The 283,237-nt window shown below is 44.7% G+C and overlaps 9 protein-coding genes and 6 long non-coding RNA genes across 22 annotated transcripts; 6 read left to right on the top strand and 9 right to left on the bottom strand.

The window, feature by feature from the left end:
- Positions 1–39,776: 39,776 nt before the first annotated feature.
- LOC135285195 (uncharacterized) lies at positions 39,777–56,798 on the bottom strand. The gene is made up of 3 exons (XR_010350173.1): positions 56,603–56,798; positions 49,850–49,935; positions 39,777–41,334 (listed from the first exon to the last, which is right to left on the bottom strand). It is a non-coding gene; the product is annotated as an uncharacterized LOC135285195 (long non-coding RNA).
- A 13,074-nt stretch (positions 56,799–69,872) lies between these two features.
- Positions 69,873–78,479, top strand: RER1 (retention in endoplasmic reticulum sorting receptor 1). The gene is made up of 7 exons (XM_064397217.1): positions 69,873–70,010; positions 74,076–74,161; positions 74,701–74,805; positions 75,683–75,782; positions 76,299–76,377; positions 76,484–76,619; positions 77,392–78,479. Exons 2-7 carry the CDS (start codon positions 74,081–74,083, stop codon positions 77,479–77,481), a joined length of 591 nt encoding a protein of 196 aa, XP_064253287.1. The 5' UTR covers positions 69,873–70,010; positions 74,076–74,080; the 3' UTR covers positions 77,482–78,479.
- A 188-nt stretch (positions 78,480–78,667) lies between these two features.
- Positions 78,668–81,672, bottom strand: PEX10 (peroxisomal biogenesis factor 10). 2 transcript variants are annotated; one of them, XM_064397213.1, is made up of 6 exons: positions 81,462–81,672; positions 81,239–81,319; positions 80,390–80,796; positions 79,548–79,723; positions 79,122–79,254; positions 78,668–78,875 (listed from the first exon to the last, which is right to left on the bottom strand). In XM_064397213.1, exons 1-6 carry the CDS (start codon positions 81,568–81,570, stop codon positions 78,804–78,806), a joined length of 978 nt encoding a protein of 325 aa, XP_064253283.1. In that variant the 5' UTR covers positions 81,571–81,672; the 3' UTR covers positions 78,668–78,803. The 2 variants fall into 2 exon arrangements, with proteins under 2 accessions (XP_064253283.1, XP_064253282.1); XM_064397212.1 differs by having other exon boundaries at positions 79,122–79,257; positions 81,462–81,670.
- A 2,834-nt stretch (positions 81,673–84,506) lies between these two features.
- PLCH2 (phospholipase C eta 2) lies at positions 84,507–159,528 on the top strand. Of its 4 annotated transcripts, XM_064397160.1 has the most exons (24): positions 84,507–84,649; positions 93,365–93,851; positions 129,139–129,285; positions 130,112–130,355; positions 130,865–130,994; positions 132,001–132,171; positions 133,972–134,065; positions 137,390–137,593; positions 138,656–138,776; positions 140,007–140,178; positions 140,438–140,545; positions 141,717–141,875; positions 142,605–142,697; positions 143,163–143,263; positions 143,587–143,684; positions 144,005–144,187; positions 144,947–145,054; positions 145,230–145,354; positions 145,763–145,847; positions 146,278–146,424; positions 147,333–147,412; positions 151,763–152,816; positions 155,592–155,621; positions 156,612–156,720. In XM_064397160.1, the coding sequence occupies exons 2-23, from the start codon at positions 93,740–93,742 to the stop codon at positions 155,600–155,602; spliced, it is 3,747 nt and encodes a 1,248-aa protein (XP_064253230.1). In that variant the 5' UTR covers positions 84,507–84,649; positions 93,365–93,739; the 3' UTR covers positions 155,603–155,621; positions 156,612–156,720. The 4 variants fall into 4 exon arrangements, with proteins under 4 accessions (XP_064253230.1, XP_064253227.1, XP_064253231.1 ...); XM_064397157.1 differs by lacking the exon at positions 155,592–155,621 and having other exon boundaries at positions 151,763–152,102; positions 156,612–159,528; XM_064397161.1 differs by lacking the exon at positions 155,592–155,621 and having other exon boundaries at positions 156,612–159,528.
- Positions 126,285–130,219, bottom strand: LOC135285200 (uncharacterized). Its single transcript, XR_010350177.1, has 3 exons — positions 128,875–130,219; positions 127,946–128,197; positions 126,285–126,476 (listed from the first exon to the last, which is right to left on the bottom strand). It is a non-coding gene; the product is annotated as an uncharacterized LOC135285200 (long non-coding RNA).
- A 1,876-nt stretch (positions 159,529–161,404) lies between the features above and the next one.
- On the top strand, positions 161,405–173,961 carry LOC135285168 (probable glutamate receptor). 2 transcript variants are annotated; one of them, XM_064397183.1, is made up of 11 exons: positions 161,405–161,540; positions 163,109–163,220; positions 164,809–164,840; positions 165,824–165,883; positions 166,982–167,161; positions 168,401–168,627; positions 168,891–168,988; positions 169,474–169,691; positions 170,182–170,407; positions 170,844–171,091; positions 172,391–173,961. In XM_064397183.1, exons 2-11 carry the CDS (start codon positions 163,148–163,150, stop codon positions 172,490–172,492), a joined length of 1,464 nt encoding a protein of 487 aa, XP_064253253.1. In that variant the 5' UTR covers positions 161,405–161,540; positions 163,109–163,147; the 3' UTR covers positions 172,493–173,961. The 2 variants fall into 2 exon arrangements, with proteins under 2 accessions (XP_064253253.1, XP_064253255.1); XM_064397185.1 differs by having other exon boundaries at positions 161,408–161,540; positions 163,112–163,220.
- A 139-nt stretch (positions 173,962–174,100) lies between these two features.
- On the bottom strand, positions 174,101–192,667 carry PANK4 (pantothenate kinase 4 (inactive)). The gene is made up of 19 exons (XM_064397176.1): positions 192,455–192,667; positions 189,863–189,945; positions 189,195–189,403; positions 187,583–187,766; positions 186,977–187,069; positions 185,697–185,850; positions 184,853–185,034; positions 183,412–183,493; positions 182,217–182,317; positions 181,411–181,566; positions 180,488–180,600; positions 179,893–179,980; positions 178,875–179,026; positions 178,400–178,455; positions 177,857–177,906; positions 176,572–176,679; positions 176,313–176,413; positions 175,837–175,905; positions 174,101–174,496 (listed from the first exon to the last, which is right to left on the bottom strand). Exons 1-19 carry the CDS (start codon positions 192,570–192,572, stop codon positions 174,283–174,285), a joined length of 2,313 nt encoding a protein of 770 aa, XP_064253246.1. The 5' UTR covers positions 192,573–192,667; the 3' UTR covers positions 174,101–174,282.
- Positions 192,459–196,647, top strand: LOC135285197 (uncharacterized). The gene is made up of 3 exons (XR_010350175.1): positions 192,459–192,623; positions 195,115–195,588; positions 196,355–196,647. It is a non-coding gene; the product is annotated as an uncharacterized LOC135285197 (long non-coding RNA).
- On the bottom strand, positions 193,705–195,415 carry LOC135285191 (uncharacterized). The gene is made up of 3 exons (XR_010350165.1): positions 195,297–195,415; positions 195,058–195,193; positions 193,705–194,675 (listed from the first exon to the last, which is right to left on the bottom strand). It is a non-coding gene; the product is annotated as an uncharacterized LOC135285191 (long non-coding RNA).
- Positions 196,648–201,517: 4,870 nt separating the features above from the next.
- Positions 201,518–203,475, bottom strand: LOC135285184 (transcription factor HES-5-like). The gene is made up of 3 exons (XM_064397218.1): positions 203,224–203,475; positions 202,738–202,936; positions 201,518–202,581 (listed from the first exon to the last, which is right to left on the bottom strand). Exons 1-3 carry the CDS (start codon positions 203,287–203,289, stop codon positions 202,316–202,318), a joined length of 531 nt encoding a protein of 176 aa, XP_064253288.1. The 5' UTR covers positions 203,290–203,475; the 3' UTR covers positions 201,518–202,315.
- An 11,084-nt stretch (positions 203,476–214,559) lies between these two features.
- LOC135285180 (transcription factor HES-5-like) lies at positions 214,560–216,355 on the top strand. The gene is made up of 3 exons (XM_064397215.1): positions 214,560–214,810; positions 214,958–215,138; positions 215,268–216,355. Exons 1-3 carry the CDS (start codon positions 214,748–214,750, stop codon positions 215,507–215,509), a joined length of 486 nt encoding a protein of 161 aa, XP_064253285.1. The 5' UTR covers positions 214,560–214,747; the 3' UTR covers positions 215,510–216,355.
- A 3,215-nt stretch (positions 216,356–219,570) lies between these two features.
- Positions 219,571–244,521, bottom strand: MMEL1 (membrane metalloendopeptidase like 1). 3 transcript variants are annotated; one of them, XM_064397167.1, is made up of 23 exons: positions 244,223–244,521; positions 243,900–244,063; positions 236,913–236,972; positions 235,975–236,136; positions 235,486–235,566; positions 234,856–234,951; positions 234,440–234,558; positions 233,708–233,773; positions 231,374–231,508; positions 230,677–230,766; positions 230,302–230,438; positions 229,754–229,847; positions 228,193–228,321; positions 227,136–227,234; positions 226,684–226,767; positions 226,321–226,424; positions 225,666–225,724; positions 223,886–224,005; positions 222,717–222,850; positions 222,267–222,332; positions 221,259–221,354; positions 220,915–220,991; positions 219,571–220,556 (listed from the first exon to the last, which is right to left on the bottom strand). In XM_064397167.1, the coding sequence occupies exons 1-23, from the start codon at positions 244,225–244,227 to the stop codon at positions 220,457–220,459; spliced, it is 2,277 nt and encodes a 758-aa protein (XP_064253237.1). In that variant the 5' UTR covers positions 244,228–244,521; the 3' UTR covers positions 219,571–220,456. The 3 variants fall into 3 exon arrangements, with proteins under 3 accessions (XP_064253237.1, XP_064253236.1, XP_064253238.1); XM_064397166.1 differs by having other exon boundaries at positions 244,185–244,520; XM_064397168.1 differs by lacking the exon at positions 219,571–220,556 and adding an exon at positions 220,646–220,785 and having other exon boundaries at positions 244,185–244,521.
- A 4,563-nt stretch (positions 244,522–249,084) lies between these two features.
- On the top strand, positions 249,085–262,949 carry LOC135285201 (uncharacterized). Its single transcript, XR_010350178.1, has 3 exons — positions 249,085–249,312; positions 249,867–249,988; positions 262,499–262,949. It is a non-coding gene; the product is annotated as an uncharacterized LOC135285201 (long non-coding RNA).
- Positions 249,194–257,030, bottom strand: LOC135285192 (uncharacterized). The gene is made up of 3 exons (XR_010350166.1): positions 256,115–257,030; positions 255,246–255,320; positions 249,194–254,209 (listed from the first exon to the last, which is right to left on the bottom strand). It is a non-coding gene; the product is annotated as an uncharacterized LOC135285192 (long non-coding RNA).
- On the bottom strand, positions 257,467–271,620 carry TTC34 (tetratricopeptide repeat domain 34). The gene is made up of 8 exons (XM_064397162.1): positions 271,530–271,620; positions 269,192–270,774; positions 268,849–269,074; positions 267,041–267,233; positions 265,480–265,646; positions 264,791–265,058; positions 263,755–263,969; positions 257,467–258,500 (listed from the first exon to the last, which is right to left on the bottom strand). Exons 2-8 carry the CDS (start codon positions 270,718–270,720, stop codon positions 257,982–257,984), a joined length of 3,117 nt encoding a protein of 1,038 aa, XP_064253232.1. The 5' UTR covers positions 270,721–270,774; positions 271,530–271,620; the 3' UTR covers positions 257,467–257,981.
- Between the last annotated feature and the right edge of the window lie 11,617 nt (positions 271,621–283,237).

The following is a 283,237-nucleotide window of genomic DNA, read 5'->3' as shown; positions in this document are numbered from 1 at the left end:
GCATTGACCTCGTGCTGTCCCTTCCACTCATAATCCCTCACAAAGCATTCAGATGGAGTGCCAGGGCCTCTTTGGATTCCTTTTCTTATGTTGTCCTAAGTGAACGAAAGATGTGGTATAAAGTGCTTGGGAAGATCCTCCATGACGTGATACAAATCCACATGAATTCCTTCACCCAATATTAGGATTTCCACCAGACAATCCCACTCCAGCACCTGAAAAGGATCATTTTTCCATCATCCTTTTCCCCCTGAAGCCAGCCCTGTCCATCTCACTTAAGAGCTGACCCGGCTCGAGGGCTGAGTGCTGGAATGAGCAAAGCTGCTGACCTCTCCTGAGCCTGAGCCTGGCTTTGCGCAGGCCTCTGTGTGTTTTGTCTGGTGCTAATGAGCCGGCCTGTGTTATCTCTAATGTCATTTTAAAATTAAATTAACCCCAGACTGTGGGGGTGTGTTTGCATGGCGAGGGTGCTACGCTGGGAAGGAGGATGCCTTGGGCGCACACACGGAACCTGCAAAGCTTCTCCGGCGGCTTTGGCTGCTGTGCTGGCTGGCACCACCCCAGGGGAGAGTGTGCCCATGCATCACAAATTTGCTTTTTGGTTCCCCTTCCACCCACCCCTGAGCTGAGCTCTCTGCCAACTCAGCTTCTGTATAAATCAAAGGGAAATATTCTCCCCCTCCTGTTTTTTTTTTTTTTCCCTTCTTTTCCTGAACAGATTGGATGTCATTATGTGCAGCTGAGCTCGCTGAGGCTGGCGGGGGAGGAGGGATGGGAGGAGGGATGGAGAGGAGACGGTTTTAGACAAAATGCTCACAGTCCATCAGAGGGGGAAAACAGCCTCCAGCTACAAGTAACCAGCACTTCACACACACACTGATTTACTGGGGAAACCCAGAGAGCTTTAATATTTAAAAATAAAATAGGGAGTGAGGGGGGGAAAAAAAGGACTGGAAGGGAAGGATGTTATCCCTGTGGATGGAGCCATGAGCCAGACATCACAGGGCTGGGATGGAGGAGCTGAATGGCACAACACCTTCTCCAGTGGGCATTTAGAGCCCCTGGAGTCCTGCAGACATCAGACCATGGGCAGGCTGCAGTGAATGGTCTCAACCATCCTGTGCAGAGGTTTCTAGCTCATCTTTTAGGGAGTGGAAAGCTCCCTCTTCCTCCTCCCAGCCAAGTTGTTCACTGTGCAGTGCAGTTTCTATCATCACTGGGGGAATCACTGGGTGAGAAAGAGGAAAAAGAAAAGGAAGGGGAGAGGGGACAGGAGGAAGAGAGAAGGAGAGAGAAGAAGGAAAAAGGGGAAAGGATGCAGGAAAGAGAGAAGGGGGAAAATGAAGAGTAAGAGGGAGAGAAAGAGGAGGGAAAGGGAGGGAAGAGAGGGAAAAAAGAGGAAAAAAGGGAGAGACACAGACAGAAAGGAAAGAAGGAATGTGAGCTGAATGCATGGCATTCAAAAGAAGCAGCTTTCAAAAGCTTTGGCTGGGATGCAGATTTGCAGAATCTCTGGACCCATAATTCCCTGGCACACAAAGCTTGCTGGAGGCATCAATGTGCCCAAAAGGGGCTTGCAGAATAAACAGCAGATAAAAAAAACTAACACCCACAACAAGCCCATGAATTAAAAATGAAGGCAAGGGGAACAGCTGTACTTCCAAGCTGCAGGTGACCTCATTGTGGAAGCTGTGCCTCAGCGAGGCACATCCGTGTCCAGTGGTTCTGAAATAATAGGTATGGACAATAATAGCTGGGAGGGAGAATGCATTCCCTGTCTGTATTAACAAGTAGGTAATTGCCCATCTCTCCTGCCAGCTATATTTTAATCCAGAACTAAATTACTCTGAGCATTCTTATAAACTTTTATGTTACAGCATCTCCTAAAGCCTCTGTCGAGGCCCAGGCCCACACTTCTCCTTCTACCTGATATCTGCAATAAATATTACACATGAACTGGAGGATCTAAACCAAAACATTTAAACTTTTCACTCAAAGGGCTCTGCAACATTTTACAAATTGCTGAGCCCACCCTGGGAGACAGAAGGGGAAATGATTTGGGAACTGCCACATCTCCATAGGTGTAGGTAACAGACAGTTGTAGTAAATGCTAGTATTTCAAAACTTAGGGAGTGATTCCTTAACGAGCTGACATGGATCAGGGTTAGCAGCCTGCAGCCTGCACTGCATGGAACCACTGTGGAGATACTGCAGTGGGTGGTGGAAGGGGAGCAGACCCGTGGCAGTAAATTTCCAACTGTTCTTCCCAGCTGGATATTGGAGTGCCTCAAAATGCACCAGTATTCAATAATCACCATCTTCCCAAACACATCCAATGCCATGATCAGCTTTGCAATGGAATAAAGCAGGTTTTTAGGGAGCTGGTTCCTTCACTAATGATGCAGAGCAATGGAAGATCAAAGTCTGCTGAATTTTTAGAGAAGAAAACGACAAAGAATAAAACCCCATGTGGGAATATGAAACAAAAGCAGTCATTAAACATCGCCTCGGAATTGGCACTTTTTTGTTAGAGAGAGATAATTCCAGAGCTATTTGAAATAAATCAATTCCAACTGCAGTTGGTGTTTGTTGTGCAGAGAATGGGAATGGTCTGGCTATAAAAGGGGCCTGGGTTCCTTCCCAAAATGACCGTACAAGTCCAGGGGAAGGCTCTGCAGCTCTGCCACAGGGGCCTTAAAAATAGTCAGAGATCACGTACACCAAGTCACAGTAATTTGCTACTATCAAAATAGTTTACAGTATTTAAAAAAAGCTTAATCTAGAGATCGTTCTCTTGGCAGCAAAAATCTTCCTCGTGCCAAGAGAAAAATAATTTGCATCCTTGGTGTCAATGGTAATACTACCACGTTGCCTCAACGCCCCGGGAGAGGCAGCCAGCTCAGCACTGCTTTCAGAGAGAAAATCTCTGAAAATAACATGGGGAAAAAAGAAATTCACATTGCAATTGCACCAGAAATGAATGTGACATCAGCAGGTGGTGAATCATTCCTCAGTTGAAGCGTTTATCTAATGAAACACAACGCTGGGTTTGGGATTGGGCTCTTTTCCCCTTCCTTTTGGTCTGTGGTGGACAGGCCCCAAAGAGTTAAGTTTTCAGGAATATGGTTGCCTTGGTATTATGCTCTCAGCTGTGATCAGCAATATGTAACAAAAAACCAGTACTTAAGTGGATTCTTTTAAAGTATTCCCCACTGCAAATGTGTAATTAATTAGCCTTCCCCTTCCCCCTTGCTCACACATCCAGTCCCGCGGGGACCCTCCCCTTTCCTTCCTATCAAATTCAGACAGTGACTGGGAGCTGAATTATTCATTCAGCTGTAGGTGTAACACAGCCATTTAAGTGATTTAAAGTTCAGGCAGTCTTGCTGCTGTTCAGCAACAACAGGAGAAGGAAAAAAAAAAAAACTTTAAGGAGAAAAGTAGAGCCCAGGTTCTTTTTTCTTAACCCACTTGTTTGGTTACACAAACAGGGCACGGTTTTGTGAATCAACCTATTGAATGAAAAAGAGATTTGTGAGAACGTCACGTCAACCAGAGCACCTGTCACTCATTAAGAAAATACCACAATTATAAGCATCAGTTCGAGCTTTTGTTCCAATATGTCTCGTTGAATATTCTCTGCTGTGATGGTTAATTTTATGCACACTTTGCTGGAAATAGATGGCAAGTGAAGTTCATGCCGACAATCACAGAAATCACATTAAGATCCCTGTTTAGTCCTCATTATCATTGTATCAGAGAACCTCATGCTAAAAATTGCGTACAGCCAGAGAACAAATTAACCATAATTAACGACACTTTGTAGCACTTCTGATTAGATCTCAAACTGCTTCAAAGTCTTTAATTTTCTGAACATTTCTGTGATACAAGGCAGTGCTTTCTCTCCTATTTTAAAGCTGGGGCTGTGAAGAACATTACCAGAATCTATTTAATTCTGGGGGATTTGGTAAAGTTCATTTCTGTCCCCGTGGGAGATAGAGCCCAGTGTGTCCACAACCCTGGCCTAGAACCAGGATGTTCCTCCCAGTGCTCTGCAGTGGAGGTTAAAAGTTGATTTTCCTCAAGGCAACACCGAAAGTCTGTGACAAAAGGGAAAGCCAGATCCAAACTGGAGCCTGGTGTCACCATCACTGGGTGACCAGCAGGTGACAAACTGGTCTGGTTTAGATGCACTGCATGTAGGGGGATGTGTCAGTCCAAAGGAATTCCTCTAGGGAATACAAATCCTGAGGACTGTGATTACATGAAGTGCTGTGTTGCCAGTACTTACAATTTTATTAGCAATACCCTAATATGTGCTATTTCTCTTGAAGATGCAGCTGCTTGAATGTCATCTGAATACCTCAGCCTTTATGAAAAAGTGTTCTATTTTTACAGTCATAATTATGCCACTCAGGATTCTGAAGTACAGGCTTATGCCTTTATTAGTATAAGATTGGCAATACTGAACTTAAAAAAAAAAAAAAAAGCCCAAATCCTGAAATACCTGGAGGTATTTTAAGCAAAGGGAAAGCTTGAAAGAAATGGGTGTCAGGATTCTTGCCCTGCAGAGTCCATCACTCACAGATTTAGGAATGCAGCCACGGGCTCTCAAGTGAGGGGATGTTGAAATGAAACCACTATTCAAGGCTACCCAAAGAGGTTCTCCAGGTTGTAGAGTGCGGGATGGATCAGAAAATGGATTGAAATTATTGAATTATCTCCATTTTTCAAGAGCACTGGAGGTTGCAAAGTGTTAAACCACATCAGCCAGGAGCCCGTAAACCTGTGCAAGGGCTGGCACTGGCAGCACAGCTCAGTTCTGGTTTAAATCACCTCCCTGCCTTTGGGATTCCACCCTGGCACTGGTCCTACCCACACAAATTGCACTGTGGAACGAATCTTTTTATTTCTGTGACTCCTTTCTGATCTAGATTTGAGTGGCACCATCTCTTGATTAGAAGCCCCACTTGCTTAGAGTGGAGTTTTCCTGATAGTTTTCTTTCTATGAATTGCTCCATCACAGGACTGTCATAACAGACTGTTTGCCAATTTGAAATCCAACAGTTTGTCTGGTGTAAGTGTTAAAAATGTTGTCTTGGCAGTTGGGTTTTTTTTTAGGTTTTTTGGATTTTTTTCTTTTGCATTAAGTGACTTGATTTTTTTTTCCTATTTGCTTCTACAGTATGTCAGGGAAATGGGATCATTTTGGTAGCCTGCTTTCTTTCACTTCAAATAAAACTCAACACTTAAACCTATGAATTCAGAGAGTAATTTTATTTTAACTATATAAACTCTGCAAAACTCAGCATGTTTTTTTTGTGTGAACTTACAGTCATAGCTGGCAAAATACAGTAAATTGTTTTAAAGTGGAATTAAAACCAAAAGCAAGACACATTATATTTACAGAGAATGAAATATTTGAGGCTAAGACTTCCCCTAGACTCACTTTGTGGGACAAAGGTCCTCTGTGATGACTCAAGCTGGGTTCTTTTTAAATGTTCTTTTACCAGTTTTCATTTTCACCCATTGCAATAACTAAATGACTAAAGATTTGCAATCTATTTATGATGCAGGAATACTCACAATGTGCTTGTGATCTAAACCCTCTGCAAACCACTGACCTGGCAGTCTCTGATGGCCCAGACTGTTCCCAACAATGATTCATAATTTTGATGACACATTCATCACTTCTGTGGACCCTTCATCACCCATGTGGACAATGAGTATTTCCACAGAGTTTAACGTGGTGTGTGTTTCATGAAATTCAAAATTTGCTCAGTGCCCGAGAAAATATCAGATAAGCTACAACAGAAATTCAAAATTAGTAATTGGAATTAACCCCCTGCTAATAAAGAGGAAAAATGCTTTCCAATATCCTGCAAAGTCTGAATAATTCAGCATCCAAGAGAAGGCATTGATGTGGGAAGAAAGCCAAAGGATCCCTGCCCAGGCTGCCACACTGGGAACAGGAACTCCAGGACGTACTTCAGGACAAAAACCAAAACCCAGAAACCCAGACTTTCAAGAACTTTGAATTCTTTCCTTAAGGACAGATGAAAGAATTACCTTTTAATATCCTAAGGTTTCAAAGAAAGAGAATGACAGAAGCACTGATTTCAGTGACCCATTTTTATCAGGACTCACTGTTTCATCCAGCCCAGAGAACGACACGCCATCATCTAAAGGCACCAGGAGCAAAACTCACTGCTTCAAACCCAGGCAATGTGGGACAACAGCACTTCCTCTGGGAGCAAGCAGAGGAGAGGAGGGGAAGAGAAAACTGCTGGCCCTGCATTGCCATAGGAACACAGAATATCCTGAGCTGGAAGGGACCCACTGGGATGATCCAGCTCCTGCACAGGACAGCCCCAAGAACCCCAGAATGTGCCTGGGAGTTGTGCAAACTCCTCTTGGATGATTATCAGCAAATATGAGAGCAGGGAGTGATGAGATCCCTGATTTCCAGTGCAAATCACTGAAGCCATACCACCATAAATCTCATGAGAGTGAAGGAAGAATCTGGCCTCAGAGAAAATTCAGGGGAGAGCCAAAACCTTTGCAGAAGAGGGTTCTCTCCACCTCCCAGGAGCATGGTGTGGGTGGCTCTGGCACAGGCCCATGGCAGCAGAGCAGTGCAGTCTATGGGTTGTACCTGTCCAAACCCCACATCTGTGAGGGGAGCGGGGAGAAATTAATTAGATTTGTCGTGGAAGCCCTAATTTCAGGTTAGGAGGAGGGTTAGTGAGAGAAGGTGCCTGCCTCAGCTTCCAAAGGCAGGTGCCACCCCTGTGCCCCTGCCCTGGCCCGTGGCACTGTGCCCTCACCCGCTGGCAGCCCTCCCAGCGACACTCCCATCCCTCTCACAGTGGGCTCTGTGTGTGCTGCTTCTTTTTAAATGATTCATGACTCCCACTTCTCACTTCATCTGCCTTTGTTTTGCTCTGCAGTGAATGTGTCTGGTACATGGCAAAACGTGCTGTGCTCACGCCAGCGCTGCCAGCGAGGGGCTGCACCAGTGTCAAGGTAACGACGGCTGCAGGCACAGCCCGTGAGGCACACGGGCTGCACAGGGCTTGGCTTCCACTCCTCTGGCCTTGTCAAATTACACATGAGAGAAATACAAGCATTCTCCCCACTGAGTCCTTTCTCTTTGCATACTTTCTGTTTCTTTCGCTACTGTGCTCCTGACCTCGTCTTTAGCAAAATCCCCTTCCCAGTGCTTCACCGAATGCCTCCTTCTTGTGACAGTAAAAATCCAGATGTCACCCAGTATTTTTCTACACCAGCTCTCATATGTCTTTACAAAGAATCAGTGACGCTCTGTGAGGATGGAAAAACTGAAGCACAGAATAAGAAAGTACCTTGGCTGAAAGCACTCAGCAGGCTGCTGGAAGAGCTAAGAATAAAATTATGATTTCCTGATGTTTAGTCTGATCCTCTGTGAATGGGACTGCTCACGCTGAGAAGGTGCTCAACGATTAACTTTATTTATATATTTACTATTCAAACATGCCATGTTCTCACATCTTTTTTATTTTCATGTTAATCATGTTGTGGATCTTCTCCGCCCACCTCCCATTTCCTTTGGTACATTTGTTCTGTAGCTATTTGTGTAGAAACCAAGCAATTTCTGCTCCACCTGCTCATAAACACAATGAGAGGGAGAGAACACTCTGTTACAGCACAGCCACTGCCTTAGCAACAGATTACAGTATCCCTGGGAAGGAACAGGGACCTTCTGGAGGGGAGAAGTGCCCTTCATCTCCCTGAAAAGCTACCACAGGCAGGCTCTGCCTTTAATGACATTTCTAGTGAGCCCCTCCTCAGCTTTGAGCAATCAGTAGTTGTGAAGGAAGAACCTAAAAACTGAGCAGAGTTTGCTCCTCGCGCTCAGAAAAGCCAAAGTGGGGCTGGTGAAAGCTTGTGAGCAGACTGGCTCCAAGAGAACATGCAGACACATATTTGAGCGCTCAGCCACGGCTGGTGTAAATAATTCATTCTGCTTCCATCCCAACCCCCTGGTAGCTCCATGTCTGGCAGGACAGCTCTCCTAGGGATGTACAAAAGGCAAGTACAGCACAGCCCACAGCCCTGTCAGACTACCAGCAGCTCTTATATCTGGAATCAAAGTCAGGAACCATCTAGCCTACGAAAAGATGCTGAAAAGCATCAGGCAGAAGTTATTGGACAAAAAGGGATGTGCAAGGGCTGATCTGGCAGGGGATATCTGTCATGCAGCTCACCCCTGATATATCCTGTCAGAAAATTAATCACAGCCTGACAGGCCAGTGGTCTTAGTGCCATCTGAAAGTATTTTTAGAAAGGCAAATATTTGTGTAAGAGCAAAGCTATTTGATTTTAGCCTTCTCCCAATCAATTTCAGTAGGTGACACGTTTTGCACTGGGAGCTGAGGGTGATGTTCTGTGTTTGCATTAACACAGTCCTGGTCATGGAAAAGGTCTAGATGACATAATACAGCCTTATAGTAATATTTTACAGGTACAGGAGGAAAGTAGGGTCACCTACATTGGCATTGATTTGTTAAAATTATGAAATTTGAGCCACTTGACCCATAAGAGAGACAAAAGTCAGAGAACTACATCTTCCACATGGGATCCAGGGCTCTGGACTAACACATGAGAGTGATGATATAATGGTGAGTTATATAAAAGGTCAGTAGTGATATAACAAAAAAACAGACAAAAAAAATCTTCTTTTTCATTGTCTGGGGATTAGCTCTTTCATTAAGCTGTCTGCCCATATTAGAGAATTAAGCCTATTATCTGTTGAAGGATTTTGATGCCAAAGAAAAAGAGGTCTGGGCTTACAGCTCATCTAATCTTTTTATGACTGGAAATATGAAACAAAATAAGGACGAGGTAGGAGGTAACACAGAAAACCTCTGGCCCGAAGGCACGAGTGGAAAGGTTGTGGGAGATCAGTGAACTTGGATTTGATGTTTAAAGTTCTCTGTACCCAACAGAGTCCCTGCAGCTGCAGAATCCCAAACCAAAGGCTTTAGGAGCTCTGGCCACACCACCTGAGGATGCAGCCCCTTTACCCAACAGAGCAGTGACAGGGACCCAGCTGGGACCCCGACCTGTCCCACTGAGAGCTGTGGGTCCCAGGGCTGCAGCAGGAAACATCTCTCCAGAGCTGCCCTGGAGAACGTGGCTTTGTGTTTTGTGCTGGCTGCTCTGGCTGGGCTGCAAGTGGCACCGTGCCGGCTCACAGGGCCATCAGGGCTGTCTCACAAGGAGAGAGGTGTCACACGGGGAAGGATTTGCATGGGCAGCCCACAGAACTCAGCAAGTGCCATCTTTCTGGAGGAAGTCCCTCCTCTGACGCACTGACACCACCTGTCTCTTTACACTTGATGGCATCTGTTGGCATTTTTGATGTGCCAAGGCATTAATATCAGAGCAGAGCAGGGAAGGAAGATAGCAAGCTCTTGGGGACTGGAGGTGGCAAACACCTTGGCTGTGCTGCAGCCGGGCTGGCCATGGGGTCACCTGTGGAGCAAATCCCAGGGGACAGCAGCTCAGGGGTTTGTCTCCACTTGGTGCCACTTAACAAAAATAAATGGCAGGAGATTGAAATGTTTTGGCGTGGAGGAGTGGGGGAGGAAGACAAATGATCTTAAAAATAATGAAGATTATAATGTCAGGATCAGGTGCCAGATGGGTAGTAGAGAAATCCTTGACTTGTCCCCAAGAAAGGTAAAGCAGACAAGCTTTGCTGATATTGCTCAGTCAGCCATGAGGAACCACCAAGAAGAGGCAGATGGTCAGCCCATCTCTGAAACTATCTGGTCCTTGGCCTCTGCTGGGAATATTTGTTGAGGTGCCAATTATCAGCACTTTGAATAGTGCCTTTTGTGAGCCAGGCATTAATTTAATACTGTACCAAGATCATAAAACCCAAAGAATGGTAAAAAAGGCAAGATACCAACAGGTTTTGATAAACATCCAAAATAAATAGCTACAAACCCAGCCAAAGACATCAAAAATAAATAAAGAAAAAAAAAGTGGAACAAATTGGTGCCATGTAGCTGACAGGCAGTTCCAATGAAGATCATATGAGTCTCCTTTTAATAAGAGGAAACAGTTCAGAAACCCCTAATGAACCTCTAATCAGAGAAAATAATTTGAAGAGTCAACTTCGTTCTGACACCCTCAAAACATCCTAGAGAAGAGAATGCTTTTCAGCCAGGAAATTAGCAGGCAGGTAAACATTGCCCCTTCCCATGGATATTTTACAGATAAATGCAACAGTGCAGCCTCTAGTGCTGTCAATATGGTTCCTTTCAAAATCCACTAAAGTTTGCAAAAGATTAATGAAAGAATCTGAAACAGACCTCACATTCTGGTGCCACCTGTCAAGCCTGTCCTTGTGTGAAACTGCTGAATAAGTCAACACTCCCTGGTTTTTCCTTTGACAGGGAGGCATATTGCAGTGTGCTGTGCTGGGGGCTGCACCCCAAATCTCCCTGAGAGCTGAGGCTGGGGCAGAACAGGGCTGTTCCCAGCACTCCAGGATCCATGCTGGCACCTGGGGATTTATACCTGGCGTCTGACCATTTGGTGTTGGCCAAAAGTGTGCAGAAAATCCTCCCAGCCTTTTCCTGGAGAAATCCTTCCTCTTCCTATGGGGGTGTCACTGCCTGGGAGGATCCATCCTGAGATCTTCCTCTCAATCCTCTCCCAAGGTCCAGGAATAGGCATTACCTGATCTGTTCTGCAATAGTTGAGGTTTAACACATGATAAGGTGCTGCAGAGTGTAAGGGAGAGCAGCAGTGCTGTGCCCTCAGTGGTTTTATGTGCTTTGGGCTCAGAGGTGGATGCACAGGGAAGGTTTATTAGCAGATACAACATGACTTCCCCAGTGGGATTTATTTCAAAAGAGGGACAAGGATGATGTCTTCAGATAAAAGGAATTAAATCTCAGTGCTATGGGATTTACATTGTCTATTTAAAGAACAAATAATGGCAAATTACAGCTTGTCTCCGACTGCGTTTTCCAGGTAGTTTTACATCAGGTTCAATCGTGCAAGAATAAGCAACAACAGTTTGGAAGATGCAAACATTTCAGCTTCTGTGCAGAGTCACCATCTGACCACACCCTGGGGGTTCTGGTCAGGGTTTTACAGACCACACTCAAGTCTCTGTCACTGAATGCTTTCTGTGGTTGTTGTCCTGTCTAACTGGATTATTACTGCTGTGGACTTGTGTATAAAACAGTTTTACATGCCATGACAAACATCTATTGATAATTAATTGAAAATAAAATGGTAATTCTGGTCTTTGAACAAGGTATTCTTCCACTGATGGTAAAAAAGAAGAAGATAGATTTATCGGTCAAGATCTTCCTCTCAATCATTCTGGAAATCCTGGAAGTAATAATGTCATGATGGGAGAATCTTCTGTCATTAAGGGGGGAGTACAATCACATTAAAGTTCAGAGAGGCACAAAAATTCACTACTACAGAGGGCACCTGACAGCAAAACATTTGCAAGGAGAGTGGAGGAGAAAACCAACCTCATCCACCCTGAATTCTCAGACCCAGAGTGGCCATTAGCAATATAATAGGAAAATCAAGTTGCTTTACAAACAGCACAAATTCAGTCTGAACAGGACCCCTTAACTTCTGCAAAGACACAGGGAATTTATTAATTAATGGCTTTAGTCATACTACTGTTGTTGGTAGAAGATGTTGAGACAAATGTGTAAACAGAGGAGCCTTGGGAATGTCACAGTAATTTAAAGTACATAAACCTTCAAAGCACTGCCTTTGATAGAGTGATACATTGTCTTATAATTGGGCAATTGCTTTCCTTCCATGATATAATTAGCACACAATTATGGTTATGTGAAAAATTGCTCCATCTCCCTCCCTTCCAATTTGTGCTGCATAATCTAAGCAGAGAATGTCTCTTTTCTGCTGTGTTTCCACCAGGTCGAGTCCATCCCCAGGGCTCAGCTGCAGTGACAGGGCCTCTTTCCTGGCCAAAAGAGTGATCAAATATTCAGGAGAGGAACTGAAACCAAGCTATTTGTATAAAATATTTGCTTTTTATCTCTTTTTTTTTTTTTCCATCCTAAGAATAAGCTATGGCTGCAACAAGATGAAGTTCTGTGACTCCCAGCACAAACCCCAGAACTGCAGCAGGATTTAGGTGCCCCCAAGGCACTGCCTGTGCGCTCTGTTCAAGGCTGGGCTATAAACCCCACTTTTGGCTACAAAACCTTTTCTGAGGGCTGGTGTTCAACCAGCATCACAGAATCCCTGAGGCTGGAAACTACCTCCAAGACCACTGAATTTGATGTATGACCAGTCCCCACTTTGCCCCAGGGCACTGAGTGCCATGTTCAGGCTTTCCTTGGACACCTCCAGGGATGGGCACTCCAAACCTCCCTGGGCAGAGCCTGAGCACCCTTTCCATGGGGAAATTCCTGCTGGTGTCCAGCCTGAGCCTGCCCTGGCCCAGCCTGAGGCTGTTCCCTCTCCTCCTGTCCCTGTCCCTGGAGCAGAGCCCGACCTGGGGCTGTCCCCTCCTGTCAGGAGTTGTGCAGAGCCAGAAGGTCCCTCCTGAGATCCTTTTCAGCATGGATGTGCTGTGAAGGAATGTGAAAAACTTTGGTGTTCTGAGTGGCAGAAATGTCATTAATGGGCTGATTTCACACTGTTTCTAGTGTGTCAGAGCTGCTCCTCTCCTTCCATCACATCTTCCCTCTCTGGTGAATGAAGTGCAAGGAGAAGCTGCATTGCTTCTCCAGCCTGATCCAGGACTGGAGGCAGCATGTGCCAGAACTGCACTTGACACTCAGAGCTCCTGGCTTCCAGGAAAGCACTCCACAAGGTTATCTTTCTTACAAAATGCAAATGTTTTCATAAAGCTTGTGGGAACCATGTGTTTTTAAATCAACACCCTATGCCCAAGTTAGGACTCGGGTGTTCTACCCTTGCTTGTTCACAGATAAATTCTGTTCCTACTCTTGCCATAGGTTGTCTCTGCAAACTTTCACTTGCTTCACCCCCTCAGAACATGCTCTGCTGTGAGGTTTCTGAGTTCCTGTCGGCAGCACAGGATCAGGGATCTCTGGACACCTTGGACAGCACACAGTGCAGAAAACAATCCCGAGCTTTAATGGAATTACCATTGTTTCCTGCTGAGAGTCCTCCACCATGTGGAACTCACCTCTGCCACTCTTCAGGAGGAGTTTTTATCTTTGGCAGAACTGCCAGGATTACTATTAATCAGATCTTCAAACCCCAAAATTCCTGGTGTGCCTGTTTATCCTGCAGAAGGGATTAATGCTGCCTTCACAGTGCTCATAGACACTGACAAGCCTTTCTCCACAGATATTCCCAAAACTATTCCTTCTCTCTGCAAACACATATGTACCTATCACCAGATCCTCCTTTTTTCCCTTCCCACATGGATCCATAAAGAGGGGGCAGGCACATACAGAAATTTAAGGGGGGGAAAATGCATTGCAGAAGGAAAAGAACAACAACAACAAAAACAACCTCTCACACTCTCTACAGTCAATCCTGTGGGAGATATTTATCCATGGGAAAAGCTTTACAAATTCTAAGTAAACGCAAAAAAGAATTATATTTTCATAACATTTGGGAGGAAATGCATCTTAATGGAAAATAGCTAGAGAAAAATAATAGCAGCTAGTGAGCTGAAGGAACTATATTCTCCCTGACATGCAACAACAATAGCAGCTAATGCGAGTCATTTGCAGAAGGAAAAGTGAATAGCTGTGGCATATTTGCAAAGAATATATGGCAGTTTACCAAAGGCAAAGCTCCAAGGAATACCAGCTGGGACATAAGAAGGGAGCTATCAAAGGAGGAGGGAGGTATAACGGCATCATGGGATGGTTGGCAGCAGCTCTTTGGAGCCTTTCATGGAATGAGACAGAGCAGGGTTGGGAAATCAAGGTGGGGGTGGCAGGGGGCCAAGGGGGGCACTAAACCCACGTGGGGGCTTGGAGCATGTCTCAAGTTGGCAAATTTGCCACTAATTGAACCAAAGTCGTGAATTAGATTTTATTAATAACGAGTCTATTTTGATTAGAAAACATTTACTTCAAATAGTATATAAAAATCAAATCATTCTAATCAGAACTCATGTCATTTATGGAAAATCACATCCTGCTGGCTTGGTACTCTGACCTTCTGATCTGGAGACCAGGATGGCCCATTGCTTTGTGCATCAGCCTTGCCTCTTAGCAACACAAAGCTTACTAAATGAGAAGGCGTCCAAAATGCCATAGTAACATACCATTTATCTGGATGCTTCCAAAAAGTTGATTTCCATGTTTGGATTTGTCTAACTGAGGAAACTGCCTCTGCAATAAAAGTGCATCCTAAATTTTGAAAGAAAAAAAAAAAGAGAAAAAAATTGATAAACTTATTTTCTAGCTGAATGCAGATTTTAAGCAGCACAAAACAAATTGTGCATGATTTCCACATCCCAAATAGCATTAATTTCCAATTCCTCAGTATTTTGTTTTCTCCATGAGATAACTATTGCAGTTATTAATAATTTAGGCTTTGAAAAGAGAGCTGTCTGGATTTGCAAGGGAAATTTCTCCATCATTTATGCACAAAGTAAAATTGGGAGAATATACTGGATAGGAGTTCACAGCCAGGTGATTTCAAGTTTAGCTTCCCTCTGAAATGAACAGGCTGCCCCACCTACAGAGGAGCTCTTGGACTCCAGCCTCTGCCCTTGGGGGCCAATTTGTCCAGATTAAATGCACCACCTGTAAAGAGAGAGGGCACAGGGTGACAGGTCTGAGGGGCTGGTGGTGAAGAGCCCCTGAATTAAATGTAGAGGCAGGAATGAGCTGTCTTGCAGTCAATCCCCTGCTCTCTGTCCTTCACCACAGAGCAGCGCAGAACCTGGCCCAGGGACAGCAGCTGCCAAAACTCAAATTATGACCCCCTCAAATCCACTCTCAGAAGTTCTGAGGATCTGGATTTTATACTCCAGGATATTAGTGACAGTATATTTTGTCACTTCTTAAAGAACATTTGGCTACAGCTCCAGAATTCCTCCTTTTTAGAATTTCACCAAGGGGCTCCAAAATTGCAACAAATAGCTTCGAAGAGATGAAAAAGAATCCTGTCACTCTGCTGATTGTAGTTTCAGTGCAGTTCAGTGCAATGTGATAATTAGTCTCCTGGAAATCATTCCTCAAGTTCATACTGTGATATAGCATGAAATAAATCTGAGCCAACCATATAGTTGTAATTCCAGTGTGCTGCCATCAACTGGTACGTTAATTCCATTAAAATGAGCTTGTTGGTGAGAACAGAAGTTACACTGGTGGGAGGAAAAAGGAGGGGGTAAATTTCTAAGTATCAGTAGAATCCACTTCACACTCACATCTACAGCTCTCTAAATTACAGAGACAAGATCTTTGTTCAAATTACTGACAAGGTTACCAGCTGGAACTTTATGCTCAATTCAATTATTTTATATTGTACCTTCAGGCTCCATTCCAAAGCGACTCTTAAAGAATAATCAGACTTATTCAATAGGCAATCAAAATGAAATTACTTTATGTAAGTACAACAAGGTTACACACTTGCTGCAGTCTATAAGTTATGTGCTGCTAATTTTCAGTGCTCGAAAATTTTGACTCTGATTATCTGTGATGGGCAGGCAGCAGCCAGGACAGAATTTCCTCACAGTTTGAGTGTGATCTCTTTACATTGCCACACCCTGGATAAACAGGTAGAAGCCAACAGTGAAAATAATTACAAAGCGGTTGAAAATGATGCTTTATCTCATAGCTACTCATAAAAGCAGCCCTTGATTGACTGGTCTTCTCAAGACAGGCATTACCCAAACATCATTTTGTCATCCTCAAAACCACCTCAGAGTTATTGTTCTTTAGTTTAAACTTCCAGATACTGCAATGATTTGGATAAAAAATATACAACTATATTCATTTTCATACAAAATTAAGGTTCAAGCCTTCACAGTTTGATTGTGAGCCTTTTTGGGTGCCTATGGTAAAACTCACAGAAGGACTGCTCAGGGGAATGTCCAGGAGCACACAAATTGTTATATTTTGGTAACAAAAAAAAATTTCCACTATGATTTTATGCATTAAACCCCTCTGCCTCTCTTTGAGACAATGGGAAGCCTTCAGATCCACAATGCATTTGTGACATCGAGAGTGAACAGGGATCTTCAGCCCTGCGGAGAATACAGAACTCCTGAATTTTTCTATCCAGAATTTTCCTATCAGCACATCCAACCACGGCCAGCAGAGCTTCTGAAGGCCCTTGGGATGTGCCAGTAACACACGTGAGGCATGAGAGTGCTTCAAGTTCTCCCTACTGTACTTTGCAGCCCAGGAATCTGTCTCTTGGAAACACAACAATTCCTAACACTGAATTTCATGGACTATTCTGAAGCATTGCTAGGCCCTGAAACTGAACACCGAGTTATATTTGGTACGAATGGCAAATACCTCCCAGTTCTCTGCAGTGTGCACTCCTCCCATCTAAAATAGCATCTTTCACATGAAATAACAAACACAAAGCCCACACTCCTTCCTCGGATCCAGCCCCACCAGACTTTTTGGATGCACACAGCTGATGACATAGATCCTCTCCTCCGGGCCTGTAAAATCACCTCATGGCAGGCAGACACGGCCTCCATGAGCTTTTGTCACAGGAATTTTCTTCCTGGCTTGGATGGCTCCACTTCCAGACCACACCAATATAAACTCCACAGCCTGACTTGAGCCCCATAAAACTCCAGAAGTTGGGAAGGAATCCAGACTCTGCCAGTGGAAAGGGATGCTTGGGCTGAGGGCACCCAAGGAGCATCCCCAGGGACCAGGAATGGTTGGGAATTTCAGCTCTGTGGATCTCACTCAGTGGCCCTGCAGCTTTTCCTCACAGGAATGTAAACAGCTCTCCTTGCAATGTCTCTGTTATGTCTCTGCTCCATCACAATTTCCTGAGCAGGGCTGCTGCCAAGAGCTTGGGAGAGGAGCCACAGGAGGAGTGGCTCCATCCCTGGGATCTGGGATCCCCAGTCCTGCAGGGCTGGAGCCACCACTGGAGATGTCTAGGGGGTTGTTTCCACTGCAATTCATGTAAAAATGGTGAGCTTGGGTTCTCTTGGGCTGGTGATTCTTAAAGACATTCAGGAATGAGACAGCATCCCCGTGGATGTACCCTGGCATCCTTGTAGATGTGTTGATGCCTTAGGATTTGAGCTTTTCTATTTTCCATGTATTTGTAATCCTGCAGTTCTTCAGTGCAGAACTCTAAACTCCATGGACAGTGGGAGCTGCTGCTTTCCCCTTTGGGGCAGACACAACAATTCCTCTCCAGGCCTGGCAGTCAAGGACATCTCACTGCCTCAGGCCTGAGAGATGGAAACAAAAGGGAGTTGGGGGCAGCAAACTGGGGGTAAATTCCTTCATTACCTGAAGCTGTAATTGGAAGATTAATCCCCAATATGCAAATGCATCAAACTTATAAAAATATGAAAACTTGTGACCCATGGTCCATTTTGGGTGTAGCCCCTGGGGGACTTTGGCTGCCCTAAATGTACCTGAAGGCCCTTCAATAAACAGAACTGCTTTTTTATTCTCCTCATTTTGTCTAGCCTCTGTTTTTAGGTAGTCCTGAAGAGGCAGCAGTGTCCCAAGGCTTTTATTCACCCTTGCCTGCCCACATCCCTCCCTGGCCTTGGCCATGGGCTGAGGCTGGATGGAATGAGCAGATCTGCTCTGTCAGACTGGCACAAATAGCTGCTTGCACAGTGCTTGGTTGCACACTTTGTTTCATCATTTTCAATTGCATGAAAAGGATATAGGAAATTAATAATAAAAATGTGAACGCATATTAGAAGTATTTTGCATTTATTTTGACTAAAAAATGGGACTACATAAGATAGGCTATTAAAAATGTTCTTCATTTTTGGATTAGTGGGATTAGAGGTCTGAATTTTTGAGAAACTTAGTAGTTTAAATGCAGTGTAAAATTACAACATAACATTTGATTAAATCCATGGAGCTTTACTAAAGCTCTCATAGTCTCTGAGACTCAACTATTGCTTTTGAAGGCCACAGGGTGTGCAAACCCAGAGCTTGATGTGGTTATTACTTCCAAACTATGAGGATAATTTAAAATTATCCTTTGAATTATTAATCTTTATCCTTAAAACTATTAATTGTGTATCATTTTGATAAAAATTTATTAATCTGACTTTGACAGTGGCCATAAATAGGCTGAACAGTTTTCAGAGAATTTGCCTGTCCTCCCACACAGTGCTTTCCTTCATGACAGCAGCTGAAAAAACCAAACTCATTTTCTTAATACATTTAGACTTTAGAAATGCATTTTCAATTAAGGAACTCATTCTTCCTCTTGGTCCATTGGTAATCAGGTTTACTGGCAGTAAAGAATCCACTTTTCCATCCAAAGAGTTGCCTGCAAAGCACTGGATGGAGCTGGGTCAATGAGCTGGACAAGCTGATCCTCAGTTTTAGGGGAAAAAAAGAGCATTTGCACAGGGGCTGATGGTGCAGAGGAGATTTGGTTGAGGTAAGGCTGAGTCTCTTATGGTTTCACTGAGGGAAGGGGAAAGGAAAAATGCAATGAGCTGCTCCCTCTGCCATGGTTCCTGAGAACAGTCAGCATGAGCAGGGGGAATCCACCTTAGAGCACTCGTTTTAATGGCAAGAAGAGATAAAAATACACAACAATGAACAAAATTGGCTGAGATAAAACATCCCAGGCTCCTCATTCTGGCCTCCATTTTGCTGTGCCTTCCTTGCCCTCATAAGGTTTATTCAGCTTTACATCTCTTGGGGAGGTTGTTCTGGCTCTCCTTTTCTCTCCATCTGATACAAATATAAATCAGTTCTCTCTCCCTCTTGTACTCAATCACTGGGCTCCTTCTCCAGTTTGTAATCCTAACTAAAGATAGTTGGAACTAAAGAGCTGAAAGAGAAGTTCTCCTCAAGTTCTCACTTCTCTCTTTTAGCAGTTATCTCAGAATTCAGTCCTTTGCCATTTAGCTACCTCTACAAAGCAAGAAGTTAATGGCAACAACTTTTAAAATGGTGGATTTTTTGATTTTATGTATGCAAGCTGATTTAGCAGGAGAATAGCAACAAATGAGAAATGGCAATTAACACTCCCGGAGTAAAGCCTGTTATTTCTCCTGTTCCTCAGCCTTCCCTCACAAAATGCTTTCAGAAAGAAGGCAGCTGATTCTAGCAAGCAAGAATACACATTTCATAATTCCACTCCACTGCTTTTCCAAAAACAAAAATATGTAGGAAGAACATTTCAGTGTAACTAATTAGCAGGCTCTGTGTCCTCATCCTTGTTAATTCAAGGGACATCTCTAAAAGACTCCTCATCCAAGTCTTTTTCAGGTAATAAAATGACAATGTTTAAAAGATTAAATTGCAATTTTTTTTCCACTAAATCAAAACCAAAATTATTTTGGAAAATGAGCATATGTAGGAAACATGATTCCCTGAAACAATTTCCTTCCATAGGAGTCATAGAAATGATTTCTTTTTCTTTATGTGCTCACTAAGTTGTTCCCCTCCTGCCCTGGCAGGGGGTTGAGGGCTCTCTTTGCTGTTTCAGTCATCTTTGGCTGCTGCTACAGATCCCCCATGTACAGAGAGTTTTGATAAGATCCAAAGAAGCTCTAGTGTTGTGGGAGTTCCTCCAAATCAATTATTTGGAAATTTCAAACCTTTTGAAACTGGTCCATCATTAATCTCTGAGATAACACGGCATGGAATAATATCTGCTTCACGTAGATCACACAAACAGGGGAAACATCTGTGGCCCTGGGCCTAAATAGTCTTTGTTCACTGCTACTTTGAACAGAGCCACGGACACATTTGGGTAGGGAAGAAGAGCTCAGCTTAAAAAAAAAGAAAATATTTGGTAATGCAGAGAATTTCTGTAAACTCCAAATCACTGGAGAGTTCTGGGGCCATTGCTGTTTACTATCAAGCAAGCCAAATACTCATTTCTGCGTGCAGTTTCTCCGTGCTATCATAGGCAGGCCAGCCACCAGATGCTCAGAAATACTCATTCCTCTGCAAATTAGTTCACCTCGTTTTGTGGCCAAATCACTCACTTGTCAATTCCCCCTTTGGCCTTTGCAGTTAATGGGATCTGCTCTTCGTCGGTCTGGGGGGATTTCTTACTCCCATTATGAAAAAAAAACCCCAAACCACTCTGAATTCAAATGGAATTCATTTTCCTAAATATACAACCACAAGTTGCTGCTTCAGACTCATAGATTTGGGAGTGTTTTATGTTGATTACAAATGAAAGATGACTTTAAAACTTGGAATGAAAAATGTGCTGGGTTTCATTCAAGCACATCCTGAAGTGAAATTCTTTCTGGCTTTTTCTCAATATTTTTGCTTTTACCCCTCCCTTCTCTATCCAGGGTTAAAAAAGTGGGTTTGCCTCTGGATGTTTTACAGCTGGTAAATGCAAATGCAGGTTTGCAGTGTTTGTAGCAGGGGCAAAGATAAACCTTAGCACTGCTGCAATGTGTCCTTATCCTTATCAAAACCAGGGTATCACCCTCCTGTGAGCTGGGTGCTGTGCTGGGGCCCACACTTGGCACCATCAATACAAAGGACCTTGAGGGGGCTGCCTCAAAGTATTGAAAGATCCACTGACACAGGTTCCTTCTCCTCCACTCTGCTGAGGAACTCTGCTACAAGCTGTGGCCAAGAGACCCCTCCACTTTACACTTTAAATCTGTGCTTTTGAACCCTTCATGAATCAGGCCCAATGTTTCATGCCAGGCGTCCTGCCATGTGCCTCATGGAGTTTATAGAAACCTCCAGGGCTGCCTTTAATCTGCTTTTCCAGAGTCCCTGGGCTTGGAAATGTATGTACCAGGAAGAAAGAGAAGGGAAGGAAAGAGAGACAAGAAATCAAAGCACAAACTGGGTTCACATAAAACCTCAGCCAGCCCTGATGTGAGGGCTCATTTTGCTTTCAGGCCTCACCCCTTTACCTCAGGTGCTGGGATTAAGGGGGGACCGTTTTCCCCTCTGGATTGCGTAAATGAGGAAGCTGTTGACTCGCGTGGTCCTGGAAAGACATATGTGCTTCATTATCTGGATTCCTTGTATTGTTTCAGCTTGTCCTTGCTGGCTGGGAACATGCAGCCTTGAGCTGTTCCCATTTTTAAAATGCACTTTTTTCTGCCCCGGATTCTTGCCAAGTGGAGATTTAAGTGCACTATTACTTTTATAGAAGACTATTAAGAGTTATTAGATCCCATTAGAGCAGACTATGCTCTTTTTAAAAAAGAATACTTTCCTTTATTTTCGAACAACCATTTATATTCATTTAAATCTGACAGAATGTTTGTATCAATGCAAACACAGTTAATTATATCTTAGATCTATGAGAACCTTTCTTGTTTATTTTTTTAAAAAATGTTTTACTAGTCTCCCCTAAAGACTTGTGTGTTTTAGTTGTGTGGCTTTAAAGCAAGTCTGAACCATCATGGCTGCGAGGTGCACTGGGTGTTCTGGCAGGGATGGCATGAGAACACTTGGAGAAAAGTGATGGAAGCTGGATCACAGGATGATCTGTGTCCATGTTTTCAACAGCTTTGGATGAAGTCCTCAGCTCACAGGAACCATCAAGGGGAACCTTCCTAGCTGTGAAAGCAGGGTCAGACCCTACACTACAGTGGGAATATGACCTGATTTTACTGGTAGAAGTCACTGCTTGTAAGAACTGCCCACATCCCCCTTCCTGTGGGTGGTTGTGTTGTTGGGAAGAGTGGATGAATGCTTGGATTAATTGCTAGCCCTTTCCAAGTTTACTTCATGCCTTCTCTTTTCTTCACAGTTTACATCCATTTATCCAGATTTCTCTGCTTTACTACTTTTTCTCAAGTCAATTTCAAATCAAATGAGTAAAAATTGTCTCAAAGGAGGAAAGAATTAGATGTGCTGACACCGTGTTTTCTGCAGAACGTCTGGGAGAGCAGCTCTGACGTTATCCCTTCCCTTATGGCAGCATTTGCTGTGTGGAACATTCTCAGCAGGCCAGCCCTATGGGTTTGAGCTGCTTAAACTCTAATTTGTGTAACCCACTTTGGGAAGAATGATATGTCTTCCTGGAAAACACTCCATTTCCCTTCCCTTCTCGAAGACACACTGCGAGGAGATGACTAAACGCTGCCACAGGAGGGAGAAAAACAAACAGGAAAGAATTAAAAGGCCCTCGGATAGGGCATAAATTATTCAGCTTTTCCCCTCCCTGAACCCTGTTGCAGCCAGCACATGCACAGCACCTCCCCTCTGGATGAGGCTTTGGCATGAGGAGCAGATCCCAGCCCCGCTCCATCGCTCCCGCTTGGCGATGACGCGGGATCCTCCCTGCAGAAAACCCTGGCTGGGCGAGGTGGTGGAGGGCAGGGAGGGGGACAAACACCCTGCTTCTCTGGGGAATTGTGTCTGAAAAGGCTTCTCAGAGCTTCAAGCGAGTCTAGGATTAGAAGGAATGGTTTAAAAATGTGTCTGCTCCTGGGCAGCCACCTGTAGGGTTTGTGCAGAAGGAATTTTCCCCCCTATTTTTATCTCCCTTTTGAAGGTTGGCTGAACAAACTAATCAGCCACACAAAATAGCAAAATGAGCAGAATTCTCACATTTGTTGCCTGACTTTGTTAATTTTATTCTTAAGACAAGGAAGGCAGTTTAAAGCACAGTAGTTTTGTCTGAATCACAGCTGTCCTGCCTTAACTTGGGCCTGCCTTAACTTTTGCTTATCATACTTGAGTTTTAAAGCCCTTTGGTTTTGTCTGCACTAGGTAAAGAGTGATTTTTTCAAGAATTATAGCTGAATAGAACTCATTTAACTAAACAAAAGCCAACACTAGAACAGTGTTAGGATGGTGGTTTAGCAGCTTTAGCTCAGTTCAACAGCTGGAATAGAAATACATGAGGTCAACACCACAAACTTCCTCGACTTTATCCTGATTAGACCTGGAAGTTATTTTCTTTCTGTTGGTGTCCACCTGGAAGAACAGGAGGAGGGAATCTTAACCTTAGTGAACCACTCAACCTTAATCTACCCAGCAATCCATCTCAAAATTCAGATTTTATCTGGTATTTGGGCATTCTCTGGCTGAAAATCCATGGAGGAAGTGATAATATTTTCTAGATTACAAAATACAGTGGTAACAGGGCTGAGACCCACTTGACTTGTGTTCTGCTGGAGCCCTGGGTGAGTGAATCATTGCATTCTTCCCACAAGCAGGGACAGTGCCATAGGATTAGCCTTTCCTCTGCTGCTCATTTTTGTTTTGAAATCTTCTCTCAGAAAATGTACAAAGTAGATGATAAATTATTCTTCCTACGCCAGGAATTTTCCATTTTGAGTTTTATCTGTTGCTGGGTTTTGGCACCATTAAGCTGTTAAGGGTAAATTTAAAAATAATTGAGAATCTGGCTCCCTGGATTGTAGTTTGGGGCTTTCCTGCAGAACAGGAAAGGTTTTTGATTCAGGAAAGCTCTTTGATTTTTGATGATTCTCACAAGAATGTGTTGTCCATGCAGATAATTAACTCCACCTGGGTACTGATTGTCTTTCCTCTGCCTTTCCATCTCTGCATTCTGTGGATTTTCCAGTAAGACTGATTGGTTTCAGAAAGGCAGAGAAGAATTAAGACAATATGGAAAACAGTTTGAGGAGAAGGAAACAAGCAAGGAACCTTCAGCATTGTGCTGAAAATCCTGAAATTTGAGTTTGGGATACCAGAAGACATGGATCAACCCAGTTGAAAAGCTTTGGAAAAGAAAGAGAAGAAGGATTTTACGGAGAGGTCAAAGAATAGATTTGGAGGAGTCACAAAACCTGGAAAGAATGTTGAATGAAGTGGAAAGCAATTAAAAAAATATTTATTTTGTATTCTAATGGAGTCTGGAAGTGAATATATCACTGTGTGTGATGGTGTGCATATATATGACCAGGAAATTGGTTTTGCTTCAAATAAGATAAAAGCACTATCATCTAATATCAGACCACAGGAAGACCAAAAAAGCTATAGTAGAAATTCAGTAGAAAATACCATGGCTCTGAGGCAGGCCCCATGGCTTTCCTCTGTCCCTCAAATTGTACAATATAGCTTTTTAAAGAGTTTAAACTTCATATCCTTTGCTTTCCTGACTGCTCTGTGTGAGCTGAAGGGAACACCATCTGGACAGGTCAGTTCAGCAGGACTGGTAGTTTACAGAAACTGGTACAAATATTGGAATTACAGTTATTTTCTTTTTCCAGGGGAAGGAGAGGAATGGAAATGGAAAAAAATGTCAGTGAAAAAAACTGTGCAGGGCCCAAACTTCAGAGCTGAGGAAGTCTGCAATGGAGAATGTAGTTGAGACAGCTGTGCTGAGGCTTACCTAAGCTAGGGCTGACCAAGTGACTTCCATGATGTCATTAAATGAGCTCGTTGCTCCAGCCCTTGCTCCTGACACCTATTAAATCTACAGCGTTTGGGTTTGGGGTTGTCAAGGTAGCCCTGCATGGGACACCAACAGAATCCATTTGGGGAGTGAGACAGACCCTGCCCAGAGGCTCTTTGCTCTTTTCTTGGCTGCCTTTTCAGGGTATTTCCTTCTGCGCACATCCTGGGATTGGTTTAGAGAACCAAAGGAACAATTTACTCTTTGTCCTCTCCATGGGCTCTTTAATGCCAGATGAAACTAGGGCAGCTGGTCTTGGGGCTTGGGCCTAAACTTTTTGTCTGTCTTGATTTCAAAAGAATAGAGAAAAAACCATTTCATTCCACAATGTTTATATTATTAAAAGGCCACCTACAGGATTTATCCATGTTTACAATACTCAGAAGACCTTGCAGGTATTTGGTGTCTTGTCGCAAAGGAACCCAATGTTTCCTGATCCCCAGCAGATAACAAAGGTTTTATACAATATTCTGAATTTCAAGCTACTTACAAGCCATAGCACTCCCTGGATACAGATGCCACCTCCTTTTCTTGCAGCAGGCAGTCAGGGGATCTTCTAAAGGATGCCAGAAGCCTCTCAATGACAGGCCCACACTGTCCTGTCAACTTCACACAAACTGTTCCCAGGGAACAGATGAGTCAAGAGAGTCAGTGATGCAACCATGCTTTTAAATGAGTCCAAAATGGATGGTCAAATGCAGACCTTTGACTTTTATTTTGATTACCCTCAATAAAGTTTTCTTTGGGTTGTCCCCTGAATATGTCTCAATGTCTCTTGTTTTTATCCTCAAGAGAGCAGCTTCCCACTCCCTTCTGTTTATTGCTTCCCACAAACCTGAGCTGAAGGTGGAGCATGTGTCCCATACTCTCATTCCTCTGCCACCAGTCCTGAAGTCCCACCATCTGTTTCCAGTGGCACATCCAGAAAGTGCATCCTGCTCCTCTGTGTGCCTGCAGAGGCAGGGATGCAGTCCTGCAGTGGTCATTCTTCTTGACAAAGGCCAATTATTTTGAGGAAGGCTTTTAATGGAATAAAAACCGACTAGCAACTAGGAGACTGACTAATAAGTTGCTTCTCACTTCTACCAGCAGCCTTGAAGTGCAGGACAGAATCCAGGAAAGATTTTCTGGAAAATGAAGAGAGGCCCAGTAAAGTCTCTAAGCCTGGGCAAGTCAATAAACTGTCACAGTTGCCCAGAAGGAATTGGCTTGTCTTAGATAAACTTACAAAAGGCCCTGAAAAAACAGAACTTTTTTAAATGGCAGAGATTAATTTTCTGACTTCAAAGTAGTATTAATGCAGAGTTTGGCTGAGGTTTCCTGTGCAAGCAGTTTCCCCCCAAGCAGTGATTTCAGAATCCGCCTTGTTTTAAGGCTGGCATTTGCTGCAGCTGCAGACCTGGAGTATTTTCGATCCCCTCTGAGTGCTGGAACACCATCCAACAATTAAACCGCAACCCAAAAACAATCAAACATCTGTTTGGAGGCTGCTCAGTGACTGACGTGCTCCTGCCAGCATAAACACTGGAGCTGCTGAGTGATTCCTGTCTTGTGTGTGTGGATGTGCTGCTTGAGTGGGTTTTTGTTCTCCCAAGCAGGAAGATTCTGTGTGTGTAAATATGCTGAGGAGCATTTCTATTGCAAGGCATGAATGTGCCCGGATAGTTTATTTGGGGAAGTGTTTTTGTTGACATGAGCACACATGTTTGAATATCAGCTTGAGGTCGGTGTGCTGGAGGTGGCTTTGGAGGATGAGGAGGATCAGGTATGTGCTTAGGCAGTGCTGTAGGTGTTGGTGTGTTTATTTATAGTTATGAATTGGTTTTTACTTGGGGGGAAAATTGGCATTATGGGTGCATGTTTTTAGGTAGAGACAAGTATTTTGAAGAGTGTCCGTGTGTGTATATGTACAGCTGTAGGACTGTGTTTGTGCTTTTTGGTGGATTCTCCATTTGACTTTTTGGTTTTGCCATGGAGCTGATCAGCTCCAGGGGAGCTGGTGTCCTTCTCTGCAGCCCCAGGAAGGGAGATAACAAACTGCTGGCAGCAGTTCAGATCTGGTTCAGGACAACAGGGAGGTCTGGCCCTGGTGTCATCTCAGACTCTTTAAATCAAACCCCCCTGGTTTCAAGAACTCTCTTGGTTCTCTTCTCTCAGAGAATTTGAGGATGAATTGACTCCAAGGCTTTGGGAACAGGGATGGGGTGATGAATACTGGTGTTAGGTCTGCCTGCCTAGAGGACAAATTATTCTCCTTCCTAAAAGCACTTACAGACTCCATGCAGGTTGCTGCTTTTGTCCTTTTTTATTTATAGCCTTCAAATAACCACGGGCTGTTGATGGCCAGGGGAAAGCACCATACAAATGGCATTCAATCCCAACAGGAACTCCCTCCCTATAAAACCAAGACCTGCTTTCGGAAAACACAATTGTTCCCACTCTGAGCCAAACGACAGCTTGTGCCACTCCTCCCAGCTCTCCCCGAAGCCCCAGGGTCTCCAGGCTGCTCCCTGTCATTTGTGGTGTCCCTCTGTCCCTCACAGGCCCTGAGTCACCGCAGTGGGAGAGGGAGAACATCAGCACCACAAGTGACAGACTCTGGGCCACCCACTGCCTGTGTTCCGGGAGCATTCCGCTGGCTAGGGGAGAGCAGCTGGAGATTTTTGCTTTAGCCCATTTCTCAAATATCCTGTTGCTGAAGTATAAGAACAGGCTGTTACAGGAAAGGAGGATTTGATGATCTTCCCACTGTGAGCCCCACAGCTTAACTTATTGTTCTAATCACCTATTCTTTTGCAGCAGTCTTATTTTTCTGTTTGCCAGTTGAATCTGAGAAAGTTCCCTAGGAAATATTTTTGCCTCAGAAAGTTCTGTTTCTTGGAGAGGGCAGAGCTCAGAGGGCAGCAGCACAGCACAGGCAATCAGGAGGATTCTGTCGTGCCCAGGTGCTGTAGGACACAAACCCCAATTTATCTCTGGTGAATAAAATTTTTCCATCTGTCAAATGAGGAAAGGATTTAATGTGGTGGGAGAGAGACTTGAGCAACATAATATTTAATACTTTGAGTGAGCTGAACTCAAAAAAGAGTTCAGCTCTACAGAAGAGACCATTGCTGTTACACACTGTCCTGCCCTCAGTGCACATCTGCACTCCTGGATCAGAGAAAGCCAGTGCTGAGCACCTCAGGCCATGGAATCACAGAACCTCCAGGACTTGCCTCAGCCACTGACACCCCAATGAGCCCCTCCACACTTTAGAGAGAGCCATCAAGACTCTTTCAAGTCTGGAACTTGTGGTTCCCCGCAGTCTGGAGCAGTGTGTGAGGCTGGAACAAGGTGTGTGTCACAAGCAGGTGAAGGTGTGACACTCTCACAGCCAGCAGGGGACACAGCCACCGGCTTGGGGACAACAGCAAGACTCCTCTGCAACGTGTGGTGGGAATGTCACTCCTCCTTTCTCCAACACAAGACCCCTCTACAGGGTATAAGATGATGATCATGGCAAAAGGCCCCTCGTCAACATTAGCAGCTGCTCAATTTCCAGTTCTTTTTTTCCCACAAACTCCAGCTCCAGAAAAATATGAAGTGCAACTTAAGGAAGCTCTCAGCTGTCTACCACTATGTTCATTTCCATGACAGATGTGAAATAAATTTTGGTCTCCTATTCCTATCTTGTCTGTCTCTAAATTTTGAGACCTTGAACTGTTCCCTTAAAATTTATTCATTATTTGTTGCAAGAGTTTTGATTGATGTTTGAAGCTTTTTTACTTTGTGGATTAACATATTTGTCTTTCCACTAATTAATCCAAACCTCAAAAAGCCTCAAATTTTGACTTTCAACTCAATATTCAGGCAATCAATAAATAATGTGAGAATGTAAAAACAAACAGTAGGACAAACTTACTAAGTATGTGATGTCTTAAAAATAAAGGAGTGGTACTGCTCAGTGAAAATATAACAGGATAAATTCAGGAGCAATGAAACGAAACAAAGCAAAAGGAAATAGCAGTGTGGGAATAATGCATTTGAAGCTTGTGGAAAAGTCTCCCATTGGAAAGGACAAAGAATGAGTCACTTGCACAGCTATGTACAAACTAATAAATGCTAGAAATGACAGAGTTATGTGCAGAAGTTACTTTCATAAACACAGGCTGGAGTTGCAGCTCCCACAGTCACAAAAACCGAGCAGAAATTCCATGTGCTGCCAGCCCTTTGCTTCTGCACACATCCTCAGCCACACTGTTTGCACTATCCTTTTCATGTTATTTAAAATTTCTCTTGTTAGTCAATAATCTGGATCAAAAGTCTGGGTGTTGGTTTTGCAGTTTGGTTGTATTATAAAATATAATATTTTATAGAAACATTCTGACATTCCTTTTGGGAAAAACTTGTGCAAAAGAGCACCTGACCTGGAGAAGTGCAGGTTATTCAGGCCTGGAAAGGTATTTGCCCTGTGAAGGCTGAGAAAGCAGCTTCCCCTGCTGAGTGCTGGGGGAGCAGGGGGTGTCAGAGGCTCACATCTGCCACCCTGGTGCACAGCTGTGAGCTGTTCGGGGAGAGCCATCCCTGCTGGCCCAGCTGCCCTCCCATTCACTGCCCCTGAACAGGCAACTATTTCACAGTCCTTACTGGAACAATAGGAGCTTTCAGGAGTGAAATCAGATCTTGACTCTGATAGGAAGGCAGCTGGGAGACACATGAAAGCTTCTGCTCACTGTCTCTTCCTCGTCTCCCAAGGTTTGGATTCAAGGAATCGCAGTCCCAGCCCCCTGAGAGAGGCCGGGGTTGATGCAAAGGAGCCCCGAAAGGCACAGAGCCCTGCAGGGGGATTTGCAGCAGGCTGATGAGCAGCTCTCAGGGATGGACAGGGCAGGGGCGACTGCAAACAGATCATAGAATAGAAAAATAAATAGAAAGAACATTGAATTTCGTTGCTTTTTGGATCCCTAAATAAGACCCCCTGCTTGTGGCCGTGAGCATCACTCTCCTTTGATCACGGGCACAGGTTTGGGTTTCCAGCTCTGGGCTGGGGGGTCCCGTTCCTGACCCAAGGCAGGAGATGCTGGGTCCCACCCCTGACTCCTGGCACTGCCTCTCACCATCAGCTCTTTGACCTGCTACCCCATAAACCCCATTTCCTCCCACTAGAGAGCTCACAGCTCCTCACACCAGGAAAATGAATGTCCCCTGCTCAAACATTTGTTTGAAATGGGTTGGAAAACTGTATTACAGTGAGTGATTTCAGTCTTTGTTCTGTCTGCTGGAGGCTCCATGCTGCCAGAAACACAAAAACAAAACATTTTTCCTGTTTACAGATGATACCAATCATTTTCTCCCTCAATAAGTATTGTACCTGGCACAGTGGAATCATGAGAAATGAAAATAAATTTATTTAATAATAAAAAATGAGTGGTGTTGGAATGTTTGCATTTGTTTTGAGAAAATGAAGACTGGATCAATAATTCACACACTTTCTGCTTTGAATGGACAATTTCACTATGATAAAAGGAATTATAGAACAAAAATGCCTTGAGGAAATAAAGTAAAAATGTTAACAATAATTACAAGTTATATAGCAGCATTTACTTATTGAGAAAAAAGGCAATCTCACTAACACAATGTTAAGTTAGTTAAAACAAATAAAACCATTTATAAAACACCAGGGATGCAAAAGCAATCCTAGACCTAATTCTACAAAAAGCATGGATGAAATAAGAGAAACTGATAGCAACAACTATAAATTAGAGAGTGAGTATTAGAAAGTGTAGGGAATTTGTTACAAAAACAAAAGGAAACAAGGAGCACTTATTACCTATAAAAAATATTGCTGTTCTGTGAGGTTTATACAGAAAAAAATTGTAGGACCTTCACTGGTGCATGATTTCCCTTCATGACTTTCATAGTGGGATTTGGGCACTGGGATCTTACTGGGAGGTGAAACTGGACAGAGCAAAACATTTTATTTCCAATGAAAGGGCAGAAGGGTGACGTGAAAGTGAAATGCTTTCAATCTCATATAAAAGAAACAAATCTCTTTAATCTGAGAAAACTATTACAGACCATTTCCTAATAGCAGAGGAAAAAAATGTTCTTGGAAGATCCGAGTTGTTGGGGCTTTTTTGAAAACCACAAACTTTCCAAAGTGCAACGACTCCTGAAGTTTTTTAGCTTTACTCACAGAGCAAAACTGCCTTTCCCAAGAGCACAACCTCGTGCCTTGCTCGCAGTGAGCTCCCTGGCCCTGCCTGCTGTGCTGAACAAGACATTGGTCAGGTTGTAACACACCACCTTCCACTGTTTTATTGTGCTTTCAGCTCCTTGGGAGCTTTCCAAGAGTACCAGGCAAGGAAATGAAATCTTCATCCCAAGGAAAAGATCCCTTTCCAAAACTGTTAATCTTTCCTTATGACATATTTTGGAGTACAAACGTATCCAGAGGGGGTTTGCTCGGCAATGAGCTTGTTCATGAGAGTGATCAAATTGGGGCTGTTACACTGGTACATATGTTAACAATAATTCAGACTTTTATTCTCCCTGTTTCACCACCACAGCTGCTCTTGGTTTTCCTGATGGCCCCGCCCAGGGACACTTGGAACACAAGCAGACACACGTATGTATTACAGGGAGTGATGCTTTACATTGTTATTAAATCTAGGCTTCCCTTGGCATGCAACATTATCATAACAAACTCATGACTACACAGTTTCTGTCACTGTATAAATTCCATTTCTGCTGCCATCAGCAGAATTAGAAACCAGATTTGGTTTCTACATATCATTTCTGATTAATTTTTGCATTACAGGGGCTGAAGGCAGTTCCAGGGCCTCTGGATGGTCCAGATTCCAGCCATTTGCAGGTCTTTCCCACCAGCACATTAGTGAAACCATTTCAGGGTTCCAAAGAAATGAATAGAAAAGCAAAGACTACAGAGACTGATTGAGTTTAATATTAAAGTGGCTTTTAAGTGATGAGTATTTTTTGAAAAAAAATCTGAAAAATTACATACAACACAAAGAACTACACATGGTGAAATTATTTGAGGTCTGAAGAAAATGGTTTTTACTAAGATAATTGTTAGTCCAAGGATCTCATTTAATATCTCCAAAAGATGATTGACAGGTGACTTAAATAGATCATGAGAGATGGAAAGATATCACCTGACTCTTGAGCTTAGGAAGAAGCAATGGCTTTAAGATGAAGCCAGAAAAATTCCAGATTTGAAACAGAATGTCTGGATTTAGCACCTCTTGCCCACAGAGATGGACATTTCTCCCAAGGTGATGTTGAAATGCAGGTGGTTATTTTCTCTAATCTTTAACCTGCTCTTTGAGCCTGACAGGTTTTCCTGCTGGGTGAGACCTTGGTTATAGTGAATAGTTCAGGATTCAGCACTGGACTGGTGGCTCCTGCTCATTGTCTGGGCAGGCTTTCATTCCAACTTCCTCCCACTGCCATTTCCTCAGCTGAGATCCCTGAAGAAACATCCAAGGAGGGAAATCTCATTTTGTCTGTTTGGAAGGAGAAAGCCTCAAATGGCCCTTGTTTTCTGCCTGGGAAGGCAAAGAACTGAAACTCATCCCAGGGCAAAACATCTCCTGAAGTGCTTTCCATGGCCTTGCCACCAAACTTCTTCTCAGTCCCTGCTCCTTCCCCGTGGCACGTGTCTTCAAACAGGTGAAATGCCCTTGTTTGCATCCAGGTAACACTGCCCCATCCCAAATGTCAGCAGGTCAGGAATGGAGCCCAGGAATGAGGCAAGGTTCCAGTGGCTGAGTCCCCTCTGCTGCTCTTCCTGGGGTAACTGGGCTGTGCTGTGGGCTGTGGGAGCATTCACAGGGAGATGGACATGCCAAGGAGGGGCTTTTCCACTCAAAGCAATTCCACAAATCCTTGGGCAGTGCCCAGAAGGAAGCACAGAGCTGAGGGGAAGCTGTGCAAGGAGTCCTGTGTGTCTCATCTCTGTGCATTAAATAAAAGCACTGATTTAGCCCCAGATTGATTCTGCTTTGAACAGCTCCTCTCTTTGTCCCTGCCTTGGAGCTCATTAGATGTTGTTTGGCCTCGGTGTAATTGCTGCTGTCTGCTGACAGGGCACTTCTGCCAACCAGATGGTTTTTATTTTGAGGCATGGCTATTTGATAAAACTGTTCTTAACTCATAAATAAAGGAGGAAGCTGTTGCAGGGGTTCTGTTCTTCCCATTAGCAATTGAGATAACTGGATATAAAAAAAGGTCATGGATTGAATTTGACATTTATGTAAAAGAACCAGCACTCTGGGTTCATGTTCCTGACAACAAGGAACCAGCAGAATGGGGGTTTTGTTTGTTCCTTTGTTTATTAGAAACTGGGTGCCCAGAAAGGTGCATTACTCCTGGTTTTTCTGCAAATATTTACTCATTAATCCAAGGGAATGTTACTTCACCAAAACCTCATTACAAGATGTACAGTAGAGCCTGTGGAGCCACGAATAACACTTAATGTTATTTGGTTTATTCCAACCATGGTCTTCTCCAAGTAATAATGAATTATGGACTGGACTGGTTGGCTGTGCATTTTCCTTAAGTCATCTTACAGAAAATAATTCCAAGATGAGAGAAAATGAAAACTAATTCAACTTATGAATGATAATTGCTTTGGCAAAGGCAAAAGCTTATTGCCACAGACAGTGAGGAGGCAAAGACCTTGGAGTAGCCAGTAGAACAGATTTTACACATTTTACATTTTTCTTCACAAGACACAGGACTTTCCTAGGAGACAACCAGCAGTGGCATCCCAACCAGAGATCTTACTGACAGCAGTCCTATTATAAATAGAATTGGATTTCTAAAAACTATTCTTCCACAAATTAAATAATTTAACTTAAACCAAAATTTAAAAATGGACTAAAAATGTTTGCAAATGGTTGTCACTTGGAAAAAGGTATCCCTGAGGTTTCACAAAACTCCAAATATTCCCCAAATGATGTAACTATTGCAATGAATTGTGGAATAAGCAGCTGCTCAGTAGGAATTAGTGAGGCACAGCATGGTGGAAAAGGTGGTTTCAAGTCCCCTTTTCACCTTTTTTTAACTTTTACATCAGGACTGTAATTCCCTGATGCCACCTTGGGGAGGTTTGGGAGGTGCCCAGGAATGTTCCATGGCAGTGCCAAGCTGCTGTCCAGGCAGGTGATATAATTTTGTGTGCTGCAGGTCCCTGGGGACAGCAACACCAGGAGAAGCAGGATCCAGGATACTGTGGGATGACAAATCCCAAGGAAAATTATCCAACAACAGCAGGACCTTTTCCTACCACACACCTGAACGTGGAAAGAGCTTTCCACAAAGAACTATCAAACGGCATGGGGTGATCATGGGAATATTCAGGTTTAGGGTAAAGATGAGCAGTTCCTGGCTTGGCAGTGACATCTTTTGGGCTCTGCTAGAACCATGCAGACAGTGTGATGGGCACAGTCCTCTCACAGTGCTCCCCACACCCCTGTCATACTGATCAATGTGCTTCAGTCTTAGCATTCCCAAAGGCCACCCAAAAATCTATCAGCCCAACATCAGTATTTCCCACCTATAAATCAGAACTGCAAAACGACAAGTGACAAATGACCAGCTCTGTAATGAAATCTGATGAAAGGATCTACCCTCCTTGCCCAGTTTCCTATTCATCAAGCATCTTCCTAATTAATTCTGACTTCAGTGTAAATCTCCAGCCTGTGCTTTGCACAAAGTCAGAGCAGATGATGATAAACTGGTCCTGTAGGTACTGAACTATAAATCTAAGTTTCAGAGCCACCTTTAGCAAGGGATTAATTAGTGTACAGTGGGTGCCACTCTGCAATGTCTGAGTGTTGCAGGGACAGAGGCAGAACCACCCCTTCAGTGAAAAAATCCTGAATATTAGTCTGAAGTCAGGAGCAGAGTTTGCTGAGTGAGATGGAAGCAAGTTCATTTGAAGTCCTTCCAGAATGATCTACATAAAGCATGCAGCCTGTCTAACAACATCTGAAGAGCTACAAAAACAGTCAATAGCTGCAACAGCTCTGAGACAGGAGTCCCACTGAGTCTGGACAAAATCATTACAAATGAGGAGAGCCATGTTTGTGGAGAGGAAAGGATGGAATTCATTAGAAGAGCAGCGACAGTTCATATTCCTGACAACGAGGAACCAGCAGAATGGGGGTTTTGTTTGTTCCTTTGTTTATTAGAAAGATCTTACAGCAAAATAAACACTGAAATTTGAAAAATAGTTTACAGTGGTGAACTCTGGTAAATCCAACCTCTTTTACAAGGGAATACCAAAGCAGATTTTAAACATTTGGCAGCTTATCAGGAGCCAGAGGAAGATTAACTATGTGAGTGAAAAATCAGGCTGAGAAACCAAAAACAGCTTTTCACAACGAAGGAAAGCCAAGAAGGAACAGAGTCTAAAAAGCATTTGGAAAGAAATGGTAAGATCATCACACTCTTAAGAAACAGATCACTGAAGCAAGAGGAATTTGAATTCCTTTAGGAAGTGTGCAGGTATTTTTTTAAAGTAAGATTTAGGCTGTCTAACAGCACAGGGTCACTCAGAAACAATCACAGGTGTAGGGGTGCTCTGCACAGACAGCACACAGACATGGGGTGGTCTTCATAAAAGTCACCAAAATGGAATGACTGGAGCTCGCAGATTCCCTGTGGGATCTGGCAGGTCTCTGCTGAAGCTCCAAATGCCCTCCCTGGCTGGGCTGTGTCGTGCTCATGGGACCTGGGGGTAGGAAAGGCTCCTTCTGGGTGCAACAAACACAGAATCCACTGCCACTTGATGTTATTAAAGAACAGCATGAAGAGTTTGGGTTTCCAGCTCAGTATTCAATTCCAAATACAACAAACATATTCCACTTCCTACATTCCCATGGAAATTCCAGAGCCTACGGACTCTTCACTTGTTTTTAAACATTCATGTTTGATGTTTGAAAGCTTTGCCTTCCCTTTCAGGGGTGGCTGATCCCTGCATACCTCTCTCACCCTTTCCTAGAGGAGTTGGGATTTGCAAGTGGAGTTCACAACACGCTTGGTGCTTTTAGATGTGGATGGCTGCAGACACTAAACCACCCCGCTGTGTCCCCGAGCCCGTGTGGTGTAATAGCTTTGAGAGTCCCAAGGATAAACAAAGGCTCCCAGGAAAACCTCCAGCTTGCCGTGTTCCTTGTAAGGAATTTTAGATTTTCCAGTGCAGTTAGACGAGGCATTACACACATTTCAGACACACTTCTTCACATGGTAGAAAAACGAGAGAGAAGGGGAAGGGGAGCCAAAACCTCTCTGACTTCTCTCTGGCTGATCTCAACTATAGGAATTCCCCAATCATGAAAACGCTGGGCTCTAGCTAAGGAAATGCTGTTGATTAGGGGAAAACGTTCCAGATGTTAAGTGAAAGCAATTTCAAGAGGAAGGGAAAGTGGAAGAGGGAGGAGGGGTGTGAGGTGACCCCACCCTCGCAGGGAGCACAGCAGGGTCTGTACCCTCTGGTGGCTGGGGAGCAGCCAAGTGGGAGAAGCTCTCACACACTCCCCCAGTCTGTTCTTCCCCCTCCAGGCAGAAATTACAGCTCCACTTTAACCCCATCCGTTCTTTGTGTCCTTTCTGATTGGCATTATTCGATAAAAACATAAGTAAATCAGATTTAAAGTTATACAGGAAGAAAGAGAAGGACCAAAGTTTCTTCACGATTCCCACATCATTATTAGCACAGCATCCCTGACAGATCCAGAGGTATCTCCAAAGGTGTGGATAGAGTTAAAATACCACAGAAGACACTGCAGCCAGAGTGAAGACAAATGTCTTAGCTCTTTGTAAAGTTAGTTAATGTGATTTAACTCTTTGTGTGCTTAGGAAAGCAGCCAAAGCAAACCAGCTGCTCATTTCTTTGGGCTGAACTACCAGCGCTCACTGAGAGCTCCTTGAGCCCTCACATCTGTACTTTACTGCTATCAGAATAATGCTGCTCCAATCAGATATTTAGGGAAAAGGAAGGAAAGAGCAAAGAATTGATCCCAAGCATCTTCCTGGGCCAGCAGTGGCTGGGACAGGGATAACTGAGGTTCACTGCAGCCCTGCGTGGGCAGAGTCTGGTCCTGTTTTCTAGAAAGTTAAAGGAAACTTAAGAACAAGCTCAGGAGTGGCAATGACTCCTTTTCATGATGAGACTGAAGAGCAAAAACAATGTACTGGGGGCGTTGTTCTATTAGAACCTCCAAATTTTAGTGCAAGACTTAGCCACAGTATTTTCCAGAAACCCAATCTGCACCTGTCACATCAGACTAAAACCAGGCCACTGAGAGATGCCCACTGAGAATCCTGGGAAAGGATTTCAGAGGAACTGTCCAGAACTGAGCTCAGCAGCTCCCTGGAGAACTTCCTGCAGGGAGGCAGAACGAGCTGGCAGAGGACATGGACAGGATGACCTAATAGGTTTTTTCCATCTCTGATGTCTGTGATTACGTAATTCCATCTTGATATGGGACCAGAGGAGTTGACAGTTACATCTGTAGTTTCTTTTAAAAAGTTATGGGCTCTACCCATGGAACAGATCAAAAATTTAAGAGGAAAACATCACATGAGTATTAGGAATTGAGGGTGTGTAACAAGTTTGGGTTACTAATACTTCTTAAAAGCCATAAATAGGAATGAAGATGCAATGAAAGCAAAGATTGGTGTTGCTTTAAGATATGACCAGATGACTTTAAGCAGAAAGATGCTTATTGTGTACAGTCTAGCACTGCAACAAAGCTATGAATAAAGGGTTTGAAATTTTGTGTTTTCTTCAGCATATAAAAGAAAATGTCTCTTTCCAAAGCAGAAATCATGTCCAAAATTTCAGAACTTCTCTGCTCCTGCAGGTGTCCTTGTGTAATGTATTTTCTAAAGCATTTTTAAAATGAAAAATAATAAAAGCTCTAATGGTGCTTTCTTGGCTATGGAAATCAGAGCAGTTATGAAAAGCAATAAAGCAGCCTTTCTCTTTTAGCTGCCAACAACTCCAGAAACATGTTTGCTGGAACTCTGACCCCTTACATAGAAAACATTAAAACAACTGCAACTTGATACAATTAACTGGTATTAGATTCAAAGTTTGTGAGGCCAACTGGCTTTTATGATATATTTCTTGGTACTTACATACTAATGGAAGAACTCCAAACTTTTGAAAAATATATTCCAGATAGGCTGACTGTTAACTTATTTTTTTTTTAAAGCAAATGCTTTAGCAACTGCTCATCCTGTCTGCAAAGAAGGAGAAGCAGAAACACAGAATTTCTCCTGCTGTACGCCCAAGGAGCTTTTCTACCTCATTCAGCCTTCCCTCAGAATCCAGTAACAAGGGCAATATTTGAGGTGTTGTGGATAAAGCTTTGAGTGCATTTCTCAGAATATCAGGGTTGTAACATTCCCTGGCTTAATATTGAAAGGGGTAAATAAACCCCATTCTAAATCACAGAATGGTTTGGGTTGGAAGGAACCTGAAGGATCATCCCATTCCTCCCCTGCCATGGCAGGGACATTTTCACTGTCCCAGGTTGCTCCAAGCCCTGTCCAGCCTGGCCTTGGGCACTGCCAGGGATCCAGGGGCAGCCACAGCTGCTCTGGGCACCCTCTGCCAGGGCCTGCCCACCCTGCCAGCCAAAAATTCCTTGCCAATATCCCATCTAAACCTCCTTTCTGTCAGTGTGAAGCCATTCCCCTCACTCTACTCTTGTAGATCAATCAATCAATCAATCAATTAATCAATCAGGCCTCAGCCTCTGGGATCCTCTCTTCTGTGTGACGGGACAAGGGGGACGTGGTCCGGGTGGCACCTGTGGATGCCACAGAACTGGAGACAGTCCCAGAACTGTAACTCCTCTGCATTCCTTCCACCTGTGTGAGGGAACAGGAAACAACAGCTCTGAAAGAAATACTTTTAAGACACTGCACAGAAGCAGAAAATCCTACAGCACAGATCCATCAGTGATCCCAAAACTCCTTCCCGTGCAAATCTTTATTGGGACTTTGAGAGCTGCAGCTTTTGGTGCTGGTTCTGAATTATGAAAAGGCATTTCTTATGGAACTGTGAATCTGTAGGATGCCAAGTGAAACAATCCAACATCTCCTGAAACTCAGCTTTTCCTGCCTGGATGACGTGGTTCTGTGCTTCACTCTAAAAGGAGCAGAGCACAGGGGATTTACTGTGCCCCTTATGGAAAATACCTGCCAGCTGCTCCATTTTGGGTGTGATTTATCCAGAGGAAAGGCCTGTTAAATATCTGTACACCATGCACAGGATAGAACTTGACCTACCATATATTCTGTGTATTCTGGAGAGAAAACCAGAAGTTCAGATTGTTTGTTCTCTGGTATTTTTACAGATAACAGTAATTTAACTTTTTTATCTGTTTCTAATTGCAGGGTTGTTTCTTTTGTTTGCCTGTGTGTTTGAGAATTTATTTGTGTGCTTTTTTAAGAGTGTTAAAGCTCTTATAATTGGCAAGAAGACAGAGAAAAAGAAATGAGAATGCCCATGATCAGATATAAAACATCTCAAACCCTGAGAGAAATAAAACAGAATGGAATTCATGAACAAATTACTCCAGCTCTTTGAGTAATCAATTCCAATCACTATTAATAATACAACTTTTCCTTCAAAGAATTACTTTCACCTTATAAAGTCAAAGCTTGAAACCTCCTTAATCTTTAATAGAGCCTGCAACAATTACTACAGGCAGAGAGGACCCACAAATTGGAAGCCCCATGTGATTCTCTCCTTCTCCAACCAACTCTTCTGACAATCATAAATAACAGTAAAATTACCATAAAAATTAATAGTACTACAGTTAAAGAAAATCATTATGTAAAGGTTTATGAATTTTGCAGCCATTAATAGATATAAGTTAATGAGCCATAGGCCTTCCAGAATATGATATCAGATATTTTTCCACCAATGAAACTTTCAGAGTTCCAAATCCTTCAGAGGTCACCAACTTCAAAAATGGAACAGAAAGTTACTGTTTAATACTAATGTGAGTAAAAATGGAACAGAAGTATCAGGGCAAGTATCATCTATGGCAATTTGAAGAGTCTAAAAGAACAAGGTCAGGAAATCGACTGTGTCAACAACTTGGAATGAAGAAAGACAAAACTAAAATATCCAAGATGAAAAAGTTGCATTTTGAACACTCAGTGCATTTTAAATTCACTTGTTCACATCATCATTTTATTGTTGAAAAACTCTTGGCTTTGAAAGAATTTGATTCTAGAAAGGAGAGCCTCAGGATTGTTTTATATAGAATATGATATTGTGTAAGAATGGCATTTAAAAAAACAATAAATCAATTTGAGATTCACTATTAAATGCAGGTGGTAAGAATCATACACAAGTAAACATAAAATGGTTTATATGTCCTACTTATCTTATTACACTTCATATTACAATTACAAAAAATCAGATACCACATCTTAAACATACTTACACATTCAAATTTTACATGTACATTTTTTATGGTAAAACACAACAGACAAAAGATAAAAATGGCTTCACTTTAAAGTAGGGGAAAAAAAACTAACCCACCAAAAAACCCACCCCACATGTCCCAAGAGTCAAGTTAAAGATTCAGAAGTCAGGGCTAGGAGGGAAAAGGAAGATAAATAATTTAACACTAAGCATAACTAAAGCCTGTCAGTCTGCCAGCTTTAAGAGAAATAAAAAGGTTTACAAGGATTCTGAGAGTTTTTACAGAACCTCTGGGGGTTTGAAAAAATAAATCCAGAACAAGAAAAGAGTTTTGAAGTGTTCTGCATAAACAGATTTTAAAGACACTGATTAGGCTGTGAGAATAATAGTAGGGAAGGATTCCTTGGGTTGGGAATCAGGCTGTTCCCTGGGGTTTGCTCTCCTCTGCCATCTCCAGCTGCTCCAGCCCTGGATTCTCTGGGAGCTGGGGATGAGGAGCACCACAAAGAGCAGGGATGAGCCCAGGTGTGGCAGCACAGGCAGAGCACAGCAGAGGCACACGCAGGCACTGCTCTGCAGTGGAACCCTGCTCAGACTGCAGCTCTGAGTGTGCCTGAGCTCAGCCATGCTGGGTTTGGAGTGGCCAGGCTCAACCAAGACAGGGAAAAGAAAAATCTCAGTGAGCCTTGGCCTCACTCGTTTATGGAGATGGCAGTGCAGGGGATGAAAGGGGAAATGCCACAATATTCCCTTCTACTTTCGTTGTTTCTTCTCTCTCCCTCTCTCTCTTTCTCTCTCTCTCTCTCTTTTTTTTTTTTTTTCTTTTTTTTTTTTTTTCCCTTTTCAGAAAGACTCTCTAGCAAGGTCCCCTGAATTGCAGGAACCCAGGGGTTAAACTGCAAAACCTGCATGTAAAAATGTGAATCCCATACCGTGCTCAGTTTTACTCCAAACTGAGATGTAACCTTGTACTTCACTGCTCAGACAATGATAACTGTAGGAGAATCACGGGAAGGAACCGAGTTCATTTAAGACATAAAGCAATTTTGAATTGCATTGATTACAGTGATCAGTCTATCACTTTAATGTCATCTCAGCTGACATTTATTAAAAAGACATACATGTGACAACCCATTGATCCTTAACACTGCAGCTGAGATAAAAAGTCTATTTGCAAAGGAAAATTACTTCTTTAATTAGAAAAGGAGTATCATTTTCTCTTTTCTTTGTTAGAACCTCCACAGCCACGGATCCAACACAGCACAGGAGGGGCTGCACAACCTGGAATCTTCTTTGACTTAAGAATTTTCATAGTTAATCATTCAGAGCTGTGCAAATGAGCCCTGGAGATGGGAAAGAAAACAGGTTTATTGCATCTGTGTGGGGGGACTCCAGCTCAGTGTTGCTTGGGAAGGGGCTCAAATGGAGTGAGGCAGCAAATAAAATATTCCCCAGACTTCCTACAATGAGTTCACTGTGGGTAGACATTACACTTCTCCTAGTGACCAACTATTTGATGAAAACCAGCCCAGCAAATACTGCCAAGGAATATGCTGTAGAAATGAATACTGTCAGTCATTTAATGTATATTAAAAAATTAATCTCAGTCTACCAGATGAAATAATAAATGTGTCTGATACACTGTGAATGAAATGCTGCTCTAGAAATTCCAGGAGCATTCCTTGGTGGTGAACAGAATTTTGAAGCCAAGTTATTTAGTCTGTGGACCTAGAAAACCCTATTTTTAACATTGTTTTCTCTTTGTACAAATCCAAAATTACCTATTTGGAAAATGTTACATTTCTAACTGTGTCACTTTTGTTTCTAGGGTTGATCAGTCTGATTCTCTTTAGAGAATTGTCTTATTTCTATAAATTATATTAATGATTTCCTATCTCTCAGAAATGCAGGAGAACCTCCACATTCTACAAATGTAGATTCCACTCCATCCACTCTTCTGTCAGTTGTATTTTATATTCTACTTAAAAAGCATGTAATTCACAGATCTGGGTTTAATTTTTATAACTTTACAGCATGAAAATCACAAGCTAATATTGAGGTGGACTAGAAAAGTAAATCTCCACATTCTTGTGTTTGTAGACTTTTTATATCAAGTGACATTGATTCTGAATAAACAACTCATATTGCATTTTCTCCAGTAATTAAAATCAGAAAAAAAATCAATGCACTGCTTATTTCTTAGCTGAACACAGAGTCTATATGTCTGGCAAAAAAGGAATGATTATTTACAACAAAAGTCTCCAGATTTTTCAGATTCTTTTGTACAGTATGTAACCTTTCAGATTTACTTAAATTGCTGCCTACAAATAAACTGACAGTAACTTTTCATCTACTCATAAAAATAACTTAATTGGATTGCTATTAAGTTTTTAATTGGCTTCACAATGTTGGTACAGTATCTGCCTATAAAACTTGAGATAATATTGCCTTAATTCATCTGAGTAAACTATCAATTCCCTTACAACAATAGACAAAAATCTGCATTCATCTTTTAACTTTCCCCTGGGTACAGATTAAAACCTTCAGGTGGCAGATCTTTATTTTTCTATAAGCTCTCCAAATAGTTTAGAATTATGGAAAAGTTTCTGTTCAGGAGAGTGGAATGATTTGAGTCGAGTGGTTTTTATATCCTTGGTTTATAAAAGAGAAATGATTCCTGGAAGCCTGGGACCATACAGCAGAACAACAAGAGCCTCAGTGCTGCAAACACAGTTGTGTACAGAAGGAATGTGTAAAGTTATGTACAGAAAGAATGACTTACATGAAAAAATTAATGGATGGAATTCATACCTGCTCCAATTCCAGAGCCTTGTGTGGGATGATGCTAATATAATCTAATAATATCAGGATCAAAGATGAGTGGAATAAAACTTCCAATTTTAGATGCTCTTTATCTGCAGGTGTGAATGTATAATGAATTCTCACCACTGGCTCCTATTATAAATCCAATGATTTTGTACTCTGTGACAGCAGTTTCTACAATTTTCTTTTGGCACAACCTGCTTGGAAGATACGACAAACCCGCGGGGTGCCAAAACGCTTCTCTAAATGATCTACTTTGCAAGACAGCTTCCAAGTGTGACCCTGATGAATCTTATCAAACTCTTGGAATAGAATAAACATGAAGGAAAGAACCCACGTATCATTTATTTAAGTGGGTATTTCGTTGGTTTTTTTACATCCTACTGCACAGCCATGCCAAAGGATTCATCCCAGCATTTGGAGCATTTTAAACCCAGGTTAAATAGAAAACCATTGCTGGGTAGGATAGAATTGCACTGTGGCTATTTTTGAATCCTGCTGCCTCAGACAAATGCAATGAATCAGTTGATGTCACCTCAATTACTGTGTTAGCTCTAATCAAGGAACTGCTCTTCCCATCCACTCTGTGCAGGGAACTCTCTGAACTAGGTGGCAGATTTGCCAGTGGACAAAGCCACCCTCTGGAAGTTTACAAAGGGCAGGATTTGACAGAATAAGGCTGGATGACTATTTTTTAATGGAATATTTGATCATTTGAATGCTACAGGAAGCATTCCATTGCCATTCACAGTGACAATTCAGTGTTTAATAGGGGAGAAGCATTTATGTGCAAAAGCGACACAAACATGGGGAGGGGATCACTACACATCTGCCAAAATACTGCTTGGAATTAAGGTAGATTCCAGTTTGCAACACAAATTCACAAAGGTTTCTCATTTTTTCAGCTTAGCATGCCATGCCCTGCTGCAAACACCAAGGACTGGACAGTGAGGACCAGCAGAATGCAGTGAGAAGGTTCCTGAGTGCACAGGCACAGGGAAAAGTGAGCATGCAGAGAGTGAACTGGGCTTGTTCCCTCCTCCACTCTTGATCTAGGAACCCTTCCATGTGCTGTGTTCTATTTATTATTTCTGCATTGCATCAGGGGGGAAATATTCACACTGAGCCACGGGGATTAAAGACTGAAGCTCTAGAGAAGTCGGATCACATCCGTCATATCCAGCTGTTTTCAATTCCAACACCTCACACCTGCTTTTATTTATTATTCCTGGGCTAGACAAGACAGGGCTCATTTTTCAGTCTTTACAAGCTTTCCTAGGAAAGACACAAATCAATCTATTCCTTCCCCTTTTGCCTCTGCAAGAGAACATGACAGCAAACTCCTGGCGCTGTGCAGACCTGACCTACAGGAGCCACTCACACCCTGAGGCTGGACAGCTCCCTGTCCTCTCCCAGCATGGGGACAGTGGCCCAAAATGGAACAGAAACATCATCAATTACAGAAATCTGTCTCAGCACAGACTCTTAACCCCACCTACTCCCACAAATTTCAACTGCCTTGTTTTCCTCTTCCATTGGAAATGGACTCAAGAGGTTTGGGTGGTGGTGAATGAGCAAAATGATTCATGGAATAATTTAAGTAATGGATTCTCCACTTTTACTCATTTTCCTCTTCCACTCCTGGAGCCTGTTTGCTGGCAATCCATCTGAATCACTTTCTGGTTCTTTATCTGGAAATCACACTGCCTGAGCATTTGATTATCCTTTTTATCAAGTACTTTTTCCAGAGAGGGACTCACAAGTCCTTCCTTTTGAAACCCTCTCTCATGTCATAGGTTAGTTTTACATTAGGATCTTTAACTGTTCAAGAATAATAATTCAGACACATTTAAAATGGAAGCCAAATGTCCCAGGCCTCCTTGTCCTTACTGCACAAACACTTCCACAAGTGCAGTTGTTCCTCTCAGACATCTGGCACACCAGGTTATTATTTGATGGAGTAAGCTTGTGTCTTGATTGCAATTCATCCACCTCATTTTTTAAATCAGCCAAGTGTATAGAAAACCTTCCCACACCAAAGAAATAGGCCCTTAAGTTCTTAAAACATTTGAAATTCTTGCATGAAATTTAGCACTGAAACACAAATTATTATCATCTGTAATGAAATGTGTTCAGAGATGCTGAATACACTTGCTTTAGAAGGCAACTCTGCCACATTAGTCATTAAAAATCAAGGATATTCCATAACAAGAACAACTGTCACTCTGAATTCAAAACCAAACTGATTCCCTAAAATTTGAAAGCCTGTAATAAAACATACCTATAGCTGCCATAACACTGATGTGCTGTAAATCCACCCAGTTTTGGGAAGAGCAGTGCACCCTTACCAGACAGACATCAAGGCAATTGCCCATGATACAATGTTAAAAAAAAAATAGCTTGTACGTTTTGCAGTAGCATCAAGTCTCTATTCAAGTGTAAAAAAATTAATTGACTCCATCTGTATTGGCCTAATGACTGATTAAATGACTAATCACGGAAGTCTTAATTAAAATCATTTTTCTGTACAGAAGAGGATGGAGGGAGGAAGGCAATCATTAATGTGTTCTAATGTATGTCAGATTCCATTTGTGCCTTTTCCTAACAGCCACCAAATGAGTAATTACACACAAGGTCATTCTGTAAACTTTGTGCTCACAAGCACTGATTGGATCTGGGTTCTGCACGGGGCTGCTGCTTCCCCATCACAGAGCAGGTAATTAATAGTGCTCAGCATAAATAATAAAGGAAGCTGACATTTCCTCCTGCATCACCAGCCAGCCCAGATTCACACACAACTTCCATCCACGGCTGGTGAAGTCCCACACCTCGCACACTCCATCAGAATTCAATATTCTCCGTGCACTGACAGGCATCCCCATCACAGAGGGAAATTCCAGGAATTCTTCCTGCATGAATAAAATGACCAGGCAATTAAAAGAATCCTTTCCAAGTGAAGCAGGATGGCAGGAGGAAACTTATTTTAAGTTTTATTTGCCAGCCACCTGACAACCTGATGCATAGTGACCTTTGCTATGGAAAAATAACAAGCTGCTTCCACCTCAACAGCTGAGAAGAATCTATTTAAAACAATGTATTAAAATGTGTTATGGAATTAAAAAGTGCATCTTGAGACTGGATGAACCAACTTTCCACTGGCATGTAACCCTTTCACAGCACCTACACTTTTTTATGAAACATTGCATATAAAATATTAAAGTCCAAAGTACAAATTGTAACACAAAATATTTCATTTGCTGAATGCTGTCCTCAAATTCCAGATATTGTTATTTGCAGCCACAGCAAATCTTCATGCCACCAGCTGCAACAATTTTCCATATCCCAGATGACAATACATTATCATGTGTAAAATAAGGGGTTTTGTAAAATTAAAACCAAATGTTTTAATGGGGGGAAGAAAGAAGTTTTTACAGCTCTGTAACTTTTATCAACAAATGTCCAATTCTACAACTTTACTTTCCTTCAAAATCCTGATTCAAACATGCAGCACTGGTGTGAGCTGCAGGTGCAGAATTAAGGCCAAGTAAGTTCCACTTCTCCCAAAAGAACTGAACCAGCATTTAGTACTGACTAAGTTACTGTTTTTCCTACCCAGAGTATTCTGACCCACAATCCTGATGAGGAAGATCTCTGCAGAGCCACTGGAAATGAACAGACAGTTCAGAGTGCCCAGCTGACTAAAAATAGGACTCAGAATATGGAGGGAGAAGCTAAAGGGGCAAAGAATATGAGAAGAATTTTAAATGATTACATGACTCCGTAATGTCCAATTACACTTCTAGCATGATTAAGCACTACCCTGTCTAAACCATTCAAAATCACTGAAGTCACAGAACAATGTAAGTAAAGCTACATCAAGCAGCTTCATCCAGATTTCAAGAAAATACGATTTTCAACTGCTCTGAATTAATTATAACACAATCTTGACCCTACTTACCACATAACAGAAGAAAACAAAAATATGTGACAACAACTCTCTGCTTGCAATAACTGTCAGTGTCACATATGAAAGAAGTTCATTTTACTAATAAAGGAAATAGAATTGAGTGATAGATTTAAAATTAATTTCAGCTATTCTATAAATGTCAATCAGAATTTTAAGGTGGCTCTCAAGGCTTAAAACCAGCACTGAGACTCAAACGTGCCACTCTCTGGGCTTCTAGGGAATTAATAAAGCTCAGTTTCATCTGCCTTTGAAGACACATACATTTAAAACAACCACAAAATCCATCACCACCACACCAGAACACTCCAAAATAAACAACATACAGATGGCACAGTAAATCTTTCAAAACCTGAAGGTATTTTTACGGAATAATTCAACACAATCTGCACCACTCTGCTCATGCAAATGCAAACTTGCACAACTACCTAAATTACAGGGTGGTGTGCCATTCTTAATCTTCTCAGAAATGTAGGAGTTCCTGTTTCAATCATTTCTATTGTTTGAAATACACCTGGTGATAATGGAGCGGCTGCCACTGCAGGCAGAGAGCGACTTCTGGGTGAAGCTAAAGAAAAACTCAGGTCCTGCTGCTGGGTGAGAATGATCAGCAGAGGGAGGGGAGCATCCAGGTGGGAAAGAGCTGGGAGGAGCCTGAGTGCCCTGTCCGAAATTCAGCACTGTGCTTTGTCTGTGTACGTTGATTATTTGGGTTACTCCTGGTCTTTAATGGGGTAAAATATTGAAAAGTCAAGCATTTCAAGTGGTTCATTTCAGGGGTCTCTCAGGCAGATCCCCTCAGCACACAGGGACAGACCCTTCCCATCACACTGTGACAATCACAGGCAATCCCAGCTGGATGAGCAGCACCCTTTGTACTTCTCCAAGACTGGAAAGTACCAAGAAATCTGATACTCAAAGACAGATCACAGAGGAGGATGGTGTTTTGTGAAGGCACCTCCAGCTATTCCAGATCCATAAATCTGGGATTTGCAACTCTTTAGGCCATGTAACTGACTAAAACAAACAGGTTCAGATTAAAGGGTTTGAATGCATCCAAGTGATGCCATTTAAAGAAAACAACCCCAAGAGACTACACTCAATTGCCTGGTCACAAGGCAAAAATGAGGGACACAGCTGCTGCATGAGGTAAATGAAGCTTTTTTGAGTGTGCTTTAAATGGTTCATGGAACAGTGGAAGCCCAGAATGGTTTGGGTTGGAAACCTGGAAAGTCCATCCCCTGCCATCAGCACTTCCACTATTCCAGATTCCACACCTTGACTTCTCTGATTTGCCAGTGCACATTGTCCCTTCTCTTGTGACCGAAATATGACTTCTCATACTGGTTAAAGGTGAGAAAACATCTTGTCTGTGGCAGAGAAACGACTGCACCCCAGTGGGCCCAGCCTGATTAGGCACTGGGACCATTCTCTGCTCATGGCAGCCAGTCCTGTTGCCATTATTTGATGCTTTGCTGTTGGCTGAACTAGTGGCAAAGGTGAAAAATGTCATCAGGGCAGATCTGCTCAAGTATTTTGAGAGCCTGTAACTTACTCTACAGCAGAGAAATTAAAGCAAACACTGAAGAAGTTACCAGTAGCAGGCTGGCGTAAAAGTCACTTTCATCACAACCCAAATAATGGGGAAGATAAACAATACCTTTCTCTGAACTGCTGCAACTTCCACCCATGTCAGAGGATTTCTATCTCCCTGCTCATTTTTTCAGCTAAGAAATGCAAATGAGCTCTGCCCCATTCTTCTGTTTGTTTTGTACAGTGAGCACAATTTCTGCCTGAACGTCCAACTGTATTTCCATCCTCTTTGTGTCACACAAACCTCATTTACCAGTCATTCTTCTCCACATGAAGAGATCTATAATGAGGAGTCTTTCTGTCATTGCCCTGCTCCTCTGAGTCAGGAATTTTCATTTCCCCCTAATACTTGCTGCTGTAGCTGCAATTTCATTTACTGTCATACCACAGCCTTAATGTGAGCACATCTGTGGCTGGAGCGTGGAAAAGATTCAGGATTTCTCTCTGAGCTATCGATTAAATGGTTACAAGAAACCAGAGGGTTTATTTACCATGTTCCCACGTGGTGCTTATAAAAAGGAAGGTTTATTCACTGCGCTTGAAATGACAGTTTATTCTTCCAGTTACTTAATTCTCCCCTATCAAGCAGAAAAATGTTAAACTGGTGTTGTTTGCAACCAGAAAAATGCACTGAAAATCTACAGCTCGGGTTAACTTCTGATCCATTAATACCACAAAGGCTCATTATATACTTTCCACCCCAAATTCCATCCTAAATTTTCAATAAAATCAAACTAGTGGGTCATGGTGGTGATTTGATTGCCTTTTCTTTTTTTTTTTTTTTTTTTTTTTCTGGAGAGCAGGGATGTTCTGTGATCAAATAAACAATAATTTTAATATTAATTAAATAAACAACGAACTTTGCCATAGTTCAAACCACCGTTGCAAAACTTGACCAACCTAATAAGCAGAAAAGAAGGTTTTCTTCTCTATGTAATTATTTTCTTTTTAACTTTCTACATCCTATGCTGTGCAATTTTGGAGGTTTGTTTCAAGACACCAGTTTTCAAGTGGCAAAGTCAGGTGTAATGGCAAGGTTAGATGGAATTACTCAAGTCTCATCAGAGCAGACTGTAAAACTTAGCTGAAAAGGTTTTCTCACCTAAAAAACGTGTAAAATAGATTTGATGACAATTCTAAAGGTGTGGTGAAACCCTTTCCCCAACCTACTTCATCTGAATTAAGGGGGGAAAAGCTCTACTAAAACAAGAAAAACACTTAAACCCCCCACCCAAGCACCAAAAAACCCCAAAACCTCTAGAGTGAAGGACTGAAAAATGTCATTGCAGGCACAAGCCAGGCTATAAGGAAGAAAGAGGAGTGAAATGTGGAAGGCAGTGTGACCCCACAGTGCCCAGAAACCAAAACCTTGACCCGGGGACAGCAGCAGGGAGGGGAGGTGCCTCGCAGGGGGATCGATGTGCTTTGGGCAGGCAGCAGCCTCCAGCTGAGCAGCAGCAATCCTGCTTCACACATACCTGCTGCCTTCCCTCTTCTCCTGCGAGACTGTCATCTTCTCAGCTTTCTCAGCAGATATCCTGCCACTTGGCTTTTTGCCTCCTTTCTGCAGGGGGAAGAAAAAAAAAAAAAGTATTTCTGTAGTGCTCCGGGGAAGTGCCAAAAATGGTGTAATTTATGATGTGCTAGTGTTTTCCTTTGCATTCTTAAGTTAAGAACAAATGCAAAATCATCAGCACTTGACTATGGTGGATTTTGATTTACATACATTAAGATTCTCTTGTGATTTCCTATTATTTATTTCTGTAAACAAAATTGGATCCTGGTCACTAAACTATCAGCATCCCCTGCAGTGTGAAGACAAAAGCCAGAATGTACAACTCAACAGTCAAAAGAATTTGAAACCAGAAGTTGGAGCGCTTTATCTGATCTGAGGTTCTCATCTGCTCTTCCCTTTTGGAACATTCTTACTGGGAGTGAAGTAAACAGTTCTCTATAAATAGTAAATAGTTATCTATACCTGAACTTTGGGAATTGCCACATCTTTCTCAGTTTGAATAATAGGATCTAGGCTTTTCCCCTAGAATTTTCCCAATACATCTTCAGTTATTTTCTGAACAAGTTATTTTCTGGACTATTTCCTGGAGCTAAATGCATACACCACTGCTTTGCTCATTTTAGTGTATTGTATCCATGCAAACACAGTATTTTGCACTAAGGTTGGCACAGACAGAAGTTTAACAGCTTTTTCTTTTCTTCCTTTCCTGAAATCCCACTGTAAGAAGTACTGCAAAGCCTGAGGAATTCTGTTGACAGAATTGCACAAAATTGGGAGGTTTTTTCCCCCTTTCCACTCAGGTGTAACAGAACTGATTCCACCTTGCATGAACAACCAACACAGTGGACAATTACAGAGCACTGTGACCCCTCATGACAATTTTATACCAATACACCCTGCAGGAACCAAAATTTCCCTATTAATTAACTTCTAATCCCTGTGAGACCTGCAGAGAGCTGCTCTGGTCACGTCCTTATTGGGTGGGAACTTGCAGAAGCACTTAACAACACAAACCAGAATCCAGGAGAATGTTTGATGGGTCATCCCCCATCCTGGCAGGAATGTCTGGTGTTGGAAAGCTGTTTAATATGAATCTAATAGCACTGCTTGCCTCAAATTTTGTGGGGTGAAATGGAAAGAAAGATCATGTTCTACTGCAATGCTTTATCTGAGCTAGAAGACCTTAAACAGGAACTTTGCAGTTGGCAGTGCTGCAGCTCTCTCCACAGCACCATAACTTTATCATTATATGGTGTGATAAAAGTTAAGTCTTTGCCTCTGCAAGGACATTAAATAACATCTTTCTCCCCATTAGCTTTTGCTGTAGTAGCAGTATTTATTCTCTGGGCAATGAGTGAGAACCACACTCCTTACAGAATAACTCCAGGTTCTTAATGCACTAACAGTTTCAGAAAGGTTCCTGTGACACTAAATTTAATGTGTTTTTAATATTATTATATTATTAATTGATAGCTCTTGTGTCACACACTCTTAAAGGAAATGTTTAAGAGCCTCTTAAACATCAGTGAAGTCCTACATGTGGATAATCCATTTATTTAAAAAAAAAATTATTCATGCCAATCTTTAGCTGAAATAATCTCAAAATAAGCAGCTGTTCAAAGAAAGGTGTTTAAGATCAATTGTTTTGAGGTCCTGACAGGTTCCTCTCAAATGTTACACACCTCTAGTGATAGTTCTGTGGTCCCACATTACATAGCACAGGCTTTCATTTGAAAGTGTCTTATGCTGAGCATTAAAATAAATCCCAGTTTCAAGTGAAGCTAAAGCATCCAAATCAGAGAATCATTCCTTAAATACCCCCCTCATGTTAATTTTAATTACAGCCATTATTACTACCAGCAAGACAAGGCTCATGTGCCACCTTTGAGGGCTGAGTGCCAGCAGAATGACTCCTTCCATAACAACCCTTCAAGATAGGGCAGCCTGACCTCTCTGGGAGTGAAATATCAATTAATTATCTTTTTACAGCCAATTCAATTACAGCACACTAATCACTTGTGTAGGACACCAAGCCAGAAGTTGAGGGTGGGTGGGTGGGAGGGTGGGAAGGAAAAACATTGGCAGGGAAGGACCTTGAGTGAGGCTGACAGGGCAGCAGCCCCACAGATGCAGCTGGAATGTTTGTTAACATCCCACAAAGAGTTATTATCTGTTTGTAGCAGAATAAATGCTGCAAAATCATCCTCATTTAACTGCAGGTTTTTAAAAAGAAAGAGTTATTGGTCCTAGGGGTAATAGACATTTCATTTAAAGGTGACCAGACACACTGCATTAGTCTTTAATGCAGGAGTCAATTCACCAAAGAGCTTTGTTCATTCAGGGGAAAAAAAAAAAGAAGATAAAAGATGATCTATTCAGCAGAAAGCAAAATATATTTAATTTTTGTTAAATGAACTAGTATTAACTCAAGTTACCAAGGACTATTTCACTACTGTACTGATGCCAAAGAAAATTATCAAGTGTGATGTATCCACAGTAATGCACTCAGCAGAAGTGCAGTATAGAAGCAAACATGTTTTAATTTATGACCCCATTAGCATTGCTACAGAGGCCAAACTTCTGAGAGCATGAATAAACATGTTAGGATATGCAAACAACCCCCAAACCTGCCTCTATTTCATTGATGGCATTGGCAGAATAAAACAGGGAGGTGGGTGTCCATCCCTTCTCCCAGGTAACGAGGGACAGGACAAGAGGAAATGGCCTCAAGTTGCACCAGGGGAGGTTTAGAAAAATTAGGAGAAGTTTCCTGGGGCTGACCAGGCAGCTGGATGGAGTTCCCATCCCTTGAAATGCTCAAAACACTGTGGCAGGTGGGGCCATGGTTTGGTGGTGGGCACAGTGGTGATGCTGGGCTCACTGCTGGTCTTGGTCTTTCCCAGCCTCAACAATTCTGTGATTCTGAGATTTCATCATGATTGTTCACTGCCTTTACACTTTTTAACACAATCCTTAGGAACCAAAATTGAATTCGAGTGGTTTTCATTGAAAAAAATCTTATATTACAGCAAAGAATATGGGAATCTTCTATTTTTGACCGTAATTTTTCTTTTTTCTCTGTATAGTAACTTCAGCTCACTAAAGATATTTTTTGTGAGAATGACTCTCATCCATATTAAAGGATTCTGTGGAAACAAAGACTTCACTCAGGGGGAGGGTTCATCAAACCCACTAAAATTATAATCATTTAATAAAAGTAATGACTAGTCTGTATTTAAAATATTTTCCCAGGCAGCACTTTAGCATATTGTGTATTCCAAACAAAGTGCTGTTGCATAATCATTAACTCTGCACCACGGAGATCTTATGAAGAAAATAATGAAGATTCTAGTAAAAGTAAAGAATATTAAGTTTTCTTTTGGATAGAAAACACACCCAAGTGCCCACAAAAATGATGGGAGAGAGTTTTGCTGGAGTTCAGAGTAGCCACGAGGGTTTGAGATGTCTAAAGGAAAAGCAATATGTTATTTTATCCTGAGAAAAGCAGGGCTGGAAGGAAGCAATATGTCCAGTATCACTCGGAGGGTCTGGGCTCAGAGCACAAACCTCTCTTTGCCTGCCATTCCCATGTCACATCCAGTGCATGATGATGTTACACCAGCAGCCTTCAGGAGCCACCCCAGAACAATTCCTGCAAGCATCCAAACCCCCAGGGAAATGTTAAATACCACACAATGGCTGTTGAACCTGAGATCTGCCCTGTGCAGGGTGGTTTCCAACTGCAAGGACGGAAAACTGTCTTAGCAATTAGAGGAAAAATGTCTCCAGCTCCTTTCTTTATGGTCAATATAATGTAAGGCTATCTTCAAATGCCGGATTTATTTTTTTTAAAATGTTCTCAAATCCAGTGTGAAAAGAATTGTTGGAGACATAGACGCTGCAGCCAGCAGACAATACCAGTCCTGCAATTACCAGCACCTGCATTCCAATTCAGTGGATTGACATTCCCGAGGGGCCGTGGCAGATTCCCTACTGACAACAATTAGCATCAAAATGTTCCCCAGTGTAAAGCTGTGGGTGGGAATTACAAAAGGTTAACAGACTAAATATAAAAATCTTTTTGAATATAAAATCAATGCGCTTTGTTACCAAAATCTGGGTACTGTAATTTAACCAAAATAGGGATTAGAGTCTCTGGCAATCTTCCATGTGTGTGAGCTTGGCTTTTCTTTAAGCAAAATGCTAAGCAGCCAATCTGAAAGTTTAAAACAAAACAAACCCAAGAGCCAAAGGAAAGCATTCTATAGTTTTGTTTTGTTCATTTTCCTTAGCACCAAAAGGAACACCACTCCTATCAAGGCTCACAATGATCCTGTTACATGGTCGGACTCAAAATCCCAAATTATTTCAGGGCATGATTTAGAGAGGGACATATGTCAAAAGTGGTCAAAAAAAAAAAAAAAAAAAAAAAAAAGTGGTCAAAACCAGCTAGAAGCTTCTTTAATCAAATGAGTTCTAATAACAGGCAGTTTCCTCCAAAGATCATCACCACATCACTACATCCATATTTTCAGAAGTGGCTTCTAATTCTCTGTAGCTTCCAGGGGCAATGAAAAAAATTAAATGTTTTTGTAATGCTTGGAACCACAGCTTTGCTTTATTTAGACTGAAGTTACAAGCAGAACAGATGAAAACAAACAAAAAAAGGTCATTAAAAGTACAACATCAAAACAGTGAATTTGATGAGAATATGGAATTGTAACAGATATCAACAAGAAGGATGTTCAAAATACAGAGTTGATAAGTTTAAATTTATCTAAGCTGTCCATTGTATTTTTGATTGAGAGGATAAGTGGCCATGCAGGAACTTTGGATCTAGATAAACTCAGAGTAAGAGCTTTTACACGAAAGCTTAATTCCTGTTACCAACCAATAAATAATCTTTTATAAAAATTAGTTAACAAGTCTCAGAATAACAACGTGGGGAATCTCTCCTGGGCTGTGGAGGCTGCAGTAAAGCTGAGCAGGTACGAGATTTGTACAGGGAGAGTCTGACTCCAAATTGATGCCTCATTACACTGAGTTAACGTGGATGTGCTTGGCACATGCTGGGACCCCTCTTATCCCAATCAGTGCAGCAGCTCCTGCTCTCCTCACATCTCTGAGAGAATCAGCATGTTCAGGACCAGCCCAAGGATTCTAATTGCTAAATCAGCAAACATGTTAATCATCACTTTGTTGTGAAATGAGATTACAGATGTGTACGAGAGATTATAGAGGGGAATCTGACAAATTGATTTAGCTGCTATTTCAACACAGGGCTGCAAGGTGCTTTTCATAATTATATCTTTCTAGCTCTAGTTCTGTAGGGCTCCCAGTGTGCAAACAGGTGTCTGAAAGGTAAAATACCATGTGAGGTAACCCTGATGTTTTACAAGAAACTAAACAAGCACAGCACACACACACACACAGGTCTGTATGTTCACATTCATACACATGTGTGGTGCATTGACCTGTCAGGACAGGATCATTATTATTAATTATTTCAGAAATTGAGTAGAGACTAAATCACCTGCACAGACAGAGGGTTACCCAGGGTGTGCCTCACTCCACACACAAGCTTTAGTTTTACATTGCCAAAGCCCCAGAGTACTTGGAATGAAGTAGAGGAAGATGCAAGCTGGGAGGGATTGAAAGGGACACATTTAATTCCAACAGTAGAAAGACAACAATGGTTTCTGGCTTGGTTTTGACAAAATACAATTTCTGGTGTGGTGAAAAAGTAATTATGGAGAGAAGTAATTATGGATAGGGGTGGTAGTTTTTATTTTGCACCTATTAGAGACAGGTCTGAGCTGCTGCAGAGAACCAAAGCCATTGTGCCCAGGCCATGTGATTGTATGGGATCTCGGGTCCTGACACGTCTCCAGGGAGGTAAACGTGTACATTTAAATTCACAGAACTTATGTACACTACGACTAATTTGTTCTTTCAAGCAGCCACCGTGTGGTGCTGAGAAATCCGTGGGAAGCAGTGCCTGGGGGAGGGCTGCATGCACAGCCATGAAATGCCTGACCCTGGGCTCCAACAGGGTCTCATTATACCCAAATAAATGTCTTTCAGACCCTTAAGAGAACTCAAAGAGAAACTATTAAGAAAGTAAAGTTATTGTAGACACTTTCGATACCAAATTTACATATTGTTGCTAATGAAGAATTATTTCTTCCTAGAGCACATTAATTTACATGAGTCTAAACCTTAGTATTTCTTTTTCCATGTCATATGTGGAGAAGTCAGGCTTCATTACTTTTGAAATATGGTAATTACTACAGTGATGACTTCATGCAAAATTCCAGACAAAATCATCAAAATTACAACAACTATCTATGGGCTAAAAGAAGCAGAACTGTTTGCTGAAATGCAGGCCAGATAAGAACAAAACTGAATATAAAATAGAGGGGAAACATCATAATAGCTGCAGTTATTATACAAATAATGACTGGATATGTGTCTCAGTGCTCTAGCTGGGAGACAAGTTGGGGACTGGTCACAGATTGGACTCGATGCTACTGGAGGTCTTTTCAAACCTAAAAGATTCTGTGATTCCCTCTGCCCTAACCCAGGAAAATGTATGAAATGTCAGATTAAAAATAATCAGATTCTGCAGAAATTCTTTATTTATCACTGCCCGCAGGAAAGAGGGGGTAGGGTCAAAACCTGTAACAGCAGAGTATTTGTCTGTAGTGGAAATTACCAGCAAGTGTTCAAAGTCTCTGATGATCCTCAGGCTGCCTGGAGTGATGATGTCAAATTTTGGCACTGAGGGCTCAGAGGAGACACAGGAAACACATCTGGGGGAGTGGCTTTGAAGCAGGCTCAGAGGGGCTGATAAAATAGAAAATAAATCATGTCAAGGCTTGATCATGCACACTCCAACGTCAGCAGTGAAATTCCTGATGACTTCAGACATCAGCAGGATCAGTTCTTCAGCAATGAAGCCCCCAAAAGAAAAATCAGTAATTCTAAAAGAAAAAAAGAGTGCTCCCTAATTTGTTTAGAAATCCAGTGATCAGGGTTGGGAATTTTGTATTTGTTTTTAAACATAATTTCTTGGATTGTTGTTTCAATGGAAAGGATCCTCTAAGAAGCACAATCTTATTTCTGAGATCAAATCCTTATTTGAATAAGAAAAAAATAATTCTTGCCACCCATGAAAAATGTTCCTGCTTGTTCACTGACAGCACCAACACACATGGACTGACCCATCGCATTTTCTTTTAAGATATTCTCTCTCTTGGAAATACAAGTGGTGAGTCAGTTGTTATGGTAACTATTTTTCTTTTTTTTTTTTTTTTTTTAACTAACATATGACAGCCTGTGTGTCATCTGATGCTGTTCCTGAATTCAGTTACACACTCACTTTTGTCAAATAGTCTAAAAAAGGGCTTCTTGGACGAAGAAATAGTAGAGAGAAAAGAGGATATTTTTCCCCATGCACATGGTTTTAATCCATGAAACCACTGATTATGTGATTGAATTTATGCAGCCAGTCAACTTTTTCTAGTTCAGAGCTATGACATGATGACGTAAAGAGTGGCTCTCATTTGTCACCTTTTTTGTTAAACAAGCTGCTGACAATTCCACGAGCTCCACGATTGGAAATCCAGTCTTGTTTGCACTGTCTCCTGGGCAGACATTGAACATGGACCTACCTGAGCTACGATCTGCTTCATTGATCAATTAAAATTATCAGTGATTCCATCATCTGAGGGGGTTTGGTTTCCCACTCAAGTCCAGTGTTAGCAGTTTTATACACTGATATTGCAAAATGTAATTGGTACTGGAATACTCACAACTGTAAAAGAAAGAAGGGATCTGTTCAGTCCTAAGGAACCTTCAGAAAGGAATCTCAATTAGAGATTTAACTTTTAGTGGAACTCACTGGAGGTAATGGGTGTAGGATGAAAAAACATCCAACGCTGATAAATTTGAAAAAGATGGTAAAATACTTAAGGACAATACTTGGACCTAAAAACAGTAGGAGCCAAAACTTGAACTTTTTACAGCTCCAACCTCCTGAACAATGACCCAGTGATGTGTTTGAGTTGGCTCCACACCCCAGCTCCGTGCATTCCCAGCCCTGGTTTCAATTGAAAGCTTGTTATTCAGTCTTGTAAATTCCCGTAAATTTAAGACACATCGGACCAGAACATTCTTCAGTCCAGAAAAATGAAAAATATTTTCGCTGATGCAGCAGAAATGTGTTGATATGGAGCAAATGCAAACCAGAGGGATTACAGTGATCTGGACAAGCAGCAATATTATGTCACTGCTATCAGTGCCTAGGAATTGTTTTCTTTATTACACTGTGATATCTTGTAATAACATCAAGAATCTGGAGGAGAACATTCCTCACCATGCATGCATTGCTTCCATCAGTGTGGCAAACTGAAATAACCAAGAGAAAATTGCTGCTCTAAGTCTGCTTAACAATGGATTTCATCCTACTTCAAGCAGCCTTGGAAAATAATCAATAACTTAACAAAAAATGCAAAAGTATATCACGAGTGGTAAGAAAAAGAGGAAAAAAGAAAAGAAAAAACCTAAAGAGCTGCAAGTGGAGGTCACTTGCTTGGCCAACACCATGAAATTATCAGAAATTAATTTGTAGCATTAAGATGTGTTACTAAGTAGTGACAAAAGAGGTTTTCCCATCAAGTAACATCAAAAACATCTTCCATGGGCTCGGATCTCATTACCTGTTTGAAATATGAAAACCATCCATATTTAGACTATAGCTACACAGATATTATTACTAAACAGCAAAGCCTCTTGGAACTCTTTCACTGACAGCTCATCAATACTGGATGAAACTGGATGATTCTCCATCACCGAATGATTATATCCATACCACGGGCAGTGGTGCGTGAATGCCTCGAGGATCTCATCATTCACCCATCAGCAGAGGTTTATTCCCAAGGTATTTTGAGAGCTAGCCAACATTTCTCTCCAAAAGCAGAGATGAGAAGAATCAGAAGGGAAATCAGTACAGCAATGCCCAGAGAAAGGATCTTGGAATAGGTTTGAATAGAACTGTGTGTTCATTCTTCTTTTTCCTTTTTCCTTCCCTCCTTTTCTTCAAATCCCCCAGGTGTCTTCCCCACTCCTTCTGCCCTCTCTGCCTCACTCACCTTCCAGTGGTAATTTTCCCAATGTCCCTGGCCAAACTGAACTCAGTGATTAGTGAGCTCTGCAAAGCCCCAAAGTTTGCCTGCCATGAACAGTCAGAAAGGACAAACCACAATCACATGCACAGTAACACACCCCCGAGCAGTGACACCAACACCAGAAATAGTTGAGTGCCCGTAAGAACAGGATGACTCCAATCCCCAAAACAATCTTTAGCTCAGTGAACTATGCAAAACAACGGCTGGGTTTTGTTTTGAAGTCCTAATATTTAAAGCCAAACACATTTTCTACATTTTCTCTCCAATGTCATCTTTCCAAAAACACCAAACTGCCTCCTCCTAAAGTGCTCTTTTTCTGTTGCAACATATGGTGCCCCATCCAGAGAGTCACAAGATATTTTGTGTCTAATTGATTAAATTCATGAGTCACACGCAGGATTTGCACAGAGGTTGCAAATCAACTGGTTGTTTTTCAGGGCTTCCACACAGTAACCCAGGTGGGACAGTAACCTCTGCAGCCACAGCTACCAAAAACCTCCTCAGAAGCATCACATTTGAAACTTAAAATCAAAGCCACCAAGTCTTCTGATTTTATTTCATAGCCAGGAGGATTTTGTGGTTGTTTTTTTGTTGTTTTTCCCCCCCCTAAACTTTCTGTTGCAATTAGGGCATCAAGAGAAAGTGTAATGTATCCAGTGTTATGGTTTGGGAATTCCAATGTTGCAAATCTCACAATATAAATAAGCAGAAGCTAAATCCACCACCTTTAGAACCTTAATCGAATTAGCCAAATCAGGTATTTCTGAAGGAAAAGTGATTTTTTAACACTCAACTTCTCACTGCTCGGAGTAGCAGTGCTAGAACTTGTTACTCCAGCACCAAAGTAATTCCCAGGTTAAAATGGCTGTTCAATCACCACGAATTACAGATCAGACAGAACATTAAATCAGGAAAAAAAATTGAAACATTTCTGCCTCCACCATCTGCTTGAATAATTTGTAAAATGTGAAAATGGTTTTGCGTGGACATAAAAGCCTACATGCCTGAATATTCCTGATTTTCCCTGAAAGTAGAACTCCCACAGTTTAAGATCCTGTAGCTGCTGTATTTATGGGACCATTTCACATGCCAAAGTTGTTACTGAAAGTATGTGAAGTACTAGCAGTGTTTCTGAGTATCAGTGAAGGGTATAAAGTCTGGGGTCCAGATTTAAGTATTAGGCCCTACTTCATTCTTGGTAAATGAATTGGGACTGCAGAAATTATTAACTTGAACTCTTTTGATCTTATTGCACACCACTGTGTTTTGCCCGAATAAAATAACTGAGCAGAAACCCCAGGAGGGAAAGATTTCTCCTACAGAATGGAATCAATGTCAAAAAATTACTTTGTTTGTATTTATTATGAGGAATTCAGCACTCTGCTAAAAAAAAAAGCCCTGCCTGTTTGTATTACAAAGGCTGTTTCTTATATTCTCAAGTTATTTTACTGCAATGCAAAGATACTTTTTTATTTTTCAGTTAACTAGAAAGCTGAGCAGTTGACTAATCCATTATCTTTACTCACCATGCTGGCTGCTCGAAGCATCTCCTGCTCTATATTGGGTGTCAGACCCAGATTCTGGCTCTGCCTCCCTTAGGGAATGGCAAATCAGCCACTGCAAATCCAGAATTGCTAATGACAGAAACAGGAGATTTCAGTTCCCAGCTTCCAGATGCAACATATGTCAAAAGATAGCTTATACACTCAGAGCCAGGGAGAGAAAACAGTTTTGACATTTTTGTTTGTTTGTGCTGATGGGTTTTAAATCTTAATTAAGTCCAAATATAAGGAAAAAATTCACCATGACATCCATTAGGTGCTCAGTATATTGAATTTACAGCTGGGTATCCAGCAGAAAACATACATTAAGCATCATATTGAGAACTACCTCTCCAACAACTTAAATCTATTAGGTTGTGTCAGACTGGAGATGGAGCTGACAAATGGGAATTAAGAATTCATTTAGGACTTCTTGTGTTTTCCAAGTCTTTTGAAATGCTGCACGAACTTAAAGCAGTGACTTTCCTAATAAACAAAGAATCAAGTTTCACAGCTTCAAAGAAATATTTCACTGTAGGGTCTATTTAATCTGGTTCTGTACTTCAAATAATTATTGTAGAGTATTTACAATTCTGACATCAGCTATTATCCTTGACAGGGAAAAAAAGAACAACATTGCTATAAAATATAGAGAGAAACCTAATGCTGGGTGAGATTTTTGAAGCAAGTTATGGTGAGCTTTAAAGGTTCTTGGCTTCTTAAAAGTACTGATACATCCAGCAGTTTCCAGGGACTTAAATACTTCAGAAGCCAATGATTAATTTAGGACCACAAATCAGTGTTTAGAAGAATGATTTTTATGGTCCTAATTATTGAAGACAGAACTTGCTGTAATTCCTTGACTAGAGAATTTTTCCTTGAGCTGGAAACCACCAGCTGGGGCTTGGGAGGGCAGTGAAAAACCTGAACTCTTTAAAGGCTGAAAATTGTACTATAAAAGTACATTTGACAATCACAAAAACACCTCAGCATCTAAAAAAAGTATTTTCAAGCATTTTTGTTGTGTAACACTTATACAATTGCTGTAATTTATGAAGTTGGCAGATTAACTACCTGGTTTTAGAATATTTCATTTATACAATAATCACAGCAACCACATAAAGAAATTGGCTCTTCCCCACACCTTGTACACAGCATTTAACTGTTTTCCTCTGTTTCTTCCAAAGAACTCAAAGCTGGTAGCAGAACTCGATGGAATTTGGTGGTTTTTGATGCCACCTCGGCTTTCCAGACCAGGACCGTGCACAGCCGGTCACCAAAAAAAACCAACAAATAAATAATCAGTTATAAACTGTATAGTAACTGCCTCTTACTGTTACCATGGCATAATGTTACAAATTCCGGTAAAGTTTTTAAATCAGAGTATAAAACACTCTTACTGTGCTTTTTACTCAAAAAGACAACTCTCTATTTTGGCCAACAGCATTAAATAGAGGAAGGTCAGTGGCTGATGATGATGAAGGGTAAAATTAACGTGAAAAATTATGACTCAGGTGAAAGAAAATCTCAACCAAATCTGAATTCATTGAATGGAGTTCTCTTTGTTATATCCTTCAGAGCCTTTGTGGTGGGTTCCCAAGGCTGGTTGCCAGGTGCCCACCCAGCTGTGCTCTCATTCCCTCTTCTCAACAGCAGGGAGGAAAATGAGATGAAAAGGCTCATGGTCAAAATGAAGACATGGAGAACATTTACTGATTGCCACCATGGGCAAGACAGACACAAGGAAAAAATTTATTACAAATTAAATTATGATTAGACAGCCTTCCTGCCCAACTCAGGCCCTCTCAAGCTGCGTGAAGGGAAACACAGGTTGGATATTAGGAAAAAGTTTTTTACAGAAAGGTGATAAAGTTCTGGAATGGCTGCCCAGGGAGGTGCTGGAGTCACCATCCCTGGGTGTGTTTAACAAAGCCTGGATGTGGCACTGGGTACCAGGGTTTAGCTGAGGTGTTGGGGCTGGGTTGGACTCCGTGATCTTGAAGGTCTCTCCAACCTGGGGGTTCTGTGAATTTTTTGTCACCCTCACCTAATTCCTTCATCCCCTTCCCACAGAGTGGTGCAGAGGATGTGGAATTGGGGTTGTGGCCAGGCCATGACATTCCCTCTCTGGTGCTCCCTCCTCCTCACATGTTCCCTGCTCTATCAGGGCTTCTCCACAAGCCAGAACCCCATCAGGAGAACCTGCTCCTGCCCCTTCTCCTGCTCCTGCCCCTGCTCCTGCCCCTGCCCCTGCCCCTGCCCCTGCCCCTGCCCCTGTCCCTGCCTCTGCCCCTGCTCCTGCCCCTGCTCCTGCTCCTGCTCCTGCCCCTGCCCCTGCCCCTGCCCCTGCCCCTGCCCCTGCCCCTGCTCCTGCTCCTGCCCCTGCCCCTGCTCCTGCCCCTGCCCCTGCCCCTGCCCCTGCTCCTGCCCCTGCCCCTGCTCCTGCTCCTGCCTGGGCTTTCCCTGGGCTGCATCTCCTCCAGGACACCAAACACCTGCTCCACACGGCTTCTTCCAAACCTTCCACAGGCTGCAGAAGGAAGATCTGCTGTGACACCTGGTGAACCTCCTTCCCCTCACCTCAATCTCCACAGGGTTGTTTCTTGCTTTTTTCCCCCCCAGATCCTCTCTGCTGTGCAGAGGTAAAGCGAACCTGTCTTCCCAGAGGGAGGGAAAGAAGACACACATTCATTCCCTTAAAGGCAGTTTCTTCACAAAATTTCTCTGCCTGAAATAATTATCTGGATGTTTAAACTGAAGTCCTGTGAATAACCTCAACTTCCACAAAAATGCATTTTAAAAAGATTAAAAGAAAACAATTAAGTTTTTGCAATAAACAGGAATATCATGCTTTCTTAATGCAGAATGTAAATGATTGCACTGCTGAGAAAAGGGAAAATTAAGTCTTCTAAGTACCCAATGAACAGGAGTGGAACAAATTTTCTCTCTTCAAATATATCCTTATAGTAATCTGAAGAGAATACTCCCATGATTGTGTAGCGATTTCTTCAAGACCTATTCAATTCCTTATTGTTCAGCTTACAGTGCCAGAAAAAAGGGCCTGTTAAAGTTAACATCTGCTAACTAATCATGGAACAGACCATCCCAACATTCCACAGGGTTTGAACATTGCTATGAATTTTGATTACTATCAACTTTGGCTGGATTAAAGAAGCACTTTACTGTGAGACTTTTGAAACCTACAAGAACTTATTCCTTTAGAGGAAATGTTTCTAAAAAGAAACATTTTCATTCTGGGTTCAGAACATATGACCTAGCACTGTAAGCATGTCTAGCATTAAAGGTAGAAATAAATCAATCTGGTGAACTATATTCCTCTGATTTTTTTTGTTAAATATTTCATTTTGAGAGTGTTAACATCCCACAGTAGATTCTAACATGCAAATATTGTTTGGATGGCTGCTGTATTGGTTCTTCTGAGTTCCATTCCATGTGTTTTGCTTGCCTGACACTGAGAGTACATCCATATTTGCTGGATTCCCAGCTTTTGGGATCATTTCCTTTGAGGTGATACACTCATATCTGAGCGAGGCAATCCAAGATGTACTTGTGAGCACTCTTGCCCAGCTGTGCTCTGGTTGGAGCTGTGTGTGCTGTGCAAACAGAACTCCCTCAGAAGTCAATTGGATTAGACAAGCTTTCCTTGAAGCCATGGATTCCATATCTCTTATTAGGATGGGATTCATTTGTGCTCTGTGCTTGACAAATTACAACCTGCTGAGCAATCCTTTACTGTTTCCAGTGTATAATGTGTCATTTACACTAAGTGGGATTATTCTCTGACAAACACACAAACCATGCATGCACACTCAGAGCTTGTTTTTTTTCCTATTTTTCCAACTCTTTGATTCCAAAGTAGTTTCCTTTTAAAATTAAAAATTGACAGTATTAAAAGCAAAGATCACTCCCTCATTGCAAGAAAAAAAAATTCATTAGAAGAACATTGGACACCTCACTGTACTTCTGTATTTAACTGGAGCGAAGCTCAGGAAAGGTCTCTGTCCCTCTTGCTCCAGAGAACTTTGTGTTCTGGGAGAGCTGAGCACCAGAGGATGCCAAACCCTCCAGTCAGATCATATCCATCAAAAGAGGCACAGCCAAAGCATTATGTCACAGTCCTGTCAGTAACTGGGAGCACAATGAAGGGACGTCCCAGGCACTGAGCCCGTCACAGGTGTCACCACCACAATCGACCACAGCGTCCTGTCCATCCAACACGTCATTTCTCCCCTGCCCCTTGAACAGAAATACACATGGAACTTAAATTTCGACAACACCACAGCTAAATTATAAAGAAGGGATTATTTCAGCCAATTTTCAATAGCAAAGTGGGTGGTCCTCAAGACTTTTTATAAATACCCTTCCAACATTTGTGTGAAAAGTTGAATAGGAGACCACACAACAACCAAGGATTATGTGGCACTGCTCTAAAGGGGAAAGGGAGGAGAATCAAACATTTCTTGCCCAAGGTTTGTTACTGTGGGATACTATTATGTGAAGCCCTTCAGTTCATATAGAACATCGCATTAAATTACATGGCAAGAATGAATAACTGCTTTGTCACATACAGAATCACACATTATTTTGCTTTTTAAAGATTGTGAAAAGTGAAATAGTGTACCAAACTCCATTCCAGAAAGCTTTGGTTATTTAAATCCAGTCTGCATTTCACCCAAGGTATTCCCTTTGCACAAGAGTTTAAAGGTTCCTAAGGCTGCAAAGCCAAATACCACAGAAGTTTAGGTATGAGCCAATTAAGTTTCCAGCAGTGTTAAAACTGGACACGTAACTGAGCAGCTCAGTCTGACGTCACCATGAACATGCTGCCACCATTTTAATGACATTAACTGGCAGCACAGGCAGCCAGGACAGGAGAGGTTATGGTCAAGAATACTGGTTTCAGTTCCTGCTGGGAGAAGAAAGTATAGGATTGTCTATTGGGGGACAGTTCTGTTCCAAGAGACATGTAAAAATTATCTTAAGCCCAGAGCTGGCACTGAAATTTAGTGTGAATTGTTCCATATTATTGGAAGACTTTAGAGTTACAACTGAGATGGAAATAATCAGACAATGGTCAAAGTGCAGTCAAAAGTCCAGGTATGGGAAATAAAACAGCTCAGTAACAAACCTCACTGGTTTTACGTGGTACTAAATCCTGTTTAGCCACCAGGCAACATTTCTGCAATCTCAGAGTGCATAAGGAACTAGAGAATAAGAACATTTAAAACCTAAAATGATCATTCTTCTGTTAAGTTGGATATTTGGCTTTTTATGTGATACCAGCAGAGGTACCAAAAGAAGGTCTCCTACACTTCTCAAATGTGTGTGAGCCCAGCTGAAGCTCCAGATGGATTTAGTAGCCAAAGGTGCAGCTTGGTTTACACCTCTAGCAGGTACAGGTGTGCTGAAGATGACAACAAAGACAAGGCACTTCTTTAGAAACACCCTCCTGGCACCACGTGCTCTGCTCTACCCTTGCCATCCCCAAAAAGCAGAGGATGTTTTCCTCAGCAGTCATCCCAGAAAAATCATTGTAACTCATGTGTACAACATCTCCACAAGCAACAGCTCAGGTTCCAGGCTCCACTGGCAGCCCACAGCCTGCTCTGCTGTAGGGGAAGGATCTCCAAACAGCAGCCAGCCAGTCACACCCCTGGATGGACAGAGCAACTGGAAGATCTAGAAAAGACTCACTGTCACTGGAACTGTATCTAATTTATAATCTGCAGTCCCAGGGGCCTTCATCTTGCATCATGCAATGGGATGCAGCCAAGTTCTGCCTCCTGCAGGGAGGGAAGAGGCCAGGGGATATAAAATATGCCACCTTTCCCAGAGCCTCCTTATCACTACCTGTGAAGCATTGTGCCTGCTTTCAATCACTTCTGCTGATTGCCTACTATTAATGTCACTCATTCTCTTCAGCAATTAAGCCACCTCTTTCTTAGATGTGCCTTTGTCTCTCCCTGGCACATTTCCTTGTCTAATCCTCTTTTCCAGATGGCATAAGGACGCGAGATAAGTGTTGCTAAAAGTTGCTTAGCAATGCAACACATGCAAGGTTTGGAAATGCTGACGTCCACACAAGCACTATCTCTACATCACACATTTCTGCAGAGAAACAAAGGCGTGAACACCCGCAGTGACACGGGGGCCTCCAGAAAAAGAGCCACCGGTGCCCAAAGGGAGCAGGGAGAGGGAAAAGGGGAAAGCTCCGAGCTCCCAGTGGTGGGACGAGTTAAACTGCAGGGGGTTTGTTTGTGTTTGGTTTGGATTTTAGGGCGGAATTGGAAATTCTGCCTTAAACTCGTATTTTAGCAAAATGTGTTTTCTGTGGTTCAGGGACAGGATGCCACGGACACAAAGCCACTGCAAGGACAGAGACCAAGCCAGAAATGGATGCCCCATCCCTGGCAGTGTCCAAGGCCAGGCTGGGCAGGATTTGGAGCACCCTGGGATGGTGGAAGGTGTCCCTGCCCATGGATGTCCCTGGATGCTCTTTAAGGTCCCTCCCAACCCAAACCAGTCTGGGATTCTGTGAGGAGTTCACGACAAGCAGGAACTGATAAAGGCAAAGCTGTTTATCATCAGCTTGGTATCAACCCTACAAATCCTCTCCTAAGAATCACTCATAGGGAATTTATTCCTGCATCATGCAATTGTGGATTGTTTCTAAACTCTGCAGTAAATGTGTTTATGTGGAATTTATTTAAACTACAATTAAATGTTAGGGGTAATAAATAAGAACATTTATTACACGAACAGTAGTAATTTCACAGGGTCATATTATCATATTAATTCATTTCTGCAGCAGCCTACGAAAACAGGTTGGCATGACTCATTTTGTGTTTGAAAAACCTGAGATGTTACGAATTTATTCATCGTGGGGAGCAACTTTGAAACAGCTAGTTCTGAGAAAACAACTGAACTGTAGTAAATTAACTACAGAAATTCACACCTAGCTTTACTCAGGGTAGTCTCTCACTAACCAGAATTTAGGGGTCCCCTCCAAAAGCCATTAAAATAGAGCTCAAACTTACTAGTGGGGAGATTAATTCGTGGTCTTTAAATCAAAAATAGTTTTATTTATATTTTTACATCATATATCCTTATGTTGTAACCACAATCAAGATTTGGGAAGATTTATTGCATTTTCAAATATCCTATTACCCACTCACACACAGGCTAACGAGAAATAACCAAAATCACAGAAATGTGAATAATTTGCAGCGAGCCGAAGCCGTGACGAGCGCTCTGAAGAGGGAGCTGGGATGGATTCCTGCAGGTGAGGAAGCCCAGAAGGCCGGGCACCTGTTTGTGTGGTTAACAGGTGTGTGAGCCAGCAGGGCTTCCTCAGGAACCAGGACAAAGCACGCCCAGCCAAAGCACACAGAATGGAGAGAGGCAGCAGCCAGAGAGGAGGGAGCACAGGGAGGAAACATTTCTGTGGCAAAAAATGAGTGTTTTCCTTCATTAACCTCTGCAAACTTCATTCGTGTGTCATTGTTTCCTTTCCTTCTCAAACCTGTGCACATAAAAATGCATGAAAGCCACAGGCCACCACAGGGGCTTCATTTAATTATTTTAAATTATTTTAATTATTTTTAAAACCAGCTTTCAGAGACTCTGCTCCATGTTCCCTGTCCCTCAGTTCCTTGCACTTCTTCACAACATTTTTACTGAATGCAAAACCAGTTTTACTGTTAAAAAGGAGATAAATCAAAGTTGTTTGCTATTATTAACCTCCACCGTTGATAGTTGTAATTATTGTTTGTTTAGTGGACATTTAATCGACCTGAATCTCTGAAGATCCCCAGACTGCAGTGTGCTGTTAGCCGGCAGCATCCACTCACTAAAAAGATTATCACTTGCCAAGGATTGATCCAAAAATCCGGCCCTGCTGCAGCTGAAACTGAGATTAGACATTCATGCCAATATTCAATCCATCCTATACCCCACAGAAGTAATACTGGGATACCCTACAGCTTAAAATATTAGATACAAGATATAATATATAAGATTTAATACCATATTATATATATTAATCTCTTTTATATAAATATATACAATATATTTATACTATAATATATTTAGATTATACTATATTATCTTATTCTATTTATATTAATATGTATATTAATATATTTATTTCTAACCTATTTATTATTTGTGTGAAATAAGTATACTCATATACTTGCGTACTATAAATACTAAATCAATAGATATTTATCTTTTTTTTTTTGGCATCTTGTCACTTTTGAGCATGTATTGAATGTAAACTTTAGTACTAAATGCTGCAGCCACGGAGCCTGAAGAATTTACGGATTCAGCCCCAAAAGAGAGGCTGGAGAGACGCCCAGTGGTGCCCAAAGGCGGTGCAGAACTGTTCGGAACGGCCTCGAGGCAGCGAATCCAGGGAAAAGCAATTCTCCCGCCTGGGGCTCCTTTATCAGTTTCTGCTCCACGGGAACAAACGCACCCCAGCACCTGAAGGGATGTTTGTGTCACCTCTTTTTACACGTAACGAGTATTTCTTGTCTTCTCCTACTGATTTTGTTTCCCAAACGTTCACGTGCTCATTGAATAAAATATACCGAGCTCCTTAAAACTTTAAATCTTTCAACAGCTTTGGCCCCATCCCGTGAGGGAGCTCCGCTCGGCTCGGTTCGGTTCCACTCGGGCTCGACTCGGCTCATCTCGGTACAGCTCGGTTCGGGCTCGGCTAAGTTCGGCTAGGCTCGGTTCGACTCGGGCTTCACTCGGCCCATCTCGGTAGAGCTCGGTACAGGTTCGGCTGAGTTCGGCTAGGCTCGGTTCGGCTAGGGCTCGACTCGGCCTATCTCGGTACAGTTCGGTTCGGCTCGGACTCGATTCGGCCGATCTCGGCAGAGTTCGGCTCCGGCTCGGCCGTGCTCGGTTCGGCCCCGCCCTCGGCCCCGCCTCCCCGCTACTGGCCGCGCGTCCCCGCCCGCCCCAGCAGCCGCTCCCATTGGCTGCGCTCGCGCGGGGGGCGGGGCCTGGCGCCCCCCTCAGCGTAGCGGGGCGGGCCCGTTCAGTGGCGCGCGCCCCGTCCTGTCCCGCGCTCGGTCCGCGCCGGTACCGCCCGGTGCCGATCCCGGTCCCGCCCCGCCTCACAGGCCACACACACACACACACACCCCTCCCACCGGTACCGCCCCGCCCGCTCCCCGCGTCCCTTCACGCAACGCGCACCGCCCGGCGCCGCGGCCCCGCCCTCTCCCCGGGAGCCAATAGCGGGGCAGCACCGGGGCTGTGCCCCGCCCCCAAACCCCGGAAGCGGAAGCGGAGCGCGGCGCCGCCGCCATATTGGCGTGTGGAGGGGCGGGAGCGGAAGGCAGGAGCGGCCCGGTGGCCTGTGAGTACCGGGACCCGCCGGGACCCGCCGGGACCCGCCGGGGCCGCAGCGGGGCGGGAGCGGGGCGGGCACGGCGCCGACACCCGGCGGGAGCCCGCAGCCAGCGGCCCCTCCGGGAGCGCGGGGGCTGCGGCGGGCTGGGCGCTCCGGCCGCGGCCTCCCGGGGCTCGGTTCCCGCTTTGCCTGCTCCGTGCCGGGACACAGCGGCCCCTCCGCGTTGGTTGTGGCGGGGCTGAGCGGTGCCCGGCAAGGGGAAGTCCCCGCTTGCGGGCACAAGCGAGAGGCGCAGGTGCCGCTCGGCTGCTGTGGCAATGGATAAAATTAAACGCTGCCTTTTTTTAGTGTGAAAAACCAGTCTGAGCGACCAATGGGAGGTCGCCCCGTGGTTGTCCGTTCACCCAGTTCTTCATAAATCACCTTAGTGTGTTGCTCTTCAAAGACATTTCCTCTATGAGATAAAATAACCTGAATGAGTCATGTCTTTTTGCTAGTTATCCGCTTCATGTGTATGTTAAATTTAGGAGCCATCTGTATTATGAGCAGAGTTGTGCTCTAATTCTGTACCTCTGTGTGATGATGTGAGGCTTAAAGTAAATATTCTTCCTGCCGGAGGTTCTGCTTTTCGGAGCTCAGCGATCAGTGCTGTTTGTAATGAAATTACCGTGACAACTGCGGTGAAAAGCGTCATTGCTCGGGCCGTGCCGTCGCTTACCTGGTGTTTTCACAGAGAAAACTGCGGGAATTCCGTTTCGTTTGGGGAGCAGCCTCAGTTCTGCTGGTGCGAAGGGTTCCCTCCTTGGTTGTCATCATCTGTGTGTGGTTGTGTTAATTTCTGTGTGTGTGCCTGGTTGTGTTCAGCTCTGTGTGTGTTTGGTTGTGTTCATTTCTCTCTGTGTGTGTGCCTGGTTGTATTCAGCTCTGTGTGTTTGGTTTTATTAATATCTGTGTGCCTGGTTGTGTTCATTTCTGTGTTTGTAGCTGGTTGTGTTCACCTCTGTGTGTGTGTTTGTGTGTGTTTGGTTTTATTAATATCTGTGTGCCTGGTTGTGTTCACCTTTCTGTATGTGTGTGTGTATCTGGTTGTGTTCATTTCTCTGTGTGTGCCTGGTTGTGTTTACCTCTCTGTGTGTCTGATTGTGTTCATTTCTGTCTGTGTGTCTGATTGTGTTCATTTCTGTGTGTCTGATTGTGTTCACCTCTCTGTGTGTGAGTCTGGTTGTGTTCATTTCTGTGTTTGTATCTGGTTGTGTTCATTTCTCTGTGTGTGTTGTGTTCACCTGTGTGTGTGTATTTTGTGTTCATTTCTGTGTTTTATCTGGTTGTGTTCACCTGCGTGTGCCTGACTGTGTTCATCTGTGTGTGTGTATGAGTCTGGTTGTGTTAATTTCTCTGTGTGTGCCTGGTTGTGTTTATCTCTCTGTGTATCTGGTTGTGTTCATTTCTGTGTTTTGTCTGGTTGTGTTCATTTCTGTGTTTTGTCTGGTTGTGTTCATTTCTGTGTTTTGTCTGGTTGTGTTCATTTCTGTGTTTTGTCTGGTTGTGTTCATTTCTGTGTTTTGTCTGGTTGTGTTCATTTCTGTGTTTTATCTGGTTGTGTTTGTTTCTGTGTTTTATCTGGTTGTGTTCATCTCTGTGTGTGTCTGGTTGTGTTCATCTCTGTGTATATATCTCATTGTGTTCACCTCTGTGTGTGTATCTTGTGTTCATTTCTGTGTTTTATCTGGTTGTGTTCACCTCTGTGTGTCTGGTTGTGTTCAGCTCTGTGTGTGTGTCTGGCTGTGTTCGTTTCTCTGTCTGTTGTGTTCAGCTCTGTGTCTCGTTGTGCTCACCGTGTGTGGCTGTGCTGGGCAGGCTGCAGGGCAATCACAGCTCCTCGTGCTGGGTGCTGAATCTGTTGTTCCCCTTGGAGACAGATGCAGAGAGGCTTTTCACCAGGGGCTGCAGTGACAGGATGAGGGGAGCGGCTTAAAACTTCCCGAGGGCAGGGTTAGCTGGGATCCTGGGAAGGAATCCTTCCCTGGGAGGGTGGGATGCCCTGGCACAGGGTGCCCAGAGCAGCTGTGGCTGCCCCTGGATCCCTGGCAGTGCCCAAGGCCAGGCTGGCTGGACAGTGGAGCTCCCTGGGATAGTGGAGGGTGTCCCTGCCCGTGGCAGGGGTGGGATGGGATGATCTTTAAGGTCCCTCCCAACCCAAATCGTTCTATGGTTCCATGATTATGAAAGAGAAATTGCAACTGTCTAGGTTTAATGATTCCCTTAAACCAACACAACGCAGTGTTCTTAGCTGTGAGCTGCCCTCAGAGCAGTGCCAAGGACTCCTGCCTTTGATAATTGCTCGTTACAGGTAATTCCTCCTGTGATGGGAGGTATTACCTTAAATTCTAGTCTGGCTCTTGTGGTTAAGCTGAGCCCCAGAGAGTTTTCTCCTCAGTACAACTGTTTTATTTCTTTTTTGCTCTGGAAGAATTCTGTTCAGGATAAAATATAATACATAATCACATATAATGCAATATTTTACACCAAGCATGATCCCTGCTCCAGCATGAAGCCTTCAGGAGCCTCACACACAGGATTTTCTGCTTGCTGTGCACAGGGTAACATTTACAAGATTGTCTTGTAAGGTCTGCTTGTAGCCCATATTTGCTGTGAATTTATCTGTAAATTAATTTTGACGCTATGAGAGTTTTCATTGGTCTCTGATAAAATATTCTGTGATTTGAATTAGTTGAATAACTTTTTTTTTTTTACAGCTTTATACTTCAGGGCATTAAAAATACCCCAAAATAAAACACCAAGTGATGCTCAGCTGAGAATGCTGAACAGTTTCTGTCCTGCCAAGAGTGGGGAGAAGAATAATTGTTTATTTTTGCCTGTAATGGAAAAACGTGTATACTCTGTGACTTTTTACTCGATTCTTTTCTTTTAGCTATAGCCTGAATCAAAGTGGACTCAGCTCCTGAAGCCTCCTAATGAGTCCCCTTAGCTTTTGAAGTGTAACAGGGCTCCTTTTTTTCTACTTTCTAATTACTCCATAGGTTGTAATTTTCAGATATTTACAGAAAAAATACACAGCTTTAAGGTTTTGTGCCTCCTTAGATTGTCCTCGATCTTAAATTTTCTGCAGCAGTAACTGCATTGCAACATTTAAGATTATTTAATTTTTTTTTTTTAAATTTATGAACGTTTCATACATATTTTTTATCCTCTGAGGCTCTTGAGTAGGGCTGAGTGTCCTCCCCGTATCCCAGGGTTACACAGCCCCTCCCACAGATGAGGATTCCAGGAAGTAGTGCCAGGGATTGCTCTTGGTGATGTGGCAAAATGTTTCTGCTCAGCATCCCCTTTATCTGGCTTCTACCTGGAAGTGAACTGTAAAACTCACTGATAAGAAAAATAAAGCTCTTCAATTGCTAGCAGAGGCAGGGACTGAAAAATAATCCCCTTGGGTAATTTTTTTATTTGAGTTCAGGCTCTTGGCCCTTTGCCTGTACAGTTTTGCTCTCGTGTAAAACTGTTCTGTGACTGCTCAGCTCTGGGTGTTCAAGAGACAGAGAAGCTCATTGAATGATTCCAGCATGGGCAGCAGGTTGGGTTTGGTGCTCTGGCAGAGTCTGAAACCACTGGTGTGCAAAGTCCTGAATTTATTTCTTCACTATGTAGTTACTCAGTATTTAAAATCCTAAGCAGCTTTTTTTTCTTTTTTTTTTTTTTTTTTTTAAATCTGCTTACTGTGGTTTTGTTCTTTGGGGTTTGTGCCTCAGCAAGGTGACAATGTCCAGCTGGGCTGCTCCTGAATTTCCTTGGGGACTTCCTTATTTCCTTCCCCAAAACGCACTGGATCCTGTCTTGCCTTTGTAAATACCCCCTTCTTTGCTTTCTTGGACAAGGAATTTTCATTCATTTTGGCATAAATGTCCTCTCTTCAGTAATATTCAGAATTGTTTCAAACAGGGCAAGCCAGAAGAATATTGTGTGTAGATGCTGGCTCAGAGAATGTGCTTTAAACCTCGCTGAGCTTAGATTTTGGATTTCAATGTTCCCTTGTCCCATGTTTTGTTTCCACAGCCACCATGTCAGAAGGGGACAGCATTGGGGAGTCTGTGCATGGAAAACCTTCTGTGGTCTATAGGTTTTTCTCAAGACTTGGACAGGTTGGTTTTGTGAAGATTTTTCTGACTCCTTTAGAATCAGATCTCACTGCAGCTTCTTCAACTCACTCCTTGTTGGCTGGGTTGTTGAAATACTAAAATCTATAAAAAAGATTTCTTTTGAAGCCTTTGAAATAGATAAATACCTATAATAAATGGCTTACTGGGATATTTAATGGACGTGTGACATTGCATAGTGAAAATATGTTGTTACTGTCTGAAATGAGGAGTGAGTTCAGATTTGGTTTCAAATTCATCTTAAGGGAAGCAATTTGCATAAAATACAGAAAATTTAAATTGCTTTACAAAATCCCCAAGCATTAGGGCCTTTTTCCCTTTGTAAAAATACAGAAGCTTGTAAGTACAGTTCTGTGTAATTTATTTGTAGTAAAGAATACAAGTGTTCAGTGTTATTCTCTTGCCCAAAATACTCCTCCCAAATGCTTTCTTTTGCCCATACTACCCTCAAATAAGCTTTTTCCATTATGCATCAAGTATTTTACAGTATTTATTATTTACTGTGCACTCTGTGTTTCCTCCAGATCTACCAGTCCTGGTTAGACAAATCCACCCCCTACACTGCAGTGCGATGGATTGTAACGTTGGGGCTGAGCTTTATCTACATGATTAGAGTTTATTTACTGCAGGTGAGAGAGATGCTGAAGTAGTTCCAGATATTGTTGCTGGTTTAATTTTGATTCTAAGAGTGTTTTTGAAGTGTGCTGTTGCTTTAGAATCAGGTGTGGCATCGTTCACGTGGCAGAAGGTAAATTGTGTTGTCTGAAGAGAGAACACATCCATGGGTGTGGAAGTCACTGATGCAGAGAGAAAAATGTATGAACACTTGAGGATATTCATCCAATCTGAAATCACAAAATAAATCTCTGAAAGCTGTTGTAATTAAGTTTCTGCTTTTATATTAAAGCTGTATAACAACATGCTCAGAGCCAGGGGTTCCTTTCTGTCACAAAACCAAGAGGAATGGCTTTGTCAGCATTTCTCTCCCTGCAGGACAGGGACAGACTATTCCCCACTAATCAGATGGTTCTGATTCTTCCATGCTTGTTTTACATGTTCATGCAAGTCTGCAGTTCAGTTAAGAACTTGGGAACTGTTGTTCCCAAAAACTGAAGATTACAGAATTTGAGACCTTTACAAGTCATAGTAGTAGGAACATTTCAGACTCTGAGGGCTGCAAAGATGATTAAAAAAGGGATGGTTTTAGGCTTTTTAATATTTTTGAAGTCCACACCTTGAACATAGAGGACCTGGCTGCTAGACCATGGTTTCATGTTCAGTCTGTCACTACAGGAGAGATTTGCTCTCCTGCCATGTTCTAAAACTTGTTTTGATCCCTGAGAATTTATATTTCCACAAGCCCAGAAACCTTTCAGTTAATAATGAGGACATAGAAAAGCTTCTCAAGGAAGCAAAAAAACCCAGCTTGTGTGATCTTGTTAAAAAATCAGTATCAGAAAATGATTTTCAGGAGGATTTTACCCTTGTGTGTTCCTCCCTGTGCAGGGTTGGTACATTGTGACATATGCCTTGGGAATCTACCACCTCAACCTCTTCATAGCTTTCCTGTCGCCAAAGGTAGACCCCTCTCTAATGGAAGATTCAGGTATGGGGAAAAGTTCCTTTTTTACCATCATTTGAAGCTTGGTCAAATTTCCAGCTCCTTTTGTCTCATACTGTAGTGTAAAGATAATGCAGTTTTAGCACTACATTGGATTTTTTAGACCTGAAAAAAATATATGCAACTTAACATCAGTGTGTCCTTTTTTATGGGACTTGAATATATTCCATATTTTACAAGTTTTCTGTGTTTTAAAAGGAGGTTTATGTGACTTAAGATCTCTCCTTAGTAACTCAAGTGGCCTGGCATTCCTATTCCCTATTTCCTTTAAAGGAATCTATGTTAAGTTTATTTTAAGGAATCTATGTGAGCTTAGATTAAATCAGCAACTCTTAACTGGGATCTATGTGTAACAATGGAAATTGGGTGTGGTTTTGATTTGGGATTTATTTATTTTTTTCTTAAGATAGAAAGTAAAAAAACCCAAAACCTGGAGTCTTAATAGTGTAAAAAACTACTGTGAGGAGGTTTGTGGTTTGGTTTCTTTTCTGTTATTTTTAGATGATGGTCCTTCCTTACCTACAAGGCAAAATGAAGAATTTCGGCCTTTCATTAGAAGGCTCCCAGAATTCAAATTCTGGTGAGTGCATCCATCTGCCTGTGTTCTGCTTTTGAAAAATACAAATATCTGCATGACATTAATGATAACTGGGCTTGAAGGATTAATTGTTACTATTATTTTTCAGGCATTCTGCCACAAAAGGAATCCTGGTTGCTATGGCTTGTACATTCTTTGAGGCTTTCAACGTTCCTGTGTTTTGGCCAATCCTCGTGATGTACTTCATTATGCTATTTTGTATCACTATGAAGAGGCAAATCAAGGTAATTGGGCAAGAACAGAGAATTTGTGATGTCAGGATTTACAGCATTGCTTCAAACTGGCCATTCACTGGAGCCCTTCAGGGGTTAAATGTTTTGCACACAGTTATTGCACTGGAGGAATTTCAGTAACTAATATTTCAACATTAATTGTTCAGGTGGGGCATCGTTGAGCAGATTTTACAAGACTTCATTCTTGTTTTCAAAAGGTTTTGACTTTAGAGTGTAGTGTCAGGGTTTTATGCAGGTTTTCATCCACTTCCTGTGGCTATTTTGGATGCAGAAGTGTTGAACCATCTCTGGTGGGTAAAAAGGGAAGTTCTCACAAGGTGGTGTGAGAGAGTAGATGGGGGAAAGAACACAGGCAGGTGATTCAGATCTTTAAACAAATTATTTATGGTTTGTTAGCATTTTAAAAAATCCCTAATTTTTTCCTCAGACATGCAGAATTTTGGGCACATACTGTGATTCAAAGTGGTAAATTAAAGTTGAAAGGGTAGTAAATAATTAGTACCTCTGTGCTCTCTCCAGTTTCCTGTGGTTCCCCAATCAGTAATCTTCACTGTAGTGTACAATTCATTGGGTAACCCAAAATCTGAGATTTATAAAGCTGCTCTCATACCTATTTAGATTTAAACTGCTGTAGGATTAGCTATTTCATTACCTTTACGAAGAACTCTTTCTGGAGGACTCAGTAATTTACAGTGTGTATTAGAAACCATTTTTTCTAAATATTACATATCTTGTCTCAATAACTGCTGTTTTCTCTTTGCAGCACATGATAAAGTACAGATATATACCCTTCACACATGGCAAGAGGAAATACAAAGGGAAAGAGGATGTGGGGAAGACCTTTGCTAGCTAGGAAGAAGCAATCAACCTGTTGACCAATTCTACTGCTCACTAAAGGAACGATTTTGAGCCATTGTAACAATGCCTTTTTTCTTCATAAAAGTGATTAACAGAGTGGTGACAAAGCAGTTGAATTTTCATTTTATGAGGATCTTGCTGTTTTTATCTGAAAGATCAGATTCTCGAGGAAACTGGCATTCTAACCAAATTGCATTGAGTTCATTCTCTTTTGTAAGAAGTTGGAGAAACTTTGGATAATCCCATGGATTTGGGATAATGTATTTCTTTCAAGATCCGTTGCACTGGAGAGGTTAATGGCCTAGAGTTGGATATTTTTACATAGTTCTCCTGCTCAACATCACCCTGAAGTGCTGTGCACATCTGTGGAGGAAAGTGTAAGCTGGCACACGTGATGCTGTTTTCTGCTTCATGGCCGTGTGCTGTTTTCATAGAAAAATTCAGTAGACCTAAATTAGATGCAGAACTTAAGCCAGTTTCCTAAATGCATGGTATTACTGAGTTATAACCAAACAAGTATAGATAGGAATAAGAAATTACTAAATTATGGGGTTTGCAGTAGGGCAAAATACTCATTTAGCTTCTAAAGCAACTCGTTTGTGTTGGGTTTTAATGCCAGTTTCACGGTTCCATCTCCCAGCAGATGCTAAAATTGGGCTCTTCTGATGACTCAGAACTTTGTTCAAACTCTATCACAATTTCCTTTGAGGACCTGGAATTATAAAAATATATATTTTAATTGTTATTGGTTGGAGTTTCTTTCGTATGTAATGGTTTCTTCAATAATTGAAGTTGACTTCATGCAGCCCCACAGGACATACCCAAACTGGCCAGAACAGTCATGGGGGTTTTAACACAGATTTTCTTTTTTTATGGGGGGAAAAAAATGAGAGATAAATGACCTGCATGTAAACTTTTTCATGTGATACAACTGCAGTTTTATTAAGTGACTTTTTAATTCCAAAATTTATTAAAAGACAGTGTTCCCCTTTACTTGTTCTCTATCTTTATATCCATCTCTTGATCTAACACTATTTATCACTCCTTTTCAGTAATGGTTGCCCTCACTTTACCTTCATGCAATGCCTTTTTCAACTCTTCAGGGAGCATTCACTTGAGTGAAGAATGTTTTAGAACTCCATTTTTAATATTGTCAGGAGCTACATCAGAAGAGACGGAAGTGTAGAAGCAAAAATAGCTTTATTTTGTCACACAGGAATGTAGTACCACCTTGCACAGACAGTTTCCAGTCTAGTAAAGCCTTTTCTTGGACCAACCCAAGCTGTAGGACAAGTATGAGGAGCCAGAAGAGGTTTCCTACATTTGGTAGTGCCGTAGGTAGATCAGTTTCTGAGGATGGAACTTCTCTCTGCACAGTGGACATTCTGCCTACAGAAAGAAAAGGGAGCAGATGGACATACTGAATAATGTAAAAAAATCTGAATAGAACTGCTTAGCTACTTCTAGAACATAATTTTTCAGTGCCAACTGTGGTGCCAGCTCCCCTGAGCTGGCCCAGTGTAAAGTGCTCACCTTACCCATGCCATTGTCATTGTATTTCAGCAGCTCTGGGTGCCCAGGGTGGCAGCAGCCAGGCTGGGGGCACCTTGCAGCGTGGCTGTGCTGTGTACTCACCCTGGTGCTGCACCAGGCAGTGATGCACTCCCAGCAGAAGAGGTGCCCACAGGGGGTGGCTGTGCTGTGCCTCCTCTCCTCCAGGCACAGCGTGCAGCGCGACTGGCGCCCGGCCGCCGCCTCCTTGCTCCTGCTTCTAATTAACACAGGGGGGTTAATTGCACTCAGCCTGCCTGGCAGAAATGCTGGGTAACACATCCTGAGGTAAAACCCGTGCTCAAGTATCAGCCCTTCTCATGAAGGCCTCAAAAACACCAAAGCATGAAGTCCAAGACACGCACGGAACAGCGAGGAATTAATTGTGCTAATTAATGAAATGTTACATCAGACTGTAAGCTGAATTGGGGTGTCACTCCTGTGCTGTCCCTTTTCATGACAGCTGTGACATTCCCACCTCTTTCCCAGGAATTAAGAAGCACCTCTTACTTCTGGTGCGTGAGGTTGCGGTGCAGCCTCCACTCCTGCCTTGCTCTCTGCTTCTGTTTGAAGCTGTACATCTGAACTCCAACGGTCAGCAGAAGGTGGAAGAGGGAAATTATTCCAAGAAACTTGTAACTTGATCGGATGCTCTGATCTTCTCCTTGCAGGCCTCCAAAATGCAGCTACAGAATTCAGAGAGAGATGTTTTGTTACTGTGGTTTTAGGAAACTGTTCCTCCTCTCCCCATCTGCAATAAACTTGATTTGAGATTCTCATAATGTCAAAAAAATTGACATTTTAGGACTTCTCAACCAGGAGTTGTAACCACCTTCAATCAGCTGGATGTAGCTGCTGTCTGCCCATAAAAATTGCAGCTTTAATTGGTTTGGTTCTCTTATGTATCTCTGAGCAAACAAACACCTCTTTCCTGCACTGATGCTGGGAATTGTTGAGAACTCTTTTATCTGTACACACTTCTGAGCCAGTATGGCTGATCTTTTTTTGTAAAGATACAAAATTATCTTCATATAGAAAAGTGCTACCTAAATGTGTACTGGGTGTTGTTCAGAACAATACTTCCTGTAGATTTATCAAGTCACCTCTCACTTCCAGTGTGTTTGTGGCAGACAGACTGAAGTTACAAAGGTAATTAACTTGTGACACCCCATTGATGTTTATTACCTGTAACCTCGTGACTGCAGAGACTTGTCACCCCCAACATTAAGCAAAACCTTCCCTCTCACCCCTCTGCTCTGCAACAACAGCCAAATTCCTTATCCCTTTTATACACGCAGCACCCCAGAAGAGGCCAAAATTCTGCATTCACACCTTGCACCAAAACCACTTACATATGAGATCCCCGTGACCCTTTTGGACAGGTGATAGAACGTGCCCTGGATGTAGAACACTGCCAGGTGGAGCCGGTGCAGCAGGGGGATGCATTTTTTAAGGACATCCACGACTTGGGAGGCTTTTTTCTTCTGCTGCTCCGTGAGCTTCCCAACCTGCTTCCGAACCCAGCTGCGAATGAAGCTCCTGCTGGCAAAGCCGAGTGCTGGGGGGTTCTCTGGGCTCCTGGATTCCTCTGCCTCCACCTGGAGCTCGTGTTCCAGGTGCAGCAGTGCCTTTTCCAGGCAGTAGGGTACCACGGTGTGCAGGGAAATGAAGAGAGCCCGACGGAGGAAAGAAGGCACCTTCTTCTTGCTTGGGTCAACCTGAATGATGTTCACATACTCTTCTCCCAGAGTCTGATAACCTAAATGTGTGCAACAGGAAACAGGGTGAGAGGGCAACTGCAGAGTCATTCTGGATGTGCTGAGCAGTGGGGACGGGCTGTTCAGGCTTTGGAATTTGGAAATAGTTATTTTTTGTTGAATTAAGTGTCATGGTGACATCCACTATCTGCAGTTTTAGGATTAAAGCACTTTTCATGGTGTCATCTATTCCTTGCTTTTTAAAATATTGCTTTTAGAAGAACATCTATCTGTTGATAAAGTGTGTTTGAACACAACTCCAACAATTTTGTGGTTTCATATTTATCAGAAGACATATCCAAACCAAACCAACCCCCAGGCTGGACAGAACTGCTGTTCCCAGTCTCAGCTGGTGATCACCAGCACAGCACCCGCAGCGCTGGCTCCCCAGCTTTCTGATGCTGGCAGAAATGATAAAAAAAAATAAATGACAGAGAAGGTTACCTGACAGCGTGGTCAGCACGAAATAGGCCACATCGGAGAGCAGCTCCACCTCCCTCCTCCACGCCAGCCACGGCCGGGCACCTGCGGGACGGGGCTGTCAGTGCACCAGAGCCGGGCTGCGCCGAGCCGAGCCCTCACGGGAATCCCTCACGGAAATTCTCCCTCCCACCCACACCCACACCCGCCAGGGCTCGGCGTGGATCCAACCCCGCGCGGGCGTTACCCGCCAGCCCCCGCAGCGCCGTGCCGGCCCCGCTGCGCAGCCCGGCCCGGTAGAGCTCGTCCTTCTGCCCGCAGCGCACCAGCCGCGCCGGGCCCGCCGCCGCCGCCATGGCGGGCGGAGCGACACCGCACCTCGGGCGGCACCGCGGCCCCGGCGGCGGCGGGGCACCCGCTGCCCGCGCAGGGATATCCCGTCAGCGCGGGGCGGGAAAAGGAGCGGGAAACGCCCCCGGTGCCCTGAGGGGAAAAAAGGGCGGGAAAAAGGGCGGGAAACGCCCCCGGGGCCCTGAGGGGGAAAAAAGGGCGGGAAAAGGGGCGGGAAGAGTGGGAAATGGGTGGGAAAATGGGAGGATGGAGCTGGAAAAGGGTGGGAAAAAGTGCCGTGAGGGGCGGGAATGGGAGGGAAGGGAGTGTTAGGGGAGGGAAAAGGGGCGGGAAGAGCGCAAGGGGAGGGAAGAGGTGTGAGGGGTGGGAAAAGGGGCGAGGAAACGGACCGTGAGGGGCGGGAAAAGGGGCGGAAAGGGGAGGAAAAGGCTGTGAGGGGAGGGGAGAAGGGGGGAAAAGTAAAGTGAAGGAGCGGCGCGATCGCAGCTGAGGTGCTGAGAACGGTAAAAGTGAGATCTAGGATGTTTCAGAACACAGTTCACAAGGAGCACACCGAATCAGCTCTCCCCATGTGCACTCCACAACCTTGTACAAAATCTCCTGCCCTTCCGCAGCTTTTTTTTTTTTTAATGTGTTTTGTTTTGTTTTGTTTTGTGTTTTGTTGAATTGAGACAAGCATCATGGTGCCATCCACTACCCGCAGTTTTAGGCTTAAAGCAGGGATACTTTTCATGGTATCACCTATTCCAGCTTTTAAAAAATTTGGGGACAATTCAGAAGGAAGGTGTATTCAGTGTCCTGCCATTGCTTTTTTATCAGCTGCGAAAACCTCCGTGCATCCATTCAAAGATGAGCTGTTTTTATGGAGAAACTGAACAAGCTGCCCTTTGTTTTCTGCTCCACAAACAACAAAAAAAAACCCCTCCACACAGCAAAGTTACAAACACATCAACACGTCAGTACATCCTTCTCCAAAATCCTGGTACCAGGCGGATAAACATCTACGTGTGTGTGTGTATTTATAGTATTTATATATATTTACACTCTGAGGTCTGGAACATTAATTTTTGCCAGAACACCTTTTTTTTTTTTTTTTTTTTTTTTTTTTTTTTTTTTTTTTTTCCCCCGCATTATTATAAATTCAGTTTTGCAGCACGCTAAACTAAAGGGACAGCTAAACAGTACCACATTCAATTCATTTACTTGACAAAACTGCTTTAACTGGAATTAAAGCAGGTGTTTTCCTGAAGAATTTACAGATTGATATGGCAGGAACTCACTGGAAAATTTTGGGAGAGCAGGAGCTTGGTGGGTTTTTTTTTTCTTTTTACTGAGAAACAAATAAAGGCTCCCTGTGGCCAAACATAACCACAAATAAAGTGGATATTTGTAATCTTTTCAATAGTGCACAGATCGTGGCATCAAAGTTCTAATTAAACAGCACCAGAAGTTGTACGTGATAAGTAAAGCTGTGATGAATCTTACAGATAAGCAAAACATTCTTAATCCCTCCCTCCCTGCTCCAGGCGCTGCTCAATTTTTATTTGTTAGGGTGTGTCGCATCAATGGAATCGCGGGTTGTTCCCTCTGTAAAATTAATGGAATTAGGGAAAAAAAATTGGCACATTTTCTGCCGTTCAACAGTAGGGGACGCACCTGCATAAGGAAATGTCCCACGGGAAGTGGGCGCTGGAATGGGACATTTTCACACTTAAATCTATTAAATAAGAAACTCGAAGCTGCCACGTTAAATTATAGAATTTTTTAAATATATAAAATTAAGACCGATTGACCAAACCTTGGACCGTTTTGTTCAGGATTCCAATCCAGTCTCTCATGGTTTGATTTTTGTTTAAAGGCAGAGCTGTGTGTATCTCACACATCCAACAGCTCAGTGGTTAAGAAAAATACCAAACATATTTGTTGCCCTTTTGCTGAAGTGGGTAAATGTGATTTTCTTATTTTATGGGTCAAGAAACCAAAGAAGAGCTCGAGAGGGGTTCTTTTTCCGTGTTTTTTTTTCTTTCTTTTTTTTTTTTTTTTCCAAAGTTGAAATCCTGACTAATGACCACTTAATTATTAGATTGGAAGCCATTTATAAAACTGAAGGTCAGACTGTCAACAAGTGTTAGGACATTTGAGGTGTGTAAGTTCGGTGTATATGCCCATTTTGACTTATTATGTGGATTTTATTACATTCTAATAGTTGTTTTGTGATGTTTTGAAGGGTGGGGGTCCTGTCAGTGTGTTTTGAAGTCAGGAGGTGCAGCATGCCAAATAACCTGCCCATTTTGTGATATGCTTTCATATATACATTCATACACAGATATAAACACACACGTGCATAAAATGCTAGTTGTTACACTATGATCTGCCAAGAAAATCTGATTCTTCTTTGCATTCTGATGGATACTGGTGACTTCAGAAAACCACCATTATCTCTAAAAATGTAGCTGCTGTGTTTTTGATTACGTTTTTGGAAGCCAAGTTTCTTGATTTCCATGCCATGCTTCCCTGCCTTTCCTTCCAACAGACCTGACAGGGGAACGAGCTGCTTCGCTGACGTTACCACAAGGAAGTCCAAAATGTAAAAAAACCTCGCTGCTCAGCAATGATTAACTTTTCCTCCCACAGGCTACTTGTCTGCGCATCATAAAAATCTGATTTTGCCTCTGCAGACCTGCTAGGAGACAAGAGGTTCGGAGCGCAGCTTTCCAGCAGGGCACCGGGCAGATGTTTCACTTTCCAACCTGAAGAACAGGTTCTGCGGATGCAAAGGGAACGAAACGTCTGCTCGGCATTGTTACCACCCTCCGACTCCTCTTGCCTCCTCCCACTTTGAACTTGTTACCCTGGAGCTGAACTGTTTGAACAGGGGCTGTAAAGCTGCTTTGTGATCAGAGCCCTCGACATGTGAAAGCGGGGCGGGATTTCGCTGCAGACTCCGCCGCTCCCTCCCTCCCTCCATCCCTCCATCCCTCCATCCATCCCTCCTCCCGGTTTTGTCCCGGGTATGAAGGTTGGACGCTCCGCGCACAGGAGCCGGGACAGCCCTTCTGCACTGCCCGGCCCGGACAGACAAAGGTGTGTGCGGCGTTTGCTCTCTGCTTTCTCTTGCAGCCATCGCTGTGCTGTGCTTTTAACACTTTTTCTCGCTCTTAGAAACAAGGTTTGTAACACACTTGCCCAGGAGCGTGCACAGCCTTATAGCTGTAATCGAATTTGCTACTGCTTTTGGTCTTCTTTTTGAAGGAAGGGGGAAAATGGAAAGAGCATCGTGTCTAATGTTTGTTTTATTTTATCATGTTTTCTCTTGTTCATGAAAATGTTCAGGAACCTTGGAATTCTATTAATCCTAAATTTTTAGATTCTCTGAGCTTGTAGGGATGCAGCAAACTACATTTGTGATTCAAGTTTAGACTTTTCTAACTGGACAACTGCTTTTTTTTTTTTTTTTAAACGAAAGACTACTGCATTCATTCTGAACTGATAACCTGAGCCTTGAGCTTTCCCAGGTGTACAGAGCCAAAATGAAAACTGACTTGGATAAGAGAGGTTGGATGTAAAATAAACTTCAGGTATTTAAATAAAATACCAGTTTAGCAACAGAACGTGGCTGATTCTGTGACCGAACAGCCAAGTCTTAACTTGGGAAGAAAGACATACACAACACTTTGAAGAGTTATTCATGTTTTTTTATTTTTGAAAATTTTTAAATTAAAAAAAAACCAACAAAACAAAACTCATTCTTTTTGACTATAGATAAATAATTTTCAGTTCTTTCCTGGCATAAAAATGTGGGTGATAATTGCAGAGATGTGGCAAATAACAAGGATGGCTGCATTGCTGGGGCTGTGTATGCTCCAAATGCCTCAGGCTTCAGGGTTCAGATGTAGGTCTTAAATATACCCTGAATCCTCAGGGTGATAATTTCTAGAATCATGTTCTGTTTCATGGTAGAGGTAGGTTGCCTGCTATAAAATAAAACTGAAGTAGAGTAAGAGTCACTGCTGAGGTTTGAGATAGGAAATTGATGCCATGTTCAGAATGGAGCTCAAAGAGATGAAAGAATGTGGTGAAAGTTTTGTCTACTGTGAGAGATTTTTCTGTCCTTACTGAGGGTGCAAAACTGTGCTGGGGAGAATTCCTTCTTACCCAGAGAGATTAGTGTGAGAAACTGTCCAGTGCAAGTGAGGGGAGGTCAGCGGGTGCCGAGGACACTGAGTTATCTGAATAAGGCGGGGTGGTGCCAGAGTCACGGTGTTCTGGTGGCCTCAGGACTGCTGTGGGGACAGGGAGAAATGTTAACTTGGCTCTGGGCTCTTCAGCAGGAGCACTGCCTGGCACAGCTCTCTGCTTTGGGCACTGAGGGTTTACTACAGAGAGCACAGGCCATGGGCAGATACAGAAATATTTGTCATGGCAGAGCTGTTAACTGTGGGCTTTTTTATTCAATAAACAATATTTCACCAGAACTGCTTCTTTTTCATAATATAAACCTGTATAACTGAATCTTGAAACACTCAGGGCTCCCTGATCTTATATTTAATGACTCTGTTGGCAAGATGAGCTCCTATAATGCAGCGTATTTTGATTATTCCCAGCCAAGGAACAAGTTTATTCTGGCTTTGCAAAAAAGGATGATAACATTCCAGTTTATAGCCAAGCTCCTTCTACATTGTCTGAAAAGTCTTTTGTTTTCATTCATCATTTCTGTAATGTTTCTGAATTAAAAACTACTCCATACTTAAAGTGGCTGAGAGTAGCTTAGTGCAGGAATAACAGAGCAATGAAATATATGGTGTGCAAGGCTTTTCTAAAATCCTGTACTCAGAGTTTCAAAACAAAACAATCTCACTTTGGTTTTGAAATGAATGGTACAGAGCCCTCAGTTCCTAAATATAGCTCAAAGGGGACAACATACTTGTGAATATCACTGGAATTTATTCTTGTTAATTTGTCCAGAGCTGAGAAAATTACTGTATAGATGAATTTGAGCGGGTTAGAGGATGAGGCTGAAGAGATTTTTCAGCAAAGATAGTCTTGCAGTTACTAAGGATTATTTGAATTTACTGCAATACAATTTTCATGCGCCCAGATATCTCAGTTCTACATTAGTTATCTTTAAAATGACCCACTTCTTCCCATTATAAGCTTAAATTGATCTGATCTTAATATTGAAATAAGTTCTCCAGTGTTATGCCTGAATTTTCTTTCTCTTCCACTGTCTTGACCTCATTTGTGAGCTCACCTCTGCTTCCATTTTCCCTCTGGCCTTGCTGGATGATGGCAAACCTCGTGTCCATCCCCTGTGACAATTCCTGGTGGCAGCTGTGACTTGAGCAGTAGGTGCTGGCCATGCATCCAGGCTCAGCTGGCAGAGAAGGAAAGCCCTGCATGACGTGAGGAAAGCCCTGTTCTGAGGGGACAGCCATCCATGGCCCCTGTGTGCAGCCCCTCAGCCCAGATTTTGCTGCAAGTCACTGAAATTCTGGTCTCCACGTTACTGCTTGGGGCACAGACTCTAAATCTGTAGGGAATTTCCAAACTTTTGATTCATTGTTTAATCTGCCTTCATTCTGTGGGGGTGGAGCAGTTCCCCTCAGCACACGTAGGTGCACAGCAGAGTCATTGGACAGGTACCTGCACACTGCAGGCTGTGACAAACCTTCACACATGCTGAGACAAAGTTCTCAGCTTCCTTCCTCTTCGCTATCTGGCAGACTGCACACGAGACTGTGCAGTCCTGAGAGAAAGGCTGGCTGCAGACATCAAGACAAGCATAACCTGAGTGAGGATTTCAGATTCATTTGCATCACAAATACAGCACGAAACTTGAGAGACTGATTTTGGTGTACCTGGTTCTGATCTTGTATTGTTCATCACAGCCTCGCTTGTTTCCATTTAATTAGGGAATGGCTCCTGTAGGATCTTCTGACATCTTAATAGTTGTCAGGGAGCTCTGGATTGCAGACATGACATGGGAGATCAGGTGGGAACGTGAGGGATCTTTCCGTGTTAACATTCCTGGGAGAGATTGAAAGTGCTGCACAGGCTCTGTAGTTCCCATTCCCTGAGGTGTTTGCCAAGGGCCGTTAGGTAGAAACTTAAAACAGCACTTTTTGTGCTCAGTCTGGTGTGCAGAGGATGTCTCCTCTTAGCTCTCCTTGCAGGATTAGTTACTGTAAGGTAACTTAAAAGAAGGTCCTCCCTGCCTCTTCTCCCCTTCAACATAACCCCCCTACAGCTTGTTATTCCAGATTTCCTACTGCCCTTAGATGCTGGAATGGATTCTCTGGGAGTTTTCTCTGCCCTTAACTGAAAACATGTAATTTGTATTTTATTTAATAATAATAAAAAACCCAAACACCAAAAAAAACAACAACAAAAAACAACTAAGGAATGGAGCCTGAGGAAACAATGGCAGCTGCAATTGAGGTGCCTGGAAGAGGTTCTATAGCCTGCAGAGGAGAACCTCAAGAACACAACTTTGGGATGAGTTATAATGGCATTATTTAGTGGGATTGCTGCAAGGACTACGTGAAATATTTTCTATTTAAACAACTTAACAGGTTTTTGTCTCCTACAGTGTAAAGTGACCTATCCCACTTCTTTCCCTCCTGTGAGTTTAGACTGAGATGAGGTTATTGAAGTAATGTTATTTATTGACTAACCAAGTACTAAAGTCCATGATAAGGTGGAGAGCAAAGCAGAGCTGTACTTTGAAATTTATTGGATCAGGCCCTAAAGACTTGCTGCCTTGTAATTCCCATGTGTGCACGTCACTGCCCTGTGTTTGACAAAATGAGGATGGATTGAGTGGTTCCCAGACCCATTCCTGCTAATAGAGAAGGAGACCTATAATTGAAATTGGTTTAGATATTTGGCAAAAAAAAAAAAAACAAACAAAAAAAACAAACCAAAAAACCAACCAACCAACAACAACAACAAAAAAACCCAAACCTGCAGTGTCCTCTCGAAGTTGCCAAGCACAAGCATGTTTTTCTTGTTTGCAATATTCTCTTAGTGTCTGTCTGCCTGTGCTTGGGCTCTTGTGTTTGGCCCTACCAGGCATCCTCAGGAGAAAGCTGATGTCTGCCACTGACTTGTGAAAGGTGACAAGTTGCCACCTTTTCTCTAACTCCCCCAGCGTAAATTAATCCTTAATATCCAAGAGATTCATCAGTGCAGCACTAAGCTGCTGTACAGAATTCAAGCAGTCTGATTAAAGACATTATTCTTAAAAGAAATTCCTGCTCGTTTACATGAAATTGAAGAAAAAATTTTCTTTTAAAAATCAGACTTCTGGAGGGTGACCAAGACTGCCAGCACAATAGGCAGCATGAACAATTGGAATGATAGATCTGATTACAAGTGGCATTGGAGCCCATAGTCTATCTCTCCTCAGTATGACTCACAAATTCCCAAATGCAGCAGAACTTTTCCAGCAGTCCTCACTTTCTGTCTCCTAACAAGGAGATCTTCCTTCCTCATTTCTTCTCTGAGGCTTTTTGTTTTTTGTGGTCTAGAGCATGAAACTTTTATTTTCAAAGTTCTTTTGAGCCAAGCTATTGGATGAGATCTAGAACTTTGCTTAATTAGTTCCTTTTGCCTCCTAATAGAAATTGCTAGTTCTCCCTTGCTAATACAAAATGCAAATTTTCTTCAGAAGCAAGAGGCTGCTGTGTTTCCATTGTCACTTCAGACAGGTCTGGGAACTGGCTGGTGACAGGGAATGATGGTGAAACCGAGAGGGGTTTTGGCAATTCAGGATAAATAGGGCAGGGGATTACAAACAAGTCTATCCCTATAGAGAAAAATTGTTACAAATTTCACATTTTGTTTCATAAATTAAAGCTAAAGTCGTGTGACGTGGTTCATACAAACCTGAGATAAATAATTTGGATTTAATAACAAGTCTGCTGACTTGCATAAGGAATATTCAGTTACATCATTCAACAAAAATGCAGCTCCAGCTCAGGCTGTAAGGGGCGGGTGAGGAAAAGCTGACAAATGTTGAGTGCTCCTTTTAAGTGGGATGTTCTGGGTGAAGGTGAACACAGCAGCCTGCCAGGAAGGAATCCTGATGTCCTCTTGTGCCATTTCTGCACTTTCTCCTTTTAATCGAGGAGACTTAAGTGGCATGTCTCTGTTGTGAGTGTGCCCGGTCCCTTGGGAAGAGGAATGCGGGATCACACCCTAAGGTGTGGGCTCAGCCCTGGTTCCAGCCTGGAGCAGCCTCCTCTCCTCTCCTCTCCTCTCCTCTCCTCTCCTCTCCTCTCCTCTCCTCTCCTCTCCTCTCCTCTCCTCTCCTCTCCTCTCCTCTCCTCTCCTCTCCTCTCCTCTCCTCTCCTCTCCTCTCCTCTCCTCTCCTCTCCTCTCCTCTCCTCTCCTCTCCTCTCCTCTCCTCTCCTCTCCTCTCCTCTCCTCTCCTCTCCTCTCCTCTCCTCTCCTCTCCTCTCCTCTCCTCTCCTCTCCTCTCCTCTCCTCTCCTCTCCTCTCCTCTCCTCTCCTCTCCTCTCCTCTCCTCTCCTCTCCTCTCCTCTCCTCTCCTCTCCTCTCCTCTCCTCTTTTTTCCCTGGCTGTCCTGGCGTGTCTGGGCGTGCAGGTTATCTCCGTGCAATTCCCTGCTGAATGCAGCTGCATTCCTTCAAATGAGCAGCGTGTCAGAGGCAACCACACTGCAGCTTAAAAGCAAATCCCAGCTCTCACATTTAAATTCTTTAAAGTATTAGGGTTTTTTTTTCCCTCCCATTTGATGGCGCTTTGATCTTTTATCCATTGATCTGCTTCCTGATCAAACTATTCAGGTTTAAGTGATGGCTTGGTTTTTGTGTGTTTCATCCGTGGTATCAGTGTATCTGTCCTGGGAGGATATCAGAGCTTGTCTGAGCTCTGTGGATGCCACACAAAACCTTCCTGAACAAAAGCAGGTCTTGTGGGGTTAAGCTTTAAATACTACAGTATATAAAAATGGCTAGAGAATTGTTAATGGTGTACACAGCTTTTATTGTCTGTAAGTGATACAGATCCTGCCTCAAGGGTTTAAGCCCTTTATTCCAAGGGAATACAGGACCTCACACAATAATCTTAGGTAGGGCTCAGCCTGAGCAGACAGTTTAAATCTTGTTTGTGTGGTCTGAACAGATACAGTTGCTCCCTTTTGGCTGTTTGGTGTTTTCTGCCAGTGAGCAGAGCCACTGTGGTTCCTGCTGTAACAGAGGTGAGGTGTTTCCAGACAGTGCAACTGATATTTTCCATCATCCAACCTTCACTACAGATTTGCCAGGAAACCCAACTGAGCTTCTTTCATTTACTTTAATAGGAAATCTGCCCCCGAATGTTGTTCTGAGATACCAATCTGCATTTTTAGGGATCCATTGTGTACTTTTCCATTGTTTGCGTAGGATTTGTGGGGGTTGGTTTGGGAAGAGGGGCTTGGCTTTTATTTTTTACCAGCACAGGTATGCTGAAGGGAGGGAGGGGAGGAATGGAACTCTGAGGACCTGTAGGAAGCTGCAAAAGGTGGGACTGAGTGCAGGAAGAACAATTTTGCATGGGAAGTGAAGACATTCAGAGATCAGCTGCCTCAAAGTAGCTTCACTTTCAGATAATAACAAAGCATAAAGAACACGAATTTGACATAACTCGAGACAATAAAATATTTAACAAGCCACATCAATGTGAAGCTCAGCTGCTTTCACTGGAATGATGCTGCTCTGGCACCAGCAGGAGCACCCGTGCCCATTCAGGCTTCCTCGCCCTCATGGACATGTTCTTTGGCGTCTAATTAGTCACACTGATTGAACTTCCTCCAAAGGAAATGGCCTCTCAAATAAGCCCTGAAGCAAAGAGGTGAGAGAGTCAGCAAAGCACCTACCCACCGGTTCAGCTTTCTGCAAAGGAAATGGGCTGATCTTGTCTTGGTGTTAGAGCAGTTCCTCTGTCCTGTGAGCCTGGGACCCCTGGATTCATCCCAGGGTGAACCAGTCAGTGCACAGGCACCAGAAATGGCACTTTGTGGCTAGTGGTTACAAAACTGTGGTCAGGAGTTGCCCAGATGACCAAGCAGATGATAACTGAGGCAGTGCTGGCATCTGCAGTACCTGCCCAGAGCGTGCAATTGAGCAGCTCCAGAAATGCTGCTGGGTCCAGTTTTGGTTTTTTCTCTGGACAAGTTGATTTACATCCTGACATACCTTCTAACTTTGAGCTTCGTTCTAAATAAAACAAGTCAGCTCTGTATGTGTAAGTGTATTTCTGGTATAGATTCAAGGATTAACCTAGAGGGAAAAAAAAACCCCAAACCAACATTTATTTTGGGATGCACAAAATGAATACATGAAATGTATTAAATGAATAGAGGGAAATGTATGGATTGATTTTGCTCAGTCTAAAGCACAATGCTAGCTCTGTATTCTTTTACCTAATTATGTATATGCCAGGGAATAATGAAGGGATACAATTACAGGGACAGGTGACAGCATGTACAAGAATGAGTATATGGGGGGCACAGGATATATCTTTGATAATCTTTTATCTTCCCCTCCTCTCAATCCAGTCAGCTTTTGAAATCTGCCCTAAGTTTATAATTTGGGGTTTGATTTCTCCATCTGTGCTCTGTAATAAAGATATTCTTTGCCAAATGAATGCCACTCTCTGAGATGTCCATAACAATTGCAGAGCCACAGGATGCCCTGTGAGATATTTCCCATTTAAATGTGGAAACAAATGATTGTAATGATGCTGATTTTTACAGGAAAATTATTGCCAAGCACTGCTGTCCCTTAGATGAAGTTGCCATGCATTTGGCTCCACATAAGGGTGTAACTGTGTTACTTCACTGACTGATGCTCCCTCTGAACAGAGGAGTTTTTAACAGCATGAGAATGGAGAAGGTGGGGCTTGGTGAAAAGATAATGGCAGGGAGGAAGTGACTTCCCAAAGAAGCTGAACGAGGGACCAAACACAAGGAAAGAGGTACAGCTTCAAACAGGCAGATGCTCTAGCAGGGCATTCTCTTACTCATTTTTTGCTACAATTGTCTCAAACCCCCTCCTCTATTTCTAATCACTTTAATTAATAGTGAGCTTCATTGCCCTCTCTCTTTAAAATAATGTCAAACTGGATCTGTGCTTTCACAACAAAACATGTTAGGGCAATGTTTCAGAGCTCAACTTGTAATTACAAACTGAAGGAGACTCCCAGAGATTCAAACAGTTACCAGCACTAGGTAGGATCCCAGGTTTCTGTCTGGTGTGATTGCTGTTTTGGAGGGAGCCTCTCTGACCTTCTTTCTCTGGGGAAGGTGTCCACTGAAAGCTTTGGAAAGGTGAGTCTTCTGTATCCAGTGGGCAGAAGATGGGTAAGGAAAGGGAAAGGGAATGCCAGACAATGACAGAGATACAGGATGGAGACAGCTGACAGCAGGTAAGAGGAGCAAAGAGCTTCAAGGGTTGGAGATGGAAGTGAATGAGGGAGCCATCATCAGGCAGAGTCCTTTGGGAATGCACCCAATATCTTCACTTGTTGTGCAGAATGAAGTGTATATGTACACATTATATCTCTGTGTGTTTGTGTGTATGGAATAATTAACCCCAGCATGAGTGCTTTGGCTTCTGGAGAAGTTGCTGCTGGCAAAAATGGAGCTTTGTCTGTGGAAAATCCTGGGGTGAGGGAAGGAAGAGTTGGTGCCTTCTGTCTGCTGAGGTCAGTGCATTGCACATCACCTAAGTATGTTCCTGTGGTAAATATCTCACAGTTAAAGTAACTTGCACTGTTAAAAAATGTCTTCTCCAGGGCAGCCACATGCAAGAAACACTGGGAAGATCCACGGAATGTTTGTAACTCCTGTGCTCCTGGGAAGGTTCCTCACATCCATCCTGTCAAGACTGAGCTCCGTGGTTCTTTCTCCACACTGACACTGCAAATCCTGTTGTTCAATGAGTGGAATATGTGTCAAAAGAATTAAACCAGGACAGTCTCCTGAATGTGGAATTCCAGAGAAGGCACTCACTGGCACTTCCAAAGCAAGCAAAGCAGCAACATCCTGAAATTGTTACTTTTTCTGGGATATTTTCATTGCTTGACTGAAACTTTCTGCCGATATCTGCGCTGAGGTGCTTTGTTTGACTTGGAGCAAGCACTGTTGCTAGGCTGTTCTGGAAGCTTGAGATGGCTCTGACTTCTCCAAAATCTCTAGCAGGGGATTTGACACAAAGAGAAGAATCCATTCTCCATGAGGGAAACTGCTGCCACTTCCTCTCTGCAAACATCCTCACAGTAGGTGAGTGGAAGGTGCCATCCTTTCATCTCATAGTTTGGTATTGAAAATGCATTCTCTTCTTTTTCTGCAAATTTACTTTTATTGTATTGATATTCCGTATGGGACAGCTAGTTTTCCTTAAATTTGAGGGAACTGTGCTTGTATATTCCTCAGTTCCTTTTTTCCTGTGTAGTTGGTATTGTGACTACAGTTTGGGTAGATGTATTAAAAAATCCCCAAACCAACCATTGCCCTGTACACTCAGGATAACTTTGAATCGATCTTTCTTCTGTCCTTGCTTGTGCAGTCTGTGAGATTTCAGTCGTGTGAACAGACCTTCATGTGCAGAATTTGTAAAACTTGTAAAAAAATGTAGATGAGTATCCTGGGATGAGACTGTCAAGAGATTGCAACTTTTTTCCTTGATCCTTTCCAGTGCTTCTGGAAAATGTTTCTTGAAGTTGATGAGACTGGGATTTATAGTGCCTCAGGTTGTGGCTCTGTGCCATGGAGTTGTCTGAACTGAGCTGGGAGATGCAGAGCTCAAAGAATAACTATTGTTGGCTGTTGCTCTTTTTTCAGTGTTGACAGCTCGAGCAGGGGAAAATGAGCTCTTCTCTTAGGAAGCTCTGGAGATTACAGATGTGATTGTGCACATCAAGTGTAGACTGGAGATTGGGTAGGAGGGAGGGAATTGTGTAACTGATGTCTGTGGCAGATGAATCTGTGCTATGGGAGACATCTGAGGGAGGAGGGCCTGGTGTTTTTTGCATTTAAAATAAATAATAAAAGATTATTTAGCTTAATATTTAAAGCAAAACTTCATTTATTCAACACAGGACTCATTTGCTTGAAATGCATTTAATTTACTGCCTACAATCATGAAGTAGACGGCACTGAAAGTTTTGGCTGGGTTTTCACAGGACCTAATTTTGTAATTTTGGTTAAATATCCAACAATTGTGTGATCAATTTCGCTTTCTGTTGGCATACAATTTGTGCTGATAAGTATATCTTTTACTAGCTGAATATATTTATATTGTAGGTGTACTAAAAATAGCCTGTCAGTGAAATAATTAATCCATGCTTGATTGACATTATCCTAGTTCTTATCTTTCTTACACATTTACTGGTGTTACTTTTCCTAGCAGAGCCATCAAGCCATTATCATTGTCTCAGTGTGCTTTTTATATTGATTTGCAAGGAGTTTGAAAAAGTAAAGTGCAGAAATTCAGATGTGAAATTGGTGTATTGCATCATTTGTGTGTTCTGGCTCTACAGAAGTGAGGTGATCTATTCCAGTTATTTCTATACCACACAAACAACTGTTAGGGAACTCATTTTTTATTTGTAGGCTGATGACTCTGGATGTGCATGACATATTCCTGTACATGAAGCCATGTCAGTGTGCAAACATAGGACAAAGTGCAAAGAAAAGGCAGAAATAGCTGGAGGGAGAGAAAGTCTGCATTGTGCACTTCAGCATTCCAACACAAGTGGGTCTGGACCTGAACAAAAGCTGGTCTGGGCTCAGGAATCCCTTTGCAGGCTGGCTCAGAACACCCACTTGAGCCTGGCCTTGACTCCCTCTTTAACTCTTTCCATGGCTCTGTTGAAATGCAGCTCTGATCTGGTGTTGCCTCTGCACTGTGACAGACACAGAGCCACCTGCACAGCTGTGACAGTGACAGTGACAGTGACAGTTCTGAGTTGCTGCCTGGAGCACCCCGTGCCTTCAGAAATAACATTTCAGCTTTGTCAGGCCCAGCCTGCCAAATGCAGCGCTTCTCTTTTCGTGTTTGGGTGAGTTTATCTGCCAGAAAACTTAGGAAGGGACTGAGCTGGAGTTAAACCACTGGTTGCAATTACTCCATGAAGTTAATTAAATGCCCCTCAACTGATCCTTTGGCCCCTCAGTATCATAGTTACTCACAATCTCCTTCTGTGCTTACTCATCTTCAGTGGCTTGGAACTCCTGGAACTTTTGTGCAGCTTTCTGATGTTTCATCAGCTGAGACACTTTTCAAAACCTGTTGCTTTTTTGCAGCAAAATCTCCACTTTTCTGTGTAGGCTGTACATGGATGAGGAAGCAGATTGCTATGTAAAAAGGAAATCTGAGTGGAATGCAATTAACTTTTACTTAATTTGGTTATATATAATGCCATTAGTCCTTATTACAGCAGCATTGGGAGAGTCCAAAATCAAGGAGGGATATGGCAAATTCAGTAATCCTCTATTTTTCAAATATGCTCTGGCATGTCTAGACTCACTTTTCCCTTGTAATCTGATGAAAGAGTGTTGTGCACAGACATGCAAAATCCTGTTTGCTGAGATATGTGGTACATCAGATTAGCCTGGAGAAGCACTTGAGCTGCCCTTCAGCTGGGGCTCCAACATCTGCCTGGCTGTGAGCAGCTGCTGGCATGGCAGGGCTTGGGCTGGGGCATCTCCTGAGCTCCCTTCCAACCCAGAGCACTCCGTGGCACAAGCTGAGCTGAAGGACAGGCAGACAGGTGATATTTTGTGAATTGGCACCAGCTGTCTGACAGGAACTTCAATTAGAGTTAGATTTCTGTGAAACTGCCCAGTTTCACTGGTTTTACAGCTAAAAATAAAATGTGACCTGATGCTGCAGTTCTGCTTGTTCTGCATGCACAAGGGAGTGAGGGAAGGATGGGACCTGGCTTGGGTTTGGGTTTTGTTGGTGCAGTTTGAATCCAATCTGAACAGACACCCTGTTATCCCTGTAATGAGTGAGCTCAAACATGTCACTCCCCTCACTTTGGTGTGGCACAGACAGTGGTGTACACAATTGTGACACCAGATCCTGAAGGTTTTGCACAGTCTGCGCTGAGAGTTGTGTTTTCAACACCCTTTTTCCTTTCTGAATGGAGGACAAGGCTGTAGTGTAACGAACACTGAGAGCTGCTGTTTGTCCTCCCTTTTGCTGCAGAGGCAGAAATGCACAAGTGAGATTTGCAGAATGCACAATTGTTTCCTTTGTTGGCAGTGTCAGATTATACTAATTTATGTTAATGTTGTAATGAAGATATGAACGTAAGGACACAATAGTGGATCACTCAGCAGATCCAGATTCTAGTTCTGATTCTGTTACTGCCTTCTTGTTTGGCTCTTTTTGTAATTTCATTTCATCCTTATGTTGTCTCTTATTCTGATTGTAAATGGGAGCTGCTGTTCCTGCACAACGGACACTTCTCAGTCATGTTTAGGTCTTTTTTTATGTGTTCTGAAATACAAATAATAATAATGTCCAACCTCAGCAATTCAGAACTGAAATAACTCTGGTAAGATCTAGAGAGTGGCAATAGTGGGTGCTGATATCAGCTGCTTGGGAACTATTCTGCAACATGCAATCTGTAGACCACAAAGGAGTCTGAACCCTGGAGGTTTTTAATCTTGGGTGGTGCTGGCCTGGAGTAGATCTGAGGACTGATCAGGAACAGTGACACTGAATTTTCATTTGTGAAAAAGGCTGCTCTTGGACATCCAGGCTCATGTAGAATTCTTTAATACTGTTCAAGTCTTAGAAGGAAAATTGTTTGAAAGCATTCAGTCTTTGAGAATGTTTATAGCACATTGAGAGATGACAAAATTATAAGAAAATGTCCTTTTCTGTGAAGCAGAGTGCATTGTAAAGGACGAGGAAGAGTCTTGGGTTCACTGCAGGCAGAGCAAACCCTGGCTGGGGCTCAGCACCCAAGGGCAGCTCTCAGCTCTGTCCATTCTTTCACACTCCCTAAATACATCTCCTGCACCTGATGGAGGGCAGGGATTTGGGAATCATGTGTGGCACAAGGTACCTGGAGGATGCCTGGCTCCTTGCTGCCAGCAAAGGGCTGAGCAGGAGGCTCAGGCTCAGGAGTCCAGAATGAAGCACTGGAGCCCAGGACCTTGAACTTCACTATGACTAAGTATCTTGTCTTTCAGCTGATGTGACTCAGATTCCTTTTTCCTGTCTTTGAGGAATGTATATTTGTTTCCTCAATGATTTTAGTTTCAATCAAGTGACCACTGCAAGCCTTGCCATTTAGCCCATATGGATTCAACAGGTAATAAAAATCTCTAAGGCTTCCTAGATTAACTTCTTTCTCTTTTTTTTGGGGGTTGGGATTTTTGTTTGCCTGTGTTTTTGGAAAAGTGCATTGTAATGTAGTTTTTGGAGGCTCTGTGCCAAGGTGCCTAAAGGTGTTTAGTCTCCTAACTCCTATTCAGGCTCAGACATTCCTGCTGCAATCTCTTGGAAGGCAGGAGCCTAAATACCAATGAATTGACACTTGCTGTGGAGCAGGGAGCAATCTGCCTTTTCTCCAGCTCACACAGCCTCTGCCCTTGGTGGTGATTTTGTTTTAAAATCAGGAAATGCTAATAACCACCTGTCTTTGTCTCCGTGGAGGTTTGTTAGGATAAAGGTTATAAATCTGACACGAAAAGCAACGGGCACCACAAAGGTGCTTCTGACAAAGCTCTGCTTTGTTGCTCCTTCTCTGTGGTCTGCAGGAATATTGCAGTCTGGCCTCACCTTTCTTTGCTCTGTGCTAGTGAATCATGAGGCTGTAATAAAAAGGGGAGCGTTACCTGGATACTCAATTTATGTAGCAGCTCTGCTTTTGCTGTAAAAGTTAACTGGGGAAAAGGAGATTAAAGGCACTGACTGAACTCTGTTGCAGATTCAGTGGTTTTTTTTTTTTCTGGATTAGAAACTGAATCACCTGAATGTTACCGTCTGTTTCTTCTTTCTTCTCCTCTGCCCCCCAAAGTCTTTCTGCCCTATGTGTGCCCTACATCTGCTTCTGCCTGTGAGGATTTTGGATGTGTGTAGTGGGAAAAGGGGCAAGCCCATCCCCGGTTCAGGACAGCGCTGATCCAAGGGCTGTACCGCTGTTGCCATCTGCTGGGTGAGCTTGTGCTCGGTCTCACAGCCTCCATCCTGCCAGAACCCAGCGCTGGGACCTTCCAGCTGCCTCACAACCACCTGAGTTCCTGGACCTTTTGTACCTGGCATCCCTTGAGGGTTATTAGCTACTACTCGTAACCGCTGCTCCTTGCAAGGCAGAGTGAGAGTTCTTGATAGAGACAGGGAAGTTACCCTGGTTTGATCCTAATAACAGTGAAATAGGTAAAAATCATGCTCAGTCAGATGGCTGGAATAAATGCAGCATGTTTAGAGGTAGTTAACCAACTTCTGGATTGACTGAACCAGTGCTGGAGCAATTAAAAACTAGGTCTTGATAATGCTGCGAGAGGAAAAATATGTTCCTTTCATTCATTCATGTGAGTGCTCAGCCTGTGTGTTGTCAGGGATGGGAGGGGTGGGAATCCAATATTGTTTAACAAAGTGCAACGATATTGGCATTATCTGTGGGAAGTTCTGGAGATGCTGCCATTAGCTGTGAATAAGCCTGTCACTCAAAGCCACTCACAGGGATGCTGCTCTGAGGCTCTGTAAACAACAGCTCAGTCTCTCCTTCTTACACTTGCTCACAAGCAAATTATTTGTATCTGCTGGTAGTTCTGGTAAACTTAACCCCCCTGAAAGCCACCAAAGGCAGTACAGCCAAGTGACTACTAGCCTGTGTGCCTTACAGCATGATTTGCTTTGGTTTTGCACAATTTTGGCAAATTGTGTTTTAAAATCTCGACTGTGATACTGTGAACCTCCCTGGTTTTTGGTGTTACTCACCTCCCCAAACATTTCAATGCTCTTCATCTCCAAGGAGTTTTTATTTATCTTCACATCAGAATCTTATCTGTCAGTTTGATCTGAGGTTAAATGCTTCATCAGAGAGAGGAATGCTTTGTTTCTTGAGAGAACAAATAACTCCAGTTGTCTTCTGAAGCAAACCATAGTGGTTTTCTACACTTATCAAACTATGAGGAACCACTTGAAGTGTGGCTGATGCCATCTCTCAGGCAAATCCAGGATCCTTCAGCTGCACTGCTGGCTCTGTAGAGAAGAAATGAGAATATTCTTGAACTCATGATCTCAGAAGTACAAACCATGAGTTAAACCTGTGTAACCACTGTGAAGAGAAGCTGTTCTGTTATGGTCCTTTTATGCTGAAAATGCTCTGCACACAATAGAAGAGCTGTGAATAGTTTAGAGAAGTGTGAGTGAGATTGTTTCTGACAATATCAGAACCACTGATATTTCCCTGAAGTAATATTCTTGTTCCCTGCTGAAATGCTGAAGTTCCAGGCAATTGGCTCCGTGAAGAAGACAAAAGATTTTAAACCTGTTTAGAGACTGTTTTAATCCCCTTAACTGGTGTCTCTCTTACTGAACTGAAAGGGGGGATGTTGATTCCCAGCAGGACAGCAGGATTTGTGACTGGATCTAAGGAAGAAAAAGCTTGAGGTTGTGTCACAGTGAATGAACTGTGTGTTGACATAGGCAGGTATTTAGAATGTGTGGGGCCATCAGTGAAAGTCAGAGGAAAGTCATTCCAAGGAAGCACCAGGAAAGTCTTTGGAACAGTGGCAGATACAAGCAGCTGGGTTGCTGTCAAGATAATGCTCAAAAATCAAGAAATACAATTTAATGAAAGTTCAAAATGCTCATTTGCTAGAATTAAGTATGAAAATAGAAATATGTCAGAAGCACTAGCATTCAGATCCACGATTGCAGAACAGGTTTTGTCCTCATTTACCAGCAGAAAAAAGGAAGAGATGGACTACAAAGTGCTGTTTGAAGTAGGGGGGAAGAAAGGTTTGTGCTTAATCCTGCATGCTGTTCTCTGGAGGAAAATGGTTAGTGAGGAAAATCTAGTTAATTTGACTCGTTTTTCTCATAGACCTCTAAGTAAAAATTTGCATCAGAGAGGTTTTACTGTTGGCAGGGATTAAAAAGTTAAAATTCTCTCAAGAGATGCAAATATCTACAGAGTTTTATATATACATACATACATACATGTATACATATATTCATATATTTATATATATGTAATAGTTCTCCCAGGAAAACACTAAACTTGGGGAAACCTTTGCAGACCTGGCTGAATGTGGAACTGGCTATGGGATGTGTTACTGAACTGTGTTTCTCTTTTAGAACAGGTGGTGAGAAAGTGAAGAAAGATCATTTGTTGTTGCCTAACTGAAAATTCACTGCAGAAGAATGAACAGGATTCTGTTCTGTTACCTTGAAAATTTAAGTGTTTGAGGATGGTGGTATACACAGGTGCATCCACATTTCATTCTTCTAGCAGCAGTGAATTGGGTTTAATTGCAAACAATTCTGTTCAGTTTTGGATATTCAGGGTTAGAGGCGCTAAATGTTGTACCTGAAGAAGCAGCAAGCATTAGTTGGTAGAGAATAAATCCCTATTAGAGACCTCTGTGAGTTTTAGAAGCTGTAGGGACTGAGGGACAAATTTGTGACCCTGAGTCCCTCTGGCATAATTAAACTCGTGTGGTTGTGGGAGATCATGGCTGTGGTGGTGTCTGACTGGAGTGCCCAGTTAAGCAGTGGAAGAGAAAAGCAGAGAAAACCTTGAAAGAAGGAACATGAGCATTTAACAGCTGGCAGAGAGTCCCCTGTTGCCTTAGAGAAGCAAACATTTCAGTGTCAACTGTCAGGAGATACACCAGGAAGGCGCTGTCAGTCAGCAAAGGGTTAATTGATCCAGCAAAAAGTAGTTTAGATAAAATCCTACCTCTCCTTTCTCCCCCGCTTCCTCGGTGTTGTGTAGAGGAAAGGAGCTTGTACATCACAAAACTGACAGTGATTCCTCAGTGCCTGAGCTAATAAACGGGATGAAATTCAAACTGCCTTCTCACACAGACACAGACTTGCAGAAGAGGGAGCAAGACGGAGGGAAAATGCAGAGTATTTTTACTTCCTAACATAGGAAATTGAGAAAAACCCTCTTATCTCTACAGGATGATGGATTTAGGAAGCCCATCGCAGAAACACAGTAGGTGGATTTATTCTTTTTACCTCATCCACTAGAATTTTTTGCTAGAAGATAAATTGTGCTCGTGCTTGTGGGCTCAGTTGTTGTTCAGTAGTACTTTCATAACATCACATTACTCTTCCTTTTTTTCACTTGCTCAGAGATATTCAGCCATTTGACCCTGTTAGAGGATATTTTTTAGATCTTATCAGCTCACTGTCATCTCAAAAGATCTTTTATCTTTAAGAAGGCGTGTTTTATTAATTATGGCCATAGTACCTAGATAAATACAAAGACTGCTAAGTAAATGAAATCCATTCCACTTACAGCAAATGAAACATGGATTGCTTCGGAGAAACCATAATGCTAAGGACAGAGCAATTCCCAGTTCTCTGAATGAATTATTTACTCCAGAGCAGTTTCAGTAGCTGTAGACATTGCATTTGAGTGTGCCTTGCAAAGTTTACTGATGGAGGAAGGGAAGGATGCCTCTTAAACAACAGAAACTCCACCACAATGCACTGTGCTAAACTCTGCCCATCTTTTCTTGGTGTCATTACTCACTGCTGTGTGTATAAAGTGATTTCTGCTGGCACACAGTGCTGACGTTCCTGCTTTCTCTCAGTGATTTTACAGTTCTGCTAGTGTAGATTATGCTGATCAGGTTTGATTGTGCAGTCATCTTATCTTTACCTGTGGTGCATAGTTCATCAAAGCCATTCCCATGTGCAGTTCTCAGCTGGTTCTGCAGGGTTGTGTGTTCCTGGGGCTCTCTACACACGTTTGTCAGCTGCACGTCTCGTGGCAAAGTGTGTTTGTGCAGAGGGAGCTGTTCCTCTGTGCCTGCTGGAGGATCACACTACTGCATCTCTAATGATGGTTGTAACACTTCAGGTACCCTGGGTGATGAGCCATTTGGAGGAGAAAATTAATCAAGTAAATGACTGACAAGTAAATTACAATCAGCACTCGGAACGCATCTCTGTTAGAAGCACCTGCAGGCATTCAGGTGTTGTGCAAGCCAGGTCCTCAGTTCTATTCTTGCATTTTCCTTCTCTCTGTGGGCTTTATATAACCTTCCCCACTCATCTCACATGCATTTGCACAGTCCTACTGAGATGATTAATCCTCAGCTGGAAGAGCTTTTTTAATAGTACAAGTACCAGATTTCAGACTCAAGCTTCTTAGAGGCAGTGTAGGGATAAAGTCTGGATTCTGTGCACAGCGTATCGTGGTTGTGATGTGCTGTAAATATGGCTGTGAGATCAGAGAGGCTTTGCCAATAACTATCACCAGAGGGTCTCTGAGTTCTTCACTGCCTGCTTCAGAGCCTGATTTGCTTTCCTGCCCTGAGCTCAGGTGGCTGGACAGGGTGTGCTCCGAGCAGTTTGCTGTTTGCTTCTCGGTCAAAGCTGTGAACTGACTGCAAGAACCATGCAGATTTCCTACCTTGGTCAGAATAAAGTTTAAAGCAATAACAAAAGTTAGAACTGTGAGGGAGTTGTGAAGATCCCGTGCTTCCTTTTTGTTGTGAAAGGTGCGGCATCAGTAGGTAATTTAGGGACAAGAGACGGTGACAGACTGTGCCATTCATTTTTATAGCACAGAAATAGCTGTTCTATCAGTCTCCAGCACCTGAGCAGGTGATGCTTCTCTAAATGGATGAGCTGCACTTACTCGTGAGAGGAGGACACTCGGGAAGCTCTCGGAGGAGAGGAAGACAGTACCTGGGCTGGCACAGCTTTTTGTGTCTAAGTCTTGTAATTCATGGAGCGCACTGTGCGCTGAATTCTTGTGTCCTTCTGCCCGGTGGGACACTTGCCGTTCTGTTTGCAGTTTCTGTGCGGGTGGAACAGCCCGGGTCGTGCTGCTCGGTGTCCCCGGTGCCCTGGCAGGGGCAGTGCCGCTGGGCTGGTGCCAGCGCTGCCCGCACCGCTCCGAGCGCCCGCAGCGCATCCCGGCGGCAGCGAGCGGCCCCGCGGGCTGGGGAGGCCACTGTCCCCTCCCCACGGCAACTGCTGAGGCCACACCGAGCGCTGCTTCCAGCCGGGGCTCCTGAGACACACGGTCGTGTTTCCAGCTCGAGATCCAGCAGCGCTTGGTCCCAAGCTGCGGCTCTGGAGCATGCGATGCACAAGCTCACTGTAAACTCAGAAACTGCTTCAGCAGCCTTTTTTCGTATTTGCAGGCTTTGTATTTTCAAATGGCATCTGTTCCCCTGACTGAGAACTCTGTTAGTGAGAATTAACAACGTATTTCTGGTGAGAATTATCAATTCACTTGTGACCTTCACTCCCGGTTCAGACTGACACAAGATAGCAAAGACCTTTGATACCCATGCGCTTCTGGCAAGATTTTCATTCGGTGTTTCATTCTTTCCCCGTGTTTCTGGGCCAGCTTTCATGCCATGCCCCTGCTGTTCAGCCATTCATGTTCATAAGGTGCTGGTTCTAACCCTCTTAAAAAAGAAAACCCAGCTGAGGTCAAGCCTGGCAGCACAGCTTTGATGCTTGCTGCTGTAGCAGAGAATTCAAAGTTTAGTCCCCCACAGTTCTCTCCCCTCAGAGCAGTCTCTTCATTTATTCATACATTATTAACTGGTGATTTGAGTAACAGATGCGTGTGGGGGGGCATCCATAATTTATTACAGGGATGAACAAACCCTGGCCTGTGGACAGAGAGGACAGGCTGAGCTCCCTGCTCTGGTGGGGACAAGGGTTTCCCTTAAGGACAGGAGGGTTTCATGCACCTTTGGGCACCTGGGAGTAAAATCAGCTTTGAGGGAAAACACTGATCCTGGAAATTTCCAAGGGCTGTGCCTGAGAGGGCAGAGCAAACATGAAGTGGGTGCAGGGTGTCACTAAGAACAGTGAAGCTGCTGCTTGCAGGTTAATTTTTTGCTGCTCAGACTGGCTAATCAGATAAACTGAGTTCTGTGCTTCCATTTAATCAGTGCAAATAGCTAAAAGGGGTGACTGTAATTGAAATTTAGCAGTGACAGGCAGAGATATGTGCAGAGAATTGACTTGCAGCAAGCTCCTGTGCTAAGGCAGGACCTGCAGCACCCCTGTGCTTTTGTAGGACAGCCTGGGATGTGACAAGGCCCTGACTTGTGTCTCTTGAACCCTCTGATTTGCTCTGTTGCATTTTGGGTCAGGTTTAGGTGATTTTTCTGTCTCCAGTCAGGAAAGCTCATTTTTAACTGCAAGACTCAGGTCCACAAAAGTTTTATACTAAGCATCTTAACTAGAGGTGCCTTGAGCAACTTGAATGAAATAATTTTGGCTCTGTGGGGTTTCCCCAAATGGGAAATGCTTTGTAGAATGGAATATTTTTAGATTTGTTTCTCAAGTCAGATTAAAAAGAAAAAAGTTTTTCACTGCAGGCGCTAATAAACTTATTTTGGTACTTTTAAAACAAAGTGTGCAGATTTTTTCATTGTTTTATACCATTTCATCTCATCTCATCTCATCTCATCTCATCTCATCTCATCTCATCTCATCTCATCTCATCTTTAAATTTATATATATCTACTCTATACTACATACTACCAGGTACATCTAATCTATAATATATATAAAAATAACATTTACTATATACTATCTCATGTACTTTTTAAGCCAGTAACTATTTTGATGAACCGAAACATGTTGATTCAAAATACATGAATTATTCAGGGAAATCCTGAAACCTTCCCATTTCTTTTCACAATTTTCTGCTGCAACACTGCTCACTGATGCTTTCAATACCTGAAATAAATCTAAGCATATATAGTTGTCATAAGATATGAACTGTGACTTGTAATAAAAGTAGAATAAATCTAATTGCTAAAAGAAGCAAAGGGACTTTTGGAACAAACGCTTCTGGTCCCATATGTTTTAATTCTGCCTGTGCCAGTCTGCATTTGTGTCATGGCTGAGTCTTTGGTTCCTTCACGAGGTGATCCAAAGGAAGACTTTGGCACCCTTAGTGGTTCTTGGAAAGAAACTTGGGTTTTATTCTTGAGTCTCTTCCATTTCTAACTTCAAGCCCATCTGTGAAAGCCCAGTATTCTGGGTTAGGATTTTCCAGCACAGGTCTGGTATAATATTCTGATATCTCTGTGCAGAACAAATGGCAATGGTGGCATTGAAGGAACTGAGGCACAGTCAGTTCTTTCACTGTTGGGTTTTATTAATAAACAGCAAAGACCAAAATGCCATTTTAATGGTGTTCTCATGGCAGTGTGTGTGATAAAACCAACATGTCTGTACAACTCAGCTCTGGAACTGGAGCAATCCTGGCTCCATCCACACACAATGTGGCACAGCAGCTCCTGCAGCAGGCTCTGCAAGGAATATTTACACCCCAGACTGGAAAAGGACACAACACATCCCCTGAGCAGGGCATCACCTGCTGCCTGAGCACCAAAACCCCCCAGCTGAGGGGAGAAAATCAGTGAGCAGGGAATGGCAGCCCCCCCAGCAGGAGTGACCTGGAACAGGGAACCAGTCTGTGCCTCCATGGACCGGCTCCTGGGGATGGCAGGGCACAAGGATGCAATTTCTTTTCACCATAAAATGGACTAGGTGTTTTGTAACAGTCTCTGACTGACAGCTGGGAGAAGGGGCATGAAAGGGAAGGTAGGTGAACTAGCTTGCAGGTATGAAACAGAGCTCAGGGTTTTAGCTGTGCAACGCAGTTTAAATTCCACATCTCTCTGCATCTTGCAGAGAAACCTAATTTTTTTAAATCTCCACAGGCTTCTCGGAGACAGAAGATGCTAATTTTAGAAATGTGGCAGCTCGTCTTCTTCCCCACCCCCTTCCATTTGCTGCCAGAATGCTTAACAATCCAGTAAACAAGCTGTAGGAAAAGGGGGAATAACCTCAAGAGCTGAGGTTGGTGCTGGCCTCTTGTCCGTGGCATTTTTGGGGAAGGATTTGCCCCCTGCCCGTGGGTCTTGAGTTTGAAACCGATTTAAAAATAGAAGAGTAACAGCTGAAATGACGGTGAAAAGAAGTATTTAAAGGTGCAGTAATCGTGGCTGGCAGGCCCTTTGCTGACCTGATTAATTCTGCACCAGTACTCAGGATAGTCTAAATTAAAGCATTGCATAAGGAGAGTGCTGGGAAGTAAAGGAACAAGCCTGAAAATTTCATGTAGAACTCGGAGATCTCATTTTTGGTTTCTCTACACACCGAAAACCCGACACGGAAATCTCACGTATCTGCTATAGGAGCTTGTTCTAATTACAAAATACAAAGTACACTACAAAAAGGTCTGATTTGAGATACCTTTTTACTGCGCAAAAAGGTGAGTTAGTTCCTCTTAATGAGTACCCAGAGTCCTAATTAGTGCAGAAAGTGAATGATCATTTCTACACTCCACACTGCTCTTCTTGCATTGCTGCATCTTCATCCTCTGCTTCAATCTTGTGTGGGCAAACAAAGTTTGGACAGTGTTTATCCAAACCCAAATGTATCAGGGTTGCAACCATCTAATTATCAGGCCTTAGAGTGCAAATTGTTTTGTCCTCATTTTGGCAACAGGTGGAGTGATCTGAGTGTTTCTTGATGAAACTTTTTTATTTAAGAACTTCTGATGCAAAGTACCCCAAAGTCCTTTGGCTTAAAAAGACCCAGCACTTCTCCATTATTATGATGCAAGTCTTTTATTGTACCTGTTCTTGTGGGCACAAAGTACCCAAAATTCCTTTGGCTTAAAAAGACCCAGCACTTCTCCACTATTATTATGAAAGTCTTTTATTGTACCTGCTCTTGTGGGCACTTGTGCATAAATATACAGGAAAATGTTTAAAATTAGGCATTAATTGCTGCTTTGGAGCATCTGTATGACTAGAAGTTTTGTGTTAGTCCTACACAAGACACATGTGTGTGTTCTAGTCTAGAAAATCTGCTATTTTTAAAGTAGGAAATGTGAGGCACTGAAGTGTTCATTGCATTCGGAACACGTGGATAATAAATCTGCTTAAATTTAACATGCATCATAATTTCAAACACCCTCAAGTGCCTGGAAAGTTTAACAAAGCATGAATGCCTCATCTACTTTGTGCCTCACAGAGCAATGCATTTATCTTTTCCAATTTATTTGGGACAATGGAGCAGAGTGCAGCACAGCTGTTTTCTATGGATGCAAGCATATGTGTCTTCTATTACTAATTAGTAATCAATTCCACCCCACCGTGCGTTTTTCATGGCTCAACTGTCTGAGAACTGTGTCTGTGCTCAGAAATCCATGTCACAGTTGTGACTGAATGAATTGCAAGTTTTGATTTTGGGAGAAAATTAGCTCAGGAGATTTTGTCATATGTGTCAGAGTGCTGTCTGCTGAAAAATGAAATGATTAATTTATTTCTTGGCTCCATTCCTGTCTTGGGTATCTCATATCTTGTCCCCAGCACGCACCAAAGATGTGATTCACCCTGAAGCAGGTTATTACCTGTTCATAGGGACAATCCATGCAGTTCAGGCAGCCATGGCTCTCTTCTGGTTGTGGTTGTTTTGTGCCTTTTCCACAGCTCTCCCACAGTGCTGACACCGGGTTCTCAGAGGCAGCAGAGCTTTGCAGACAATGGGCTGCAGGGTGGAAATATGTCACAAGCAGTAACAGGACCAGGAGCAGGGAGCTGTGAGCAGGCTCCCTCCACCACCACAAAAGCAGAAACATGGAATAAAGCAACTCTGCTGGGCTGCACTCAAGCAAGAATATTAATGCATTTCTATTTTTAAGGGGAGAAAAAAGACTGCACGGAGAAACGAAGGGATCTGAGGTAATTTCACATTAATCTTTGTGAACTGTGTCTCTGTTGCTTGGATGCCTCTGGGATAACCAGACTCACTGGAATAACTGAGGTTTAGCACCTCACTGGAGCAGCTGACAAAACGAAGTAGAAGAGGCAGGGAAAGTATTGTGAGGAAGGAACTACAGTCTCAGGGAAGGGAAACGATCTCCAGGATCATACTTCCAACACAACTCCTTGCTAGGACACCTGGAAGATCTCCTGCCCTAAGGTGTCCAGCTCCCAGCTGTTTGCCTGCCAGCTCTGGCTGTACAGAATTCCTGCAGCTGGGAAAGCACACACCCACTCTGCAAAGCAGCTTACCCTGCTGCCTCTGGGCTGCTTGCAGCTCGTCAGGTATTTCATGATACTACAATGAGAGCAATTGTGCAGCAAGATATAACACAGAGTTTGATTTTTCACTTATAAACCTCGGAGGGACAAAGAGGAGCAGCAAGCCAAGGGGTTTTTACATTTTCCTTTTAGTGATCTGAAAAGAAGTAGCAGGAATTCCAGCAGCAAGCACATCTGTCTGCAGCTGCCACTGCAGCACCTCCAGATTTTATCACCTGCACACAGTATAACCACTTACTAAAGTGTTTTTGTCTAAACAAAGTGGTGCAGCCAGTGATCTCTGTCTCATTTTCAGATTGTTAGTCAGAAGTTTGAAAACACGTTGAAAATTTGTTTATAAAACACCGCAGGAAATAGAAGTGCTGCAGAGAGGCTCTGGTGTGTGTGGGGCTATGGACTGTTCTTGTCACTGAAGTGGTTGAGAACTCAGGACTGGTTCAGTCTGGTTGGTAGCTGAGCTTTACTTCTGCAGGCTTTCTAAGACCCCAAGATCTATTTGAAACTGGTTTTGCCTTCTTTCATTGCTGCCTTTCCCCCTTCTCTGCTAGACATGAGCATCTTCCCACCTTATGTAACACAGATTTTCTTGGAAGAATGTGTGTTCCCTGAAAACCTCAAACAGCCAAGATGATTTATGGGTCTATAAGAAAATAGGCCACCAAAACACTTCAGTTCTTCCAATCTCCAAATCAGAAAAAGATCTAAGACTGAAATAATAAAGATTGTAAATGTTGTTTATTCTGAAACCGTGTGGTGAAAAAAATCAGGTTAAACCAGCTTAGTTCAAACAACTTTCTCAGTGTTCTCTCTCCTTCTGGTGCTCAGTAGAAGTTTGGGAGAAGGGGGATGAAAGGGAGAGCCAGAGGAATGGTTGATACCTCTGAGACACAAAAGAATGGTTGAAACCCCTGAGAGCCAGAGGAATGGTGGTTGTCTGTGTGTTATAAACAGATTGGTGAGCCCCCAGGGAGGTGAGCTGGTCAGTGGCAGAGGGTTTCAGGAGCAGGTACAATTTAGCTGTTAAGTTTTGATTCCTGTCCTGCTGTCAGACACGTGTGGCTGGATGGGAGGCTGTAGCACTGGACATGTGAAGGACATCACCTTTATTCCTCTGCCTGAGGAGCAGCAGAAGGCAATGGACAGCACACAGTACCACAGTGGCTGATTTTATTACAGAAAGAGTCACAAAACTTATTTATGCAAAGCATCTCCTTGGTATTTACAGCACATTCAATGCCAGTCATTTTGCCCTCTATTTGTGTTGACAATGGAGAAGTTATTACTTTCAAGCTGTGAGAGTTTTGATAGCAGCCTTCAAGTCAATTGTTGTTTTAGTTGAACAGACTGTTGGTGGTTGTTTTTACTGTTTCTATCCCACAAAGATAATTTTATTTGGAGAAATCTATCTTGTACACAGTGTGCTGGGCCTCTTCACCTTTCCTCTGCAGAAAGTACATGGGAAGGTATCAAGGGGACCTAGGGAGAATTTCAAATTACAGAGACAAAACTATTGCTGCAGTAGATTGTGCAATCCCATGGCATCATCTGATGCAGGGCTGGAAATTGATCATCCTCCTGGATGTTGAATTTTTTGTTGACTCAGGATTAAATGTATGGAAGGATCTTAGAGTTTTCTAATCTGATAGTGTTTGTCTTGGCTACTGTCTGTAAACATTTTGCAATAAAACCTTAATTTGAAACTTCCCAACTCTTCATATGTTAAAAGAATGGTGATTTTGTTCTATGTCTTGCCACCTGCTGTTCTCTTCTGTGGTAAAGTACATTGGTAACTATGGGAACAAAAACTTAAGAACAGACACCCACATGTGTTGAAGTTGATTTATAGAAGGTCTTGAAGTGATGCCACGGATTGTGAGAGATGGAACTCTCTGGATGGAGTTTAATGGCTTTCAACGAGGGCTCAGTGTTCGACTTTCAGAAGTTATTTGGAACGTCCCTGACGTTGTGGCTGTTCCATTCTCCACTTAACCGTGGTGTAACGTGGTGCTGCTGCATTTCCCAGCTGGCTCGTTCAGTCCCCAGCAGTGCTAACACTCCTCCCCTGTGCTGGGCAACAAGATCTCTGTTATTTCTGTCAGGAAATAGGTCTTAGAATGTGATAAAATGTGGCAGCTGGAGCCTTGGGATGACGGATGTATGTGTAGGTGAATGTGTAGTCAAATTAAAATGTAGCTGTGCCGTCAGCTTGGGTTCTTTGTGCTGTTTCTCTGGAAGGGCCCTGCTCCTTTCCAGGCAGCCAGGACGGGGCTGTGGCCCTGGCAGAGGTCTGGGACAGCTCAGGATCCTGTATGGACAGTGCAGCCACACAGCAAGGGCAGATCTTTGTCAGGTCGTGGCTCAGTGGCATCACTCTGGGCTTCCTCTGCATGAGTTGAGCGAAGTCCTGGCTCCTTTTAGTCCCTTCTTAGGACTTTAAACCTTTGTGATGTGACAGCAGCACACCACAAGTCACTCTTCTGCTCTGTTTGGTAGAGCTGGAGAGCTGGGAATGGAGAATGAAGGAATTAGGGCATGCTATGCTTTGTGTAATATGGAACTGACAACGGGGAAGGTTTGCTCCATGCCAGCACTGTGCTCTCCAAACTGGAGTGCTGGTGACCTTTCCCAGCCATGTATGAACTTCTGGTGTGAATCAGAGTGCACAAATCCAGATAAAAGTTTGTCATTGATTTAAAGAGTCAGCAGATTGTCTTTGCACAGAGACGTTTCCTGGTTTGGACTAGACATTACTTGGAATAAGAGAATCTTTTAATGTAAAATGCTTTGGTCTCGATGATAGCACAGTCTGTGTTCTCTTTATTTCAAAAAATTTGCATGTGTTGTGAAGGCATTCAAATGTTTCTCTGACGTTTGTTCTGTGACCCTGTTCTAACTGCACAGCAAAAAACTCCCAGAGAAACAAAACATTTCATTTTATGAAATTTATGTCATACAGTAATTAGGCACTGATTCTCAATTTCTAATAGTCTCAGATGGGAGCATATTTTTCTCCTAAAGAAAGCATAGCCTGGTGAAGCAACAAACTTTGCTCAATTTGATGGGGTAATTAGTGAATTAGTTGATCATCCTTAGCTGTAATCTTTAAATTTGCTCTGTCTCTTGTTAGGTTGTGAGGAATAGGTGGTGTTGAATGGGAGGGTTGTCTCTAGCAGTGAATTGAGCCTGCCCTGCAGTGTGAGGATTTCCTGCCCTGGGGTTCCCTAGGGAAGTTCTCTGCCAGGCACTTTCTGGGCCTCAGCACTTGCCCATCTTCTCCCTTCTGATATGAGATTTATTGATAACCTGCACTTGCCAACAGGAAACAAGAACAGAAATGAGAGTTACTTTTAGGATAAACCTGGCACATTGGCTGCAGTGTTCACCCTGATGAGCCTGTGTTGGAGCTCAGTGGCTGCAAGAGGAATTACCCAAATGTAACGTGGTGAAAATGCAGGAGGCCCCAGAGGCTCCTGCAGTAAGTGCTCCTCAAGTGCTTCTGGATGGGTTGCTCAGGAGATGAGACCTCAGGGGACACAGCTAGTGCTGAAAGCCACAAAGCAAATAGGATAATGTTTTATTGAAAGTAAACTTGAGCCAAGTCCTGGAGCCATTCCTTAGATGGCAGTGACCATGGGATTCATGCCTAAATGAAAACTGCAGAGGGTTGTGGCAGATCTTGCAAAGATCCTGGTGTTTCTGCAATAGGGACTGATACCTAAAATGCAAAGATGATGTAGGATGGAAACTGCAGCAGCTGGGAATATGAACGAGAGTCAACATTCCCAGCGTGGAGAGCCTGAGTGGGGTGGGAGAACGTGACCCTGGGAGATTCCACAGCACCTCGTGTGCTGAAGGGGGTCAGGATGGGGAGGTGCAAGGCAAGAGGGCAACATCAAACAGCACAAAGAGACTGGCTTCAGTTCCTGCAGTCATGGGGAGAGGATCCAGGGCAGCACAGCCTGAGGAACCTGTGTGGGGTCACTGCCTGCAGGGCTCCAGGGCAGCTGTGCCCTGCAGTGCCCTGGTGTTGGGCAGGATGCTGTGATCCTGCCTACCCTGCTCCCCCAGCAGCAGATTCCTTTCCTAGAGGGAAATTTCCCCAATCCTTTATCATTCCCATTTAATTAGACTTCAAGCCCTCAAAGGAACAAATTGTTTTATCCTGTGTATTTCAGTGGCATGTAGGAGGGGCAGGAACTATTCCTGGTTGGACTTTTTAGGCAGCACCCTCATACCAAGATGCTGATGTTCTTTTCCAGGATTTAGGCAGAACTCGAAGGTCTGTGTCTGTCTTCTGCATTGTGCTTTGGGACACAGACTACAATAATGTGCATTGTTTCCTAGCCATATCCCATTAAATCTGCATTAATATTACCTTGCAAGTTAAAAAGGTGGGAAATTTGTCATCTTTGCCAAGGAAAGGAGTAAGAAAGAAATCCAAAAAGAACATCTTGCCTATTTTTATCAGTAGCTGTAGACTTGCTTTCTAAACTTAAGCAAGTCTGGGAGGATCCCATAACAATGTGTAGGATGCTGAATGGACACAGGGGAGGCATTAACATAAAAAAGAGGGGTTTTTTTTCCCTTCTTAAATGAAGTAGCACCTCACTGACGTTTGCTGCCTGCTGCAATACATCCCAGAGGAGTTAAAAGTGAATTATCCTCTGTGCTTCTTTGCTGACATCCACAAGTTTTCCCTTCAGCTGTTTTCCAAAGGAGTAAAGCAAAAGCCATCTGGGAGCAGGGAGGCAAAGAGTTAAGGAACAGTTATCCCAGGTGGCTGAACACTTGAGTTGCAGGGAAAGGCTGGGAACATTCATTGAGCTCCTGCACTGGCTTCTACCTGGCAGCAGCTCCTGCTGCACCCCTGCACAGGGAATAAAGGATGAGCCTGCTCAGAGCACAGGCAGCAGGCATCCCCAGGAGCCCTCGGATGCTGCAGTGAATCCACGGGCAATGCTCCTTTCCTCGTTCTTTACAAGAGTCTTTTGAAAGATCAGGGATGTGCATATGGTCTTTGCTGCTTCCTCTGGTGTTTTTACTTGAAGCTCTCACTGGAATATGGATGATGCAAGCACAATTAAATGCCTCAGTCCTGAAAAAGGTAAGGGGGGAAATGTTTGTTTTAACCACCTTGCTGAGGGAAATTAGTTTTATTAATTTGTAAAGTGTAGTTTACAAAGCTTCCTTGGACACTTCTTTTCTGCTATTCAAACTTAAATGCTTTAAACAAATACAGCAGGTTCTTAAGGGAGCTTTTGCTGTACCTTTGCCTCCTACTATCAGTAAAGCTTAAATAATAAATGTATCTCTAATGGCTGTTTCCTCCTGCATAAAGTGTGCAACGAAGGAGTGCTCCAGGTATGTTCATGTTCCTTTTCTGCTTGCTTAACTAGCTGCTGTCACCATAAGAAAGGCTTTCTATTTTTAACCTGAGACCTTCTGCTACCCACATTAGAAGAGAGAAAAGAGACTCCAGTTCTGTTGTGAGTCAGCTGTATTGTTTTAATTTTTTAAAACAGGTGATTTGCTACTCATTAGATGTAGTTTATATACACCCATCCAACAAGAAGAGTGCACAGAATCAGTTGGGGTTGAAGTTCTCCCTGGTGGGATTAAACCAGGGGTGAAGTCAGGGAAGTGCCTCGAGCTGGGAAAACTGTGCTGCAGTGTCCTGCATGCTGAACTTGGAGCTCATCCCTCCTGTACTGATGGCTGCTGAAGGAATCTATGAACTCAAGACCAATTCTCAAAAGCCCAATTTTTATTTTTAAAAGCTTTATTTCCTCTTTGGTTTACTCAGGAAGAGCCCAGAGAGAGAAACCTTTCCGTGTGATGTAAATTAATTGACTCCAGTGCCTGGCTGCTTGTCTGTATGCATTCTGTATTTTATGCCTGTTAGGCTTGTGGTCTTACAGGAGTTATGCAACAAGTAAAGAAGGTTGTCTTGGGTTCTGTGTGCTCAAAAAAGCTGCTCTGGACACTGGTCTCACACCTTGGTGTCTTTGGGAAGGCAGAGCAGTATCTCTCACTCAACTCATCAATGCTTGGTGCCTGTTCCTCAATCCCTTTTGAAGGAAGCACTCCTTAAAATTCTCTCTTCTAAAAATCATTCCTAGAAGAAAACTTTACCAAAGTGGAACAATGCTTGGCTATAACTTAGTGTTTGGCTGTCAGAACCAAACCTCGTACCTGTGAGCTCTGGTTTGGTTTTGCCTTGTCTTTGTTACTAAAATACCAAAAAGAAGCTCCAGCAATGCCATTCACTGAGAAAAGGCCAACAGGTAACTCAGGTGTGGCTGTACCCGTGCAGTCACTCATCACTGCAGCAAATACTGCTCCAGAAACTGAAGGAGGATGTGGATGTGAAAATTACAGCAAATTGACTTTAAGGGGTCCCATTTTAGAGCAGAACTGTAATTAAAAAAGGAAGAGGGTGACCATAGAACATCACAGAGGAAAAGCTTCTATTGTACACAGAAATTGCCATTGCTTTTTTCATAGTTTTATGACCATTTTGGAAATTGTTTTGTTTATTGATGAAATTAATATGAAATCGGCTGCAACAGATTTAATGAGCCTGAGAAGTATGCAAACAATTCAGGTGAATAATGAGAGAGTCTCCATGAGCATCACAACAACAGACAAATGTTAACCAATTTCCTTGGAGATTTGTTAAGAATGAAGCAGAGATGATGAGATGCATTTGGGCATTGTCAATATTTATTTAAAAAGCAAAAAAGCAGATTTTAATACTTGGCATAAGAATTTATTTACCTGTACCATATTGCTGGCATAGAGGCCGGAGATTTGGGAGCATGGAAGCTTTAACTGAACAATGTGCTAAACAGGGAGAAACTATTTCCTATATGCAAGAACTTTTTTTTTGTTTGAAGGAAAGAAGGTGGTTTTCTTAAATCTTCAGAACATGCAAAAGTTTTGGATTGGGTTGGCTGAAGTGGTATATTTATCATAGAATCTTGGAATGGTTTGGGTTGGAAGAGACCTAAAATATTGTTTTGTTTCAACCCTTTGCCATGGCAGGGACACCTTCCACTGCCCCAGGCTGCTCCAAGCCCTGCCCAGCCTGGCCTTGGGCACTGCCAGGGATCCAGGGGCAGCCACAGCTGCTCTGGGCACCCCAAGCCAGGGCCTGCCCACCCTCCCAGGGAACAATTCCATCCCAGTATCCCATTTCACCCTGCCCTCTGGTAGTAGAGAGCTTTAACACACTTTTAATGATTGCATTTTCTGACAGAAGTGTTTCAGGACTGAAAACCAGAATAGTTTGGTTTTGAAAATGTCACTCACACCCTGAGTATTCCTGATCCAGTTATTGTTCTCTGAAAATGCACCAGTGTGCATTTGTGCTTTAAACAGACAAGGTCCTCAGAGAAGGTGTGATGGAGCAGGAATTGCGTCACCCAAAGTCCTTTTGGCTTCTTCTTACTGGGCTCAGCTTCCACCTTGTGAAAGCAGGAATGAGAGAGAGGGGCTCTCACCTGAGGATCTCCCTGGAGATCATCCAGGCTGCAGTTACTCAGGTTGATTCCTTGCTTGCAGGGGACACTGCTGAGGCTGAGATTGAATCTGTGTTTGTGATTAAACCAGCTCAGTGCTTCTGCCAGATGGTGTCCTTCTAAGCCAGGCAGTGGAAACACCTGGAAAACAAATGGGCTAACTGAAAAGAGCAGAGCTTCATGGGCAGGGCTTCCAGGCACAGGCAGGGGTTGCATGAAGGTTCTTTTTGAGGGTTCCACTTCTTGCTGTCATCTGCAGCATTAAAAGGAAATGGAATTCTCCTCCCACTTAGATATAAAACCAGTCATGATGCAACTGAAGCCAGAAATTCCCAGTGTATGGAAGCCTCCAGAAGCCTTCATGTGATGGTCTGTTCAAACATTCATAGTGAGAGGCACCAACATCCTCAAGGCTTTGGTGTTCCATTGACTTGCCGCTCCTTTTTTTAAGGTGTTCTGTCTGACTAGGGGCTGAGGAGTCACTGCTGATGATCCAAAATATTCCTTGTTCCAAGTAATTCTGAAATGTTCAGCTATCAGTAAAGAAACAACTGATACTGTCAGTGCTATTGGGAGGAGAAAGGGGCATGTCCTGAGGGAAGCATCTTGTCTGGGACAGTCCTTCAAGAACCTGGCAGCTGGCAAACACCTTCCAGTGGAACAGCTCATGAGATGTGGCTGCAGAATTTCAGCCTCCAGCTGCTACAGACTCCCAGGAACAGCATTTGCACAATGTCTCTCACTGGGGGAGGTCAATACTCAGGTGTTCTCTGGTTCTCCAGCACCACTGCTCCTGATTTTGCCTTTTACTGAAGATGTTTCTGCTGGTCTAACCCTCAAGTAGAGATGGTTTCCAGATGCCTCATCTTCAACTTGATAAAAAAAAATAAAATAAGGAAACAGTGCAAAGAAAATGTCACATTAATGCTAAATGCACAACTTCAAATTAACTGGTACCATACGTGCAGATTGCTGATTCATATCCCTTCTGTCCCTGACAATCATTTGTGGGGGGAATGTGAATTGAGTCCAGCTAAATGGGAAAGCTTTCCCACTTCAGGGAATTACAGAGGGATAATCAATATTGGCCTCTGCAGGATAATCAACATTGGCCTGTGCAGGTCTAAAGACATTATGTGGCAGAGAGCAACTAAATTTTCTGGCATGATGTGATCTGCCATGGAGTGAATGTGGACCTGCCAGCACTGAACAAAGTCCAGAACCACTGTTAAATGTGGCTCTCTGTAAAATATTTTCCTGCAAGCCCATTTTTCCAGTTCAGCCAGCGAGCTGACACTTGCATCAGCCTTCAAATGCCTGCTTATCTTCTGGCTCTAAGCCCTGGGGAGAAATGAATCTGTCAGGATGCTTTGTTTCGAGCTGAGGTGGATATTGGAGGCCATAGCAAAAGATAGAAACAGATTTCCTGTAAGAGCCCAGGAGCAATTACTTTACTTCCTGTACATTTACCTGAGCCCTAGTGAATCCAGGACCAAATGAAATCGGGCAGTCAGCTGTGAAACTTCAGCCCCTGGGCTTGCTGAGTGATCCAGCTCAGCACCCTGCACTCTGTGTTGTTTTCTGCTGGCAATCTTCTCCCCTGGGATTGCAGCAGGTGGTTCCTGCTCAAAGGAAACCACAATCATGGTCATCTTCCAAGCTTCCAGAAGGACCTGCCGTTGGTTTCTGAGGTTTACAGATGCTGGGTTCTGTTGAGTGATAAGTTTTTGAGAAGTTAAGGAAAATTTAAAGAACAGCCTCGTGACGCTGTCTCTCAGATGTCGCAGAAGCTGAGAAAAGCACTGAATGAAGACAGAGTTATTCCTAGAGCCATTGCAGCTCCTCTTTTCCCCATCTTTCATGAAACTGGTCTATATTTGAAGAAATAGGGAGTCTGTCACATATTTCAAAATGTACATGGCACAAAAGGAAGGTCTGGAACAGTTCTCAGCTTATACAGATAGAATACATTAAAATTCATCCCAAATACAGAAGTAAAATTTGTGAGTTAAAATCACTTTTTTTCTGAATGTCTTTCAACCTGTCTTGCATTCCTGTGCCCATTTTGCCTTGGATTCTTGAGTTCTTAGAGGGGTTTTCCTAGAAGGAGTAATCATATTGATGGATTGCTTTTGTCCCAACCTGCTTTAATCTCCCTCTGTGTGTTTATGCCCCATGGCCCTGAACAGATGGTCAAGCACTGAAAGACCTTTAAATGTAAAGGGTTTATGATCTTACTTCAATTAAGTGTGTAGGGACATTTTCTTACACGACTTGGTGGTTGGAGACAAGGTGACCTTAGAGCACCATTTATAGTCTTAAAATCTTCATTTTATGCTGACATTTTTCTACAACTGACAAAATTTGTTTGTCACAGCTTTGCAAGGAAAAGACTTCAGCAGCTCAAATCACAAAGCCTGTTCTCACTTAATTAAAATAATTGCATCATTTTTTTCCAGATGAACCCAAGAGAGCTAAACATCATGGCAGGAGGCAGAGTAATTGTCATTAAATTAGTGCTGCTGTTGCTAATGGGTCCCCGTTCCACAAACAGTCCTCCAAGTGAACGAAGTAATTTAAGGGATTTCACAACTGGTGCATTTTAATAATGGGACTTTCCAAACAGTTTTGGGGAGCCCTGGGAACGTTCCTGGTTGCCTAAAGGAGCTGTCCCAGGGTTGGCCCACTGTGAATTCCAGCATGGGAAGGAGCACCAGGAAAATGTGATGTTACAGCCTCTCCCAGTGGAATCAGTGCTTTGCCAGTGGATGGATGCTGAGGACAGGTGGATTTCAGACAAGCTAAATAACTTGCTGAATATGCTCCGAGCCAGTGCACAAATGTTTCGCTTGGAGGCCTGGTGGGCGAGGCACAGGGGCCATGGAATAACCTGAATTCCACTTGATCTGGGCAAGATGGGCAGTGTTAATCTCGGGGGGGATTACTGTGCTTAGAGGTGCTGTCCAGATGGTCGGGCAGGCTCTGCCCGTGCCCATGGCAGAGGATGGAGCTGGGCTAGAATTAGGGAAAAGGCAGCTTATGCACAGTTGGGAAAAGGTTGTGGCCCCAGAGCAGGTGCTCTGGTCTTTCTGAGCCAAAACCATCTGAAAATGATTGATTTAGTCAATTCTTGATAGAACGAATACACAGGTTTTTGGTTGAAAGACAAAAATAGAAAATGTAACCGTGAATGTCTTTTTTCCACCAGCATCTGCTCCCCAAATCCCTCTTCTTGGGGAGACCCCACTTTAAAAACAGCGGGCAGCTGTTGCATGCAGACACAGCTGTGAAAAAGCAGAATGCATTGGAAACACAAAGGCAAAGGACTCCAGCAGAGAGAAGAGAAACTGCAGCTGAGCTGGCTGGTCTGGCTGCCCAGTTCATGCTGCTTTAGCCCTTTTGGGAGCAGCATTTCTAGGGGGAAAGGAAGAAACATAAATCACATGTTTGAAAGTATTGAATGAGCATCATTCACCTTTGGTTCATGAAGTCCAGTCATCTCCTGCTGCTTGAGTTTGTGTCCATGCAGGTGGGGTTTTGAACCTTTACCATGACTGAGAGTATTCCTGACTTGCATTTAGTGATGTGCACTTCTGGGAGATGTTTTTGCTTTTGGTATTTCAGAAACATCCTTGCATTTAGTGCTTCAGAAGCTGGTAACAGGCTGGCTAACTCCTGTGAAAATCTTGGGCTGGGGTAGCTAAGATGTAAATGGAGTTTCTGCAGTTTTTACAGGTCTTTTGACTGGGGTTTAGAGCTGAAAGTGCAACAGGGAGGGTAAAAATAAGTGAGCGAGAGATGTGCCAGAAGGCACTGATATCTTCTGTTTCCTCCTTGTATTTTATGATTGTGTTGTTGGTTGGAAATAATTTTCTTGTGATTCTACAGCCATTAGAAGCAAGATTTCCCTGGGTGGGAAGTGGGAGATGGGAACACTTGTGTCAAAGTTCTTCTGTGTATCACTCATAGCTGCCCGTGAGCAGCTCAGTGTTTCAGAATCAGCCTCTTGTGACGAGGTCAGTTTGTTAATCTGCTAAACTGGGTCTGTAGTGTGTCTGTGGAAAGGTACAGGGAGTGCATGGCTGGGAAGTCACAGGTCTCATCCTGGTGGATTTTCAGGTCAAAAACATTGCCAGCTCTGTAACATTTATGTCTTTGGCAGTCAGGATATTGAAATTTCTAGTTTTGCTTTTTCTACTTTGAGGTCTGCAGCTGTTTCCCTGTGTATTACATAACTGTTCACACTTTTCCCACCCCTCAGCAGGCAAGTGAATCCCTCCATCCTGAAAGATTGCATTCATGATAATCCCATTTGTCTCAGGAGGTTCTCCATCCTGTTCCCTTTTCTCCATCTTCCAAGCCATATGTGTGTTGTGCTCCTGTGTCTTCCTCAAGATGTTCTTTCTGTGGGATGGAGTCTGGCTCCTCTGGCACTTTCCTCCTTTCTTCCTCTGCAAGACTTTGACATTCCAGCATTGTTCAAGTGTTCTGAGTTCCATTTTTAGCTAAGTCACAGGCCGGCCTGGAGACTCAGACAATGTTGGTTTTAAAATCTATTTCGTGGCATGAAAAGCCTTTGTTACACTCATTTGAGAATAAGTTCCTTCAGTGCTGTGGAAAGAAGTCTTTAATCTCCGAGTTGGGTCAGGTGAGCAAGATTGCTCTGGGGATGTTAAGAGAGGCAAGAATAGAAACCCATTTCAGTAGGCTTAGATCCTAAGTCCTCAGCTCAGTGTGCTTAAGAGTTGGGAGAGGGATTGTGTCCAATTTAACTCTTTGTTATTCCCAGTTGCTTTTCCACACTGTTATCCAGTATCCAGCATAATAAATGGAGGAGCCTTCTGAAAGATTTTATTTTTCTCTGTTTCCATGAGGATTTTCTTAAGAGGCCTGAAGGGGTGTGTGGATAGTCAACTGAAATAATTTAAATTAACTTTCTCTGTGTGCTCTTAGGATTAAAAATCTAACTTTAACTTGAATATTGTAATAGTTCTTTTCCAGTGCTATAAATCATTGGCATTTCTCTCTACTCAAATAAAATCAAATCCATATTTGAAGCCCTACATTTGCAGAATTCTAATTATGAACCATGAAGCCATATCTTGAGCAGTGCTGCAATGGGAGTTACATTTCCCTCTTCTCCTCCCTTCCCCTTGTCCCCAGGCTGATAACATATAAATGGTGTTAAATGCAGACTCTAGGATGTGCTGGCAGAACTGATATTTGAATTTTGAACGGAGTACCTTTAGCATTCTGTGCCAGCCACTGATTTTGTTGCATGCACAGCCTGGAAAACTGCAAGGAAACCTGATTAATACTGGGGAAAAAAAGGAGCTAAACAGCTGCAATACTTTTGGTTTCTGCAGAAGTTTGCCTTAACTCTCCTTGTAATTGAGAGCCTCGAAGTTCTCTCTCCTTCCCTGTGAGTACAGCAGTGACATTCTCACCATTTAAGGTGTATATCTAAAGACATTACACAAAGATGTTTATGGGTTTATTTCAGGAATTCAGAGAAGCAGGTGATAGAGAAGGCAATGAAACTCCCAGCTCTCATCCTGGCCCAGGCTTCACGTGAAGAAAGGATTAGGATCTTTAGAATAAAGTTTCCCTTGTTCTTCCCTTAGGGCAGAGTTTTCTGTGGGATGCATATATCCTTCTGAGCATTTTACAGCACAAGTTGCTCTTTCCCTGATGACAGTTTGCAGTCATCTCACTAAATTGCTCTTGAAAGATGCCTTAGGAGGGTGGAAGGCTGTGGTTGAAATGTTTGAATAAATAGTGGCAAGAGTGTACACAGCATCACTGCCTCCCGTGGTGCAGACCCAGTTTGGTTCTAGTTTGGAATTAATCTGTGGTTAAACTCTGAGTCAAGCCCAGTATAAGAACTCTGGGCATCGGTGGTGAAATAAACAACTTGTAATTGAGAGTGAATCATCTCCAGAATTAACTACTCCAAAGCTTTTTTCAAACTGTGAAAGGAAGAGTAGGAAGCACTTAATGAATGTGTTTTTAAATGGGCAATTTGTGTTTAGCTCATCAGGGTAGAAGCATATGAGGCTCCTTGTACAGATCACAGATGGCAAGAGAGATTTTCTATTGTACTTAAAACTTAATGTAGCTTAAGTGGTTGTGATAACCTATGTGACAGATTTCTGTATTTGGAGTTCAATGGGTACATTTCAAATAGAACGAGGTAGGGACTTAGTGCTTTTTAAAAATTCATCCTCACCTGCTTTTATCTGTCAGTCCTGGAGCCCCCTCAGTGCTCCTGGTTCTGTCACAGCAGCCCTGGGCACAGGAGCTGCCTGGCTGTGCCCTAAGCAAGATCTTCTGTGGCTGTGTCAGCCTGCAGAGACATCCCCAAACAGAGTGTGAGATGGAAGGTCCTGGGGAAGAAGGAGAAGAAGGAAGAGGAGGAGAAGAAGATAAAGAGAAGCAGAAGAAGACTGCACTTATTTGAAACCTCTTTTATTTTCTCAGCTGTAACGTGTCACCTAAATCCCTTGACTGGATAGGGCAGGAGCACAGCTTTAGGATTAGTGCCTATGATGGATTTAGGATTTGAAGCAAACATGTGTTGCTGTGTTTCCATCGTATCTAGTTTTTGCTGCCTAGAGAGAAATGTTCTTTCTTTTATCAGAAATGCCCATTAAAATAGTGAGAAGAACCTTCAGAGAAGAGAAGAAGACTGGCACAATGATATTTTGAGGAGCTGTATGAGAAGAAAATGTGATTATTCTTTTTTTTCCAGCCCTGGAAAGAGACTGAAGAGCTTATGCACCTGGGCAGATCCACAGTGAAAGGCAAGGGTGGCTCAGGAGGGCAGAGAGGGGAATGGATTGTGCTGTTAACTGTGCATTATTTACTGCAGGGAATGTTGTTGGTTGGTTTTGAAGAGCAGGTAGAGCCCCTGAAAGAGTGGGACCTGCAAATCTGTTTGTAACCAAAGAAAGGAAAGGGTTTTCTCCTTGTGGGAATCGCCATCAGGAGGAGGAAGTGGTGGAGGAGCCAACAACTATAAATTGCTGTAATGTCTTGATGATGCCAAGCAGTTGGGAAAGTACCAAAGGAAAAAGAAAATCAGCAGGAGGAAAAGAATATCATCAGGAGGCCTTGCTGTCCAGAAATGGTTTCATCTACCTGCCAAATTGCCTCATTCTCCATCATGTGTCTTCTTTAAAATCTTGAACTGAAGCCCACCCAATCCTCCAAAGCAGTCACAGGTACATCACAATAAAAAGGATTTTATTGGGATTTTAATGCTCTAAATCTGGATTGTGAAAGACGCTTAATTTAGCTAATAAACTTTTCTGAAACAACCCGAAAACTACCACTGGATTTTGGAAATCAATGGCTATTTTCTATTTTTCTGATAATATTTTTATTCTGCTACATGGAGAACGTGCACTACAGAATTTTGATACCTCCTAAGGCCATCAGTGCTTGCTTCCAGTCCCGCTCAGACATGGATATCTCAAAATCTCCCTTGCTTCAGAACAAGTTCTCAGTGGCCCGTCTGGCTGAAGACTTTTTCTGGGTTGGTGGCAGCATCGTCGCCTCTCCGAGATGGAAAATCGGCCACTTTGGTAAGATGCTGATCCCCTGCATTCAGTGAAATGGTGACACCTTTAAATCTTTCATGTCGAGAGCTTAGTTAGTGGCACCTTTTTGTGGCAGCAGCGTGGGGAGCAGAAGAGAAGGAAGGAGGAGGCAGCCCTGGGCTGATGTTATGTTGCTTGGTTGGTAGTGCAGTTCTTTTTCTCTTCAGCAAGCCCCCACTTATCATTTCATGATTGATTTGTGTTCTTCAGGACAAGCTAGAGCAAAGTTGTACATTTTGACACTTGCTGACCCTTTTAAATGTTCTGTTGCATAGACTCTGTGTCCTTCTCCTCACCCACACCACGACAGTTTTCCTATCTGCCAGTACTCCACACCTCTTAACTCTTTAATTTTATTTGTAGTTTAGAGTTTTTTAAATGAGCATTTGGAAGTATGTCTGCTGTCTTGATCCACACCAGGTCACTGGACTGTTTAGAGGCTGTTTTCTCAATACAGATACACAAAACTCTCAAGCTTCACTGGCTCTGTGAGAAGGATCCCCTTTGGGTGCTCACAGCAGCCTTTCCTTTAAATAGCTAATAAACCCAGCAAACCTAATTAGAGACAGCCAGAGAAAACAGATGTTCTAGTAAAAACACTTTAATAACAATCTTCTTGGGCCACTGCTGCATGGCCAGTGAGGAAATCTGCAGCCTGACCAGAACCCCCTGTTCCTTGGAGCACTTTTTTGTCCTATTTGTCTGTCAGCTTCATCGATCAAAGATGTTTTTTTAGCAAGAAAGTTGGACACATAGATAGCTTAGCAAGTACTGGGAATTTTTCAGAGGAGAAACACCGTCCTACTCTGCCTCTGCATTTTCCTGAATGCAGGTGGCTGATGGAGGGATGGAGAGCTGGCAGCCTGACCTCAAATCAAGCCCCTAATTTCCACAGGATTAAGAACATCTCTTCTCCCATTAACACCTCATTTATTAGGAGTGGTGTGCTTCAAGGATGGGTTCAATCTTCCATCATCTCTTGTGCACACTAAACACTGCCCCAACCATTGCTGGCAGAATTATAGAGAAATGTGGTTTTCCAAAGACACTTTCAGATTTTTTTGGCCAATATGAGCAGAACAGTAGAAGTCCTGGACTTCAGTGAAGCTTGAGCCACTGAGAGCCAACAAGGGGAACAAAACTGTGTTGGGAATAAGATGGTTGGTTTAAAAGGTGAGAGGGACCTGTTCATTAGGCTGGAGGGATGCAAAATGAAACAAATGAAGATTAATGAGTTTGGATGTGATCTGGTTTTTAACTGGATCCAGTGCAGTGGTGTGAGTGAGCCTGGTGTACCTGGGCCAGGAGAACCACAGCCAGTTCTTAGGCAGGACTGGCAAAATATCTTCTGGACTGCTCAGCTGGACAGAATTCCCAACACACTCTGCTGATATATTATGAATTTGGATATATTACATATTTTATATCATCATATTGATATATTGATTTTTAAAAAGATTTTATGCCCCCTGTCTAGAAAGAAAGTGATATTCCTGGCAGGAATAGTTGGAGCCAGTCAGCTCTTTGGTTTATGTATTGATGAGCCACTTATAGCTGTGAAACCATTTCCAGTGAGACTTTAAAGAAATGGGGCAGTCGTTGTGTCTTCAATGGATTGTCTGTGCTGAATGTGTGACAAGTGTGGGAGTCCTCTGCTGGTGTGTGGGAAAGCTGTTTTGGTTTGGTGATATTTTAAGGGGATATTTTCTTGCCCTTCTGGTGCACGTGTACTGGGGGGGTTTCTCTGGGCTCACAAACATCTTCTGGAGAGAAACAAGCTGCTGGAATCTCTCCTCTCCTGATGTTGTTCAGGAGGGTGGTTGGTGTGAGGCACACAGTTGGGATTCATCCCTCCAGGATTGTTCTTGGGGCAGAACTCAGCAGAGTTTGATGCTCCCTGCTCGCTGCCCCTGGGGCAAAGGTGTGTGACACAACCTGGGGCTGCCTGGAGCCCAGGGATGGGAATCTTTTGACAAAGCTGGTCCATGTACAAAAATACTCAATGACTCAATCTCCTGACTTCTTTTCATCCCCACATGCTAAATTACTCCCACTCCTTCACATATTTATATCAATCTCAGAGACTCCTAAAAGACAATAATGTTACTGAACCATAAATAATTAATTTGCTGACACTAGAACATCTTTCTAACAATAGGAATTATATTAGTCTCCTTTTCCCCCTTGTTTCAGGACAAATTGTAGGGTTTATGGTTTGTTTAGTTTTGCTATTTATTGTTACTTTAACACTTTGTGTAGTAAATATAAATGTTATTAAGAAGCATGACAAATCACTGTGAGTCTTTTTGCTGCATCAGTCAGGTGTGGAACTGGGTGTTCCATGTTTCTATTCCCTGCTCTGCTCTGACAGTGCTCTGTGCTGCAGTATACAGAGATCCATCTTCTCTCCACAATTTTTTGTTCAGATGCAAATTGAGGCAACTCATTAGATCAGAAGAGAGCTGAACATAAGCTGAATTCTGAAAAAAAAAGGAACTAATGAAGTGAAAAACAGAAAAGCTGTAATTTAGCCTTAATTGAAGATAGTTAAGAGCCATTTCTTCAAAAACCTGATTCATTGCAAGACTGGGGGAATTTTATCTGAAGTATAGGAATGAATCCTTAAAGAAGGAATGTGAACAATGGCAAGGAGAAGCAGTTCTACCTCTCAGCAGTGTGCCCCTTTCACTTACATGCTGTGAAAGACTTCAGAAAGAAACCATATCATTTTCTGTTTGATATAAGTACCGCTAGGACTTCTTTTTTCTTTTTTTTTCTTTTTTTTTTCCTCTCTCCCAGTCTCTGTAGTGCTCTAAACTTTCAGTCCCACGAGGGAGGGTGAATGCCACACACAGGGACAGGTGGGAGGTGCCCCTGCTCCATGTCCTGGTGCCCCCAGCAAACACCTCTGCATTCCCTTTGGGGTTTTCCTTCCCACTGCATTGCCAGGACCCACAAAAGCTGCTGCTCTCACACAGGAAAGGAGGGATTTCTTGTGCCCTCCTTTCCCTGTGTCACCATCCCCAAAAGATGGCAACACTGAAATATTTGGGCTGTCATGGGTCACCCAAGCTCAGACCCTGACCTGAGGCTTTGGGGGAGAAATCCTGCAACAAAATAAACAGCAGCACTGGAAAAGCAATCCAAGGATGCTTATTAAAATTTTAACAGCAGGGAACGTGTTCCTACTTCATGCAAAAGCAAAGTAAATGTGTGCTGCAGAAAGTGTGGTTTTATTTTGGTACTTCTTCATTATGTTCTGCTTTGTAACAGGTGTGGTCTTTGATACTTTTCCCATTTCTACTCTTCTGATTTCTTCCAATAAGATTATTTACTGCTATAATTCCCAAAGAGGAAGTTGGAAATTTAATGTGATTTGAAGTGTGTGTGATTAGTGTTCAGAGAAATTATTTTATTAGCTATTTTGACCAAATTTTTTTTTTCAAAAACCCTATGAGCCTTGTGAAATTAAAATAAAATCAACCTTCCCATTATTATTTCAGTAAATCTGAGAAATATTTATCTTCTTCTGAATCAGAATGAAAGCAGATATTGAAAAGATTGAGTGTCTGGGAGAGGGTTGGGCTGAGTTTGGCTCTGATGTTTCTGGCACAGCTCTTGCCTTTATGGTGATACCTGCTGAATATTGATTTTCTCTAAAGGCATCTGTGACTAAGGACAAGGGTCCAGCTTTAAGAAGTAAAATGTTACACAAGGGATTATCTTGCTCTCAATTCCACACCTCCTCTCCATGAATATTTTATTAACATGGACAATGAACTCTACAGAATTGTGCCTTCAAATTAAAATTTTCTTGTACCATAGAGGTCTGCTTTCAAATGAATCTATTTTGCTGAACCTTTTCCAGAGTGAATTAATTGACTTTATCTGAACATGAGCTCTAAAGCACAGGGACATCAAAGCTTTTTCCCCATTTCTTTTTACTTACCTTTGCCTGAGAGGTGGACTTGAATCATCCCAAAGAGTTGTGGTGGTGTTGATGCATTTTGGAACACACTGAATCAGTGTTTTCATTTAGACACTCCTTCATCTTTAATCTTGATAGCAGAAGATTGATAAAAGAAAGCTGACCTCAGAATCTCCTTGCATTTATTTCTGAATTAGAATGTGTATTGCATGAATTAATTTTCATTCCTCAATCCAGAATCTCAGTAGCAATTTTCACTTCTCATCTCTAGGGCTGAAAAAAAAAAAAAAAGAATGTTGAACACAGTAATAGTTTTAATTTTACTTAAACAGATCAGGCAGAAAGTCAGAGGAAAATCAGGTCACAGGCTCTGCTCTGTCATCAGGGGAAATAAATGGGAGACTTGGCAGAAAATGTGAGTCTGCATTTATTCCTGGGACAGAGCCAGCCAGTCACACAGTTGGATTGAAGTTGTTGAGCTTAGTCCTTGTAGCAGCTGGATTTCAGAGAGCCCCAACCTGGCTCCCAGGGGCTTCCAGTGCCAGAGCCCTGGCTTGGCAGCAGCTCCCCAGGAAAGAGCAGGATCCCTGCAGAGGCACAGCAGAGCCTTGGGGGGAGCTTCTCCCAACACTCGTGGCTTTTAAGGCTGCACTGTCTGGGATTCTGCCAAACCCACAGGAATGGAACAGGTCCTGAGGCCCAGAAGCAAAGTACAACACAGGTGAGAGGCTTCCTGCTAGGAAAAGGTGGGTTTGGGGGATTTGGGAGATGAAAAGTTTGTGAGGTTCTTGCTAAACAAATCTATAGGATCAGTGACTTAATCCATAGAAGCAGTGGGACCTTGCTGGCCAAGGATTCCAGTTTCCAGGTGAAATTTCATCCCGAGTCCAGCACAATGTTTACATGTTGTAGGAGCTCAGATTTGAGATGGTCTTGAGAAAGGAACATACCTTGTGCTGGTTCCAACATATGATCACTTCTTATAAATTAATATGGGAATGAAAACGTTCACATTTACAAGTTAAGTCTACAGTCACCAAGAATCTTTCTGACTTTTTGATCTTAACACCTGACATCCTATACAGGCACTACAGGAACCCTTGTCCTTTGACTTGAGCTGTTCATTTGGCAGCTTGATGTGTTTTCATCCTGAAAAGGCAACTCCAAAGGGAGCAAGCTCTGGCTCACTGCTCTCTCTTCCTTCCTCTCCTCAGTGGAAAGATGTATGAGCTCCATGCAGGCGGGCACCCAGATGATCAAGCTCCGAGGAGGCTCCAAGGGGCTGGTCCGCTTCTACTACTTGGATGACCACAGGTCCTGCATTCGCTGGAGACCCTCTCGGAAGAATGAGAAAGCCAAAAGTGAGTGTCAGCCACAGGACCTCCCCCCTGACCCCTCCCGGGGCCTTGTCCTCTTGTAAACAAAGGAGAATGAAGGGCCTGGCTCAGTGAGAGGTGTTGTGTAGCGGCGTGGGGTTTAGACAGTGGATGGTGTTGCCTATTTCCCAATGAGCATCTCCAGTGGAAAAGCTGCTTGGGTAAGCATTCAGGGAAAGCACTCACATCCACACACACCACACTCACCACAGCTAGCTCAGCCAAGAGAGGCAGAAGGGCCTTGCGTGTGATAAATTCCAGCAAAGGTTTACTCCAGCATGCAGAAGGGAAATCAGGGACAAAACACCTGAGCATTTGCTGTGCACAGACTTGAGTATGGGGTCAGTGACCAATGACCTGAGGGTACAGGGTGGTGCAAAGGGCAGCAACCTCTAGAGGCCATGAGGGATGAATAACTGGGGTGGGCAGGGTCAACTGGCCAATGGAGGAAGCAATCTACATTAGCTTGGCAATAGTGCTGCAGAGCACCATGGGGAAGTCCTCTCTTTCAGCCTAGGTGGGGAAAACTCCACCTTCTTCCAAGGCAAGGCCCTGGGGATCTGCCTGAAGGGTTCAAAGGGTTCCACTGTGTTGTCCTTTAAAGGGCAGTAAATGGTTTTATGATGGGTTGTTTATGAAGCTGAAGTTGCTGCAGTTGACCATGCAGGTTGTAGGGTGCAGGATGCTGTAAATGAGTTGGAGGAAACCCCTGTGTGAACTGGGGCCTGCAGTGTGAGGTCTGGGCTCTGCCTCTCTGGGATTTCCAGCCCAGGGCATGCTCACAGCCGTTACTGCACCCGTGTCCCTGCAGTTTCCATCGACTCCATCCAGGAGGTGTGTGAGGGGAAGCAGTCGGAGATCTTCCAGCGCTACGCCGACGGCAGCTTCGACCCCAACTGCTGCTTCAGCATATACTACGGGGACCACATGGAGTCCCTGGACCTGGTGTCCTCCAGTGCCGAGGAAGCACGGACCTGGATCACGGGGCTGAAGTACCTGATGGCAGGCATCAGTGACGAGGACAGCCTCTCCAAACGCCAAAGGACCAGGGACCAATATCCTTCCTGTGCTGCCTGGGAGCTTTCCCAGCAGTGAGAGCTGTGGAGAAGCTCAGGATTCCTTACAGTATTTGCTTTGCTACAAGTGAGCACTAGGCTCAGAGCTTCAGAGCAGTTCCCACTGTATTCCCTGTTTCCACACACAGAGTTCCTGAAGAGGATTGTTCTGGAGATGGAGATGAGTGACTGCAGTGCACTGAAAAACACACAGGTACATTCTTCAGTCTCACTGCCATCCATTTAATTTGGTGATGTAACACTGAGATTCACTCAGAAAGTGCCCTTTTTTCTTCTGTGTTGTCAAATAGGCACAGAGCACGTGTGGCATGTTGAGCACAGCAAGCCTAGAAGCTGTTACTGAACTAACATGAGGAGAGTTAGATATTAGCTTGACCTTTCATTCTCAGTCTCATTTGCAGTGTTTCCTAATGTGAGAAGAATAACATATCCATGATGTTCAGTAATATCCTTCAATAATCTGTGCTGTTCCTTAACTCCTGTTCAATGTGGTTGAAGCAGACATTTGATGAGGCAGATAAAAATGGGGATGGCAGTCTGAGTATTAGTGAAGTGCTCCAGCTCATGCACAAACTGAATGTGAACCTACCCCGACAGAAAGTCAAGCAAATGTTTAAGGTAAGATTTTATTTTTCCCTGAAAAAGCAAGGATTTAACACGAAATCCAGTAGAAGAGATTTCAAATACTTCAGCAGCTGGTTTGTTTCCACTCTACTGAGAGATACTACACAGTCCATTTGGTAAATTGGAAAGAGCTCCAGAAACACATCACAGATAAATTGTTATGCACAGAAAAAGACAACACACCAGGTACTTTCTGGTGTTACATAACATGAAAGCACACAGTTCCAAGATTGCTCTTTTGCTACACCTTTTTGATCCCAAACCCACTCATGTTTCCTCCCCCAGTTATGTTCTCTCTAACAAATATTATCAAATAAAGTATCCAATATCCTCTGATAGCGGGTACTAATAAAATACCCAGCATGCAAACTTCTGTATCTGTCAGATTTTTGCAGTGCTGAGAGCTGTTTGTTTGACATTGGCTTCTGCTGACCTTGGCCCAATTTAGTGAGCAACAATAGAGATGTGTAGCTTTTGTTATCACAAAGTCCCTGCAGGGACCAGCAAGCCTCTATGTGAAATCCCTGATGATTTTTTCTTTACTTGCAAAATTAGTATTCTTCCAGATCTTATTGGTTTATTGCCATGGATTTAACAGATATCCTCTCAAATCCTGGATATAAAATTAATTTCAATATGACTTGGGCTCCAATGATCTTCTGAAGATGTGAGTGGGTAATTCTGCCAGACACACGTATATTGTTGGAGGGGAACTTGCCTTCACTTGCTTGCCACAGACAGAAGAAATCCTTCAGCAGGGTTCCCTGTGGAACAATTAAAACCTTCAAAGTTGTTTTTGGCATGGATGTGTCCATGGGAGAGGTTCAGAGCTGTGCAGAGGATTCCTGTGACAAGGCTGACAGATCAGTCAGTTCTAGCAGCACATCACACAGCTTCAACCTGCATTTGATTCCAGTGCTTCACTCTCATGCAGGGCTTTGTTTGTTTAAAATTGGTGCAGGCAGTTGGGTTGTGACTGTCTGGCTGTTGTGTGCTGCAGGAGGCTGACACAGATGACAACCAGGGCACGCTGGACTTTGAGGAGTTCTGTGCCTTCTACAAGATGATGTCGACGCGGCGCGATCTGTACCTGCTGATGCTCACCTACAGCAACCACAAGGACTACCTGGACACAGATGACCTGAAACGCTTCTTGGAGACTGAACAGAAGGTAGGCCCAAGCCAGGAGCAGAATTCCAGCTGCATGCCTCCCTGCTTGCCACTGGGAATGAATTCCCTTTTGAAAGGAGTGGGGACTTTGATGGTGTGCATGTGAAAAAGAGACAGATGTCTCTTGCTTTTCATCTAGGACTATTTCTTGAATCTTCTTGCTCTCACTACCTTTTTGCCTTGTAGGCTCTTTTGGTGTACCTCTAAATATGATCTCTAGAATTGCTTTCTTTTTTCATGTGTTCCCCTTGAACAATCCCATCAGCATCTGTCTGTTCCCAGCATTCAGCACCTTGGAGCAGAGCTGGTGTTCCTGGCTCTGCCTGTGACCTAGTGCACAGCCCATGATGAAACTCTGAATTACTTTGTCACACTATCTCAGTGTGTAAACTGGAAGATTATCTTTCAAAGAGCAGTTGAGAGGATGATTAATGTATGGGAGAGTTTTGGAAACACATTGTAGTACCTAAGGAATTTTCTCTGAGTGATTTAAGTCCAGTGCTGCAGGAACAACTCCTTTCACTTATCTTTGCCCTTTTCCTCTCATGGTCTCCTCTGACGCTTCGTGCCTGTAAGTCATAAATGCCCATGATTTTCAGTCATTGTCCATGAAAGGAATGAATAAAAAATCCACCTCTCTGGCAGTTCTCTTAGATAAGTGGGGTGTGTTTCCATTTCATTGGTCAATTGATCCTCCAGATGCTGAGGGAAAAATGAACACTCACCACAGGACAGAAATCAACTCAGCTAATTACTGACAGGGCCAAATCCTGCCTGGGGGGGTGTTCTCTCCCTTGCCACCCTTTCTCATACAACATGGACAGGGAAAACACCTTTACTCCATTCCAGGAAAACCTGGTGTTCCAGAGCTTTTGAACCCAGTATCATCAGTGCTCAAATCCAGAGTTAGAGGTTTTGGTCTTCTGCTTTTACTTTTATTTATTATGTTTTAAATTACTCCCAGAAAAGGCATTGATCTTGTAGCAGATGTGCTGGTGGTTTCATTTTCCCCCAGGCAAAGATTTTGTGTTGCCAAATTGATGGTCACTTTATTGCACTCTGATGACAAGGGCTGTGTTTTCATGTACAGCAAATAATAGAAAGGATTTGCTGGACCACTCAGGAATGTTAAATAATATCAGGATAACAGAGAATACATCAACAGTTATTAGCAGGAGTATTAATTGTGATAAAATTAAGTTATTAAAACACTGCATTATGTAAAAAAAGTTACAGCTCAACATTAATATCCCTGGTTTCATAAATGACAACATTTACAGACATACATTTCCCTTTGTACTCTTTTCTTTTTCAGTTGAGAATGCAGAGCAACCTTGAAGTTAGCAGATTTCCTGAGAACATTATGTCCCGTTTCTCTGTTTCCCTGCTACTAACAGATTTTTCTGTCTGCTGCATAAAGATGAGCCATTTTCTTATTTTATTTCAAAATAAAAAAACCCTTTGATAATGCAAGCTAATCCTCTAATCCTACAAGAGAAGAAATCCCATTGGTTTGTGGCAAAGCTCGTTCTGTTTGGACGCTCTGTGGTGCCTAACAACAGATCTGACCTACAAAGCAGAACTCTGTCATCAGGCAGCTGCCAATGGCACAGAAACTTTTCACAGAGAGCTCCCCTTCTGATCTGCCCTGACACTGATTGACAGGAGTGAGAATCCCTCTGGGGAACTGGAAATCCTGAGTCCCACTGTGGATAATCTGCCCAGTTGTTGGACTGGAGGTGGAGAGAGCTCAGAGGAGCTGTGATTAATAGTTAACACTGCCCTTCTGCTGCTTTTACAGATGACAAATGTGACTAAAGAACATTGCCTGGAAATCATCAGCAAGTTTGAGCCATGCCCAGAGAACAAGAAGGAGGGAGCCCTGGGAATTGATGGTAAGCTGGCTGGTGCAGCTTTTGTGGGGAAAAGGGAACAGGCTCAATGCTCAGGAGAATATTGCTGCTGCTTGCAGAATATATAGATGTAGGATTTTGTCATGTTGTATAGAGGATGTTTCCAGTCTTTTTGCTTATTTTTAAAAATATCTACCATTTACTGAGGAACCTAAAAAAATCAGATCTCTTTGGAGGAGTTTTGAAAGGTACATATCAGGATGAAGCAGCAGTCATTGAAAGTCAGCTGGAACTGGAGGTGTCTCTATTTGTGCTTTTGGAAAATACAGTTGAATTTAGTTGCATCATTCCTGCAGGTATTTTTGGAAATCATTTAAGTCTTAATATAAGAGGAGTGATGTGATCCAGAGTAAATGTCTGAGTGGGATGATAGATGAAATTGGTCCTGCCTTCCTGACCTTTGCTGCTGAAGCCTTCTCTCTAAATATATCAATGCTGTACCACCAGGCTGGTAGCTGTTATTTTGGGGGCTGACTGTAAGTCCTTTCCCCTAAATAGTAAATCTTCAGCCAGATCTTATTGACCCCAAGAAGGGAGTACATTCCTGAGGAATTAGGTTCTGTGCAAAAGTTCTTGGACGTTTAGAGAATCAGTCTTGTCCATTTCTGTGGGTGTGTTGTCATCCTGAAAAGTGACAGAACAGAAGTTGTTTGGTTTCCTGCAGGAAGAAGTGGGTAGTTTCTGGTACACTGTGTAAGGTGGTTGCTTAGGATGGGTCAAGGTCTGTTCTACTTCCAGACTAAATTTTCAATTTATTTTAATGCTTATGCTAATGCCAGTGAGGGAGCAGATGACATTCTTTTCATTTTCTGGTCTTTACAGACAGTTGCACTCACATAAATAATGAATAAGCAAGTTCATTATCTTGCCTTCCTCATACCTAAAAAAGTAAAGAGTAGGCTTTTCAAACTACTGTAAGTTTCCATAGAGAAAAACAACAACAACAACAACAACAACAAAATATATACAATTGCTTTGCCTCAGAATGGATGATAAAACATCAGAGAATTTATGGGTTGGGATAAGAAAGAGTCCAGCATGGTGACATTCTGCTGGTGTCTGTTCCTGATCAGGGGGAAGGAGAAGGTGAGGTCATTTGGAGACAACTGGAAAAAGCTTTGTGACCTTAACCCCTCCAGTAACTTGCTGCAAGTGCTGCAGAACAGCACATACCTAATCTAGAGCTTAATTAATGCAGGACATTTCTGGTAACATCCAAACAGAGGACTGAGGAGCTGACAGGGGCACACTGCTGGGCCGGTGCTGACAAAGGAGGAAGAGCTGCTAAAAATCCTAAATCTATATCTGCATGTGCCTCATGCATGGATATGTGTGTGCACACATACAGAGGAGTTATTCCTCTCTTGTCTGTGTGGAGTTGAGACTTTAGATGTCTCCTGCCTCCCAGAAAACAAGCCCAGTGCTGCCCTGGGGACTGAAATGCAGCAGCCATGGGAGCTGGAGCTGCCTGATTATTCCTCAGACTGGCACAGCCCAGACAGGAGCATCCTGCCCACACCTGCACCTCAATAGCAGTGAGATAACAGTACAGTGATCTTTGTCCTTTCCTGTTGATTCACGTGCCTGTCCTCAGCTGTGCTGGCTTTTGTCGTGGAGCACCTTGGACTGGCCTGTGACAATGGGCTCAGTCACAGTCTCTAAAGAAGCTCTTTACCTCTGTCTGATTGTCAAAGTGACACCGTGCCAGTGTGACCTGCAGTCCTGTGGGTCTCACTGCTGACAGCATCTTCCCTCATTCCTGTTTCTTCTTGTAGGACTGATCAATCCAGTTAGTGTGAACTCACTACAGCCACCATGCCATCGTATCTTAACCAGAGCTTAAAGCAAACAATGGTGTTGCTGCAGCAGCTGCCCTCGCAGTGCTGGGTGGAATTAATCTTGCAGCAGCTGATTGGTTTGCAGGAAGAACTGATTACCTGCCACAGTGGCTGGCTGTGTGTTTGCTGACACACTCTGTGCTCTGTCCATTTGCCACGGTGGCTGCTCTGCCTTGGTTCATCTTTTGTTTTCACCCTGCCTCTGTCACTGATGTGCTCATTGATCATGGTGTGTGCTCCAAGAGACTCCAGTATTCAGCTGGGCTGAGTTGAATTCCCTGGCACTGTGTCCCAGTGTGTTGTTCAAAATATTTTGGCTGCTATTTGTGTTTATCAGCTCTTTTCCTTTAATAAAACTTTCATCAACACCAAATGTGTAGCCTAGAAGGACCATCATAAAGGTGACATTTTCTCTTGTCACAGTAACACTTAACAAAGTGTGTTAAGACCTTTGGAAGTCTGGCAGGATTTTTACAGGGGCACTGATTCATTTATGGAATGAGTGAAATGTCAGGAGCATTAGAAGTCTTGAAGCAGAAACTTACTGACCAAAGGCATCATCACTGTCAGGGAAGGGTGTGAATGGGAGTCTGAGTCTTTCCTTGATGGTGAAAGAAAAACCTTTGGGGGAGATTTGAAGTGGAAGTTACAGCATTTTGTGTCAGTCTGAATTGTGAAAGTGGCTGTGATATGTGCACAAATGTTTGCTGGAGGTATGAGAGAGCAATTTCACACAAAGATGAAATCATAATTTGTTAAAACTTTGTTTCTGAACAAGAGTAGTGATTGGAATACACAGAGGGCCCAGGTGATGATGTCTGCAGGATTTACAAGCATCCCACTTCTCTGGAAAATAAATTATTCTGGTAGCATCCCTGAAAGCCCCACAGATAATTGATATTTCAGTGTCGATTCTGGAGTGAACTTTAGTCTCTGAAGTGACATGAATGAAGCACTGCAGAGCTCCCCATTCCACAGGCAGGTTTGTGGTGTCATATCCAAATTAGAGAGTGTAGTTTGTACAAACCAACGTGTACTGTCATTATTGGTGTATTTTTGAGAAAATACTGCAAGAGGAGAGGAGAGTATTTCCTGGGCCATCAAAAATTGTCTCTATGCAGCCCAATACTGTAGATCTTACAAGATTTTACTGAGGAGCAACTCCAGGATATGACTGCAGATCTCTGGAGCCTTTCATATGGCATATGACCCAATGTCCTAGCAGAATCTTTTGACACAAGTTATAAGGTTTGGATTAAATAGACACATTTTTCTCAGGAAAGACAGAGCAGGAAAACATACAAAGCAATAATTGCACTTGGTCATGGTGACAGTTTGGGTGTAGTGGTGCTATTTCTTTATCTTCAATGTGCTGGTGAATACAGGGATGCATTTTAGGCTGGTTTTAGGGAGGTTACAGCGACAAAAAGGATGAAACTGTGTTATTTACAGTGTTGTTTTTTGGCAGGCTTCACCAATTACATGCGGAGTCCATCGGGGGACATCTTCAACCCAGAACATTACCAAGTGAACCAGGACATGAGCTACCCCCTGAGTCACTATTTCATTACCTCTTCACACAACACCTACCTCATGGGAGATCAGCTGATGTCCCAGTCCAGGGTGGACATGTATGCCTGGGTGCTACAGTCTGGCTGTCGCTGTGTGGAAGGTAAAGAGCAAAAAGGAGCTGCCAGTGGGCTCTGTAGGCTTGTTCCTCCTCTTTGAAAAAAGATTTGTGTCTTCTGCAGAAGGCATGGTAGCTGGGGAGAGGAAAAATCCTGGGAAAATGGTGTTTTCCTTTCATAAAGAGCAACAAAATAATGCTGTGATAGAATGGGCAAATTTTCTTGAGCGTGGAAATAAGACAGACGTTTGAGGAGTAGTGGTTGGTAGTGAGGAAAAAAAGCTGTAAAAGTCCTGTTGTAGAGATGATTCTGATGTTGGGCAGAGTGCACTGGTGCTTCTCCTGCCTAGCCAAGTGAGTGACAACCAGACTGGCAAATATGGCAGAGTTCCTGCCACACCTGAGAGGAAAGTGGATATTTCTGCTCAGGGAAGTATTCTGTGAAATGATGACAGTCTCTGCAGTGACCAAGACACCTTTTTGTGCAATCCCTTCTTGTGCTGCCTTTCTGAGACATTGCCTCTTTCATAATCATCTCTAATGTTCTGACCATCAACGTGTTTGCACAGCTTTTCAGAAGGAAAATATGGTTTGTTTTAGGTTGGATGTTGGATTGTGCCATTGGGTGCTTCAGAGGAGTAAAACATTCCATGGAAATATGATAATAGAGAAGTATTATAGACAAAGTCAGGCAAAATCCAGGGATGAGCAGGTCTTGGCTTGGCCTGTGGTGTGAGCAGCTTGGCTGAGTCTCTGCTTTCCTTTTCAGGCTCAGCAGGAGCACAATGAAAGCAATGCTCTGCTCTGTCACCTCTCTCCCTGCCATAAACTCCTCAGTACTTTTAAAAAGAGTTTCTTTGCTTGGGGCTTTCTCAGGCAGTGGGGACAGTCACCTGGTCCCAGCACGAGGCCAAGTTCAGGAAGTTCCTTCCCAGGAAGGATGCAAAGCACAGAGAGGAGGGAGATGCAGGCTGGGAATGAACCCATGCCCTGCTGTGGGGACATGGCTGGCTGGGCTGCTGAAGGGAATTTCAGGGTTTTATTGTCCCCCACAGAGGGTGGCCCAGGTGTTCCTGCTCTGATGGTGTCACTGCTTCTGTCCTACAGTTGACTGCTGGGACGGGCCGGACGGGGAACCAATTGTCCACCATGGATACACCTTGACTTCCAAAATCCTCTTCAAAGATGTGATTGAAACTATCAACAAATATGCCTTTATCAAGAATGAGTATGTATCAGCCTGCCAGCCTTTGAGTCTCAGGGCTATGAATGGGAGTGTTCCCTGGCATCCTTGTGCATCCCTGACCTGTTCCACAATTCCAGACAGGATCTGGAGTTGTTTTCTGGGGGAAATCCTTCAGATCCTTCAGAAAGAAACACCAAGGGAAAGCTGAGTAGGGACATTCTGCACAGAGGTGTGGAGCTGGCTTTCTTGAGCTTGTACAGCACCTGAGGAACAACAGGATTTGCCAGTGAATGTTTTTAGTGAAGGGCTGGCAGTTAAACCTCTTTGTCTCTCTGGATGTGCACTCTGGTGCTGCCAAGGTTACACCTGGGATAGGAAACAAGTCAGGGAATAAAGAATCCAAAGAGAGAGTGTCCTGATTGTGGACAAAGCACTTTCTGAGTGTTCATCAGAAAGAAGTAATTTTCCCTACAGGTACATTGCTCAGAAAATCAGTATTATTCATGGGATATTTCATATACCTTGGTAGTTACTGTTCTCCTCCTCCACACACTCAAAATGTGTGTGTCAACCTTTGGGGTTTTTTTAAAATTTAAATTACTTTATTGCTGTAAAAATTTTCCAGCAGCTCCCCCAAAGCAGCCCATCTGCCTTTACAAATAGAGTTAACTTGCACTAAATTTTCAGGCCAGGTAAACTTCTTGTGAGCCTGATACTTTTTGCAGTTTGCCTGAAGTCATGCTAAACAAATCAAAGGCAGTGCTTCTGAAATTGTTCAGGTTTTTTAACCTTTGCAAAAAGGGTAACTGGGACCACATCATCAACTGGGAAAGTTTGGTCCTGGTGGGGCTCAAATCCTGATGAGCTAATGAAGGCCAGATGTCAGGATAGAAATAATTTATTTTTAATGAATGAATCACTAATAGATTGATCCTGCAAAACTTCTTTATAAAAGGCTGTTGTGCTGATCTTAAAAAAGCATCACCTCTAAAGAGAAATCCATCTTCAGTGTGGTTTTACTGGCACTGACCACTCTGGAGTAGATGTTCCACAGATCTTATCTTCAACCAGGCTTTGTTGTTCCTTGGCCTTGGCCTGGATAACCAACAATAAATGAGAGCAGTAAAACTAAAACTAGAAACTGCACTTGCTGTCTTTGTGGAAGAGGCTTTGTCTGCAGGTTTATCTGTATGACACTGCTCTGCTGTTAGTAGGAAAAGCCTTCATGCTGTCAAAGCCAAACTTGGAGCTGATGCTGTCTGGTCTCTGCAGGTACCCTGTGATCCTGTCCATTGAGAACCACTGCAGCATCGTGCAGCAGAAGAAGATGGCTCAGTATCTCACAGAAATCCTGGGAGACAAACTGGATCTGTCCTCTGTGCACAACGATGACTCCACAAAGCTCCCTTCACCAGCAAGTCTTAAAGGGAAGATCCTGGTTAAGGTAAACTCCTGCTTCATGTGTGCTTTCCCTCCTCTTGTTTGTGATGGTGATTTCTGCCTGGTTATCACTGTACCCTAACTTAAACCACTTCACAAAAAACAAACCTTAGGAAACTGCTACTTAAGGTTTAGAAAAAAATGTCTTCTCAGTCAGTAAGAACCTGGAAAGAACATGTTTTGAATAATTTTGGGGTTTTTTTAGGATATGTCATAGCAAGAGCTGCATGATCCCCTGCCTCTGAAATAAATTTGTCTTCTAGGGCAAGAAACTTCCAGCCAACATCAGTGATGATGCAGAGGAAGGAGAAGTTTCTGATGAGGACAGTGCTGATGAGATTGATGATGACTGTAAACTAATGAATGGAGATGTAAGTGAAGTGAATGTAAATGTCTGTCAAGGCTTCCCATGTCAGAGGAAACCTTGTAGGAGCTCTCTGGATTTGGGGTGGGGTCTGATCTTTGGGATTCATCACAAGTGGTTCAGGTTCTAAACCTTCGTGGGGGCAGACTGACAAAAGTGCACAGGAAGCAGCACCTGCTCTAGGGGTTATGTTTCAAGTTTAGAATATTAAAGGGTAATATCTCGTGACTCTTCAGTGCATCACAGTGTCCTTCCCCTAAAATGCAAAAAAAAAAGAAAATAAAATATTCTATTTACATCAAATTGTGGTCATTTTACAGAGCATCCCTTTGCTTTGCTGAATGCTGGGCTTGATTGATTGTTACCGTAAGAAAAATCTCTGCTGGCTTCAACCTGAAAATCCCCTATTTCTTCATCCTTTTTTAAAAGTTCTATTTTTTGTCACTTTAATCTTTTGGCAAATTCCACTGCACCTTGCAGAAACAATACAAAACACAGCAAAACCATTTAATGACATGAACCAGATTGCCTTGGAGAGGGTTTGCATTCTCAGTCCTCTCTCCCTCAGGCTATTTTCTCATTTTGTATTATGGATCTGATCCTTTTCATCTAAAAGAGAAACTTCTTTGTGAATAAAAATACCAAAGGAGAAAAACAATTCCTCTGCTTTTTGGAAGTTATTACCTGTTAGCATCACTTTTCAATATTTTACAGCACCATCTTTGTTATTAACAGTTCACTTTGCTGAGATTTACTGATGCTTTAAATCTGAGGTTTCCTGCACCTGGTTTGCTTTCCAAAATGAAATTTTGAAGCATTCAGACAATCAGACCTTGTTTCATGACAAATGTAACTGGGAATTCTTGGGGCCTACAGAGAGAACACAATCTGTCACCCCTTAAAACACCTGAGTGCAAAAGAAAACTCTTGATTTTTATTTTCAGTTTTATTTCCCCACTTCCCCACACAGGCCATGGTGCACACAAAGCAGGAACAGGAGTTCTCTTACATTTTGCCTTTGATCTGCTGAAAAGAAGATTCTAAAGCATCTCCCATCCATTCCACCCAAAAGATCTTGCACCTATTGCAGCTGCAGAGTCAGCCTGGACATGGCATGGGGCTCACATGGTGCTTTCCTCATCACTGCCTTGTTTAATGATTTAATGGTTTGTTTGCAGGCATCTGCTAACAGGAAAAGAGTGGAGAATATAGCAAAGAAAAAACTTGACTCACTGATAAAAGAGTCCAAAATCCGTGACTGTGAAGATCCAAACAATTTTACAGTTTCCACTCTACCATCCTCAGGAAAGGCTGGGCTGAAGTCTGACAGTAAGAAGGTGAATTTGTGTTTAATTGTACTTGTGTTTCGTTAGTTTACTAAATATATCTTATACTACTGACTTCAGCTTCATAGCTGAATTCATGCAGTTAATGATGATGCCAGGTGAACATCACTATCAGATATACAAACTCTTTATCTTGCTCACACAGCAATTGGAGCATGAAATGTACTCTGAAATGACTTTTCAACAGAAAGAATTTGATTTTCCATTATAAAAACTGCTTATGAATGTTGGGCTCCTTTTATTCCTCAGTTCTCCGTGTTCTGTGCATTTTCAGTTAAATTTTAATTTTATATTCACTCTAATTTATAAAAATGTACTCAGCCCACAGACTACACTTCATGAAGTTGAGGCATTTTCATTTAGACTTCGTAATAAGCCACAAAAACTTTGGGAAGATTGTTCCATGCAAATGAAAAGCAGTGGAGATCTGTCAACAATGAGCAGGTGTAATAACCAAGGATTAAAACTAAACTAGGGATGAGAACTAAAAATTATCATCCTAAAACATTCTGTGGGGTGAGTTTTGACGTATTTTAAACCCAATGCTTTACATGATGTATCAGAGAATTCTTGTGAGAGCCACCACAAGGCCAAGGCTTCCAAACCCTTTAGCAGAGGTGTTACCCAGAAGAGTCAGTGCCAAAACCCCCTCCTGTTTGTGCTGATATCCAGAGACTGTCTGAGCTCCTGTGTTCTTTCTTCTCTCTTTGGCTGCTTCAGAGTAAACTTGAGGATGATGCAGAGTCTGGGGAAGATTTCAGTGCCAGCAAAAGGCAGAGCAGGTCACTCATGGGCAGCTTCTCCAAACGCAAGGTGAGCCCCTGCCAAGGTGAGGTCTGCACCAGAGCTTGGGTTCTTGGAGGGATTTTTATTTTTGCATGCAGTGGAGAGGAATTTCATAACTGCAACATCTGCAGCACCTCGCTCTGAGGCTGCTCCCTGAACAGACAGGCTGGGGAGCTGCTCATCATTGTGCATAACAACCCAGATTCAATCTACATGAAGGTCTGAGGGCGTCCAAGATCTAACTGAGAACCACAAAAATTAATTTACACCTTATATCTGAGGATTTGGGCTTCCTTTATAACGAGGCTCAGACCTTGGGCTGAGTTTTCCCCATGTGCAAATTTTGCTGCAGAGCCGAGTGTTACGAAAGCTGTCATTTTCCATTTTCTCTAAGTAACACACTCATTGGCATAACAAAGCAGAATTGTAGCCAGCTGCTCAAACTTTGATCACACAGTTATGATATTGTGGTTTTATTTCCTTCTGGCACAGAAAAAAGGAAGCAAATTGAAAAAGGCATCAAGTTTGGAAGAGGGTGAAGACGACTCGGATTCTCAAGGGAATTTGGCCAGGAGCTCTGTACATTACAGCAGGTTTGTTAACAAATGATTGGACAATTCTGTTGCTAAAATATGCCAGCATAAATGCACCCACTAAATAGGTTTGCTTCTGGTCTAGATGCCAGTTTGTTGGTGACAGGAATGTGGGGAGATGCAATGTCTGTCACAAAATCACCAGAATGATCTCTTGGTGCTGTTCAGATTAATTAGCAAAGCACAGTGGACCTTTTATGCATTTTGAGCTCTTACTGCCTCATCTATTTCTTTATCCTGATTTATTTTTAAATATGAAATATAACATTTACCCCTTAATTGGTGGGAAGTCAATTTGTTTTGTTAATTTGTTGCCTTTCTAGGGTAAGCCGACAGAAGAAGACAATGAAGCTGTCCAGGGCCCTGTCTGACCTGGTGAAATACACAAAGTCTGTTGGCATCCATGATGTTGAAACTGAAAGTAAGTTGAGCTAAAAGTTTGGTGAAAATAATTGCTGCACAAAGAAATGGAAATATTTATGTTCGTGCATATATTTTTATTAGAAGAAGACCTCTTAATGAAGATTCAGGTCATGATCATATTCAGCTTCACTTTCCCAACCATAACTGCTCCAATAAGCAGAGTGTCTGCTGTAATTTAAGGAAAACAGAGTTCCTCTGAGTGGCATGCACTGAAATGATGCTTGATAGCTAAAAAGGAACCAGTGCTATGTACTTTTGAAAGCTTTATCTAGATGATGAATAAATGAATAAGGAGATTACCTCTAATCTCCTCTGCAGTCTCTTCCAGCTGGCAGGTTTCATCTTTCAGTGAAACCAAAGCCCACCAGATCCTGCAGCAGAAGCCAGCACAGTACCTGCGCTTCAACCAGCACCAGCTGTCCCGCATCTACCCCTCCTCCTACAGAGTGGACTCCAGCAACTACAACCCCCAGCCCTTCTGGAATGCTGGCTGCCAACTTGGTGAGCTGGGAGGAAACTCCTTTGTTTTTTGTTCTGTTTCGGGAGGGATGTTGTGGGATATGGATTTGTAGAGAATTCCGTCCATGGAATAGGATAGACGTTGTTGGGAGAGAAATGGAGCTGGAAACAAGTTTCAAAGGATGGCCTTGCAAATAAGAGAAATACTTTGGAGAAATACAACTATGAAAGATGCATTGAAGTAAGACTTACAAGGGGTAATTTTGGATGATTTGCTTTAAAACATGTATAACATAGTGTAACAGAAGCTGATAGGCCAAGAAATGCTTATAATGTATTGTAATTAGGAAATAATTGGCTTCTGATTGTGATGGTGTGAATTATAACATCTGTATTGTCTCACCCTTCACATGAGACTGAAAATAGAATAAAAGTTTTTAAAACATCTCTCAGAACTTCCCCATCTCCGGGTCAGAAATAGCTTAATTCAACAGGATGTTTGAATAGGAGCACTGGAATCACCCCTTAGGACACTCTGAGTTCTCTGCTTATCCAGCTTTGCTGACCATGGAGTCCTCCTTGGTACTGTCCCTGGATTGATTACCTTGAACTTGTGTCTTACATGCAAGGAGTTGTCTGGTGAATGGAAATAAATAAACTTCTCAAATGCAGGAGGGCTTCAGAGTTCAGCTCTTCTGGAGAGCTTCTCTCCCTGAAGCTGTAATATATGAGAATAATTTTCCATAAGATATCTGATTTAAGAAGTCAAATTGGAATCTGATTTTTTTTTTTTTTTAATAGTTGCACTAAACTACCAGTCAGAGGGGAGAATGCTGCAGCTGAACCGGGCCAAATTCAGTGCCAATGGGAACTGTGGCTATGTCCTCAAACCAAACTGCATGTGTCAAGGTAAGGAAAAGCAGCAAAACCAGTGCAACACTGATTGCAGGACAGGATTGGCTGTGAGGCCTTGTTGCAGTTTGTTTAGAGATTCATTTCTGATGCCAGAAGCAAAAGAGCCAGAAGGTATCTGTAATTAAAGTCATGTTGCACTTTCACATTATGGGACCCTTCATCCTTACAGGTGTCTTTAACCCAAATTCTGAAGACCCACTGCCTGGTCAATTGAAGAAACAGCTGGTTCTAAGAATTATCAGTGGTCAACAACTCCCCAAACCACGTGATTCCATGCTGGGAGACAGAGGAGAGGTATGGGACAGCTGTGGCTGTTATTTTGTGATGCAGAAGGTTTGTTTCCATTCTGGCTGGGCTGAGGATGAGGATTCCACATCCTGCAGTTGCTTGTCAGGAGACACAGTCCATGAATAAATTAGGTCATGAACATCCTACATCTTCAGGTGGTTTTCTTCATTTTAAGCATCACAGCTGTGCTTGGATGGCTTTTCCTCAGTTGCCAACACAGTACTTCCAGAAGAAGCAAAAAAAAGAAAAAAAGGGAGAGAGATGTTATCAATTTAATAATCCACTCCATAAGGCTCAGGACCAATAATTACCTAGACACTCATGTACAGTGCCCATATTGTAAAAGCCATTTGCTTGGGTTTCATCTTTGCCACTCTTTCTTTTCAATATTTGTTGATTTTTTTTGTTTTTCAGATCATAGATCCATTTGTTGAAGTAGAAGTTATAGGCTTGCCTGTTGATTGCTTCAAAGAACAAACCAGAGTAGTTGATGATAATGGTAAGATTATCTGGGAATTAAGTTTTTTTAATGGCTGAAACATCCTCTTTCAGACAAGTTTTTTTCATAAGAATAGGAGTAGATAAGATTTGGTGCCTATTATGGCAAAACACTGAAAATTGGGTTTCAACATTTTAAATGTTTATTAAACTTGGATTTTGACTTGTTTGAGTTGGTATAAATATGCTGAAGGCCTTGGTAAGAAACAAAACATTTGTTTTCTCATTATGTGTGAGAGAAGGGTATTTTGAGCTTGCTGTGGTCAAAAGCCAGGTTGGCCAAATTTAGGTAACACCCAACTCTGTTCCTTGTGGGAATGCTGGATTTCCCAAGAACAATCAGTCAGGAAAACCAGAACGACAGCACAGCTTGGGCAGACTTGTTGTTTGTTGTGAATGAGATTCCTAAAGGCTGATTCCCCCTCTGGAAGGTTTTAACCCCATGTGGGAGGAGACCTTGGTGTTCACAGTGCACATGCCAGAGATTGCCCTGATCCGGTTCCTGGTGTGGGACCACGACCCCATCGGGAGGGATTTCATCGGGCAGAGGACAATAGCCTTCAGCAGCATGATGCCAGGTAAGAGAAAGCTGACACCCCAAATTAATGGGCTGGGATTCTTCCTCTGAAAATGCAAATTAATGTGTCTGCTGCAGAAATTTCTAGTTAGAACAAGAGATTGGAGTTTGGGCCCTGAGTTCTCTGCCTTAGTCAGCTCCTGACTGATAAGGTGATGAAGACTAAACCCATTGACTCTAGATTTTTGGGACTAGATTTTGAAAAAGTGGGTAAGATTGTTAAGCAGGGTGAGTAAATACTGTGGGCTTGGCAGGCTGCTATGCAGAATCTTTACTCCTTTAGTGCTTTCTACTCTCTTTCTTCACACCAGTTTTTGAAAAATTCTACGGTTTTGCTTGGTTTTGTGACTATGAGTAGTAGTTTAACACAGAATAAAAAGTTACCTATTCTAATGATGGGATCCAGGCCATTAAATGCCATTTTCTCACAGTTTCCTCTTTCAGTTTTCATTTCAGTCTTCTTCCACATTAAAACTTCTTGTGTGTGTATTTTTCTTTCCTTTCAAAGTAAAGGAAAAAGTTTGCCTTTAAGATTAAAAAAAACCATCCAGTCCCACTAAAGTGACCTTGGATGAAAGGTTTGCAGTCTCAATAATGGACTAAAACTCCAGAGGAGAGAATGTGGTCGAGTTTAAATCATGGCTTGACAGCAGCAATAACAGAGCCTGGATGAAACAGGACAGGGCTGTTTTATGAAACCATGACAAAAAACGGGGGTGAAGCTTGCAGGTGGTGTGGCTCAGGGACACCTGAATGTGGCAAGGTGATGCTCAAGCCTGGATCCTCACTGTGAGGAGGAGCTGGGAGAAACCTGCTTGATCTCTTCTGCTGCTCACCAAAGGAAAATCTCCAGCTGCTCCCCCTGTGACCTCCCCCAGCCCTGAGCCAGCTCTGCTCCCTCTGTTTCAGGTTACAGACACGTGTACCTGGAAGGCATAGAAGAGGCTTCCATCTTTGTGCATGTGGCTATAAATGACATCTGTGGTAAGGTGAGTGTCTCTGTGCTGTGCAACACCCCCACAGGAGCTGCCAGGATCTTGTAGCACACCAGGGAAGCTCAGGGGGTGAAGGTCCAGGCTGACATTTTTGTTCACTTGGAGTAAAATTGATCTCTGCGCTTGTCATGGTAGCCCGAGATCTTTCTGAATACCCATGGAGATAAAGGCAAATTGTAGGGAAAGTTATCAAAGAGATTCTTGCAGTGCCTTTTTGAGGAAGCCAAAGGAGAAGGTTATTTTCTTGCAGCACACACATTTATACAAATAATGTGATTGTGGGTGCACTTTGCTGAGCCAAAGTTTTACACACCTTAACCCTGAGCACTTGTTCCCTGCAAAGCTGATGCTTTAAAGGCTCTGCCTGATGTTTTGCTACTTTAAATTTAATTAAATTCTACAAGCTTTTTTGCTTTGGATTTTTTGCCATAATAACTCTTAAAATGCAGAGGTAATAGTTGGACATATTTACACTTCTTGTGTGTTTGCTTCACACACAGGAAATAAACAATTCTCAGGGTGCCACATCTCAATTTCCACAAAAGTAAAGCCCTAATTTCAGACTTGTTCTAGGCCAGCTAAAAAGGAGACAGCTCCTGTCCTCTGCGTGCAGTGATCTGTGCTGTTAATTCCAGTGAAATCAGGTACAGAGCACCTTGCAGGATCCCAGTTTGTCCCACAGCAGTGAGGTGCAATATCAGCATCAGGACAGCAGGAGGAAATAAAACTTCTCTGCCTCCTTTGTTTTCTAATTTTTCTTCTTTAATTTCAAAATCAGAGTTAGAAAACCTGCTCAAGCACGAGTAAAACGTCAGCAGTGGTCAGGGTTGTTAATGGTGGTGAAATCGGGTACAGAGCTCCTTGCAGGATCCCAGTTTGTCCCGCAGCAGTGAGATGCAATATCAGCATCAGGACAGCAGGAGGAGGCATCCAGCGGGCTGGGAATGCCCAGGTCCTGCTCCAGAGGGAAATTCGAGCAATCCTGAACAGGAAAACAGCTTTTTTACACTTTAATCATCACTCAGTTACTTAACTCCAGCCGCTGCCCTTGCCAGCAGTGTTTAATGGAAGGGCCAATGTTCATCCTCTGGGAATGTTTGAGGTATTTTCAATTCAAACCTCCTTTGGCAAATCCTCTCTCTGTTCAGCCTTGATTTCCTGGCCTTTCATAATTATTTGCTCTTACTAACTTCTTCATGAGTGACTGGCTGTGATAGTGTGCAGAAGGGCAACCTGTCCATTTAAACTTTGGGAATTTTTTTGGGACATAGATTTTTCTTGGTGCTCCCTGATTGCTTCTCATTGTCACTGCAGTCTCTCTGGGCTTGCTGGTGTTAGGAAGTGATTCTGTGCACTGAGAAAATATAAAGATTTGGAAGGAAAGTCTGTATGTGTTGTGGTTTTGCTTTGGTTTTTAAAATTAATTTATACTTTTTAATAAAAACTACTGAAAATGTGGAACAAATATTACACGTCCCTTTCTGGTTTGGTCTGTCTGAATTACTTTTTGCTTTGATTTTTGGTTAAAGGGCTGTCCAAATTAGAATTTTTTCTTTTCTCCTCTCTTAATTATGGGCAGAAAAATCACCCCAGTTATCAGCCTGGTTTTACCTATCCTTTATTAATCCAGAGATTCTAATGCAAACATTTACATTTTGGGACTTTTTTATCAATGGAGATATTCCACCTGCTCAGTAGCTTGGTATTACTAAAACAGTCTTAGATTGGTTTTTTTTGGTTTTTTTTTTCACTTTAACTTATGTGTGAAATCTCTTCCAGATTGCTCTGTTTCCTGGAAAGGCTTTTCTTTGTTTCTGTCTCCTCTGTGGTCTGCTGATGTAGTGCAGAATTTCTTGTGGTTTTTCTAGATGTGCCTATCTCTGAGCTCCTCCCTCACCGTTACTCTGCCTTTACTCTGTCTGTTTGTGATTTCAGTGGGCTTCTCTATGTCAAAAAAGTCTCCTTTTAGAAGCAGAGCGTTTTTAGACGCCTTGAAGGTACCCCTCCTGTCCCAGGGAGGTGCAGACACCACCACACACCTGCATGCCTTGAGCTGGTAGCTTCATTCAGCATCAACCTTTCCTTGGTAGCATTCTCGAGCTCTCCAACTCATGGAACATGAGCTGTGACATTGGACTGGCTCACCCCTGTGGGGTCATGGACAGCCACAGAGCCCTCCCCGTGTGAAGCAGATCCAGGATAAAGGCCCTGCCACTCTCCCCCTTCTCTGAGCCTCTCCCTCTCCTGCCTTTTCTCTGGAGGGCCATCATTCAAACCCCTTTCTGAAAAGAACATTGACAGTGAATCATTTGCTAAATTGTGGGAAAGCCTCTTGTGCTGTTTTTCAAGTCTGCTTTCCAGAGTGAAACAGCCCTGTAAAAGCTGGGCTGGAAGCTGAAAGCACAGTGTCCTGGATCTCCCTCAAAACTGCTCTCTTTTATTTTTTTTCCTCCTTTTAAAACTTTTTTTCCCCCCCAAGTTAATCAAATCTGCCTTTGTGTTCTTGAATCACTTCATTGATTCAAGCAACAGTGTCCAGCTTAACAAAGCTGCAGCAAACAAGCCAGAATGACACCTTGGGCCCTGCACTGCGTGTCACCCATTCCATCAGTGCTTCCCTTTTCTTTTTGGTGGATATTATTTGTCTGTGTTGTTTGTATGACAATTTTTTCTGGGTTTTGCAAATATTTATATTGTCTGATTTTTATAGCAATAAATTCATGTACTTGCCAACTTGTCTCCCAGTAATCCAAGTAGACTGTTCAATAGTCTGGTTCTCACAGAAGATTTTTCAATATTTAATATTTGCCTTGCATGGGAAAAATCGAACCCCACCATCTCTATCTTATCCTAAAGGTAATTCTTGTTAATGTCCTACTCATAGTGGGAATTGGCACGTGATAACTAAACTTCAGTCAATTATAATTGACTAAATATTATATGAAAAAATAATATTATGGATACTTTTACTGGCCCTTGTGTCAGCCAAATAAACCTTGGTCCCACATGGCAGCTTGGGCAGAACACTCAGGGTAAAAGCAGCTTCAGCCCAGGCTCAGTGCAGCAATAAGTCCTGCACAGCAGAACTGGAAATGCACAAGCAGGCACTCAAATATTTATCTGGGGGTGAAAGGCTGTTGTAATTTAAATGAGACCCTTCTGTGCCTTTGTTTGGCACTGCAGAAATGTGACCTCGTGTGACATCAGAGGGCACAACTGGAATGGCAGCGAGCGTGGCTGCTGCTCAGGTTCTGTCACAGGCTCCTTAAAATGCCACAATCTCCCCTGGGTTTGTTCATTCTGGTGCTACAGCTGCTCCAAAGTCTGATCCAAGTGGGAAATAAAGAGAGCAAAGAGGGAGAAGTAGATTAAAAGAGAAATACCTTTCTGTGCTGGAGGGGATCTCTGTGCCCAGAGCAAACCAGCGCTGACTCAGGCATCAGCCTGGGCTTGAAAAGTTGGCAAGTACACCTGGAATGTTTGCAGGAATGCTGGAACTCTGTTTCATTGAAATGTTAATCAGTTGTATGGTGGTGGGAGATTTATGATGGTGAATTTATGTGTTTAATGCTTAAATAACTACTGAAGACTATGGAGAACTGTGATATGACACTAACTTCCCTTGTTTGTAGTGTGTTTCCTCAGTGCTGAACACATACACCAGTGTCTTGGGATAAGTGTTGTATGGTAGGAAAAATTACCAAAATGTAATCACACAGGTAGAAATTTGAAATACTCAATGATCTTTTGTGTGTATATAGTTAACTGCTACTCCTGACAGTGCTCAATTCAATTCAAGTGTAGATCTCCTTTATGTTGAAAAAATATTTTATTTTATGGTCAGTGTTTATTTCCCAGCAGTTCCTAGAAAATTCATTTATAGCAAGAACTTTAAATACATCTGCTTTGGGTGAAAGTGAGAAACTCTTCAGCTTTCAGAATGAAAGCCTTGTAGACAGAAGTATTTCCTTTTTTTTTTTTTTTTGTTTCTCTTTTCAACAGCTCTAATGTTTATGTAGATGTTGTAAGTAGTTACATGCTAGAAAGAAAATGATGACAAATACAGAGATAAGTGTGGCTGGAAAATGTTATCTAAAAACAGAGCTGAGGAAAAAAAAAAAGAGATGTGTTATTTTGCAAGGCTGCTGTTAGTGATTTTTTTTTTTTCATTTTTAATGCCTGTCCTATTTCTGGGTTAGTTCTCATGCTGATGGTAGGAATATAGCAGGAGACTGCATGTGAACGATCATTTGTTCATGAGTTCCTGTGCCCCGAGGAAGAGCCTTACATTTTTTATAAGGGGCTTTTTTATATTTTTATTTTTTTTTCTCGTTTCTTTTGCAGGCCAAACAAGCTCTAGGTCTAAAAGGGCTGTTTCTCAGAAATCCAAAGCAGGCCTCTCTGGACAGTCATGCTGCTGGGCAGCTCCATCGCAAACATTCCTTTAGCAGCCACATCCTGCGACGGACGGCCAGCGCACCCACCAAGAGCCAGAAGAAGAACAAGAAAGGCTTTCCAGAAATCGCTTTTGACACAAAGGACAGCAGCTCTGCAGGGGCTGGAGAAGGGCGGGAAGTGGAAGCTGCCTCCCAGCCTCGCTTTGTGCAAGAGCCAGAAAGCGCTTCCCCGTCCCCAGCTCCCCGCGACGGCGCCGCTGGGGAGGCACCTGGCAAGGCCTTGAAAGGTAAGGCCCAGGGCTGTCCCCAGGGGCCAGGGCAGAGCTGTGCCCACCCCGGGGCTCCCTACAGCGAGCCCTTGCCCAGGGCACACAGGGTGAGGCTGCAGGAGCCCCAGGGAGAGAAGCCAAGCGTCTTCGCCCGCTGCGCCATCAACAGCTCGGGCAGGATCGGCGTGGCCACCAACTGCATGAAATGCATGATTGGCTCCAAGGAGAGCCCTGACCCAGAGGGGCCCTGGAGTGACCACCCTGGCAGGCCCCTTGCTAGAGAGCCCCTGCACGCTGGGCAGGGCAGCAGTGCAGAGGAGAGGGTAGAGCTGCACACCTGGGTGGTCAGAGGGCAGCCCAGGCCGCACGCAGATCTGCAGCCTTGCAGCAGCCCCGGACCCGCAGGTGACCCCAGGAGGAGCACCCAGTCTTTTGTGAGCCCAGGGAAGACGAGTGGTGACTCCAAGTGCCACGGGATGAAGGCTCATTCCCGGCAGCGCTGGCACTGCCAGTCAGGTGGCAAGTATGGAAGCACTGTCAACCTGGTTGCAGCCAGCAATGGCTCCATATCCTCCAACTCCAGCAGTCTAGAGAGCCTTGGAAGCCCAGAGTTCCCCAAGCACTGGTCTGAACCTTCTCGAAGGCAAGTGGGCACCCTACAGAGGGAAATGAACGCCTTGTTCGTTCAAAAATTGGAGGAAATTCGAAGTAAATCCCCTATATTCTTTACTGGTAAGACCAGATTTTCTTCACCCTTCTCCACTGTAGATCACATCATCGTCCCAGCTTCTGCATAGCATCCTTACTTAGAAGCTCCTCTATGTTGTTTGGCTGTCAAGAGGTCTTTTTTTTTATATTTTTGGCAATGACAGAAGAAAAAAAATCTGCATAAATATTTTTATTTTCTTTTTTTGTAGACGTGTCTGGTTTAGCTTAGTCCTTGCCATGCCTAGTTAACCATCTGCAGTAGTGACGCTGTCAGTAGTCCATAAATGTTGGGGCTGTTTGTTCAGGGCTTTTTGTTTCCTTGATTTTCTTAGTGACTGTGGTATGATACTAAGTAAATTTTAAGATCCAAACCAGAGCATTAAGTGGGATTGAATATGGAAAACTCACATCAACAAACAATATTTCCATTATCAGCCTTTGTGTTCCACTGAGGGATAACCACATCAGGAATGATGTCTAATGAGCTCTCTGATAACAAAAAACCTGTTCCCTCCTCAAAGATCAAAATCACTGCTGTCAGTCCAGGAATTACTGGATGTATTTCTCTGCTCTGTTCAGGAGATGTATTTTATAAACACAGCAACCCATTCTGGCCCTAAACGTGTGTGCAAACCTTTCTGCTGTGCTGGGATGTGGGCTTGAGGGCAGAGCTGCAGAGGGCAGCAGAGTGTGTGATCTGCTGCTCCCTGGCATCAGCCAGCCTGGGGCACTCCTGCCATTCCCCACTGCACCCCAAAACGTTCCCACTTAGAGGAAAGCTCCTAAAGCTGCAGCATTTTGTGGTTGTTTCACACAGGGACTGTGTGGCTGCACCTGTGCCATGAGCTGGGGGTTTGTAGAGATGGGAATTCAAAGCAGAGGCAATCAAAGGATGTCTTTTAGTAAGAAAAATGGCATTTTTCCTCCTGATTTGGCAGGAATGGGACAGAAGGAAGGAGATTTTGATAAGAATTTTCTGCTTCACAGGACTGTAAGGAGAAAGTAGGAAATACAGCTTTGGCTGTGGCTGCAAGAGCTCCTCTTCAAATCCTCACCCTCCTTGTTAATTGTCCAAGAAATGTGGACACTGATGATTACATTTTCAGGAATAGTGAAGTGATTTTGGTGTTTTTCCTAAAATGTAATCCCTTTTTTAATAACAGATTCTGAGTGCCCACCTATAGTGGGCTTCTTTGAAAGCCTCATACAGAAATTTGAGACATTTTATTTATTTGACCAATTTTATCTGGTTGGGTGTCTGAAATTTACCTTCTATTTTTTATACCACTTTTTTAAAAACATATTTTTCCAATATCTGCTTCAGGCTTTTAGGAAAATACCAGGACAATGGGAGGGGAGAAATTTGCTGGTTCCCGTGACTTGCAGTTAATCCAAAGCAGCAGAACTCTTTCTATGCCTAAATTATTGGCATTTGGCTTTTCACAAACTCTGAGTACTGTGACATATGAAACCATTTCCCATTATCAGTGCCAGCTCCCCTGCCAGCCCCCCAAGTCACTAAACAAATATTGTGATATGCTTGAAATTTGATTAAATCCATCTGACTTCCCAAGCATGGAATCAGCAAACCCTTAAATTGGTGAAATGGTGCCTTGGACTGGCTGCTGCTGGTCCAGTGACAGCCCCTCTGTTTGCACAAACAGATCCCTTTCCCATCCTCCTGCAAGGCCATGCCCTGGGCCAGGAAACCAGGGAAACCAGCTCCATGGCTGCACTTGGGAATTGGCATTCTGCTGGGGGAAGTGCCCCTGGGATAAGGCAGGAGACTATTGCTGGTCCTCTATTATATATTAAATAAATATATTTAATGACAATTATTTATATCATATGAATATATACATATATATAACAAGAATATAATATAAATATTGAGATATATTAAAATTTATAAATATATAAAACATAAGAAAATATATATTTAACAATATTATAACAATATATAAAATATATATATTTAACAATATTTTAATAATAATTATTATTACTATAGCTGGCCCAGAATGACATTTCCCAGGGTTTTCCCTTCCCAACGTGCCCCAGTCTGTGCTGCTGGATGGGCAGAAGGAGAGTTTATAATCTGATCAGCTCTGGGCCCTTCCTGACACTCCTCCAGGCACTGAGAGTCTGGAGTGTTGGAGCTGGGTTATGGGATGTTGCAGTTGGGTTATGGGATGTTGCAGTTGGGTTATGGGATGTTGGATTTGGGTTATGGGATGTTGCAGTTGGGTTATGGGCACAGGTGCCTGGTTCCCTTCCAGCACTCCCAGCTAATGCAGGCCAGGACAGAGCTGCTCCCACCCCTGAGTTCTGCACTGGGCTGGAAATCCTGGTGCCAAGGCTCTGGGAGTGATGTTTTCCATTAGGAGAGGGCTTTGGAGGAGTCCAGATTCCTCTGAGCAACCTGGAAGATGTCCTTGCTTATATCAGGGTACTTGATGATTTTTAGGGTCCTTTCCATCACAAACCCCTCTGTGATTCCATGATTTTGTGATTCCATTCCCCTGTCCAGTGGAGTGTGTTCCTCCAACACTAACAAATATTTTCATCTTTCTATGATAAAAAAATGAATTTAATATCTGTCCATGTGTGGACTCCATTGAGTGCTCTGGTTGGTCAGAAATTCTTAGGATCCTACAACCATGTGTGAATATTCCTGTATGTCTCCTTTCCCTCCCTCAGCACTAATTTATCCTGTTATCTGCACCTGCCTTCCCTACATTAATTGGATTTTTCCTCTGTTCTGTCCTATTATTCTACATGCACACTCTCTCTCTCTAGTTAAGAACTGAAAGGACAAGAAAGTCAAAGGTAATGTCTGCTGAGTGTCCCTGATTCGAGCACCTTGTTGCCTGTAGTCCTGATTTTTGCCTGTTTGCTGCCCTATAATTACCTGCTCCTGTATCCTTGAGGTCGTGCTCTGCCTTGGTGGTGCTTTGTTAGTTCTGGAATGCATGTCTGCACTGTGCTTTGGAGATATGGGAAATAATCTTTTTGGCATGATTGCTTTGGCTCCCGGGGTGCAGGTGATAAACATTGCAGAGAATGGAGCATTTTCTCCAGGTAATTGGTGGCTGTAGTGATTCTCCAGGGCTGCACTCACATCCTGCTGTTCATGACCCATCTGTCTGCAGAGCTTTTTTTTGAAATAGAAATTACCAAGTTTTTTGGTTTTTTTTTTGGAAGAACAAAGTCTGTTTAAAGCTTTTGTTTTGTTTCTAAAAGTCCCATTGCCAACATTCCACTGTCTGCAGATCATTTGTAATCTGCTCCACAAGTCCTGTGCTGCTTCTCTTCTGAGTGGTTGGTCACTGGGATCACATCTGCTGGTCAAACTGGTGTTTGATCATTGTACATGCTCTGGTTGTGCTCTGACACCCTGACCTGTCTGAGTGCTGGAAGGAAGGAAAACTGAAAATCAAGTGGTGCTGGATGGTGGAGGAAGAAAAGCTGGTTTACAAAAGGGGACACAAAGGGCAAAAATTGCTGGGTACTGTTGTTGTTTGATAAGAAAACCAGAACAGTCACATGGTGCTGCTGTGCATGGACTGAGGTTTCTTGAAGCAACAGGGCTTTGTGCAGCTAAAACTGAATGTGCAAAATGTTTTGCTGCCTTTGGCCAGGCATTTGAAATCACAAGTTATTTTAAAAATCATGATTAACACGGGCAACTTGTACCTTGAGAACAAAATGGTAACACATAAGGAATGAATCTTAGCTCAGCTGTAATTTGCAAGAGATAACTAACCCTGCATCTGTTTTTCTTGTTTCTTTCTTTTTCTTTTCATGCCTCCCAAGCAGACATCTGCCGCTTCTCAATGCAGAGGTCAGTCACTTCTTTATGCAGCCTAGAAACGATCACAGAAGAGCCTGTGGCCAGTGAGAGCCATCACTGCAGCCTTCTCCTCCCCCTGCCCGTTACCCCTTACAGTGACTCTGAGGAAGGATCTGGCTCTGACCATTCCACGGAAGCTCCATCAGAGGGAAGCAGAACACCCAACCAGCCTCGAGAGCCCCTACCCTCCAGAGAGCAAGGAACCAACCTGGCTGCAGAAGACCAAGGGCAGGATGTCCCAGGAGCAGCTGGCACAAGTTTAGCAGCCCCAGAGGATGAGAGGACAAGCGTGGCAGGATGTCCCACAGAAGGAAATGGCTGGACACAGTGCAGTGAGGCTGAAGATCAGGGTGGATCAGCAGCACACCCCCAAAAAGCCAGGCTGGGAGAGGCAGCAGATCACAGTGCTGGCCAAGCTGTAGGAAACTGCCAGAAGCAAAACCAACCAGGTCAGGTATCAGCAGACACGAAAAGTACCTCTGAATCCAAAGGGCAAAACCCAGGTGCTGCAGCTGTTCCACCCCAGCAAAGCCGTGTCAGTAACAGCCCACAGGCACATTCTCCCCAGAAAGCCTGGGCTGCTCAGGCTCTCCCTGTCCCTGTTTCCCAGACGAGCTCTTACACATTGGCAAGAAGGGCAAAGAGTGAAGGACTGAAGACGTCAGACTTCTCAGCCTCAATAAAAATTCCGAGCAGCCAGTCTCCAGCAGCTGAAGTGTACTTTGATGCCACTGTCAACGACCGGATCTGGAGCAAGCTGGACTGCGGCAGCCACCGCGACAGCATGTCCTCCTCGTCCAGCATGTCCTCCAACGACACCGTCATCGACCTGTCCCTGCCCAGCCTGGCTCGCAAAAGCCTCCCGGACCTGGGCGTGGAGCCCCTGGCCATCAGGAAGGGCATGCGCCCGCGCTCCGCCACCGCCTGCAGCAACGAGATGCCAATGGTCAGCAAGAGCAAGTCCAACCCCAACCTGAGGTCTGGCCAGCTGCCGGCCGACGAGCTGTGCCCCCGGCCCCTGGCCAGGAGCCCTCAGGACACCTTCTCGTCCATTCCTAGAAGGCACACTTGGAGCAGGCTCTACATGGAGAGTCTCAGGCAGTCCTCCAACAAATCCAAAGCGCATGACACGGCTGGGAATAACCAGGCGAAGTCCAAAAGCCTCGGGGACCTTACCTCTGACGACATCGTGTGCACTTTTGAAAGCAAATACCGCAGCATCAGCCGGAGCTTCGTCACCCGCTCCATGCGGGAGCAGCGCCGCTCCTCCGGCCTGCGGCCCTCGGCCAAATCCCGGGACGAACTGACCGAGCAGCTGAAGAAGCTGACAGCCTTCCAGCAGGAAAACGACATCACGTCCCCCATCAGCCTTGAGCCCAGCGAGTCGGAGGAGGAGGGCGAGAGCGTGGGGCTGCTGCGGCGCTCGTCCTCGCGCAGCCAGAGCCGCGTGCGCTACATCGCCAACAGAGCGCGGCAGGCCCAGGAGAGGCAGCGCCTGCAGGGCCGGGCACAGCTCGGGGGCAGCCCCATCGAGGAGAGGGGCAACCCCGAGGGCGCCTGCAGCGTGGGCAGGGCCGGCTGCAGCGACCCCGCTGCCCACGCGGCCCTGGCGGCCTCGCCCAAAGCCCAGCCCGAGTGCGCGGCGGACACCGAGGTGTTCTTCATGCTCAAACTGTGACCCGCGCTCCTGTCACAGCAAAACACCCGAGAGGCCCAAAACATCCTGTGCTTCCCTTCAGCCAAGGGTGCTCGATACCACGACTCCAAAGGAATGATGAGGATTCATTTTTAATTGCGCTTTGCCCAGCCTCCGATTTGGCCTCCTTTGTGTTTCTTGCGTTTGCAGTTTGCTCTTGGTCTTTACTAATTTCAATAATTCTTCTGACAATAGTAACCTTGGTGTGTAACAGCTAAATGTGATGCTAAGGACAGCTAAGGTGAATTTTGCTCTTAGAAATCATGGATCTGTGTAAGGAGGCTGGACATAAAATCACATTTTATTTTCTAGAAGAGTTTGAGGCCTCTGAGGGTGTGAATTAATAATGTAGTAGATACAGTCCATCATCCATCGTGGACCTGCTTATTTCAGTGAAAATCCGTATTTTCTCTTTGAAGAAAAGCTCTCTTGTTCCAAAGCAATGCTTTTATAAACCCAGCCTGTTTATATATCTATATATATATATATAAATATCTATATATATACACCTGTGTGTATGCAAAAATATGTCTGCACATGTATGTACACATGCACACCCTGAACCTGAACTGTGACTGCTCCTTGTCTCAAGGCATTGTCTGAGGGAATTGAGACAGGAGAGAGAAGGGAATGGCTAAAAATAGAAATATCTTCTGACTTTACTTCAGAAATGGCTACAAAGCATGTTAGTCTTTTCTTGAAACAGCACTGTCCCTTCTTATGGTATTTTAACAATGCTGCTGTACATAGCACTTTTTGGATGAATTTTACTATTTCTGTATTGCACTGCCATGCAAAATTTTCAATGATATGTTTAAAAAAAAGAGATATTTAATTTTTTTAGATGGACATATTTAGAATTAAATAACAACCTAAAGAGAGTAATAATTCTTCCTCCCCCCTTTTTTTTACTTTTTATTTTTAGGGATGTTGTCATGTGTCCCCCCCAATCCCCAGTTATGATGTCATTTATTATAGATGTACATTTTATCAGTGATGGAGAAGAATGTTTACTGAGATGCATTTTAAAGAGAAAAAGAGGTTTAATTTTATTTCAGGCTGCATAGAGTCCCTATTATTGAGAGGATATTTTGCCTTTGTAATGATTCTTTTGTGTATATTGCAAAATTTAAAAATTTGTTTGTAAAACCACCTTACACTACTAAAATAAACATATTTAACCTCCCAGCTGGTGGCTCTTTAGCTGTAACACAACACTGGGGTTTGTGATACACAAACATGGTTCATTCTATCTGCTTTGTTTTTCAGCTTCCTTTGTGGATAACATTTAACTTTACTCTTTTTCAGAGAGGTGGCCAGTGCAAACCTACTCAGATTTTCTCAGATCCTCCAGAACTTGTACAAGGATTAGCAGAGACTGATATTGTGTGGTGTGACACAGCACAGGGGCTGGGGCAGGATGAAAATTCTGGGGCAACTGGTGGAATTGGTAGCCAAACAAACAGAAGGAGCTGATCCATCCTGGAGCAGCTGTACAAGTAACACAGATGGCCCTGTTTTATCACTGAGGGGGTTTAAAGCCTGGCTGAAAATGCTGCAGCACAATTTTGCTCTTCACCTGTCACTTGATTGAAAAATCACTTCTATTCCTGTCCCAGCAAAGTGCACAGTGAAAGTGGATTTTACTGCCTTCACACTCCTCCTGGAAGGGTTGTCACTTGTGGAGCTGGGAAGGGGCTCTTGGTTCTAATTTTAGTATCACTTAGCCACAAGAATTTAAGCTCTGAGATACCAAAACAGTAACGAAATTTAAACTCTGAGATATCAAAATGTAAGGCTGTGTTATCACCATGACACGGCAATGGGGCTGGAGGGGTTAAATTTCCTGATTCAATCTTTTCAAATGCTCTTCAGCATGTTTTGTCTGAAAATATTCCCTCAGTTTTCCAGGCTGGCTCAGATCTGCACAGCTTGTCTGCAGGACTCGGATCCTGCAGAAGCCAGGGCAGCTTTGAGCAGCAGAGCTTTGGGATGTGCACCGAGGTGACCCCACAGCATCACTGCAGGCTCTGGAGGGGAGGAGGTGAAGCTGCAGCAGAAACGTGTGATCTGCCAAGAGGAGCCTCCCATTGTGTCCCAGCACAAAGCAAATTTCATTAGCATTCTCTGGATGAAATATCATTCGTGTAATACTTTAATTTCGAGCTGAAAAGCTGTGGGGAGTCGCTGCTTTTGTAACTTTAATGCTTTTGCAGCTTTAATGGCAAGTACATGCAACTTGACAGCTTTGGAAAGTTAATGTTTAAAAGGTCCATTTGTGTCTTCTCAAAGACTGAGTCTCACAATCAGATTATTTTCATCTTTAATTGATTAAGCAATACTTGTTAAAGTAATGTACCTCACAGGAGGCAGGGTCATGTAGCACTTTATAACATTTACCTTCATTCAGACTTTTAACCAACAGTGTCTGGATTTAAATCATTAGGGTACATGTGAAATTTGCCCTCTTGCTTCCAGATTAGTAGCAACCACTTTTACAGCTTGTTTTGTGACACTACATAAGACTGACCATTCATCATGTATTTATTTATTCCCATAAGAGGAATTTATTCCAGCATTTAAGAATTATTTGGAATTTAAGTCAGCAGAAGGTCACAGTTTTGCTCTTCATTCTTCTGCTCTTTCTGTGCATCCTGAGACTCCTGGATGTGGATTTCAGTTCGTTAAATGGTAAAATCTGAAATCCAGAGTCTCCAGATCACGAGCAGTGTGCTGGACATGGCTGGGTGTGGGATTATGGGCTCTGCTCCTCCAGCCTGGCCTTCACGAGCACTGATAATGAACATTCAATTGTGTCCTTCAAAGCTGATTTTGTCTGTGCGATCAACAGGCAGGAAAAACGGGCACAGCTGCTGGGGACAGCTCCAAAGGGAGGAATTTTACAGCAGCACCACAGGACAGAGAGAGAATTCCATGAGCCCTGATGCAGCATCCAGCTGCTGGAGCCAGCAGCTTCCAAAGGCTGTCCTTTGGTGTGGCCTCCTCCTTCCCCGAAGCCCCAGGTGTCCCCTGGTCCAGCTGGCACGCTCAGAGGCCACTCCTCCTCCTCCTCCTCCTCCTCTCCCGGGTATTTAACCCAGCACGGGATGCCCAAGCCTGCAGGATCCTCACTGCTGTGCCAGGCATCCCCAGCAGCTCCCGGACGGACAGACAGACAGACCCACCCAAGGGAGTTACTGTAAGTGAGAAACTGCCTTCAATTCGTGCTCTGCTTCTGGCAAGGGGCAAAGCCTGCTGCCACCAGCTCCTTCCTGGCTTTTTAACCCACACTTGCACCCTGTCTGTGCTCTTAGGTCAGCAGCGTGTTTAACAACTTTCTGTTCAAGCCGATGCCAGCAACACCAGCTCTGATCACTTCGGGGTTTTTTCAGAGGAGACCACTTGAAATCATCACAAAGATTATTTTTGTTGCATGTACCAACTTGTAAGGGAAAAGGAACAGGAATTTAGAGGCTAAACCTACCAGGAAAAGCTCAGCTCCTCCCTGGCTCAGCCTGAAGGCTGCTGCTTCTTTTCCTTTTCTTTTCCCCCATGGTTGATGCAGCTCAGTTTTTGTGCTGCTCTGGCAACAGCCAAGAGCAGCAGCTACTTTGTCTAAAAAGTAGTTGTCTAAGAAGAATAAAGTCAGTGTTTGTTGATTTTCTCAGCTTTTATAGAGATGGGGCAACTGAGAGGTGTTTTAAAAGTTTTTATTCCATTATCAGTCTCTTGTGAGGCACAAGAGATGTAAAACTCAATGCCATTCCATCAGAAGCCAACCTATTTCCTGGTTACAATACAGTGCATCTTTCACACCTCTATTCTCTAAAATATCTGGTCTTTTGGAAGGCCATATGTTGAAACTTGTTGAAATTTGTTTCTAGTTCAACCTCTCTCTCAACAATGTCATCTCTATTTCACAGCTTCCTAAATCAGCACACCTCATCTCAGTATTTGCATACAGATGTGCAAGACTGTATAAGCTTTGTGTCAGGTTTTGAGAATTCTTTACAAATCCATTTCCCACAAGTGTTGGCGGATGTACAGCTCAGATCTCAGCCCTCTCCTCTGGGATCCTTTCACAAGGATCAACATTTTCCCATTTGGCAGGATTTTTTAACAGCAGCAACAACAAAATCAGCATTGAAATTTAACCCGGAAAGAACCTTCTGTGGAGGTTTTAGTTATTTCTCTCATTAGGGAAAATGAATGAGGGAAAGTGCTGAGCTGTAATGCTGGGAGTTTTCATAGGATGCAGGATTGGGAAATTTCCTAAAAGCTGATGAGGTAAGATCACTAAATCCAGTGTTTTCTGAGCATCAGTCAGCCACAAGCAATGACACATGTAGTATATTTTTGCCTACACACTCTCATAAATGGTAAGTTTTCCTGGGCATTTTAAATTTATTTTCTATCATTTCTGGTGTAAGGATGTCCTGTATCTTGTTGGACAACAAATACCATTAAAATATTGCTGCTGCTTCCTCTCCTGTCCTTTCCCTGAGGGAAACCCACAGGGAAAGAACCACCAGTGGGTAAATGCCCTTTTTTAGGTTTGTCACATCCTTTTTGCTGCAGTGGGGGCTTCACCAGAGCCTTTCTTTAGTGTTTGTTCTGGCTGAGCTCAGCAGTGACTGTTTTCAGCTGGAGACTTGGTTTGGAATTGTGGCTCTACAGAAAAAGGAGCAGAAAATCCAGGACAAAGTGATCTCACCCAGTGATGAGGAACTGCAGAACCAGCTTTAACTGCTTGCCTTTCACCTCCAGCAGGAAGGTTCCTGTAGAGCAGCAGGAGTTTCTGCTCCAATGGATAAATCACTTCACTTCACAATCTGTGTGCTTACAGCCCTGCTGCTCCTGAGGGAATCCAGCCAGGCAGGTGAGGAAAAGGACCCAGAAGCTTTGGCTGTGCCCAAACCTGGTTTTATTCTTCTTCAGATCATTCATTCCTTCAGTTTTTACCTGCCAGTTCATGCAGGATTTTATCCTAATCTCAGAATTTACTTTCAAATGGGTTATTAAGAGATTCCCCAGGGCTCACCTGGTGGCTGGGACTTTGTGAGTGCTGCCACCAAGTGCCTTTGATGTCCCCAAGTGTCTTTGATGTCCCCAAGTGCCTTTGCTGCTACAGTTGAAAGCCAGATGACAGAGATGGGGGAAGATGAAAAAAGCCAAGAAAAAGGGTGGGTTTAGGTGTGGTTATTGTGGTTAAAGCTGCACTTCTGTGAGGTTATGGTTCCTTGAGCTGCAGCAAGGTGTGCTGAGGATGGGGGAGAAAACTGAGGGGAGGTGGCCAGTCCTGAGCAGTGCCAGGACCCTCTTCCTCAGGAGCCTCCCTTTGGAAGGCTGGGCAAGCTCAGGGTAGCAGGAGCAAAGAAAAAGCTGATTTTTTTACAGCCCCAGTCTCTTCCTGCAACCGCCAACCTATGGGGAAGGGAGGGATGAGCCCTTCCCTTTGTCCTGTGCTGCTGCAGCCTCCCAGGAGGATTCCCAGGAGGATTCCCAGGATTTCCAGGAGGATTCCCAGCAGAGGCCTTGGTGCTGGGCAGTGTCCCTGCCATGACCTGGGGTTGGTGCTGCAGCCCCATCGCCCCTGGGCCTTTCAGGAGGGCTCACAAAGGGGCTTTGAGCTGGGAGCCCTCAGAAGGCTCTGCTGCCTTCCAAGGAACCCCACGGGGCCTCCAAAAGCTGGGTTTCTAAAGGGAGACAAGAGAACTCCTTTGTGGAGATTTCCAGCCCCCATGGAGAACTGTAGTGGAGAGGGAAAAAACACGTTTTGTTTTACAATAATGTGGAGTTCAGCACAAGGCCAGAATATGCAGCACCAAAGAAGGAAAAATAAATACATAATGAATGAATGTGCTGTTATATTTAGAGAAAAACTCACAGCTTTTGCTTGAAAGAGTGAAAACACCCTGCATTTTTTGGTTTATCTTGAGGGATTTTTGGCTTTTGTGCCGTGAATTCTCTGAGTCCAAGGAGCAATGCTAAGCAGATTCTAGAAGAATCATCCCAAGCAATTAATAAGCAATAGATTGAAAAAATTGTGGTTTTAAGTCTGCATCTCAGATGCAGAACGTGCCAGCAGTAGGGGAAAGGAAGAGTAAGAAAAACCAGTGTCTGGGAAGTGGGTGGTGAGGAACTTTTGGCTTCTCCTCAGGGGAAGATGGGGCTTGGCAGGAGAGGGGGAAGGTCTGGCTGTGTGAGGAAGAAGAGCTGGTGCTGCCCCTCCTCAGGGATGGACTGGCTGTGCAGGAGTCCCTCAGAGGGTGAGGGACATCAGGTGACATCATTAAGTGACATCAGAACCTCCTGCAGCCCCTCTCTGCCTTCTTTTGTGCCCTGGGGGAGGAAACAAAGGGAATTTGGGAGTTGGGGATGATGGTTCTGACTCTCTCAGTGCACTGTGAAATGAGGAGCTGTGAATACAAGCCCCACACAAATCTGATTTTGTTGTGTTTTTCCAGGAGCTGGGAGGAATGATGATGCTGTGGGTAAGGTATGTCTGAGTTCATTAGCGCAGAGCCACTAACGAAGGCGTGGGGCAGATGATCTTACATATTTAATTCAGAAGTAGTGATCAGAATGTAAAATGTTTTTATCTTTAAAGAGTTATTATTTTAAGTACACTGTTCATGGCTGGCTGTGTCTCTATGCTGTTTTTGTTTGTTTATGTGAGGGATTTTTTTGACTGCATTTTTTGTCCAGAGCTCAAAACTCAGTTGTGCCCCAGGGAAGAACCTGCCAGTAGCCCTCTCTTCATGGCTGGTAGAGTTGGGGAACTTGTGATCACAGCTTTCCACTCAAAGCTCATCCCTCAAACCCTTCCATTGCACAGAGAGAATTAAACCAAGACCCTTTGGCTCCTGGAAGGACTGAGGTTTCTTTTGCACATTTTGTACTGCATATATATATTTATATCTTCACACACACATCCTCTCTCTCTGTGTCTAGAAAAATCACCCTGCAATTTTCCAATAAGCAGATACATTAAAGACCAACAAACCTCACAGAATCTGACACTTCACTAGAAAAAGCTACAATTTTCCTGAAGTGGCTTTGATGAGGAATCCTCTCGAGTGGGTGACTGTAAAATTGGAAGATTTATCTTTAACTTCCAGAAATGAATCCACTTTTCCTCTCCTCCTCCTCCTCTCAGGTTTCCCACTGTTCTGTGTCTCCTGGAATTGCTCTCTAATGAGACCTTAATTGGCTGCTAATTCTTTTGTCTGCAGCAGGAACTGGTCCCTTGGGGAGGCTGTACACACCATCTGAAGATGTGCAGCAGCACTTGCAGTGATTTTTGTTTGCACCAGGCAATGAAGTGAAACGCTGTGATTTATTAATTAGTCAGGAAACAGCAGCAGGTTTAGGGCTGGTTTAACCCCCTAAACCTCCCAGGCCACCCCAAAGTAGGGCCCAGCCTGGTGGGGCCATGGTGGCACTTTGAAATCCAAGAGTTCCTCAATTTCTGCTTGGCAGGGCACAGATCCCCGGGGAGCAGGAGAGGGACTTCCAACCCTGACTGTCACAACCATCCTGGTAAGGCCGTGCCAGAGGCAGGGAGCAGCTGGAGCTGCACCTGGCATTTCTTTGATTTATTTTATTGATGTGCAGGGGGGTTTTGGGCTGGCTTTGGCAGGGATGTCCCTGCTCCTGGCAGGGTTTTGGGGGCTGGCTCAGGGCTGTGGAGGTGCCAGCTGCCTGCAGTGGGCACAGGGAGGATTTGGGGGGTGTCACTGGGGGCATAGGGATGTGTCAATGCTCTGGGGGGGCAGCCAGATCCCTCTGCTGGGCTGTACCTGAGGGGCTCAGTTCCCTGAGTGTTTCTGCCCTGAGGTGGGAACAATGTAAAGGTCACACAGGGACAAAAACAGGTATAAAATCCCCCAAATGCATCACCAGGGGCTCCAGACAAGCAGGAGAAGCTGCAGCAGTGAATTTTCTGACCCTGTTGAGTGCCTCGCTTGAGGCTTTGCTGGGCTAAAATGAAAATATTTGGCTTTTAGGCTAAGAGATTTTCACTTACTCCTGTGCTGCCTGTGACCTGCAGGATGCAGCTGCCCTGGGGGTGGTTCATGTCTCCAGGGAATATCTTCCCAGTCTGGAAACAAGGAATTTTATTTATATCAATTTTCTAGGATTTCTCCCCCCTAAAATTCCCAACTTTTTGGGTGGGATAATTCCCCCTTTCCCACCCAAAACTGCAGCAGGAGCCCAATTGCACTAAAGGTGGTGGGGGGGGGGGGTGGTCGGGAATTTTTGGGAAATCCAGGAATGTTGGGAATTCTGGAAATTTTTTGGGGGGAGGCTGTGATAAGAACCTCCTGGTTCAAGGCAGCCCTGGGAATTTCCATGGATTTCACATCCCAAAATTCCCCAAAATAAAAAAAAAATCCTTCCGCAGCCCCACTGGAATTCCGGGAAACTTCAGAAATTTGGGAAATTTTGGGTGGAGAAAAATCCTGGAAAATGTTGATATCAATAATAATAATAATAATAATAAATTAATATAAATAATAATAAAAGAAAAATACAAAAAAAAGGGGGAAAAAAGTGGAGAGGAATAACGGGGCGGGTTTGCCGCGGCCGGGTTTAACCCGCCCTGTGCTGATCTGGGTGTGTGTCCGTCCCTCCCAGGAGGATCCCTACGTGATGGTGAGGGGAGCAGAGCTGGAGGGGTACTGCATGGAGCTGCTGGCAGCCCTGGCGGGGATGCTGCGCTTCCAGTACCGCGTCAGGGTGGTGGGCGACGGCCAGTACGGCGCCGTGGCGGCTGGCGGCAACTGGAGCGGCATGATCGGGGAGATCCTCAGAAGGGTAAGGCCCAGGCTGCTCCTCACCCACCCTGCAGGGGCAGGAGCAGCTCCTGGGGTGGAGGAACTCGGAGTTGTGCTGCCTGGGTTGTGCAGAGGTTGTTTTTGCTCCCATTCCCTGGACCATGCTGGCGGCAATTGGGGCTGCTGCGAATGGCGCACGAACAGGGACGTGGACACCTGTGGGTATTGTGCAAAGGTCCTTTTGGCTTCCTTACCCTCTGCTGGCAGCAATTCAGACTGCTGTACCTGGAGAGGAGAAGGGATGAGCAGCAAGACTGGGAGCTGGGTTTGGCCTGCAGGGATGCAAATACAAGGAGACACAGCCACAGCAGGAAAGTGCTGCTGCAGCCAGGCACTCCCAGGGCTGCCCTTGTCTCTCTCAGTGTTTCTCTGCAGCTTGTGAGACTGTGGCAAAACCTACCCTGAGTTTAACCCTTTGGTGGGATTCATTTCAGTCACATTGGCAATGCCCAGGCTCTTCATGCACATTTCAGCCCATCAGGTGCATTCCCTGTGGCTGATTCTCTGTCACCTGAGACTCATTTCAGTCAGATTGGCAATGCCCAGGCTCTTCATGCACATTTCACCCAGGCAGGTGCATTCTCTGTGGCTAATGTTCTGTCACCTGTGAGGAGCACTTCACTTCAAGCTCTTTGCCCCTCTGAGCTCAGTCTGTGCCCAGCTCTCAGCCAGAGTCAGACTGGAACAGTCTTTTCTCCTGGAGTAAACCCAGCCTAGCTCCTGCTGCAGAAGGAAACCAGATCCAACCAGCACCTCACTGTGAATGATTCCATTCCAATGATTCCCATAGGAAACCTGTCCTGTTCCTTGGGGCTCGTGTCCCAAGGCTGTTGACCTGGAGATGTGAAGCCATTTCTGTGGGAATCTTTAAAATTAGGAGGTTTTGGGAAAGCTGCAAAAGGCAGGCTTTAGAGTCAGTAGAACTATGATTAGAGCTAAGCTGTAAGATTTGTCAGTGGAAAAATTTTATAGGAAGTAGAAAAGTAAGGACAAATAGAATAATGGTTTGTGCATTAATGCTTGTCTAAAATAACTCTCTAAGTTACAAAAAAGCATATCTTGTAAAATATTAGGAAATTCTGAGTTTAATAATGGAGCTCTGTAATAATGGACCACCTGCCCACTCAGCCAGGGAAGCACCTGCTTGAGGGACAGAAATGTCTGAGGGACAGAAATGTTCCCTGGGCTGGTGGCTGATTGGTTTTTGTCTCCTTGGCAGGAGGCTGACATTGCAGTGGCTCCACTGACTGTCACTTCAGCCAGGGAGGAGGTGGTGTCCTTCACCACGCCCTTCCTGCAGACTGGGATTGGGATCCTGCTCCGCAAGGACACGACCTCCCAGGACATGTCCTTCTTCCACTTCCTGTCTCCTTTCAGCAAGGAGACCTGGACAGCTCTTTTATTTGCTTACCTGCTCACGTGCTTCTGCCTCTTCCTTGTCGCCAGGTACAAATGCATTTGTTTCACAGGTTGTGTTCAAGTCAGTGCCTTTCTCACCTATGAAAAAATTAGAAAGTCCCAGGGAGCCTTTTGCTCTGAGGAACCTCCTGTACAGCTCTAGTACAATGGCTAAGAAAGCTTAAACCCTGTCAGATTAAGCCAGCATTACGAGTGGGATCTGCCCATGAAGAATACCAGATCTCTTGATGGGGATTATTTTTATTTTTTCCCCTCTGAATGTCTGGTTTTATCCTGTCATTTTCCCACAGACTGAGCCCCAGTGAATGGAACGAGCCAAAGAGTGAAGAGAACCACTTCACCTTCCTGAACAGCCTCTGGTTTGGAGCAGGAGCACTGGCCCTGCAAGGTGAGCTGGGAGGATGCACCAGGGCAGCTCTGGGAGCAGCAGGGTTTTTAAGATGTTGGTACACCCACATCCTTCTGTGACACTGGGGTGAAAAGCTGTCTTGGCGGGGACACTTGGAGCACTAAACCAGTTTGGGAAGGTGTGAGTATAGACCTGTTGGGCTTGTGAAGGTGGTTGACTCTGGCTGGGGAACATTTTCTGCTGTGTGCCACCATTGCTTGGGGCAATGCCCAGCTGAGCAGGTCGGGCTGCTTTGTACAGAGGATTTTTTTGTACAGCTTTGTGCCACTGCTGCTGTCCAGACCAGCACAGAGGGGTCCTCCAGGCTCAGGCTCTGTGCAGCTGCAGGGCAGGGTCTGCAGTTTGCCTTTATTTAAAGTGAAGTCTGTAACTCAGTCTGCTGGGTCTGCAGCTCTTGGTGTGTCTCTGGCCCCACGTCCCCTCCCGTGTGATTTATGCTGATTTATTGTCTCCCTGTGGTGCAGGTGCCACCCCCCGGCCCCAGGCACTCTCGGTGAGGGTCATTGCTGTGGTCTGGTGGCTCTTCACCCTGGCCCTGCTGGCCGCCTACATCGCCAACTTCACGGCCCTGCTGAGCTCCGGCAGCGAGCAGCTCCCCATCCAGACCTTCGAGGACCTGGTCAAGCAAAGGAACCTGGAGTTTGGGACACTGGAGGGCTCCTCGACTTTCTACTACTTCAAGGTGCAGAGAATCTCCTTGTGCCCACACCCAGGGGCTGTAGAACTGCTGAGCTGGGGCTGAGTCTCACAGCTCAGGCCTTATAAGCCCTACAATGCCCTCTTCACTGTTGGCTCCCTCAGTTTTCCTGGAATACTTCAAATATACAATTATTGTTCAGCCCTTCCTCCACCTCTTCTCACAGGAACGCAGGCACAGAATTCTTATTTTCATTCTGAATTCTCCTTTAAAAATCTCTCTACTCTTCAGGGGCTGCCTTTGTGTACCTCGGGCAGCAGGTGACACTTGTACCCCTGTGTGATGCTTGTCCCCAGTGTTGGGGACAATCTGTGCTTGCAGGGCTTCACACATGGTTTAAGTGCTCTTCTTCTCCAAACCGTTTTATAGCCCTTGCACATACAGGCAAATTTTAATTTTTTTGGTGGTTGACACTTGGATTTTGTGACACTTGGGTTTGGCATTTGAGTTTGACGCTTGGATTTCTGGGCCGCAGAACTCCAAGAACCCCATCCACCAGATGATCTATGAGTACATGGAGAAGAGGAGGGAGCACGTGCTGGTCAAGACCTACCAGGAGGCCGTGCAGCGCGTGATGGACTCCAACTACGCCTTCATCGGCGAGTCCATCTCGCAGGACCTGGCGGCCGCCCGCCACTGCAACCTCATCAGGGCCCCCGAGGTCATTGGGGCCCGTGGCTTCGGCATTGCCACCACCCAGGGTGAGTCCCTGTCCCCTCTGCTGCCCCACTCCTCCCTGGGACAGCAGCGGGCCAGAGCCACCACTGCTGGCAGGGTGACCAGAGTGAAAACGCTGCTGCCGGGGTCACTGCTCTGTGGGGAGTTAGCACTGGCTCTCACTTTGGACTCTAGTGCACAAATATTCCATCTCCTGGTGGCCTTGGCCCCAGGAATGCAGATCCCCTAATGCAATGAGCAGGGGACAGTCTGCTCATGTTCCTCCCAAAGCACCTTCACTCTGCCCTTATCCTCCATGTGTAGCCACCCTCTGTGGCCAGGGCAGGATGTTGTTAGCCAGGAAAAGCCTTTGGCTGGTGGGGCTGTGTTCGGTGACACCTCTGACCCCTTTAACAACATTTAACTAAACCATGGCTGGGAGCTCTGCCATCCTCCCCTCTCTCCTCTCCCGCTGCCCAGCATCCCCCTGGACCAAGCCTCTGTCCATCGCCGTGCTCAAGCTGCGCGAGTCGGGCGACCTGGACTACCTGAGGAACAAGTGGTGGGAGAGCAGCTGCCTGCGCCAGAGCCGGGAGCGCTGGGGGCCGCTGGAGCCGCCGGCCCTGGGGGGTCTCTTCCTCACCCTGGGCATCGGCCTCGCCCTCGGCATCCTCGCCGCCCTGGCCGAGCTCTCCAGCAGCAGCCGCCGCGCCGCCGCGCACGCCAAGGTGGGCCCCGGCTGCTGCCCCAGGTTTTGTCCTTCCCCATGTCCCTCCTTCCTCCATGGTGGGCCCTGGCTCCTGCTCTGAGCCCCATCCTGTGTCCCTGTGTCCCTCCTTCCACCAAGGTGGGCCCTGCACCTTGTCTTGTGTCCCCGTGTCCCTCCTTCCACCAAGGTGGGCCCTAGCTCCTGCTCCAGGTCCTGTCCAGCCCCATGTCCCTCCTTCCACCAAGGTGGGCCCTGGCTCCTGCTCTGAACCCCATCCTGTGTCCCCGTGTTCCTCCTTCCACCAAGGTGGGCCCCAACTCCTGCTCCAGGTCCTGTCCTGTGTCCCTGTGTCCCTCCTTTCTCCAAGGTGGGCCCTGTACCTTGTCCTGTTTCCCTGGTGTCCCTCCTTCCACCAAGGTGGGCCCTGGCTCCTGCTCTGAGCCCCATCCTTACATCCCTGTGTCCCTCCTTCCTCCAAGGTGAGCCCTGCACCTTGTCCTGCCTCCCCTGTGCCCCTCTTTCTACCAAGGTGGGCCCTGCACCTTGTCCTGTGTCCCTGTGTCCCTCCTTCCACCTAGGTGGGCCCTGGCTCCTGCTCCAGGTCCTGTCCTGCCCCATGTCCCTCCTTCCACCAAGGTGGGCCCTGGCTCCTGCTCTGAGCCCCATCCTGCCTCTCCGTGTCCCCCTTCCATCAAGGTGGGCCCTGCACCTTGTCCTGCTTCCCTGTGTCCCTCCTTTCTCCAAGGTGGGCCCTGGCTCCTGCATTTAATCCTGTCCTGTCCCCTGTATCCCTCCTTTCACTGAAGTGGGCCCTGCATCTTGTCCTGTCCCCTGTGTCCTTCCTGCATCAGCATTTCCACCCTGCTCTTGGTTTTCTAAGGAAAGCTGTGCAGGGGTAAGAGGAGGCTGTGCAGTCACTTGTTAAAGTGCCAGAATTTCACAGCTTGGGCTGTGGGATGGGCTTGTAGCATGAACGGCATAAATACAATATATAGAAATAAAATAAACCCCAGCACCCCTTTCACCCCACCAGAAAAAAAAAAATTAAATCACATTCCCTGAACTCCCAAGGCAGCCAAACTGCATTCCACTGCCCTGGGTGTTAGAGACGACAGTAAATGATCCTTAATGAGTTCATTCCCAGTGGTGGCTGTTCTTCAGTCATTAAGACAAGGAAAACACACACACAGTGCAACCGCACCAGTGTCCCAGTGTGCCCCTTGGTGCTCCTGCTCTCCAGCCCTCCCAACGTGCACATGGAAAAGATGGATCCACAGAACAACCCACCCACAGCCTTGTCTCCCCCTTTCTTTTTCAGAAATCTTGCTGCTCTGTTTTCACAGAAGAAATCTGCACTCGTCTACGCATAAAAGGAGCCGCCAGACAAAGCCAGGAGACGTCAGGGAAGGCAAATGCTTGAGGAGCTTTTGCTGTGCTAGGGTTGTGCCATGTCCTAGGAGCTGTATCAGCGTAGGAAGATGTTTTTCTGCTAGTCTAGAGTGTTAGTTTGCTAATTACACACACACACAGCACTTCTGGAGTGGTGGTGGAGCTGCAGACACAAGGAAATTAAGTGGCTTGCAAGAATTTAAACTGATAAGGGCTAGAGTGGAACTGTGACAAATGGACAAACTGGAGCAGAGCTGGCCAGGATGGTGGATCCATGGTTAGGTTTGAAGTTCACCCTGTAAGTCCATCAAGGCCTGTAGGAGGAAGTGACTGGGGACAGGTTAATGTGAAGCCTCTGCTACTAATTCCTGTGTGAGGAGCAGTCGTGGAACATTAAAGCTCTTGTCTGTCTCTTGTAATCAGGAACAGCAGCTTAAGCATTGCAGCTATAAATAGCCTCACCCTGAGCAGGAGGGGCTGGTCCCTGGGAAGGTAATTCCTGGATCAGAAGTGACACTGCTGCTGGGTAACCCCAAACAGGCTGCACCTCAAACCCCAGAAAGGGAGCCCCTGCCACCAAGGAACCACCTGAGCTAAGAAATGCCAGGCAGGGCTTGTCCTTTGTCCCTTCCCATCACAGGATAAGGGCCACTGGTGGGTGACAGAGAATTTTTGTTCTTGTTGCCCAAGAATTGAGGATTGAAGTGGAAATCCATCAGTACCAGAGCAGGGAAGGAGTGTAGGGATGAGTCAAACACAGCACAGCCCCAGCTCCCCTGCAAGGGGAGATGTGAGGGTGTTTTGCATCACTCTCCTGCTCTCAAACAATGCTGAAGTTCAGGGGAACAGCTTTCTCAGCTGCAGGCTAAACACCTTCCTCATTAAGCTGTTTTCCCTTTCAGAGCTGGGATGACTGAGGCATTTAAGTGTTAGGGCAAATTGGTGGTGAAATCACTCCATTTATGAACTGCACAGCTGAAGGAGGGAAAAACCAAATTGGGTTCCTTGGGAATGGCTGTAATTGCACTGCAGGAACAAAGCCACCAATCCTTGTCAGTCCCAGCAGGGAGAACTGAAGGGAACAGAAACCAAGGAGGCTCAGGCTGGGAATTTATGGCTGATCCTAAATCCAGCACTGCACATTCCCTGGGAGGGGAACTTGGTGAGACTCAAGCTTCCAGCTGCTGTGAAGGAATTCCAGCTGCAGGACTCCCTCCTTCATCCCTCCTGCTAATGGGAACAAACAAGGGGTTAGGAATTCCAGGTGTTGGGAAACCAGGGCTGGTCCTTAACTCAGACTGCAACAGCCCTGGCTCTGTCACAGCCTGAGCAAAATTGTGGGGTGAGAAGGTGGATCAGCCCTTCCATCAACTGAGCTGCACAGAGCAGGAGAGCTTTAGGTAAGTCTAAAAGCTGAAAATGCAACATCAGAAAATGCAACGTCAGGTTCACTTAGCAGTTAAAAACTATTTGGTAGGTGCTGTGTCACTGCTGGCAGAGTAGGCAGAGATGTATAAAAAAGGTTTCATTGACATTTAAATATATTTCTATATGAATGTCTCACAGAACAAAAAAATAAAGTCTTTTCATCACAAATACTGCAGCATTAAAATAAACACTTACCAAAATAAACAATGAGTGATATACATATATATATTTGAGTGTGTAGACTATAGAGTGAATCATATTGTCGCTTTTAAAGTCACAAAAGCACAATATAAATACGGAATTTCCTGTGAACTCTTGTCCCTGTTGTAATAAAAATACATTCTTTACAGTTAAAGTAAAACTAGTGCAAGTCCATCAGCTGTGCCAGCTCCATCATTTACAGGGCACTTCGTACTTGAAGATGACGCTGAAGATTTTGCCCCCGAGGCGGTCGGCGAGCCACGAGTTCTTGATGACGGCCAGCTTGAGGCTCTCACACCTGAGCACGGCGTAGTAGTTGGTGTGGATGGCCCTGCCCATGCCCTCGATGACCACCAGGTCCGTCTGCCGCTCCCGCACCAGCACGGCCAGGCCCTGGTCCAGGCGGCTGCAACACAGCGCGGTCAGGGCGCTGCACTGCGGCCACACCGCGGCCACATCTGCAGCCACACCTCAGCTCCACCTGCAGCCACACCTTAGTTCCACCTGCAGCCACACCACGGCCACATCTGCAGCCACACCTCAGCTCCACCTGCAGCCACACCACGGCCACACCTCAGCCACATCCGCAGCCGCACCATGGCCACACCACAGCCACACCTCAGCCATATCTGCAGCCACAACTCAGCTCCACCTGCAACCATACTGCAGCCACATCACGGCCACACCACGGCCATATCTGCAGCCACACCTCAGCTCCACCTGCAGCCACACCATGGCCACATCTGCAGCCACACCACGGCCACACCTCAGCCACATCCGCAGCCGCATCATGGCCACACCACAGCCACACCACAGCCACACCTCGGCCACATCTGCAGCCACACCTCAGCTCCACCTGCAGCCACAACTCAGCCACACCACGGCCACATCACGGCCACACCACAGCCATATCTGCAGCCACACCACAGCCACACCTGCAGCCACAACTCAGCCACACCACAGCCACATCTGCGGCCACGTCACGGCCACACCTTAGCTCCATCTTCAGCCCCACTGCAGCCACACCTCAACTCCACCTGCAGCCACACTATGGCCACCCCTTGGCCACACCTCAGCTCCACCTGCAGCCACACCTTAGCTCCATCTTCAGCCCCACTGCAGCCACACCACGGTCACACCTTAGCCCAACCTGCAGCCTCACTTCGGCCACACCTGCAGCCACACCTTGGCCTCCCCTTGGCCATACTTCAACCCAACCTGCAGCCACCCCTCAGCTCCGCCTGCAGCCACACCACAGCCACACCTGCAGCTGCACCCCAGAGCTGCCCCAAGCTGCCTGCTGGGATTCTGCATGGAGTTACATGTGCCCACAAACAGCAGCACATGAAAGCCAAGGGGATGGATTGAAATGGTGTTTAAATGGACCCAAGTTGGGATTTTGACACAGGTAAGTTCTGTGTCCAATAGAGGAAATGATCAGAATAGGTTAAAGAAGGTGAAATGATGCTTCTATCCCAGAGGGTTTTGGCCACCTGCAGTATCTGACATCAGCCATAACCACAGCTCCTCACCCAGCTGTGTCCTGAACACAGACCCCTCACCAAGGGCCAACAGCTGTAAGGCCTGAGCAGTGTCACAGCTCTGTAAATCCACACTAACCACGTCCTGATGGGTGTGCAGAAGTGATTCCCAGTGGGAAGGGTGCCTGGGATGCTCCACAGCCACACCTCTGACCATCCTGCAGCTGAGGGACACAAACCACACACTGGCACTTTGCCCACATACCTCAGATCCAGGCACGGAGAACTGGAGCCCGTCTGAACCAACAGCAGCTTCTCATCCCTCAGTGCAGAGCTGTTTAAAAAGACAAAAATATTAAACAGCTGCTTCAGCAGGGCCTTGCACATCTGGGAATAAGGCAGAGAAGCAGGAATATTGAAGCCTCTTCTACAAAGGCTTCCTTTGCTGCAGGGGCTTCACCAGGAAACACAATGTTTCCTTGAGCATCCTCTCCTGGGGACACTCTGTGTGTGACATACATGGGTTTGCCTCTATTAACACAGAGAATTCCTGGCAGAGCAGCTGGAGTGCTTGTCAGGGAAGATACAAGAAATATAACTATGGGTGTACCAGAAAGACCCAATTTCTAAACTTTTCACTTTAACGAGAGCAAATGCTCTGCCTTGGGCTGAGAGATGAACAGTGAAATGCACAGGCAGGATCTGCTGTCCCCAGGGAGCTGTGACAGAGGAGGTGCTTACTGGATCACGGGGTCCATGGCCGCGATGCGCTCGGTGACAATCAGGGACTCGCTGTAGGTGACGTCGTTGAGGGCAGGGCCAGAGTTACAGGCCAAAATCACCTGGGGGGAAGGTGCCAGGAGAGGTCACACAGTCAGGCTCTGGCATTCCAGGCGCTTGGATTATTCCCAGTTTGGCAGAGGAGTGTCCTGCTGGTGGGCAGTGACACCTTCCTGCAGTTAGCAAAACTCCACAGGAATTGGCAAGGAAAAGCACTCACCTCTGTCCCTCTAGAAAGGAGCTCTCGGACAAAAGGAAAGACTCCTAAAATTATGTCTATCCCACTGTTATCTGCGAAAATTAAGGCACATTTATGAGGGGGACCCTCCTGCAAGAGAAAACCAATGCATTCAGGATGGAGCATCACTCACCTCAGGGAAGTTTGTTATTCACAGCTACTCCTCCAAAGCCCCACATTTTATACCCTCAAACACCTGAGCTTTGGGGTCTGGATTGCAGCAAACTCCCAGCACACACCAGTGACAAACAGGAGGAATGGGGCTCCCTGATGGTGTCTTTGCACAGGGGTTTAAAACAGTTATTATTTTAAAACACCCCTCATGTTCCTGTGCTGTGTTTGAGACAGGGCTCTCAAACTCCAGCAATAAAACCTCCACCTGCCAACTCAAGCCAGGCCTAACTCCAGAGTCAGGCTTTGATCCTGAACGCGCTGGGTGCCGGCTGGACCTACCTTGGAGGGCGTTTTAAGCCAGCCTGGTGCTGGCTGAACAGCATTCCCTTCTGCCAGGAAAGGGCAGCATGGACTGTGGGGGCAGTGACATCCTAAAATGAAAAGATAGTGCCTATTCTCCATTAACCTCTTCATTTGTTCTCAACCTGGTGTTATGAAACTTAGTTCATTCCAGTTCATACCAGCTAAAGAACTGAAAAATGCTTAATTCCTAATAAAAACTGACAGGACAGTGCCTGTAGTTCCCTAATTATCCCTGTTACACAAGATTAGCTGGTGCTTTGTTTTAGGATGGAGCATGTAATGATTTGCCATAGTCTGCTCATCCCCAACCTTTACACTGCCATTTTCAACAGAGAGATTTACACAAAGACACAAAAGCTTTTTAATTAATCTTAATTAAATGGTAAAAGAGATCACATGGGGAAAAAAAGCTTTGCTAATTGATAAGTTCATTACTTCCAGCAAGCTCCTACATTAATGCCAGTTTTAGCTTGGCTACTCAGGGGGAGGAACAACTCAAACACTACATTTGGCCCCAGGTTTTTAAATTCAGGGCTCTGAGTGTATGGAAATAAGAGCCCTGATAAGGAGAGGAGGCTCTGGGAGCAGCTGGGCTCCAGTGGGAATTCAGGGAAGCAGCTTGGGAAGTAACCACGTTTTAGACTAATTCCTTTACTCCTTTCTTTATGGTGAATTACTAGGATTTGTTTTGGGCTGTTTGAACAGAGTTCTGTTCAAACCCCGCAATTACCAAGGTGGTTTGATGATTAAGGTGGTTAATTAGTGGGTCTAGGGCCACCCAGGGTCATACCTTCAGTCGCTCCAGCCACTGGCTGTAGGAATCTTCCAACCAGGGACGTTCTGTGGCACAGACAGAGCAGTGTCAGCATTTCTTATCAGCAGCCACTACCTCTTATCAGCAGTCATTCTGCACATGCTACAAGCAGGAGGCTCATGCTGCACTCACTGAAGCACTGAAACATTTGAGCTCAGGTTTCCAGTGTTAAATGTGTAGGCTGACAGAGTTCCCCAGCTCTCTGTTATGGGAATGGCTCCATGACAGGAGGCCTGAAGTGGAATTGTCACCCTAAATCTCTGGAGTGGTGTGGGCTGGGTGTGGACCCCCCAGGACACTGATCCCTGGCAGGGACACAACAGTGAGTGACCATCTCTGTGTTTAAGGAGAGAGTCTGCAGGTTTAACTCCTTTGGAGCATTACCCAAACTCTGGGTCTGCATTCAGATAACCCTAACAACCCTAAATGATTCTCTGTCATCTGGGTACCAGAACCCCACAAACATTCCCACTCCATTCCCTCATTAACATCCAACCACCAGCAGGGATCTCCCCTTACCTTGGAGCTTTGACTTGGCTTCTTCAAACCCAAACTGTGGCTCAGACTCCAGAACACTGGGACAGGAGAGAGACAAAGGGCACAGTTCAACACCTCCATCTCACATCAGTGGAATTCAAACATTTCTTTAGCTGGGGCCCAGCAATTTTACTGCCCTGCTTATACTGGGGGTGTCTCTGGGTCCCAGAGATATATTTTGTGATCATGTTAAAAACAAAAGGCTCATCAGGACATTAAATCAGAGTTCTGATGCTAAAAGAAAACAGCCTCAGCAATGTAGAGATGTTTGGAAGCAGTAGGGTACAGGCAAAAAAGACATTTTTGGGTCTGCAAACCACCACGGAATGTAATTACTTAAACCAGCTGCAGGCTGTGCCAGTGGTGATGGGGAGATTAAGGAATTTTATTTTTTAGAAAAACCTACAACTGGACATTCTGTAGCTTAAAGGGTGCTGTTTAAGGATGTAACACCTACTCTGAGACTGCCTTTGCTCCCCAGTCAAAGACATTCCCTGCCAGAAGTCCTTTCACCAGTGCAAACTGCCTCTCCTCCCAGCCCAGGGAATCCAGGGACTCGATCACACTCTGGAAACACTTTAAGGCTATTCCATTTTCTTTCTGCTTTACCTGTAAGACAAACAGGAAACATTGGATTTACAGACCAACATTTCTTACCCAGCCCTGGCTGTCTCTGTCCCAATGCCACTTTTAAGCATCTCCTCTGTGTTTATGGCCTCTCATGGACCAATCAATTATTCAACGTGCTTAGGACCAAGGAAAAACTTTCCTGGGTTCTCACAAAAAGTGTAATGAGTGCCAGGAGATGATCTATAGCCCAAGAATTACTTTTCTTAGCAGATGTTTTAGTCCTTTCTCAGAGTGAAGGTACCACATGACAGTGAAGCCAGGGAGAATTTTCTCTGTATTTTGCAGAAATATGTCAACAGTCAGGAAAAGAGTCTTGGATCAGCACTAGCACTGTTGTTATTTATATGTCACACAAACAAGTGGTGAGGAAGGGACATACAGAAAGCTGTTTTTTGAGAAATAATGACTCAAATCTCCTCTCCCCAAACATTTCATGTCACAGAACAAAACACAGAGAGGAAACAGCTGCACAGTGGCAATGAATGTTTTTAAGAGCAGGAGGTTGTGCATTGTGCCCTCTCCAAATCTCACAAGTGACAAAAGCAGCTACAGAGGAGTGAATTAGAGCAGTGACAGCCTGGTGACAGTGTCTGGTGCCAGCCACTGCTCAGGAGCAGGGCTGGCACCAAGACTGGCTTCTCAGGGCTGTCAGAAAACTGAAGCTGGTGATCTTTTTGGTTATCGTTATCCTCACCAGGAGCCTGTTGAGGTGAAGGGGTTTATGTCCCATTCCCCAGGGCTGTTTCTCCTCCCAACCAGTGCAGGAACTGGTTCCTAATCTCTCCCCTCTGAGTCATGCATCACTTGAACAGTTTCAGAGTGTTGGAAAAGTGTCTTGAACTCACCTTGGAATAGGGATCTGGAAAACTGAACTCGTTCAAACAGTGTTCCCTTGTATCCAAGAGACTTCTGACTGTTAAGGTACCATATGCACTTTAGAAAGGGAGAAGGGGGAAAAAACAAATCAATTACTTCAAACAGAAAAAGTTGTTTTTCTCTCTGTTTCCACTGTAAGTCAGTCCTTCACATAAGCACTGAAGTTGCAAGACACAAGTGCTGAACCCTGGCTTTACAATAAGAATATTGAATCTACAATTAAGGTTATTTATTGTAGATTCAATAATCTTAAATCTACAATAAGATTATTTAAATACAGGGAGGGAATTATTAATTCAGAATTAACTTGCTGCTATTTTTAATAACACCATCCAAATTTTTAATAACAATTTTTCTGCCAAGATAGAATTTCACTGCTCAACTCCGAGACATGAAATCCAAAATCTCCGTGCAGAGGATCTGATGTTTGGCACAGAAACTTGCCTGAGCCTTCAGCCCACTTGGCTTTGTCTGCTCTGCTTCACAACCTGGTTAGCTTTTGATGGGCTTCCACTGCTCAACAGAAGCAGCAAGTGTTGCAAAAGGGAAAATAAAACCACTTACAAGGGCTGCTGCCTGAGTGTCTGGAGCTTATTCCAGTATTTCTGGCGGAATTTCTCAGCTCTCTCCTGTGCATCCACAGAGTCTGGCTGACTGGCTGCAGCTCGCTTTGCCACCTGGCAGAGGAAAGAAACAACACTGGAGTTACCAAATTAACTCTTCCTCCTTGTAATGGATGTGAGGTTCAGTCTGAGCAATAACCCCTCCATCTGCCTCCCTGTTCTGTGCCTGCAGCCTGGCTGCTCCCTCCCACACAGCACCTCCCAGCCTCCCTTCATTCCACACAGTATACAACAATTTTACTGGCTCTTTTCATCCCAAAAGAGTTAAAGTTGGTTTTCCAGACTGTACTGTCAGAAATTAAGCACAAGTTCTAACTGCTTAGAGGAGAGGAAAAAAAAACCAATGCTCATACACTAAAGGAGAAACAGCAGACATTGAATGGTGCACATCGACCCCTTGTGTTCTCTTTTTGTTTATTCCAGTGAACTGCCTGAATCAGCTTCAGTGCAGAAAAAAATAATTTGTGTCTGGTTCAATTGTGCTCTTCCCATGCAAAAGTGTCTGTGAGGCAGCAGGACTGCTCCCAGAGGAGGAACAACCCAAGGAGCTCTGGCCTTTGGTTGTGTAACTGTCCTGCTTGCAGCTCTGTACAGAGAGGTCCAAGTGCCATTGAAGAGAGAAATGCTTTGAAAACCCCTTTCAGGTGCTAAAAAAAGCACCACAAAAGAACATTTCTGCCTTTGAAGGGACCAAACCCTTCCTTAAGAGACTGGGACAATGCCAGGTGCCTCTTTACAGGGAAAGAGGGGCTGCACTTCCAGAGGTGCCACAGCAGGAACATCTTACAGGACAAACATGCTGCTCCACAGATTTGTTTCCTAAATACCTGTGTCACTCACACAGGACTGTTCTGTGACACTTACCCCATCCAGTGCCTCCTCAAAGCAGGTGAGCCAGTATTTTCTGGCCATGGCATCATCTGTGAGGTCAACAGTGTCTGGGATATAGGTGGAGGGGTCTTTCAGCAGTGGCAGGTTAACAAGTGGTCTCTCCAATCTGTCCATTTCCAGCATGTCAAACTAGGGCAGAAATGAAAGAGATGGATTAGAATGAACTAAGAAACTAATTCACAATTAACTAAATTAGCACAAGGGCTGCAGAAGTCCAGCCACTGTTAAGACTGACAGATTTGCAGACAATTACAGGTCATCACAAACAATCCAGTTCCCTCTGTGGATTATTTTATCCATGCCCACCCTATAGACAGAAATTATCCAGTGTGAAAACAATCCACTGTGGAATCAGAATTGCTGTACTGTCAGTGACTTTAAGAGATGACTGGGCTTGTGCTCTTCTGTCCAATCTTGTATTTGCCTTCTCACAGGAAGCAAATTAACACTGCTTAAAGATGCTTGAACATGAAATTCCAGATTCTAAGGTATTTCAGCTGCAGCAAAATCCAGCTGCTCCAGAGAAAGGGTGAGAGACAAACATTCTCCCCACTCTGGTGAAGGAGAGCAAGACAAAGTAGCAGGCAGTCTGTTTCATGAAACTTTCCATCCAACACCACACAGGACACGAGACAACACCACACCAGACACCAAACTGGTCACTTCTCTGGGAAGCAGGAGCCTCAAGGGCAAGCAGCAACCAGCTGGAGAATAATCACCTATGTCCAGGTCAGCACTGCTAAGAGAACACACACAGGGCTAGGAAAGACAGCACATACTGTACCACTCCGAGTTCTCTGCATGGGGTAAACATCAGGGGATGTGCTCATCAGCCCAGAACTCCCAGCATAATTCTCTCCCCAGCTGTACTGGTTTGGATCTAGAAAAGAGAAAGACACAGACACACATAATCTGAAAATAAAACTGAGAATACTCCTGTGAGTGAGTCTAGAGCCAGCATCCCTCTGAGCAGCTGCTGCACTACACAAGCCAGCTCCCCTTGTCTTTAAAAGCAAACAGAATTTTTCCCTCTAACCCCCAAAAGAGATATTTCAACCACTCAATGAATTACCTGCTCCAAGGAGCTTCAACCTGAATGAGACAAGAGACAATTTAAGCACTAAAATCATTATTTTTAACCCCATTTCCTTGTCATTAATCAGCATGCCTCCAAAGCACTATCACTGAGCATTTATTTCTAAATCTAGATCCATTATTAACAAAACAGTATTACAGAACTCTCAAAGCACAATGTAAGCTTCAGAGAAACACTGAAGTTATTTCCAGATTTGCTTTAAGTTTAATGAGCTCAGATGTACAGCACATGCTGCAGAAGCAATGTCTTTAATTCCTCAGTAGCTGGTTCCTTGCCCATCTCTATCAAATGGGCAGGAAAAGAATTCCATATCCATTTTTTGGAGGTGCATTTGATACTTGCTGAGTACCATTAGCAGCCTGTGGCTGTGCCACTGTAACCAATGCACTGCCTGGCTTCCCAGTACACCAACAGGGGAGAAGGAAAACTAAATAGGCAGAATTCCACCACAGCACCCTGGATCCAAGGGATCTGGACAGAAGGGTCTCCTCTGTGAGGCTTTTCACTCTCAACACAGTTTGGAGGTGCTGGTATTCCTCAGTACATTAAAGGAATTCAGAAGTGGCCTCTTAAAGAGGGGGAGGTTCTCCAAACCCACATTTCTCCAGCTGGATTTAGAGCTGTGACTGCTCTTTGTAGAAGTGCAGAGTAGAGGAGAGCCCAGTCCTGCTGCCTTCTCAGAGGTGAGCAGGAAATCCAGTGAGAAATTAAGATGTCCTTGCCAGAATGTATAAAACCAAAGCCCAGCATCTGTGTTTATTAGTGCCAAATGGATTTATTTAGGCAACAGCTTACATGCAGCCTCTTAAGAGAAACTTGGACAGTACACTGACATTTCAGAACACAGCATATACAGAACAGAGCAGTGCTGTACTTACTGTCTTGTTCAGCTCCTTTTAAAAATGCCCCAATGGCTCCCAGGTAGCCTTCATGTCTCAGGAACAATGCCTGAACCTCTCCCTGCCACAATATGAAACATTGCAATTGGATGGTCCCTGAGGGCTAACACTTTGTCACTAGTTTCACACTTTAATTTAATAGAAACAACTAGAAGATGGTAATAGGCATTTGTGCTACATTCTCACACATTCAGCAACTTTTATGGTGCTTCTGGAACAGCTCAGGGAGGAACTGCTCACACACATCATTCCCCAGTTCTCACACAGCTGGAAAACACCCATGCACCAGAGGTGTGTGCTCTATGGCCTACCCTGGGAAACACCACTGCATCATTCCATGAATATTCAACTCCTCTTGCTTCAACAGGCTGGAAATGCAAGGGCATGGGATTGCCAAGGTGAGTGTGTGCCACTGCAGCAACACCTTTGGGACACTGCTCCTTGTCTTTGTTTCATTGCACTGCTCTTCAACGCCACACAGACACTGGGTATCACCACAGGCAAGCATTCCCCCATCCAAATAATTCAATTATTAATGCAAAATTCAGGAATGCTGGGGAGGAGAAGCCTCCATCCTCACAGCAGGGCCACTCAGCTTTCCCAGGCTGGGTGAGACATGGCCTTTTCCAAGGAATTCAGCAGTGACTGTGGGAACAGCTCACCCTGAGGGCAGCTCCAGCTCACAGGGAGATTTGGATTTGAGTCCCTGGCAAAGTGTCTCTTACAACAACCTAAAGCTGCAGTTTTGCAATAGCTTTCTTGGAACAGAAAGGGACAACAATGGCGAAATAAAGAGGGGAAAAGGCAGCACACAGGAGTCTCTTGCACTGAGATGAGAAAAAATTAGTGTCATCTACTCTATAAAATTCCCAAAGTGCAGGACTAATCTACCTGGAACAACCATTAACAAGCTTGTGGATTGGACCTTTTTCCTAGTCAAAAATCTTCAGTATTTTCCACAGCTTCAAAACCTGCAAAGAACTTCAGCTTGGTTGATTTGAGGTTTGATTTTCTCTTTAGTAACAAAACCCCACTGATGCCAACTGTCTCAGCAGAACAACCCCACACTGCATGGCTTGGGGGTGGAAAGATGCAAATCAGCAAGAGGAATTGAATAATGATGGTGACTATCTAAGAATACAGTGGAAACTCATTACTTGGAGCTACAAGACAGACTGTCAATCAAAAAGTAATAATAGAAAGAGAGAGAGGGAGGTAGGGAGAGAGAAGAAAGGCCAGACACAACTCCCAGACATTTCACATTGATTTCACCCCTCCCAACACATCCCTGCCTTACCTACCTAAGGAGCAGCATTCTAAGCTTTACTTCATGTGCAAATTAATTTATTAATGTACCCCAACAGCCTAGAAAAATACCTAAAATGTGGCTTTGCTGCAGGGAAGCCTGTGTTTTGCTTACCTTGGAGAAGAAGTTGATGCTGTAGGTGATTGTGCGCATGGTGACGGGGTGGCCCCGGATAAAAAACCCTCCAAAATAGATTTTATCCAGGTTGTGCAGTTTGGCATAGAGGCAGGCCAGCTGCCCAATGTCATTGCTGATCATGTGGAGCAAACTTTTGGCCATATCTTCTTTGGAAAACTCTGGAAGGGAAGGAAGAGTAAAGCAAATGACACACAGATTGAGGGAGCTTCAGTGGACTGTGCTTTTCTAACTGAACCTGCAGCTGGGGAAAGAAAAATCCAGGCTTGGAGCAGTTTTCCTGACATGTGGAGAATTAAAAAAAACCTCACATATATAATGCACTTCTAACAAGGAGGAGTGTGATTTGATTAAAGATATCAGGGAAAAAAAACCCTCACTAAGCCTATGTGAAAGATTTCTTGCAAAAACACTTCCTGGATGGCAGGAATCCATTTCTTCTCTCTAGGAACCACGGGTGAGGTTTCATCCACCCCTCCTGGCCTGAGATGCACTGCAAGTATTTCATTAAGACACTGCAAATTGCAACAAATCACTGCCAAAGGGCCTTTCTAGAGCCCAGAAAGCCACATCTATTTCCCACAGGAATGAATTAACCCCACACAACTGTTTTTTAATTTTCCCTTGGCTTAGGCAATCCCAAACTGAAAATTTAAATGTCTGTTTATAAAGCAGTACTGCATAATATTTTTAATCAATATTTTGCAGGCAAAATACAAGATCATGAAAGAAGCTGGTGATTATTTTCAGCTCTACTTGTAAAAAGTATAAAGTTATTCCCAAGAGCCAGAGATGTTTGGGTAGATGTTTTTTATCCCAGTACCTTTGTCTGCTGTGGTGGACTTCCCAAAGCTGCTGGCAATGAGATTGCCACTGAGCCCCAGGGTCTGGTAGGCACCTCCATACACGTCCTTGACCAGCATGTCCACGTTGGTGTGCTGGCCCTTGGAGGCCAGCTGCAGCAATTCATCAAATTTCTGAGGGTGAGAAGCACAGTTAGCACAGCTGACCTGAGCCAGAGTTCTGCAGCATCTTTACTGACCAAAACCAGCCTTAGAATTAACCCTGCCAGCCAAAGACAGGCTATTTCTAATTACAAGGATGCATCCAGAGTGATTAAACAGATCTCAAGTGGAGCTCCTTTAAAGATGAACACCACAGTCAATCTCTTTCTTATCTGCAGATATTTTGTTGAATTTCCCCTGAAAACTAGGGTGGGACAGCACATATAAAACATTCAGAGGCCTCATGGCATCTCTTATCTTGGAAGTCAGAAACACAGGAACTAAGAGGAAACAATTTTGTCTTCCTGAAGCTCAATAAAAGAGATGTTTGAGAAAAAAGTCTGTGTGCCTTTACTGTCCCTAAAATTAAACTTGCAGGCAAGCTCCCAATACTTAATTTATAACCCTGTTAACTTGAATTTCTTCTACAAAACCAAGAGAGAATTAAGAGCAGGCACTGTCATGTTCTAAGATTTCTCCTTTAGGAGCATCAAACCAAAAGCACAGCCCAGGCTGTGCCCTCCCTTTGACATTTTCTTATCTGGTGCATTTGTAACTCTAGCTTTTCCTACACTGCTGACATTTAGGACACTCATTTGAGCCAGGTGGTTCTTTGGGAAGCCCAGCATGATGTCAGAGCAGGACTAAGTCAGGCCTTGCTCATCAGCCCAAGATTTAAACTTGCATTGGCAACCAAGGAACCAACCACGAGGCAAAATTTCTCCTCTCAGTTCCCAGACATTCTGCAGCAATTGTGTGCTCCCTGCTTTCTTCTGCAGACAGTACTGCAGGAACTGGGCTGGCATTTGAAGTTGTAAAGAGAATAAAAAATTACCAGGCCACTTTGAGGAGGCTCTTGTCCATCACTTGCCCTTGAGCCCCTAAAGGATTGCTACTGGTCACAATGAGCATCTTCTAATTCTTGTCCCTGTATTCCACCAGTATCTTTTTCCATGTAAACCTTCCTTTTATGCATCAGAAGTGTCAAAAATATGAACACAAGTGCAGGACTCAGCCTTCTTACCTAACACTCCAACATTTCAGGCTTCCTCACAGCATTTAATTTAATCCCACACCCTTAAAAGGGACACTTGGGTACCTTTGTTTTGGTGAGCAGAGCTCCAAGACCCCAGAAGGTTCCACCTCCAATTGAGCTGCCCCCAATCCACTCAAATTTGTCTTCTGTTTCTACCTGTGAGTCAAACAAGGCAGATTTATTTAGAAAGTCCTTTTATAATGTTGAACACAGACTTAAATGTCAGAGTGTGCAGGGTTTTGGAAAAGTGGAATCAGTGGAGATGGAATCTTTCCACTGTGGAAGTGGCAGGTGAGAAGGGCACAATGCAAATACACCACAAGCAATTTTGGAAATCTTTGTATTTAATTCTTGACAAATAATGCTAAATATAGACATTAAACTTGGTCTCTTCAACAGTGTGATAAACCAAACAAAAATCACTTTGATCTGACAACCTTTGCTCTCATTGGGTAATCACTTCTCTAAACATCAAATTAAATGTAATTTTTAAAAATGTAGTGAATTGAAAAGCATTCATAACTCTGCAATTAATAAACTTTTTAAAAGGCCCAGTTTAATTTTTAAACCTCACATTACCCAAAAAGAAACAAGTACAAATCTGAACCAGTAAGAGATTTCAGATCACCTTTATCAAATCTCCAGCAAAGCATTTTGGCCACCACTCACCTTCACTATGGAGACCCCTGAGCCAATGTTCACCAGCAAATAAGGGAAAATGTTGGGGTGGTTTGTCTGGAACCTGAATTCTGTGTCTGAATCCTTCTGGTAAGCAAACACCTCGTGGGGGATGTTCCTCAGCACAAAGTTGCATCCCTTAATTAAACAGGTCATTACATCTTCCTTATCAACTCTGAAGGAGAGGAAAAAGCCTTAAATAAATGTCCCAGCCATGCTGATAAGCCAGTTTGCTTTTGGAGCAGGAGTTTGCACAGACTTTGCAGAGGGGAATTTTCACACAACATGGCACAAGCCCAGCTCTGGTGGAAACATGAAACCTCCATCTGCACATGGGCTCCCCTCCCATGCCAGAAGTCCAGGCTGGAGTTCTGTTACACAGTAACTTTAATCATGTTGTCATTAAAAATAATCCTGTTTGCTTGTTTACATTGCTCTTTTCCTGTCCTGCTCCTTTCATGGTCTGTGCACTCCTGCCACAAAGTAGGTCAGGAGGCTTAGCTGGAAATTAACCTCAGAAAACAATTTCCCAACATGGAATAATTGTCTGTTGCTCTTCCCCTGCCTCCTAATAAAGCACAAAAGAGCCCCTCAACATTTCAGCACTTGTTTATGACAGATTCAAGGGGCTGGGAGGAGCCTACAAGTGGGATTAGCAAACACAGAAAAAAAGACTTCCATAAGAGTAGCAGGATTCACAACAGGATATCCCCAGTGTGGAGTCTGGAATGGGATACAAAACTTAGGAAAGATGATTGATAAGTCAGCTAACACTTCTGTGAACTTCTGTGCCTCTGTAGTGTTACTGATTTAAGGAAATTCTTACAGGAAATATCCTGAGGTTTGTTGGGAAAACATAAACCAGGCACAAACTCATCTCAGCCACTACAGAATGATTTGTGTGTTCCACGGTGGAGAAGCTGCTCTGGGTTTGGAGCTGGAGAAAAACTGAGCATGTCAGAACCAAATAAAAACCTAAACCAGGTGCACCACATGAGATAAGAGGGGAAAGTGCCTTCTTATCTTGATTAATTGATCTTTAGTAACAGCCAATAAGGTACTAAAGAGGGCTGGTGTGAAATAAACAGATAACAGAGCCCAGCTTATCAGCAGAAATAAGTAATTTGCAAAGAGGGTGTAAAAGATGAGCACAGGGCCTCAGGGGTTGAGGAATCTACCCCACAGATCACACAGGAGAGGTGCCTTGAAGCTCTCCCCAGTGATGTTTAATATTGGGGTAAATGAATGTTTTTCTACACTTAACAGCATAGAAAGTGTGAATTTATAGCACCTCCATCTGTGGCTTTGATGGCTTTTGTCTCTGTATTGATAAGATGGCCTTTGATGACATCTAGGCAGGTTTCAGGGTAAGCATTTTAGTATTTGGTGTTTGATAAGGGTGCTTGAACAGGAAATTTATGAGGCTGTAAATTCATGGGGCTGCCCTTTGTTCTCCTGCAAGGCTTTGCACGAAGTTTAGGTAGGAGCTGTACAAGAAATGACTGTCACATGAATTACCTCTGAGCATGCCCAGGAAAATGACAAAAGCTTTTGGAGTAGGTGTAAGTTAATTCTTGACAGAAGAAAAAGCAGTTCCACTTACTTCAACCCCAGCTTCTTCTCAATAAGGTCTTTGAATTTATAGGCACCACCACCTGTGGCTTTGATGACTTTTGTCTCTGTATTGACAAGATGGTCTTTGATGAAATCTAGGCAGGTTTCAATGTAAGTGTTTTCAAATTTAATGAAGTGAAGTCGAGCTGTAATCTCCTCCTGGACAGATATTTCATACAAAGGTTCATTGTCTATGTCCTTTAAAAGAGAAAAGGATTTCTTAGAGAACATTCTTGCAGAAACAAGGTTAAATGCTGAACTACTGAACATCAATACTTGGGCTTTTCTTGCCCTTGAAACTGTGTTAATGCCATTACACATAACACCTCAAGCTATGTCAAAGGAGAATAGAGTTTCACAGCCTTAATTCTCCTTAAGCTGAGATAATCAATTCTCCCATGCAGCTGATGTGCAGGAAATCCCTCTGCATGAGGAATCTTATGTCTGCACAGGAGCAGGGTATTTTTACAAAAGTACCACACTTACTGTCTGGAAAATAAACATTTCAAACAGTACCTGGCAATACAAACACTCCCCAAAAAGTTTTATATAGAACAAGTTATTGGATGTGTTTGGGTACAATTTCTGTTCTACCCAGTCCAGAACCTCACTCCTGTGAGTCAATCCCATGCAGCTGATCCCTGATGGAATTCTCACCTTTCCAGAATGATCAAAGGATCTCACTCTTGCCACTTTGTGCTGTACAGTTGAGTAATAAGCCAACTTGGTTAATGAACCACCTGTTCATGAAGAGATGATAAGTTATGATTAATGGTTCACCCTGGAGCAAACAACAGAACTTATGTTTAGGTTGGTTCTCCAAGTTTCCTCAGTTAAAGCCAGAGAAAATTAATGAGAATACAGAAAGAACCTTTGTAGAGGAACTGCTTGGCCTGGTTAACCCCCAGAGCATCACAGGAGGGAAAAGCTCCCTAAATTCAGTTTGTGCCTGACTGATGTATGACGAGGATGAGCAGTGGAAATTCTTAATTAGCCAGGCCAGCACCTGTACTGCTGTTATTCACCTTGTTTGAAAACTTCATGAAACCCCCCAAATCTGTGCCAGGATTTTCTCAGCTGGTTTGCCACCACTGAGCAATGCCCCCCATGTGCACAGAGTGTTTCAGCAGCAACACCTAAATAATATTCTTATCCTGCTTTTAGGGACAAATCTGCAAACTCACGGCTGGTTAGAAAATGACCCTTTGTACTGAGTAATTATTTTGCAAGGTCTTGGCTTTGGGCTAAAGAATGCCCAGAGTGATGTTTCTCAAGCACACAGCAGTTGGAGATGTTAGCAACGTGCAAGTCTGAGCAGAGCAACCTCATCACCCCCTTCAGGCCTCCAGTCTGCTCATGGCAATAAAACTTTCAACTCTCCCCTTGAAAAAGAATTCAACCCCTTGCCCTGTCTTTGCATCTGACCTGCAAAAGTGGATTTCTGGGGTTACACTGAATAACTTCAATGTTTTCCACCACAGTGCTCCAGGTCTGAGGGTAACTGTGATCCACTACTGGGTTAACATTAAAGTCCTGAAAGTAAATAAAAACCTGGCAAGGTTAGATCCTAAATAATGGCTAAAGTCACTGGCACTGCACCAAGAAATGAAGCAGCAGAGGTGAAAGATACTGTCAGCTCTTCCACAGTGCTCAGACATTTTTGTTAGGAAAATATTTGCAACCTGTAGGAGAAAAACAGGCAGTTTACTCCAGGAAAATCTAAGTGAGGTCAACACAGAGTGACCATGGACAGACATTTAGAGTAACAAAGCAATAAAGCTTCCCTGACCTTGGATCTGATGTCAGTGTCCCAGGCAGTGCTTTGAAGTTTCTGGTAAACAAAACCCACGGTCTGTTCTGCTAAAAGGTGAAGGTTTGCACAGTTTTTATGGGAAAGTTTCCCTCCACAGCTCCAAACTGAGGCTCAGTGCTGCAATGTCACGTTCTTTACACCGACAATGTCACAGGGGCTGCAGGAATTCCCCGCCAGACCCGCGGGATGCAGAGCCATGCTTTGTGCATTATCCCCTTCCTCTCCCACTTTTTAAAGACTTAAATCCATTCAGAACACCAGCTGAGATGTGTAACTAGGTTTTATAACTAATCCCACGACTCTAATTCCGAGCTGACCCGCGCCAAGGGCCAGCTCCAGCTGTTATTTTCACAGGCATGGAACCAGCAGCTCCTGAGGGGCTGAAGGGACACGACAACATTTTCTGTTACGCTGCAGGTTTTCTCCCTGCTGTCCCTGAGTCTCCAACATAGCAGTGTTCACCTGAGCAGTAACAGCTTGCTTTTCTTTTCCCTGGCTCTTCTCCTAAAAAGTTCCGCCGATTTCGAGACGGTAAAAGGGAAGGAAAATGCGTGAAATGGCACTTGTGGCTTAGTGGGTGTCCACAGAACGACTGCTGAGAAACCTGCACGGGAGGGACTGGAACAGGCTCAGCCTGTCCCCACACTGTTCCCGGCTGTGGTGCCCAGGTGTCACCCTGTGTGTCACCCTGTGTGTCACCCTGCCGTGTGTCACCTCGGGGAAATGGCCAGTGTCGGCTGCTGGCACAGGGCAGCGGGGGTTTTGGGGGTCACTGAGGCAGCAGTGACAGACCCCGCCACACGCCAAGCCCCGCAGCCGCCCTGCCCTGCGCGGGCAGTGCCACAGCCGCCGTCCCCGGCGCTTTTTGCTTCTTCCAGGCCGGTTTTGGGAGCCGGAGGAGCGGCCGCAGCATCCCGCGGGCCGCGGCCTGGTCCGGGGGGCGGCCGAGGGGCTCCGCACTCGGTGCTGGCGCACTGGGGCAGGGCCCGGCGCGCTCTGAGGAGGGGCAGCCGATGCTCCCCAGCCCCGCCGCCCCCCGGCCGGACCGGCCGAGCCTCCCGGGCTCTCCCCCGTCCCTCTTTGGCCGCCAAGGGCAGCCCGGACCGGGCCACCCCGCCCGGCTCCCCGCGGCCCGTTACCCGCGCGCGGCCCACCGGGACATGTAGTGCCGCTCCTCGCCCGCGCCGCGCCGGCACCCGGCGGCGGGACTACAACTCCCGGCGTGCCCCGCGCCGCCCCCCATACCGCGCAACCCGCTGGGAGCTGTAGTGAGCCCGCGCCCACCCGCGCTGGCTCGTGCGTCGCGGGGGACTACATTTCCCAGCGTGCCGCGCGCCCGCCCTGCCCGGCCCCCCGCGGGCCCCCTCAGCGGGGCCGGGCCGCTGCCCGTTCCCCACCGCCGCCCCCTCCCCGCAAGTCCCCCCCCGCCCGGTTACCGATGTCTATGGCGAAGCGCTTGGCGTTCTCCAGGTTGCGGAAGATCTCGTCGGGCGGGAGGGTGATGCTCTTGTCCAGGCTGCCGTGACCGCTGCCGCGCCCGCCCCGCTCCGCCATTTTGAACGCGACCCGCTCCCTCCCTCACCCCGGCCTCATCGGCATGCAAATGTATGCGCATAAATCTGCATGCGAACGAGCGGAGGCGCGGGGAATCGGGCGGGGAGCGCGCGCGGGCCCCGCCCACCGGCGGGGGCGGGGCCTGAGCCTGAGGGAGTCCGCGGTGAGGGGGGGACAGTGAGACCCCAGGGGGAACAAACAGGGGAGAGAACGGGGGCACAGCCCGGGGAGAACGGGGGCACAGCCCGGGGAGGGGTCGGTGAGACCCCGGGGAGAACGAGGGGACAGCCCGGGGAGGGGTCGGTGACACCCCGGAGCCGGGGGTTGGAGAGAAATCCCGGCGAGGGCAGAGAGATCCCCGAGGAAAACTGGGAGAGAACGGGCTGAGAGACCCTCAGGGGAAATTATAGGGGGACCCCAGGGAGGGAGCGATGAGACCCCCGGGGGCAGCGTGGGGGGGACAAGGACAGAGCCCTGGTGGGGTCGATGGGACCCTGGGGGAGGAAATTGGGGGAAAAGGGGGGAGAGACCCCCGGGAAGGACTGGGGAGAACAGGCAGAGAAATCCCCGGGAAAATTAAGAGAAAATGGGCAGAGAAACCCCCAGGAAGGGCAGAGACCCCCGAGGGGAACTGGGGGGGAATGGGCAGAGCCCCCCAGGGGGATCCCCAGAAGTTCACGGGGGTCCAGGACAGCCCCACGTTTGTCCCCTGTAGCCAAACCCCTGAATTTTAACCCCCCCGTGTGTGTCCGAGTGTTTTGTGACCCGGACACATCCCCAGGAATGTGAGTTTGTGCCTTGGAAAACTTTATCTCTTAATTAAAAGTACTTTCTGTGTTTGGTGTCCCTGCCTGTTGGAGTTAGGTGATATTTAAGGTCCTTCCCAACCAAACCATTCCATGATTTTTTTCACCCTTGCAGTGACCTTTCTTGGCTCTGAATTCCCAGAGAATTGGCTGTTCGGGCGTGCTGTTATTTTTGTCTCCCATTGAGAGGGCTGGGGTTTGATATTCCCGATGGGAAATTTGGTGTTAAATCTGAATATCCCTGCTTTCACTGGAATCTGCCTCATGTCAGTGGACCACAGGGAAACCAGCTGTAAAAACTACTTAAAAAAAAGAATTACTTTGGATCGGTTAAGCAGATTTTTATTTATTTTTGACCGTTAAAAGTTTCTGCAATTTCTGACTTTCAAGATAACTCTGGCACAGGTCATACATTGGTGCAGCTTGCACAGAACACATCAAAACATCCTCCAAGGACAGTAACAAATTCCCATTTTCCCCTGGCAAAAGGGTACCAGAAACTAAATATAATTTATACACCCGCCTTTCATGAAAGACTTAGATAAATATTTCTTCTATAATGGGCAGCACAGCTGTAACTTTCAGTCCTATAAGGACACCAAAACGAGCCCCGTGCCTTTACAAAAGGCACACACGCATCCTGAACCTCACAAAAAGTGAGCAAGACATCCCGAGGAATTTCCTCTACACACTTTGGGATATGGTTTAACCATTCTCAGAGCGTGCTCGGTACAGACTATAAATATTATAGATTAGATTATAAATATTATAGAACCCCTCGTGGCACCGCGGGAAAGGCCAGACTCCCAAATGTGTCTGGCGTGACACATCCCAGCTTGCCCTGGGAGGAAAAGGAAAGGGGGAAAGGCTTTTTTTGGGAATTCTGACCGTCCCAGGGGTTCCAGCTTTCCCAGCAGAGCTACAAGGAGCCCTGCAGCCCTCCCACGGGAGGATACAGCTCACATTCCCTCGGAACAACTTTCTCCCCACGCGGTGGGATGGATGGCTGTGAGAAGGGCAGCTCGCATCCGTGCAGAGGGGGAACATCCTTCCCTGCTGGGGAGAGGAGCGGGGCCGACTGCTGCAGCAAGCCACGGCCTCCTCTGGAACTCGGAAAACGTCCAAAAATCGAGGAATGCTCACATGCCGGGCTCGGCATCGCTGCGGCGCCACTGGTTCTGCCCGGGGCTGGCGGCTGGAGGTGGGGGTGAGGGACAAGAGGAGTCCCCAGGTGCCACCCGTGAGCTCAGCGTGCCCGTGGAAGGGGATGGGAACTGAGCCCGTCAGGATCATCCTGCTGCGGGGCAGGAGAGGAGAAATGGGTTACACGGGAGTGTCACACGGCCGGAGCTTTTCCCAGAGGAAAAGGCAGCGAGAGGGCTGGGATGGGATGGGATGGGATGGGATGAGATGGGATGGGATGGGATGGGATGGGATGGGATGGGATGGGATGGGATGGGATGGGATGGGATGGGATGGGATGGGATGGGAAGGGATTGGGGATGGGATTGGGGATGGGATGGGATGGGATGGGATAGGATAGGATAGGATGGGATGGGATGGGAAGGGATTGGGGATGGGATGGGAAGGGATTGGGGATGGGATGGGAAGGGATTGGGGATGGCATGGCATGGCATGGCATGGCATGGCATGGATGGGATGCAATGGGCAGCACTCACCTGGCCCGTATCCCGGCTCGCTCACAGCCATCCCCCCACGATTTCTCCTTTCCCCAGCTCGGAGTTGGGCTGGTGCCTCGGAAATCCCTTCTCCAGTCAGTCCCAGCTGCTGTAAATCCCCCCCGGGGTTCCCGAGCTGTAACACAGAAGGGAAGGTGAGGCAAGGTGGGCAGCGAGGCTCCCCCTCCCCAGCTCTCAGCCCGCAGAGGCGCTGCCCTTCCCGGCTCTCAGGTACTCACTCTGCGCTTCCCTCCGGCCCGTGGGATGCCGTCCTGCTTTGGGGCAGATGTCCAGGGAGAGAGCAGCGTCATCCCAAGGGCTGCTCCCAGCTCCGAGTGGGGCAGGCAGCCGGGATCTGCCCTATTTATACGCAGGAGCCGCATTACAAAAGTCTGGGTCCGCAGCGAGCCGGAGTTTCCCACAGTCGCCAGCCAATCCATGCGTGCCCGGGACAATGGGAAAGCATCCATTACAGCATGGCAAATTGACTGTGAATCGCCTGGGGATAATACCCCGCTCCCAAAGGAGCAGGTGGGCCGGGGGGTGTGGGACACAATAGGGTTTGGCATCGCGGCGCTGGGCAGGGGACGTGGGAAAGCGTTGGCCGTCATTATCACCCGGCTTCTGCCTGATGTTGGGAGCCGCAGCATCTCAACGTGCTGCCTTTTCCCAGGCCGGGTTGAAATGAAGCACGGGAGACTGATCCCAGGAAGAGATAATGCTCTGCGCCCCAAAGAGAGGTTGAAAAGGGAAAGATGCAGAATTAGAGGGACTAAACCCTTTCATTGACATTAAACCGTGCTTAGATGAATACAGTACCAGATAATTTTCAGGCAACGAGGGATTAAAATCGAGGGAAGAGCTCTTCAAACAGTTAGCTTGAAATATTTTCCTCTCTATTGTTTAAAGTCCCTCTGTAAATTATACCCAGAGCTCTTCCTTGCTTTTGTTTGGGTAATCTGGGCTTTCCTACGGCAGCCCGTGGCATGTTGTGATTGTGATGTCTTTCCCAAACACGTCCTGTTTAATTTCATGCCACTTTGTAAATGCCTCACCGTTCCTGAGTCTCCACCTAAATATATTTCCCGTTTACAGACATCTGAGAGGGAGTGAAAAGCCAATTCCTGACTATTATTTTGCTATATTTTGCCATTTTCAGGATGTGCCACAGGTGTGAGGCCCTCCTGTGACTCTGCTCAGTCTTGGGATTTCTCACCTCTGTAATGAAGGAGAAAGGACCAGGCAGGATCCTGGACTGGAGCTGCCTTGGAGCAATATTTATTTATTTTTTTTCCAGGCTGTTTTAAGCTGCCAGCTCAGATCTGCTGCCCCCTTCCAGCACAACCCCGTACAAACCCAGTCACGTTCAGGATCTGCCAGTCAGATATGGGAGGCCTCACGCAGTTTTTGAATATCTGTTTCTTACAACTACAACACTGATGGAAAACCTGCTTATTTCTTGTGTCTGCCTTTCAAAATCAGACAGGAAACCTCTGATTTAATAATGAGCATCCCTCCCCTGTGTCTGTGGATACCTGGAGAGCAAAGTGTCCCATCACATAGAGAATAAAAAGCTATAATTCTGCTAAAGATGATCCTGTAATCCATTATTAACCTGAAGATTTTCAAGCCTTTTTCACTGCCTGGATCCTCATGGATTTGCATAAGCCAGGTGTATTCCCTTCCTAGCCCAAAGACACTTTATGTTTAGATGGATCACTTAGGGTGCAGTGATTTTAATTCTTGATGGTTGTCAAAAACTATAACTGAACACCACGAGTCACATTCAAAATTTGCTGAATTATTTTGTGAGCTTGTAACGTGCAGTACTCCTTGGAGCTGGGGCTATCCCTGGCTGCATGTGTGGGAAATGGATTTGTAGAAAAATTTTAAAATTTGATAGAAGGTTTATATAGTGTCTATATATATGTAAATTTTGAGATAAGAAATATTGACTTAGAAATATTATAGAATAGGGTAGACATGGTTGAGAGAGAAATTGAATTAGAAATAAGTTTTAAAGCATGGTTTTGTAAATAAGATTACATATTTTAGAGAAATAGAATTATGAAAGATGTATTGTTGTAGGACTTTTGAGGGGTAATTTTAGATGATTTGTTTTAAGGTATTTATAGTATGGTGTGGTTAAAGCTGATAGGCTAAGAAACACTTATAGTGTATTGGAATTTAAAAATAGTTAACTTCTAATATGATAACAACAAATCATAAGTTTGTAAATTATATTATTATACGTTTATAAATTATAATATAATAACATGAATTATAACATCTGTAGTATCTCACCCTTCTCATAAGACTCAAAATTGAATAGAAATTTTTAAAATGCCTTTCAGTTACCCCATCTCTAGGTTAAAAAAAAAAAAAAAAAAAAAAAAAAAAAAAAAAAAAGTTAAATTGAAAAGTTAAAAGTTAGAAGTTAAATCCAGCATGCATGTGCTTGTGCTGTTACTGCAGAGGGAAGTGAAGCACGGGATTTTCGGGATCCCCCGGGATCGCGTGGGATGCAGGGACAGCCCCGGACGGGGAGGAAGGAGGATGCTGGCAGCGGCCACGGGGAGAGCGCAGGGAAGCTCTGACCCAATTTTCAGCCCTGGAAATATGAAATGAGCGGGTTTAAATAATGCCACGCCGCCGGCAGCACAATGCCCCGGCTTCCAAAGGGCTAAAGCAGCTCGGGTGATTAAAGGCTGATCCCTTCCTCGGAGGGCCGGGCAGATGGTGCCGCAGGCTGGGCTCTCCCCGGGACCCTCCCAGGCACGCTTCTTTTGTCGGCACCTTCACAGCGTGAATGGGAAATGCTGGCAGCTCGCTCCGTCTGACGGGAATGGTGAAGCAGGCACGCAGCAGCCCTCTGCTCCCAAACCTCCCTGCCCACAAATCTTCCACTCCCCCCGTGCCTGCCTCATCCGCACCCTCCGTGTGCTGCTGCGGGGTGAGAGAAGCAAATATTCCCCCTGGTTGGTTTGGTTATTAAGAGCTGAAAACTTAATGGCAACAGCGTTTCCTAACTGGTGGTTGTGAATAAGAAATTGTCTTGGTGGTTGTGAATAAGAAATTGTCCAGACTTGGGCTGGCCTTACAGTATATTCTCATGGAGTGCAGAATGCCCTTCCTGCAAGGACTTCAGTAAGGAAAAATCATCCTCTGCTGTAGGAAGTCCATTTAGTCTTTGTTAAAGTCTGTAATTTGTTTGTTCAGTTTGGTCTTTTTTAAAAATCCTACTGTTGGTGCAGCAGTCTGTCCCCCTGAAACGTGTTTGTGATCCAAATCCTTGTCCCTGGGAGGAGTTTGTGCCTTGGACTGTTGCTGCAGAGCCAGAAAGTTGGGCTCTCTGAGGCTCAGAGACACGATTTTCCCTGGTTTGGGAATGAAGGATTAAAAGAGACAAATCCCCAAAACTGCCAAACATGGAGTTGACTGAACAACAGGACAGAATAATTCCCTTTTTTGGAGCGGGGTGTGAGATCTGGAGATGCTGTGGGCAGAGGCTGCTCCTCTGTAAATTCCACCAAACCCTCAGCTGCATCATGAAGATGCTGTCCCCAAAATCACAGCCTGCCAGGGGCTGTCCCTGTCTGTCCTCACAGCCCAGCAATGCCAGGCAGGAGCTTTCCCCATCTCCATCATCTCCAACTGGAGCTGCTCCCCTGAGCTGTGGGGGATTGCTGTGAGCTGAGGAACAACCCCAGGGATCCAGGAAAGGATCCAGCCACCCCAAGGCTGCCTGGAGTCCATCACAATCCAGAAATCAGAGCAGCTGGAGGATCTCCACCCTGAGGAATCGCTGCTGGGCCTTTCTGCTCCTGGTTTATGGGTGGTGGTTTCAGTAATTTACTGAATTTGGTGGTTTCTGTAATTTACTCCACACACAGTTTCCACAAAAGCTGCTACTGCTTGTAACACCAACTGGCAGCTTTCTTAGCCCATAATTTTCCATGGAGGGGAACTCAGCGTGCTGCAATGGAGCAACAGGTCTGGAGGAGGGTGGAGTACCAGCAAGGAGTGTGGAAGCCCAGAATTTCCTTGTCTCTGTCACACAGATTTGAAAAGCAGTGCCCTGTACCTCTGTGGCTGTGCTTCCAGCTCACAACTCGATGGCTTGCACCAATTTCAGAGCATTTTTATTTCAGGCCATTTCCTACATTCATGCCAGCCTGTCTCCCAGATGCCACTGATGGCGTTTTTAAAGAAATAATTAAGATTTTTAATGTTTTTTTTTCCCTTCCCTGTGCCTTCCTTAAATGGTTTAAAATCTTTCTGACAACCCCTCTTGAGACACCTATTTAGTGTCAAAGAGCATAACGTTCCCAAGTTTTAAAAGGGACTTCGAATAATACTGATCGATCAATGTGCTCCTTGGGAAAATAGCTCTCCAGATGGTCCATCGGGACAGGAATTGCTGCTCGTCACAATGCGGAGCCAAAAAGCGTCACTAATGTGGGCTGTTGTGAGGCACGCTTCCTTTGTGGGCTCCTGAATGCCCTAAATAGGGAAGAAAGTGTGGGAAACTCCGAGAAACTCAGGCCCACACTCTGAGGTTAATAGGGGCTTTGTCAGGAGAGTATTCCTGAGCTGTGGGATCAGCATAATCAACAACATCTTCCCTAAGGGTGGGAATGTGTTGGGAGCAGGGGAGACTCACCCCAGGGGCCGGAGGAGCCCTAAGAAGCTTTGAGTTCAATTATGAGAAGTGATAATAATTAATAAATTGTAAACATAACCTTTGCCGTGCAGGGCCGGGCAGGCCGGAGGTCTGGCTTTTAGCTCTGGGGTAATTGGTTAATTAAAGCCCAGAGGGGCAAGGCTGGGCTTGGTGGAAAGAAGAAGGGGGGCACTGGCAGCACTTGGACCACAAAAAGCAGCTTTTCCTGTGGGGTTTAGTCCCTTCCCAGTGTATAGAGAGGAGGAATTCACTGTTTCTCTCCCTTACACTCATTTTTTTTTACACAACCTGCAGATGTGCTGCCAGCTGTGACCCCCGAGCGTGGTTCCTTGGGTGGAATCCCATCCCCAGAAGAGCAGCAGCCTGTTCCTTGCCACGTGTGGCTGTGCTCCCAGCGGTGCACATCAGGCTGGGCTGGGCTTTGGGGCACATGGCACTCCAGCTGAGCCTGAACTCCCCCAAACCGCCCCAATTAGGCTTGATTTAAAACCCCACGGGCATGGACAGCAGCTGGAGTTTTGCTGGGATTCAGAAGCCTGTGCTAATTGGCAAGGACAAGTCGAGCACAGCGAGGTTGAAGTGAGTTCTTCAAGCTTGCTAAGCAACCATAAAACCCAAAAATATCTCTTGTGAATTATTTAGCAGTTCATTAGGAAGAATAAATCTGGAGCACTGGTAGAGACCTGTACCAACCCCCCCCTTGCCCTGCACTGGCAGAGAGGAGCACTCCACCAGCCTGTGCACAAATAAAACAAAAATGATCCACGGCCCAAAATAAGGCAGAGCAGCACATCCCTGGTTGCTTTTGGGGATTCTCTGTGTGGTTAACAGAGGTTTTCACCACAAACCCTGGTGGTTCAGTGCTGGATGCAGTTTGATCTGTCAGCTGGGCAGATCTCAGGTTGCTCCGTGCTTTTGACAAGATCAGGTATGCAGTGTTTCCTTTTGTTTGGGAGCAGACCCTGAGTGCTTGAAATGCAACTTTTCAAGGGTACCTCTCCCAGGGAGTCTGAGGAAAGCTGGATTGTTGACCAAATGTGTTTTGTGCTGTTCCTGTATCCCTGGAAGAAGGAGAGTGTGCCCTGTCACATAAACCCAAACCAGAGAATTACTGTGGTTGGAGAATAGCTTTGTGAAATGATTATTTGTGCAGATTTATTTTGAAGAGAAGGTAAAATAAAAGGAAATAATTTAGGAGAGGAAATGCTTTCTCAGCCTCTCTTATCTAATTATCCTTTTAGCCATATGTGGGCTAATTTCACTTCAGTCAAGGGAGCCGAACAGAATTTGTGTCATAAAATTAAGACATCAAAAATTAGTTCACCCCATTGCAGGTAGTTTTAAAGATCCCCAAGCTGAGGCAGGTGCCAAACTCTTTGGAAGTTATTGGGAAATTTGCACAATACTCCCTTGCAAACAGGCAGAAAGAACAAGGCTCATCTCAGCTTGCTGGAAAAATTAGTGGGGGAAATGAAGTGGCTGTGGAATGAGTGATTTGTTGGAGGCTGAACGGGTCCCTGTTAAATCTGAAAGGTTGCCACTTCTCAGCACCTCACTTCAAATTCACTTCCATTTTGATTTTTGATAACTTTTCCAGAGGTTGCTTCCTTACAGGATCTGAAACCCAGCTCTGCCAAAGGGATTTCACAGATGTAATTCATGTGTTGGAGTGAAGGGCTCAGAACTGACACCTCCTGATGGCTCCCCCACCACAGGAGAGGCTGCAGGCACCCAGTCCAGCAGTGTCAGCCCTTTTAATCATTCCAAAGCAAAGCATTAATGACTAAAACCGTTTTTATTGTACTGTACAGTGAAGACACACAAGTTGAACATCACACAGGATGAATACATCACAACTTTATAAAAGCTTTTTAAGCTCCTTAGCATGCTCAGTGAATGATTATAAAGTACTTCTTGCCTCCCTTCCTCCCCCTTTTCCTTAAGGTATAGCAGAGGTATTTCCTTTACAAAAGGCACCAATTATCCCTCACACGAGAGCAGCACAAAGTGACACGAAGAGAATTGTCCCTAGAGCTCTCTGTGATCATCACAACTTTCTGTAAGAAGGATACTAAAAATAGCAGAGGAGCTTCAGAAGAATCAGCATTTCTTAATAACATCTTTCACTCAAAAGGGAAAGGCTGAATCCTCTCTTTATGATACAAAATACATTCTCCAAAGGGCTCCTTCTTGAGGAAGGTCAATACATTATCTGGAGACAATGGAGCACTTGAACCTGTGACCCAGGCAGTCAGCAGAAAGATTTCAACTGACAGCCACAGGCTCAGCAGCCTGTGATGGAAACCAAAGGTCATTTGCTCTCTAAATCACCACAGAACTTGGTCCTGTCTTTGGAGCCACCAATAAAAGCAACAAATTTGCTGCAAGATATACCCAGAGTCCTTCACTATGAAGGGAAACCACCCAGCGACCCTCATTTCTGGTGACAGAAAAACAATAACCGCCCCCTCCTCCCTCCTTTGGAAAGCAATGTTTCCTACTTCAAAGAGGAACTAACAAACCACAGGTCCCTCTAGTTTTTGGAGCAAAACGTGGGGATAAAGTTCAGCAGGTCTACCAGGGTCTCCAGATGGTCGGAGCAGCAGGCACGCTCTTCTGGGCAGGCTGTTTTCTGGGAAGCACACAGGGAGACAGGGGGGAGCCACGCAGAGCTGCAGAGTAGGAGGCATCTGCACCCAGCTGAGCCTTGCAGAAGTGCTTGATCAGCTGGACCTGGGTCTCCTTCTTGGGCTCGTAGTAGGACAGAAAGTGCATCGCTTCCTTGAGGCACCGCAGGTACCCGCTGTTAAAGTCCTGCTCTGGGTTCTTGTGGATGAATGCTGAAAGAGAAAGAAAAGCACGTGCAGGGGGTTAAAATCATGACCAAAACATGGGGCAGAGGTGATTTGTGCCTGGGGCTGGGGTGCTCCAGCCCCTGCTCTTCTCGGGGTGTCTGGGAGGGCACAGCCCTGGGAGCAGGTCCGGGTGTGCCATACCTGCTCTGCACTCACTTTTTTGGTCCTGCAGCTGGCTCTGCTGCTTCAGGTAGCTGACAGCCACTTCCAGGATGTCGGCTTTCTCCAGCTTGGAGTTGGGCTGGTGCCTCTGGAACTCCTTCTCTAGGAGCAGCTTCAGCTGCTCGATGCTGCTGTTAATCCGGTCCCGGCGCATTTTCTCCACCACCGGCTTCCTCAGCTGTGAGAGAGGGAGCAGAAAGTCAGGGATTTGGTGAGACCTGACCCAATTTCCCCTCAGATGCCCTGATACACCCATCTTCAAAGACACTTTTTTGTGGCAGGAGAGCTGTGTGATGCTGCCTACCCATTCCCCACTTCTTTTAATTTTTAAAAATTTATATAATCCCTCTTATCTCTCTTTAACATATTTGCTTTCCCCCAGACCATTTCCCCCTCTTCTCCCAAGTTATATTTATTTGCTAGGGGCAGGCCAGCCTTTCCAATCCCCTCGGGGGCTCTACTTACTTTATTCTTTTCCTTTGGCAGCAGCTTCTCCTCCATGTGGAGCATGAGAGCATTGCTGGGAGCCATTCTGAGCACTGAGCCCTGGGCACAGACCCCAGGCAGCTGCTGTGCCGAGTGTGAGGAGATGCTTTGGCAGCTCCCAAGTGCCTCTATTTATACCCGGGGAGCCGGGGCAGATACGTGAGTGTTGGGATCGCTGGTGTTTCCCACAGCCCCGCAGCCAATCCAGGCCCGCAGAGGGACAATAGAGGAAGCATCCATTAGTGCATGGTACATTGATTGCCAATGCCCCGGGGAGAATAACCTTCTGCCCACGCTGCTGGTGGAGTGTGCGGGCGTGGGGAGCTGGGAAAGCACGGAGCCTCCAGCTGGTTGGGCTGGGATCAATGGCATTCCTGAGCCTCGCATGTGCCGGGCACGGAGGAGGAGGCACGCTTTTGGGGGAAGGTGGGAAAGGGAGGGCAGCCCTGCTGGAGTTCAAATCAGCAGCCCCAGGGACATCTCTGCACTTCCCAGAGCCTGGGGGAGCTCTGTGTGTGTGTGTGTGTCCATCCAGTCATTGCACTTTAATGGGTGACACGAAGGGTGACCACAGGTTTCTTCACAGGACATTTCTAAAGGGTTGTTGGATCAACAGTGAGAATAGCTAGAGAATTGTGACCCCACTTTCTCTCTCCTGGCTTCTGTTCCCACAAGGGAATCATAACTCTGCACGTGAACCAATGGAGTGGGAGTCGAGGGAAATCTGCCTCTTCCAGGGGAAAAGGTTGTGTTGTTATTAGAACTGTTGTATGAAATATTCCATTAAATGTCATTAACACGGCATTATCTTGCCCCCTTGAGACATCAGAACCCACTCAAAAAGGGGTTTTAATACACACCAGAGTCTGTGAGCCTGATGCACCACTGTTCCCATTGTCCCCAGCAAGGACAGCCCACACCTCCCAGCAGAGCTGGGCCATGCAGAGTCACCCCTGCAGCTCTTGCTGTTCCTTTTTCTCATCTATCTCTTCCACACAGACCTTTTCAGAAATGATGGTTAAGATGGGCTAAAGGATAGCACGAGGCTCAACCCAGAATCCTGGGAAGTCTTGGGAAACCAGAGGTGGGCCATGAATGGGATTTAGCAGCCAAGGCCCATCTTTGGCCTTCAGTAAGGTCGGTTCTGCTCCTTGCTGAGGTTTCAGGTGTGCCTGGTTCTGACCTGGCCCTGGAGAGTGTTCTGAATGTCAGATCTCAGACACCATGTACCTACCTCGCTGTGTAACCTTCAGCATGCCATCCCCACTCCATTTTTGATCTGGAAAATGTGCTGCTTGCTTGTATTTTTATGGAAACGCCAGGATGAATTAAGCACCATTTATTTTGTGATGAGGGCAAGATAAAGAATGAAGCTGTGAGGGCACTGGAGGTCAGCTCTGATTTTGCGTTGTGAGTAAAATATCTGCTTGGGTACAGCCCTTGAGACAGCACCAAAAATAACCCAGAAGCTACCTGGGGGAAGCTGTGCTGCATCCTGCCGTGTGTGGGTCCAGCTCAGGAGCCCCAGGCAGAGGTGTGCTCCTCCTCTGAGCATCTGGGCATGGCAAGGCAGGAGGGAAATGTGCAGTGAGGTAAGAAAACCAAAGAATTCCTTGCTTGGAAATGCTGCAATGAAGCCTGGGGGTTATGGGCAGTTGACAGGAAGGAGGGAGGTGTCACTGCTCTGGGCAGTGACGTGGGACTCATTGTAGCAGCCTGAATGGACTCAGCTCTTTGTGAAGGGCAGATGTTGTCCTTGGAGCCCTTTATTCCCTGCGTTGTGGGAAAGCCAGGAGACAAGACATCTCATGAGCACTTTGAAGCAGTCAGAGGATTATGATACAAAATAAGACACAGCTCAGAGACCAAGCCCCAGCTTCTGGCAGCTTTAATGAGGTGTTTTCCTGTGTTCTCTGGCTGTTCTTCCTCCTGGAGCTGCTATCCTGGGTTATCCCTTTCCTAGCAGGGGAGCCGTGCTGGCAGACAGGTAGGCTTGGACCAAGCTGGTTGAAGGCTCTTCAATGTCAAAAACCATCTTTTCCCCAACTCCTGAGAAGCCCTGACCTTTATTGCTGTATTAGAACTGATAGCCAGATGGTCTTTTGGGAGTTGGATTCCTTCCCTTTAAATCATTCAGGCTCAAGCACCGTCACTAATGTCGGGAGTAGTTGCAAGGCACACTTCTATTGTCCCTGCAAGAAATGTTATCAATGGGGGAAGAGTATGGGAAAGGCAGAGAAATCCAAACCCACACAGCCTGGTGCTAATAACCCCTTTGTGGAGCTGTGCTCCTCTTGGGGCACCATGAACTCTGTGGCTTTTTCACCCAGGAAGGCTGAAATGGGCACGTTTCACCATCCAGGGAGAAAGGGGTGACAAGGGCAGGGACACCGGTTCATGCAGGGGTGGCTGCAGGAGTGCTGAGCTGAGCTGCAGCTCAGGCTGTCCTGGGGCTCTGGTTTGCTCTACTGTGCCTCAGTTTGCTGTTCTGGGAAATGGGAGAGTGGTGCTGAGCTCTGCCACAGAGCCCTGTGGGAGCTGGGAGCTGACCTGTGCCTGTGCTGAGGCAGGGATGGGGCTCACCTGGCCCGTGTGCTTTTCTGGCATCACCTGGGAGCACCCCAGCGAGCAGAGTGGAGCAGCAGCAGTGCTGGGGGTGCTCAGAGAGCCTCTTCTCCCTGTGTGCTGGGAGCAGTGCTGGGAAAGCTTTTATAGCCAGGGAAATGGAGGGAGGTCAGGATGAAGGCAGATCTGATCTCAGCTGAATGAGGAATGTGCTGGTGGCAGCAATAACACTGCCAGTGTCCCAGGCAGGCACACCTGGGTGGGAAGTGTTATTTTTGAATGCTGTTCAAAATGATAAACCCTGGTAAATTATTGGGTCTGTGTGTCACTGCTGGGTGGACCTCATCTAATGGTTAAGATTCACAGATTTCAGCACCACAAATCCCTTAGCACATCCCTTCATCACCCCCATGTTCTCACAACTTCCTCCCTGGAGGTTCATGGCCAAGGTGAGAAAAGACAAGGAACTACCTGTTTGAGGTGACCCCTAATGACTCTCTGACAGCTCTTAATTGAGGAGCCACTGCTTCCTTTGGTATCAGATGGAGATCCCTTCTCCCAGCCCTAACCCTGCCCCTAAATCTGCCCCTCACCCTGCCCCTAACCCTGCCACTGCTTCCTTTGGTGTCTCAGAGGGAGATCCCTTCTCCCAGCCCTAAACCTGCCCCTAAACCTGCCCCTAGCCCTGCCCCTGCTTCCTTTGGTGTCTCAGAGGGAGATCCCTTCTCCCAGCCCTAAACCTGCCCCTAAACCTGCCCCTAAACCTGCCCCTAGCCCTGCCACTGCTTCCTTTGATGTCTCAGATGAAGATCCCTTCTCCCAGCCCTAACCCTGCCCTTAACCCCAGCCCTAACCCTAATCCTGCCTATCATGCTCTACTCAGGGTCTTTCAGTGACATGACATTCCACACAGAAAATAGTATAAAAATGGTTTGGCTGGAAGGAAATATGTAAGGAAATAGCCATAAAAAACTTGTTATTCAGGATTGGCTTCTGTTCCCACAGGGAACTCTGCATGTGAACCCAATGGGGTGGGACTCAAGGGAAATCTGCCTCTTCCAGGGGAAAAGGTTATGTTGTTATTATGAACTGTTGTATGAAATATTCCATTAAATGTCATTAACATGGCATTATCTTGCCTACTTGAGACATCAGAACCCACTCAAAAAGGGGTCTTAATACTGCAAAGTACATTCTTCACAGATTTAACCTTTTTTAATTAGTTTTTCTTCAGATCCAGGATGTTTAATATACTGCCATTCCCCGGTGCATGAGTGAAGGGAAGTGGACTTTGATCATTAAGAAACATGTGAGACAACTTGATCTGCATTTTTAGGGTTGTTAGAGGCAAAAGCAATTTCTATAGCTGCTTGTGTGGTGACCCCCAAGTAGTCATGCCCCAATGACATAGCCCTTCTACAGTGAGTATCACAAATAATTAAAAATTAAGGGGAATTTATTATTTTTCTGCCCAGCTGAAATTCCCACAAGTCACCTCTCGGCATATTCAAGAGTGCACAAGAGGGATTTATTATTTCCTGGTATATTGACTCTGAAAGGTCTGGGGATTACAGCTGCTTTGCACATGAATAGCTGGAGTGTGTTGTACAAAAGGCATGGTCTGTGGGATAATGGGGTTGGATGTGGGAAAGCGCTGACCCTGGGGGAGAGCAGGCTGGTGCCTGATGGCAGGAATCAATTATGTCTCAAAGGAACACATTGCCCTGGGAGCAGGCTTGGCGGGAGCCACCATGTTCTGTGTTTACCACCCTCCTCCTTCCAAAACAGCCACGGGATGGATCCTGTCCTCCCGCTCCTTCCCGGGGCTCTCAGGGCTGAGTTAAGAGGGACTTTGGAAATGCTGCTGCTCCCCATCTCTGGGATGGGGCTGAGGGATCTCCCACGTGCTGCCGGCTGGGTTTGAGGTTTCTCCCAACCATCCTGGATGCTGCTGAGTTCACTGGGGGCTCCCTGAAACTCCTCTGGAACTCCCCATCAGTCACCTCCCCTGCCCTGGCCAAGGGAGGGAACAGCCTGTCAGTGACAGAAGCTGTTGGGTTCGTGCACTTCTGTCATTGTTTGGGTTTTTGGGAGATGATGGCATCCAGCTGTTACAATGGGCTCCACACCTCTGCGGGTCTGACAGTGCTGCCAACCTTTCAAATATCAAAATCTGGGCTCTGAGGAACCAAGAAATTGGCCGAACATCACAGAGGTTTAACAAAAACAATTTGATGTTTCCCAGAAAAATAAAAGCATTTTGATGCATTTTTTTTTTTTAACTGAGCATTTGGACTTTGGATTGATATAATCAAGTTTTCTCTCTTTATAGAATTATGAGGCTTGGCCATGAAGTCCTGCTGAAGGCCCTAAGTGTTATGAGTCTCCTAATAAAAGTCACAAGACTCAGCAAACAGTGCTGCCAAGCTTTTGGCAGGGAGCAGGTATCCTGCAGAGAGGATATTTCAGCAGAGCAGGTTGGGAATGGGGAATGTGGCTCCTGAGGTCTGGCCCCAGCAGCCACTTACTGTCATTAATGAGAGGGGAATGGTGTGTCTGTGCCAGACAGGAGGGCAGGATCCTGACAGGATCAGCAATTAATCCCATCTGCATGGGGCAGATATTTAATCACTCAGAGGCAGCGAGGGTAGTGGTGGGAGATAAGAGCCACAGGCTTCCTGGTGTCCCCTGAGCCTCCTTTGATTGTCCCTGCCTTGGGAACAAGTCTATAACCTGAAGCTGACTCTCCCTTATGCCCCAGTGGATTGCTCCTTTTCCCTGGAGCTCAGCCTGAGGTCTGAGGTGAGTTTTGGGGTGATTTTTGGGGTGTAAACTCCCACTGGAACCCATTTTCTTGTGCTTGGTAGCCATCAGTCACCAGCTGCAGAGCACAATGGACATGTTTTTTTTTTCCCCATGTCTGGGGGAAGTGTCCCAGGGCTCTGTGAGGTCCCTGTTCCAGGCAGGGGGGGTTTGGAGACATCTTTGCCATGCTCAGCTGGCAGCAGAATGAAGAGAGGATGTCTGATAAAAGCAAGAAGGGTTTTTCAGGAGGTGGATAACCTGGTCCTGAGAAGAGGGGCACACACAAGAGCTGCCAGGTGATGGGCAGGGCTGGGTGCCCTCACCTCCATCCCCAGGGATGCACGTTGTCAGATTTCCTGGTATTCCCTCAGGAGTCCAGGCCATCCAGGGCACACTGCAGCCCCTCCCTGAGGAGCTCCAGTCCCAGGATAACCATTCCTGCTGGCAAGCAGCTGAGCAGAATTCCCTGGTGCTGACAGACAGACTAGCCCAGGGACTAAGCACAGCTGCAGGTCTGCAGGGGTATGAATAAGCAAATGAAAACTTAGTTTACTTTCTGGAGAGATGGAGTTGTTTTCTGTTGAACACAACAATAAGTATTTCCCGATTGGGGATTTGAGTTTATCTTCCTTTCCAGCTGTTTTCATGGGCTTAGAAAAATTATACTAAATAACATTTTAAAACTCCACTGCTGCACTTGAAGGCAAAGGAGGACTTTGGTATCTGCTTATCTGGGTGGTGCATGGCTGTGAGTGTGGTCCAGCCTGGAAATCCAAGTCCTTCCACAACCAAGGGAGCTGGCCCCATTCAGAGATGCCAAAGCTAATTAAAACAAAAGTGGGTGCTGAGCATTTTTGCAAACCAGATGTCTCAAACAACCTCTTGGCCATAGAAGCCTGCGACCTGTAGGCTGTTTGAAATCTTGAAATCTTGGTTTTCTCCTCTCAGCCTCGTTTTCCCGCCTTTGTAAAACACTGCTAATAATACATCCTCACCCACGGAGGAGGTCGCTGAGAATTCATTAGCTGGTATTTGTAAAGCACTTTGAAAATGCAAAGCCAGTGCATTATTCCTACTCTTCTGGATGCTTTCCATGTTATTAAAATCAGGATTTCAGAAAGGCTTATCTGGGATCAAAACAGCATCCCAAACTTGAAAGGAAGCAAGACTGTTAAACCATCAACTGTCGCCTCCCCCTCCAGCCAGATGTTAAGCCCTAAAGAACTGAAGTGGCACAAGGAATTACTTTCCCAAGTTCCCCCAGCTGGGCTGACAGGCCTTGATCAATGGTTTTCTCCACGGTGAGGGCTATGCAGATGGTCTGCCCAGAGCAAGGTTTCTGTGCAGTACAAAGGGAAGTCAAACACCATTTCTAATTCAGCTTGTAGCATGGCACACTTCCTTTATCCTGAGCCTGAATGCCCTGAATGGGAGAGCGGTGTGGGAAACTGGAGGGAACTCCACACTCACCACGGCTGTGGGGCTCTGAGACACCCCTGTCCCCAAACCACATCTGCCTGTGACAGGCAGGGGGGAAAGGAGTGACAGATTGAAAAATCAGATTATAAAACCTGCATGGAGGGAAAGCAAACCACGAGGAAAAAAGAAAAAAAAAAAGGGAAGGAAGCTGTGAAGGCAGGCAGAAATTGCACCAGCCAAGCAGCAGGACAGGGAGGAAATTAGGGAAGGGTTAGGAGGAAATGTAGGGAAGGGTTAGGAGGAAAAGCAGGGAAGGGCTGGGAGGAAATGACAGGGAAAGGAGCTGCAGAGCAGAGTCTTCCTCATCCACCAGTCAGGTCACAGCCAATTGTCCCACTGGAGGTGGCAGAGGTGGGTCAGATTGCACTGAGAATTCTGAGCCACATCCCCTGTCTGCCTCTTTAACTCCCCAATCTGTTTAATACATCCCAGAAAACGCAGCAACTCCTGTGGACCATGAGGGTATTCTGAGAGTTTTGTATGATCCATGTGGAGCTATGAGAGCTGAGAAAACTCAGTCAAGTGTTATACCAGCAATACCAGATGGAGAAAAGAAATGGGAAACAACAGATCTGGTTATTGTTTTGGTATTTGGCAGGAGAAAATTCAAATTTTGATTAGGTTTTGATACATTCTGAGGTAGGCGTGGAGGTAATTTGTATTTACAAGTTTACAGAGATCAGGAAATAGCTCCAGAGGTACGAAATCTGCAAAGCAAATCTTGGAGTCCAAATTCTCTGTTGGCCCCAGTGTGGATCCCAGTGAGGCCTTTGGGATTGGACCCATTTTATTTTCCACCTCAGGACGCTCTGCAGGACTCAGCACTGGCTAAATGTCCCACATTTTGCTGTCTTTCCTGTCCCCAGTTCATCCCTGCCGCTGCTCCCCTTTCTGAATGAGTTACCAACGCAGGGCTGGGGAAGTTTGCCTTCTCCTACTCCAGTGTCCCACACCGTTCCTTAACCACGTTCCCTCCTGTCACAAAGGAAGTGTGCCCGACTACAAACCACATTAGCAACGCTGCTTGGCTCTGCTTTGTGTTCAGTGGGAAACCCTGCTCCCCAAAGGCCATCTGGGCAGCAGGGGCTGGGAGGGAGCAGAGGGAGCAGGGAGCATCTCTCCAGAGCTGGGAAAGCAGCAGCATCCTTAAGGTTTCTAAAGGGCTAACATCTGGCAAGGATTCTGGTGATGCCCTGTTTCAAACATCCAGCTCCAGTATTTTGGGATCCTAATGAGCTTTCTGTCCAGCAGTGTGTGTGTTTGGAGTAGGAGATGTGTAATTCCAAATTCATTCTTCTTAGTGTAAAGTCCACAGACTCTGTAAAACTTATAACAGGGAGAAATTTTTGTTACCACTTTCTTTAGGATTTCCAGCCAAAGCAGAGCATCTATTTTGGGTTATTGAGCATCTAATTTGAATAACTCTTCCAACTAGGTCAGTAATTGACTAATTTTTCCCCTCAGAGCTTGTGCAACCAAAGAGAAAAAAAAAAAGCTGTCTTAAATACATGTTTGTATTTCAAATTCCTTAAAATTTGTGTGTGACACAGAGCAAGGATGCAGGAACCTCAATGGGTTTCCCACCCAGGGGAGATTTTGCTACATTCATCTCCCAATATTGTAATTCTTATCACACCCAGAGAGGCTTCCAGCCTCTCCAGCAAAAGTGGAATGCCACAGAAGATTATTTTGCATTCAGCCTCCTCAGGTGCAGGCTCTGGGTCAGTTTGGATGCTGGTGGAGAGGAAATTCTGAGCAGTGACCCCTTGACTGTGCCAGTGCACAACCACTCCCGAGAGCAAGGAGGGTGAGGTTGACACGACTGTTCCCATGGAATTAATGTTTTTATCTGGGTGTTGAGTGGAGAATCAGAGGAAAGAGGGAAACAGCAATTGTCTCTAGCAAAACTTCCCTGCCCATCAGAGGACTGGCACTTTTGTTTTTCCTGTGCTCAGTTAATGAGCTGGAGAAACAAGTCCCAGATCTGGAGTTTCTGTTTCAGGGAATGTCCCCGAGAGGGACGCACAGAGGGCAAGATGGGTTTCAGAGGTGGCATTACATGGGCTCAGAGATAATCCACAGGCTTTGAGGAGAACATGTGAAACGGTGTCACAAAAGCTTTCCCACAACTTGACATAAAAGACCCGGAGCTCAACAGCTGCTGCTCTGTGCCGAGAGAAGGGAGCCCATTCAGGGCAGCACAATAGGGATGGAAAAGCAGAGCCTGGAAGGGGTCATTGGAGCCTTACCTGGTGCACCAGTAATGAGCTGCAGAGGGAGGGAGAAATGCGTCCCTGTGCTCTGGGGCTGTGTGTGCACATTAAAGGCCCTGTGTGACCACACACACACTTTAATGTAAAGGTGAACACACCTACACGTATATTAATGTGAATAAAACTGCTATTTACTCACTACAGTAAGTGCTCCACAAACATAAGCCCTGACATTCCTTGATGGATAAATTGCTGGCAGGTCTGGTTCAAGTTTTCCAGCAGGAATCCCTGGCTGTGTTTTTATCAGACTGTCAGCTCTCCCAGCTGCAGGCACCTCCTGAGCACATCAAACAAAGCAACTGGCCCGGGGGAGAAGAATGAGGAATCAGGAATTTGATTTCTGATATGTTTCTGAGGATATAAATCACTTCTGCACCCATTTTTCCCTTGTTTATAGACTAAATTAAAATAATTAGAGAAAAATGTGTTTTGGGGATGAAGTAAGAGGAAGCATGTGATACTGAACTGTTTCTGAAACAATCCCAAGCCCCTTCTCCACAAGTGTTTGTCTTGCAGGTATCTGGAAACAGAAACATAAAGCGCTTAGGAGAGTTTTCTAAAGGGCTGCATAAGGTTCTGAGGGAAGGGAATGTTGGGAATATTAATCCACAAACATCAGAGGTTTATGTCCAAAAAGGAAACAGAGGAGTCCTTTTAATTTATTCAAATAAAGGGAGAGGCCATGGGGCATTCCCCTGGGGTCTCTCAAATTTTTGGCGGACCCAGCCTCCTTTTTATCCCAATTTCCCAGCCACATTTCCCTTCTCTCTTTCCCCATTGGCTGAGGTACTTGAGAGGTACAGACTTCTAATACTCCTGATACCAAAGATTTCCCTCTAATGTATAACATAACATATATAACACATTCTAACATAGCACATATAATATTCATTTGCCAAAAGCCAATCATATAATAAGTATTTTAACATAAAACATATAATATTAATTTTAATATTTGCAAAAAGCCAATTAAAAAATAGGCATTTTAACATAACATTTATAACACATTTTAACATAACACATATAATATTAATTTTAATATTTGCAAAAAGTCAATCATAAAACATGCATTTTAACATAACACATATAACACATTATGTAATATTAATTTTATAATTTGCGAAAAGCCAATCATAAAATATGCATTAATAATAACATAACACATATAACACATTCTGATATAACACATATAATATTCATTTTAATATTTGCCAAAAGCACATATAACACATTATATAATATTCATTTTAATATTTAGGAAAAACCAATCATAAAATACGCATTTTAACATAACACATATGACGCATTATAACATATAACATTAATTTTAATACTTGTGAAAAGCCAATAATAAAATACGCATTTTAACATAACACATATGACGCATTACAACATTAATTTTAATATTTGGGAAAAGCCAGTCATAAACCACACATCTTAACACAACACATGTAACACATTCTAACATAACACATATAATATTAATTTAGATATTTAATATTTGGGAAAAGCCAATCATAAACCACACATCTTAACACAACACATATAACACATTCTAACATAACACATATAATATTAATTTAGATATTTAATATTTGGGAAAAGCCAATCATAAACCACACATTTTAACACAACACATGTAACACATTCTAACATAACACATATAATATTAATTTAGATATTTAATATTTGGGAAAAGCCAATCATAAACCACACATCTTAACACAACACATATAACACATTCTAATATAACACATATAATATTAATTTAAATATTTAATATTTGGGAAAAGCCAATCATAAACCACACATCTTAACACAACACATGTAACACATTCTAACATAACACATATAACATTCATTTTAATATTTGGGAAAAGCCAATCATTTATCTCAGCCAGGAGCTGCTGGCGTGTGCCCTGCTCCTGCTGCAGCGTGTGCCTGGAGCATCCTTCCCTCCATGGGCAGCTGACCTCCTCCTGCCTCCTCCTCCTCCTCCTCCTTCCTCCCGCCTGTGACCCCCGGGCTGCCCCTGGAATGCTATTGATCCCGGGCATTAGTCAGCAGCCTTTCCCGTGGAAGGGCAGCTCTTTCCCAGCTCCTGACACGTAACTCTGATGCCAGCCCTTGAGGGAGCACGCCGTGCCCACCTGCTCCTCGGGGAGCAGGTCATTATCCGCGGCCTATTCAGAGCCACTGGAGCATGCAGGAATAGCTGCTTCTCCCATTGTGCTGCCCGTGGCCCGGATTGGCTGGAGAGTGTGGGAAACACCGCCGAGCCTCAGACCCACACGCTTGGATGGTATAAATATCGGCTGCAGGCGGCTTCCAGCAGCACGCTCCTCCCGGATTCCACCCCAAGCACTCTCTGCTCAGGACGGATGGCTCCCAGCGCTGTTTTCCTGGAGCCCGACAACCTGCTGACACCGAAGGAGAAAAACAAAGTAAGTGCAGGCAGGGCAGAGTTTATTCCAGCTGGGACCTCGCCTCGCTCTGTTGAGGGGCAGTGGTGGGCGACAAGCAGCTCTGCAGAGTGTCAGGTTTCTCTTTTCCTTTCATAACGGGTTTCTCTTTTCCTTTGCTTTTTACAGCTGAGGAAGCCGGTGGTGGAGAAAATGCGCCGGGACCGGATTAACAGCAGCATCGAGCAGCTGAAGCTGCTCCTGGAGAAGGAGTTCCAGAGGCACCAGCCCAACTCCAAGCTGGAGAAAGCCGACATCCTGGAGATGACTGTCAGCTACCTGAAGCAGCAGAGCCAGCTGCAGATGAAGAGTGAGTATTGAGTTTTCTTTCAGTCTCCATTTTACTGCAAATCTGTGACTCTTGTATGACTCTCGAGACATGGACAGCTGTTCTAAACTATTCTTTCTTCCCTCACCCTCTTTTTTTCCCCTTCTCCAGCTGCAGGATCCTTCCATAAAAGCTCCCAGTTTGACTTCAGAGAGGGCTACTCCAGGTGCTTGCAAGAAGCTTTCTATTTCCTCTCTCTCCACAAAGTCCGAACTGAAACACAGACCAAACTTTTAAGCCACTTCCAGAAGAGCCAGTCAGCTGCTCCAGAGGTCTCCTTCTCCCCTGGGAACGCCAGTGCCCTGAAACAAGTGTCTCCAAAGGACAGCAGCCCTCTCTGGAGGCCCTGGTAGTCAGAGGAGTCCTCGCTGCACGGACCTGTGACAGTCCAGAGGAAGGATCTGACTGCATCTGATAGTCCAGCTCTGATCCTCTCTCCCGTAGGGAATTTTATTTCCCCCCCGTGTTTTATTTATGTACGAGAGAATGCCATGCTTTTGACTTTTTTGGGATCCCCTGGCAAAAGCTGAGGTGTTCTGTTTAGTGTTGAAGCTGTGTAGGCACTGGTGCAGTGCTGCCCAGGCAGGGGCAATGTCTTCAGAATGAAGGAGGGTTTGTAAATGTTACACTTGTGATGGACAGGACTTGCTCTAGGAGATTTTCTCTACTATTCCCTGTAAGAGCCATCAGCTTTGCTCTGGCTTGACTGACAACTCTGGTTGGCTCAGTCACACCAGAGGATAAATTTATTCCCTTTAACACTTGGTTAAAGTATTTCCCTCTGTTTGCTTATCAGCTGTGCAGCATCAAAAACGGGTTTGGTTTTGGTTTGGATCTCTCCCCCATGGCCCTTTCATAGTCCTGTATATACAGTGTGAGGGATGACCAGGAGTTAGGAAACTATGTGGAATATTTCTACTATCTGATGCTTTTTTCAATTTAGAAAAAGAGTAAGTTATTGCTTTATGTTAAAGAAAAGTAGTAGGTAACAGGCTTGATTTGTCAATGTTATACATTTTGGGTGTAAGCTATGCTTTTTTTAGCATTTTCATTATAATAATGATTTTTTATCTGTATTGAGTGGTTGAATTCCTGGTGGATGATGTTTCTCCCAGTGCTGGGACTGCCCTATGGCTCACCTGCATACTGTGTATGCATCTCTGTGTGTGTAGAGAGCAATAAAATGCATTTGTGTGCAACTTCTGTGTGGGTCTCTCTATCTGAAGGATGTGCATCCCTGAGAAAGGTTTTAATTCTGAAGAAATGGATTTTTCATAAAGCTCAAGGAACTCCCATTCATGTTTACTCTGTATATTCTTGTGAATCCCACCACGTGAGTCACCCCAAACCTCAAGGAATGCTTCTGTCACAGATTCCTGCAGAATCCTACTGAGCACTTCCTCAGTCACTGCCCCTCCTGTCCCCAAACCCCTCACCTGGGCAGCAATGTCCTGCACCTGCCCAGAACCTGACTATTTCCACACCATTTGTTCACAAATTTAGCCTCCTAAGCTGTGTTTTGAGAGGTGGGTTTATGCCAGGCTTAGAGGGGCTTTTATCAGGATTTGAGGGGTTGGTTTTTACCAGGATTTTAGGGCTTGGTTTGCCAGGTTTTCAGGGGTGGGTTTGTGCCAGGTTTAGTGGGGTTTGTGCCAGGATTTAAGGGTTTGGTTTGCCAGGTTTTGAGGGGTGGGTTTGTGCCAGGTTTAGATGGGCTTCCACCATGATTTAAGGGGTTGGTTTTTACCAGGATTTCAGGGGTGGTTTTGTCCCAGGTTTAGAGGGGTTTGTATCAGGATTTGAGGGCTTGGTTTTCCAGGCTTTGAGGGGTGGGTTTGTCCCAGGTTGAGAGGGGTTTGTACTATAATTTTAGGTCTTGGTTTGCCAGGTTTTGAGGGGTGGGTTTGTGTTAGGTTGAGAGGGGTTTGTACCAGGATTTGAGGGCTTGGTTTTCCAGGCTTTGAGGGGTGGGTTTGTGCCAGGCTTTGAGGGGTTGGCTTGCCAGGACTCCGTGGGGCTTGTCAGGTTCTGAGGGGTTTTCTCACATCACACCTGAGGAGCAGAACACTTCCCCAGCTCCACCTCTGACAGCAAGCATGGAAACCCTTGCCTCTGTGGTTCTGCTGGCTGGTGCAGCTGCCCTCACAAATATCTGGCAAAGGAGGAAAAGTTATGTGCCCCATGAGTTTGAAGAACATCACTGTAAAGGGGTAGTTTTGTAAAAATATCCTGAAGAATGGCCTTAGCTCTTCAGCTGAAAATTCCCCTCACTGCTTGTTGGTGGGGCTGTTTCCTTCCTTTGCAGCAGTGCAGGAGTCAGAGGTATCTCTTTTTGGGTAATACATTAAAATCTGATTTAAGAGTGCCCCAGTAGTGGTTCTTGCTCTTAAGAGAGCAGTAGAAGCCTGGCTTTTAGAGTGGCGTGGTGGTTTTGGTTTGCCAATTTAAGATTTCCCCAATTTTGAGATTTCTCAACCAAAGAATAGGATTTATTGATAAAAGCTGACTGTTCAAACTTTGTGTTTTCCTTTGATGTGTCATAAGCATGAACAGCACGGGCAGGTTTTGATGTTAAAAAGGGGAAAGGGGATCAAAAACTGCTCCTGTGCAGGAACTTGGTGCCTACCCCAAAGAAACCAGGCCTGAACTGGGCATTGTTTGAGCTGTGACACACAATGGGGATGGTTAAAAAACCCAAACACAACCCTTTTTTTTTTTTTCTTCCCCTAAATCATCATGGAGAGAAAGGCAGCTTGAAAATGAAAAGGAGAGTTTGCAAAGGAGTTAATGAAATAGCCCAGTGGCATCTTGTGAAGCATCAAAGTCGGCAATAGCTGAGTGATCAAGGCACGGGGAGTGTCACAGGGGCTGCAAACTTTTCCTTTTTACATCCCTTCAGGAGCACTGGGCTGTGTGGAATGCCTGGACTTTTCTTCTTGCCCCATGGACAGTTGACACTTGGTATGCATTAATTATTCCCCTATTGCTTGTTGGGAAAAAACTGGTTGGTTTTTTTTTTTTTGTGTGGTTTTTTTTTTTTAAATTTTTTTTCATTTTAAACATTCTGTATAATACACAATGCAGTTTCCAAATGCATTTTTGTACAGATTTTTCAGTTTTTAGGAGAAAAGGAGATATTGCTGGGAAAAGGAATTGTGCACAGCAAGAACCATGTAGCTTTTAGTAAAGAAAGTTATTATCCTCTGTGTCCACTGTGTCTAAAAATAAAGTTTTTGCTGAAGAAAACACATCCTCTTTGTGTAAGAACTTTCCTGGTACCTGCAGAAGTGAAAACTCCGAGTTATGTGGCTCTTGGCTTTATCTTAAGGAAAATGATTATTCTGGAAGAGCATCCCTGTGAATGTTTTTAGGCAAGAATTTGGTAAGGATAGAAATGCTTTAGTTATCAGAATTGTCTATGAAATGAGTTGTGGAAGAATCTGGAGAGGCACAGAGAAGACCCTGAATGGGTGAGCTGGGACATCTGGGAGGTGACATCCACATGACCTTGAGGAATGGAAAAATGGGAAATGTTAGCTTTTTTCTCAAGGAAAATATGATAGACAACTTCTTAATTTTTTTTTTTTTTTTTTTTTTACTGTGTTAGTTTTTTCAGCAGAATTAGTTCTGGGTGTTTTTGCAGAGTAAGGTGATGTTTTCACAAACTCTGTGCTTTATAGGAATGGCTGTGCAAATCCACAGCTGCTGCAGGTGAGCTGGGAGCCCTGCACAGCCAGGGAGAGAGGTGCAGCATCAACCAGGATCAGCAATCTGCCAACTAAAAATGCAATTTTTTGCAGGATTTTATGTCTGCACCAGCTGTGGTTCCATGGAGCCTGAAAGCTGCTACTGTTGGATGTGAATTTTGGTCTTTTAGGCGCTGGAGCAGGATTTGTCACCAGGTGGCAGCATGGGAGAAGGAATTCAGGGCCCTTTCCTGGGTGTTTGGAGCCGGTCCCTCATCTCCAGTTTGAGTGTGGGCACAGCACCAGGGTCTGGGGGCTGTAAGGGGAGATTGGAGCCCTTGGCACTGACACAAACTGGCAGCTGGGAGTGTTCTGCAGGTGGGAGATGGGATAAACTTACAGGAAAAAATAGAGGAACTTCCATGTGCTGTGGTGGTCACTTGGAATTAACCCTGCCAGGCACATTTTAGTTATCCCTTTAACAGCTGCATGTGCCAGAGCCTTCAGTGGTCCATCTCTAGGGCTCAGTGGTTTTGCAGAGTCACACAAGCAGTTACTGCCTTGTTGTCAAGTCATTCCTGTGCTAGAAAGAAAAGCCTTTGCTGGAATAATATTCAAAACTCACTATTAAATGTCGGAAGTTTAAGATATTCTCATTATAGTAAGACGCTTACCAAGGAAAGCTCCCCATACTTCTTCATAGGGAAATCCTTGCTGAATTCACCACCATGATTTTTTTTCTTTTAAATTTTATTAAAAATTAATACATGTTACATTTTTAAGTGTAAATACTGAAAAATAGCCTATGGCAAAATAAAAAGGCACAGGATTAAAACCAGCTTAATTGTTTCCATGGATACATGTCTGCTATTTGGCAAAAGGTATTTTATACACTTTCTACAAGAATAAGCATCATTTTAAATATATCTCTGAAGGGTGGGACCCTGTAATTTAACCATGAAGACAGAATTTGTACTCCTAAAATGTGATAATTGTAGAGATGCCTCACTTGAAGGGGGTTCTTTGGAGCAGAGGAACTCAAGTGCAGGAGGAGAGTGCGACAGGCATCTTGACATAGAGCTCACTTTTGTCACGACAAATAGCAACCCATGAACAACAAAGCAGTGATCAAAGTGCAGGGGCACAGACAGCACGAGAGTTTACACCAGCTCTAACCTGATCTGGGGAAAAATGCACCAGAAATGGAACCAGAATGGAGCAGGGGAACGTCTCAGACAGCATCGCTGGGCCCCAGAAAGCGGAGCTGGCTTATTAAAATTATTATTCCTTTCTGAAAAATAGATTTGTGGCTGCTTGTTGGTTTTTCGTGTAAGAATTAGTCCTTGTAACCCTGAAGCAGTGTCTTAGTAACAGTCAGGATGTCATTGGAAACAGTCGTTGAGCCTGGGAACGCAGCGTGGCCTCCGGCACAGCCGCCAGCCCCGGGCTCCATCCCCGTGGTCCCTGCGTGCTTCCCAGTGGCACTGGGACAGCTGAGTGCTTCCCTGGCTCCCACTGCAGCAGCTGCCCCGGCAGCGCTGCCAGGGGCTGAGCACAACGCCGGGCACATCCCTGCCACCAGCTGTTTGTGGTGTCACCAGTGTCCAGCCTTGGTTACCACACGCGGCACTTCCCTGCGGGGTGCATGGCCGTGCCCTTCTGGCAGCGGAACACCTCGGAGAAGGCTTCAAAGTTCTGCAGCGAGCCCATCACCCTAAGCAAAGAGAAGGGACTCATTTACGTGGAAATTGCTGTTCTGGGGAGCAGAAAGTGGTTTGGAGCCTCAGAACTTGGTTGCAGTTTAGAGTATGGGATGATTTAGGAAATATAGGTAATATGAGGAATGAAATGCCAGAACTGAGGGGATTTGGTCTGCTCCATCCCCTGTGGATTGGTAAATTCAGCTGCAGGTCAGGTATAGGCACGTGCTCTCCAGCAGTGTCCTACAAAGCATGGGAGAAAATCTGGAAATCACTTGGGAGTTATCTTGTGTGTCATCAGACTCTCCTGTGCTCTGATGGTGCAAGGGGTGGAATGAAGTGAGTTGTGAGTTAGTAAATGATAAAACCCACCTGTACTTCAGAGGGCTGTGGACATCTGTCTTTATGGACTGACTGGCATATTCTGGTCTGTAGGAGCCACACCAAACCTGCACAGGGAGATTCATCATAAGTGGGTCAGTGTTGGGAATTCATGTTGGGAACCTCTCAGTGGCTCTCCTAAGAACCATCCCAGTTTGCCATGATATCATTGGAGTATTTTTATAGAGAGGCAGAATAGATGCACTTATTTATTAATTAGCTTTTGTTTTATCAAGATCTGGTGCTCTGGGACAGATCTATCTGCCCTTGAGTTCCCCCAGGTGTTTGCTCCAGCAGAATCCAAGGGCCTGAGGCACAACCCTGCGTGTTCTCACCTGGGCAAAGTTGAGGAAGAAAAGTTGTTTGTGGGACATGTTCAGTCCAGGCAGCTTGGGCTCCTTCCCTTCCTGTTCCAGCCACTTCAAGTAGGCCTGGAAATGATCACAGATCAACTCAGAGGAGCAGCAGGAGGATTTTGAATGGGAGGAGGGATTTTAGTCACCACATGCTTTAACCAGTGTGCTTCCCTTCTGTATTTGTATACATTTTCTCTCTCCAATACAAACAGTGCAGAGAATTTTATGAAAAAGCTGTCAGCATGAGCACTGTTGACTTCATGGACTCTTTCTACAGGAATTTGTACCTGTAAATAAAGTGTTAAATCTCCCCTGCTTCTCTGTAGTGATGATTTTTCTCTCTTCAGGTAACTGCTCATTAAATAGCAGATAATAACCTTGCTCAATGTTAAATCCATTACCTGTTATTGTTGCACGTTAATTGGCCAATTTGCTTTTTTTAGGTATATTGACTTGATGGAGACAAGTTAATGTGCCCTCATGCTGGTTAATTCCCAACATTCTGTTTCTGCAGCCTCTCAGGTGCTGAGATAGTCCCAAAGCATGAAACAAAAGGGAGAGCTGAGGGTAAAAACAGATCCAGCACCACAGAACATCCATGGATGGGACTTTGTGTCACCCCACACATCTGTGATGGCTTTTAGAACAATCCTAATGAAGTAATTAATTGGAACGGTGTCCCTTAGAGTTGGAGTTTAAATTTCTGAAGATTCAGGGTGTTCTATAAACACCCTTAACACCATACTCAAACCACCAAAGACAAAAGGTTTTACTGTGACACCTCTTAGGGTTCTTTGTAGGGAAGAACATTCCCTGCTCACACCTGAGCTCCTGGGAGCAAGAATGGCAGCAAGCCATGAGCTTCCAGGTGTGCATCTGAGGCTTTAGCTTTTTGAATATGCTAATAACATGTTCATTGTCAATTTTTTTGGCATGGAATAGGTCACAGAACAGGTAAAGTTAACTCACAGGGTGTTTGAGGATTACCTTATAAGCCTGCCGGACTCCTCCGTTATCTGCAATATTTTCTCCTAATGTGCTTATGCCACTGACCTGTAAAAATAATAATTTATTTACTCTGTTGTCAGTAAAATCAGCAGCTCTAAGAGCCACAGGTCAGTCATACAACAGCCTGACACGCCTGGAGCAGAGGGAAGCTGTGACTTTGTGCTGGGACAAGAAAGGAGAGAATGAAATTAAACAAATCACAGGGCAAGAGCTGTAGATTGGAACAAAACAAATATAACATGGACAGAACTTGGGCTGCTGCTGGACAGAGCATCACTGCACACAAACCCTGGGCTTTCTGGGCCACACCAGTATCCCCAGTTCATCACAGCCCTGTAGCACTGGGGGTTGTGCTTATCCCCCACGGGGATCCCCTGTTAAAATCATTATTTGTGCAAAGCCAGAGCTGTGGCCGTGGTTGTTACTCACGTTCTGTCCCCCTGCCAGCTCCCAGGTGTAATTCCCATACTGGTGCACCATGCACAGGGACTGCTCCTTGAAATGCAGCGCTGAGAAGTTGCTCCACCAGTCCAGCATGTTCCCATCCTTGTCAAAATTCCTACCTGCAGGAAAACCCCGGGATGAAAGGAAAGTTCTGAGCAAGATTTTGAAACTGCTGCTCTTGCAGTGCAGCAGCAAGATGGGATGTTGGAGCGGCACTCCCTCTTTCCTCCTTGAATTTGGATGCTCAGAAATATTTTGGGCACAGTTTATTCTCTTTGTCACAAGGGAATGGAACTGTGGACCCTGTTATTCCCTGATTTCCTGCTCAGTCTGCAGCCCTGACTTCACCTGTAGCTCCAAGGCCTGGTTTTATTTCCAAGTGCATTTTTCAGAAATCATGTAACAAAACCTTCCCTCAGCCCTGAGGTGTCTGAGGTGCTTTTTCTGTGTGGCCACATGACAGAACTGAGGTTTATAGAGAATTTAAAGCTGGAATTGCAGTTCTGGAGTTTGTGTTCTTGGCTCTCTGGCTAGAAAAAGGCTTTTCTTTGCTCTGGAACTCAGTTTCTGAGGCTGTGTTGTGTGTTTATGTGCCATCTGCACAAACTTAATGAGCATAAAAAAAAAATGTGGAAAAACTCCTGACTTGTAGAGTCAGAAGTGAGCTTTTCCCCCAAATTCTTTTACATGGCATTTGAGAAACTTAAAAAAGTCAATTTATTTCAAGCATTTGTGTTGAAAAACAAAGTCTCCTGGGGTTTCAAGACACCACTGACATTTGTTCTATCCCAAAAATGTTGTTCACAGATTTCCCTGTATTCAGGAGCCCATGGCTCTGCTTGTTTTGTGTTTCTGATCCGATGATGCTATAAAAATAACATTTTCTTCCTGAGAATTGTCATTGCCTCCATTTTTTTTTTTAACACCTGCTTATTTCTTGTGCTCTGTTCAGGAAACCCTCCCTGCAAAACTTTCCACAGGGTGTTCCCAGTGTGCTCCTATTGCTGCTGAGCTGGATGTGACTGTGCAGGGATCTTCAGTCCCAGTGCACTTTAATTCCTGCCATGCCATAAGTTTTAGCTCATGGCATTATTTAGAAATAACAACATTTAGCTTATTTATAAACAATAACATTATTTCCATAATCTCCTCACCGTTGTCATCGAACCCGTGAGTGATCTCGTGCCCAATGACCATCCCAATCCCTCCAAAGTTCAGGGCCTGGGGCTGGTGTTTGCTGAAGAAGGGGGGCTGGAGAATCCCAGCAGGAAAAACTGCAAAAAGAAGGAGAAAGAAGGAAATGCTGTAAAGTGGCTTAATTTTGCATCCTTGGCAGACAGGTTGTTTGCTCGGTGTAAGGGTGGGGAAGGAACAGAAAATATAAAATGATGAGACACAAGCTCATGCCTCATGTGAAATTGTTTCTCTCTTGATAAATGGAAAATGACAAGTTAATAAAGGTTTAATTTAGCACATCTGCAGCTCCGATATCTCCCTGTTTGAGACCCAAGCAGCATTTACATTAAGCTTAGCCTAATTTGGTCCATAATGTTTGCTGCAGTGAGTCAAGAACAGAATGTTTAGGAGCTGTCCTTTGGAGACAGGCACAGTTTGTGTGCCAGAGCCATTTTATAGGGGAACTAATGGAGGTTTTATTGCTTTATTTGGGTTAAGGAGGGGTTAGAAATCATCTGCTGATACCACCAACACTTGGAGGGTAAAACATGCACAGGAGTGATTCCTACAGACCACCAAGGGCACTCGATGCCAGCTGAGAGGGGGAATGAGATCTGTTCTGCCCCAGTCTGCTGGGAAAAACCTTATCCAGAACCATGGGATTTGCTTTTCACCCCTTCTACACAAGCTTAAAAGCATAAATGCTTCTAGAGAAATCCAGACTGGCAGTAATTCACTCTAATGAGATAGTTTCTATGAAGGGAGATATTGAAATTATATTGCAAGAAGTTAATTCAGAGACAAAACTCTTTTGGCTACACAGGTTTTATCCACATAATTTTGTGGAGAAATGCACAACCCAGACTGCAGTAAGACAGAGCAGTGTGGAGAATTGTTTTCTCAAGCTAGAGACATGAAGAAGCAGAATTTAACTGACACACACACTATTGTGGGTGGCTGTGCTTGGATTTTTACACAGGCATATTCATCTCCAAGTTGCTTCAATGAGTTACTTTTTTATGATTTATAAGGACAAAGCTGGAGAGGAACCAGTGGTGGCTTCAGGACCTGAGTTGCCTGCCTGGAAAGCTGATTCCAGTCTGTGTAAAACCACTGGGGATAAACTGGGAGCTGAGGTTGGCCACCAGTAAAGCCCCCAGGAGGGCTCTGCTGTGGCTGAAGGTGCTGCTGTACCTGCAGGATGGAGGCGAGTGGAAGCTGCACAAAGGAAATCAGATCTTGGGTGAGAGCAGAGGGCTAAATTATCAGCAATTTGGATGTTTCTGCTCTTAGCAGTTACAGAAGATTTCTGTTGTGGCTGTTGGTAGATTGGGCTGTTTGCACTCCTGGCCTTTGCCCTGGGAGCAGGATGCAGTTACTGTCTGGCCCATGGATTTGTCCTTCTGTGGTATCAGCAGTTGATAGCAGATCTTCCTGGCAGCCTTGGAATTTGAATAAGCACTTCTGGAGGGAATTATCTACTGCCTCTCCTCCTTGTGGAGCTCAGAATTCAGCAGAGACTCAGCAGTTTGAACCTGAGCTCCTGCAGGAGGTCTGAGCTCAGGGGGCACAGGGAGCCAGGCAGGCTCTGAAGGTCTGTGCCAAGGAGGAGGAAGAGCAGCCCAGCAGCTCTGCAGAGCTCTGGGGGCAGAGGCACTTTCTGCACTCTGGGTGGCTCTTAGCAGTGGAATTGCCTCTGCGTGCAGAGCTGCACTGTTGTGAGGATAAAATCAGCTGGTTAAAAGTGTTGAAACCTACCTATCTGGTTCCTGTTGGGGGAATAGAATGCGTTGACCACTGCAGCTCCAATTATCCATCTAAAAATAAATGTTGCACAGAGTTAGTCAAGATGGGCTTTTCTCCCCCAGACATTTTTGAAATTTAATTCTGGTTAAGAAGTGCAAGGTATATAGGAAAGGATTGCAAGGATATAATCCTTTCAGGGATTTATATATATATATATATATATACACTATATCTATATCGATATCTATATCTATATCTATACATCTATATATGTAATATATATATTATCAGGAATTTATATATGGATATATAAAGAAATATCATTTCCTTGTTAGGAGAAGGAAGAACCTTGTAACAAGAAGGGAAATCCTTATAAAGAGATTATATAAGGCAAAAATTAATGTAGGGAAAAGGGTGCATTGATCACAGCTGTGAAGAATTCCTGAATTCCTGATACCAGGAAATATCTGGTGGCTTCTTTATGGGCAGCTTTCATCCCAAACACACAACATTCAAAGGGAAAAGCATTTTTCACTTTACCTTAGAATTGCTTAATTCCTTGATTGTCTCAGCCACGGGCATTCCTAGGTACCCACAGCACGAGCTGAACACCCCCACCATTAACCCAGAATTTAGGTTGTGTCTGTGGCTCTGTGTGGAAACTCACATATCTTGGTCAACTCTCTCCCGAAGCTTTTTCAGGCTCTTTTGGGCTCCAGCTCGCAGGTTTTCCAGGATGTTTTCAAAGTAGCTGTGTTCACTGAAGTTTAACTGCACAAACAGGGATCCGAGTACATTGGTCAGCTGAGCAGGAAGAGGAACTCCTCGTCCCACTGAATGTCCTCTAAAGAATGTTTTGGTTGCATGGTTTCCCTGAATAGCTGGTTCTTTGCACCAGTTATTTATTAATATGTTCATTTTTAATGTCCTTGGAAAGGGCAGTTGCACAGGTACAAATATTCCAGTAGCAAGAAAGCAAATGCAGGGGTTTATTTTGAGGTATTTAGTGAGATATGCACTAAACACTTACATTGGCATATTCCAGGTCCAGTTTCTCATTGTGATCTTCCAAAATGTAATCTGGGTAGCCAATTTGTTCTTTGATTGCCATTGCCTGGAAGAGAAGAGTTGAATGTTTCCTCTTAATTGTGATTTTTGTTGGTGTGCTGTTGTTGGGTTGTTTTCACTAAAGTTTCAATAAAAAAAAATAGTGAAATGTTTGGGGTTTTTCTTGGCTTTGGAATGGTGCTGATGGTCCTGAGGTCAATTAAAAGTTGGAATTTTTTTTTTTTAATTGCGTCATATCCAGTTGGCATTTTTATTGATGTGGGCTAACAAAGGATTGAAAGGAAAGGGCAAAGTAACAGGATCATAATGTCCTCTTTTCCTCTTTTTTGTGGACAAACTGGATATGGTGATACTACAAAATTCCAAATATTTCATGTTCATAAGGGAAAACTGAAGTTCTTTGTTATGTTTGACCTTCTCACGAGCTTTCTCCTTGGATGCCTCATCCATCCACTGTAACTCATCCAAGGTCTCCACGAACACTTCACGGATCTTCTCTATTAAATCTCGGACCTGAAAGAGAGCCAGGGAGACACTCATCATTCCCATGCCCTATTCCCAGGCACAGCTAAGGAAGGATGAAAAGCTTCCTGCTGGAAGGCCATGTCTCCAAATTCTGTGCTCTAAACCATGGTACTGAGCATCTAAAAGTGTGGAAGTGACAGTTTGGTCAGGGAGTGGAACAGATAACTTTCCCAGGCAGCGTTCTGGGAAAAGCTGTGAGAAGCTCAGAGAAAAGAATTTAAACAATTCTTATCTTGGTCTGTGCACCTGGTATTTATGAACATGTGGAATGTTGTGCGTGATTTTTATAGAGAGAGATGTACAAGAAACTGTTGTTCCTAACTATCCAATGGAAATGTTGTTTGAGAACCAATCAGGTTCTGGGTGAACGATTCTGCCTATGAATATGGGGAGTTTGGTAATAAAGTTTCACTTTATGAGTTCTGAGATTTTGGAGTCAAATGTCATTTGCTTCTTGCTGTTCCTAATACAACAATGACATGAAAGAGCATCACAAATGAGTTCTTGCACCTTCTTGACTGGTGCAAGACCAGTTTGTGATGGATAACTCTCCCAGGCAAAAACCAGAGAACTGACACCAGAGGGAATGGGCCCTGTGGGCATTGTGGATGTGTCGCTGTTGAATCATGAGCAACACAGCCTCCCAAGGCATTCAGAAAGCTAACTCACTTTTATATTCCAGTTCACTACAGGTGGACCTGATTGGCCCCTTGAAACACCATCACCATTGGCTAATTAAGAAGACACCCATTTGCAAACAACCTTATGGGCTGTAAACGCCTTATTACAAAACACCAGGTGCAGATTGTTCAGAATTCTTTCTCTCCAGCTCCCTAAAGCTTCCCAGGCCGACTCACGGCAAAGCTTATCTAGCTTCTTCCCTCTCTCTGACCACAGAGCTGCCACTACAGTGGATGTACGGTAGTATGAAGGGTAAACTACATACCATCCTCTTGCTCTCACCAGCAAAAGTCTCCCGGACATACATGGCTCCCACCGCGTTCTCCATGTTGTTGTTGACGTAGCTGACGCACTCCCTCCAGCGCGCCTCCTCCAGCGGCGTCCCGTACAGGGCCTGCAGCAACAGGGCCGGCATTAACCCTGCCCCTGCAGCCTTCCCACCACTCTAATCTAGCCCAAAGGTTTCAAACCACCACCTAAATTAACCCAAAGCTCTCAAACTACTGCCTAAATTAACCCAAAAGTTACACCGCCTAAATTAACGCAAAAATTTCCATCCACCGCCTAAATTAACCCAAGGGTTAAATTGCCTGAATTAACCCAAAGGTTTCAAACCACCACCTAAATTAACCAAGGGTTTGATTGCCTAAATTAACCCAAAGGTTTCAAACCACTGCCTAAATTAACCCAAAGGTTTCAAACAACCTCCTAAATTAACCAAAATCTCTGAAACTACTGCCTAAATTAACCCAAAAGTTACACCGCCTAAATTAACACAAAAATTTCAAACCACCGCCTAAATTAACCCAAGGGTTAAATTGTCTAAATTAACCAAAGGTTTCAAACCAACACCTAAATTAACCCAAAGGTTTCAAACCACTGCCTAAATTAACCCAAAGCTCTCAAACTACTGCCTAAATTAACCCAAAAGTTACACCGCCTAAATTAACGCAAAAATTTCCATCCACCGCCTAAATTAACCCAAGGGTTAAATTGCCTGAATTAACCCAAAGGTTTCAAACCACTGCCTAAATTAACCCAAAGGTTTCAAACAACCTCCTAAATTAACCAAAATCTCTGAAACTACTGCCTAAATTAACCCAAAAGTTACACCGCCTAAATTAACACAAAAATTTCAAACCACCGCCTAAATTAACCCAAGGGTTAAATTGTCTAAATTAACCAAAGGTTTCAAACCAACACCTAAATTAACCCAAAGGTTTCAAACCACTGCCTAAATTAACCCAAAGCTCTCAAACTACTGCCTAAATTAACCCAAAAGTTACACCGCCTAAATTAACGCAAAAATTTCCATCCACCGCCTAAATTAACCCAAGGGTTAAATTGCCTGAATTAACCCAAAGGTTTCAAACCACTGCCTAAATTAACTCAAAGGTTTTGAACCACTGCCTAAATTAACCCAAAGGTTTCAAGCTACTGCCTAAATTAACCCAAAGATTTCAAGCTACTGCCTAAATTAACCCAAATGTTTCAAACCACTGCTTAAATTAACCCAAAGGTTTCAAACCACTGCCTAAATTAACCCAAAAGGTTTCAAACTGCTGCCTAAATTAATTCAAAGGTTTTGAACCACCGCCTAAATTAACCCAAAGCTTTCAAACCACTGCCTAAATTAACCCAAAGGTTCTCACTGCTGCGATTGGGCATGTTTGAGGATCCCGTGATGTAATCGCAGAATATAGAATGCTTTGGGCTGGGAGGGAGCTTAAATCTCATCTCTTTCCCAATGCCTGAGAGGATGGTTGTGTTGAGCAGGCTGGGTTTGGTGGCAGCTGTGCTCTCCTCTTTATGAAGAGAGGAAATACCTTCCTGTAGCTGGCCCGAGCGTCCTTGAAGCGCCGGCTCAAGCTGCTGACCCGGTCGATCACCAGCCGCCAGATGAGGTAGTTCTGGATGGTGCTGTGTGGGAAAGCAAAGCTGAGCTTAACCCCCTGCAAAAACCAGCACTAGGGCAGGCAGTCAGAGGGGAATCTCAGTTTTGGATGGAGACAAGGAAGGAAATCGTTGCTGCCAGCCCTAGGTTTCACAGTGTCTCATTTAACTGCAGAATCATCCAGCCTGAGGACTGGGCTGTCATGTCAGTTCTGGGATTCATTTCTTATTTTTCTTCCTTCTAGAATGTAACAAAAGCTAAGCCTGTCGTGTATTTTTTTTCTTCCCATTTAACCTTTTCTAAGCAAGCAGCAAGTGAGACACCTTGTACTGCAGTATTTGGAATTTGAAACATCCAAAGGCATTTCCTGTATTTTACAGGGATCTAATTTTCCGCTCAGAACTAGCAAGAGGGCCCAATAATCAACATTTCAGCAATCCTTCTGTGACTTTTGTCCTACCTATCCTGCAGTTTCTTTACCTGGCTGAGTACTTGGAGATAATTGCTTTCAGCTCCTGCAGATAAGGCATCCCATACACAACCACCTCTTCTTCTGGGTCCACCTGAACGCTCACTGAAGACATGACACGTTGGATGAAGAAGGTCCAGTTAAATTCCTAGGCAGACAGAGACACATTCCAGTGTTGAATGACTAAATGCCTCAGTAACTGGACTTTTGACAGTCTTATGAACTTGAATGCAGCTGTTCAGTAGGACAAAGCCTTTAAAGAGATTCTGAAGACAAAATCAGGAATGGGAATGATTTTATACCTCTTTGTTGAAACAATGATCAATTCACAAAGCCATTTTGTAATTAAGAGACCTGAAGTATGAGACTGCTCATGAAACACTTACATTGAATGCAAACTTTTCCTGCAGCTCTGCTAAGGTCATTTTGTTGTACAACAAGGTCACATCGTGCCTTTCCTCTGCTGGGGTGGTGGCCTGAAGACATTCACAAGGTTATTGCTGGAATCAACTGGCAGAAACATCAATGGCTGAAATCACATTCAGGTGCACATACATTCCAACAATATTCAGATTAACCAGTTTGTTTGGGAAAAGGAAAATCATTTGGTTGTGCCCAGTGCTGCTTCCAAAAATTCAGTACAGGAATCTGGGTTCCCCCCTATTCAATAATGTTTCAGGGATATGTTGAGCCAAGTGGTTCCTTCTGTCCCTTTAGAATGGAAGGATTTCTGGGGGATTTTTAGGGTGCTGTAGGTTATTAAGGATGCAAGAGAACCTGCCCTGGTGTTATCCCAGTGCATGGTTAGCAGGGGGTGAATTATCCTGCTTTAGAAGGGTTCCAGATAGAAATAAGGCTGGGACTGGAGCAGCACAGCAGCAGTGTACACAGCAGGCAGAATTAGATACACAGAGGCTCTGATTTTTGGGCTGCTCATGGCATAAAAATTCTTCTTCCCCCACTTGTTCTGGACTGTGGGTTTTCTGGCGCATTGAAAACTGCTGCACAAACCCGCAAGAGACTCTTCCCCCTCACCCCTTGCCCCCCACAGCTTCCTGAGGAGTTCTTGACCTGTCTACTCACGTTTGCAATCTCTGTCTCAAGCTCCATGACCTTTGCCATTTCCTCTTGGACAAAGGAATCATCTTTGGACACGTTCTTGTCTTCGCGGATCATTTTGGCGATGGTGATCATGAACTGCAGATAAGCTTCTCTCACCTACACTCGGACACAGGACAGGTAGAAAAGGTTTGCTGTCCATCATTTCATGGAATCCCAGAATGGTTGGGGTTGGAAGGACCTTAAACCCATCCAGTGCCACCCTTGCCATGGCAGGGACACCTTCCACTGTCCCAGGTGGCTCCAAGCCTTGTCCAACCTGGCTTTGGATGCTTCCAGGGATCCAGGAGCAGCCACAGTTTCTCTGGGCACCCTGTGCCAGGGCCCCACCACCCTCACAGGGAAGAATTTCTTCCCAATATCCCCTCTAACCCTGCCCTCTGTCAGTTTGAACCCATTCCCCCTTGTCCTGTCACTCCAGGCCCTTGTAAAGAGTCTCTCTTCTCTATTTCTGTGGTTCATCTTCACATTTCCTATTCAGCAAAGCATTCTCTTTGTCATGAATACCTTACAGGGCACTTGCCAGGCTCAAAACAAAAATTCTGCTTCTCTGTGCCATCCAAGCCTGGCATTCTGAGTTAGAATTACTGCTCGGGCAAAGAGGAGGCTCAGTGCTTTGGGTTACACTGTGGGAACAGTGATCCAAAATTCCACAGTGAACAGGGAAGGTTTGAGTTCTCTGAAAGTAATACCATAAATCTTCTCAGGTCTGGTTTTAGTGTCTGAAAGAAAAGCTCTGTTTCAGACAGCTCCCAGTGACACCTTTGCTCTATCCCTGATGGGAGGTTCTGACTGATTTATGCCTCAGACAGGGCCTTGAAAAGACATTTGGCTGCTGAGGCAGTGCTGATCCATACAGGAAAACCTGATGCTACCTGTTCTCCTCACATACTTTTCTCCCTTTGTAGACCCTGGAAGCCAGACAAACACAGAGACTGGGGTGAAATTGAGTCTGGGCACTTACAGATGACGATTTGTGGTTTTAGGCTGAATGCTGAGCCTTAATCAGGCCAGACTCCCCCAGGCCTCAGGAGGAGTTTTGCCAAAAGATGCTGGACTAAGCACAGGGGGAGTTTGGGTCATCAGAGTTGTGCTCATTGTCTGGGGGCAGCGAGCTGGTAAATACAAATAAAAAGGGGTTGTGTCTCCTCCTTGGTCATTAGGATTAAAAGCACAGCCTCAGCCCCCCTGCTTGGTGCCTTCAAATTAAAGCTGTATTGAGCAGAACTGGTTTTCTTTCTCTAATTTGGGATTGTCTCTGCATTGTACCTGATTTCCTACCTCCTCCAAGTCAATCTATGTCTGACCTTCATGCCCCAGTGCATAAATATCTCTCTTTTCTGCTGTGGGTGCTGCTGTGGAGGTGACACTTGCAGGGGAGATTCCCAGCTCAGCAGCTTTCCATATTTTCCCATTTCCAGGAGATTGTTTTGTCCCAGAACCTGGCAGCTCCAAAAAGTGCCCAGAAGGTGTGGGGACAGTCCCCTATAAATCTCACAGGGCTATATTTTAGCTAAATTCTCTATAAAGTGTAGTCAAACACACTGAAGTGAGAAGAAAACTCTTCCCACTGATGTTTTCATCTGCCTTTACAACCACGAGACAAAAGAGTCTCAAATGCTGATTGTTGTCCCTCTGTATTCCCTTCCATTCTTGTTAGGAAAATTGGTTTGATGTTGGGCTGCAAATACTCTTTGTTAGCGAGGCATAATTGAGGGAAATAAAATGTACTAAAGCAGTATTTTCATCTTGGAAACAGACAAATTATCTGGCTCTGTTTGCAACAGCTTTCTGTGTATTTACAGAAACAGTGTTTTTGCAGAATCAGTGGTTTTGCCCTGAGCATTGGCAGAGGAAAGCAGCTAGAAAATAATCTTTCATGATTTCATATAATTTTGGGGGAAGGGGAGGGTAACTGGCAGCAGATTCCTACTTGCTGAGCATCAGGGATTCAGAGGAAGATACAAGCAAATCCCCTGCACTGAAAATGTGAAGCTGTCCTTCAAAATGAGACACTGTCAAAGCTATAAAACACAATTTTATTTTCTCATAACCTTCTTCATGAGGCGCCCAGTTCTGGGCAGGCTTGATATTTATACTGTTGTTCAATCCTTTTGTAAACTTTACAAAATGTTGGATTAATTAGGAAAAAGCCATAGCAATGAATGTCACAGTCTAGTTCTGATTGTTGCATAGTGTGAAGATTCATGTATTGGGGTTTTTGAAAGCACAGGGATAAGGAATAAAGTTGTTTTAGTGGCACAGAGTAAATCATAAATCAATACAAGGGATACTTACTCTTTGATAGTTGCCCCCATTAAAGTAGTAGTCCCTGGATGGCATTCCCAAACTTGGCTGGTCAATCTGAAGGAAAATGCATTTCTCTGGTTAGTGGTGAAGAGGAGCTGGGGCTGCCCAAATGAATCCTTGAGAGGCAGCAGGAGATGCTGAGTGTCCCCCCGACAGGGCTGGGGTGGCACCACGGCCACACACCCAGAGAATTTGGGCTCTCCTGGATCTGGGGGGAGCTGGGAGCTCTTACCTATGGGCTTCCAGGGAAGGACAGGGTGGATCTCAGCGTGGGTCACAAAGCAAAATCTTTCAGTAATCATGGAGACCCAAGAACAAATTTAAGTAACTTTTCTCTGTTGCTTGACTTCAGGGCTGGACTTGTTGCACAACCATTCATGAACAAACTCTGAAATACTCTTTATCTATTTTAAACCCATGGTTTCCTGCTATATACTAAACCTCATTCTCATTTTTGTAAGTCAAAAGAATTTGCAGCCCTTAAATGCTGTAAATCATCAAAAGTCCCATTGATTCTTATTTCTTTTGCTGAAACAAAAATTATGCTGCCATAAACCACTTCCCAATATGTCTTTGAGACAGATCTGACACTCGGAGTACAGAACTATTGCCTACATTTTACCACTAGTGTTCAATGGGAAGCCCATCTGCCTGCAGTGTAAATAATGATCCATTATGATTTCTGGCATATAAATAATTCCCTGTTCTTTTTCTCCTTACATAAATGATGTGTCTGCTGGAATCCCGGTCATCATTCCACACGAACATGTCGATGAGGACACGTTTGTTAAACCTGGAGTTCATTATGGAAAGGGTTTCCTCCATGCTCCAGCTTGGCTCTGGGAGATAAAAAAGGAAAATAGACTTAATTTGTCAATCTGTGTCAGACTGATTGAAGTTGTGCAGTTCACAAGCTGGCTGCTGAAATTTTGGAGATTTATTTAAATGGATCAATGAGCATTAAATGTGTGATACCCTGAGTTCTTTTTGGGAAGAGAGACTGAAAATAGAGGGTTTAATTTGGTGACAGTGAGATAAGCAGATTATTAGTAAATAATTCTGATACAGATTATCAGTATTCTTATACAGATTATCAGGAAATTATTCTGACTGAACCCTTCCAGGCCCAGCATTACCTTTTGTCTTACTCCAGTCTGCAGAAGCCACTGGCCAATCTCCAACCATCCTCAAGGCCTCCAGCAGAGGCAGGGAATCTCGTTGCTCTATAAGACCTGAGGGATCAAAGACAAATTCTTATTGTTTTCATGCAGAAATAAAATTAGGAAAAATAGATAATAGATAAAAATAGAAATAGGAAAATAGATAACGGGCCTAACAGCTTAAATTTGCAACTGAATGTGTCATAGCAAAAAATAAGAAATATCCTGAAACCATCCTATATTAGTCTTCAGAAAAGGAATGAAAATACTTCTGTTGCTGCAGGGTTTATTTGGAGTGGGTTGGTTTGGGAAAGATGAGCTGGGCAGGTTTGTGCCTTCTGAAGGAAAGGATTTGCATCCACACCAGGGGTGGGTACCCAGCATCCATCCTTTCCACATCCCAGTTTTGAGGTTTAATGAAATCCCAATCCCACATTTCGAGGTTTAATTAAATATCAAGGCATCTTCATCCATCTGAAGATGAATTTTCCAGGCACAGCCCCATGGATTAGACAGATATTGACTGGATTTTGCTTAATAGAACTTTGTTTTTTTCTGTACCCCTGGTTTTGAACAGGGAAATTGATGGGACAAGAAGACACTCACTCTCATTCATGCAGGACTTGTAAAGGATTTTGGCTTTCTGAAATGCTTCTCTGTCCCCTTGGTCTGAAGTCTCCAGCACACCTGGGGAAGGAACCATTGCAGTGAGATTTTTGCCCTGGAGACCTCTGATCATTTTACAGAAATCCCTGAGGATTCAGGGCTGTGAGAAGCACTTGTAGGCTGCAGTTAGTGTCAAACCAGAGAGCTCTTCATGATATTAATGAAAAAAAGTGTCAGGAGGAAGGACCTGCAGGCAGCTTGTCCTGCTCCTTTTGGAGTTAGTACCCAACCACCTCTGGCTAACTTTTAATGGGAACAGGATGTTCCCACAAAATGGGTGTAGTGAGAGATGCAGAGATTAAAGGACCAGAGAGAAAAAAAACCCAAACCAATCAACACTTCTGTGCGAGCTTATTTCTCTGTCAGATGTGCAGTGATGAACCTCTGAAACAAACACAGGTTTCTGGGCATGGACGAGCTCATCCCTACCTTTGAGGATGATCTCCAGCTCGTCCCTCAGGATGTCAAAGATGCTGTATCTGGAGCTGGTCTCTGGGATCACATGCCTGTTCAGCCAGCCCCCACAGGCATACTGGTAGAAATCCTGGCATGGGTCAGCTGTGGGGTCCATGTTCTGGATGATTCTGGCAGCTGGGCAGCAAAAGTGGAGAGCTGAATTCTACAGACTGCCCAGGAACCTCTGGGACTGCTGAAGGCACTCAGGGAGCTGCTTGGCAAGACTCATTCCCACATATTATGACTTGAGGAGTCCTAATTTCTGCTTAGAAATGGATCTGAATGGCAGATGTAGAATGGCAGATGAAGAATGGCAGGTCTGAATGGCAGATGTAGAATGGCAGGTGAAGAATGGCAGATGTAGAATGGCAGATGTAGAATGGCAGATGTAGAATGGCAGATGTAGAATGGCAGATCTGAATGGCAGATGTAGAATGGCAGATGAAGAATGGCAGGTCTGAATGGCAGAAGGTTGTCCCAGAGCACGAGGCCTTGCAGGGAAGAGTGCCCAGTGCTCCCCTGGGCTCCAGTTTAGGCACTGCCCAAGAAACCAGCGTTCCCAGGGGATTCCTGGGAACATCTGTGCTGGAGTCTCACCTCTCTTGAGGTGTAGATCCCACAAACAAGAAGGTGAATGCCCCATGAGAGAGAAAATTCAGTCTAGAGGGAATTTTATTCTGCTTATAGATACAGATTGTGTTGGTCACTCCGTGGCCTTGTGGCTCAGAGCCAGAGCTCTTGGCCACACTGGCAATTTTCCTGTGCCTCTTATGAATGATATTCCTTCCCCAAGGGGAAATCTCATTCCTTTTAATCTACTGCAGCCTTAAACCTCTGAATTATCTCTTTTTCAGGTTCAGTAACAGCCCACAAAGCTCCCCTCTGCAGCAGTAATTCCCAACACCCATTACCTGCTGTCACACACCCAGGGGTGGTACAGATGTTGCCTGAGTTGGTGCCATAGTGGGAGCCTGCAGGGAGAGGAGAAAAGCAGATGGAATTACTTGTTTTGGAAGGGAATTCCTCCCAAAGTCACTCACCAGAGCCCAATCCCAGTGACAGCTCTGCTTGGTTTGAGAGCAGGAGAGGGAATGTTGGTGCCTGTCAAAGACATCAGATGAAAACTGTGAAGAAATTTTTGAGGGAAATTTATTGGCAGCAGCATCCAACAGTCTTGACAGTGAGTTTTATCTCTCCTGGAAGGAGAATAAGACCATCTTTTCTACCTGCTAGCTGCCTCCACAGTCCACTCAAAGTGTGGGGTCCTTTTTTAGACAATCTATTAATTAATCTGAGCATCTTCAAAGTCACTGGGACTGAGAGGTTTAAACAGGGGGGCAAAAAGCCCAGAGCTGGGTTAGTGCTGCCACACTGCTCTGAGTGAACAGGATCCAATTTAGGAAAAGAAATGGCTTTAATTTCTGCAGATCTTTGTGTGCTGGGGAGGGGCAGCCTGTCACAGTCTGGCCACAGATTCCTGTGGCCTTGCTGCTCCTCTGAGAGGTTGTCCCTAATCTGGAATGTTCAGTGTGGGAATCAGGAGGCTGTGGACCTGTGTTCAAGTTTGTTCTGCCTTGAGTTCAGTGTGGAAAAGGCCACTGAAGTCCTGCTCTTGGCTGTTATTTTCTGTTTTTTAGTGCTTGGTTTGTGAAGCTCTCCCAGTGCAGAAGATGCCCAAAAAGCCATGAACACATAATTTTTGGTGCTAAGTATTGAAGTGAAGGTTCTGGTGATGCTGGGCAGGTGTCAGGTCCCTCCATGAGCTCTTCCTGCAGAGCTGCACTGGAGGGATCTGAGGGCTCTGACCCTGGGAGAAGGAAATTCATTTTGCTCCTTTAATTTCCCATTTGAAAAACAGGATGTCTTGCTTTACTACCCACTTATATCAAATAGGCCACGGCGTGGTTCCACTCTGAAAAGCAAAATCGTGGTCCTTTCCAGCAGATTTAGCCATTTTTAAGCTTTGTTTTTGATCCTCGTTTGCAGAAAAAGTTACTAAAAAATTGCTTTCAATGCAAGTAAGTGCTTTTCATGAGAGCAAACAAGATTACAGTAATTCAGAGAGAAATAAAACAGTGGGGGAGAAAAGAGGGCTTTGAAGTTCATCAGTGGGAGCGACATAAAAAGCCCCCACTGTGCTGGGAAATGCTCAGGGTTCAGCTGAGCGTGGCCGTGCTGGGTGGGAGCACATCTGCAAGAGAAAAATTCTGTGTCCTGCTCTGAATTTGGGCTGTCCTGCCCAAGTTCTGTGTCTGGCAACCTGAACAGGGGAGGAGCAAAATACCTGGAACAATGGGAAGCTTCATAAAAATAGTTTTATTTATTTATTTATTTATTTAGTGTTTGTTTCAGCATTTGTTGGGATTTTTTTTGTATGCTGGACGAAGCCAAGCCCAATTTTTGGAGTTTCTCAAACCCTCTCATAATTAAACAGTTAGCAAAAATCAAACCTAAAAGCCCAGGGAATCTCCAAGGGGGAAATAAAATACTTGGAGGAAATGAGATGAGTAGTTCAAGGGCAAAAGGAAAGGAGAAACAGCAAAGAGCAACATGAGGAAGAAATAATTGTACTACAAGAATTTTGTAGCACAATCTCTCAAATTTTGTGGAAACAATTTCTCATTGTTTCCCAGGGACCAGGCAGGACTGAAATGGATGATTTATTTATTTATTTATTTATTTATTTATTTATTTATTTATAAATCAAAGCTTCTCTCTTTACTGTAACCTGACAATGTCTCACTTCAATTTCTGCTTTGAGTGAGGTTTAACTCCCCTCCCTTCCCCAAGGCCTCGTGGTTGTGATGCTGTAACTGAGCAGGATGAGCAGGGGAGCCAGAGTTTGGAATTCCAGGGCTCTGAAACTGCCCGAAAACCAGATCATGGGAAATGGCTGGGGAAGAGATCTCAGTTTACCTCGAAAAGTGTCTCCTTTGTTTCTCTGTCAATTCTGTTCTTTTATTCCTCAGGACCTGTCCTGCCACAGGCTCTGGGCATGACCAGCTCTGCCCTCTTTGGCTTTACCATCCCAGATCTTTGCTCACTCGACTGGAACTTTGTCATCTGCACCTCCCAAAAACTAGAAATGAACTTCAAATGCACCTCCTGAATTCTCAACAGTTCTGCCTTTTGTTTTCTAGAACCACAGCCCAAGTTTTCAGCAAAAACACAGGTATTTTTCTCTATTTATCTGAATTACTTTTCTAGAACCACAGCTCAAGTTTTCAGCAGAAACACAGATATGTCTCTATTTATCTGAATTATTTTTCTAGAAGAACAGCCCAAGTTTTCAGCAGAAGCACAGATATTTCTCTATTTATCTGAATTTTCTAGAACAGCCCAGGTTTTCAGCACAAACACAGGTATTTCTCTATTTATCTGAATTTTCTAGAACAGCCCAGGTTTTCAGCACAAACACAGGTATTTCTCTATTTATCTGAATTACTTTTCAAGAAGAACAGCCCAGCTTTTCAGCACAAACACAGGTATTTCTCTATTTATCTGAATTACTTTTCAAGAAGAACAGCCCAGCTTTTCAGCACAAACACAGGTATTTCTCTATTTATTTTCCTCCCTGGTTAAACACTGCTGACAGGTGGAGTTGCAGTGATAGAGAGGCTCCTGCTTTGGCATCCATTTCAGGCTGACACAGCAGCAGCAGGGGAATTGATCAGGCAAGAGAACTTTAATGGAGATAAATGAAATGACCTGAGCTGTGGGACTGCTCCAAATGGAAGAAAATGAGGGAAATTAAACACTCCAGAGGTGAACTGCTCACCTGAGAGCTGGCAGAGCTGGGACAGGCTTCAGCCCCCCTGGGGTCACTGCAGAGGATTTTATTGCCTTTATTTGACCTCACAAGGAGCCACTGAGCCCTGTCCCATTTCCTGGCCAGCAGCAGGAGCAGAAAATCACTTGTGGCATCTCTGGGGGGCTGCAGCCCCTTCAGCAGCTCACCTTTGGAGTGACGGTGCCTTTCAAACCCAAATTGCTCTCCCAGAGCTCCTTTTTAAGAGAACAAAAGCCAAGCCAAGCCTTCTGCAGGGCTCTGGAGGACACAGCTCGTGTTTGGTGTCCCCCCACTGTGCCTTTGGAGGAGCACAGATGGCTGGGGATGGCACACATGGAGACAAATTAGAGCCACACTTGTCACCAGACACTCACGTGGGAGCTTTTACCTCTCAGCACTTTCCCTTTTCTCAGATCTCCTCTGCACAAGCGCTGCTGGCACTGCAAGCTGTCCTCGTTGCTGTTAGAACAGAAATTTGCTCACAGAAAACAAGAGAATTGCCAAATTCAGGTTTTTTGTCTCAGAGAGGGCTGCCTGTGCCAGGTGGCAGTGTCTTCACAAGTGTTTCCTAAGATTTCTTACCTATAACCATGGCTGAGTCAGATTTTGGTGTGCGAATCAGTAAATTGTGAGTTTATTGTGTTTATTTGCCCGTTTTTCAGCCCTGCATGGCCTGTCACTCCCCATCACTGCTCTGCATCCTCGTGGCTCCATCTGAGCAGCACTGAGCAGAGCCCTGCCACCCAAATGTCATCATGACTTGTGTGTCAGCTGCCACTTGTTGAAATTCTGCATCCCCCCTGAATAGCTGGCTCGTTAGGGAAGGCTCCTGACGTCAGAGGACATTTGAGCAGCAGTGAAGGAGAGGAGCCAGAGCTCAGCCCCAAGCTTGCCTCAGTTTTTAGTTTGGACCCCGCTCCTGCTCAGCAGGCTCGTGTAAATATGTTATTTAAGTGCACAACAATCACATTCAGCACAGGAAATGCAGGAGGAAAATGTGTTTTGTTTTGTTTTGTTTTGTTGGGTTTTTTTTGTTTGTGTTTCTGTTGGTTTGGAGCCTGCCTAAGGAGGGAGCAGAGGGATGTGGCCTTGGGCTTCCTGACAGCCAGCAGTGACAGCAGCAAAAACATCAGTGGATCTCCCTCCTCAGAGCCAGAAAGTCAAGGAAATAACCAGAATTACGGGAGCAGCAGCTGGGTGAGGCTGGAAGTTGCTGGAGGAGCTGCTGAGTGATTTGATGTGTCAGCTACAGAGGTTTGAGGTGTTCCTCAGGCTGTGACTTTCCAGCAAAGGAGGAGGTTTGGGTTCAGGGAATGCTCAGAGGGAGCTGTGAAAAGGCTGCTGAGATGGGGCTGTGGGCATCAGACTGAGAGCATGTCACCCAAATATAACTTTATTCTTCCTATGTTTGCTTTCAGCTCATTTAGATGAGGATGTTTTTTGGGTCTGAAAAGTTCCTTGGATGTCAAAAATCCCACAAATTGTGTCCAGTACTCTGTAACTGCACTGCTGTGAGAGCTTGAGTGTTTTTGTTGGCTGGGAATAGAGATAAAAATCCCAGTCAGCATTAACAGAACTCCAGGAATTATTGCTGTGCCCACAGGCCTATTTCATGCACCACAGTGCTCTTCTGCAAGATATCAAGATATATACAAGCAGAAAAATATTCTCCCTGAACCACAAAGCCTAAGCATGCCTTTAAAAATTAAAAAAGTGAATGCAAAGCAGGATAAGCAATGCTTTAATTTTATTTTTTGAATTTAATTCTTAATTACAAGCTAAACAAAATTATTTTTAGAAGCCTGGGTGGTGTCATTCTGATCAAGAGTGTATGAAGGTGAAGTGAGAAATCTGGATCTGCTCTTGGTGAGCAATCCAGTGTCCCCATACACATCCCAAAATTAACATTTCAGTGAAATTAGCAATAGAAGATTCCCAGGATCACACTGTTTGTTGTATCACATGAAGGGTGCTCAGCCACATTGTTTTTTCCCTGTTGTTCTGTGGGATTTATGGGGCACAGCTTTGGGCCAGAGGTGCTTTTCCCACGGGGAAAAGGGATTTGAGTCTTTTGCCTGAGCATTGGGAATGGGCTGAAGCGTGACAGCAAAACAGATCTGAGGGGGGCACTGGGACAGAACTTTTCACGACAAAAAAAAAAAGATGTTTTTGCTGCAGGAAGAGTCTGAAGAGCTCTTATTGCCTCAGCTCTTGACCCAGGCAGTGCATGTGGACAGGTATCGGGGAAGATGGAACTCCTGCTGCTTGTTTCCCACCTGGAATTTCCTTTCCCACCTGGAATTTCCTTTCCCACCTGGAATTTCCTTTCCCACCTGGAATCTCATTTCCTACCTGGAATTTCCTTTCCCTCCTTGAATTTCCTTTCCCACCTGGAATCTCATTTCCCTCCTTGAATTTCCTTTCCCACCTGGAATTTCCTTTCCCACCTGGAATCTCATTTCCTACCTGGAATTTCCTTTCCCACCTGGAATTTCCTTTCCCACCTGGAATCTCATTTCCTACCTGGAATTTCCTTTCCCACCTGGAATTTCCTTTCCCACCTGGAATCTCATTTCCTACCTGGAATTTCCTTTCCCTCCTTGAATCTCATTTCCCACCTGGAATCTCATTTCCCTCCTTGAATTTCCTTTCCCACCTGGAATCACCTAAAGCTGGTGGCTGCTTTAGGTGCTCTGGGATGGGGACAGAGGCACAAAGTGGTTCCAGGGCAGAGCTGGACACACCTGGTGGGGCGTGAGGAGCACAGGGCAGCAGAACATCAGCCCTGCACTCAGGGCTCAGTCTGGGCAACATTTCCAGGGAAAGTTTAATTGTAGATACGAGCCTGAGAAAAATATTTATGTTTTAGACCTGTTTTCTCACAGCTAAGCCTCCCTTAAACACACGTAGTAAGCACAGACTCTGCCTCTGGATTTGGATGAGACCAGCACTTAGGCAAATATTATTAATACCTGAATTCTGCATTGTCTGGAGCCAGCAGAGGATGTAGGGCAGATTTCTCAAATCCTTTTTGCATGCAGGCAGCAAAACCCTGCCAAGCTCAGTGTTTGATAGAGAAACTCCTCCTGCAGGACCTGGCTCTGGGGAATATCTTTCCTTTCCTCTCCTGAGCTAATAGAATAAACTTTCTGATGAACTTTATGAGTACCAAACACTTAAATTTTGACTGGTGTTCAACTGCTGGTAGCAAAAGGAGTGAACAATAACAAGGCTTTTCCCATGAATTATTGCTCAGGATTGTGCAGTGTTTCACTCCCAAGTGCTGAAAATGCAGCTCCCTGCAGCAGGGGAGACAGAGTTAGTGTGTCTTGCTGCTGTGTTTTGCTCCAGTTTTGCTGTTCCCACTTTGATTTCATTCTCCAGTGTTTTAACAGAGCTCCCAATCCAAGAGATTTTAATGGAAGTGACAAACACGAGGCAGAGCTGCTCCCGAGCATTTGATGGTTTTAAAGTGGGACTTTACACTTGCTGTGCCAGTGGGAAAACTTTGGTTTTACCAAGTGTGCTCTGCAGTTAAAATATTTAGGCAAAACACTTCAAAATAACGTGCCTCAATGTCAGGTTTCTGGCAAGATATTTGCATTCAAGTCACTGAAGCAAATCACACTTAGAGATCCAACTGCCTGATGGAATATTTAAAAAGTCTCCTTTTCCTCAGCAGCAAGTGGCTTTTTTTTTTTTTTTAAGCTTTCACATTGTAATAAGCAATTTCCCCTTCAGGGAGATTGTTTTTAGAAGTGTTTTAAAGCAGCTGTTGCTTTAAAAAAAACCCTGGCAATAATGAATCTTGGCTTATGCTTTGGATAAAATAAGGAAATGTCAGTCCTCACACACAGACACACACCTTCCCTCTAAAACAGCACATCAGCTTTGTCAAAACAGCTCCGAATCCAACAAATTGCGTGGAATGAAATAAAAGCATAGAATCTTACAGAGCATAATTCAAAATTTAATGCTGGGAGCGAGGCAGAGAGAGCTCAGTTCCCCACATGGTCTCCCTGTGGTTTTGTTTTCATTTAGCTCTGAGAAAAAAGGACTTTTCCTGCTGTTTTCAGAGGGAAGGGGAAGATCATTCCCAGGTTCTTACCTCTGCTGCTGGCATAGAGGATCACCAGGGCGACGGCAGCACAAGTCATGAGGAGCAGCAGGACAGCCAGCCCGATGGCCACAAAGCTCCAGGGCTTCTTCCCAGATTTGGTCGATTTTTCCACAATATCCATTTGACTTTCTGATTTCCCCATTATTGTAACTCTAAATCGGGGAGGGGAGGGCGAGAAAGGGTTAACAGCACGGCTGCATCAGGATAGGGAGAAGAAGAAAATAAAAAAGCAGAATAAAAGCAAAGAGAGAAAGAAAACTTCCAAATTATTACATGTATTTGTCCATTTGATTGTCCACAGATTTGCCAACCTCATTCTCCATCTCCCGTGCCTGCTCTGGGGGGGCTGTGCTGCCCCGGGCTCTCCGTGGAGCGGTGTCACAACTTCAGGAGCCTCTTTGGGAAGTCTGGAAAAGTCTCATGACCAGGTTGGGCAACTCCTTTCTCGCAGGCAGAGGAGGAGGGGGGCAAAGTGCCGCCGTGCACTGCCGGTTCCAAAGTGTTCCTGCTGCCTGCACAGCCCCTCCGTGGCGCTGGGCAGCTCCGCAGGGCTGTGTCACTGCCAGGGGACACGGGATGAGATCCTCGCAGGGCTGTGTCACTGCCAGGGGACACGAGATGAGATCCTTGCAGGGCTGTGTCACAGCCGGGGGACACGGGATGCGATCCTCGCCGGGCTTTGTCACAGCCGGGGGACACGGGATGAGATCCTTGCAGGGCTGTGTCACCAACCAGGGGACAGGGGATGAGATCCTTGCAGGGTTCTGTCACCAACCAGGGGACACGGGATGCGATCCTCGCAGGGCTCTGTCACAGTGAGGGGACACGGGGTGAGATCCTCGCAGAGCTGTGTCTGTCACTGCCAGGACACACGGGATGAGATCCTCGCAGGGCTGTCACCAACCAGGGGACACGGGATGAGATCCTTGCAGAGCTCCGTGTGTCACCAACCAGAACACACGGGATGCGATCCTCGCAGGGCTCCGTGTGTCACAGCCAGGGAACACGGGATGCGATCCTCGCTTTGCTCTGTCACAGCCAGGGGACACGGGATGAGATCCTCGCTTTGCTCTGTCACAGTCAGGACACACGGGCTGCGATCCTCGCAGTGCTGTCACCAACCAGGACACACGGACTGCGATCCTCGCAGTGCCCCGCAGCGGCTCCGGGCACCGCGGGCAGCCCCGGGAGGCTGCGGCTCTGCCAGGCTTCTCCGAGCCATGCTCAGGCTGGGGAGCTCAGCCCCGAGCCCTTCCCAGCTCCGGGAGATGCTCCGGGGGAGGAGGGAGTGGGATGGGCTGGAGGCGCTCCGAGCCGCGGCGGCTTCTGCCGAGCTCCGCGGGGTTCTGTTAGCCCGGGATGCCACCCGGGATTGTGTTAGCCCAGGATGCCACCCGGGATTGTGTTAGCCCAGGATGCCACCCGGGATTGTGTTAGCCCTGAAATTCTACCCGGGATTCTGTTATCCCCGGGGTTCTGTTAGCCCTGAATGCCACCCGGAGTTCTGTTACTCCTGAATGCCTCCCGGGATTCTTTTATCCCCTGGGATTCTGTTATCCTTGGAATTCCACCCAGGATTCTATTATCCACTCAGGATTCTGTTATCCCTGGATTCCCACCCGGGACTCTGTTAGCCCTGGAAGGCCACCCGCTATTCTGTTATCCCTGAATGCCACCCGGAATTCTGTTATCCCTGGATTTCCACCAGGAATTCTGTTATCCTGGGATGCCACCCGGAATTCTGTTATCCCTGGATTCCCACCCTGGATTCTGTTATCCCTGAATGCCACCCAGAATTCTGTTCTCCTTGGATTCCCACCCTGGATTCTGTTATCCCGGGATGCCACCCACAATTCTGTTATCCCTGGATTCCACCGGGACTCTGTTGCCCCTGGAGCCATCCCGTTATTCGGCCGCTGCACTCGCAGGGAGGTGGGAACCTGCTGGAGCTCTCCGGCAGCTTTGGGGTGGGATGAAGGGAGAAGCGTGAGCAAACTGGCTGATTTATGGGCTGGTGCAGGCACTGCACACAATTCCTGCGTGGAAATCTGACTGGGAACAGCTGGGACAGGCAGTAAAAGCAAGGGCAGGGTGGGTTTCCCGTGGGTTTTGTTTCACCCCTCTGCAGATGGAGCCTGGGAGGAGCGAGGGGCAGGCTGGGGGTGTTTTCCCCTCACTGCAGGATTTCACATCTCAGAAATGCCAGGTTGTGCCTCTGCACTCCAAGTTTTGTGTGTGAGTTCAGGAGGTGCTGGGGGCAGAGCAGGGGTTCCTTTGTGGCAATGGAACATGTTCCAGGAATGAGGAACAATAAACACCAGTTCCTTCTGCCAGGAGCCCAGCTCTCCTCTCCCAGTCAGCATTCTGCCTCAAAATCCCTGGGAGAACTTCCCTTTCACTTTTTCCTCTCCAGAGTCATGTTAGCTCAGGCTCCTGGCAGGTGTGGAGGCAGCAATTCTCATCCCAGCAGCTGAGGAGGAGGAGGAGAACACAGGGATGGGAAATGCACAGGGCTCGAGCAGATCCGGGGTGTCCATATGGCAAACAGAGCTGCAGAAGGCAGGGTCACTTCTAGGAACAAATCTATACATTTAATTAGGATTTAAGTGATCTCTCGTTTCTGCTTGCAGAAATTTTTACAGCTAACAAAGATTGGTTTCCTGTGTTTATGGGAATCTTCCTTGTTGTTGAGCAGTTTTACTCTTACTTTACAACTAAGCTGGCTCCAAGTAGGATCTACCTGGTTGACATCCATAAAACTGCAACAGGCAGGTGCTTCACAGGACTTAATGTGGCAATTTTTGTAGATTTAATGTAGTTATCTTTGAAGATTTAATGTGGTTATTCTCATTGATTTAATATGGCAACTTCTGTAGATTTAATATAGTTAATTTTGTAGATTTAATGGGGCAACTTTTGTAGACTTAATGTAGTTAATTTTGTAGATTTAATGTAGTTATTCTCATAGATTTAATGTGGCAACTTTTGTAGATTTAATGTTAATTTTGTAGATTAATGTGGTTAATTTTGTAGATTTAATGTGGTTATTCTTGTAGATTTAATGTAACTCTTTTTGTATATTCAATGTGGTCATTCTCATAGATTTAATGTAGTTTTTCTCATAGATTTAATGTAGTCATTTTTTGTAGATTTAATGTAGCTATTCTCATTGACTTAATGTAGTTTTTCTCATAGATTTAATGCATTTATTCTTACACCATGGCTATAAGACACTGCAGGGTATTATTTTGCCCATTTTAGAGGTGGAGAACCAAGACACCAAGAATCTCAGAGCTTTATTCCTTCTGCTGTGCTAAGTGAAAAAAAAAAAAAAATCTCAACCCAACTCAAACAAACAACCCAACAAAACTCAAGAAACCCCTTATTTTCTGTGTGAGGAGCACCAGCTATGGTAGAGGACATTTTTGCAGAATCATTAATTTTGATTGTCTTGAGCAGCTTTGTGGTCACTGGAATGGAGCCATCCATCATCCTGGCAGTGCAGCAAGGCCCCTGTTCTGGTCATTGCTTTGAAGGACACAGAGCTGCTTTGGTTTCTGACAGTCTCACTCTCACCTTGGAGCCTCTGTGGCAAAGGCAGTTCCATGCTGGGAAGTGGGATGGGGTTGCTTTATTTCCACCTAAATCTCACATTTAATTAAATTCTTCATCATTTAATCACTGCCAGCAGAAATTCTCATCTGCTGGTCCACCCCATCATCCACTAACCCTTCATTTTACAAAAGAGCTTTTGAAATCTTAATTCCTCTTTGCAATCCTGGGAAGGTGAACGCTGCTCTGGGGATTTCTTCTTCCAGAGATTGAGGAGCTGTGGGGGTTTTCAGCTCTTGGAAAACATCCTCTCTCCCCAAGCAATGTAGACACAAACCATATGAAGCAGTGAGGCATTTGCTGTTTGGGTTGGGCCACTTTGAAAGGATTTTTCCCTTTTTGCTTACTTTGGAACTTTGCACAGGAGGTTCTCCCATTACTGGAACTTGGAAGTGTAAAGAGCTCGCAGTGTGGCAGGGTTACAGCTTGAAAAAAACCCCAAATCAGGGATTTTTACCCTTGGATCCTGCAGGGATGGGATTTGAGCAGCCAAGCCTCTTTGTGGGGTGTGTTTAGTGGGAACTCAGAGACCTCACATGTGAATATTTACTCCAAAAATGCTTCCTCAGGCACCCCAAACTGCACAGAACTACTGAATACAGAGAGGGAGCAGCTCTGGGCTTTTATTTTCTTCTTGGGAAAAATTCTCAAGTCTGGGGGGAGTTTAGGTCAGAGATTCCAGCCCTGGACAGCAAATATTTGAGCTGGTGCTTCAGCTGTCTGGGAGACAGCACTTGAATATTTTTCTCTTAATATTTCCCCTGGAGAATCTGGAATAATTACAGCTATACCTGGGATGAGACTATTCAAGGGTATTTTTACCTTGCTCAGAAGTTTGGTTGCTGTGTCACAGTTGCCACAATGTCAAGTTGACCTTCAACTCCTCCTTTGGAAGGAATTGATTCTGAAGATAGAAATTGTCAGGAGTTGTGTATTTTTTTCCCTCCTCTGCCTGTGTTTGTTTTGCTCCTGCTGATGTGAACCTCAGAAACTTTCTGCTTATAAGAATACATGAGAATATATAACCTAAAATTATAGATGTATTCACCTGATATTATTATATGAGAACATATTGCCTACTTTAGTTGCCTGCCCTATTTTTGCAGTGTTAATTAGTGTTAATATTGATGGGATGGAATGCTCTGGGCCACCTGAATAGATGATCCCATGGTTGCTGCTCCCAGAAATCCAGGGAGTGGATGTGCAGCAGAGCAGTGATTTCCCAGCTGGAGCTCTGGGGCTCTCCTGCAGGAATTAAACAGCTCCACCAAATGTGAAAACAACTCCATGTCCTAAAGCAATCTGAGCCAAGCAGGACGTGGCAGCATCTTTAGTGGGGTTTGTCTTAAGAGTTGTTGCCATGGAAACAAGGTCTCCATCTCTATCGGGTACATCCTTATAGATATAAATACATATATATATATATATCCACATCTGTCTGAGATGTGAGGGAAATTGTCTTCCCTCTGGCTCTCAGGGTTTGGAGTTTGCCCTGAATCCTTTGCCAATCCATAAAAAATAAAAAGATTTGAGGCAGTTCTGTGTCAGTGGAAGTGCAATTCCAGAGCTGGAATCACCTGTGTGTGAAGTGCAGGTTAGAAATGATCAGCTCCTCTGTGATCACACCTCACCTGGCAGAGGTGTGAGGAGCAGCTCCAAAACTCCTCCAAGACTGCTTAAAACATCTTTTAATTTTTACCTTTTTGGTTTTAGTACAATAAAGAACCATAAGTCTGGAAAGAGAGCTGTTACCTGGTGTCACCTCAGTTTCAATGTTTAGGTTACACAGGTACAAAGATCTATTTCTTCTGTGCATATAAATTAATCTAAACAGGAAAACTGACCTGAACCAAGATTTATAATGCATGTGTAAAATGGTCAGTTTAGTAACCAGAACAGTGCCCATTATTCCAGTCAAAATGCCAGCAAATGAGATTATTATATCATACACTTTTCACTTAAATCCAGAACAAAATCTGAAGCTATAGGGTGACACTAAAACAAAAAAACCCAACCCAGCAGCCTCTCCCTGGTGAATCAGCAGATGCCTGGCTCCAGGACAATGGCTGGATGTAGCCTGTGATTTATTGTGGCAGGGATGCTGCCCACAGAGGAGAACTCATTGTGCTCAGAAATAATGGGTTTGTCTCTGAGAGCCAGCAGAACCCTGTCATCTGTCAGCCAGCAGAAAAGAAATAAAGCTCAGCATTGAAATATCTTCTTGGAGCAGGTTGGCTGCCAGCTGTGTGTGGTGGAAATAAGTCCTGATAGAGGCAGTTCAGAATTGGGAAAACCTCAAAGTTTAGGTGCTGTTTCAAAACTCTTCTCTTGCTCTCCCTTTAGAGATGAGCATCCTTGGAGCACCCCCAGAATTAAAAACGACCAGACATCAGTGTTGTTATGCAGGAAAGGTACAGCAGCTCCTGCCCTGAGTTTCTGGAAGCATTCACTGCAGACACAAGCAGGTAAAAAAGCTGAAGTGTCTTACCTGGCTCCTGTGGTTTTTCAGCTGCAGAGGTGCCTCGAGCAGTTTCTGGCGTGGAACTGGGCTGTTTGTGTTTTCTGGCAGTCAGAAAGAAATGTTTATTCATGTTCCCAGCACTGAGCCCCTCGCAGGCTCTCCCCAGGAATGGTTCTTTGCAAAGTGCTGTGCCCAAATCTCCCTCTCTCCCCCTCACTCACACTCAGGTGGCTCCCAGTGCCCAATGAATTAAATGCTCTGAGACTTCTCAGGGATTTAACCCCTTCCAACACGTCTGAAATCACTCGGTTTTATATCCAGACTGGAAATCAGGTTGTGTAGCAGGGCTGCCTTTAAGAGGACAAGGTGATTTCCTGGCTTCTCAGCATTTGGAGAATTCTCTTCTATTACAGTAATTAATTCTTAGGAAAGTTCTCATTTCCCCTGAGGTGCTTTACCTTTTTCCCCAAGAGGTTTTTCAAGACTTCTGGAATGCAGTGTCTCATTTTCACACCCAATTTCAGTATTGTAATTATTTCAATATTGCAATTATATTCTTAATGAAAATAAACGCTTCAAAATTCTATGCACACAGCTTGAAAGGTATAAAGGTATATTTTTTTGCCTTGCTTTGCTGTATAGGAAGACAGATTCCAAACAAAATAAATCTCAGATATGTTACCTTGAATTATTTTCAGTTACAGAGCACATGCAAGTTTCAGCTGTTCCATTAAATGTACTGCGTTAAAATATGACAAGGAGATGATTCCTGTTTCCAAGGAAAGCTGTTCAGATCAGTTGAAAAGTTAGAGTATCTAACCCTAGTCCTGTATTTAAACACCAGGCACTTTATTTAATGCAACACAGAAGTCCAAGCCATAAAATCCTCTTCAATAAATTATTACACTTGGTTTCAGCAAGACTGTGAAATGCTGGACTACCAAAACCCTTATAAATGTGCTTAATTTTCAGCAAAATTCCCATTTTCACCCAGCCCTTTCCTTTCCCTTGTGTTCCCACTGGCAATTAGGATGCTGTGGGGGAAATCAGGGGCTTGGCATCCTTCAGCCCGAGGGCTGAACTTAGCCCTGCATGGACAGTGAGTGTGAGGGGGCCAGGGCCAGGGGCTGGGGACAGGGACAGGGACAAGGGCCAGGGACAATGTGCAGCTCTGTGACAATAATGGAAAATGTACAAATAATGTCATCTTCAAAGCGCCGTGTACCCGGAACGAAGAGGTACTGACAAGCATCTGAAAGAGAGAATTATCCCCATTTTACAGATGAAAGGGAGTCACACAGAGAATCAAAGTCAAGATTAGATTAATAGACATTGATGCCAGAGGAGCTATTATGTCTTGTCTGGCATCTGGCAGAACAGAGCAGAGAATTTCACACAGATTGCTCCATTAAATCCCTAATCTCTGTTTGGGCTGAGGAAAGACCTCCAGAGCTGCCACAAAGACACTGCACCATCCTCAAATGAGTTACTTGTGGGGCACTACTGGAAGTTCACATCCTCTCCCAGCAGGAATTTATTTAACTTCCTGCTGCCTCAGCTAATTTTGTTTGAATAATATTTTTAAGAGCCTCCCCCCTTCATATCACCTGAAATCTCCTTTGCATTTGTGCTTCCTCGAGGTGATCATTGAGTTGTTCTTTTAATGTGGGAGATTGAGGGCCAAAAGGAGGTTGGAGTGGGAAAAATTTAATCTTGTTAAAAGAATTCTTTTCTTTCCAGTGAGAATAATCAATCACTGGAAGAGCCTCCCCAGGGACATGATAAGGTCCCCCTCACTGGAAGTTTCTGAGATTTCCCAGGCTGAGCAGGGTCCTGGATAATCTTATCTAGAACCCCTTTCCCACTGGAGCTCACATGACCTTTTGGTGTCCCTTCCAACCTGGGCTGTTCCATGACTCTGTGTAAAAGGTTTTGTGCATAGGAACTGATGTAAGTGTGTGCTTAAAAGTTGTGTTGGATCAGGTCCTGGGGCCCAAATCCAGCACCAGTCCGAGTGAATGTTCCCAGTTTCCCTGCTGAGAATGGTTTGGATCTTTCCAAATGACACAGTCTATTCTGAGCTGTCACTTCCGTGGCATTTTCCTCTACATCTGTGCTTGATGTGTGATTATCCTGCAGTTCATCAGGCAGGTTTATTAGGAGTCTTAATTGGATTGCATTAGCTGGCATTTAAGCCATCCAAGCCATTTGAGAATGCAATCAATTAAAACATCCAAGCACATTAATGGTGTGGACACAGGGCAATTTCTGTAGATGGCTAATTACCTGTTTACTTCAGGAAGCAGATCAAGAATGGCCAAATGATGCACGAGAAGAAAAGAAACAACATTGCAAAAAATCCTCTTGGCAAGGCTGCAAAAATTAGCACATGGCAAGGTATAATTGTTCCCATTGTTAAAGTCTGCAGTGAGAGAACAAACCCTGCACCGTGACAGGCACTCAGAGGTGTTCCCAATAATTTCAGATTGGAATGTGACTTCCAGAGAACAGCTGGAGCACATTACCAGTGCTGGAATGTCTTCTAACAGCACATCTGAGCTTTCTAAGCAATCAAGAAGCTCTCTGAGGTGGTCATTTCAAGTGGGGAAATGCTAATTCCTGTCAGTTTTCCATTTCATCCACTACTGATCTGGATCTGAGACTGGGGCTCCGTGGGGACTCCAGGTCCCTCACCCTGGGTCACCCCAAGGAAGGTTTTGGGGTGTGGCTGCACCCACCTGGAGATGAAAGCACAAATGAGGGGGATAACAAAACACAAACCAGGGTGGGATGGAATCATTAGCATCCTCCTGTGCTTCCTGCTCCCTCCTACAATCCCCCCCTGCCTTTACAGCTAAATTTTCTCATTTACTGGTGCAGTTCAGGAATGAGGCATGCAAACTGATTATGAGCTACTGCTCTTAATTTCCTTTAGAGTCCAGGGGGAAATTCTTATTCTCGTTCATTCTCTGCAACTCCTGACTCTTTGGGGCTGTGTAGGGAACAGAGAAACTCAAAAATGATCAGGTTGGGTGGTGACACACCTAAAGCCACAGCTGCTGTGGCACAGAACAGGTCCCCAGTGGCTCTCAGGGACACAAGGGAGGCTTGCCAAGGTTTCCAGGAGGTCTTGGCCATGCATGTAGTGCCCAAGGTAGACTTTGGAAGTGAATTAATTGAAAATTACCTGGTTGCACACCTTAGAGGTGAACGTTCCACACCTGTATTGAGTGTGGGACCCAAGGGTAAGTGGCACCAGGCTGTGACTTCAGGGAGGGCCAGGACAGGAGCTGTTTTCTCACTTTTCTCAGTTGCTGGTTCATTAGTGAAGCACTAAAAGCAGCATCACTGTGATCACGAGTGGTTTCCACTCTCTGCTGACATCTTTGGGACTGGCTCATGTTCTTCAGCCTCCCATTTGGGGTGGAAATTTGCTCCCCACCCATCCTCAGACATCCTCAGCTGCTGAGAGCTACAACCAGCAATATCAGCAATATCAGCTGTGTTTGTTTTCTGCCCTCCAGGCACTTCTGGGAGCCAATAAAGCCCTGCTCCCGTGCTCAGGGTTGTCTGTACACACCTGTGGGCAGGTGCAGCATCTGGAGCACTGACAGAACAAGTGGATATAGAAAAGTCATTCCTGAAATGCACAGCAGGAGGAGAAGGAGTCTCCTGAATCCCACAGCTCTGGAATGCTGTGCCTCCTAAATAATGAACTAATTTTCTTAAGGTGCCACTGAGTAATGGCTGAGTGAAGCAGCAGATCCCAGCACGGAGCAGAGTGGCTGAAATCCAAGGGAAGCAGCCAAGGCTCCAGAGGCAGGCTCCAGTGCCAGTGATCATTTCATGCACCACATTCAATTTCTGGTGATAGCGACTCCTCGGAGCCCTGGCAAATTGGAAACTGCTGGATGCAGCAGCAGCACAATGATAACAGTTAATCTTCTGCAGGGGCATGATGGTGAAAGAAATGGCTTTTAGATTAGCTGTCATTAGAGTGAAACATCTGCCCCTGCAAGCCAAGGGGACTGTCCTCACTTGGGCACAAGGAAGCTCATTAAATTAAGTTTGCATGGCTCTGGGCCAGAGGCACACTTCCACCACGCTCTGGGGCTGGGGAGCACAATGACCTGGGCTCAAAGGCAGGAAGAAGAATTCCCTGGAGATGTGTCAGCTTCCAAAGCAGCTGCAGAAGTTGGTTCCTGTGTTTGGGTTCCCTCAGTACCTGGGAGCACACAGCGAAGTGAAATAGGAAAAATTAATGGGAGTGATGGGGTTTAAAAGGAAATGAAACCTTCTGAGATCACAAAAGCTCAAAGTTGAGCTCTGCCTGAACTCTGAGGAAAAGCTTCCAGTGGAATATTTAATTCCAAACACTTTGCCATCATTTCTAAGCTGTTCTTTGCCTGCTGGACTGCAGAGCACGAGGTCAGGAAACTTCTCTTGTCTAACTCGATTTGTGATGCAAATATTCTCACATCTGATTTTCCTTTCACATGCTTAGAAGGAATGTTGAATACTTCAGAGGGGCAAGCCTGGCAGGGTGCTGTTTGTGCAGGAACATTCTCAACCATGATTTCACAGTTTTCTTTCACCATTCATTACCTGGTGATGATGTGCACCACGGTTATTGAGGGTGCAGAATATTTTAAAGGAACAAAATTTATGGAGAGCAAGGAAATAGTTGGTAGTGTCTGTACAGAGCTCAGAGCTGAATAAACTACAGATATTTAAGCTGTAATTAATTAATGACTGCAGCTTCAAGCTGGATTACAAACAGATATCCAGTTTCATCTTTTATTAGGCAGTATTTTCTTCTTGATTACATCAATCTTGATTAATATAAGTATATTTTAATTCTTCACAATTGTGTGACATTTCCAGCAGAATTCCTTGAGGATGTGTCCTACAGCACATTGTACAAGCAGCAATAAAGTTCCTTTTCTAAGTATTCAGCCTTGGGCTGCTTGCACAGGGTGAGGGAAGGGTTTCAAAGCAGTGTGAAAGAGCTCCTCAATCCCCAGGATTTGCAGTTTAACATTAAAAAAAGGTACAGAAATTATAATTGCAGGTTTTTCTGCCAGATTCTTCTATCTGGAAGAAGTAGAACCAGTTTTTGTTGTTGTTGTGGTGTTTTGTTTTGGTTTTGTGGGGTTTTTTGGTGTTTTTGTTTGTTTGTCATTTTTTTGGTTTAGAAAATGGCTTTTATCTAATCACAGAATTATGAACTTGTTTGAGTTGGGAGGGAACTTAAAGCTCACCTGATTCTACCCCTGCCATGGGCAGGGACACCTCCCACTATCCCAGGTTGCTCCAAGCCCTCTCCTAGAAATTGGCTGGAAGACTAAGAACACAGCTGAGAATTAAAGAATAAATCAGCAGCTTGGGTACAGGCAAAGGAATTTAGTGGGCACAGACAGAGGACAAGGAAAACAAAATAAACCAATGGAAATGCTGATGAGAAGAGTCAGAAGCTGCTGGGAGAAGCAGCCATTCCTCGTGGCCATGAGGAATAGACAGCCACCTGAAAAGGAATATTTCCTCAGGACAACTCTCTAGCAGTCTTGCAGGGATGCCTGTGGTCCTTACTTTTAATGAAAAAAAAATATTTTGGGGCAATAAATGCATTCTGTCCAAGAGAATACATTGCTTAACCAAAAAAAAAAAAAAAAAAAAAAACAAACAAAAAAAAAACAAAAAAAAACCAAAAAAAAAAACCCAAAACAAACAGGCCAAAATGCCCCAAACTTCCAGACTAATGGACGGAATATTACTCTGGGGGACAGGGCAACTGGATTGTCTTCCCAGTGCTTTCCATGGTCTGAAAAAAGTGGGATATCTTGTTTTTACATAATGGAAAGACTTGCAGAAAAAATTACAAACCCTTAAACAACCACTTCTCAAAAATTTTCTTGAGACAGAATTTCCTGTCTGTTGGTTACTACTGGAAGGAAAACACGATCAATTATTTTTTCCAGCTTGCAAATGGAGCCAACAGTTGTTTAAGGATATCATTTCATGCTTGGAAAGAAGCTCTCCCACAGCATCTTGATGCCCATTATGGGGAAAAAGCCTCATCAGTGTCACTAGGATTAAAATTTAATTTGAAGGGCAAGAAGCCCAGTCTTACCTGTGCTCTTAGGGCAGAAAAAAGGAGCATGCAGAGAAGAGGAGAAGGTGGAAGGTTCCAGGTGGTATCATTGCTATGGGCTGATCCCACGGCTGCTGAATGAAGTTCCACCATGGAATGTTGCCTTTGAGAGAACAGCTCAACAAAAAAAGGAGAATGCTCCCTCTTCCCTTTCATCCTAATCAAAGCAGCAGAGCACTCCTCAGCATTGCTTTAATCTTTGTTTTCAGCAGTAGTTTCTGTTTTTCTCCATGGTTCTATTAGCACACTCCAAAAACATTGGGACAGCTCCTTTGGAGCAGCCAAAACAAAGGAAGGAGCTGCTGCTCTGGGCCCCACCTCGGGTCCTTTCTGCTTCTGGGCTGAGCTGAGGGCTCCCACCACACAGGTGAACCCCCAGGGATGTCCCAGCACTGCCCCAAGGCCACCCCAAAGCTGGAAAAAGGAAAAGGACAGCAGGACAAGCCCTGCTGGGCCTGCCAGGGGCTGATTTCACCTTTTTCAGCAGGGAGGAGGAGGAGGGAGGAAGGAATGCTGCAGCTCTGGGAGCAATCCCATCCTGGATGCTGCCTTCTCTTGTGCATCACCTCTTCTGCGTGAGCTGCAGGGCTGCCTCTGGGGCTTGGACACCCAGGAGTGTGAGGGATGGGATTCAGCAGCTCTGGCAGCCCCCAGAGATGATCAGGCTGTGGAGAGGTGATCCCTGTTGTCTGCTGGCCAAGGGAGACACCAAGGTGAAGCCTGCAGTGGATATCAGGGCAGGAGCTCCTGAGTGGATGTTTGATCTCTGTGGAGTCTCACCTTTCTCCTTATCTGTTATTTCACTGCCCCCTGGGGCAGTAGAGCAGTTTTATCTGTTATTTCACTGCCCCCTGGGGTAGTAGAGCAGTTTTATCTGTTATTTCACTGCCCCCTGGGGCAGTAGAACACTTTATCTGTTATTTCACTGTCCTCTGGGGCAGTAGAACACTTTATCTGTTATTTCACTGCCCCCTGGGGCAGTAGAACACTTTATCTGTTATTTCACTGCCCCCTGGGGCAGTAGAGCAGTTTTATCTGTTATTTCACTGTCCTCTGGGGCAGTAGAACAGTTTATTTGGGGTTTGTGCTGCCCCATCCCTGATATTGGTGCTGATCCTGGCAAATCCACTGCATTCTCACCAGGGCAGATCCTTCATCCAGGAGTGGGGCAGGAGAGGGGTGTAACACACCCCTTCAAATTAAATTTTAATCCTAGTGACACTGATGAGGCTTTTTCCCCATAATGGGCATCAAGATGCTGTGGGAGAGCTTCTTCCCAAGCATGAAATGATATCCTTAAACAACTGTTGGCTCCATTTGCAAGCTGGAAAAAAAAAATTGGATCATGTTTTCCTGCCAGTAGTAACCAACAGACAGAGCCTTCACAAACACCTTACAGGAGTTACTTTTGACTGATCCTTTTAACTGGCCCCTAAAAATAAGGCAAATTGATTGAACAGTATGTGTTAAAGCTCATCAAATGCTAGCTAGGAAATACATGATTATTATTCATGAGCTGCAAGTGTTTTGAATGTTTTCCTTCAGTAGGACTGGAACCCCTGTGTTAGAATTTGTTGTTTAGCCAGAAAAAGGCTTTTTTCACAATGGGGAGTTTACATAATCCACAATAATTTTAAGGAATCCTGAATGCTGCAATTTGCTTTTTTCCCTCATTGCTCTCTTGGTCAGTTTTGTTTTGCTGCCTTAAACTTTCTACTCCATGTTCAGTGTCATGCCTGTTGCATATTCATCATCAGCTTCTCCTCTTTCTTATCTTTCTCATCTCTCCTTCATCCTTGCAGCCTCCCAGAAAGCAATCAGACTGGAAAATCCCCAAACAGAGAAATCAATGTATGCTACAGCTCGATGCCTCTCTTTTGAGTCTTGCTTTCAGCTTCTGGAGCTCAGAACTTTTATCAATTTTGAGCCCATAGTCTGTGATTTTCCAGGCCTCTTCATAACGCTGCTTTTCAAAGTTACACTGTGCAATTTTGTGAAATATTTTGGTTAAACATTCCCTGCCAGGGCACTCAGAGATGGTGCCCAGGGTCAGGGGCTCGTCCAGCTGCAGGGCTTGCACGTAGTGCTGCACTGCTGCCTCCTCCCGAGCCAGGGCCAGCAGCAGGAAGCCCTGGCAGCAGTGGTCCCCAGCCTGTGTTTTTGGGCTGTTACAGACATGCCCTTGGATCACTTTTTCCATGTCTTTCAGAGCTTTTTCATATTTTTTCAGGTGCATCAGGCAGGCAGCTCTGCGCCTCAGGTACCTGGGGCTGGCCCTGCTGGCCAGCACAGCCAGGCTGTGGTAGCCCAGAGCCTGCTGGTGGTCGTGGCTTTTCATCAGCACCTTCCCTTCCTGGGCTGCTGCCTGTGGGGACAGAGTAAGCCATGTTATAAAGGGGAAAATCCATGTCATGAAGGGGAAAAAATAGGGGAATATCTAGTCTGGATCGGTCATACACACCGACACTGAGAAATGGTAGTTGTTTTATCAAATGTTGGAATTGCATCTAGCTGGAGAAACAATAATTGGCGTATTTTTGCATACAGATAAGAGTTCAGCTGCTCCCTGCACGTGGCCTTGGAGAAGAATTTTTGTCATCAGCCTCATTGCAGGTGACCTGGAAGGGCAGGAAAATCCTTGGAGTGCATTCCAGGGGAACTGGAGTGTAGCTTGTCACTAAAAGTTTGATTTTGGCTTCCAGACTGAAATAATTCAGGTGCCACCTGGAAAGGACCATGAGTGGATCCCTGGATTCTGGATTAGGTCTCTGTGTCCTTTTTTTCCATTTATTCAATCTTAAGATATGACCAAGACATAAAACTCTTGTCTCACTGCTCACTTGCTGTTATCTCAGGAGCTTCTGATATCCTTTGTTTCTGCACAGAATTTCTTCTGAATTTGTTTGAATTCCTTAGGAATGATGAACAAAATGCCTGGACCAACATCCCCAGGTGCTGCCCCACAAATGCCAGTGCTAAAAATGATTTTTGTGTCTCTACTGGAGCTTACCTAAGCTGTAGAAAAAAAAAAAAGGCCAACTGGTGGCTTTGCTAATTGTTAATCTTGAGTGCAATTTGAACTCTCTGCCCTCATCTGAAGGGAAAAACAACAACAAGAAAATAGAAAAGGCCGAAAGAGCCACATAATTTTTAGGTTCATGGAGGTCAATGAAGAAAACTCCATTAGAATTATTTGCCTCAAATGGATTTCTCATTATTCCCCTTTATTGGTAATAAATAAAGCTTTTAACGTGCTGCAGCACAGTGAATATTCAGGTCATAAACAAGCTGCCATCAGCAGCTGAGGGTTTGCAAAAGGCTGGGCCAAACAAAATGAGGCTCAAGCAAAGGATAAATATTTCCATCCTCCTCATTTCAGGGGGTAACTCCTGCTTGGGGATGCAGAAATCCAGTTAGCCCAGCCACTGTTTTAGTAGGCACACCTGACAGCCAGGTCAGGTCCTCCAGACTCTTTGTGTGCCCCTTTTATTTTGGCTGACTGAGGTTAGGATTGATTGCTGTCTGCCAGGACTGAGGAGAACAGGTTCTGCAGGGAAAGGGTCAATACTGCAGGGCGAGTCCCAGCACCTCATCTGAGAGCAGTGGCATGACATAATTCAGCCTGTCCTCATGGTTTAGGAGGAATTCTGCCCCAGTTATGTCATTATAATGCACATAATATATATATTTTGCTATTTTTATATAGAGCAATATATATCTATATATAATATAGATAGCTAAATAAATATTATATATGTAATATATAAAACCAATTATATATACAGAAATAATTATATATATATGTCTATTCCTATTTTTCTTAACATATTTGTTAAGGAGTCTCTCAGCTTCCACACAGAGAAATAGCAATAGGACTTCTCCCCCTGGCTTTAACAATTCTGGCCATAAATTTTCAGGCAAACCCACCTCAGATGTCCTGTGTACATTTAAAGAGCAGCACATTTGCTTTGTCCTTTGAAATGTTTTTAAGACAACTCCTCAGTGTCCCCTCAGTGGCAGGAATTTGACAAGGGATCAAGGTGGAATTGCAGCTGCCTGAGGAGCATCTTGGCAAGAGAAGGTGTTTTTTTGTCCCCCCCCCAGAAATTCCAGAGTTCTGGATCACATTGTTCCAAGGAACACAGGGCAGTTCCTCAAGATAGCTTGTGTTTGTGTGGTTAAATTGTCATTTTCAGCCTCTAAGGTGCATTTGTTGTCTCAGAGGCAGAAGAAAACACAATGGTTGTTGTTGTGCTGAATGCTGAGTCTGGTGCTGGAGGTTTCAGTGCTCTAACCTGGGGCATTTGAGGTTATTGCACCACAATGTTGCATTTATTCACTGAGCAATATTGCAATATTGCATTTCTCCACTGAGCCACTGCTTTGACTCCTTCCCTGAGAGTCCCCAAAACAAGCCATGAGATTGTGCCTTTCCTGCCACACTTGGAGGCAAAATCCCATCTGAAAATAAAGGATTCCCTCTCACCCTTGCAGATGGAGCAAGGTTGGCAGCTGGACTCTGGATTCTCCTTTGGCTCTGCCTGACTTCAGGGTCCTGAGTTGGGACATTTTTGGTGTGTAACAGGGAAGGATTAACCAGTAGCTTGGACATTATCTCCTAACAGAGATAAAGATGAAAGCCAGGCTCAGGGAGAGAAGGCAAGGGAAGCCAGAAGGACATGGCACAGCTGAGTTCAGCTGCTCCCTGCACGTGGCCTTGGAGAAGCATTTTTGTCATCAGCCTCATTGCAGGAGACCTGGAAGGGCAGGAAAATCCTTGGAGTGCATTCCAGGGGAACTTGAGTCTCCTAAAAGTTTGATTTTGGCTTCCAGACTGAAATAATTCAGGTGCCACCCGGAAAGGACCATGAGTGGATCCCTGGATCCCTGGATTAGGTCTCTGTGTCCCTTTTTTCCCATCTATTCACCTCACTGGGTGTAAAGGACTGAACATACACATATTTCTGTGACATTTTTGGTTCCAGTCCCTAGGGATCAATCTTATGACACGACCAAGGCTTAATTCCTTAGAAAGAAAAAGAGTGAGGAGTTTACTGGGCATGGAATTATGGCCAAGGGTCAGCCCCTGAGCAGTAAATCCCAGCAGATGGAATGATAAACTCTGAGCTTTGGGAGAGGGTTGGGTGTTTCCAGGAGAATTTGGAACAAGTCTTTCCTTCTCCACCTGCACATGCCATGAAGGCCATGTGGAATGGCAACTTCACCTAACTGTAGCACAGTCCATGTAGTTTTGGAGACCATTTTTTTAAGGAATCTGGATCTCCACAGCAGCTGCAGCCCCGAGGATCTGTGTGAGGGGTTGGGAATCAGTCGTGCATTTACCCCTGACTTAGGAAAGCCAAGGGTTGAAGCTGCACGAGCAGCAAGCAAACTCCCTTCCTCTGACCTTTTGCAGCTTAATAAATCTTTCAGATTCCTATTCCCATGGGGCTCTCCCAGTTGTTTACAAATTTCTCAGCATGGGACCCTTTTCACTATAAATAATGGGAGAATTTCGTGGCTTTGTTTTCCATGAAAAAAAAAAAGAGTACATCAAGGAGCTTTCTCCTTCCTCCACCCTTTCCTATTCAGCTTATGGAGAGCTATTTTTAGCTCTTCAGACCTGGCTCCAGGATAATGATGACACGTTTTTAAAATGCCTGTAATTCCAAATTCTCAAAAAAACAATGTGGCAGAAATGCTTTTGTGCTGGAGTGCTGAGACTGGGTGTGAACTCAGAACTCTTCTTTTCCTACCTGGGAAATTCAGGAACAAAGCAAACTCCCTCTCCCAGGGCAGAAATCCTGGCAAAGTCAGGACATCATTGGGATTCTTAGCATTAATTCTGTCTGCAAGCTTTTAAAACTTTGCTTTTACTGAGATCTCCCTTTCATAAACCAGAATAACCTGACAGGCAAAAGGAAGTGCTGCTGGGAAATCCTTTGAGACACTGGGCAGGTGGATGAAACAATTCCTTCCACACCCCAGAGAGCACACACTCCTCCCCTGGCCACAAAATACATCCAAAAACCCCCAGGTGCTTGAGTTCAAACATTTACTAGTTGAACAAAAGCATGAGATGAAAGAGAGAAATGTTTTGTTTTTAAATTTCCAACCCTGGTATTGGGCTCTGGTTTTGAAATCAGCCTGATCACACCTCTTGTCTCAATCTCTCATGATATAGCCACAGTGAGGAGTTTTATTTCAGACACAGCTGCCAAAAACAGACAGAAATAAATTTCTCTCCCATTTTAAAGGCTTCACTCACCTGTGGCACCTGTGGGTTCTCACTTGTCAGTGCAGTATAAATGATACAAATGTCAGTTTGATTTTTTCTTTTCATTTTTCTTTTCTTACTGACAGCAAAGAACATCCCTCCTGTGCTGCCTCAGAAGGGAAGCAGCATGGATGGACTGAGACCCCACAGAAGGAGTGATGTGGCAGCAGGGGAAATTCAGCTGTAAAATGTGTCTTCATTTACAGACACCTCCTTAGGGCCTCCCTAGTCACAGTCTCAATTGTTCCTTTATCAACTTTCTAAAGAGGAAAATTGCAAATTGCCTCTGAAATCTTCCAACTCTTCCCCCTAAGACTGAACTTTTTACATTATTTAGAAGAGAGGGGCTCTTTTCTCTGTAATGGGTCATGTCTGGGGACTGGTAAATTAATACTTGTTTACTTATATCCTCCTGCTGTTCTGTTCAAATACATTCCAAGGGCTCCTCTTGCTGCATTAAGGATATCAGCATGTTGTTTGTTTTATAACCTGGGAGAGAGCATAACAATATAGCTTCTCACCAGGGTGCACACCAGCAACAAATTGAATAAAAGGAAGCAAACTGATTCTCAGAACACAGAGCTTCTGGGTAATCAGAATTGCAGATGCTTGGCTGAGTGTTAAAGCTCTTGGCCATCAATCTGACCTTCTGCTGTCTTATTATTGGAGAAACTTTCTGGGTGTACTTTGGGGGAGAAACATGAAAAAATGCCAAGTAAAAAATACTTGGGGGGGACCAGAGCTTTGTGGCATTGTTGTGTCAGTTTTAGCTAAGAAAACCAGCTTCAAAACCTTTAATTTTGTAAAAATGTGAACATATTAGAAATCCTAAATGTTGCTCAAAAGAAGGATGGAAGCATTTAATGTCACTGAATTGAAATATTCATCTTCTTTTCATCAAGAAAATGAACAAAACATGAATCCCCCTTCACCAGTAGCCACCCATGAGCCCCATGTATCCCCAGAGTACAATTAGCAATGATCTGTTTGATCCATCTCTGCTGCCCCCACACCCCCTGAATTTCAGTGTGGGCATCACCAGCTCTTGTGCCAGGGAGACCAAAAAAGGAATCCCAAATGCTCAGATGTGGCAATGATGGATGATTAGAGACTGATCAAGGTCACTGCAGTGGAACAAGTTTGGCTCCAGCTCCCTGACCTGGCTGGAGGAAAAGCCAATTTGTGCCCTGTCCATCTGCTAAAACTCTTCCCACACACTTCTCGAGGCAGGGAGAGATCCCTGCAATCCCAGTTTTCCTTCCCAATTCTTTCCCCACTGAATCCACAGATGTGGGATCAAAAAAAAAAAAAAAAAATTAAAAAAAAAAAAAGGGGGCTGTACCTGAGCAAGATGCTGCTGTTGCTTGGTGTCTACAAAGTTCAGGAGAAAGGCCAAGTCCTTCTCATCTCTCCTGGCCAGGACACTGAGCGGGGCAGCTGCCCCTGCCACGTTCCTGCTCTGCAGCTGCAGCACAGCCAAGCGAGCCCTGGCAAAGTCCTCAGCAGGACAGGGGCCAAAGGCTTCCTGCAGGTGCTTGAGGGCCTCTTGGTGCCTTCCTGTTGGGGAACACCAGCACAAACTCCATAACCCATCCCACGGGGAGAAAGGTACCGAGAAACCACAGTGAGGCAGGGTTCAGGCAGCCAGTCCATGTCTAAAGGTGTTAATTATGGCATACCTGTCCCAAAGTGTTTTCAAACTTCTCTTGAGAAGTACCATCCAGCACCATCCAGAACCATCCAGCACCATCCAGCACCATCCAGCACCATCCAGAACCATCCAGAACCATCCAGAACCATCCAGCATCCAGAACCAATCAGAACAATCCAGCACCATCCAGAACCATCCAGAACCAATCAGAACAATCCAGCACCATCCAGCACCATCCAGCACCATCCAGAACCAATCAGAACAATCCAGCACCATCCAGAACCATCCAGAACCAATCAGAACAATCCAGCACCATCCAGCACCATCCAGAACCAATCAGAACAATCCAGCACCATCCAGAACCATCCAGAACCATCCAGAACCATTCAGAATAATCCAGCACCATCCAGAACCATCCAGCACCATCCAGAACCAATCAGAACAATCCAGCACCATCCAGAACCATCCAGAACCATTCAGAATAATCCAGCACCATCCAGAACCATCCAGCACCATCCAGAACCAATCAGAACAATCCAGCACCATCCAGAACCATCCAGAACCATTCAGAATAATCCAGCACCATCCAGAACCATTCAGCATCATCCAGCCCCATCCAGCATTATCCAGCACCATCCAGCAACACCCCTGACATTTCATATTCACTTCAATCCATTTTTGCTCCTTCACCAGGCCTGACCAGCCGTGCTGAAGGACTGGGACTCACCATTTGCCATCAAAACATCAATGTAGAAGATGTGATATTGTGCAGCCCTGCAGATTTTGGTCAGTGCTTTTGCCATGGTGAGAAGGTCCCCGAGGGTTTCTTCTCCTGGGACATCTTTGGTGGCCACGAGCTCGCTGAGAGTGGCCCTGCCATGCTGGAGGAGCCACCCAGTGATCAACCCTTGGGTTTCAGGCTTCAAGGACAGGATTGCTGGGATCACTGCTCCTGCCTGCACCTTCAGTGCTGAGAACAGATCTTGCACTGCCTCCTGTGGAAAAACAACGCCAAGGAAAGAAATGGAAGCAATAATTAAGTATTGATCATTTGTTCTTTCAGCTGCTTTCTGTTCTCTGCTGAACCATGGAAAAACTTTGCTTTTCCTTGTTCTTGTGCTGCAACTTTTCCATTTGCAAAGCTGATAGGAGGTCATAAAGGCAGATTTGAATGAGTGTTTGCAAAGTGCTTTAAACTCCTTGGATTATCACAGAAAATTGTGACCAAGGTTTAGCCCTCCTCTCCCTAAGCTTGGGAAAGAAAATCAGTAAAGCCAGATGGGCTGTTCATACACCCAGCCAAACTCAGAGCCTTTCACTGCCCAAATCCTGATTCCAGTGATTCCACAACAAATTCTGTGATGCTTTACACTCATATTGTTCAGAAAAACCAGCAAAGCCCCACATGGACAGTACCTTCTGCTGCCTCAGAGCGAGGTGAACAAAGCCTCGGCCGCTCAGAGCTTGCACATTCCTGGGATCCTCCTTCAGGACAGCATTAAAATCAAAAATTGCAGTTTTCATCTGCCCAAGGCGCCCATAGCATCGGGCCCTGGTGAGAAGGCAATCCTCAGCATAACCACCTGGAGGACAGGGATGCAGCCATGGTTACTGCAAGGATACCCACAGGAAGCTCCAAAAAAGCTCCACTTGGCCTGAGGATACCTCAGGATGAAGTACAGTGAGAGTTTTCTTAAGTGGAAGTTTCCTGTAGTTTTGTTGCAAGTGGAATTCCTGCCACGTGTTATCAGCCATGAGTTGGAAGGGAAGAAGAATCTGTGTCAGGTTGGAGTGGGAGCAGCAGGAATGAGAGGAGAAAGCTCTAAGACGGAGATCAGTGACTATGTGAGAGTGGAGGCACGAAGCCATTTGGCTGTTTTAATAAAGTGGGGTCAGAATCACAGAATAGTTTGGGTTGGAAGGGACCTTAAAGAGTCCCCAACCCTCTCCCACGGGCAGGGAAGGTACACATTGTTTTGGATAATGAGTTATCCAGATGGGACTGACTAATTCTCTGCCAGAATGAATATGCACTGGGATTTGTGATACTGAGCTGCCTTTTTTTTTTTTGTCCTCTGCTTTCACACAAGTGCTGCCCAAATAAACACATAGAGTTGTCAGAGAAAATCCTGGTCCCTCCATTCCCTGCCTACAGAGCATTTCTCTGCCTGCCATCCACATATCCCTTCCTTCCAAGGCAATTTCGATAAGGATCTTAACATGCCCAGGGTTGCAATCAATAATTGTGGCATCCAATATTGGATGATAAATCATCAGTGCCACTGGAAATATGTTTTCATAGGGAGGTCATCAAATGCAGCTGCCTGCAGGGATCAGCCAGCAGACAGGCTCCAAGCAATTCCTCTGCAGTAATGAGGCTTTTTCTCCCGCCTGATTTGCTCCAAAACTTCTGTACCAAAGGTTATTATCACTCTGGAGCTCTACCAGTTGGCTCCTCTAAAGACAATATCTATTTCTTAACAAGCATCTGTTCTAGCAGGTGGGGAGCTGATAAGCTGGAATGCACGGGCTGTGAAATGGAACCATCTCCAAGCAATTAACAGGGTTTTTATTCCATTTCCACGAGCCAGTCTCTCTTCTCCTCAGTGCTGCTGTCATAACATTTGCTCAGAGTGAAAGGCAGATTTCCATACAAACATGGTTTTACTTGGAACACGCCAGAAGAATTTCCATGTCAGCCTGGTCTCTCTCCCGAGGGAAAGCTGGGATAGTGAAATGTGTGAGGGGGCTGCATTCACTTCTTTGCACTGGCTGAAGAAAAGTGGGTGATGTCCCTGTAGAACTGAGCTGAACCCATTTCAAGGAATTTAAAATTCCTTATTGTTGAACTCCACCACTTCACAGCCTGGGTGAACGTGCTGTGTCAGCCCTCACTGAGGAGGTGACAGAGGGACATCCTGCCCACCCACATGATTTCCCTCAGGAGCAAATCCCCACGGGCATCCTGGCGTCCTACCTGCAGCAAGGATGGCAAAGGACAGGTGGGCAATGGCCTCTTTGATGGCAGCAGCCTCCTGTTTGCCCTTCAGGAGGGCCAGGGCTCGCCAGCGGCAGTGGCTCTGCAGCAGCTTTCGGTCCTCCTCCTGGAAAATGTCCAGCACTGGCAGGAGGCAGGAGGAGTCTCCAATTCTGATCAGTCTCCTCAGCAGCTTTAGGATTGGAGAGGAAAAGGCAGCAGAAAAAGAGTTGGATGGGATGTGAGGTTGTGTGTGAGAGCTTTGTGTGCTTCCCCAGCATCCCCAACTCTCCCTGGGGGTTCAGCCAGCCCAGGATCACAAATCTCCCTCATTTATCTCCCCAGCTGGCCCTGCTGTGAATGCAGGCTGGAGAAAACAGGGATTCTTATCTTTCCTCACCACCACTACAGCTGTGGAAATAATTCTGGGCAAATACCTGGTGCTGCCTGCTTTGTTTTGGGTAGCATCCACATTGGAGTGTTTTTATAAATACAGGATGATTGCCCAAAAAAGAGAATGTTCCTGTGGAACACAAGGATTCCAGTGACCCTTTTGACTGCAAAATCAAAACTAGTGAATTAATGGAAAATTAGGGAACTGCTGTAAGTTATTTTTAGCATTGTTATTGGTAACCTGGGAAAAGCAGGGATTCAAACCCACAAAGTACTGTCCTTCTGGAAAAGAATCCTGTCTGACCTTTGGTATCTTTGCCTCAACAAGCACTTTTTAAACATAATTTCCAAAGAAAATTAATCAAAAGATGGTTTTTACAGTGCTCAGGAGGGACTGGATATTCAAATCTGAGCCAGAGAAACCTGGACAAGAACAAAGTTATCCTGATGTACCAGACACATCCCTTGAACTCATAAATTTCTCTATTTTATTGATAGATAAAAGTGACTGGCATCAGACAGGCAGGTGGGATAAAAATATTTTGAAGAGAAATATTCAGATGTTCCATGCAGAACTTGCAGCAGAAGCTGCAGATGGAAATCCAGCCTCTAAGGAGAGCATTCTAATAAAGCCACACCCTTCATTAACAGCCATCCCAAAGGCAGAAAATTACAGCAAACTTTTATTTTTCTTTGGGAGCAGTGAAGTGCTGACAATAAAACCTTTCTCCTTATTGGTCAGCAGAATTTATATGGCATTTTAAAAAGAATACAAGAGTTCCCTCTGACGGCAGAGCCTGGGAATTCAGCTTTGTAATCCTGGGTAGGAGAGCAAACTTGCTGGAATGGCTTTCAGGGTTTCCAGCACAATTTATCAGCATTGGAGAAAGAAAACTGCAGACTGATATTGGAGTTTCTGCACTTGTGTTTTTCTTCTCCAATGCTTCATTAGGATAACTGGGGAGGTGGCACTTGTGCCTTCTTTCCTCTAAGGGAACATTCCAATCCCATAATGTTGTCCCCAGGGACAGGATGCTCTGCCTGGTAAAAGTGCTGAGAAATGCCATTAAAAAGCACGTGAGGAATGAGCTGGATTTAACTGGGAGTCCTTGTGTGGCCTTTTTGACACAAATTCCTGTGATTCCATGATTTTATGGCAATATCAGCCCTGTATTTACTCCTTTAAGTTCTGCTAGAGGTTCTGCATGTGGGCTCCAAGTTTCACTGTGTCACAGCTCTCCCTGCTGCTATTCAGAGAGCTCCTAACAGCAAAGTTTAGTTATAAAGGGGAAATGCACCCAAACCACTGAACACAGGGATTAATCTGTAATTTCACTGTGGAATGGGAAAAAAATCTGGCAAAGCTGTTGAGGAGGGAATGACCCCGAGGATGAGGCTTTCCAGGTGCTCCTTACCTGGTTGCCATCATACAAAAAGCCTCTCTTGAGCTGCAGCAGGGCCAGCCTGGCCAGCACAGGAGCCCTCTGGGGGTTTCTGGAGAGGGCCAGTGACAGCATCTTGTGGGCTTCTTCCCCACGGCCCATCTGGTACAGGGCATCAGCACACAGGATCTGGGATGCCTCATCGGAGCTGTCCAGCTCCACCAAGAGAGAAGCCAGCTGGAAAACCCCAGGGGCATCTCTGGAGGGGAAAAACAAAAGCCAATTAAAAAAAAAAAAACAAAACACCTTCAAGGTTAGGAATGTGCACAGCCCTGTTTGCCTTTTCTGAAAGGAAACTGAGCTGCCTCCTGGCTACCTCTTCTTCTGGAGCATCATCTGTCCTTCCTCCTGGAGGACCTTCAGCAGCAATCCCCTCTGGTTCCATGGCACGTAGGACTTGATGGTGAAGATGGTTTCATCCAGCTTTAACTGGCAAGCTGTGATATAATCCAGGGCTGTCAAGTAATTGCTGCCACCAGAAATTCGGATCAGCCCACGCCCACACAGGGCTTTGATGCAGCTGTTGGGATGTGGGGACTCGTGCTCGATGACCCTCTGGAAGTCCTGCAGGGCTCCCTGGTGGTCCTGGGCGTGGAGGGAGCAGAAGCCTCGCAGTGCCAGCAGGGTGTTGTGGTAAGTGCTCTGCTCTGCTGCCAGCAGCTGCTCACACATGTCCAGGGCGGCCCCGGGGTGTCCCTGCAGGAGGTGACAGTCTGCCAGCCGGACTCTGAGCTCCCGGCTGGACCCTGGGCAGATGTGCAGGAGCAGCTGGATTGTCTGGATGACAGGAGGGAGCAGCTCAGTGCCACAAGTGCCCCTGAGCTCAGCCCGAGCACGCACAGCCTCTCTGTATGCTGCAAACCTCCCCTCCAGGGCAGCTCTGGCCTGCTCCTCGACCTTCTCAGCATCACAGGGTGAGAAAAGCTCTTCAAAGCGTTTCATTGCCTGGGCAGGGTCTGCTGCAAAGGCTGCTGCTAAATCCTGCATCATTTCCTGCGTGCATCCTCCCAGGAAGAAATACCCAGCAGCTCGCTCCAGGAGCAGAGCCAGAACATCCTCACCTCTGAGATTCTCAGCTGAGAATCCCTCAAGGGCCCTGGTGCAGACAGCCACACACTCCTGAAACTCTCCTGTTTTTCGGAGGTGGGCTGCCCGTGCCCTGCACACCCAGGTGTGCCCGGGTGCCACCGCAGCCAGGAAGCTGTAGCAGTCACCCAGCCACTTCTCCGAGGATTTGCAGCTTGGGCTTCCCTCCTGGCACATGGAGAGATGATCAGAGAAAGCCTGGACGACCTGGGGCAGGTGCTCCCTTTGCCTGCTGCACACGTAGGCCGCTGCCTCAGTTTGGTGCAGCAAAAAGGCTTGGACGTAATCCATAATTCCCTTCCCAACCTGTGTCCCTGAGAGAACCCGTGCCAGCGCCCTCAGCAGCAGCAGCTCCATGGAACCCCTTGGGTTATCCTCCAGCAGGAGACTGCATTTTCTCACCACCTCCTCCGAGCACCCTCGCCGCAGCAGGGCCTCCAGCTCGTACACAGAGGCCACCAAGTTGTTGGGGATCAGGGTGGAGAGGAAAATCGCAGCTATTCCCACGCTGAGGGACACCACGGCCAGGTTCCTGCTCTGGATTTTGGGGATCTGAGCCTTGCCTTGGCACCAGGCCTCCAAGGTGGCCACCACTCGCTCCCAGAGCCCGTGGGCCATGGAGTTCACTCTCTGCACTGCTGTGGGGGCACAGCAGCTGAAGGCGGCCAGGTAAAAAGCCGTGGCTGCTGGAAATTCCTGCTGGGAGAGGTGCTCGTCCCCTTCCCCACAGAGCAGGGCGGCGAGCTCCTCGGGGGACATTTCCTGTGCTTGGGCCTTCACCGAGCGGCATCACGGGCGGGACATGGCCGGGGCCTGTAAAACAGAAATGAGGGGAAGCAGAGCAGGGTTTGAGCAGAAAATCATCAGTGAGGGGTTGTGGAGCTGAGTTTTATTAGAGAATTAGCAGTGAGGGGCTGTGGAGCAGAGTTTGAGCAGAACGTCAACCATGAGGGGCTGTGGAGCAGGGTTCGAGCTGAAAATCATCAGTGAGGGGCTGTGGAGAAGGGTTTGAGCAGAAAATAATCAATGAGGGGCTGTGGAGCAGGGTTTGAGCAAAAAATCAGCAGTGAGGGGCTATGGAGCAGAGTTTCAATAGAAAATAATCGATGAGGAACCATGAAGCAGAGTTTTAGCAGAAAAACAGCAATGAGGGGCTGTGGAGCTGACTTTTGACAGAAAATCATCAGTGAGGGGCTGTGGAGCACAGGTTTGAGAGAAAATCAGCAATGGGAGACCATGGAGCAGAATTTTAGCAGAAAATCAGACACGAGGGGCTCTGGAACACAAGTTTTTCCATTTGGAGGGAGCAGCTTTTCACATGCCAGATGCCAGCAAGCCCAGGTGCAGTGAAAAGCCAAGGTTTGGTCACTGCCAGGTTTCTGGGGGAGTAAAGCCACGAGGAGAAACACCACAGAGGTTGGGAAGCACCCAGCCCCCCTTGTCAGCGTTCCCTGCCCATGGAATGAGTCTGGGACAACCATTTCATAAATCTTTAATCATCAATGTCGCCGCTGGCGGGGGACACGGAGGGGACAGAGCCACACCTTGATGCTTCACCCAGCCCTTACCTTTTCCACTGGCCTGGAGGAAGGAGGATGAAATCGGCTTTTTTCCACCAGACTGCTGCCCCTCATCCCGCACACCTGAGCCCGGCCCTGCCGATACCTGAGAGGGGACGAGCCCGGAGGGATGGAGGAAAGGAAGGAGAAAAGGAGGGAGGGAGGGAGGGAGAACAGGGCAGGAGTGTTGCCTGGAGACCGCAAACACTGCCCGGGTGTCCTGCGGGGCGGGGACGGGCACGGGAACCGTGCCTGCCCTTCTCCCTCCTTATCCCGAGGGACCGGGAGGGATGCTCAGGGCACGGCCAGGGCAAGGATCTCCTTCATCTGACAGAAATGATGGTTCACCTCGGGGAAAGGATCTCCACTGCTTTGGGGAAAGGATCCTCCTCACCTCAGGGGAAGGATTCCTCTCACTTTGGGGAAAGGATCCTCCTCACCTTCGGGATAGGATCCTCCTCACCTCAAGAAAGGATCCCCATCACTTTGGGGAAAGGATCCTCCTCACCTCAGGGAAAGGATCCTCCCTCACCTTGGGGAAAGGATCCCACTCACCTCAGGGGAAGGATTCCTCTCACTTTGGGGAAAGGATCCTCCTCACCTTCGGGAGAGGATCCTCCTCACCTCAGGAAAGGATCCCCCATCACTTTGGGGAAAGGATCCCCATCACCTTGGGGAAAAGATTCTGCTCACTTTGGGGAAAGGATCCTCCTCACCTCAGGGAAAGGATGCTCCATCACCTTGGGGAAAGGATCCCACTCACCTCAGGGGAAGGATCCCTCTCACTTCGGGGAAAGGATCCTTCTCACTTTGGAGAAATATTCCCCATCACCTTCAGGAAACTAACCAAGATCATGACCCTCAGCAGGACAAGATACAGGGAATTACTTACACAAACCAGCAAATTCTGTGATGCAGCCTAAACTTTTAATCTTATTTTTTATTAATAAGCCTTATATTTTAATTATAAATGTAAGTTTTAATAGTAATACTAATTTTTAATAACTACTCTTACTTTTTAAAAATAACCCTTATCTTTAAAATAATAACCCTTATTTTGAAATAATGGCCCTTATTTTTTAACAATTGGAGTGTTTTTAGTAATAGATCAAGTCTGTTTTTAGGAGTGTTTAGCCTGATGATGTCCCTTTAAGCCAGGGCCACTCTGAAGTCCAACTCTTTATTTCTCTCTCTCCATATTCTTTGACATTCAAAAGAGTAAAAAAACCCTCTATGATGAATAGAGTTTTTTTGACATTTTATTAAGAGTTTGCCCATTACGTTGATTTGATTACTTTCAGTTTAATTACCCTAATTAGCCATCAAGATATAATTTAGCATTGCTGTCACATTGGGCCACAGGTGATATTGCCAGGAAAAGACTCAAGGGCACGACAGAAGCAGTTCTGAAATAGAAATCACATTAAGGGGAGCTGGCTTGATCAAATGCCTCTGCCCCTCCTCGGAGGCTCAGGCAGAGCTTGTGGGAATAAAATTGGGACTGGAGCCTCCAACAGAGCCTGGTCCAGGCTGCAAAAATCATTACCCATCATCTGACTTTGCTGCATGACTGAGTGGGCTGGAAGTTGCTCCCAGCCACGTTTTGCCCTGTAGATACAGAGAATGCGAGGATGGCATTGTCCTCCATCCATCATTTCCAGCTGGAAAAGGCTGGTTTGGATAAGGATCCCCTGTGCTCCCTGATGTACACGGATGGTTTAGGGGATGCTGTGCTTGGCCAAAAAGGCAATGAAATGTTGTTTTGTTGACTTTAGGTGAGGAAAACACAGCCAATTTTACATCGTGTATCAAGCTTAAATCAATTTAGGTTCTTAACTTTGAAGCTTGAAGGAATAAGAGGAGCAACATCTAAGGAGCAGAGTGGAAAAAGAGAACATTTCTCTGTGCCCTGGTGTGATCCCTGAGAATGTGAGTGTTTAAACCTGTTGTTGTAAGAGGTGGAACCAGCAATGCCTCTTAAAGACTTACAGGCTCTTCTCAAGCCCCCAGACAATTTGCTGTGTGTCCTGTGGGGTAGATAAGACCAGCTCCTTTCCTAAAAGGGTCATAAAAACACAGGGGAGGAGGGATAAATTGTGGGGATGTCTACCTAAACATTAAATATTAAGTCTGCTACACATTCATTAAATAGTAACCCTACTACAAGAGCTCCTCGGGATGTCTCTGATTACCGATGAATTTTTAAAGGGAGGTGGGTGGGGAGGGAGTAAATACAGAAAAAGTTTGCAAAGTTTGTTTTTCCTGCTTTGCAGAGCAGAAGGTGCACAAACACATCTGCAACAGCGCTTCTCAGAGTCAGGGCTGAGAAATCTTGCATTCTTTCTTTTAAAGGCTCTCAGTTCCTGCAGTGTAACAAGTCCCTTCTCTTATGGATGTTAAATGCCACGTGTAGCTATGGCTGAGGCTGAGAAACCAGCATTTTGGGGTTGAAAATTTGGCTTAAAAGAAGGATGACCTTCCTTTGACAGAAAGGAGCATAACGGAGTGGTGTATTAAAAATATAAAAAAAATCTTTGACTTATGTGATGACTGTTTTTCACTCTGAGCTGGAGAGCAGACACCAAATTCTGCTCTCTTTAGGCTGGTGTGAGCAATGCCAGATTCTGCTCTCTTTAAGCTGGTGTGAACATTCAGGCTGGGGAATGAAGATGTTTGTCCCAAATGATCCAGGCTGGGTGCCCTCCCCACTGAAGCCAGAGGAGCTTGGCTGGTGTCTGAAGCCACAGGATGAAATTTCATCCGGAGGCATCTTTAGTTCCACGCCCTCAGTCTGTTGGGAGAGCTGGGCTGCTGGGAGAAAGAAGGTCCCCTCTGAGCCTCCTTCTCTCAGGACTTAAAATCCTATTATAGAATGTGTTAGACAGCTCTTCAGTCAAACTTTTCTGCTCACCAGGGAATCACAACCTCCTGGGTGCATGAAGGTGTGTGGGCACAGAAAGCCAAGGTGATCTCTCTATGTACTGGACTATTTTAATCTCTGCTCACCCAATAACAATGATAACAAAAAGAATTGTAGACATCCTCCTTAAGGAGCAGGATTAAAATGCACTTGAGCGAGATTACAAGAAAAGAGTGGTTGTTCCATTAGAAAAAGGAATAATCAGGAATAATCCCTTTGTTTATGTTCTGGAGATTAAAGCAGTGACAGCAGAAAGCACCCAGAGGTCACCACACACAGACTTTGCTGTCTCAGTGGCTGGCTGGGCTGTGGCTCTGGGATTCAGCTGTGCAGTTGCAGAATTTAATCTGTTCTCCTTGAGCTGGGAATTCTGCAGTAGCTCTGTGTGAAGCAGGGAAGTGGCTCTGCCTATTCCACAGTAACAAAGGTTGTGCTTGACCAGGACTAAAAATCTGTGGGGTGAATGAAGGAGGTTCCCCTGTGATGTCCATGATGCTCCTTTAGGATGGTCACGCACCTGCCTTCCCCTCTGAGGTTGCATCTCTGATACAAAGGCTCAAAGGTAGAAATTTCCAGCTGAAATGACAGAATTATGAGGTTGGAAAAGGCTTCCAAGATCATCAAATCCAACCTGTGACCAATCACCACCTTGTCATCCAGACCAGAGCTCTGAGTCCATGTCCAGTCATTAAGTTGGTGTTTAAGAGAGCTCTCAAACATGTGGGTGGAAGGTGGCCCAGGCTGGAGAAGTTTTATCCTGGTTATTTTATAATCTGACCCAGTCAGTCAGGATCTGGCTGATTATTACAAAATTCACCCCCTGTAATCTTGTCCTTTCCTGCTCTGAGTTATTCCACTGGAATTTCCCAGCCCGGCTTTGCAGTCCAGGATTTTCTGGATGGAAAGTGCTGAAATCAGGAGCAGTTGGGCCATGTGTGACTGGGGACCAAAACCAACCTCTGGGTATCCAAACACTCCAACATCCCAGACTTCCCACCCTCATAACTGGGCTGATTTTCCATCTGGCTCAGCACCTCTGTGGCCAGTGGGGGACAGTGGAACGGGTTTGTTTGAACAAATTCCTCAATGTGCCAAGGGAGGAGCATTCCAAAGGAATAGCTGTGCCCTCTGCTTCTGCTCTTCCCAGTGCAAAGTGACAAAGTCATCACATTTCTGGTGTGATGTGTGATTTTCCATGTTTATTTAGCATAGAAGCATTTGAGGCTGAGGACAGTGATGAGTTTCGTGGGCTGAGCTTCAGAAGGGACTCCCAGCACTGCCAAAACTTGGAATAACCATGAGGGATAAAAATGGGAAGCTGTTAATGTTGCCAGCTAAAATAAAACACTATTAACCAGCCCACTTTATCCCTCCTCTGTTAATATTGAAGCTTTCTGCCCTTATTTCCCCTCATTCCTTCCCTGCTTTCCAAACAAACAGGGATAAGGGGATGTTGTTAAGGGATAACTTGTTTGGTTCTGCTGTTTCCAAGTCATCTGGGCCTGTAGTAAGTTTATCAAGCAGCCATGGCAACATCAATCACCCAGAAAAATAGCACAGAGTGAAATGACTTTTCAAAATGTCGTTGGTATAATTATCATCTTGGCCATTACATTAAATGCCACCATTTATAACTGTTATGTTTAAGTATGCAAACAGTAATTAACTTGGTAATGAACTGAGGACCCCTGTGCCTCTCTTCCCTCAGCTAATTTGCATGTTAATTATCATTAGCAACCAGGGAAACAAGTTATAAACAGCTTAATTAGCAGCTTAATCATTTTTACAAGAAAACGTGCTGCACTTTGATACACGAGCAAGAGTTGGATTAATGAAGTCAGACGAGGGAGTTCTCCCTGTGCTGGTCCTGCTGCAGTGCTGGGCTTGTTTTGGGGTTGTTTTGGGCAATTTGGGGCCCCCAATGTGCCCTTACACACCCCTGTGCACACTTAGGCTCTGGGCACCCTTGCACAAGGCTCTCTCAGCCTTCCTGATTGGCATCTACTTAAGAAATCCAGAACTTCCTAATAAAAACTAATTTACTTTAGTTTTACCCCTATTTTGTTTCCTTTTTGGCAGAAATTTTCTGTTGGTTTAATGGAAAATTTAAATATCGTTTTGATTATTTAGATATAATTTGATTATTTGGTTGTATATTTTTTTATGTTCATTTGTTTTTTTTTTTTTTAGGTGGTTATACGTCCATGCCCCAACTACACTATAAATAATAATTATATTATTTAAATTATAATATAAATAATAGTCAGCTCATACGCATCTCAAATAATTTTTTTTTCTTTTTAAGGTTTTTTTAAAATCACACTCAAAAGTTAAACAGAGAGCTGGAATTGGGTCTTAAGGACATAATAATTAAAGGAAGATAAGAAGGAGAAATGCAAGCTGTGCTTATAGGTGGTGCTGCCCACTCTGTCTGATGGCAGGTGCACTGACCTATTTGGATTTAGGAGATTTTTCCAAGGTCCTGGATGGGTAAAATCTCCACATGAGGCTCACCCTGTTCTTATCCCTTGGATAAATTGTCATTCTGGGAATTATCCCACGTTACCCTGCCAAGAGCGCTTCTCACTGGATCAGGAGTCAATAATCTGAGGGAAAGCAGCAGGAATTTTGTCCTAAGATGGGAACACATTATCCGAGGAGCTTGTGGGATCTGTCACCAGGAATTTTGGGAACGGGTCAGATAAACATCTGCAGGAGAGGGTATGGATATCCAGCAGGGCGGACCTGGAGCCTGGAAGCCGTTCCTGGGATGAGGCTGCAGAGCATCCCTGCCGTTCCACCGGCACATTTTGGCATCCCACAAAACCCGCAGCTCCCACCCCAAATCAGGCCTGAATTCCGCATTCCAGGGATTATCCACAGCGAGATGAAGATCCCCGCGGTCATACAGAAATAGGGGTTTGTGCCCAAATCCTGCTGCAGAGGTGGCACAGCCGCGATTGTCACCCCGGTCCCGCAGTGCCACCCCTGCCGTGCCGGGGTCTCGCCAGCAGGGGAGGCCAGCGCACCGCCGGAAAGGGCAGCAATTCCCCTTTGGGAATCGGCCCCAAATTATTATTATTTATTTTTATTTTTTATTAACACAGAAGCAAGAAGCTGCCGCTGCCGTGTGGGTTCAGCGCAAGGAACTCGCCCCAAAAGGCTGCTTGCAGAATCCTGACTTTTCTATCCAGAATGAGGGAGTTAATTTTGGGCGCTCAAATGCCTTAAATGTCTTTGCTTCTTCCTTTTTTATTTATTTATTTTTTTCCCCCGCAGACAGAAATACTTTGATTTTTGACATTTGAATTTACCTGCTGGCACATCACTGGCCTTTATTAATTCAAGAAATTTAATAAAGAGATTACACCATCTGTAAGGATGGGTGAAAATCTGAAAGTTCCCAGCTCAGGCAGGCAGAGAGTGGCAATGAAGGGTACAGTGAAAAACTGCAGTCCTCGGAGGTTAATGTGTAATTTTAGCAAAGAAAAGACACTGAATGCTGAAAGGGGAAGGAATTGTTGCATGAGGCATGGCTGGAGTGCTCCAGGCAGCTCCAGAGCCCTGCATGGCTCGGGAAGGGGGCAAAGGGGGTGATTTACAGCAGCTCAGGGGCAGCCCCGTGTGTTTTATCTGCTCTGCCACTGCCCCCATAATTTCCTAGCGAGGGGCACTGCCCCTGGAATGGCAGCCAGCAAAGACAGAGCTTCCTGTGCTATGTTCCATAAATTCTTTATCAGCTCTGTAATCAGAGAGCGTGGCTGGATGTTGATTTTGTTACGGTACCTGGAGCGAATCTCTATATGTTAATTTAAAGCCATAAAACTACAGCTTAGGGTTTCGGCGTCCTAATTGAAACTTCCTCTTCTTGGAGGCATTCATTCTGCTGCAGAGGAATCATAATCATCAAAAAGAAAGGGAGATGCAGATAAAATGAGAGGGCATTGTTCCCAGGAGCCATAAATGCCAGGGAAACTCTGGCACTCAGTGCCCAGCTCAAGGATCCCCACTGGACTTTTTGTTGGATTTTGCCAACAGTGTAGTAGAGGATCCATGAGATTTGTGGTTCAGAAATGTGGGGTTTGGTATTTTTCTCCTGGAGAAATCCCTCCTTTGCACTTCCACTGCCTGGGGAGCACCAGAGCTGGGCACAGCCAGGCCCAAGTCGTGGTTGTGTCATTTCATTCTCCTGTTGATATTTGGCTCTTCTGCTGTGGAAACGCTCACCAAAAGCAGAATATTTGTTCTCAAAGTGTTGAAACAAGTCCAGGCAGTCACTGACAGCTGCAGCTCATGTCCTGAAAATCTCCCATCCCTCAACCAAGAGTGGGATGGGAGCATCACCCCAAGGGAAGGGCACTGAGGGTGGGTGGTGGGTCCAGGGCAGGCACTGGGCTCCCTCCTGTTGTTCTGTTATTTCCTCAAGCTCAAGGTGGAAGTTCTGCTCTTCTGCACCCTCCAACCTCAGGGCTATGTGTCCAAAAATCCCATTAAAGCCCAGGCAGGGTGTGGGACCTCGTGCTTGGAAGCGAAGCAGGAAGGATAAGACAGCAGCAGCTGCCAGACTGGGAGCCAAGGGCTGGAGCAGATCAAAGGCAGAACTAAATTATAGATTGATAGATGCCTTTAGTTTATAAGTTATTAAGCACCAGGTAACAGGTTAGATTAATATTGTGCCTGGAGGTTTCTTTTTTGCTTCTTTTTTTCCTCCCTTTCTTTCTCCTTTTTTAAAAATTGGAGAAAACAAAATATTTTTCTAATTAAGTAAATCTACAGTGCTTGCTAATGGGGCCCGTCTGTGTGCTTGTCAGGGCACAGGGAGAGCTGGAATAATGATTTTATTTTTTCATTAAATAGAATTATAGGCAGTTACTCAAAGCAACTGTGAGTCTAATTGAAAGAAAACCATTTCTTCTTAATTTACTTTCACGGTTCTGGATGATAAAAGAGTGCGTTCGCTGGAAAATTAAATAAAAAACACAACATGAGGAAGCTTGAAATAATGCTGCTCAGGCACAGGTGGGAAGAGGCAGCACAGCAGTTTTCCTGCTTGTTATTAGTGCAGATACCAGAGCTTCCTCTTACACCCAAAAAGTGCATTTTTGCTTCCTAAGCTTTCCTTTCAACTTCCCATTTCCATTTCCAGGACATCCCTTTGCTTTCCAGTTTCCCATCCACTGTGTAAGCTCAGCCTGTTTGCAGGGTTAGATTTTTCCTCTCCCCACCTCCATGGCAGCAGTTTTTGCCTGTATCCCTGAGATTCCTGGCCAGTTCAGGAACTGGGATCACTGGGATAACTGGGATCACTGGGATAACTAGAATCACTGGGATCAGCAGGCATGGCTGGGATGTTAGCAGGGGGTGTGGGGAACAGCCCAGGACAGGGCAGGGCTGTGCTGCCCAAGCCCTGAAATCACCACGTGTGAATCTGGGAGAAGCCAGGTAGGGAATTCAGCTTGGAGAGGGAATTGGAGCCACTCCAGGAGTTATTCCAGGGGCAGAGCAGGAGGTGGGTCTGTGAAAGGATGAGTTCCAGGGTGTAAAGAACATCTAAGAGGGGCCTTGGGGCTGGGAACTGCAACGGGGCTCTGCAAACAGGTGAAGCCCAGGAATTCCTCCTTCTCCTTCTCCTTCTTTCTCCTTCTCCTTCTCCTTCTCCTTCTCCTTCTCCTTCTCCTTCTCCTTCTCCTTCTCCTTCTCCTTCTCCTTCTCCTTCTCCTTCTCCTTCTCCTTCTCCTTCTCCTTCTCCTTCTCCTTCTCCTTCTCCTTCTCCTTCTCCTTCTCCTTCTCCTTCTCCTTCTCCTTCTCCTTCTCCTTCTCCTTTCCTCAGCTCCTAGCCCAGCTTTGGGCTCCAAGGGCACCTGGGATTTCTCAGAATCTCATGGCTTGCTCGGATTTCTGTTCTCTCAGTGGCCAGGAAAAGTTTTTCTCTGCCTTCCTCAGCCTTGAGTGGCCACAGAAACCTCCAGGCTCGTGGGGAGTCGCCCAGCCCGGGCACGGGAGGGGTTAAATAAATGGGAACTGATGAATTCCATGGTGAGGGTCTCTCCCTGGCCCTGGTGCCACATCTGGCAGGGTCACAGCAGCAGGAGGAGAGGGTCTGTTTCCACTAACCAGTTCTGCTACTTCTTACACTAAGTACTTCCTAAAGCAGGCCTGGGATAAGGTTTCACCGGGGCTGCCGTTAGATTTACGGGGATCCCATTTGCTCCAGCCCTTGGATTCACTCAGGCCGGGACAAGATTAAAACCAACCCTTCAATTTCCTTTTTTTTTTCTTTAGGAAATGAACTGTGGCTTTTCTGCTAATGAAAGTGCAGAGACACTGAACTCATTCAGGCTCTCTGCTGGCTCTGGGTGTGTTTGATGTGTCTTCAAGGTGCACCTGAAGGGAACAAGAAGTTAAGGCAACTCTTGGCAATTAGCACTGACCATTATTTTCTGCCTTTTATCAATGCCTGTGCATATAAGGAAGCCAGAGCAACACTTGGGAGCTGTCACTTTGGGAAATGTTTAGTCTTTTCTGTTTGAAAATAGGATAAAGAAAATGTTATTCCATGTAACAAAGCTCAGTATCCAGATGCCTCCTGCATCTTCCTGTGAGGCTGAAAAATCTGTTTCATTCCAGTTTCATCTTCGTGCTGGTCATACAAAACTCAAGAAGTAATTTCAAAAGAAAATTGGAATCTGCTCTTCTTCTCCTCCTGAAATATTTCTAAGGAATGGTGTTTGTAATCGAGAAGAGCTTTTCCTTACAAACTCTTCTGCTGCTGATGCCATGAGGCTTTCCAAGGGAAAGACCTTCCCTGTGATCAGCTGTGTCTTGGATCAGGATGATTCACAGCAATGGGACAAGATATTTATTTTTTTCCCACCAGCAGATTTAGCTGGGAATTTTCTGACAAAAAGGGTTTTCATTGCTAAGTGCTGGTTCAGCCAAAATTATTTTTCTTCCATTTCATTCCCAGAAAACACTGCCTCCATTGTTTCCCTCTGCTGCTGGAGGATCTGGGCCTCTGGGATCAATGGTTCCAGTGCTGTCCCTGCACAAGCATTTTCCTCCCCTTGGAAAATATGAAGCCTTCCAGGTAGTCTGGAGAACTGGACACCATAAAAATCCCCATGGAGGCAAAGGAGCTGGGATTTTGAGATCCAGCTGAACCCTGGCTTGAGTCTGATTTGCAGAGGACTTGCCAAAAGTTGGGTTTGGGGTTTTTTTTGTTTGTTTATTTTTCCTCAGTATCTGAAAGGATGGGGTCAGGTAAAGAAAATCCCCAGTCAATGGGCTCACTGTGCTTTAGTGATAATTAAAACTGGGAGGAATCACCAGGCCCTTGGAATTAGGTGGTTTTTTTAGGTTTGGGAGCACACTTCCAGTCCAGAGGAGCTAAAATGAAGAGATGCTGCTGAATCTCCCATTTTATTAATGTGGAGGCTCCCCTGGTTCTGAACATCCCAGGGAAGTGCTCTGAGGAATAACCAAAGTCCTGGGAACTGCCTGATAAATGCTTCTTTCAAAAGAAAGATTTTTTTCCCTCCAAACTCTTTAATACCTTCCTAATCTGAAGGACAATTTTTCTCCTCTATAATCACTATATTAAAATTTAATACAGAGTATTAATATAACATACTTAATGGCAACCTGAATATTATTCTGGACATATCTGCACTCCAAAAGCTCTGGGAGCTTGAACAGGAGAGGATTTAACTCTTCCCAGGCTCATGGGGGTAGCAAAGCTGTTTTTGTTGCTGCCATACAGAGCAGTGCTGGGAATTTTGTTGGCAGGTGGCAAAAACAGCAAGCAGGGAATTTGCCCTCTTATTTTGTCTGCTGGGGTCGTTTCTGTTCTGGAAAATGTTCCTTCTGAGCCCATATTTGTAGGGAATTTCGATGAGAGAGAGGGTGCAGCTGTTGTGGAGGCTGTTACTGAGGTGTCTGTGTTCAGTCATGGCAGGGTGGAGGATGGAGAAGTTTGGACATCCCTAAAAAGAAATAACTGAGGAATAGAAAAGGAAATTTTACTGTCCCACACAGCAGCGTGGCTGTTACCTGTCCCCACAGCCCCTGGGCTGTGGCTGGGGGAGCGGGGGCTCCATGCAGGACTCTTAAAGTGTGGGAAAAAGAAGCACTTTCCCACCTTTCTCCTCGTGCCCTTTCTCCCTGTGCTTCTCCAGGCAGCACATTCTCCAGATCTTGTGCTTTGCTCTTCCTGGAGATGGCCCAGCCTCACCAAGGAGCCTTAAAAAGGGAATCAGCCCCCAGTTGATGAGATTGGCTTCAACTGACAAATTACTGCTGAAAGATTGTTTTAAAATTTGGGGGTTTGAAGGTTTGTATTTCTAATGTTCAACCTGTGGTGCACAACTTGCTGTAAAGGAAAATTCAATTAACTTCTAAACACAGCCAGGCAAAAGCTCTGGCTTGATGCAAAGTGCTGAAAGTCAGGACAAAAAAAATCTGTGTGGCTGACAAAGCCATAAAACCTCAGATCCACTTAGAGGAGAGAACATGGGAAACAAATATTTCCATGCAGGTTTGGTTCTGTGGGTCCCTTTTTGCAGGAGTGGCTTTGTGAGGGGCTAAAAATGGTGAGAGCCAGGGCTTTTTTTACAGCCTGTTTTAACAGAGTCACAAGGTATTCTCACCTGGAAAGAAGTCTGTGCTGAGGTGGAGGGAGGGGGGAAAGAAATTGGAAAAAGAAAATAAAGCAGCAGGCAGTGGGTGGCAAAAGGGAGCGGGGGACACAGCGGTGAGTGTGAGGGATGACTTGGAAAGGAGAGGGATGCTATTGAGGAAC

This window comes from Passer domesticus, chromosome 22, assembly GCF_036417665.1.
Source record: "Passer domesticus isolate bPasDom1 chromosome 22, bPasDom1.hap1, whole genome shotgun sequence".
Taxonomy (NCBI): Eukaryota; Metazoa; Chordata; class Aves; order Passeriformes; family Passeridae; genus Passer; species Passer domesticus.
This window is presented reverse-complemented; position numbering and strand designations above follow the sequence as displayed.

Bases quoted from the DNA above. Each gene is read 5' to 3' on its own strand.
- PLCH2 (XM_064397161.1), top strand. From the start codon at position 93,740: ATGGCTCTGACTTCTCCAAAATCTCTAGCAGGGGATTTGACACAAAGA. The intron at 145,355-145,762 runs GTATGGGACAGC...TTTGTTTTTCAG, and splicing joins TGCTGGGAGACAGAGGAGAG to ATCATAGATCCATTTGTTGA. The intron at 147,413-151,762 runs GTGAGTGTCTCT...TTTCTTTTGCAG, and splicing joins TAAATGACATCTGTGGTAAG to GCCAAACAAGCTCTAGGTCT.
- MMEL1 (XM_064397166.1), bottom strand. From the start codon at position 244,234: ATGGAGAATGAGGTTGGCAAATCTGTGGACAATCAAATGGACAAATAC. The intron at 244,064-244,184 runs GTAATAATTTGG...TCCCCGATTTAG, and splicing joins AATCAAATGGACAAATACAT to AGTTACAATAATGGGGAAAT. The intron at 236,137-236,912 runs GTAATGGGTGTT...TTTGCTGCCCAG, and splicing joins CCCTGGGTGTGTGACAGCAG to CTGCCAGAATCATCCAGAAC.
- LOC135285180 (XM_064397215.1), top strand. From the start codon at position 214,748: ATGGCTCCCAGCGCTGTTTTCCTGGAGCCCGACAACCTGCTGACACCG. The intron at 214,811-214,957 runs GTAAGTGCAGGC...TGCTTTTTACAG, and splicing joins CACCGAAGGAGAAAAACAAA to CTGAGGAAGCCGGTGGTGGA. The intron at 215,139-215,267 runs GTGAGTATTGAG...CCCCTTCTCCAG, and splicing joins GAGCCAGCTGCAGATGAAGA to CTGCAGGATCCTTCCATAAA.
- TTC34 (XM_064397162.1), bottom strand. From the start codon at position 270,720: ATGTCCCCCGAGGAGCTCGCCGCCCTGCTCTGTGGGGAAGGGGACGAG. The intron at 269,075-269,191 runs GTAGCCAGGAGG...TTTCCCCTCCAG, and splicing joins ATGATGCTCCAGAAGAAGAG to AGATGCCCCTGGGGTTTTCC. The intron at 265,647-267,040 runs GTAGGACGCCAG...CCTGTCCTCCAG, and splicing joins CTTTGCCATCCTTGCTGCAG to GTGGTTATGCTGAGGATTGC.
- LOC135285168 (XM_064397183.1), top strand. From the start codon at position 163,148: ATGGATAAATCACTTCACTTCACAATCTGTGTGCTTACAGCCCTGCTG. The intron at 163,221-164,808 runs GTGAGGAAAAGG...GTGTTTTTCCAG, and splicing joins GAGGGAATCCAGCCAGGCAG to GAGCTGGGAGGAATGATGAT. The intron at 168,989-169,473 runs GTGAGCTGGGAG...CCTGTGGTGCAG, and splicing joins AGGAGCACTGGCCCTGCAAG to GTGCCACCCCCCGGCCCCAG.
- PANK4 (XM_064397176.1), bottom strand. From the start codon at position 192,572: ATGGCGGAGCGGGGCGGGCGCGGCAGCGGTCACGGCAGCCTGGACAAG. The intron at 176,680-177,856 runs GTATGACCCTGG...TTTCTCTTGCAG, and splicing joins AGTGGCTGGAGCGACTGAAG to GAGGGTCCCCCTCATAAATG. The intron at 174,497-175,836 runs GTATGTGGGCAA...GCTGTGTTGCAG, and splicing joins TCTCCGTGCCTGGATCTGAG to CCGCCTGGACCAGGGCCTGG.
- LOC135285184 (XM_064397218.1), bottom strand. From the start codon at position 203,289: ATGGCTCCCAGCAATGCTCTCATGCTCCACATGGAGGAGAAGCTGCTG. The intron at 202,937-203,223 runs GTAAGTAGAGCC...CCTCTCTCACAG, and splicing joins TGCCAAAGGAAAAGAATAAA to CTGAGGAAGCCGGTGGTGGA. The intron at 202,582-202,737 runs GTATGGCACACC...TTTCTCTTTCAG, and splicing joins AAAAAGTGAGTGCAGAGCAG to CATTCATCCACAAGAACCCA.
- RER1 (XM_064397217.1), top strand. From the start codon at position 74,081: ATGTCAGAAGGGGACAGCATTGGGGAGTCTGTGCATGGAAAACCTTCT. The intron at 74,162-74,700 runs GTTGGTTTTGTG...TGTTTCCTCCAG, and splicing joins TTTTCTCAAGACTTGGACAG to ATCTACCAGTCCTGGTTAGA. The intron at 75,783-76,298 runs GTATGGGGAAAA...TGTTATTTTTAG, and splicing joins CTCTCTAATGGAAGATTCAG to ATGATGGTCCTTCCTTACCT.
- PEX10 (XM_064397212.1), bottom strand. From the start codon at position 81,570: ATGGCGGCGGCGGCGGGCCCGGCGCGGCTGGTGCGCTGCGGGCAGAAG. The intron at 79,258-79,547 runs GTAAGAGGTGCT...TGTGTTAATTAG, and splicing joins CGCAACCTCACGCACCAGAA to AAGCAGGAGCAAGGAGGCGG. The intron at 78,876-79,121 runs GTGAGTACACAG...TTCTTTCTGTAG, and splicing joins CTGCCTGGTGCAGCACCAGG to GCAGAATGTCCACTGTGCAG.